The sequence below is a fragment of the Ixodes scapularis genome, unplaced genomic scaffold (assembly GCF_016920785.2).
Source record: "Ixodes scapularis isolate PalLabHiFi unplaced genomic scaffold, ASM1692078v2 PGA_scaffold13__105_contigs__length_92229423, whole genome shotgun sequence".
NCBI lineage: Eukaryota > Metazoa > Arthropoda > Arachnida > Ixodida > Ixodidae > Ixodes > Ixodes scapularis.
The window spans coordinates 58905409-59137359 of record NW_024609839.1 but is presented as its reverse complement, the minus strand read 5'-3'; the positions used below and the strand labels follow the sequence as shown (position 1 = coordinate 59137359).

Genomic DNA, 231951 nt, shown 5'->3' with positions numbered 1-231951 from the left:
AAGAGTATGTCTGAACGCGTGTTTGATGAAGCCTTTTAAAGACTTTAAATTTTTGTTTTGTCGCATAACGGTACGCCTTCTTTTGGTACCTTGACCTAGAAACTAAAATGTTATGAAAAAGCCCAAATAAGAGGCAATAATCACAACAGAAACGTTTATTGGGATGCCTGATTACATACGGCGATGAAAGCGGACTTCATTATCTACTTTCTCGATTTTTCTTTTGTAAAGTTTTCTTTTGGATCGTGTCCAAAAGAAAGGCCAGTGCAAAGGCTGTCAAGCCTGACGAAGAACTGGTCCCATACAGTCCAATATACAAAGCAGTGTTCCGCCAAACACCACGACAGAAAGAAAAGGTGCCAAGAAGAGTGCTTAGAAAGTAGACGGTACTACGAAGTACATAAGAAGGTATGACCATGCAATATACCCATGTAAAACACGGGAATCAACACTTAAAATTAAAAATAACACAGGTTGCGAAGAAAATAATAGTGACAGACATTTGTACACAACGTAAAGTAAGATTAGGTTTACTGGAACTGTATATCGCCGAGCACCAGCTATATCGCCGAGCGCCCTTCACTCTTTTTTTTAATTTTTTTTTTAATATTGGGAAAGATGGTTTATAGTTCATATCGGGATCATTGTTTAATAATGTAATTATTTTATGTTTCAAACTCTGCGTTGCGTAACTAGTCCTGATATTGGGTGTCCTTCTTTTAACATGACGCAACTGGTACGATGATGTTTCTGTTTCGCCGTGCGTAACATATAGCTTTTTTATATATAAACAAACTGGAATAATTTAAAGTAATATATTTTATTTACTTTTAGGATATTGTATTTAACAATATTGTATTTAACAAAGAGTGGTTGAGTCCGCTCTTCCACCCATGTTACCTCTATAATTTTCGGGTATGCCTAATACCTCTTTTTTTTTTTTTCAAAATTAATAGTTTATTGTAATCTGATATTGTTGTCGTGCCCCAAATAGAAATTCCACAGCACATTTGAAAGAAAAATAGAGTAGTACAACGTTTCTACGAGCCACTTAGGCACGAGGCTTGATACTTTGCAAATACAAGCCACAACTCGCGATAACTCGGATGTTAATTTATCTACGTGTGTACTCCACTTTAGCTCTTGACTGTGAACCACACGCCTAAATATGTTTTGCTCGGTTACCTGTTCTATTACTTCACCTTCAAATATAATATGAGGAGTCTTTGTATGAAGTTTGTCGGCGGTTTAAGAAATTACATACTTTGTTTTGCCAGTGCTTAATTGCTTAAAGCTTTACAAGAGAAGTGTTCCCAGTTTCTTCCTGACCTTCAATTGTTTCTCCACTAATAAAGATATCCGTTTCATCCGCATACATTATTAGGTCTGGGTAACCGGGTATGCTCGCGATATCATTAATATAAATGGGGAAACGTAATGGGTCCAGAAGAGAACCCCGTGGAACTCCGTAGCGCGTTTCTAGCTAATCTGATGAAAGTTCATCTATTTTTAAGTATTGTAGACAATTGGGGAAATTTCTTCTGAATAACGCGATTGCTACGCTGCGGATACCATAGAGTTCTAGTTTTCTGAACAATATATTAAGCTAAACAGTGGCGAGGTCTTTTCTCAGGTCTGCAAGTAGGCCGAGTGTCGCCAATTTGTTTTCGATATTTGTAACTATAGTTTCTTTTTAATGTTCAGTAGCTCTTGCTCTGTTGATTTTTCTTTTTGAACCCCGTATTGCGCAGATGATATTACTTGGTGCTTTCTGAAAAAGCTTTTCAGGCGGTGTTTTATTTCATCATGGCCTCAAATATTTTAGAAAATATTGTCAGGACGGATATCGGCCTATGATTTTCAAGATTTCTTTGGTAACCACCCTCATGGATTAGAGTAACTTTAGCCTACGATTCGATTGAGAAAATACCGCTTTCTAGCATGTTATTTGCTGTATGCGAAAGTATGGAGCTAATGATTCAGGCTGCCCTCTTAGTAGGGGGGGCTTTGAGCTCGTCTTTTTTTTTTTTTTTTTATCAGGAAGTGTTTGTACATAGCCTCCTATATACTGACAAAGCCTGGCAGATCGCCATGAGAAACGGCCGCCGAGATGGAAAACATGGAGTGGCAGACAACGGATGAGAGCAGAACCACGTGACTGGCGCCCCGCTACGGCGAGGCGCCGAAACACACTTCTCCCGAGTGAACAAGTGTGTCGCGGGTCCTCGCCGCTGCAAAAGTTGTGCGCTGACGTCCAGCTTTCCAGAGAAATGGCTTTTTGATTCTCTGTGCTACTAGACCCTTGCGTTCCAAAGCTGCGACCGGGCACTCCATGGGTCCGTCGTCGAACTGCCAGGCTTCGTGAGTATAGGGAAAGCTATGGTTTGTACTTCATACGCGGTTGTGGGAAACAGCATTATAGAATCGATAATTTTTGGCGTTGTCATTACATCGTATCATTACTACGTTTATACAATGCTGGTTCACTGCGTCTACAATTTCAACACCTGTCACATCAGTCCTGTTGATAAACAATTATTTCGATGCACTATTTATCTTTCTAGGATTTGCTATACAATTATAGGTTTCCCACGCCTTTCTCCGGTCATTGTGGACTGACCTAAATTTCTAAGTTTGTTTTGAAAACGTTGGCGTTTAGCTTTCTTTAAATCACAGTTTATTTTATTCCTTTTCTTAACTCACTAAGGAAATTGGGCTCGCGCGAACGCGGACAGCATGATACATGTTATTATTTTTCTTTATTTGGTTTACTAAGTACGCGGTGACCCAAGATTTTCTGAGATTCCTCCTTACACTTTACACTTACAGATAAAGGAACTAAACGCAGAATCCGCGCATTCTTGTGCATACACCTCTTCCCAGCTAGTTCCCTTAAGAAGGTGAGTAAAAGTATGAAGGGTTTCGTCGTTTACATTCTTGTAAAAGAAGCGTTCTTGTTTGATTTGCGTTTCTCTGGGATTAGATTGGGCATAGACAAAAAATGGGAAGATGGTCACCCACGTCTTCCGTCGAAGCGCCCGATATAGCGTTATCTGTGATTAAATTTGTGATGGAAATATCAATTGATGTCCCTAATTTCTTTTGCATGTCCATCGCATGGAGATTGTATTGATGTTTTCCAAGTATGAGAAATGGCAATGAACATGTGCCCAGAACTTCTAACAAGTTATAAAAAAGTCTCCAAGAATTCAGGAACACTCCCAGAGGGCGGCCATATAGACAGTTGCAATATTCACAGACTCCAGTTTGGCAACCAGGCATTCAACATTATTGTTTATTAATTTGTGTTCTTCGAGAACTTCGTAGGGTAAATTATTCTTAAAATACATGGCAATTCACCATTTCTTTTTACTGTTCGGGAGAAGTTTCCGCGTGTTTAATTTTCAAAACATTGCTCTGCTGACACTAGTTTCCCGGCACGTTCCAATTTGCTCTGGAAGTCGACTTCTCCCTGTAACAGATCTTAAAAAAAATGTTCTCGGCGAAGAACCCGCATGCCGATATGATCGTTAAAAGTTCGGGGTGTTGGACTTTTTCTTATAACTGAATGTTTAAGCAAGCCCTGATGTTGTGAAGAAGCACAAACTCCGGCAGTTGCGTCTATTTATTATTATTGAATAAAGGAAATGCAAATTATGATCACACTTCGTGTTTCTTGGATTTAGCAAATACAAACTGGTTCAGGCAGCGAGAAGATACGCCCCCAAAGAAGACTGCTTAAAAGCGAGGAAAACGCCTGCTTATCAGATAAATATTTGCACAATTACAGAGTAATAACACCAAACTATATTTCTACCAATTTAACCTTCTCGCTCTTCCAGGAGCCGGACACTTCCCAAACCCTATGCGTTGCAGACGTCCGCTATTGTTTGCAGAAGACAAAAATCGGGTAATTAACCCGTTGTTTAGACCTTGAATTGAAGTCAGTACACATTAAAACAAAGAGTATTCATTAATAATAAACCTGATCGGTTAAGTAATGAGTAAATATGGTCGTTTTTTAGTCGTTATCAGATTGCGATAAAACACGTTCCATATAGAACTCGATATTGGTTATGAAAACATAAAAAATGACGTACTCACGTAAAAAAAAAAAAGAAGCTGTTTCATGCTTATTTTATTTACGCCTATCCAAGCGGATTTAATATCGTATTGTCCCTTCGCGTAATGAATGTTTCAAATTACTATGGGGTGACCTGCATTGCGAGATCGATCCTTACACTGATAAGAGCGTCATATGCTCTGAGGGTAGGGCCTTCCTTGCATGGATATGAATATCGAAAATCGTTGCACGACCCCTTTAAGCAAATTTTATGTTTAAGAGATTAAAACAGCGCAAACAGACGACGGACTGGATGAAGGAGGACAAAGACGGAGCGCTGATTTGCCACTACATTTTATTGGACTCAACAGTGCAATATATACACGCACAGTTGAGAACAAAAAAAAAAAGAAGAAAATAAGCCTAGAAAACACAAAACAAAAAGCACACAGAACGAGAGTATTGCTCCTAAAAAGACATACAGAAGTCACGTGCTAAAACCTGTCGCATTTTTGCTACAAAAAGGATTAAATCTGCTAAAGACTGACGATCCTTTCCTTGTGAATAGCTCAGACAAAGTTATTTTGTTTCTCAAGGAAAACGAACAAACTGGTTATACGGCATGCTCGTTTGACATTAAGGATCTTTAGTACTCTTTGCCTCTCAATGAACTTCTCGTCTGCATTCGTGACTGTATTGACAGGTTTGGTGCTGTTGCTTATCAAAATACGGTTGGAATATCAGTCGATGGTTTTTTAAAGCTGCTTGACAAGTACCTGAGGTCGACCTTTGAAACTTGGGAGGGTAGCGTCTACTTTCAACGTCAAGGAGTGTGCATTGGATCTTGCATCGCACCTGTTCTTAGCGACTTGTTCTTAGCAAGCATCAATCGGATCATTCTAGAGCACCTTGAGGGTAGCAATGTTGCAAGGGTTTTTTCGCTATGTAGACGATTTTTTAATCCTGTTGGAAACTGACACCCAATCCCTTCGTTCATCGATGATTCCTATTTTAGGCATCTTTTCTAACTGTCTTTCGCCACTTCTTTTAACTCATGAAGTACCTGAAGCCGGATGTATCAGATTTTTGGATTTAACTTTAACAATGTGCCCGGACCATGTATGCTGGGCTTATGAACCTCGGGCCGGTAAGCCTCTTCTGCCCTTTGAGTCTGCGCATTCGAAAATTGTAAAACGGACAATCGCGAAGACCTGCTACACAGATGCTTTGCGAAGGTCTTGTTTCCACAAAGTTCAACCTGGCTTCGAAAAGCAAACTGAACGCCTCACTGTCGCTGGGTTCCCCTCACAAGTGTTGACAGCTGTCGCTGAGTCACTGCTCAAACAAACAAAAACTTGGCCTGTGACGAGCGATGTCCCTTCCAGCAGTGTAAAAGGAAGGGAAAGAAGAAAGTTCGCCGTCATTCCGTATATCCACGGCGTGGCCCATAACTTCAAATGTATTGCACGCAGATGTGACATGGACGTGTTGTTCCCCTCCCCTCCCCTCCCCTCCCCTCCCCTCCCCCCCCCCCCCCCCCCCCCCCCCCCCCCCCGAGAAGCTTTCAAGATTGTGTAGAGCCCTTAATCCCTCTGATAGGGAGGCGAGGGCCTGCACTGCGAAGCATCGCAATCGTTACGTCACCTGCGCTGAGGAAGTTGTGTTTTCCCTCCCTCTGTCTTGCGGCAGGCGTTATGTTGGCCAGGCAGTTCGCAACAAGTGTAAAATTGCTTTTATATTACTCTTTGGTTTATACTCACTATGCATACTGTCATTTAGTTTGGGGCCAAACAACAAAACATAACTTAACAGAACTATTACTAACCCAATCAATTCGAATTGTTTCAAATGTTTCTTTTTTGCATCCTCCTAAGGAACTCTTCTTCAAGCATCGTGTAATTCCTATTGAACAGCCGCACAGATTTTGGTTGTTGGTGACTTACAATGTAGCCTTAAAACACAACAATACTTTTTTTTTTCATTTCCGCATTGTCATGTTTAACTAAGTTAGATCCTAAATACGTTACCCGCCATGGCGAGACCTGGAATGTTTCAACACCCCGTACTAATTATGGTTTTACATTATTAAAGCATGTGTTGCCATCTTTATTAAATGAACTTGAAGCAAATGCTGTGTGTATATTTGGAAAGTCAAATCGAATGTTAGCGGACATAATACTACAATCCTATTTTCTATATGATACCGTGTAGTGTCACATATATGTGTTCTGCAATTGTTTCTATATGAGTGGCATATGTCTTTTAGTTATCTTTCTAAGTATGATGATTGGAGTGGTGTGCTAGTGTATATTTGATTTTTTGGGTCTAGTGTATTTTTATTTTACGCTGTTTTTTCCGCCAAGCTGTGTATGGGAACAGGGCCCCGTCAAGCTGCACTCTCAAGAAAAAAGGGTGCAGAAGGGTGGATCGTTACACCCTTCGTTCCATATAATACACCCCAAAACATCATTTCGACGTACTGAGCCCTATAGTCAAAGAGACGGCCCTAAATTTTACGAGCGGCTTGATAACGGTGCGATATAGCTTTTTAAATAGCTAAAGTACGTTTCAATGACCACAGAAAGAAAACACCGAGTTGTACTCAGTAAAACGTACCTTAGCTATTTTAATAAGTTGTACTACACGGCTATCTAGCCCCTTGTAAAATGTGGGGCCGTCTGTTCGACAATAGGGCGCTGTACGTCGAATTGAAGTCTTGGGGTGTATTATATGGGACAAAGGGTGTAACAATAACCCTTTTACACCCTTTTTTTCTTGAGAGTGTGCAGTAGCAGCTTTTTGGCCTCTTTTCCACCTTTTTTTTTCGTTTGTAATGAAAAAAGGAAATGATTATTATTATTAGTATTATTATTATTATTATTATTATTATTATTACTATTAAGTAGCACACATGGTCCTCCGGATATCCTCCGGATGTCCCGACGTTCCAGGGATGTCCTGTGGATGTGTCCAGGACACCTGTGCTGCTAGGGAGGTCGCTGTCTCAATGACAGGCTAAGGGAACATGCCGACAACGTCTCTTCCACGATTTTTGGTCACCTTGGCATACGTTGCCGTGGCTGCAGATGCGAGATGCCAACCTCAGTTTCAACTGTGTGAGGTTTTTAAACGACACCGGGACCAGCTGACACGCGAAATTCTGGAGGTTTTAGCAATAGAAAGATTAGGCGCCATGTGTGTCAGCAGTCCTGTTCCCTTATCAAAAAACGAGATTAACTTTCTGGCCTATTGATTAGCTTGGTTTTAGCGCCTGCCCTCTGTATGTCTTTTTAGAAGCGATACTTCGTTTTTTGTGCTTTTTGAACTGTGTTTTTTAGGCTGATTTTTTTTTCTCAACTGTTCGTGTAAATATTGCACTATTGCGTTTAATAAAACTTAGTTGCGAGTCAGCGCTTAGTCTGTGTCCTCCTTTATCCAGTCCGTCGTCTTTTTGCGCTGTCTTAATCTTTTCAGCGTGTCGTACCAACTCGTCACAGCTTCAACTTTAGCAATGTTATGTATAATATATGGTATTCATATACAGGCCATATTTGTTTACCTAAAGCGGTCAGAGAAATCGTAATTTAAAGAGGCCACTGCAGCAGCAACCTTTTCTACATTCTTTATACCATAAAAAAGCGGAGGGCGTTCCATGCGACAGCACCTCCTTTAATGATTACAAAGGGTCCATTACCCAACATTAGGGTGCTGAAAGGGTGTAGTCATATGGGTGTTGAATCTCTGGAACACCCTTTTCACACCCTTAAGAATGTAAATTGTATTAGTGTGCTGCATCAACTGGTGGCTGTCGTAATTTGCAGTCATACCTCAATGCAAGCCCCCCCCCCCCCCCTCCCAAATAAAAAAAAAAATATTTAAACGTTAATGAGAATGGACATTAATAAATATTTGAGGGGCGCTTTGACGTAGTTGAGATATTGCTTTGTTTCCCCTTTACAGCACAGAAGACACAGTTGACGTGATGCAGTGAATGCAAGGTTTGCACGCTTCGTATATCAGCCCTGTGTAGCCAACATCATCTATAGTCACGTGCTTTCCTCTGACACGCTGATTGGCTCACAGGGAATGTAGCCTCCTCCCTTTTCTAAATTACGGGGGTTATGATCTAACTACAAAAAAAAAAAAAAAAAAGTTTGATCTTGGGTGGTGACATTTACCACCCGAGATCACTAGAACATTTTAAAGTAATGAGACGCATGCGTCCCTTGTACCCCCCCCCCCCCCCAAAAAAAAAAAAAAAAAAAAAATATATATATATATATATATAGAGAGAGAGAGAGAGAGAGAGAGAGAAATCTAGTCTAGTACATCGTGAAATGAAGCCGAATACACAACCATCACGAGCCCCAAACTGAGATTAGGAGAAAATGAATGACAGAGCGACACAAACCAGTTCCCCCGAGTGCTCGCTATAAATAGGCGTCTTCCCGAGATACAAACCACCACAATGCCGGACGAGCGACCTCCAAACCAAACGCCACGCTTAAAAAAGAAAATAGCGAGCGGGGGTTTGCGAGCGGGCGTACTGCATACATAAAACAAGATGGCGTCACTACCAGACGATCTCTCTGAACAACAAACAGCTGGACAGGCTGAAACAAACGAAAACAGCAACAAGCAGAAGCCACCTCAAACGGCGGAAGTTGGGGGAGGGGGTAGCCGGGAGAGAAAAAGAGAGAAAAGAAGAGGAGAGAAGTTTTAGTTGATCCGGCGTCCGCCATGCCCTGCTGGCAGCAGGCGACCTTCGGCTGCGAAACTACGGCTTCGTTCGACGTAGTTCGGTCGGTTCGGTCCGCGGACCACCGCCCGCCCATTCCGTCTTTTGCGCAGGCGCAATGTGTCCACGCAGTCCGCGCTTCGGATTACGCTGATATCAACGTTCGATAACACGTGCGATGTTGTTGCTGTTGTTGTTGGTCTGTGATCCGACCGTATCGGCTTTGCAGAGAAGTTTTGTGTTCGGCGCTCGCGATTCCGGCGATTCCCCGGCCGCCCCCGGCTCTTGAACACCTGTGGCATGGATCCTGTTTTTATGGAGGAATGATGGCGGCGGCCGTGCGGGAATCGTGAGCTGGAAGAAGCAAACAAGAAGATACAAAAGAGAACACGGTGAGTATTTTTTTTTTCTTAGACCTGGACCCGACGCAACACGGGGGCGTCTATACCCGTCGAGAGTCCTCCTGTATCTTTAGTGTGGATGTTTTGCCTATATCTACAAAAAAAAAAAAAAGTATCTGTCGGCCGATATCTACTCTGATAACCCTCCAGGTTAGATAACGAGTGTTTGTGGGATGCTCACGTCAAGCGAGGTGACGAGGTTGTAAAATGCCATTTAAAGATACTTTATTCAAAAGAGTAGCATTCCTTCAAAAGATGTATTGCTACCGGTGAAACGTCGACGCATGCACGTTTCTAAATACACTTTTCGTCAATTTGTTTTTCATAATTTTTGCGCGAAATTTGCTTCATTTACATTTCATATAAGTCTTTGTGCTTCATTTGTTTTGTTCGTTCTTTATTTTTTTGCTGTGTATATATTTGGCAAGTGATTGTCTTACGTGCTTTTCACAATTTTATTTTGTGTTGTGTTTGCTTTGTTTGTTTTTTTTGTTTTTTTTACCTGGAGAATTCATTTAGAATTTATTTTCCATGCTTCAGCGGCTGTGTCTGTAGATATTTTATTAATGAAGTTCCACGCACGAAATTCTCCATTAGAATAATGTTTAGCCCTCAAAATAAAGTCATGCAGTTAGTTGCTCTGCTTCTTTATTTTTTAGCGTCCGCCGTGCTTTGTGTTTAAAACGGTTCACTAGACCGGCTCTATAGGTGTACTTGTGCACGCCTCCGCAAACGCGCCGCGGTAGAGGTTTACGTATACGATGAGCCCGTCTGCGTAGGTGTTGCAAAAGCGTATTCACGCATTTGAGCAGAGTCTGGCGTCACTTGATGCCCGAGCTAGGCGCCAAGAAATGGGCGGATGCTGATATTGAAAGAGACGAGGCACTTCGTCGAAAGACAAACTGCTCTCTGAATCTTTTTGCTCTGGAAGAGGAAACGGTGGCATCGATAAGATAAAGCCAAGTTAGCCGGCCAACTATGCTCCGTTTCACACCAAGTCCGAGCGCGGCCGACGCTACGAGCTGGTGGGAACCCAAACACCGTTAAAATCCTAACAATATGGTGTTCGTCACGTTTCTCGTCGTGTTCTACCATCGTTCAACCAACCATGCGCGCTGCCATCTTTGTCTGCTGGGCTGTGGAACACCTTCTGAGCATGCGCTGTTTCTACGCTGCGCGGTATATCAGACGCTGCGCATGCGTCCACAGCTCAGTGACTCGGCATTTTTTGCCCGTGGGATAAACGATGCGAAGGCCCATACACCAACACAGTGTTAACAAACAAGGTTGCTTTGCCCACACCAGGTGTGGGCACTGCGCCCGCGCAGAAACGAAATTTGGGAGGAGTGAAGCTTTTGCGCATGCGCAGTTCCGACAGCAGCGCCACCGTTTCACACTAAGTTTGAACTGAGTGCAGTCAAGAATCGCTTGGAGCGCGGAACACTTTCGAATGCGTCGTACAGTCCCAAACAATGTGAAAGACCCATCTGACGAGGCAGGTATTAGAGGCGGCTGTGTTGGATTCGCTTTGGTAAGGGCCCACATGGCTTCGCGTAAGGAAATACATGAACATGTATGATATTATTTTTCTAAATATAAAAGAGACTGTGTTAAAAATTCTGCTGAGAACCGCCGTACCAACTGCCTCGGCCAATAGGAGACAGAGTCGATATCTTAAGGATGTCTAACTTCTCGCTGTCTCAAGTCTATTAGAAGACGATCCGATGCTGGCACCACGTCATCGGGAAAATGAAAAAAAAAAAAGAAAAGAAAAAATGGCGTGGCCTCAAATAACGGCGAAGCAGAGTTAGGAAATCGAGTTTCTACTGGATGACGCCCTTAATTAAATTTCACTTAATCTAGGGCAAATTATGAATAAATAGACGCAATTAGCGCTATAAAATGGGCCTGAGATGTCAACTTGAGATTCGTTGCAGGTGTTTAAACCTCGTGACTTCAATAGCCAACGTTGTTCTGTCATGCCCAAATATACTCTGCAGTTCGTTACTTTCTTTTCAAATATTTATTGGACCTTCTACCCACCTCCCTTTCTCCTACAGAGGAGGCAACATAGTTGGCAGCAATTCGACTGCTTAAACTAATTGGCGAAAATAAATTCGGATTGCCTCATTCTAATTTGCATTTAACTACTTTTGACTGGCAGTGAGACAGACGCATGGCAGATTGTACGTTTTACTTACGTTTTAGCACAATTGACTGTAAAAATAGTGTGCTTACACATACAGCTTTTTGTAGAACTAATTGTCCCGGTGGAGCTCAGTTCTGTGGACTCGCTAGGAAGAAAAAAAAATCGCCATGCGTCTGTCTCACTGCCCTTGTGTCAGATTTCAGGGCCCTAGGAAGTGCCGAGACTACTCATAAACATCACCCCTGTAAACAGAGCTCAGCTATTGTCAACGCCACAGCTAACGCGGGGGTTCCCGGATTGTTCCCCCACATAAGGCACCAAAAACATCTTTCGTTGTCAGGATCGCGAGAAAAAAGCACAACATGATTTGAACTGTGATGGATATCTTACGCATTCTAACCACATTTTACGTTGGCCCTTTTCAGCACAATACAGTGGGGGTTGCTAGCCACCCATCCCAGTTTTAGGGCATACACTCGGCGTCACCTATTTCGTGCTACTGCGTTGTCAGGGCTAATATAACTTCCACGGCGCCGCAGCCTCGCGCACTGCTTCGAAAGCAGGTGGCTTCGTCTGGGCCACCGTTGGTCTAGGCTTCTCATTCGCACGCGCTCGCACCAGTCTATGACAGCGCTGGAGCACTGCCGAACGTATAGACCTTTCCATCGCTTATTACCCGGGCGAAAAATGCTGAGTCACTGAGCTGTGAACGCATGCGCAGCGTCTGATCTACCGCGCAGCAGAGCAAGAGCGCATGCTCAGAAGGCGTTCCACAGCCCAACAGACAAAGATGGCAGCGCCCAGAAGGTGATTTTTGCGAAGGTCTATACGTTAGCCTCGGAAATTAAGCACAATAGAGTTGTCGCCGAGTATAGTACTATACTTCGTTTCACCTTATGTCCGAGCGCGGATGATGTTATGAGCCGAAGGGCCACTCAAACAGCACAAAAAGCGCAACGTCATGGCGTGCTCTCTGGGCTTGATAGGACTAGCCGACGGAGGAGCACGCGCAGAGAGACGGCGAATACCGGCAAGTCCTATCAACTGCAGAAAGCACGCCATGACGTTGTGCCTCTTTCGCTGTTTCATTGGCCCTTCGGCTGATAACATCGGCCGCGCTCGGACCTAAGCTGCAACGAAGTATAGGGAGTATTCATTGGACGCCATATTTGTGGGTGCTGTTTAGAGCGCATGCTCAAAACGAGGTCACATCAATAGGCTGCTAAGACCTAGCAATGCAAAACGTGACGTTTTGCATTGCTTAATGTCACAACTGAGAGTGCGTTTTTTGGGCTAAACATATGTTTAGGCATCGTCATTCGCTGAGCTGCCTCCGTAAGTTGCAGTGGTTGGCTTTCCGAGTGTTGTGCGTGAAAGTAGACGCACAGACTTTTTTATAGTGTACTTTACGTACCCGTGGAGACTGAAGTCCCTTGATACTTCTTTTTAACAGTAACGACAACCAATACAAATGACAAAGCACATTCCGCTGGAACAAAATGGCGACGCGTTCAGTTCAGTCCTCCGCTGTGCGCAGCCGTTCGCTTCCTAAAACCAGCACCGTCACGCAGTCGGGGCTTCGAAGGTTGCTACTTCTAGGAAGCTCTTATCTAGGAACTTCAGTGGAAACACTTGATGACCAGATATTACTCAATCATTCCTTATCGGTTATCTCGCACTGGTGTGAAAGGTGGGACATAAGATTACATCTTCCACTTTATTGTTTCTCTCGAGGGGAGAGGGCGAGGTAGAGATAGAAAAAAAAAAAAGCAGACTGTTGTCGCTTGCCAGAAAGTGTCCTTGGTTTCCGTATAAGGTAAACGTCTGCAACGTTGTGACTCTTAAGTATGTTGGCGTTGTAACTTCGACTGAACTTAGTTCAAATGCTCGTGAACAAATGTCCGTAACTCTGCATATCGCAATGGAAGCTTCCCGAATCGAACCCTGTATAAGACAAGTTCCGACGCTAGAACTATTGTTTACAAAACTCTAGTCCGCCCAGCGCTAGAGTATGCCTACGTAATTTGGGATCCCCATTGACGAATTCGAGTAAACGAACTAGAGCGCATTCAAAAGCTCGCAATCAGATTTATTCTTATTAGACACGCTAGGCTCGAGTCTGTTACGGCTTTGTTGAAAGAAGTCAAGCTTTCGCCTTTAGCAACAAAGCGACTAAGATGTTTTTAGTTTTTTTTTTTTTTCAAGTATATCAACGTTGGCACAGAAGGTTACATAAGACCACCTGGAAGGCGATCTCAGCGTTTAAATAATGAATTTTCGGTCAACCCGAACTCACCAAACAGCAATACGTTCACAAATACTCTTTTCTCGTGGGAACTACCGAAGATTTGAATATGTTGCCTCAGATTGTGTTTTCTGGCGTTTCTTTTGCATAGGGACATTGTTGAATTTTTTTTTTTTGATGCATAATTGCGTTTGTTATTAAGTTGTTTCGCTTTATTATTGAATGTTGCATTTACTACATTCATGCAATCATGTTTATTTTCTTTATGTGTAACGTGTTGTGTTTTGTATACACAAATACATTGCTGTAACACCCTCCTGCAATAACCCGTAGGGGTTTGCTGTCTTTGAAGTAAGTAAATAAAATAAATAAATAAATCCGAAAGAGACGCCTTGCCCTTTTCATCAGTGCGTATATAGTGACTGAAGTGTGCTTAAAAACAATAAAACTACTTACGGACATTCAGTTCAGAAGACGGTGTCCTCATATGCGATTGAAAGAGTTGGTGAAATAAAGGCAACGAGCGTAAGGCGATGTACAGTGAATCCTAACCCGCCAATTAAAAAATATACAAAAAAATAAATCAGGGCGGATATATTCTGCCACATTATCGTAATTGAAATGGGGTAGGTCTCAAAGAAAGCAATTACAAAGAAATTGCATTACTTTCTAACGGAATGTGTAATGGCAATAAATTTCGTTTTGGGCACCTGTAATTTTACTTGTAATTATCGACGTTTGATCGTGTACACTGTGCAGCGTGCCCCCCCCCCCCCCCCCCCCTTTTCCCCCAAGAAAAATAAAGAAAAAAATAGCGGTGCGGTTTGATTCAGATGCCAAAGTTTCAGAACTAGTTACCTTGTTCAAAAGCTATCAGTGATTTTCTTTTTTTGATATCAATAAAAAAATTGAGTTTTCTTTTTCTTTTTTAATCCCTTGAGCATTACTTGTTGAATATAAATTTTAGGAAATAATGACCAAATTCTCCACATTACGAAATCGGACACGTAACCCTGTAATGAGTTAGTGAGCTTTTAATGAAAACTACACCCGGCAAATATTGTTCCCATCCTCCGCCACGCGGCGTCAGTTTGTTTTCCACATCTGCGCATGCGTGTAACAGTCTATTTTCAGTCGAACTTCCATCGCTTGACTTTCATTAAACGTCGCGCTCAAAGTTCGCAAAAAAAAAAAATCGAATCTGGTTGAATTTGGGTTTCAGCATGCAGGTTCGCGGCATCCCCCCAGAAAACACGCTTTATTATTATTATTTCTTTTATGAGCAAGAGAATATGGCGAGAACTCCGGAAGTCAACGAACCATTGTTGTCCAGTTCAGTGCTCGGTCTGCTTTTTTTTCCCGGTAACTTCCGCCTACGCGAAACCTGTACACAGTGACCTCGACAGAGCGGAGTCCTCTACGCTCGGGTTGCTTTACACGCCCCTGCAAACTTAAAAATATAAATAAATAAATAAACGCGATACTGCACAAGGAACGTACACTTAAAAAGAAACAAATTCTAGGTGCAAGCTAGCAGACACGGATTCTGAAAGCGTAGAGACTGACGGATGAAAACAATAATATAACAAAAGGATTTTGCAGCAGCTGGAAAGTACCGTAGTTTTTCGGACCACATGCTGTACGCAGTCGGTGCGTGGACCGCACGTATTCTCATGCGTTAATGACTCATGCCTGCTTTATTAGGGGGGCTTAGTAGATCGTTCCGACACCTCCGATAACAATACTCGATAACGGAGAAATAAAGCATAACAGGGCGGAGAATAAAAAAAAACAAATACGATGTTTGAAATTGTGATTTAAGTCGTGATTCAAATCAGGCCGGTTTTTTGTGATAGTTCGAGTCAAAGCTTTTCCGCAAAAAAATACTCCCGAAATATATTTTTATTTATAGCTTTGTCTATGTTTAGTTGCTTTTTATGTGAATTTGCTTTGTGCTTATTTCAAAGAATAATCGAGCAAGAAAGATTTATATCAGGCTGAGCACGGTGCACAAAGATGTAGTCTTCCGCGCAAATCAGAACTTTGGGCTTCCTTTCTACTCTCCGTTCGCTAGTTACGTAACGGCATAAAGCATGTAAATAAGGATGTGAAAGAAAGAAATGAAAACCAGAAGAAAAGTGATGTCCTATTGTAAAAAGATCGGAACACGAAGGAGAAGGGAAATAAATTTCTTCACTAACTAAAACATATCAAGCTATTTTTGCTCTACTATAACGCGGTCTACTAAAAAAAGAAAAAAGTTGTGAATTGATATGTACTTTAAACTTAACAGTAATTCTTTTTTCCCGCGTTCTTTTCACTAATCGGACAGATTGATCAAGCAGTCTGCTCATTTGAAAACTATATCTAGTCATTAGGAATCACTATACCCTATAGCTACAGTGGCTTGAATCAAATAAATACGATTTAAATAAAATAAATCTAAATTTATTTGGTTAAAAAATCTTTTTTTTTTCAGCCTGGTTTTAATCAGATTTGCGGTCGTTGCTTCAAAAATGTAATGGATTACATTTACAAATTACCGAACCTCAAATGTAATGGATTACCGTTAGAAATTACTTTCGCTGAAAAGTAACGGATTATTAGTTTACTCGTTACGTTACAAATTAATTTCACATTACCTTTTCCGTACGCTTATCCAAAAACAATACAAACAATATTGAAATGTTTCAAAAATGTTCTGCAACGCTACTTTTCATTTCTCATACGACCTCATTATGGCATTCCTTGTAAAAATAAAATATTGTATCTAAGAGAATGAGTGAAGGTGCACCCCGTTCACCTAGCTGTAAGCGGACAAGGCACCGAAAGATGCAACTGCACCCACCATCCCGCTAGCTCACGGCCTTCGGAAATGATCACTGGAATTGTGCAGACAAAGCTAGCGGTGCGCATGCTCAGTAGCAGCGTCTACCTCCGCTACAAGATTCGGAGCTAAAGAAACGATATACGAAAGCTCCCTTTTGGCTTTGGTCTTTCGCCTGTTATTCTCAAGAAAAGAAAAACTTGGATCTAACGTTACTATGTATTTCCAATGCAGAATGCAGGAGTCCCAGCTAATTTTAATGTGTTTCCGTAGGTTAGAGTTTGTTGTTCTTGCTGATGACAATGTGTGGGTTTTTGGCAAGCAAAGTATGTACTGAAACTCTGCGTTTCCGTTCTCCTTAATGTTCTGAATTTTGAACATCTCATTAAGAAATGGCCATGGAGACGACGGACACTCCATCACCAAAACCTTGACCAGTCAGAGAAATTGTGGTGGTTACGGGCTCTCAATCGTTCATCGGTTCTCACTTTCATGTCAATATTCGTGGAGGCCACGGGAAGGGAGGGCATAGGGAGAGGGAGAAGTGGCGGCCATCGGTCGGGCTATGGGCCGTTCGTCGAAAGACAATTCGTAACAGGGAAATTCGTAGCAGGGCAATTGGTCGTATAGGGCAATTCGTCATAGGGCTTTTCGTCGCTAGGGCATCTAGTCGAAAACTGGGTACCTTTTTTTAGTTTATCCTTTTTTTAGGAAAGTTTAGAAATAACTTTTTAATGCTTACAGCTTTCCGGAATTCGGGAAAAAAAAAGGGGGGGGGGGGGGGGCATGGAACGCGTAGTTCAGAATCCTCCCAAGAAATGTTCGAACACCGCCTTGTTGTCCGCGTGTAAAATACAAAAGCAAATAAACACGAAGAGCTTTCTCCTGCCCGGGAGAAGAGGAAAAACACGATGGAAGGCAATCGAGAACCTACTAGGCGTTGTCTTACTTGATCTTTGTTTTTAGTATATTTGTACATGCCTTGCCCGTTTTTCTTGTGATTCTAGTAACCGGTCATACGAAAAATCCTGTTTTCTTTCTGGCTGTTCTCTCCTTCTTGATGTTTTCTATTTTGCTGAACTTGCTCTCTTTACGCTGCTGAATGTTCTGCTCGTATTGCTCCAGTTACTGTATTATGCCCATATTTTCAAAAAGTAACGAGTAATTAAAGTAATCAGTTACCTATATTTTGTAATGAAATTACATTACAAATTACTTCCGAAAAAATGTAACGTGGCAATTACAAAATTACTTGAAAAAGTAACGGATTACAAGTAATCCGGTATTTATAATGGATTACTTCAAAAGTCTGATTCTAATAGATTGTACAGATATCTCCAATACTGGTACATGATAACCATACCTTGTAAGCGCAAAGGCGTCGGTGGAGTATTAGGTATCGTTACCGGAGTTCTCGGAACGGTCTATTGAAACTCTTAGTTAAACATATAAAAAGCGCAAGGGAGACAGGGACATGAAGTAAACAGGACAAGCGCTAACTGTAGAAGAAATATGATCTAGTAAGGTACGTTGCTGGGCTACGATGTTCATCTCAATTAAACATATAAAATAGCACAAACAAAGACAGGGACACGAACCAGTGGACTACGTGGCATCAACGGGGAGCCCTGAGGAGGTTTTTGAGATGGCTTAAATATGGCGATAACTCGCTCTGCGGGCTCTAAGCATCCTAGAAATCCATAAATCGTAAAGATGTGCAGTCGATTTCCTTATTAAAACTGCAATCAAAGATCAAAATTATCTTCGGCGATGGGAGGAGCATTGTGCGGGCAACCAGGATGGCATGGGATTTATGAAATCTATGAAAACGCGAGATTTCGTTGAGATTGCAAACGCTGTTATTGCAAAATATTTATGCTTTTCTAGATGATCCAAGCAAGTGTAGTCAATTTTATTTTTTATTTTCGGAGAGGGAGCAAAATACTGCAACAATCGTCTCAAAAACAGCGAACTATTTTTTTTTTTCTCGCGGGAGTAATGGATTTGGTCGTCAGCGTTCGAGCGCGCGCTCGCTGCATGGGCTGAATCGTAGTCCATGGGCAGCGAGCCGCGTGCATTCGAGATATCACTCCGAAATTCAACGGGTCGTATACGCTTGAGGATCCTTCGCTTGCTATTGGCTGAGAGTGGTTCTGGTTTCGGAACATGCTCCTCCCGTCGTCGGAGGTTGGAAGACGACGAAGCTTGCTCTAAGTCGATTCATATTTCTGGCAGTTTTTGCTGTTTTGCAACTTACCCCGCGGCAAAAGAACACTCTCACTGTCTCCTGCAATATCACCAACACCTCGACTGGAGGAAGTATCCTCAATAAACCGTAGGGTTTCCACCCGATGGTCCTCTGGACGGCACCGATCCGGTAGGCCTGATGGAATCCGATGATGCCACCTCGAAACCAATACTCGCCCCTGCTCGATTCGACATGACTTCTGTAACGCACACCATGCAAAACTTGCAGCCCAACATTTTGACGACTACTATGAAGTACTTACCAGCTGAGGAATACGACACTGACACAGAGATTGAGACCTTCTCTGAAAAAGAAAAAACCGACGACCAAAACGATGTCGAAGATATGGAAGAACTGTATGCTTCTACCAATGAAGAGTCGCAAGATCCCGACAACCAGTACAAGACGGTTGAGTCACGCAAACGACGCAGGGAGAGTACGGACTCAGAATCAAGTTCTCGCAAACCAGCAGTCAACTGCCAGGCTCTTGGGCTCACCGTCATATTTACACCAGACGACCAAAACACCAACATCAAAAGCTTCAACCCTATCAAGCTTTCGGACTGCTTGAAAGCCAACTGTCCTGATGGAATTTACAGCATTCGACCTAACTCAAGGCTGAATGTGATTGCTGTAGACACTTGCAATTTAGATACAACAAGCACTTTACTGCGTATCAAGTCTCTTTGTGGGGTTCCGGTGAGTGCATACGAGCCCCGCTCTAAGAATATGGCAATGGGTGTCATCTATGGAGTACCGGTAGATATCAACGACGGCCAACTAACTGAGGCACTACTCTCAAAGACATCAATCGTTCGCATCCGAAGACTGGAAAAGTCACAATCTGTTGCGTTAACATTTGCATGCCCAACTCTACCCGATGCGGTATGTGTATGCTATGTGCGCCACAAAGTATATTTATACGTGGAAAAACCAACACAATGCCGTACTTGCGGTCGCCTCGGACACGTAGCTGTATCATGTGCATCTCCGTCTATTCGTACAAAATGTGAAACAACGCACGACTCGACATCCTGTCCAGATGGACCACCCAAATGTGTCAATTGCGGACGTGACCATCCCTCTACTTCTATAGAAGCTGTCCAAGATGGCAAGAAGAAAGGGATGTCGTTCGTTACCGCGTTCTTCACGGAAGCGACTATCTAAAAGCGAAGGCGGCAGTAAAAGCTGATGCCTCTGAACACAATACCGATAACACGTCTGGTCCCGGACACGGTCAAAAGTCAGCAGCAAGCATGCCAGTGACTAACAAGCCACATAAACAACCAATTCAAGAGCCGCCCCCAGCATCGCAGCCTTCCCAAAGAAAGGAGAACAAAAAACCACACGATAAACCTGGAAGAAGTACACAACTTAATACAGACGATTTCGAGTCCTTTCCGCATCTCCCAAACACAGTACCTACGACACAAGAAGACCTCGCTCACAATCAACCTTCTACATGGAAGGCTGTAAGTAACATTGCCACCAACCTTGTCAAGAGTGCCTGCACTCCTCAACCGAATGCTACAGCTGAACCACCACCACCTGCGCTGGGCATCGGAAGCATCTTTGTGCTGCGATCAAGGCCTTACGTGGACTGCTTCAACACGTGTCTTCACCCATTGCCATCTACATTGTCCAACTCATTGACACATTTACTCCGCTCCTGAAACAATGGTTGAGCTAACTCAACTGTTACTACTTAATTACCATTTATTATAATTATGACAGCACTCATTATGGATGACAGATACGACAATGCGACTATATTCCAGTGAACGCGAGAGGCCTAAGGGGGCGTCTATCCGATCTCAGGCAATTTTCACAGAAGCATCAATTTGCTGTCATGGCCATGTGTGAGTCAAGGCTTCCAAACAATTTTCATTTTTCTGGGTATGAATATCTTTCTTCAACCCGAACTACAAGACCAAGTAGAGTCATCCTTCTCCTGCGCACAGACCTCAGTTACGTGCATCACGCTATTCCACCACATCAAGATAATGAGTACATTGTGGCTACAGTTACTGACGGAAAGGGCAACTTCACCATCATTGCTGGGTACATCCCACCGAAAGCTAAATTTGACGAAGGTTACCTCACTGACATTCTCAGCAAGTACCCGTTGCCATTTGTCTTAACAGGTGATTTTAACGCCGATAATTCTGTATGGGGCAGCACGCACACCAACCCTCGAGGTAGGAGATTGGCCGATATTACTGCCTGTCACCATCTCTGCCTAATGAATGACGGTAGCCCTATGTATATACAGAGTCTTAAAAGTAGCAGCTGCCTAGACCTCACATTCGTTTCGCCATCGCTAGCATCTCAAGCAACATGGTTTGCAGACATTGAATCAAGAGGTAGTGATCACATGCCCACCTATACGAAGCTTGGGAATTTTAAAAATATGAATACTCATCATGAGATTAGCCATATCAAGAAAAAATGACCGAGGAATGAAACCAAGAGATGGACCTACCATCATTCACAGAGGCCATCACTCGTTCGTTAAACCAATCAAGAGAGCAAACAACCTTACCGATTAACCAAACTACATTCGATGCCGAATATGAGCGACTTCGGGCTATTCGCCGGCGTGCTGAGAGGCGAGTTAGAAAGCATAAAAGGCCCGAGGATTTACGTGAGTTCCGAGGAGTAACTAAAAAAATCAAATGTCATTTGAACAAACTTGCAAGACGTCGTTGGCGGAAAATGTGCTCAGAACTTGATCCAAGGAAACGTACTACGAGAATATGGCAAATATCAAGAGGTCTTCGAGCAACACCGCAACAACGCTATCCGTTTCGGGCAGTAGCTCTATCGATGCAGTGTTCAGATATAGAGGCCGCGAATCAGTTCTGTATACGAATTACACAGGCGCAGTCTACACACACAAGCACACCGAAAACGCCACGGCCGGCACCACCGTCAACTCTGTCATGCATGGACGTTGATTTCTCTCTGAACGAACTCGAATCTGCTCTTGCATCATGTAGGCAGTCAAGCTCACCTGGACCAGATGGTGTTACCTACTCGGCAATTGCACGACTCGGACCAAGTACCATCAAATGCCTTCTTCGACTCTTCAACCAATCCTGGAACGAAGGCGAGGTACCTACATCATGGAAAGTCTCTCAAGTTATACCGTTACTAAAGCCAGGCAAATCACCCTTTACCATCACTTCATATCGACCCATTGCGCTTTCAAGTTGCACAGGCAAACTCATGGAACGTATGATCTCGGCGCGATTGGAATGGCATTTCGAACATCATGGTCTATATTCAAATGAATCGCCAGGCTTTCGACGCGGCCGGTCCTCAATAGACGGGGTAATTGATTTAATTGCATCGGTTGAACACGAAAAATCTCAACGACGAATGATCACAGCCGTATTCTTGGACATCAAGAGTGCCTTTGACTCTGTGACGCATGATGCTATACTTGACGCACTAGAAGAACTAGAAATAGGAGGGATCTCCAGTTACTTAACTAACAGTGCAATTTTTGCTGCTACGGCACAAGAAAAAACTACCCTTTATAATGTCACAATGGGTGTCCCACAGGGTGGCGTACTAAGTCCGACATTATTCATGATGTGCCTTAATGCGCTCAGTGTGGAACTTCCAGAAACAGTTCGATCATCGGTATATGCAGATGATATCTGCATATGGGGCCTCCGGAGTTACCAGAGTACAGGTTAGAGCTCGTCTTCAAAAAGCATTAGGCACGACTGATAGATATCTTCTTGGATTGCGGATTGACTATCTCTCCATCGAAATCAGCCGCCATGGCTTTTACTAGACGTTGCATGGATAAATAACTCCTCAAGGTATCCGGCCAAGCCATTCCGTATGTAAAACACCACATATTTTTAGGCATATCGATCGATCGAGGACTGACATGGACGCCTCACATTATGCACCTTAGAAAAAAATTGACCAGCTTTATACACCTCATACGTTTTATATGTGGCACAACTTGGGGTGCGAAAGTAACATCAGTACTGCGTCTTTACAAAGCTCTATTTGAGGGTCTATTGAGGTACAGCCTGCCAGTCCTTCATGGGATGTGCGCCACGAATTTGAAGCAACTACAAAGTGTACAGGGCTCTGCTCTTCGTTCTTGCTTAGGTGTTCCGTACTTAACGTCCACTTTAGGTGTTATAGCAGAAGCTGGGTGCCTATCCATTGAAGCACTTCGTGCAAAAGAAACACTACGTGCACACTTACGCCACCTAACAATGCATGAATCCCCCCACCTTGCCCGGGTACAATCATCCAGGAAAGATTCAAGCTATGCTAAATTCTTGATACAGCAGGAGCCAAATATACCAAAGCAGTTTGAAACACCAAAGTTGGCGGATGTTCCACCATGGACACTAACATGCCCTACAATATCACTCAATATAGATGGCATACAGAAAAAAAAGCGTCAACGGCACAAACTGTATTGAGGCAACTGACCCTCTCATTAATCAATATCAACCATCGGTTCCGAACTCACATTTACACTGACGGGTCAACAACTCACCAAAACGCAGCTGCCGGAGTAGTTATACCCATGGAACAATTCGTGCTTAAATTCAGACTAGACCACCGCACCTCATCAACTGTCTCGGAGCTGGTGGCCATTAGGGAAAGCTTAAAATATATAATACGCACCGAACCACGAGCATGGTCCGTTTTCACTGACTCAAAAGCTGCACTCCAGAGCATGCAGCAGTATCTACGACGTGGAGCAAATGAACAGCTGACATTCACCGTAGTCAGCCTCTGCCAACAGGCCCAACAGGCTGGCCACCACATTCACTTCCAATGGATCCCGAGCCATTGTGGCGTCCCTGGTAATGAGGCCGCTGACCAAGCAGCAAAGAGCGGGCACGACAACTTATCTAGCATTTCTGTTCCATATTCAAGAAATGACGCTGGTGCAACGGTTTTCTGGGTCGGAAAAAAGGTAGGTGCGGCCCTCTCGGCAAGCCCTTCTCACCACTATCCACGACTTTATAATCTAGATCCTGAACTGAAGTTCAGACCGCCCAGAAAGCTTACAAGAAAGACTGAATCAGTACTTCACCGAATCAGGCTGGGCGTTGCATTTACATATAAATATCTCCGCTGTATTGGGAAAAGACCTTCTGCAAACTGCTTGATATGTGAAGAAGTGGAATCACTGGACCACCTGTTATGCACTTGCTCAATTTATGACGTGGAAAGAGAGGTGCTTACTGAAGAACTTTCCCAGCTGAACTCCCGACCGTTCTCTCTCCAGATGATCATAGGAGCGTGGGAGAGCCCAGAAAAGCTGGCTGTTGCGACCAAATACCTACTACGTTTCTTACGTGATACCCAACTTATTTGCCGTCTTTAAGGAGCAGATATGGAGATCCAGGTTATTTTGACGTGTTTTTATTAATTTCCTCTTCTTGCCCTTTGGCGTCCCCTATTCCCCTTCCCCAGCACAGAGAAACCGGTTGGTAGCTGAAGACGTTACAAATGGGGCAGGCGGCAATCATGAATAAGCTTGGTACTATCGACGCATGGGCATCAGAGGGGGTGCAAAAAAAGCACTTGCCCCCCCGCTTCGTTCCCTTCTCCAGCTCTCTCGGGTATGGGGGATCAAATGACGTCGCTCAGCCATAGCTTTTCTAGCGGAGAAACCGAAAGTAATCCTAAAAATAAAATCCACGCACTTTTGTTTCCTTTGAATCCTTCAGCAATACACACAAAAAAAGAATAAGATCCCCCCTTGGACAGTTGCGATCAGCCTCGCCCAGCCCAAAAAAAAACAAAAAAAAAACATAGGGAACACCGCAGTCTTGTGTTGTGATGAATCACAGGCAGTCGGGTGAAAGTCAGTAAAATGCCCCCAAAACAGAGCGTCTTCTACACAGAGCGGGATTCTTCCAAAAAGCTCAACAGAACAAATCGGCGTAGGTAAACGAGTTGGAGGTAGTCCGCGCTCCCCCTTCGTGCACCTGGTAAAACCGACTGCGTAAGGAGTGGAGCGAGCGGGCCCGGGGCGGAAGAGGGGGGGGGGGAGCCGGGGGCAAGGGTAGCTTCGGCTTTTTGGGGGGGGTTTCAACCCCCCAAACCACCCCCCTGTCTACGCCGCTGCTCACGCCAGTGCTCTGTTTTGTATATGTGCATTTGAGTTTTTCTTCGTTGCCCGTAGCATGTTGCGGTCATGGGAAAGGAGAAGAGAGGGTCAAAATCGGGGGCCAGGCGTCCTCTTTTTTGACAATGCAGTACTGAGAAACTCTGTTCGCACCATGTCAACAACGATACTTCCCCGGGCCATAACTCACACGGGAAAGGCGTGTCAGACCGTCCTTGTTCACACCATCGTGTTCACACACGTGACGCCATCGAATATCTCTGACAGAGGGGCACACTTTGCTGTTGCTGGCTCTCTCTTCCTGGCTCAGTTGCTTGAATGGGCCACCAATCCACACCCAATCCCACTTTTTTATATGACCGTGGGCTGATGTCAGGAGTGAAAATGCACATCAGAAGCTTTTTTAAACGGAAAGCTGACAATGATAATGACAATCCATCTTGCGCAACGAAGAGCCACGTGACCTCAGAGCCGTGTCATGACCTACAGTCTATCGATGTACCTGCTGTCTCCGTCCCTCCTGAGCATCCTCCGGCTTTAAAGAGCTAGGTGGACATTGGTTTTGCTCTCACAGGTATGTCAAACTCGTCTTTAACTCTGGGAGTATTCATGCAAAGCTGAGCTTGATCAGATATATAGCAAGTTGCAACCAATATAAAGATGAGAACCAGCGGGCTAAAATTTTACTCCAGTTCTGAAATGAGACAGAGCGAGCATGGCAAGCTCAAAGAACCCGCGTCGAGGAAATACGGAAAGTTACAATGGCAACTAACCTTACGGCGGTAGCCCCGCCGTGCTAGCTTTCCAACACAGCTAACGCAGCTTTCAGGTGTCTTCAACGGACCTTAACCCGGGAAATGCTTCGAATTGATATCACGAGCGAAGACAATTTTGAGCAGAAAATTAGAGTTGTAAATTTGAGCATAAGCCAACTTGGGGTAACTTTTAAAAACTTGTATAAACGTCAAATATTGTTAAATATGGAAATAAAAGGGTATCGTTCATTGCTGCGACAATTTAGGATGTGTGCGCGTGACTTACGTGCACTGTCTTGCTATTTTATTGTGTACGGTACATATATGATGCCAGTACTTGTCTATAAAATCTTTGTGCGTTTTGATCTCTGAGATAATTATAAACTAAGTGGACTGTTTTGTTGTTTTGCTGCGTCATAGACAAAATTCCTTTTTTTTTTCACTGTGCCTGTACATATCTTTAAAAATGTTTTGTTTTCTTACTTTGAAATTACTGATGCGTTGTACTTTTTAAAATTAATTGCTTAATCAAAAATATGCGTACCTTGCAAGCTGTATTTAGCTTTTTCGTATTTTAGTGTGCCCCCCCCCCCCCCCCTTCCCCTTGAGCGCACACGCCCAAAAAGGGCTGTCAATTTGCCCCCCCCCCCCCCCTCCCTCAAGACAAAATACTGCCGATGCCCATGTATCCAGGGGCGGATCCAGAACTCCGTTTTGGGAGAGGAAGGGGGGGGGGGGGCGGAAAATTTGTAAGGATACTATTCTCCCATTCTTTCTTGTGCACCGGGGGGCCCACCCATGGCAAATCGCCCTCCGAGAAGGAGAAAGGGGGGGGGGGGGGGTCGACTTTGTTTAAGCTTGAGGGGGCCGCCCCCGTCGCCACCCCCCCCCCCCCCCTTGGATCCGCCCCTGCATGTATCGACGCCATGTTCGTGAAGCACGAGGCTATGTTGGCAGAGGGGAACTATAAGCTCGGCGTTACCAAAGGGCAGATCCAACCGGTTAATAAAGCACTATCGGAACAAACGAGTTTAATAAGATACCTTACGCAACAAGTTAAAGGTTTGCAAAACCAGATCGTGTTGACCTCGAGAACAGAAGTCGTAGGCAGAATCTGGTCTTCTCTGGGGTAAATGCCGACAACCGCTCAGACCAGTCGGAAGATTTGATTAAAAATATTTGCAGAGCTAAGAAAGCACCATGTTGGTCGCTACAACAAGAGATTTAAAAGACAAATTATTGTCAACTTTCATCGTGTGAGGAAAAACAGGATCTGCTGTTAAATGCTAAAAAGTTCAAAGGGTCACCCTTCAGCGTGGATCGGCACTACTCACCTGAAACCCGAAATATCTGGAAAAAACTGTGGGAATACACTAAAGTTAAGAAAGCAGACAGCAATAACCGGGTGCGACTAAAAACCGACAAGCTCATTGTTAACGAAAAAAAAATTCACGTGATAAGGAAATGGAAGCTGTTGTTCCGCAAGTAAAGCACTGACGCCACCATGAGCAAAGGAAACGCGACTGTCGTGATTTAGTAGCTGTTGTTGCAAACTGCAGAAGTACAATAAACGAAGTTGACGAATTTACTGGTCTCATTGAATATGTCAAGGCTGATATATAGTACTTGGAACAGAATCATGGCTAAACCCGTATATTCCCGATAGTGAAGTCTTTCCAAAAGAGTTAATTGCTTATCGAAAAGGCCGGTCAGTCCTTGGTGGACCTTCATTCTTTCTTATAATCTTCGCTACTAAATACTGGTCATGACGCAGTGGAGTCCATTTGGTGCAAAGTCTCCTTAAATGATAACTGTTCTTATGCTGTCGGAGCCTTTTATCGACTACCAAATTCGGACTTGAGAACGTTACAATCAATCTACGATACTGTTTCCGAGGCCTCTGGCCGGACAATCTTTCTCGCCGCTGATTTTAACTTGCCAGACTTGAGCTGGCAGAATAACGCATGTATAGCTAAAGTTAGCAGCCGTTTGAACATTGAAATCAGAAATATTGTAGATACTTTCGTACACTACAGCAGTTGAACAAGCCTACTCGTATTAATACCGTCTTGGACCTCTTGTTCTGTAGTTCTGACAACCTTGTTACCTCCGCGAATATTATTCCAGGCATTAGTGATCACCAGGCTGTTGTTGCAAGCATAAAAACTTAATTTAAACTATTGAAGTAATGTAAATCAAGAAGATTATTTTACGTGAGAATGTGATTATTTTAGCATCGCCAATGAGCTCATTAAGCAGTTGCCTGTGTTTGAGTGTCTTTCTAAGGATTCATTAGTTATGGTGCGTGTTTAAAAAAGAATTGCCTAATCTCACGAATGTGTATGCTCCAAGTATAAACTCTGATAAGCTTAAAAACAGAAAAAGTCATGGGTGACCTGCCGTATCCTAAATATAATTAAAAAAACGAAGACGAGAGTTTGTGCAATACAAGCAAACAAGGAGAAAAAATTAGTTAAAGTGATTATCCGATGTAACACGTGAAAACCAACTGGAAATAAAAAGAGCAAAACTTCAAAAGGCTTAATGAAAGAACGAAAACCAACTCCAAATCTTTTTGGCAATATATGAAGGGAACCGGATCAGATTATCTAGGAATACATGAGATTGCACATGATAATCAGGTTTTCTTCAGGTAATACTGTGAAAGCAACGTGTTTAAATAATTACTTTCACTTTGTTTGTTTTTTTGTTTTTCCTTTTTCTTTGGGGCCCCTCCATGTACATGAACGTACGTAAGTACTTGCCGCTGATGAAGCCAGTTGTGAACTTAGTGTACGTGGAATTAAACTACTGTTAAGGGGTATCGGTGAAACAGAGGCAAATCGTCCAGATGGTATTTCACCTCGCGTACTGAAGAAACGTGCACGACCAATTTCGCTTTATCTTTGCTTATTTACGCCAAGTCGTTTTCAGCGGGACAACTGCCAGATAACTGGAAGGTCACCCACGTTGTACCTAATCACAAAGGAGGCTAAAAAAAAGACGTAGCAAATTATAGGCCGAATTCACTAATATCAGTTTCGTGCAAAATCATGGAACATATTTTATGTAAACGGAGATAATTAGACGTATAACAGAAAACGATGTTTTGATAAAAGAACAACACGGGTTTCGGAAAAGATTATCTTGCACAACGTTACTTGTCGAATTTTATCACGACTTGGTATCGGAAGCTGTTGAGCGGGAACAAACGAATTGTATCTTTTTTTTTTTCTTTTTCCGTAAGACGTTTGACACGGTCTTCCACCCATTACCTTTAAGTAAACTCGAAATGTTTCACATATATTCGACTGTGTTCAATTGGATTGAAAATTATCTTTTCTAGCGTAGGCAGTGTGTAAGTTTGAACGGCTGAAGTTCGGATTATGTCGACGTCACGTCGGGGGTTCCGCGGGGATCTGTCCTGGGACCACCTTTGTTTTTAATATTAATAATATCTCAGTTGATACATTTTCCTCTATAAGTTTGTTCGCTAATGATTGTGTTGTGTATAGAAAAATTAAGAGTAAGAGTGATGTCGCTGGGTTACAAAATGACTTAAACCGTATTCATACCTGGTGTTCTGAGCAAAAACGAGTTTGAATCCCCAAAAATGTGTGCAGCTATGTTTTACAAAGAAAACGGAAAAAAAATAACTTGAAAATCATTATTATATAAATACGAATCAAGTAAGCAACCTACCTAGGTACAAGTATCCAGATGGTATTCTATCCACTGATTGTTCATGGAATGCTAACGTAGATGATGCGATTGCTAAAGCCGGTAGGGCGCTGAACTTTATTCAGAGAAATCTAAAGTGCTCAGAATATGCTATAAAATTCTGCCTATCTAGCATGGGTCAAGCTGATTTTAGAATGTGCTAGTGCTGTATAAAACCCTGCACAAAAAATATTGGTTAATAAACTGTAAAAAATACAGAATACAGCAGCTCGGTTTGTCTTGGGGTGTTGCGGGTGGAAAGACAATGTTACTCGAATGAAAAATGAATTAAATTGGGAATCACTGCCCCTCGAGGAACAAAAGTGGAAGTAAAGTTATTCTTTTCATTATTTTATTACAAAACAGGCACCAAAAGCGCAGCTTTTCTGAACGAACCGTATTATGTTTCTCATCGGAATAATCATGTCTTTAAAGTCAGAGAATGCCACGCCAAAACAAACATTTATGCAAATTCGTTTTTTTTTTTGTTTTCTTTCGTTTTCCGTTAAAATCATTGTACAGCGGAACACGCCGTCTGAGGAGCAAGTGTGTTCTGCCAACGAAGACTTGTTTCTTTGCAAAACTGTAACCCCCATGCTGTAACGCCTTCGGGCAATGCGGGGTAATCTTTGAATAAATTATAAACAATAAAGTAAACAGAACCAGCGCTAACTGTAGAAGAAGTATAATCTAGTGAAGTACATTGCTGTGCTAGTTGGTTTATCTTATTTAAACGTAAAAAATGGCGCAAAAAAAACAAAACAAACAATACAAGCACTAACTGCAGAAGAAATATAATAGTAGTTAAACAGAATAGCGCAAACTACACCAGTTTAACTGAGATGAACCAACAAACCCAGCAACGTATTTTACCACTAAGACAACGCATCCACAAAGGTGCTGGCAGAGTATCGAGTGTCGCCACTGGAGTTGTCGAAACGATCTACTAAAAAACCTCATGAGCGCACAAAGAAGCTTGTATCACACCGAAATAATCCTTTACATAACTCGTAATTTGCAAAATCCGTCGAATCCCGTCATGCAAAGTTTCCATTGTTCAACGTGTGTAGTTGCAACCACTCCGTAAAATACGGTAGCGGTTGCAACTCAACGCGGATCGGTTTATTTGCCCTATTACGTTTAGTCAAAGGTTGCGGTCGGTCGTGACGTATCTGTTTTTCTTTACAGAGTCTCCCACAGGCAGACTACTACATAACGCGTTACAAGTAACACCTTACTTGTACGTTTTGTTCGGTCACACAGTAACGACTTGGTGAAGCTTGAAGAGAAGGACTGAGTAACATATTTTCGTTACTTTTTGATAAAGTAACTACCCAAGCAGCACAGATTTTGGCCATGCATTGGCCAATGGCTGGGAACGGTCTTTAGGCCACTGGCCAAAGGATAGCCATTCATCGGCCAATGCTTGGCCGATGGCTGATGGCCAGTGGCCACAGACCAATGGCCTGAGAAAGGCCGATCATCAGCCAAGGGCTGGCCACTGTCTGGCCACTGGCCAAAGAACCATTGCCAGCCATTGGCCAATGATTGGCCAAATCTGTGCTGCTTGGGCAGGAAACGTGTCGAGTCATTTCTGGAGGGGAGGTTGTACAGTACAACACAAGTATTGAACTTATATTTTCACTCCCAGCATGCTCGAGCCATGCTTGCTTTATATGCGTACATCCCCCAATGGGTCCGGTGCTGGGGTAACGCCGACAAGGTGTGACCAGAGGAATATTGTCGACTCCATCGCCGGCGGGAAGAGGTGGGAGGTGATGTTTTCTAGTTTGTTTACCCGATCCCCCTAAAGGTCATCTTGTGATAGTTGGGGGAGAAAAGTGGCTTAGAAGGGCGGGAGGAATTAGATGTTCGTCTTTTTAGACCTAAGCTAGGTGGCGCAAGCTATCGCCCGTTACAGAGGATATAGCCATTAACATCCATCAATACATCCACTTTTTGTATGGCCAGTATGGCAGGATTGTCATACGAGGAAGAAACACGCCTTGGTGTCTGCGGACTGTCTTTTGTGTGGCGTATAGGCATTCTTACCGCGGCTTAAAGCATTATACAAAAGACAGTCTGGCAACACGAGTCACCGCATGCAATATCCGTAGTTCGATTGTCGTGTGCCAAGTTTCCGTTGCCATAATGCATTCGAAGCACGGATCTCGCTGTCACTCGCGCTTGAATGTGTATGCAAACTGTCTTTTGGATGGATGTATAACAGTATAAGCAGTGTGACCCCGCCTTATGGTACGTTTACACTTGCGGATCCGCCAGCGGATCCGCCCAGCTTTTGCCGCTGGGGCGAAACGCTGGGCGGAAAACGCGGCGGCGAGCCGTTTAGGTCCGGGATCTATTTCTGCCGCCGAACGAGGCGTTTCGCTGATCGGATATGACATTCTTGCGCGGCGCGACGCTGCCTACGTCACGAGTACGCGTTCTTCCGGGAGCAGCAACGCCCGGGAGAGAGAGAGCCGAGGCGGGAACTCTCGCGCCTTCTCGTCATATTTGACGAGACGTTACGGGAACCGCTGCCGCAGCCGGCGCTGCCGCCACTGCTCGAAGGAAATAGATGCAAACACAACCAGCTCGTCGTCGCCACCGCCGGGAGCGGATCCGCTCCCGCGGCAGCGGATTTCTTTTCAGGTGTAAACGTACCATTAAGCCTAACTACAACTAAAGCAATACATACTCCTCCTTCATCGCAGGTCTTCCTGAGACAAGCATGGCGCTGTCCTTCCGGAGGCGTGGTCGGGGCAGAGAACAGAAAACCAGCTGGCCCGCCGTCTTGGCGACGTCATGGCTGCTGTTCTTCGTCTTCGGCTTGTTCCGCTCGTACGGCGTCTTGTACCTGTTCCTCACCAGGAGCCTCCAGTTCAACCGATGGAACGCTTCTCTGGCGTTCGCGGCTGTGGCGTCGGCAAATGCTTTCTCCAGTCAGTGTTTTGTTCATTTTCTCAACTGCCCCAGCACATAGAGTGGAAGGTGCTTATATGGCAAAGGTTCGCATGTGCCAAATACCTCGGCATGTGCCAGATACCTTGTACCAAATACCCTGGTACAATTACAGTGGTCGTATAGTGAAGATACGCATACATCGAAGGTACGCCTATGCGCCGTCAAACTGAGGGAGAGGAGGAGACGAGAGGGGACGTCAGAAGGCAGAGCTCTGATTGGAATGATTAGTGGGTAGACCTTAGCTGCCTTTGTCTCCACTCCACTCGTCGGGCACGGAACGCCGGCGTCAGGCGTTTGGCTTTCGTATTCAAACGCCTTCGTCGAGTGCAGTGGAGACAAAGGCTGCCTGTGCATCCACTACACTCTTCCAACGTGTGAGGACGCGCAACGCGGGCGTCCGGAATTTGGATTTCTCATTGGAACGCGTTCGACGAATCCAGATGAGAGAAAAGGCCCGTTCACACACTTTCATTTGACTCCGACCGACTGAGACAAGACCGAGTTTTAAACCTCTTGCGACGGCTTACGGCCTTGCATCGCGGCAGCAATGGCGGTCGTAAGCGGCTTAAAAAAAAACGCATTGTTAGACTCGGTCGGAATTGGGGTGGCGATGCGGGCTAGTAGGTTCATGCTTAGTGGACTCGACACAGCGCACAAGAAAAGAAAACAAACTATAAGGGTGTACACAGGAGAAGCGCTTACTCTCAGCTGAAGTTTTTATTGAAACAAACACCGAAGCAAACAACAGGCATTCCACACCATCATGGCCAATTCAGCACGTGTCGAGATAACATATATCTCTTTGCTATGTAAGAGGACCGATGTTTGGCTTACACATCGCCCAGTCCCTTCTTTTATTATCCTGTAGGCTTGTAACATTTCTATAGTCATCTGATCTTCCCCCTTCCAGCTATCGTGACGTGGTGGAAGTCGGGCTATACAATCTGCATAATGAAGCGACAAGTGCCCGACCGCTGTCGACCGCAGAGACCAAACATGCCCACGCAATCTTTCATTTATACATCGGGCCGTTTGGCCAACTTATACCTTGCTGCACGTTAGCGGAATCCTATACACGACGCCCATCGTACATTCCACATATTTTTTCCTATGTTTGACTGTGCAAATGCGCTTGGATCCTGTTTTGTTGCCAACTTTAGGGCACGATTGCGCAAGTTTGCTAGGTGCAGAAAACACCATAGGCACGTCGTATCTCTGCGCCACGTTTTTCGGGATTGTGGGATATTTGATGAAGGTAGGGAATGACTATCGGTCTCTTGCTTGGCCTACCTTTTCTACTCTGTGGCCCTCCCCTCCCTTCCTTAAGCAGCGACTCTGCAGCAGGTACCAACAACAATAACAGAATCCGGCCGCAACTCGTCGCTCCACCTGCCGGCCGAAACTGGCATGAATTACATGTTGGCACGATTTCTCCAAAGCCGTATGTAGTAGGTAAGATGAAGCACTGGTTCTTTTTACGAGTTAAGAATGCAAGCAGTCCAAGGGGAGGAGACCCTTCTTCGATCGTGGGTTATACGACAAACAGACATGACTGCCTATAAATTTTAACCGGAGGTCTAGAAATTGTAAAAAGCGACCACCTCGAAGTTCTTGAGTGAATCTAAGCCCCTCGGAGCACCGTGTGAAAACATCCAAAATTGCCATGACAGTTCTTTCTACCAAAACACACTCAGACCCTTTCATACCAACCAGGTGGTGGTCTACGTGTCGAAACACTTTGGATATCTGTTCATCATCTAGTTGGTTGCAGATGGCCAAGTCGCAATAGGCTAGGAAAATGTCACATATCACGGGAGCCAGACAGGACCCAACACAATTGCCTTCTTTTTGATCGTAAAGGCCGCTGTCATACGTGATAAGATTGGATTCGAGGTAAAACTTCAACCGCTCCAAAACCCCACCAACAGAAAAGCCGCAAGCATTCTGGAAGGCTATTGTGCGATTCCTTTCTATGCACTCACGCACCGAAACAAACATGACGCCGTGGGGAATTATGTAAAACAGGTCCTCTACATCGATGGAAAAACCTAAAGAGCCCGTGTACGATTCCTTGCTGAAAGAATCCACAATACACGCCGAACTGCGAACCAAAAAGGGTCGAAAAGTTTCAAATCACTAAGGTGCTTCTGCAGGTACTGGCTGACCAGACTCTGCCACGAGCCCCTCTCCGTATAATGGAACGCAGCGAAGCGCCCACATCAAGGGGTCTTAACAGCAAAGAAGACCTCCAAATGCCCAGTCTTCCTTTTACGTATGTTTTGTTCCGATTTGGTGAGCTCCAATCTCTTGCACCTGTTCATTGCAACAGCCTTGACCTTCTTGGGATCAAGAGAAGTTAGCCTGGAATTCTTATTTTGGCGGCATGAGAATTATTCTTTATTAAGTTGTCGGGGAGCAGGACCACCCCGCCCTCTTTGTCTGACATGCAGCAAACTCAAACCGCTTAAAAAAAAAAAAAAAAAAACGACAGAGGATGTTTCAGTCAGCCCCCGTGGGGGCCGGAACCCTATTTTCAGCGCACCTCAAAAGGCAGTCAGCCCCACCTGAGGTACAGTGGTCTTTGTCCTCTGAGGCAACCTTATCCGAAATACGCCGCACAGCAGCCAAAAGATCATGTGGCTTCTTGGGAGGCTCAATGCTAAACTTCGGACCTTTTTTTAAGGATTTTAGCCAGATGTTCTGGAACTTGATCGTCACCTAGAACCGTCAGGTCTCCCTGACAGCAAGCCGATGCACGTTGTTTCTTCGGAATTCCCGCCCTCACACGCTGCCACAAAAGTTCCGTCACCTGGTTCACCAGTTGCAGCTGGTCACTATGGTATCTGTGTGCACTGGGGTCGGGGTTGCCACGGCAACACAACACTTTAAGGTAGTCGTGTAGGAACTGCGCTTGTCTCCAGCTCTCAGACCTTATGATCTTGCAGATGCGCTTGGAGTGCCCCTGGGAGGGTGGACAAATTCACATGGTTTCTTAATAGCGAGTTCGTTTCACACGCACTGGCACCGTTCGAGTTCTCTCCCAGAATGCATCGCACTCGCAGAGTGTTGCACGGAAAACTGGACTCAAACGAACTCGCCAAATGCACCGAGTGCAGAAGACTGACGCTGCCGCCATCTATGTTGTAGAAAAGGTACCGACTTCAAACCGAAACTAGCGCCTTTCTGTTCGGAGTGATGCGTGGGAATGCGAGAATGCAGTCGCTACCAACGTTTATCTACAAACGTTGGTCGCTGCAACCTGTAGTTTATAGTTGCGATGACTTCAAGCAGCTAGGCTGCCGTAGAGATAATTACAGACGGCGTAAATTTCCGCAACCAGCTGTCTACAAAGCAGCTGGTTGCGATCTTTCAATTCTTATAACCGTTTACACTGAAGAAAACTGATGATGCTGTCCGAGCAGAAGCTTGATCCGTTTGAACATGGTATTATTCGTGAACCACTGAGAGGGTACGGCTTAAAACTATCCTGTTGTAATATCCAGCAAAACTGGGACTTTCGATTTGGATCGTCAGGATTAGATATTAGCCTTGGCGAGGGCGTCGAGAATGAGAGCTTTCTCGAACAAAATACGACGGGGTAAGTTTTAAACATGATGATGTTGCCCAATCCTCGGATAAAGTCTCCATCTTTAGCTTTCTCTGATGCTCATTGGGCAGTCAGAGGTTTCTGCTGGGGGAGTTTTGTCGAAAAATGTTAAATTTTTCACCCGCACACGGATGCTGATAGACATCTCGGGGGCCGCTGTTGCGTTTGTTCTGGGCATTTCTTTACACACTGGTATATTTCAGCGTTTGTGCGGCAACAGAGCGATTTAAAACCTGCAAATAAATCACGGGTTGTCAATTGCTTCCTTCAGGAAATAGCAGACGCTCACAATTCAAGCTTGCGTTTGATTTCATGGCCCGCGGGACGCGATATCTATGAGAAAATCTACTTTTTTTCCCGTTCGGTTCCGCGACACATCGTAGCAGACGAACCCTCGTCGTCTGCTCCCGCTCCTCGCCGGCCCCACCGGAGCGAGGCATGACGGGATTGCATTTTGGCGCACTCCCGATTTTCTCGGTGCAGCGAGTGCATGCACGCGTGGGGTGTCAGCGCTGAAACGAACTCGGAGAGTGCAACCACTCGTGGAGTGCCGGCCGAAACGAACCCGTTCCACGCTGCGAGTGGGCACGCGTGGGCACGAGTGCCGTGAAACGAACTCGCTATAAGTTATCCCTAAGACGACTTGAAGGCAAAAGCCCCAGCGCCGATGTAAACGTGATAGCGAACCTCCAAAGACAGCGCGCTCTCTGACGACGCACTTTTGGCGCCGTTTCATCGGCTCACTCGGACCGTGGCGTCGGCTGTGGTCACGGTGATAGCGAACCTCCGAACACAGCGCGCTCTCTGCCGACGAACGTTTCGCGCCGTTTCATTTGCTCCCTGGGGTCATGACGTCGGCTCTGGTCCCGGTGATTGCGAACCTGCGAAGACCAGAGACGGCTCTGGCGAAGACAACACGCGCGCGCTCTCTGACGACGCGCTTTTGGCGCCGTTTCATTGATACCTTTCGTTTTGGTACCTTTCGTGTCGCTGACGTGTTTTCGCTCGAGGACTTCGAAGGTCAACTGTACGATGAGACGTAGAAGGCCTTCGCCTTAATAAAAACCTCAGTTGGGAGTAAGCACTTGTCCTGTGTATACCCTTCTACTATGTCTTTGTTTCTTGTGCGCAGTGTCGAATCCACTACTAGGTCGGAGTCGGTTGCAACAGTGTGAACCATCTTTTAGGTTTACCCCCTAATCATTCCAACCAGAGCTCGAGGTTCTGACGTCCCCGCACGCTCTTGTCTCCTCCTCTCACTCAGTTTCTCGGCGCATAGCTTACCTCCGCGTATAGCGAAGATACCCGCGTGCCGATGGGCGCTGCCACGAGAAATACACTAAGAAGGCTTCCTATATACGCCACCGCTTTGAGGCGCTAACTTGATCTAAGTGCAGCGCTTCTGTGCCTGCGACATGTGCACAACGCCACCGCTTCTTTATTATACTGAGGTTTTACGCCAAGAAACACGGTCACAAAAATTGAGAGGCTACACAGGACAAGACGCCTTGACCTGTGTGGCCTCACTTTTTATGCCTGTGTTTTTCGGCATATAACCTTAGTATGAATTAGAACAAACTAGCCCTAGTTGCAGTCTTAATTCTAGTATTGTGGCGAGTTGAGCTAGTTGGCACGTAGACCTGTTCCTGTGCCTTGTTTTCATATAGTAGTGGTCTTAATTCCCTTTATTATATCGGAGGCCGGCGTTCGTGCCTATTGTGGCATCTCTTACATCGACATAACTAAAAGAAGGTATCTTAAGTTCGGCTGTCCAGGCTTCTGAACCGCTATTCATACGGTGCGGCCCTCTCATTAGCAAAATTCGATTACAACTATAGTCTAGACATAAGCTATGGTCACTGACAGGATCAAAACGACAGGGTATCTTTCGAATACGTACCCGACCTCCGGCACGCGTTCGCTGCTTTCCGTCATGCTTTGGCTGCGAAAACACCTTTGAAGCCAATGGGATGCCGAAGTGTTATGGAAGGTTGGAAGCACGCGCTGGAAGGGGAGAACTGAAATTTACTTCCCTGCCGTCCTCGTCCCGTCAGTGACTGCAGTAGACCGTGACGAAATGCGTACGGGACATTTGGGTGTTTGTGCAATCATGATTTCTCCACAATGTTTCGCGCGGGTGGCTAGGAAGAGTACTGACTCACAACCGGTGCTCAGATCAAGCGATCGGCTCGACAGCGCAGACAATTTAACTTCTTTTTTTGTGTGTAAAAACATGTATTTCTTTTTTCTTATGAAAAGAGGTTAAGATATGGAGGCTTGAAGGAGTTAGCGAGTCATTCAAGGAAACAAAACAGTGCAAAATGATCAACACAATAGGGGAGACACTGTTAAGCGGTAGTCGGACTACTCGTACATCGTAGGAGAGACACGGGGTTTTTCCGCAGACATGATGACAGAAATATCCGCGGGCACACCTCAAGCATCTTCGAAGCAAGTTTGATTCTTACATATGCACGCTTCAAATATGTTTCCATATAGTGTTTGTATGACCAATGTGGAACCGACAAACAAGGAACAAACACGCTTCAGACACTGTCTGCAGGCTGTCTTTTGTATAATGTATTAGCGTTGTGAACGCGGGTCAAGACAAGCGAGGATGTCTCGTCTGTCGTCGTCTTCCTTTTGCGCTGTTGCTTCCTGTTGGGAAGGAGACCCAACCCCACGGCTCTAGCGGCTAAATTGAAGACCAAACTCATGGAGACAAGAGTAACGAGAATTATTTGTTTCTTACGCGGCGCTCAACTGACGCAGTTGAACTCTGCTTTAGCGTTCGGTTGTGGCTCGGGTTCAATCCGTGGAGCACCGACTGAGGCGACACTCGTGCGCAATCTTATTCCCACTCTCGATTGAGGGAGGTGCCCTAAAGAATTCAGTCCAAGGTCCCTGTGTTGGGTTAACACCGTGGGCCCTGTGGACAACAAGAACGAAGTGCACTGTATTGTTCGGAATCTTCGCCGGTAGTGGGAAGCACGTCTTGATGGCTTACAAAATGAACTGACGGTGCAGATGAGGATTTTTGCATTAGGGCATCTGAGTTGCGTTATAACTCGTGGGATCAGCAGTGCTCGAAGTTGTCTGAAGCATGTCACATATCAGTACCACCCCAACTTGAAGGACTAGAGAGAAGACGTGGGCAGTCCTGTATGCGCCACGGTCAAAGGAACAATACCGAAATAACAAGCATCAGTTTTCTGGCGAGCAACGAAATTTCCGACCGCTTGTTTGAAAACTTGCGATCTTATGACAAGTTGATGATTGTCATTCGTAAGAACGATGTTGCTAGCAAGGTGTACTTGACACGGAGATGAGGGGCTTACATTTTTTGAAGTTAGGTGGCGCAAGCTACCGCCCTATACAGAGGGTACGGCCAAAACCGTCCATCCACCCGTTCATCCTGAGAGCGGCATTTGTTGTTTGTTCGCGAAATTATAGTGCCTGGAACGCGTCTCCGACAGGCGTCTTTACCGCGTCCTAGCTTTGTGGTCCCTCGATTTCCACCTGATGACATCATAGAAGTGTCAGGCTGCCGCGATCCTGGCGGTGTCCCAACAGCTGTGGTGGATGTGGCAGACGCCTGTTCTGATGCAGGTCGTTCTCCAGCTCGACAGTCCATGGAAGCGTCCGCAGCCACGAGTTTCATGGGACGCTGCGACGAAAGTGACGCTCGAGCTTCTATCCAGAAATTTTACGCCCAACCGCCAGGATCGCGACATCCGACAACATGACACCCCGGCTCTTTGTGACGTCACTTGCTCTCACTTAGGGGCCACGGAATCGGACGAGGTCCTGAACAGGAGAGAGTTTTGGGAAACCGTTTTTGGTCGTGATACGGTACGGTGCGCACTGCGCATGCGCGAGTCTTCTGCGGAAGCGCATGCGCAGTTCGTACCGGAGGGCCAATCGTACCAAATCGGGTGTGCAAAAACGGGTCCCTGAATCTCCCTATTGACTATTTACCAAAAACCTAATTGTCCTTTATTACGTTTCCTCATTCTTCATTTTTGTGCAGGTGCGCTGTCCGGCCTTCTGAGTAAACGGGTGTCCGTGGTTACATCCAACCTGTGCTGCTGTGTGTTGTGCGGAGTTGCTCTCTGCATTGTCTGCGCCTTGCCGACGACTATTGGACTCGTCCTCGCCGGTCTGATGTATGGTATGCATTTTCATTCGGATGTTCAATACCGTATAGATGCACTTTTTCGATCACAAGGCTACTATATTGCTATTCGTTCACTTGTTGTGTCCTCTGACCGCCTTCGGCAAGTTTCTTCCACTACCAATATCTCATTGACATCTTTGTTAACCAAGAGAGTGCGAAACTTAGGGGCTCATTTTATTTTCTATTTTGGCAGTGGTGTTCCAACGAATGTGTAAGTTTATTTTCACAATAAAAAAGTGTACCAAAAAGTGGAAAATTAAAAAAAAAAAAATTCTTTTGCTGTTTTTTGGTTACACCGAAGGGATTTTCTCTGTTATTTTGTGTAGCTGAATACCTGAATTGTCACACGATGTGCGTTCAAAATAAGCGCAGTACCTCCATACTTGAATTTTTCACTGCATGTGTGAAGCGGGTCATTTGTAGCAGCCTGATCACGTGATAGCCAACCTTTCGCGCCTCTTTGCTACCTTACAGTGCTGCCAATTATTTAAAAATCTACTACAGAATAATGAACGTGTTTATTTGCGGCGGTAGCTTCGGTAGCAAATACGTTGTTCGACATTAAATTCAGGAAAAAGGGCGAAAATGCGCCGATGGCATGATGGGGTAACATGCGTGCGCTATACCTAGAGTTACGTGTTTTTGGATAAATCCGAAAAACCCCGAAAAACACCCGCCGGTAGAATCTTCGTCGATTCGGATTTATTCAATAAACTGCAAATTCCAATGTACCAATGCAAAAAAAAAAAATCAACGGTATTTTACAATTGAGTTTTGTCAGTGCACATGGTCAGTGCTACTGAGAAAATGCCACCCCAGCTTTCTTTCAAATATCGAACCATTGACAGAAGCGATCTTCCCGCTTATCTCGTCAAGGTTCATTCAGGACAACAGGTCATTGCACTTTCGGGTCACGATAGAAGTCACTGTTCCGGTTTCCTGCATGGGCCATAGTATTTGTTCTGCTTAGAGCAAGGAAGGGTTGTGTTTGAAACAGTCAATGCTATGAACTCTATAGATTTCATAATAGGGGGAAGAGGGTGTAGGTGGGCAGTTGAAGCTTCCATATTACAACTTTACCACTCCACCCCGCGCAGCCCTGGGGTATGTTGATGCATAGGATGGGATGAATACAAGCTTCTCAGCAACTGCCTCCAGGAGTTTATTGATTTTAAGCTATCGACGTTTATAGAATCAACACTTGTTTGCAACTCTTGTCGGGGGAAATTAGTATTTTGCCAGTGGCAATGGCGCCAACGCTGAAACCAGCTGAACAAAACTCACTTGATAGAAGCGCGTTATTTTGAATCTAGTAACGTTTACACCCGGATATTATTTATTTTTATTTTTGAAAAATAGAAAACACTAAGATTAGGTTTCGAATTTCGGGGAATTGGGAATCGAACAAAAATAAACTCCGAATTTCCGGGAAAAAAATGAACTCCGAAAAACACTGTCTGAATTCGACGAAAAAATAAACTCCTAAAACAGGGAATCCTAGCTATACCCTTCCAAAAACAACAGCGGCGTACTTTGGCCCATATTGGTCATGCCTCCCTGTTAAAAACAAGATATGTTAATACGTGGAACGCACGATCCTCTTTCTTTTTCCGTAAGGAAATTGGCCTCCGTGACAGTGTCATTCCTCTGGTTCTCGCAGGTCTGGGACAGGGACTCATAGAATGTCGGAGTCAAACATTCGTCAAGACCGCCTTCAGAAAGCACAGGGTCCTCGCCGTCGGCCTGTCTACGACAGGCATCACCTTGGCGGGCGTAGTCTTTCCGTGGCTGCTTCAACACCTCTTACGGGAGTACGGCCTGAGGGGCTCTTCGCTGCTGCTGGGAGCCATCACACTCAACGGCTGCATCGGTACCCTACTCCAGAAGATCACAAAGCCTCGGTTCCGTGCCCCGGTGATCCCCAGCGGTATCCTCAAGAACGGACACGTCGTCGAGATGCGGGCTGTCAAAAAGCGCCAAAACGCCGCAGAACCGGAGCGTCGCGGAAACAACGTGGACTTCGATGACCCCAACCATCGGCCACAGAGAGGCTCGATGCCCGAGTGTCTGCAACACCTGGGCGAAAGACCCGACGGTGACTCCGGCTGCGGAGTTCAAGACTACGCTTACCACAAGCTGAGATCGGTGAGCAACAGCAATGTCTGCGATTATGAAGCAGCGGGTCTTCCGAATGACGGGACTCTGGGACTCGGCAGAATGGCCTTGTCCCAGGACACCGTCTACGAGGATTGCCAGTCCGATTTCGATCCCTGCGAACTGGAAGGACTCCCGACCTTTAAGCGTCGGAGACTTCTAACGGAAGGCTCAGAGTCCTACGTGTCCTGCTATTCCGTCCTGGAACCATCGCCGTACGACCTCGTGGAAACCAAGGAGACCGGGGAAGTGACTATCCACAGAAGGTCCGTGTCGTCGGAGAGCATAGTCATCGTGCCCGTCCCAAGCAAAACCGAAGGAACCCTCCGCAGCCGAGCCACCAACTTCTTCAAACCTTGCCTCTCGTTGCTGAAACACGGCATGTTCTACATCTGTACTCTGAGCTTCTTCCTCTTGTACAGCATCAACGTCATTTACGGCAGCACCGCTTTGGACTTCGCGGTTGATAAGGGAGTGCATCCGGATGGGGTTGTGGTGTTTCTCACATACTTCTCGCTAGCGGACCTCGCTGCGCGGTTGGGGACATCTTTTCTGACAAACTTTGAAGTGGGGTCAAAGAAGCTGATGATGATGTGGGTCCAGTGCGCTAGCGGAGTGCTTTTCCTGGCCTCGCCGTACCTGATCGGCTACGGCGCGATGCTTGCCACCGCGATCGTGCTGGGGCTGAACTTGGGATGCATCGCAGTGCTCCACATCGTCTTGTTCGAAGACTACATCGGGCTGCACCATGTCGCCTTGGCGTTTCGGCTGTACCATATTGTAGTCGGCGTGATGTCTCTTGTTATGGTTCCGGTGATAGGTGAGTGAGTGTCGGTGAGTCGTGCCTTCGAAAGAGTGCCTAGGGATGGACATTGTTGTTAGGATTAAAGCATGACCGAGTCTGCGAATCATAGTAGGATGCATCAACGCAAAAGCTCGAGGGCACGACAGTGAGACACACAAAAGGAACAAACAAAGGGCACTGACCTACAGCTCTGCTACTTATCTGGCTATTTCTCACGAAAAAGTAGAAGGCGAATATACCAGCGTCTGTCTCTTGTGTGTCTGCCTGTTGTGTCCTCGTTGTTTTGCGCTGTTGCTTCTTAAGCGCTTTCTCAAATTAGTCGGTTTCGTCAGCTTCACTAAAACATGTAAAACAAGCGTGACAAGACGTCCCATGGGTCGTAGTACGATCGGTCGGGCGTTTCGTCGTGACTGTGTCTCGCCCACCAATACGCAGTTCGTTATCAACCGTACCTCAATACACACGTCGAAAACGTCGACTTTGACAGACAAGTGCGATCTCCTTCTGAGAATGCGCTGTCTAGAGCTCACTCAACTACGGTGTCAAGCAGTGACGGTACAAAACTACAGTAAAGCTTCGATGAAATGTTTCAGTCAGAAACCCCGGGCATTTATGCTACGAAACAAAGGTTGCTCGACCCAAATGGTGGCACAAACATGACATTCACGTCAGTGCGACTGTTGCGAGAGCGTTATAGAGCGCGACGTGGTTAACACAAAAAAGAGACAGCTATGTTTTTTTGTTTTTTTTTCTTTTAGAGTAGGAAGTTTGACACCCAAACTACTTAGTCACTGGTAGAATGAGAACGAACGACAGGGCACGAGCTCGTTGCCTTCCGTCATGGTTTTGCTGTGCGTGCAGGCTCGGAGCTCTCACAATATGCCGAAGCGTTATCGTAGGTATAGAGAGCTCGCCCTGGGGTGGGACAACGGAAGAAACTCCCCGCAATTCTCATCCTGGCAGTGACTACAGTGAGGTAGAAAGTGCCCATGTATGGATGTGTGAATTGTGATTAGAATCGAACAGCGCTGCATCCATTCGTAGCCTCCACGGTTAAAAAAAGAAAGACGCAATATCCGTTTTTTGTTTCTTCAACATTGCGAAAGCTACGGTTTACGGCGCGCTAATTTATTCAAACCACTATTTCCACATGTCCCCCGCCGTGTCTGGAGCCCCTCATTATCAGTCGGCGAATGAGATTACGGTATTAGCCGATAAGATCTCCAAAGAGCAAATCACGAAGCAAGGAGCGCTAATTAACATAATAAGCACTGCCGAGCGTTTATTAAGCTGGTCGAAGTGAAGATGGCAGAAGTCTATTCTCGACAATACTCTGTCCGAGTAAAAGGCGAAAACGTTTCGATGTCACGTTCGCGCTAACTGTGTCGTACGCTGTACACTCAGCAACACTAATACAAACAAGCAAACGCCGTTGTTGTTTTTTCTTTTTTTTTTTCTTATGATAGAAAAGCTATCATTAAAACCACTCATAAGGTAGAAAGTTATAATTTGGGCCACTAACTTGAGTGGTGATATTTGGTGGCCGCTGATACCCTTTCGAAGTAAAACGTGAAATAAGAACCAAAGTCGTGTTCGCCAAACTTATGCAGAACACGCAAAGTGTTTGCTTTTTCGTGGCAGAGCTATCGTGGAGTAGGCTGAACAACAGCTCTTTGGCGTAGCACTTCGGTGTGGCTTGTTGACTGCTATGTCACGAAACCGTGGCTCGGCTAACGCCGGGATAGCGCTCCCATGAGAAAAGGCACATTTTGCGGGTACGGGCTAAGTCTGGTGATCACTACAGTGTTTTCTACAAATCTAAACTCCCCTTGCAGGTTACTGCCGCGATACGATTGGCTCGTACGATCCGCTCTTCCAAGTGTTGGGACTCCTGTGCCTTCTGAACGTCTTCTTCTGGATCTTCGCCGAGCCTTTCTTCAAGAAGCAGCGTGCGAGCGCGCGCCGCAGTCGTGACGGCAACCCGATGTGAGCCGCTTTTGCATCACCTGAAAACGCACAAGGAACCGGAGGCGGTGGCAGGGACGCTCTCGATCGGTAAGCGACGTTCCTCCGCCTTCTCTTGCGCTCAAAACAGGGTGACCATGGCCAGAAAAGAAGCTTCACGCTTCAGACTAACGACACTTCAGCCACTTTAGTAATCAAGCGTCGGATGGACGGTTGTATCACATTGGCTCCCTTTGCATCGGGCGGTAGGGAGCGCCACCTAGCCTAGAAAAATGTGTGCCCCTCCCGTTTATATTTTTCTCTAAATTCCGTCTCTCGTTAAAACGTTTACCCTATTAGTTCTGTGTATCGTCTCACATCTGTAGACCTTTTCGACCAATCTTCTAACCTCCTTTTTGTGATCGTAATCTTTTTCTTTTTTTCATTCTTATATCCTTGACTGCAAAACACAGCTCTCGCAATATATCAGTGGCTATATTAAGGGAGTGCAGTGCGATGCCCCGCGCATGCAGTTGGTGCCTAAAGTCGTTGCTGCCAGTAAGCTAAAGCGTTATCTAAAATCGTAAAAAAAAAAAAAAGGTTTTTTTGTACTTCAGAAGTGTTAAAACGGTCTGCGACAGAGAAAAGTAATATCGCCTGACTTCCCTGACAGCGTATCCAAAGCTCAGACTGTCACATTTTACAAATCGTATCGATCGCCATTTGGGCCTTCTCCGCGCTAAACAATATAATCGGGTAATGGACTGCAAGCACTCGTACCCCATTTGGTAGTCCTATACACCATTTCAATATCTACAAGTCCTCAGCCCAGCGTGCGATCTCCACGGCCCAGCACGCGCCTATTCGTCGATTCGGAAAGCGAGAAAATCACGCAATACGCGTGAATACTGGAAAAAGAACCGGCCAGCAGCGCTCTTCTGGAAAGGTCTATAGATGACCAAGGCCAAGGAGCCGGTGTCATCCGTGGACCCAGGGAATTTGGAGAGTGACTTGTGCAGGGTATGTAAGGACAGTCGGGCAACGCTGCAGCATATTGTGTGGGACTGTGAACAACGGGGGCATGAGGCATCGGGGACCCAGGACTGGCCGGAGGACTTCAAGGATGGTGTGATGTGTGTGGACTTGGAGGGACAAAGGGGTTTCGTCCAGCGAACCCGGCGCTTGCTTCACCGGCAGACTGTGCGTAGGTGTGTTGGTGAAGGGGTGACGGAGGGGTAGGGGTTTTCGCAGGACCAATAAAGAGGTTTTCCACCACCACCAATCCGGCCGAAGTGTCCATTCGGTTGACGGCTTAATTTGGCTACAATCTCCAATTCGACTGGAACGCTCCAATTTGGCTGAATTCCCAATTTGGCTAGAATCTCTAAATCGGCTAGAACGTTTCGGTTCTTTTGATTGGGAAGGCCGAGCCATAAGAACTGCAATCTCGATGGTGTGGAATGCACGCTGCAAAAGAACTGTGCAAGCTCACCATCAGCATGGCATCAGCACGCGCTCAGCAGTCGTGCACACATAATCACTAGTGAATACTCCCTAGAGTCACTGACAGCTTCAGAAACGCAGCGCGGGGCCTATTATGTTAATTAACGCTCCTTGCTTCGTGATTGGTCCTTTGGCGTTCTTCTCGCCTAATGCCGCACTCTCATTGACTGTGGAGGAATAATGAGAGACTCGAGACTCGCTACGTCCGGCATTATTTCTTAAGCTGACAGTTACTTTAAGCAATATGCAGCTAGTAAACTGCAAACACACCACCGTTTCGTGGCCTCTTTGGACTGTCCAGACCGGTTATAACGAAATTAACGGGAATTGGAAATCACATCGCCATATCCGCTATTTAGTTATAACCGACTTCGGTTATAACGAAGTGCAAAAGGAATAAGAAATCGTGATCGCTTCGCTGTAACCGCTATTTCGTTATAACCGACTTCGTTATAACCGGTCTCGACTACGTCCAGCGCCTGCTTACGTATCAGCTGTCAGAAACGAGTAAAAACAAACGAAAGTATTAAGCGGGAATTGAACGCACAAACACTAACATTTCCGTTCGTATGCCATACTACAGCCGGTATGCCAGCGTTAGAACGTTTCATGGTTACGTCCTCTGATCACGCATTCCTGTATGCTATTTTTTCCAAGCTAACAAAACCTACAAAAGGTCATTCGGAAGTCACGAATCGTTAGCTTCGAGACGCGTCCCACGGGAACAGTTTTCTTTCTTCGGATTTCCCTCGTACCTTGGCACCAGATTCTTCCCAAATATATGCTATGATTAACATTGCAGATCACTTGGCGGCCGTATAAAAGCGAAATAGATTTCGTCTTACGAGCTCATGCCGCTCTAGAAGCCCCTGCTAAGCTACGAGCTTCCTGCTGCAGCCTTCTCTGCATTGAAACGAGTAACAGTAATGAAGCTACGTGGTCCTCTGAACCCTAATAATGGTGCGCCAACTCCTTTGCAGAATTCGTGAAGAGCAGCGTATCACCTAAGTAATTCTAGGCGGTGTCGGTACAACGTCGTCAAGCTTGATGGCATCTCACTTGCGTGAGAGCATGTGCAAATGAACGCGCTCTGCACTAAGTATAAAATGGAGTAGAAAACAAACCGTGCCAGGTTTACAAATGAGAACGTTCCTTTTTTATCTGGTATAACGGCAGACGAATACAAACAATACCCGATATCCTAAGAAGGCTTGAGAGCTACTCCACATTGGAGACCATAGAAACTAAAGAATGAGAAGCAGAAAAAAAACTAAACATAGAAGCGGACGGACCGCTGAACTCTGGCTCCGACGGTTTGCGCTCCGTCTCAAGCATACACGAGTTGAACTGAAACTCGGAGCCTTCACCGATTTCCTGATTTGTACTGCAAGCAACGTCAGCTGTGTCATGCGCTCCGAACGGCTCAGGAGTAATCAGAGGCACAATTTTGTCACAGTTCTCGGGCGGAAACACCGGATCTACCACAGAAGCACAGACCACGTTGGTGCCTTGGCTGCTTGGAGTGTCCGATGTCGACATGCAGCAGTCACCGTTGTGTGGAGAAGCCCTCGAATAGGACAGGTTCTGGCAGAAATCTCTGGTACAAAACACGCAGCCGTCATTTCCACCGTCGCATAAGTTGGCTTCGTTAGCCCCAGTGTGACCTTCCTGCGAGCGACCTGAAGCGCTCCAACTGTCATCGTTATAGCCATACAACAGCGAAGGATTTGAGTTCCAGCTGTAGTTTCCCGAAGGGACCACTGAACCCAAAAAGTCACCACAAATTAAATCAGCTTGTGACGACGACTCTGCGCCGTGAAGAGTTGGGAGGACACTTCGTTCAAAGTTGGATCCCAGGGATGAGGAGCTAGGAAACTTGGAGGTTCGGGTGGTTTTCTTTCTGCTCATAGCGGGCGTGCGGTCACGCACGTAGTCCTGGCTATTGTTTAGGCGTTTCTGAATGTACCTTCTCAAATTGAGGCGACCTTTCGGTTTCGATGCTGGTCGTTTCAGGGCGGCTGTGACGCTTTTCGAAGCACGGTCCACGAATGCCAGAAGGTCCTCCACAGAAGCGGTCCAGTTCCTCAAGGATCCTGCATCGGAATCCATCATTCCACTGCTTTCAACTGCGGCTTACGGGATGGACAACGCGCAGTCCGAACAGTCGAAACTTTAAACAGCTTTGGTGGCGCAGCGATTTCAGAATTCAAGCAAGCACAAATGAAGCGTACCTCATGCTTTCACCCATGGATGTCTTGAAGTCACCAAGGTAGACCACGAAAGAACCACCGGGCACTTTCTGTCTTCGGTAGAACTTGATGAAGATAGCTCAGCGACCGGAGAACCGGAAGGTGACAGCAAGTCTTTTAGAGCTGCAGGTTACCTCCACTGCCGCGTTTCCCTCGCAGACTTGCAATCCAGGACAGCCGCACCACAAATAACCACCAGATACTTGCTGTCTTCGGTAGCACCTACTAAATACCTCAGCGACCGGAGAACCGGAAGGGACAGCGAGTGTTCTAGAGCTGCAGAACACCTCCACTGCCGCCTTTCCGTCACAGACTCACAGTCCAGGAAAGCCGTATCTGGTGACAATGAGCAGAGTGACCTCCTCTGCCGCAGAACTCACGCCCTCTCCAACGTTTTTGCCGCACACCTTCTACGAACCGTCTGACTCCGAGTCCCAAGACTGCGGAACACGTCATCTACGATAGCGGTGTGTGCGCGCGCGTGGGCGCTAGTGAAACAAGCGCGTCCGGGAACTGCGGCCTATCCCCGATCAGTGAACTTTTACCGTACATAAGAATCAAGTGTCAACAGGCGAAATGGGCGATGAGTGTGCCTCGCGTCCTCTTGCGGTGCCCGTGTGTTTTTGTGTCCGCCGTTCATCTGCCGGAGCGTTCTGAGTTGTCGTGTATCCGAATAGGTCAGACGTAGATGCTCCTCCTCGCTGATAACAGGCTGAATGGCGAGCCATGAAAGAAAGAAAGGCGGCATCTTCAAAGAGAGAAATACACTCCCGGTTGTCTTTGAAGTTGCCGACACTTCCAATGGTGCTCGTGTTGAAGTCGCTAACGCCAACTTGAGACAATGCATCGAAAACGTATTTCGTTACTATTCAATCCGGCAGAAGATTTGACGTTATCTGAGCACAGGCGGCTTATAAGGAGGCAATACACTTTCCGGTTTTTATCGAAAACACAGATAAACGACAGTGTGTCGTTTAGCTGTATAAATACAGTTGGTGTCAAAAATACGAAATCGGTGAGAAACAAAAAAGCAAACATCGATTTCCGGAAATGCTTGCTCCAGCTACTGTTTTTGCCATGACAACCCCGCCCCCTCTTGGACTTCAAGCCTTAATTATTCAGGGAATTTCTTCACCGACATCACCGTGTTTAGTGTCAGTCCGAAACAGACAACCAAAATACGCCGATATCTAAAAAAAAAAACTAAAAAAAACGTAAAAACATTTTTTTTTAATAAGTAAACACCGAAAATTTTACGCCCGACATATGTATAATGATTCGCTATGCCAAATACGTTCATTTCCTTTTCTTTTTTTTAATACATGGCAATTTTTATTTATTTTTTTTTTTTTTTTTGCTGCAAGAATATTTGTTTTTGACAGGGAAGAAGATGAATTATTTTCTTAAATCTGATGGTGAGAAAAGCGGATTTGTAAGCCACTGTCGAGACTGTTAAAATGATCTGTTCAATAAACTTTCGGAATTTTCTTCGAGGATTTTAATCATTTTCTTTTGATTCTCGGAAATCCGGGGGTAATTCCAGCGGTTCGCATGGTGCTCCGTTCATGCAAGAAAATGTATCCCTATGTACATTTCCTTAAAACTGTCTGCATGAACCGAACAAGACGCTTTCTGAAAATATTTACGCGGAAAGGTAATAAATGCAATAATTTGCTTTGTTCGTGAAAGTCACAAAAGATCAAAAGGGGAAAGAAACGATCTCGCGCGCAGCTCGTCTGGTCTTATACAAACATAGCTGGAACAGGATCAACTCGACAGGCTATCTCGTCGTTTCCCCCAAAATTATACTTGCATATTCCATTATCATCGCTTTGCCCGGCGGCCGGAAAAATTGCTGTCTGTATTTGCTTTTTCTTTTTTTATGACGTTAAGAATGAAAGCACGTCTGACAATTTATATGTAAACTATATTCCATCTAAATTCACTCTCTCTTCAAAAAGGCATCAGAGGTCAGTGGACTTCAAAGGCTTCCTACACTTCTCGGCCGACTGGCGCGCGCTGACATCAGGAACGCTTTGAACGTTCGAAGCGCTCCGAGAACCAACATGTTTCCTGGCGCGCTACTGCCATAATAACCTCACTGTAGACAAGCTACTATCGCAAAGTTTAGGACTCTTTTTCGGGAGCGCTGAGTGCTTCCCAAAGTTAAACCGAATTTCATTGAGCGGCTTTGCATGCTCCGCTTGCTCTTGTGTACACAGGGGTCGGCAAACAGTGTTAAAGTGGTTCAGCCGGTGCACCGTTTCCCCGAAGCTTGACCCGGTTCCGCGTGTCCCCCCGTAAACAAGCCGCCTTTCCTGATTTCGAAATTTTCTGCGTTACAGTTTATCTCCCCAAACGAGGACTGTGCGCAGTAGCACTATAGAACGACGAACAACGAACAAACTGCAATGATTGACGCTAAACCAGTCTGTGTACAGAATCAAGAAGTGTTTACTGGGTAAGGCATGGGTGCTCTTATATCGCGTATGCCTTGAGCGCCTGCTGTGACATTGGCGGCTCAGACGCACACTCGGTTACAGGATATAATCTTGTTAGCTGCTGATCACCAAACAAACATTACTCGCAAACATTTCGAATACACTTCGTTAGCAACGTTGTTTACGTTTATTGAGCCGTACCCACGAAGAAGAGAAACCGAAACAGGAATTAAATCTGGTAGCTTAAAGGGTGAGTGGTGTCTAGGGCAGGACTGCCTTTGGTGTTTCAGTTAGTTTAGGTGGTGCCTATAGGTCAGGATTTTGTGTGGAAGCAGATTACACCACACCGTTGTCTCTCTGTGACGCTGCGCGCGCTTCCCCATCAGCACCACCCGAACACAAAGCCCATGCGTTGCACAAAGCCCACTCGGCTTTATATTTCGTGCTTAAGCGGCTCCAGAGGTTGGTCAATTAATCCCATGAAGCTACAGCATTACGACAGAAACAGCGACTCCTCAACGGTCCCAGTCGCCTCTGAAAAAGACGCCGAGTAATTGTGCTGCGTGTATGTTTAGGCAAATGGGAAGTTAGTCAGCCCCAATCTGCGTGCGATGACTTCCGGTGTAATTGAGAAAATTAGCCAGTGCAGCATACCAGTGCTAGCCTGGGGTCTTTGAAGTGCATCACGCCACACGAGGCCCACAAGCCAGAGGCGTGGTCTTTCAAATAAACGTTTCAATCAATCAATCGGTATACACGAAGGCACGCCGGTATACGACGCTCATTCAGGTCGAAGAGGGGCAACACCATCTGAATTTCTGTTCTGTAGGCGGTGTTCATACAGACGGGGATTCAACGAAGTTGGTTTCGAAACGTTGCTTACACTCCTCAGATTTAGGAAGATTGGTTTGGCACTAAAGCCGCAGACACACCGTTCACACATTATGAAGAAAAAAAAAAGAAAAAGTCTCGGTGCTCTTCGCAGACATGATCACAGGATCATCTGCGGACGTTCGCCTCACGCATGTTCGAAGCTTCCTTCATAACATATAAACGCGACAAAGCATTTTTGGCGCAGCCATGATAGACTCTATCGGATCCTATATCTTGGGCTGAGGTCGGATCTAAAGTGAAACGGAGTATAGTAGTGAATGAGTGAATGAATGAATGAATGAATGAATGAAGAGACGGATGGATGAACAATCCAGACATGACCCAGTTTGCTTTTTGTTCTGTCTTTTTTAATCGGCCGTGATTCTCGTCACTCGTGCGGCCTTGTGCCTGCGACGAGTCATTTTTGCCCCGCGTAAGCAAATAGCCATAAACTAAGAACTGCGCTCTCCGCGCTCGTCCATAGTGCACCGATAAGGGATCCGTGAGTCAGGAGGAAGCGTACACACATCGTGGGTTGATTCAGTTTCCCACCAACCCGACTCCCAACGAACCGCGTTAACGAATTCCTGGCGTGTCACCGCAGATAACGTGGAACTCGCCGCTGGCGCTCGTTTTTGCATGCTTCGACACGGCTTCGGCCCCGAAGTAATCGAGGCGCATACTAGAGACTCGAAATGATATGTGGATTTGAGACTGTTAGCTTCAACCCCATAATTATGTCAATGGTCTCTGAAAAAAAAAAAAAAGTGTGGGGGGGGGGGGGAAGAAAAACTGCTACAAGATGATATGTGTTTTGTGGCGGCGACTCCGGCTAAAAACAGAAAGCTTTAGCGGCATCTTCGCTCGCCATGACCTTCTCGGGCGAATCAGGTATTCACGGCGCCTAGCGGTCTAATGACCATGGTGTAGAAAACCCGAGACTGCGGTAAAAGCAGGGAAACTTGCGGCGTGTGCCGCAGTCAACGAGCTTGAGTAAACTTAGAGCGGTAAACCAGCGGCCAAAAATGGCACCCCCCCAGTTGCCGCCATCTTGCTTGTTTGCCACATTAGTGATCACGTGACGTTAAGATGGCTGCGCCCAGAGGTGGGTCAGATAAGATTGGTCAGATCACGAGTCAGCAGATGGGCACTCTGGGGCTGCATTCCAATCTTACTCGAATGGATCAGAGTTAATCAGGCGAATCAAGTCACGTGACGAGACAGATACAGAAATGCTGGACGCGGGTAGGTTTTCGAACGCAACGGGTACGAGACCTTTACCCAAGAGTGAGATAGAGTAAATTTTAGAACACGTCCGCCCGGATGGGGACCGAACCCAGCGATACCAGCGAGCAGATGCGAGCTGGCCGAGCGCGGCTGGCCTGGCGACGTCGGTGCGCGAGCATTGAACCGAGATGATCGAGCTGTGGGGGAATGGTAAATTTCCATGTGTGCCATGTTTGGCTAGGCAGACGATGAACAAATACGATCGGGCATGCACATATCGCACAAGATCTGAGCAGGTATGGGCACCGACGCGTAGATCCGATCCGAGAAGGTATGCGTGTGAGCTCTCGCGCATTCCTTCTCGGCTTCCTCTTGCAGATGCTCTATAGGCCCTGCGTACCTTTCCTTAAGAGCCATGAACATTCCGCTGGTCGAGTGCAGCGAGAATGCCAAACTTTCATGCGAGATATCCACGCGATGTTTGACACATACGATCGATTCTCTTGGAGCGGTGTCCATACCTGGTCAGATCTTGTGCGATGCGTTCATTCCCGGGCCCATTTATTCATCGTCTGCCTAATCAAAACATGGAGCACATGGATATTTACCATCCTTCCGCAGCACGATCATCGCAGTGAAATCCGACTCGCACCGCCGTCGCCGCACTAGCTCGCCCGGTCGCTCGGTCGGCTCGGTCCCCATCCAGGCGGCCGTGTTCCAAAATTTACTCTATCTCACTCTCGGGTAAAGGTCTTGCACCCGTTGCGCTCGAAAACCTACCCGCGTCCAGCATTGCTGTACCTGTCTTATCACGTGACTTGATCCGCCGGAATAACTCTGATCCATTTGAGTAAGATTGGAACACAACCCCAGATGTCCCGCCGTCTGCTGCGTCTGCTGACCGTGATCTGGCCACTCTGATCCGGCCCACCTCTGGGCGCAGCCATCTTAACGTCACATGATCCATTGCATGATCACTAATGTGGCAAACAGACAAGATGGCGGCAACCGGGGGGTGCCATTTTCGCTGCAGGCCGTGGGTTCCGGTGTACCGCCCTAACGTAATACTGAAGCTCATTGGCAGCAGTAGCTGTTTAAAAGCAAACACGAGAGCTCGAGGTCGCTGCTTTGAAGCGATCTTCCGCAGAACAAGCGCTCGTGCTACAAATACGTGCCTGAAAGCCAGGAGCGCGGGCTATATATATATATATATATATATATATATATATATATATATATATATATATATATATATATATATATAGCCCGCGCTTGTAGCTTTGACTGCAGTCTCAGCTTATCGGTGAACGGAGTATAGAATGACCAACAGACACGACAGACACGGACGAAACTCAAACATGTGCAGAATGCGCGCAAAGGTATCCATGACAGGCTTGCAGCCTCTTGGTGCTCGCGAAGTGAGCACGAGCATAGCCTCCTATAAGGAGTATTCACTGGCGGCCATATCCGTGTGCTCTGCTGCTGAGCGCGTGCTGACGGCGAGCTTCCGCAGTCCTTTTGGAGCGTGCATTTAGCACCATCAAGGTTGCCGGTCTTAGCAGGCTATTAATGTGAGCTCGTTCTGAGCATGCGCTCTAAACATCGCCCTCAAATATGGCGTCCAGCAAATACCTCCTATATACTGACAAAGCCTGGCTATACCTCCTCTATGCTGACAAAGCCTGGCAGATCGCCACGAGAAGCGGCCGCCGAAATTGAAAAGGTAGAACGGCAGGCAATGGATGAGAGGAGAGCCACGTCACGGGCGCCCCGCTGCGGCGAGACGCCGAAACACACTTCTCCCGAGCGAACAAGTGTGTTTCGGTTCCTCGCCGCTGCAAAAGCTCTGCGCTGACGTCCAGGGTTGCGCGTTCATGCATGGCATGTGGATACAGCTCCTCACGTGACTGAATTCGGCGAATAGCAGCGCCGCGCGTTCGAGGCGCGCGGCGCGCTCAAAAGCCGGGGAACGTACGCCGGGGCGCGTGCGACGTCTACTTTGCTGCACGACACTTGATACGGCTCCTCACGTGATCGGATCTCGGCGAATAGCGGCGAAGGTGGCACGCGGCACGTGGAATCAAACGCGCAACTCTGGCTCCCGTAGGGAGCCTATACAGGAACTCTAGGTTCCCCGAGAAATGGCTCTTTCGTGCTCTGTGCTACCAGATCCTCGCGCTCCAAATCTGAGACCGGGCACTCTATAGACCCGTTGCTCTGGGGCAGGGGGCGCGAGCGCATCCGCAAGACGCGACCATGTTATGATGGCTGAACTGTCCAGGTGGCTCTGTAACGTTCTATTTTGCGCGTGCCACGTTCGAATGAAAGCGTCTGAAGGTGCGCAATAAAAAAAAAACCTCTAAAAAAGAAAAATTAAAAAAAGAATTATGCAGCTCGCGGCCGCAGCGTCTGATTAAACATTCCTTTCATCTTTGCCTTCTTTCATAGCTTCCGCGAGCACGTATGTTTCACTTTTCATGATAGCGAAGCCGAAGCTACTAGCAAAAGCACGTCCTCCTGAAAGATGCTCGCACTGCACGAGCGCGCGTGCTTGACAGGGACGCTAAAAGCTCGCAGCTCGCTCTTGTAGCCTCTGCTACGCTGGCACAGAATGGAACGGAGTAGAAAAAAACTCTAGTGGGGAAGCGTACTGACGCATGTTCGAAACCCGAGCCAAATATTCTATTTTGCTCGCCTGGAGCGCTGCTCAAAACTTGAGAGCTACGGGCCTATGGCTCCGTCGTCGAACTGCCAGGCTTTGCGAGTGTAGAGGAGGCTGTGGCACGAGTGATTGCAAGCCTGCCAAAGATGCGTATACGCGCGTGCATGCTCCACGTATATGCGGCTTGTCGGCGTCGGTTGCTTCTCTTTATCACTCTAGTGGAATTCGGGCATAATGCTTTTGAAGCGCATCTGGCCTACGAAAATTGCTCGTTAGGAGTATCTTCTATGACGTTAGAGAGTATAGCTTTTCCGCGGCCGCTTGATCACTGCCGCTTCGCCATGACCTGCCGCTTCGCCAGGAGATGCATAGACACGGCCCTCCAGCCGAGTTTCCTGTGTTCGTTACTGGAAGCGCGGCCAAGCGGACACGAGCAGTGCTTTTCCGTTGCCTCGCACCGCTGTCGCTCGATCGCCCGCCAGCTACCGTGACTACGCTCCTATTCATCTCGAGCGTAGCTGTAAAAAGTAGTCCGGCTCCTCGCGTAGCGTTACTAATTTTCCCCAATCAAGTTTTTAATTCAGATATATTAATTCAGATATATGTAGGTGCGTCTTAAAGCTTTTATGTTATTTTATGAAGACGTACACGTTTCAAACGCAAAAAGACACACACCAAAAACATGGTTTATTCATTTGACAACCAAATGATGTAAGAGAACTACTTCGCGTGGCGCATGAATGATGCGCAAAAAATTATTTTTTACTTGATGCGACAACCAGTATTCGCGGCGAGAATAAAGCCCCTCGATATGTTTTCGTTTGTCTTTGCAAGTAGCGCCAAGTGCGCGAGCGCACGTGGCCCAGGTCTCGAGCGGCCCTTGGAAGCAAATGGCGGCGCAGCACTGAAACGAGCGGCCCTTGGAAGCGAATGGCGGCGGAGCACCCGCTCGTGGCACGTGTCTTGCGCATTTCCACAACAATGGTTGGCGGTACTTGTGAAAACACCTTTATCAAGGGGCTTTAGGCGAGAAGTTTGGCTATTGCCGCCTGGTGGAATTTTTTCGCAACCCAGAGTGAGGATACTACTTCCTCTGCTGGTGCAAGCATGTGCAATGCCAAGATTCTATGCACTATGAAAATTAAAACACAACCGCGTGGGTAGCAGGTGCCCTAGTAGCGCCGAGATATTTCGGTGGCGCCCTCTAATGGCTTCCATCCGTGACGTCACGACTGAGATTTGCCTCACCGTGACGTCACTGCAGTTGTTACCCTGGCTACTTACCACCAGGTGCGACGACGAGTTCGACGGTGTGTTTAAAAAGCACAGTGGAAGCTAGGAGCCATCGCAACCGGTACTAACACCGTCAAAGTTGACAATCTGACAATGCTCATATTCCCATGGTCTGGCCAGTCGTGGAAAGTTGACCGCAGCGACACTTTTGGTCGCGCACATCGCTAATACCCATAGTGCGGGAAACCGAAGCGCCCCTAGCGAGCTTCTCACCGCGGATACAGTCAGTCTAACCAAGTCCGCCGGTCCGCGCCACCACGGCTCAATACCACTCATGGCGGCCGCTCTGAGAACTTTCATTTCTCCCGGCTAAAAGGGCCACTCGGCAGGACGTTCCCAGCGGAGCGGGTACCGGAATCGAGCGCCCGGGTATTAGGGAGTTTTAGTAGATCGTTTTCGTGCAGCCGCTCTGCAGAGCGGAGCGCGGAATCGCCACTGCGCCTGCGCGCCGATGGCCTTGGCTGTAGAGTTCCGGGTAGCGGAGGGGCTTAGCGGAGCGGGAAACACGGTCTACTAAAACTCGCTATTTACCGTGGCACCGACACCGTTACCGTAGCTCACACCAACTACGCATGCGCTCGTTGAGACCCTCGTGCACAGCCGGTACCGGGGAGCTGCTACAACGGCGACGGTATTCTGAAGCGTTCCATTGGGGACTGTTAACAAACCGTTACCGCGTTCCGTGTACCGCACTACCGGAGCCTTTGAAGCTGCAGGTTTTAGGCGCGCGCACGGGTGATACCGTGACCGCGGGGCGCGCGCATAAAAGCTTCAAAGGCTCCGGTGGTGCTGTACGCGAAACACGGTAACGGTTGGCACAAGACCCTACTGGAGTGTTTTAGGAAACCGTTTTTGCACATCCGACACGGTACGAACTGCGGATGTGCGAGTCTTCTGTGTTAGCGCATGCGCAGTTCGTACCGGAGGGTCTATCGTATACCGTATAGGAGGTCCGAAAACGGTTCCCTAAACGCTCTAAATTCATGAAGAATACACCGTAAAATTATCACTGCCTGCACGAGCTTGGCAACTCCGGGTAAAAAAAAAACTTTCAGCCTTTCCACTCTGGTGAAGACGGAAGACCAGCGAAGCTGTACTATGGTGGGAATGAAGTAACGGCCGGCCGCAAGTAGGCAAGCCAGAGTGGAAAGGCTGGAAAGGTTGCCGCCGTCGCTCATAGATGGCGGTAGCTGTCCAGAGTTCTGTGTCATCAGGTGACTTGAGGACGGACACGAGCCTGCGGAAGCTAGCCCTTAAAGGGACACTGACAGAGGATTTATGCTCGCCAAGGTTTTTATTTGTACATTACATATGAGAGCCCAACTACTCAGAAAACAATCGCGGCTCGGAATTCGTTTTCTTTTTGTCCAAAAACACCCAATCAAAAATTGGCCGATTTGAGTCGCGCTCACTCTCTCCTTCGTGCCCATGTGCCGTTTTTTCATGGTTTAGACATAACCACCAAATATAATGAAAGTCGTAGGTCATCGAAGGCACGCACACACTATTAAAAATAGAAAAGAAATGTGATACCTATTTTTTGTGGCTTCTAGAAAGGTGCAAATGCGTTGTTTAGGGGAAAAAAAAGAATTATCACATCCACGTGACTTCCGCCACCTCTCTTTATATTTCTTCTTCCTCCCCAGTCCAGTTTAAGTTTCGGTTTCCAGCTGTTGCGTTTTTTTTTTTTTTTACTTTATTAAAAATATACGAGACGCTGTAACAAAATATTGATTGGTTAGTCTTCCGACATCATAATAAATCGCCTGGCAAAAAAAAAAAAAAAGATTTTGGGAGGTGCCAGTGTCCCTTTAACAACTCCGCTGTAAAAAAAAAAAAAAAAAAAAGCGGCTTAACGTTTTTGGTTTAGCCTCTGTGCAGTAAGACCCATTGCTAATGCTAAATAACCCAAGCATCAAGGAGAATGCAGGGATCGGTGTTCCACGTGCCGCACGTGCTGGCCTCAGCAGTAGTAACTTTTCTAAAGCAAAAGCCTAAAACAAATTGCATCTTGCACACGCGTTTGTCAACGCTTTATTTGGGAATTATTTACTTCGAACCTTTTATACGGGGAAGGCGTGCGCGTGTGGCGCGTGGAACACCATTCCCTGCATTCTCCTTGATGCTTGGGTAATTTAGCAATACGTCTATTTAGTGGTTTTCGTCCGTTTTTTTTTTCTTTCTTTCTTTCTCCTAATAGCGTACGTGTTTCATTTCCTGCACGCGGGCATTTCGGTTGCTATATTTTATGGTCGCTATTGATACTCAGTGCGCAGGAGGCGCTTTCTGATTGAAGTGTTCTTCTCTTCCGCGTGCCTGGCCTGCTTTCGAAGCGATGGGTCGTCAAGAAAGAGTCGCCGAGTTTTCGTGCAAATAAAGAACGGGGAAGAAAAAGAAGCCAGCGACCTCGATGCGAGAACGCCGCATCGTTCGCACACCCGGAAGTAGACTTTATTCTCAAAAGAGTTTTCACAAAAGCTTTTTTTTTCTTTGTTTGCCGGTTTGTGAATGTCGAGCGACGACGCATGAATATGTCAACGCCGGGGATAGATCGCATATCTTTTGGTGCTCACAGAATACATACGCCCTTTGTAGATAATAATAATATAATAATCGTAAAAGCAGTCTCTTCGCGTTACAGGTATACAATGTCAACTGGACGCGGAAATTAAACTAGGGGAATTAAACGCAAAACGTCGGGCTACTTGAATAGATTTTCAGAACGTCGGTCTTCTGTGAGATGAGATTTCCAACGACAGTCTCAACCGGAAAACGAAGCTATTCACAGCGCGCGTCCCTGCGGTTTCGAGAGTGTGCGTCAGTGTTGCCCGACTGCGCTAGGCTGTGGGTTTTCTCATCAGTCGAATGTGGCACGTCTGCGTATAGGCGCTATTCCGGGTAAACACTGGTGGCGGCTAAATTTCTGCGTTTGTTTCTTTTGTGTTTTATTGCGAATAGAATTTCTCAAGAAAGCACTGTACCATTTTTGGGAAGAAAAACCAACCAATGAAAGCCATTCTTGGAGTGTCCATACGCGACAGAACACAAATAAGCTTCTAGAATGTTTGCCTCATTTTATGCAAATTTGTCACGACGCCCTACACTCAGCCGCGTCAATCTACAAAGGTATTAACGGTCGAAAATATTTGACCGCACACGATAGCCGAAAGGCGTGGGTACTCTCTGCTTACAATATGAGAAGAGGTCTCATCAATCGACTAACATACTGTAAGTGCGTACCTCGCGGTGGCTCACTATCCGAACTTATTTGAGAAGTTACACGTACAGCACGTCCAGTCTACAATGTCGACCACAGCTACTTCACGGGAATGGGACGAAATCCCTACTTGTTCTAGGGCACGTTTTGAGACTGTATTTTGCATAGCACTGAAGCCAAGGAACGGGCGTGTCTGTTCCGTTCCCTACCCCGCAACGATCAGCTATTTTTTTGCGAAGACCGCGATGCTTTTCATGAGGTTATCCCAGAGGAGATAATCCTCGAAGATCGTCGAACGGCCCGAGTCACGAGCCAGTCGACGTTCTGTTTTGTTTTTTTCGTTGGTTTCGCACGAATGCCGAGCAGGCTACAAGCCCTGGTAATTCCCTGGTTTTCACAATGAAAGATACCACAAAACGGGATAAGCACTCTGGATAGGCAAATAAAGTTGAAATCTTTCAAGAGAGGCCAGCGAAATCCGAATACAACACTGGTAAACAGTCGCGCTGGTTGGGTTTCCACAAGTAGCGATGGATTAAAAACTTGTTGCCCTCTGCATTATTTTACGTGGGTTATGAATCCCAGCACTAGTATATGATGGTTCAATAGATGCGGCGGTTCGAGCAAAAAAAGAATTCGAATAGCATCGACGGCGATTTTGATATACAACTGATGCTATTATGATGTACTATTGATAATTTTGAGTTACCTGGTATGCGGCTAAAAAAAGTGTTTGAATCATCTATTGGTGCATGTAACGAATTTTTACGATCAAATCTATGGATACCTAGCTAAAATATGTGGCCGGGCCAACTATAGATAACTTACAGATTACGTTACAGCAATGTTCTTTTTGTTTTTCAGACTGAAAATTTCTAGACACTTTAACATTTCTTACAATCACTGGTTTCTTTCTAGATAGAAAACAGCTGCGCGCCTACAGGTAAAGACATAATAGACATGGAGTACGAGATGTAAGCACTTAAAGTTGTTTTGTGGTGTGATCATCACCGAGGCAGAATAGTAAACAAATTTGTGGAACAAACCCGGCTTCACTTCTCCAAGAGACGTTTTCAGGGACTCTCGTAACTCGCGGTTGAAGCTTTAAGGGGGTGGTGTAACGAGTTTCATGTTTCCGGTAAACACCGCTATATATATTAAATCTTGATGGTCATCATCTGCACAACACACGTTGCTTTCTCTCCACACAACGGCCGTCGCGAAAACGAATTCCAAAAAGACAAGCAGCGTTGACCCCTTCCACCCAAAGACAGAACCAGCGGTCACGTGATCTGGGGCCGATTATACGCCGCCAAAGTTCCTCAAGCCAAATGCTCCGGTGTTGGAAAAGCACGGGGAAAGCGCCGAGTTCCGGGCAATGCCGATTGTATATACGAACCACTACCCGAGTGCTCTTCGAGGCGTTGATTGTCACGAGTCCCGAATCGAGTGCTCACACAGAGCTTGAGTCCAATCTATGCGCCTAGCTCTGATAGAAGGATAGTGGGTAGACCGCAAAGCAAGCTCCCTTGAGGTCTACCCACTATCCTTCAATCAGAACCAGTAAGAGCTTGGCGTTCGGACGTCACCAGAACCCCCGCAAAAGAAGCAGACGAAGTTGCGCCCCGTAGAACTTGCATTCGACTATCGTCAGCATGGGATAATCAAGCCTGAGTTAGCACTGCAATCCCCGTGACTACGTCCTCAAGTTTTGCGAAGGAGAGACTGAAAGGGGAAGTCCGCTTTTGTTTTTGAAATAAGAAGCGTCTTTGTCAGTGGCGTTGCGTGCGAGTGCCAATAAGTTTAGGAAGAGTGATAGATCGACCCCTCGAGTGCCGGACAGTTCGCTTTCACAATAAAGTTTTTTTTTTTTTTTTTCTCTGTTGCGTCTATTCAACTTGATCACTGCACGATAGAAAGTTATAGATTTTGCTCCGTACATGTCGGCATATCGGAGCTCCCGATTAACTCAACTGTTGCATTCTGTCCCCAGGATCAAGACCAAGACCGTGACCTGTACAGAAATCAACCGCAGGCAGCAGCACGTCGCCATCGGCGGGCGGCGGAGGCAGCAGTTGTGAAGTGGCAGCTGGAACTGTTATCTCGTGACCGAAAAAAAAAAAAGTCATCCAGGCTACATTGGCAAAACACATTCCAACAGTGCCCGCTTACGGCAAATCCACAAAGGGTGGAAGAGGGCTCGAACATTTTTGTGTCACAGGGTTCTCGTGTATACCGTAAAATCTCGAATGAACGCCCACCCCCAGAAAAAAAAGGTAACAAAAAAAATATATATATATATATATTATATATATCTTTTTACCTGCTATCGTGGCAAGGGGAGTGGTAACACAAAATGTGATGCAGCGCCGCCGTTTCTGGCGCCCCAGCAACTCCGGTACCAGAACTTTGAGAACGAGACATATCGGAACAGAGATGGAAGAGTCGCGTCGCTCTGCGGCTTCCTCGTGAACGACCCTATTCAGAAAGCGCCGCGAAGTGGGCGAAAAAAGCAAAAACTTTTAGCCTTTCCACTTAGGTGAAGGAAGAGTTCAGCGAAGCTGTACTACGGTGGGCCCGCAAGTCGGCAAGCCGGAGTGTAAAGGCTCGAAAGGTTGCGCCATCTATGAGCGACGGCGGCAAGCGGACAACCGGCAAACACAACACTCTGAGCAGCTATACCGCCATCTATGAGCGACGGCGGCAACCAGAGTTTTGTGTCGACATTTCTTTGCGGGGGACACGATGCGGGGGACACGATCCTGGGGAAACTAGCCCTTAACAGCTCTGCTGTAGTAAGAGAGCGTATGGTCGACACAAAAAGTGAAAGCTCGGAGTTCGCTTAGCGCGTGCTGCGACTAGAGCGCGTCGCTGGCGGCGCTGTGTTTGATCACGTGACATGATACGCGGAATAAACTCGGAACTACTCGAGCAAGACGTTCGGCTGGCGCTACTTGAGCGTTCGGTTGGCACTCGCGGTTTCCGTTTCAGAAGTGTGTAACCGAAAACGGTTAGGAGTTAGATGTATAGCTAATTCAGCGTTAAAATATGAGGTGGTTGATCGTTCGGGATTTTAGGGTATTTTTAACCTTACCCAGGAATAGGAATGATCTGACTTTTGGTCACTACCATCTCAACTCGCCGACTCAAGTACCACAGCCGGGGGACACAGTATGCAAAGGAGACAGGTGCGCCAAACACTTCAATGAATGCACTATCCCCGTCTGTGGCTATATGGAATCTTCGCTTTCCCGTGACACTACTCAACTTTCCAATGGTCCGCGACTATCTCTTTCCATGGTCCATCCATGATCCCAGCAGCCACCGTGTCCGAGCGGGTCTTTCATATTGGTGGAGACTGTACCTCGCAGAAACACGTTCCAATGTTGCAACTGGAAGCGGACGGATTGACAGACTTCGATGGCCGGAAGACGTAAGACTGTGAACGAAGACGCCCCGAAGCCGAAGCCACAGCAATGCCCTTTCCCGTTCTTACCCGCTCGTAAATATCTCGCAACATTTTTTTTTTACATTGCGTATCGTCGGTTTGAAGTGCGGTGTTTTCGCTTTCTGGCGATGAGTCAGCAAATCTCTTCTGACGCGCCATCAGGCCGCACCTTAGCGCCGTGAGCAGTCAATCAAACTTTGAGCACCCATTGCCATTTCACGATCGCTACTCGGCTGGCGGGTCACGGACTTCCAGCAGACAGGCTTTCGCTTCGATGGCGCGGCAGGGAAGTATCCAGTGACAACGTGCATAAACGACGGTATTCAGACACACGCACGTCTTCTGTGGGGCGATGACGTCAGACGTTCATCCCTCTCATTGTGCCTTTTTACCTAGTGGGCTGTGCAGCGCGTTCTGAACTCGCGCAATAGCTCTTTTTCACGAAATATGGAGACGCTGTTGCGTCCACAGCCGTGACTGGGCATTTCTTTCGCGTGGGTGATAAGAGCTGGAAAAATCTATAAAAGCAAGAGCTGCTTTATTTTTTTTTTTTTTTTAAATCTTGTTTTGTACTTTAGAGGCTTTGTTACCGCGCGTAGACAAGCACTGACAGGCGCTTGTAAACAATCGCGGCTCAAGCATGATGTATCCAAACACAAGTTTTAGGCAGAGGCAAAGGGTTTTCAGGTTTATTTGACGCCGTGCATTTCCTCCCCTTCAGCGTCTACATGTACCAACGGTCCGTGCCACGGGGTTCGACTTCGAGAAGTACAAAAGCGCACGTACACACATCTCGTCGGCAGTCACAATTCGCACTGGGGTCTCGTGTGTGTGTAAATAAACGCGGCAGACAGAATGTCTACCCGAGTCCACCTCATTCTTCGCGAGTGTTCTTCCAGACAAGACATGGCTGCCGGTGTCCACGAGACGTCGCGAAAAAAGTGAAGCCCAAACAAGAACCCAAAGTGTGAGCATACACATGCACGGACACGGTCAAAACAAAATAGAACGCACGCCCCTTTCCTCGTTTCGCTCGCTGGCGTCCACATTCCGTTTCGCCTGGCCACCGGCCGCAGCCGCCTTTACGGGCCATCCCAGTGCTGTCAACGTACCACGTGACTATACGCCTTGCGCACGTCTGTAGGTCACGTGACACATGGCATTTAATCGGCTACGATGGCTCGTAGCGTCCACCACAGTTCATCGTAAGGCGAAACGGAGTATAGACGTACACCTGCAACCACGCCCTCCCACGGGTACATTCCACACTTATGGGCACAATTGACGTCGAGGCATGCACCAGACAGGTAGTCGTGCATTCTAGTTTATTCCGTCCACCACTGACGTTATTTTTTTTAGTTGACTTGAGAGGGCGCAGCTGCGACATGGTAATCTTTATATTAGTAAGGAGAAGGTTCAAATACCTAGCTACGGTCACCGACATCTTCGGAACGGAAAGCGAGCTGGAAAGAGGAAAGCCTCTGTTCTGTCTCCAGAACGAATCTCCCTCCCTGCTTGTATTAGCGTCGCGACCGCCGGTGCAGGTTCAAAAGTCGCGCGGACCGTTCAAACATCCTAGCAAACAGTAAGTTCAGAACTGGAGCCGAGACTAACCAATAATTCCTTATCGTTCTAAAGAAGTCGGTGACCATTCTAGAGTTGAAAAGCAAATCTGAACATCAGGACCCCCATCCTCTCCCGATGGAGTGAAAGAAACCAACGACTTCAAGAACAGCTGGTGGCCTAGTGCTGACTGTTACGGGCCGGTGCCCACAGCCTCGGCCCAGCCTTGAGGAGTAAACGGTAAACTAAGTTTTATGAGGATCCAATCCGATGTCACCTCAAAAGCAACGTCAGCACGACGAGTAAAGTACGACAGTCTGCAAGGCGCCCAGAGCACACACACAAAAAAAAGCGAGGATCAATCCACCGAAGCCCGAGATTGCCCTTCTCCACTGGCCGGCCGAGGACCCGTGCCCACGTCACCGAAGTACGACCCCAGGTCCACGGGCAGTCTTGAGGATGCGCCGTCTCAAGACGGGCCCGGCCTTCGTTGCGCCGGTGGCTGATAGTACTGCTGCTGGGGCCGACCATTGCCAAACCCCGGTTGTTGCTTATGATGCTGGGCAGGCCGTCCCCTGTACCCATGGTCGTAATTCTCGGCGGATCGTTGATGATGCTGCTGCTGCTGATGGTGGTGGTGGTACGCCTGCTGATGCTGGTGCTGGGGCGGTGGCTGGTGCGTCGCGCCCGACGACTGACCCAGCATCATGGCTTCGAGGTAGCGATAGTCTTCGGAATCCTTGTTGCTGCTGAACTGGCCTTGTGTCTGCGGATGGCCTCCTTGATGGCGGTGGTGGTCTGTCCGCGACGAGCTCATCTGGCCCTTATCCTGTCCAGGAAAAAAAAGGACATTACTGTCGGGGCGGGTGCCTCGTAAACACGTACCTCTCCCCTTGATAATATGTTCATCACAATTGCTCCCCGACACTTCGCGAGTTTTAAGCTCTATATAATAGTCTGTTTCAACGTAAGAAAAGCTCCTCCCAGAAAGCCCTCCACTCTTTTCATTTTAGCGGAGCAAAAGCAGGAGAAAAGGAAACAATCAAGGCAAGCTTTGTTGAAGGGGCTGACCTGCTATCCTCAACCTGCAACAAACTATAGCTTCACTACACTGTAGCCTCACTACAGGTACCGACAGGATGAGAACAACAAGGCGTCTCTTGCAGATGCCCTGCCTCCACACGCGATGGTTGCCTTCCGCCGTGCTTTGGTCGCGTGTGCACGCTCGAGGCTGTCGAGATGCCGAAGCGTTAAAAAAGGCAGTAAGCTCGCGCTGGAGGCGGGACAACTTTTGCCGTTCTCATACAATCGAAACAACCAGGCACGAAAACCAAGCTCGAGAGAACCGGAGAAAAACAGAAGCAAGACAAAGACGGGGGGAAATTATGATATCATTTAAAGGGACGCCGAACCAAACATTTCAGTGTTTATAATAAGTGGCGCATGATCTTTCCACGATCCAGCAGGCGCCGGTGTGCGCGAGCACACGCAACGAAATTGACGTTATATCCCATCAACGGATGAATGGGCGTGAATGGGGGATATGATGACGTCAATTGCTGGAATCAAAATTTATAACTGAGGTAAGTACCACTACTATTGTGGTTTTGATGACAGTCCTTCGATACAAAGAGAAAAACAAAGAAAGCCTGCGATGGTTTGCTCGCGCTAACAGCGTCGCGGAGTGCACGTACTTCGTTTGTATCAGGGGTTGAGGTATTGCCACGTCTTTCATAAAGCTAAGGCCGGTGAAAAAAAAAAAGTAAAAGTATATGGCCGCGAGTCATTAAAGAAGTTATGAAACGATTTTTCTGCTTTCACTAAATACCTACTTGGAATCACTCCCTAACAAAATAACTGAATAAACTTGCCTTAGTTTTTGTTACTAGGAATGACAGTCGCCAAAAAAATTCCGAGAAATATGAGCATCGTTCATCCACTCAACTGGGAGCCAGAACAAGCGGTCACGTGGCGTGGCACGCGCTGGGGTTGGCAAAGTAGAAAACACGTTCCGAGCTCCAGGCATTTTTAGAGTTTGGTTATGATTTTTCTACTTTCGCTAAATGCTACTTGGAATCACTCCCTAACAAAATAACTGAATAAACTTGCCTCAGTTTTTCTTAATGGGGATGCCAGTCGCCAAAATAAATTCGAGAAATATGAGCATGGTTCATCCTCTCAACTCGGAGCCAGAAATAAGCGGTCACGTGGCCTGGCACGCAATGGGGTTGTCAAAGTAGAAAACACAAGCCGGGCTCCAGGCATTGTTAGAGTTTGGTTATTCTCATCACCGCAGTGGTTGGACAAGAGTCACTACCCGAGAGTGCGCCGAGACATTGATAGTCACAAGCCGAAGTCGAGTGCTCACGCAATCCTCGCGCACAATCCATGAGCCGCGCTCGACTGTCGTCAGGCCGGTGGCTTTGATCCCACAATTACGGCATGAAGCTTTGCGAACGAAGACTGAAAGAAATAGTCCCCTTTTATCCTCGCAATTTCACCGCGACAAAAAAGCTTCTGAATCAGAGGCGGTCCCCGTGCGAGTATACTTGGGCCAGACTAAGACCAGTACGCCTCTGTAAAGTCATGAACATTCCGACTCGATATCGTTTCATGACCCCTTTAAGCATCGTAGCTACTGACAAGGTGCCCATCTTCTCCTTTCCTTGTGGTTCAATAAACGATTTGACGAACTGACTGCACGACTTACCCATTGGCCGGGTGCCACCGTCTGCACGTCCGAACAAAGCACCTCCTCGTGGTTCCCGTAGTCGACGAACTTCACCACGCAGGTGTTGCCGTTGGAGGACACCTCGTGCACCACCGCCCTGTAGAACTGGAGACATAAACATTGTGTGAAATATTACGCTGCAATACCGAAACTAAACATTACGCGCCCAGTGGCAGGAAGCAGACCCTACTGGAACCAACGGGAACGGATTGGATCCACCCGTACCCGTGCGGATCCAGTGCCATGCGTCTCACTGGAACCGACTGGTTACACCCAGACCCGCATGGTACCAGAACGGATCCGCGCGGATCCGACAGAACGCAACGTAAGCTTAGAATGGCAACATTTGGTATACTCAGTACAAAACGGGCGCGATACGCGACAGAAACCCGAGGGAGAGGAGAAGATGAGAACGTGCGACGGCATGAGAGCGCCGATCTCTTGATTGGAAGGAATAGTGGGTAGACGGAAAGGCTAGCTCGAACGCGCGCTCGGATGCCGAACGCAGGTATCCGGCGTTTGAACGCGAGACGCTGCGCGAGGAGCAGACGATTGGTCACTCTGATTGGAGGGTGGAGAGAAAGGTAGCCATGCAGCGTCCGCGTCTACCCCCCATCCTTCCAATCAGAGTTCGGAGCTCCGAAGTCGCCGCACTCTCTTCATCTCCTCTCCTTCAGTTTCCAGCCGTATTGGAGATCGGTATAACTCGAAAGAGAGATTTTCCTGAGCTTCGGATACTCAGGATGCTCAGGAGATGTCGTTTTGTTCTGTCGAAGGCTATTTTCATTTTCTTTTCTTGTTTAAGATTTACGGAGGACGGATAACTGTTTCCTTCGATTTCAGGTATAGTGTGTCACAGAATTCGACTATTTTTTTCTCTTTTTTCTGGAGTTTTCGCGAGGGAGCGCATCCTGTCGTCGGTCGTCCCTTGCCCCGCGGGTTGAGCGGGAGAGCTATAGGGCCATCGGCTGGTGCTGTTTCGCGGCCCATGCTAATTGGGAACCGCGGGTTGGGTCCTCTCGAGGAGGGTGCGGCGATATTTTTTGTCCCCGACTCGGGAGGTTTTTTTTTGTTGTTGTAGTCTTGTTGAGGAAAAAGAGGGGAAAGGGAGGACCTCGGCTTGGTTCCGAGCCGAGTCAAAACACTGTATGCCGAAACTGGACCGGTGGGCGGACGCGACGCGAAAGTTGGGAGCGACAGCGGGTGCGGGGGAAGGCGGAACGCGGGAAGACCTCGGCGCGGCTCTGCGGGCCCCCAAGTGTGTGTGCTCGTGGATGAGTGTGGTGCCGAGGAACATTCCACGGAGCATTCAAGCACGCACAGACTTTCCCGTTCCGACCAGCGTCGCACGGGGCCCGCGTCACCCACACCACCCTCCGGACCCAGGTACGCTTCACTCACACTTGTAGAATTGTATGCCATATAGAGCTATTATTGTGCTATACTTTTTTTTTTGTTTGTTTGTTCGTGCCTAGTGTCCAGTGTGAACAACGCCGTTAAACCATTGCTGCGCCGGTTATTTCTTTTATATGTGAGTAGCGCCTGCGCGCTAAGGAAAGCATTGTTTTCTTTTTCCTTGAACTTCATTGTGTGTAAATGCGCCGCGCGCGAAAGGAAAGGGTAAGAGTTGGTTTGCGTTTATTTCTTTTTTTTTTTTTGTTGCGTTTGGTGTAGGCGTTCCAGTTTGAACGTGATTCGAGCAAATCGTTCATTATTTAAACGCAACGTCTCCGTCTCGTTCCTCGCCCTTCACAGTGAGTCCGTCCACCAGGACGTGGACATATCGTCCGGACAGCGGTCCTAACAAAATAATAAATTTTGTTTGCATGGGGATCTTTTAATTTTCCGAATCCGTGACGTAGAGCTTCAGATAACTGGCGACAATGATTTTAAGTACCAAGATCTAGGCTAGGTGGCGCGAGCTACCGCCCGTCATGAAGGGTGCAGTCGCTTAGCATCCATCCATCCACGCGAATGACTGAAGTGTCTTTAGCTTGAAGCATAGCTCATTTCGTGGCTCTAACGCCATGCACTTATATACAAGGGTATACAACTATAGGAAATTTATCTGCAGTCAGAAAATGTCACTTTATTATTTTTTTATTTTTTTGTTAGAAGAGCTAAGGTAAGGTAGAAGACACGGTACTACGTCTTTATAGCAGAACGAATCGCACCGCTCCTCCCCCACCCCTAATCCAAGCCCGTGAGCATCCTCTTCTACCACCACGTGACATCATCGCATTCGGATGGCGCCAACGGAGCAAGTGGGCCGAGCATCCTTCGACGCATTCACCGAACACGAGGCCCAGCGGGACGCTCATCCAGCACTCGTGTTCAGGCAGTGTCCGCGCTCGATCTGACTGCGATGACGTCGAAGCGTCAACGCACGGGCTTTGACTATTCTATACTCGTATTCATCTCAAAAAGCCGTAATTAAAAAAAAAAAAGATAAAAGGCCCGCCTCTTCTTTTAGTGCGTTACTAATTTTCTTTCTTATGAGTTAGATTAAGACATATGTAAGCGCATCTTAGATTAAGTTTAATTTATTTTGTCTAGACGTCCACGTTTCAAACATCGAAAGCGCTTCCTTCGACAACCAAAGCTTGTAAAAACTATAAGTAAAATGCCTTTTTTTTTCCCTTCGTGTGGCAACGAGTATACATGCTGTTGGTGTAACCCGTAAGAAGCATACCAGAAACGTAAAGGACCGAAATAACAAAAAAATATAGTTCTAGACTCGGTTTTTTTTTTCTTTTTCTTTTACGAAAAAAACAAAACAAAACAAAGAAAAAAAAAAAAAAAAAAAACGCGAGAACGAAGCAATCTTCCTTGCTCCTCCCCTCCAGGGATTAATATCGGTATCCCAGCTCATGTTGTGGCTGCTGGAAGTCGGCAAGAACTTGCTTCCCTTATCTAGATGTTTCGATCAGTGGTACAACTGAACTGTATTGGAACAGTCGTATGGATGTGTGTGTGTGTGTGTTTTGTCAGTGTTTCCACGTGTTGTGTAATTTCCGCTCCTATTCTGGTCCCCTATCTTGGTCATACGCATAGACCGATAGTATTTCATATTAAGAAATAAAATAGTCAAAGCAGACAAAGCAGGATGGTATTAATGTTGTTTGCAAGCCCCTTTAAGAAATCCGCATTATTTTATTTATTTATTTTTTACACGAGTTAGGTTGAAACGGGCAAGCAATCTCTACTTGGGGCCCCGGTCAGATATGTATGAAATTTTCCCCAAGAGTCTTCTTAAACACCCTCATTGGTGATAATGGAAGGAACTATAGACTAATGAAGGCAAGGATTAAATCCAACGGCATTAGAAATTCGTTCGTCACTGTGTTGGAGCTTAAATTAATCCGAGAATGGACAGTTGGGCTAGTCGGTAAGCGTTCACGGTGAAAAAGGCCACAGAGAAGAGAAATGCATACAGGACAAGGCGCTCTAACTTAAAGTCATCTTGCCGCGTAAGAAAGCAAGCCGCACTTTTGTCGATTTCGAAGCACTGATGCACAGAAACGCGAAAAACGCACAAACACACACATAACAAAAGACCGCGCGCAAGAGAGGGAGAAAAAAGAAAGAAAGAGATCGAAGGGTATACATTATGCTGGTATCGCGCAACATCTGGGCGAAGCTTGAGATCCATTGAGAGCCGAAGAATCGTTTATTTTTTTCGCAAGACTTCTCCGATTCTTTGTGGTTTGTGAACAACTCACGAAAGTTACATCGTTCAAAACAACGCACTCTTTAAACAGGAAAGCGCACGCCCCGTAAGAAAAAAAAAAGTGTTCATAATACAACAACGACAAAACGTTCCATTGTCTTCCAGCGGCGACTCGCTAAGCCTAATGAGGAGGAACTTCACGGAGCCGTGGCGCGTTCCCGGTTCGACGTTCCGAATCTCCGCAGCGAAGCGTCACGATCTTCCTTGAGCCCGATTCGTCTTCGCTTAAGCAACAGCAACAAAACACTACCCAACGTGCACGAGCGAGGATATACTCAAAACTCGCGACCTTGAACGATACCTTGTTTCCGCTACCTACCTGTTTACGTGTAGCCACGGTCAATAAAGAGCGCATATATTTTTTTTTTTTTTTATTTCCTAGAAGTATGCTATGTTGAAATCATCAATGGGGATAAGTCATCACCTTCTATACAAATGAGGCCTTAGTGGTGGTGAGTTTGCTTCGTCGCCATTCGGAAGCCAGTGGGAGGCACTGCCGTATACGGAAGGGCGTTCCAAAGCACCACGTTTCTATAGAACGCGTTTCGACATTTAGGCTTTCCATGATCGGAGCCATCTACTTAAAGGGATGAGGGGAAAATGTGCAAGAGATAGTCGAAACAAAAAAATAATTGGAACAAATGTGATCTGACGACTCGACACGTATAGTTCAATCTGGATACTTTTTTCACTCGATCACTTTATTTCATCTACGGATTATGCGGCACAATATTTCACCAAAATACGCAAACGTAACTTAACGTAAACAACATGGTCCAATCTTAGAAACGTAGCGGGAACGCGTTTCTTTCGAACCACAAGAACTCGTAAACAGGAACTCGTTCCAAGATCGAGAGGGAACAAGAAACGAGCTTTCGTTCCTGTTTTAGAGGAACGTGTATACAACACTAGGTGGAGCAAGCTACCGCCCGTTACGAAGGGAATAGCCAGTAACATCCATTCATTCATCCATCCATCCAACACATCAGACTCCGAGTGCTGCGTCATCGGCGTTCGATTACGACTCGTGCTTGGTCAATGGGAACTCGAACCTCTGCCGAAAAGTTGGGTTGTGTATATGTTTATACAGCCTAAAACTTGGTCTGCCTCGACGGGCGACGAGCCTCCCAACTATAGATGAGCAATTCAGCCAGTGCAGTACAACCGCTAGCCTGGGGTCTTTAACGTGCATCACGCAGTAGAGGTGCACGACCGCACGCCGGTGCGATGCCCATCCAGATCGAAACGGGAGGGGGTGGGGATTGAACCCAGGATCTTGAATTCGAACCTCTGCCGAAAAGCCAACCACGGTTTAATAATACACAGGGTGTTCCTTCTTTCTATTTTTTTTAAAAATTAATATATTTCTTTAAAAAGAGCCGTAAAAGCTACATTTATTCGGTTTGTGCAGGCGAGTTATACGGCCAGGGGGAAGTAGTATAGGGGGCTAATTGTAACGATCAGTCGGCTAATTAAGCAAAGCTTGTTAATTAACTTTTAATTAGTAAAAATAGACATATGGTTCCAATTAGAAACTTGCCGAGCATCATCGAAAACCGCTTAATCAACTATTTTTAGAAAGGTATAAGGCACGGGCAGCGTTTTACTGCCTTCTGTAAAAACGTTCCATTTGGACGCGTTTCTAGGTTTCGGTTTCTTATCGGAGCGCATCTCTGCGCCCGCGGTCCTGCTGCCCAGTGGCCGAGACGCGCAACACGCGAGAGAGGGAGGCGAGGGGGTGGCTTTGCGCCACGACCACCGGGGAGAAGGACCACGGGCGCAGAGATGCGCTCCGATAAGAAACCGAAACCTAGAAACGCGTCCAAATCAAGCGTTTTTTCAGAACGCCGTAAACTGCCTACCCGTGCCTTATATCTTTCTATAAAAATAGTTGATTTAGCGGTTTTCAATGACGCTCAGCAAGTTTCTGATCGTTACGATTAGCCCCCTATATCATGCCCCCCCCCCCCCCCCCCCCCCCCCCCGGGCCGTATAACTCACCTCCACAAACCGCATAAGTGTAGCTTTCACGGCTATTTTTAAACAAAACTGCTAAGCCTAAAAAAAAAAACTATTTTACACGGCGACGCCGACTCACCGCTCGTGCCTGTACGCTCCGCGTTGGCCTCCTTTCGGTGAAGCCCAAAGATCGAGCACTTGGGCATTGTCATCAAGGAAGTGATGGTAAAAGCCGTCGACAAAGCTCGTACCACTTCACGTGTCGCCATCACTCACATTTGGTTTCGCAGCAGACGATGCAAACTATCGTATCCATTCCAGCACGTAACGTGTGTGTGTAAGCGTGAAGATACATGTTCTCGAACGCGAGAAATAAAACAAATCTCGTGAAAAACAGGAACCGCGTATAGGTTATCTACCGCGTCTTGTGCTGTACGCGGAAACTTCGTTCGATAGTTTGGCATCTCGCACGTCGATGTACCGATTCAATGACGCTGCCTTCGATAAACGAAATGGAATAATTGAATGCTTTAGTTCTTGAACAAGTGCTAAAAAAGATAAGGCCGAAAAAAAAAAAAAGGCAAAAAGATTGTAACAGGGAGAATATGTTGGTTTTCTATTTTTCATGCCAATGTCACCCATTACGTCACATGGTTCTGAGAGCAACACATCACCTTCTAGAGCTTTCTCTTCGGCAAACTAACACTAGAAACCTACACTCACTGACGCTTCGTCTCCTCCCGAACGTGTTTGAAGACGGTTCACAGGGATTATCAATGTCAAGATATTTTGCGGGCAAGGGCAACCTACTAGTACCACATGCCGGCATCAGAGTTTCTAAAGTATAAGCTGTCCTAGCTGTAGTAACTACAACTATGACAGATTATACTTAAGAAACTGGAATCATGTTATTTTTTTAATGGACGCCATTTACATGATTCGCTGTCTTCACTGAAGCTTGTCAACGCAGCTGTTGATTCAGCGCTGCTTTTAAGCTTTCGTGCTTCCTCCCGGTCCAGTCGCTCTCGATGCCCTTATTTATTCGTTCGGTTTTGTTGTACAATACGTCACCCATTCCAAGAGTGCAATTCGAATCTGAGTTGGACGTATCTGTGAAAAAATATTTCCCGTGAAATTACCACTTTTCGACAAGCCATCGGGCACCAGTATGCGCACGATTGTACCGTTGCTTGTCTTTCTTTCTAGGCTTTTCTCTGTAATCCTTCGAGAGTGTACAACGTTTATTGGCCTTAGCGATGTTTACGGACACGTCACAACTAAGGATTATTATTTTGGTTTCAATGTATTTCTTGACTAGGAGACAAAATCACCACATTCACTCGCAAGAGGATATCTGCTCACACACTCTCCCCACCAAACAAAGTATCATCGAACGACCGCCTAAACACGCACGTAGCCATCACGACCCCCACGACTTCATAACGTAACGATGCCGACTGTCGGCCACTGGAGCGAACAGCTCTTTCCTTCGGCAAGACTCTCACCCCAACTCAGCCGACGAAAGGCGCAACGAACTATACCCTCGTTTCACCTTCCGATGGACCACGGATGAAACTACGAGCCAATCCGAGCCAATCCGAGCCGATCCCACCATCACGCGAGTGCCACCAGACCTTTGAGGGAGGCGCGCAGCACGTGGTCACGTGATCCGTTCCCAGCACCCGACTGGCTGGGACGGGCTCGTAGACTCCGCTGCGATCCACGGTAAGGTAAACCAAAGCGGCGCGCAGCAAGCGTCGTCCGCGTGTGACCGGCCGAATTCCAACCGTGCCTTCAGAAACAACAGCAGAGCGGACCTGCTCCAGAGCGGCGCGGTCTGAAACAATGGACTCTTCAAGAGACAAGAGAGAGACACCGATAACAACACCGTAGGCACAAAAAGCGACGGGCGCCGAACCGACAACAGGTTGCCCAAGGACACCCGCCGTGCGAGACGTGCCAACGCACCGCGATAGAACTCGAGGAAGAGGAGAGGAGACAGGGCAAGAGCCCGTGCACAGCAACGCCCAAAAGGAGGGATGTCGGAGGCTGATACCAGGGCGGACATGACGCTGCATCTTGTTTCTTTCTAATTTTGCATTATTTTTACCGTTTTATTCGGGCGTGTTTTTGTGTTGTTTTTTTCGCTGCCTTCGTGTAACTTCTCCTCTTGTTCTGGTCGACTCGCTTTCCGAAAGAGTCTTCGAGACATCTTCAGGCCTCGATCTCAGTGGGCCATACAGTTCATTTCTACGGCTCAGAGATTCCAAGGAGGAAAAGATGCGCCGTTTTCCCATGCATTCCGACTGACGTAAAAAGAAAGGTGGACGACGGGCCCGTATTTGTATACCTCCCATTGTTAGAGACCAGGCTTTGTTTATCCTGCTATGCCTGGCTGGACCATAGGGAAGAGCACGTGGAAATGTTATTAAAGGGAAATCTGAGCGTCTTATTTTTAGGTACCAAACTAAACATATTTTTGAAATACCGCAGGCTTTACTCTTCCCGGCAGGCTATTTATTATCTATACCAGGGGTCTCAAACTCATTCGAGTGTGGGGGTCGGTTAGTCCACCCCTGAAAGTCCCAGGGCCAACCTAAAACGGGAGGGGGGGGGGGGGGGGGTCCTTTCTTGAGAAGGGACTTCGTGCTCTCTGCTTTTTGGAAACTCGCAGTTTGGCAGATATCTTTATCTTTCATTGGTGTATGGTACTACCTTGGGCCCTTGGGTTATATAATATCACGATTTAAAATTGTACCACCCCACTAACGTGCTGCCATTTTTTTAAAAGACCAAGAGAGGAAGCACGCTATCCTTCCTGTATTTCAATTTCCTCGAGAACTATTCCAATTCAACATGTTCCGAAAAAAATTTTAAAAATCGTAAGTCAGTTTTTGCATTAGTAATGGTTTGGTAGCGGCAGTTTGAGAAAAAGAAAGGGCTTCTATGTTAATAGTGATAATTTTTGAAGGCGAGAATCTCGACCTCGTAGGTTTTATCTATGACAGTTTCTCCGGCTGAGCTCGAGTTCGTGCAGCCCAGATCCGTCCTTGAGCGAAGAAAACCTGGGAAGCAAAACTTAAAACGAAACACGAGGCAAATGAAAACAAAATAGTACTATAAATTGCCTGATACGTTATAAAAACAGAGCTACACGTCGAACGGAAATGAATCGGCGCATGCCATTTCTAGCACTCGAGACATGGGAACGGGTGCTCGAAGCCCGTTGCTTGCGGGCCGTATCCCAGCGAGTCGCGGGCCGCGTGTTTGAGACCCCCGATCTATACCATCAAAGTAGCTACTGCGAAAACGAGAAATCAAGATGATGTCAAAACAAACATTAAAACTGTCCCGCGTATCGTATAATAAAGATATCGTATAACTTGTAAGTCGAGCATGCAGTCTAAAAAAACAATAACAACAAAAAACCGGCATACCTTGCTCATGTTTTTTTTTTTCTTTGTTTCGTTTTGCTCGCGTGAGCTTAACCAGACATTTATTCCGCGTCGTCAAACTTCTCGTAACGCGTCGGGTACAAGCTGCATAATGCCCCATATTACATCTGACGTCACGTTTCTAGTGTTGCAAGTAAATCCCCTCTCAGATCCAATTTACAACTTCAAACCTGCTGAACCAAGTTTGAGGCAAATAACCGACCATCAAAATTTCGCCATCACACCGCCATCACACCGCCATCACACCGCCATCACACCACCATCACACCGCCATCACACCGCCATCGAACAAAAGACACTGTGTTGGCAGCAGACATAACAGAGAGTTTTAAGGAACCGTTCTTTGCACATCCGATATACGGTTACGATGGGCCCTCCCGTACGCACTGCGCACGCGCGAGTCTTCTGTGGTGGCGCATGCGCAGTTCGTACCGGAGGGCCCACCGTACCGTACCGGATGTGCAAAACCGGTTCCCGAAAACTCTCAGATGAAAGAATTATCTGAGCACACGCCTCGGGCATGTTAAAAGCAAGTCTGCTTTGTCTGCAAACAGTTGTTGTAAGACGTATATTAGCCGTGTCACCGCGGCGTTAAGATGAAATGGGTAAGGAGAGATGTAAATAATAAATAAATAATAATAATTGAAAGGGGTACGGAAACAAAATATTTAGCTTTTATTTCTTTTGTTTAGCCAGAAGCAACGTTGCGTCACTGCACCTCAGAAACAGCGGTTTTCCACTCGTAAACGCACGGAAACTAATTTTAAAACGAATAACACGACTTCTCAATACCATCTGATGGTCGGGAGATCGATGTATGGTTAATAACGTCGAATGCCTCCCGCCCCAGCGCCACTCACGGAAGCATACAGCGCAAATGCATAGCCAACTCGGGGGCTTAACGGAACCGCGAAGCTCGGCGAAGAAATCCGCATTGCTTTCGCAACCTGCATCCCACACCATCAAGATCGCCGTTCTGAGCAGACGATAGGTATCGAGCTTGATCCGAGGATGCAAGGACCTCTGCCAGGCCAACTATAGACCTTTTCATTTGAGTAGTTGGCTGACCGTCGGGTAGAGGGCGCTGGTGCACTCGCCGCCATAAGGTTGCTTCAATTTGTCTGGTTTCGGTTTGTACGCGCACGCCATTGCGTTGCTGTTTCATGCAGTTTTCGATTTTTGTGATGCAAAGTTTTTTTTTTTTTTTTTTTTTTGTGGCACGCAACGAATGGCACGATGGTACTGATCACTTGAACAACCACGAGGTGGTTTCGAGTCTAAATTGCGAGCACTTTCCTGAACACCAGATGCGTCCGATTACGTCCAATCGTCAATTTCGGCCAGGTTCGGTGATGTAACAACTGCACTAACGCAAAGAGAGGATTACCATCGGCCACGGCTGTAACCGCAAAAAATATTTCCTCGAAAAAAAAAAAAAAAAAATCAGGAGAAGCTTTGGCCACGTGCTTTTTGCCTGCCGCCGGGCTTTGGCTGCGCGTGCGCCGAGTGATATGAAAGGGCTCGAGCTCAAGTCAGAGATTCGACTGCTCGTCTTATATTGTAACAGACTATAATGCATGAGTTCTTAGTGAAGAAGTAGGTCCACAACATGATTAACAATGTGCTGAATCAGGAAAAGCACATGAAGTGACGACAAGTTTACTGTTTGGGTTTCGTAGACCAACTTTTTGTGAACTTCGCAGTCTGAAGAAGTCGCCTATAATGACGCAGATAATATAAAAAATAGTTGTTTCCTCGGCCTGTCTTTTTGAAATAAATTAAGTTCTCGAGAAATATTTTAATAGACCAACCTAGGAGCAAATTTATTTAGCTAAAGTACCAATTAAAAAGATTTCACAGTAGTGGCCTTGTGAAATAGACTATTTGTTATATGAAAATATGGTTCCGACGTTCTTAAAGTATGAGATAAGAGACAGACGTCACTTATCTGCAGATGGATTCTTCTCGGCGTCACAAATTCTGCACCCTAGGCACTCTCAAGCTGTCTGTGATAGTTTCGTACGCGGAAAGTCAAAACCTTTGTGCTGAAATGAATTGACTGTATTGAACTGGTTATATTAAGAAATCATTAACAGCTAAAAGACTAGAAATGGGACTAATGAAAAACGGCATACAGTTTCTTGGAATCAATAAATAAACCGATCGAGCGAATGTTTATATAGCAAAAACATTTAGTAACGTCAGGCAGAGTGTGATATTGTAAATAAACAAATTGCCTGATGTTGACGCAAATCCGATAAAAAAAATTCAAATGAAACGTTTGTTGCCTATCTTCTCCACCGAGTTCACCTATGTATTCAAAAGCCGGTATTTCCGATTTGTTATAAATACAAAACATGATGCTTTCAGGAAACACACGCGGTTATTTACAGTGAGCATTTTGTCATTTTCCTTGAGATCCCCCCCCCCCTAAATATGCAATCATATATATATTTACATGGTGCTTCCTGTTGCGAATGTTCCGCCTCTATTAGTAAGCAAACTTGAGTTCTCATATGACATAAGTTATTGACCTTTGAACCCTCCTGCTGTCTTAGAGTCATATATGTGCTCAATGTGCGTGAGCGTTAACGCTGATTCATGTGCCCATATAGCCTCATCACACGTAGCCGGCAGATTGACGGTAAAAATAGTCAAAATGTGGTACAAAATTAACTGCAGAAATTGTAAACATAATGATGTAATGCAATTACATGATAAATTTGTTAGTCTCGGACGACATTTCCAGGAGTGAGGTAAGAAACACGGTGAAGCGCAATGAAAAACACGAATTCAACGCATCCGCCAAGACGCGCAGTAGGAGCGGAGGGGAGAGTGGAGCGACGAGTTGAAGCAACCTAATGGCGGCCGCATCACGTGATTCCAAGATGGCAGCGCCCATGCGGCGGAGGGTGAAAAGGTCTATACCACTGCCCCCCCCCCCCCCCCTCCCTCCCCCCGGATGCGCTGCGAATAACGCGTTTAAATATGGCACCCAGTCAATAACCTTAATACGTAGCTTGCAGCTGCCGCCATTGTCGGGTACCGACGGTTATTTCTACTTGCTGGATCCCTCGAGCTCTTACTTTTTGAACTGTGAAACTAAACCGGATAACCGAACGCTCACGGTACATAGAATACCGACATGGCCGCGAATGCAGTTGCGGGCAAGCTATATAGGCCAAAGGGTGTACAGTCCTCGGAGCTTACTACCAGGCAAGATTGCCAAGCATTGACGCCACCAGGTGGCAGTGCTCGCAACTACAGTAGCCTTGGCCGTGTAGGAGCTATTGACGTCATGAGCGCGATACGCACTACCGTAGCTGCTCTATACAGCAACACAGTGTTTACAAACAAGCCCGTGTTTGCCCGGGTGTATGCATTGCGCGTGCGCAGAAACCAGATTCACGTGAGGCAAGGCTGCGCATGCGCAGTGCCAACGACTGCCCCACCGCAGTCGCGTGACGTCTGAGGCTTGAGTTTGGTCCGTACTGAGAAAGCCTGGCAGATCGGATGAGAAGCGGCCGCCGAAATTGCAAAGGTAGGGCAGCAGACAACGGATGAGAGGAGAGCCACGTGACGGGCGCCCCTCTGCGGCGAAACGCCCAAACACACTTCTCCCGAGCGGTGGAATGTCCGCTCGTGCTCCTCGCGTTCCTTGCGCTACCGTTTCTTTTCTCGTCGGGCTTGAAAACGATGTTTCGGGTCCTCGCCGCTGCAAAAGCTGTGCGCTGACGTCCAGATTCGTTGAGAAATGCTCTCTGCTACCAGACCCTCGCGCTAAAAATCTGCGACCGGGCGTTCTATGGCACCGTCGTCGAACTGCCAGGCACTGTGAGCATAGAGGAGGCTATTGCACTGCGCTTCTCGCTGGCCGAACTTGAAGAGAGAGGGTATAGAGAGCTCGCGACCACGTCATTTTCGAAAGGTCATTGTGATTGGTTTGGGGGACTTTAAAGGGGTACCCTTTAAAGTCCCCCAAACCAATCACAATGACCTTTCGATTGGTGGACTTCTACAGAGACACTCTAAGAAACAAAAATCTACACATAGTCACACTCAGGAAACCCCGATACAAAAATAGTACAGAACAGAAAAATGCAGATTACTCAGTAGAGAGTGAACACTTCAACAGGCAGGAACGCAGGGGCCGACGCGCACATATCAACATCCGGAGTGGCAACACTGTTCTAAAAAGCGACTGGATCTAAGAAAGCGTTGAGATGTTGCACGGTTGAACCAAGATATAAACATAAAGAACACGTTCCTCTCGAAACCGAAGAAAATAAAGTCTGTGCGAGCGGCGCCTCGCGCATGCAGTAAGAAGGCCGACTTGCTCGACAGGGCTGCACGCTTCGCCATCCGAGACTCGCCCAATTATGCGACAAAGGCGGCGCTGAGAAAGTCGCGCGTGCCTTTGGAGTCTCGCGGCGATGCTGCATGCAGCATGCACAGGGGTCGTCGACGCCTCAGCCCCCCAACCCTCGCTTTCGGTCTCAACCCTCGCAACCACCGCGCGACATCAAAGGCTGGCGCGCACGTGACTGAAATTTTAGGCTGCCCGAATATCGGAGCAGGTGTTAAAGGCAAACTGAGTTTATAGCCTTTAGTAACACTGATTAAAAAAAAAAAAAAAAAACACGCTGTCAAAAAAAAAAAAAAAAAATATATATATATATATTCTGGCTTTTTCAAATGAATTGTGGTGACAGCCGACGAGGCGTGCACTGCGTACTCTGCTACTCACAAGATCCAATCACACTGCGCGCTCACCATGACGTCACACCGCCAAGCGACGACATGAAGTCACGTGACATCATCGGTGATGTGTCTGAGTCATTTTGGAGCAGCTTTCGGAGCAGCTACGAGAGTCCATTTTGGAGCAGCAATAGGAACTTTTGGAGCACAATTGTGTGTATACACACTTCATGTTCGATCGTATACCGCTCCAAATATTACGGGATAAGATTTATGCGTTGGCGTGTCCATCGAACGACATTGTCTGCTTTGTCTTTCCCCTTCTCTGCAATATTTTGTTAGCATCAACTGCTCGGCAGGTTCGATTCCCTCAAACAAAGAGTTAGCTGGGTCGTGTAGAATTACCAGGCACCCCAAACATATGCCGATTGATGAAGGACAGTATGAACTGCTATGAATGGTCATTTTAGCTACTTCACCCCTTCCCCCCTCTCTCCTCCCCCCTCCCCCTCTCCCTCCCCCGGGAGAAAGTGAAGAGGAGAGCCCCCAAGCCAGGCGGCTCTCCCACGCTTCATTTTGTATTATGGGAGTAAATAAAATGAACTGAAAATCGAAATTGGACACGTTGGAGTCCACGGCAATCAGGCCGAGCGTTCCAAATGTCGGCCGCTGTATCGGTCATTGGGGTAAGGAGCGACCAGCGGCCCCCAAAAGATGGAACCTATGTAAAACCTGAAGGTAATAACTGAACAAAAAAGTTAGCACAGAAAAAGAAAAAAAAAAAAGCTTATAAAGCAGTTTATATAAATCTTCCAGCAACACACAAGTATCATGCTAAATCTTGAATTTTACCAAAAATAATGGGAATATGGCAGTCTATCGTATACACTAGCCGTAATACTAGTCACATTTCTTTTTTTTTTTTTACTGCAAGGTAGAGTTGTTACATCAGCACCTTCGAAGTTATTTTCTTTATTATTATTACGATTATTATTTTATATATATACAAAACTTTCCGCCCCACTCTGGGAGGCGTTTTCCCCTTAGCGCGTGGCTGCGCTGCGGAAAAGCAACACACGCAGGAACGCGATGCCAACTCCGCGATTCTCGCCTTCCGCGCAAAGAAGCGCACTCTGCGAAGCTACCTGACCCACCAGAACGGACCACGAACGTGAGGAAAATATTGCGAGACTTCCGTGCGGTGTCAGGTGTTTGATACAGGGATCATATATCGAAAGTTCCGAATATTCGAACGAGCCTATATCCTAACGTTGCGGCCGTGTAGCGGGACCTGGGGCTAATATAGTTTCAGCAATTATAAAGGGAAATTACGTTTTGGCGCAACGTTAGCGCCAATTCATCCCATTTTGCGAAATATAGCAGTATGTAGCAAAACTTAAAGGGGCGATGGAACGATTTTTGTGTTTTGCGCAAATACCGCTTAAAACGAATCCCTGGCGTTAATGATCTGTGAAATACCCGTACGTTTTCACCACACGCCAATCGAAGTCACAGAAAAAAATAAAGAAAAACCGAACAGAGTTCACCCCCTCAACTCGCAGCCAGAGCAAGCGGCCCCATGATCTGGAGCCGATTATATGCCGCCAACGTTGATCATAGCCATGCGCTGGGGTTGGCAAGGCATAGGACACGCGCTGCGTTCCAGACATTGTTATGGTTCCGCTGTTGTCGTCATTGCAGCGATTGGACACAGGACACTATACCCAAATGCTTCTCCAGCTATCAATTATCACGAGCCCAAATCGAGTGTCCACGCCATGCTCGGGTCCAATCTATAAGCCGCATTCAGATATCGTCACTGGGCGGTACTGCTACCGCCGAGCTACGTCATCAGGTTTTGCGAAGGAGAGATTGAATGAAAACGCTCGGTTTTGTCCTCGAAATTACAGCGCAACGAAGGAGTTTCTTGGTCAGTGCCGTTGCGTGCGAGTATCCTTGAGTCCCATTAGTGTCAGTAAGCTCGTGTAAAGTGAAAAAACATTCCAATTGACTATCGTTGCACAGCCCCTTTAAGCACATTAGCGCACTTTCACGCAGCAATTACATGACCGCATCATGGCCTTTAGCGGACGAGTTATTCCGCTAGATTTAGCGGAAACACGTTCCGGGATCCGCTGCGATACCCCGCCAATAACTTGTGCCTCCCCATCCCCGTCAAAAAAAAAAAAAAGAAACGCAGGGCGCGGCGAATCTCCCAAGCATCTCACTATCGCTCCTCGGCCAATCAGATTCCGCTACTAGCCGATACGATCTCCGAAGTACCAATCACAAGGCGAGAAACGTGAACATATTATTATAGGCCACGCCGCACATCGCTACTACTACTACCACTACTAATATTATTAATAATTGCACAAGAAAAAAACCCTTTAAAAACTCCAATGAAGTTACATTGGCGATCGCCATTTTTTGGGGGCAGGAATCACGTGATTGGAACCGAGCTGAGCCGAGCTCACGCCGAACGCTGACGGAGCCCTCGTGTCCAATACACGCGCAGAGCGCGCGCCCAAAGCAATGGCGCACTCGGAAAATTGGCGCAGCAACCGCTAGATGGCGCCAAGTGAGGTGAGGATGAATTTCACTGAAAACGTAACTTCTGGTTTTCTTTTTTTTCTGTCGTTTCGGGCGTTTGTTTTGTTTTTACGCGAATAATCGTGGAATCATACTAATGACACGGGATGGCAATTGTGTCTAATAGTTGCTTTTAAAGTGCGTCCGATTGCGTTTGTGCAGCAAACGGAATGTCAGCCATACGAAACGTAAGCTGCACAAAAGGGACCCAACTCCGACCGGACGCCTGTATGGCGCTAAATGCCCAGTACACAAACCAAAACAGGCAAGAAGAATGATACAAGCCCAAGTAGAAGACACACGGCGCTCTCTTCAACTTCCCCTGTCCCCCTGTGTCGCCTTTCGTTTTTTTTTTTTTTTTGGCGCCTTTTTTTTTTTTTTATTTTAATCGCGGACCGACTCGCCAAACTACACACTGAATGCCGTCGCACACGGGTAAGTAGTGTTGCAGCGGCTGCGAAATGTACCGACATAAAGGTCCTCGGCGCGTTAAAAAGTGAGGCAATTAAGAACATAATGCTTTGATTCGTCCTTTTATTTTTTTTTCTCGTATGCTATACGACGTACGGTCGCCCGCAATATGAAATACCCATTCGCTGAGGCAGTTTCTGCAGCGGTATATAGGCACACTTTAGCAAAAGGCGCCTTATTTTTAGAGAAAGAAAAAAGAAAAAAAAGAAAAAAGAAAACTCACTCATTTCTTTATCTTAAGCAATACGTAAGCCTGGTCAAAGCGAATCCAGCAAATCCTCCTGAGAAACTGTCTCGTCAGGGTCTTTTAATTCACCTCAACTCAATGTTTATTCGATGAGGTGAAGAGTTTGGTCCCTTATCCCGGGACCGGCTACTTCGAATCAAGTAATGCACAGTACGAATTCTATATGATTTCCAACAATAAAATCGGTACGCCATGAATAATACCCTCAGTTAACGTACACATAAAAAGAAAAACTTTCACACGATGACGCGAGCGATTACGCAATAAATACATATGTGCAATGGACTACTGTAACATAGTAATCAACTTACATAAATAATACATAAAGAAAAGCACGTGGCGGTGTTGCCTGGTCGCGGGTTGACCTTATAATTAAACATAATATCCATAATATCCGGCGACTATCTTGTGACATTAAAAAAAAATCGCTTAGTGAAGGTGAAGCACCCTTCTGGCTTTCTTAGGTCCGGCCAAGGACTTTAAACTTTGGCCAAAGGAAAACAGCGATTGACAATACAGTACGCTTAGTCCTACCCGTAATCGAGTTCGCCACAGGTCGTATTTTGGACAGTCCATTATGATCTATAGGCGATGATTCGATGTCTCGTAGGAGATAAATTAATGTCTCACTAGGTCCACTCAAGTAAGTACGGTCTCGACACCGAAGATCCGGATCAATTAGAAGGCTCTCTTCGGAGATGCTCTTGAGCCACGTGCCGTAGGACATTCTGTTTCGCAGACGACCAACGTATCGCTTGGCATCGCTTTTTTTTTGTGTGAAAAGGTGCGAGGTGGACGTTGTTAGTCGTATGCGTGTCCGTGTCCGCTTGGGTGTTTCCTGAAACACCGCTATCTCCAGGAACCCCTTTGAAGGCGTACCGGATTTTCAAATTCTATTGCTTCCCCAAGTTCTTCACAGATTCGGTACGCAAGAGACATGTTTTTGCTGCGAGTGTTCAGGGTCCTGATGGATTGAGTCGGCACACATTACCCAAAAATTCGGTCCTTTTTTTTTTTTTTTTTTTTTTTTTTTCAAGTGCACATTGCAGTCGGTAAAGCGTGTAATTCTTCGGTAGTCGAAGAAATGCGATGGGACAACGGAAAGGATGACCAATGGCTGAAACATGGGTATCACAAATGCTGATGTCCATCCTCAATCCTCGGTGGATCCGTCGGTATACATGCGATTGTTGTCGTCGTAAATCCCCTTGCAACCTGTGTATTGACCGACGACTTTGTTTTCCATGCCCGGAATGTTCATGTTGATGTCTATCTAGTAATGGCAGCGTCCATGGCGGCTTACGAATGTTTTGAACCCAGCCTGTTTGCCCCGGGATTAACAGGGACGCGAAATGTAATGTTTAAAGAAAGTCTGTCTCAAAAAAAAAAAAAAAAAAAAAAAAACCTCAATAAAAAAATTAAAAAAGCCGCGCAGAAAGCTAAAAATAAAAAATAAAAACGGCATTTTTTTTAATCTTTAGGATAGTCAAAGGTGGTTCTTTGGCTCTTGCGAGTACAAGCGCACGACATGTTTTTCGCGGAAGACTAAAGCATACCCTCAGTGTGCACATTTAAAGCGTACCGTACAAGCCGCCCTCCAAAAAACAAAAAAAAACAAAAAAAACAAAAAAAAACTTTAACATTTGGCGTTTGACACAAATCGGCGTCACACCGCTCATAGTCATACATCCCACTGTAATCGCTGCACAGACGATGACAGAATCAGCTGCGGACAGGCCTCGGGCATCTTCGAAGCACACATGTTTGCTTCCTATTATATGATGCCTGGAGCGCGTCTTTTGACTGGTGGGTTTAGCGTCCCGAAGTGGCCACAAAATGACGTCACACAAGCCGGAGTGTCATGCTGTTGCATGTCGCGATCCTGGCGGTCGGTCTTAGAAATGCTAACGAGAAGGCTGCAAGTAGGACAACCGAACGCGAGTGTCGCTGTCGACACGGCGTCCCTATACCTCTGGCGGCTGAAGCTTCAGTGGACTGTCGAGCTGGAGAGCGACCTGCGTCAGGGCAGGCGTCTGCCACATACACCACAGCTGTTGGGACACCGCCAGGATCGCGACATGCGACAGCACGACACTTCTATGACGTCATCAGGAGGAAATAGAGGGACCACTTTTTTGAACGCGGTGGACACACCAGTCGGAGACGCGTCCGGGAACGATACTCCCTACCCATGCTTCCAACACGTATGCAGACAGTTTTTTTATGACCAATGTGACGGGACACGCAGTCAAGGAAGAAAACACGCCTCAGACAGTGGATGCATGAATGTTAATGGCTGCACCCTTTGTAACGGGCGGTAGCTTGCGCCACCTAGCCGAAGTGCCCGCAGACTGTCGCAGACAGTGGCTTGAGGGGTCATTTCATGTTCATATTCTAAGTGAGAGCTAAAATGAATAAAAATAAAATTTGTCTCTCTACCTGCACCACCAAACATATATAACAGGTTTAAACCAATTAAAAATAAATAAAGAGGCTCTAATATGACCAAACAGGAAATTTTGATGTAAAAGCCAACCAACAAATAAAAGAGGGAGGCAGCGAAACTACTAAATCGGGTACAGGATTATGTTTGAGGGGTCAAACAACAAGCATTGGAACAAAGCGTTTCTCGCATTACGCAAGTTTGCTGTCAAAATATAGTGTCCTTAGTAAACTCGCACGCAACACCACTGACCAGGAAGCTTGTTTGTTGCGGTGCACCCTTAAAACCAAAAACAGACTTTTCTTTTTGGTAAAATCCATGACGTGTAATAACCGCGATCTCTTCGTTGTCACAGTCACGGGTATTTCCCCACGATGACTAGATATTGCATTCACATGCGGCTGTGTGGCATTCACATGCGGCTCGGCGAGCATTCGGGTAGTGGCTCGTGTGAAATCACTGCCGTGACGGGAACCGATCCCTAACAACGTGCAGTTCATGAGCCGATAACATATATGAGCCCCTAACGATCACATCTGGAGGGGGGCGGGGGCCTTGTTTTCTATGTGGTACCGATTTCGCTGCTCGTTCGTCTTCAATATTATTTTTATTTCATCCGCGAGTGCAATTGCGTAAAGCAAAAATAACGCGTGTTTGGTAGCTTAGGAAAGTCGAGGATTGATTCAATTCAGCGTTTAGTGAAAGTACAAAAATCATTCCTTAGCACAGGGCGCACTCCGAAGTAGCGTTAATGACTTCCAAGTATAGCCATTTCCGAGCGCTTCCAAGACGACGCGGAAAACCCGAAATAATTAGCCAAAGGCGGGTTCGCGAAGTCGAACACAAAAGCTCATCGGGAAACAAATTCGCTGAAAACGCCGACAATCAGCCTTACAAAACTACCGCGACATCGGGGTATATAGCGGCAACACACCTCACCCGTCATCCGAGACTTATAGCCGCGCGGAATTACCCAAACCCCCTTTCAAGATAAAAGAGAGAGAGAGGGAAAGAAAACGCACAAGGAAGGATTTGACATTTAATGGACAAACCACAAGCCCGCAAACGACACTCTATAAAGCCTCGCCAATGTCTGATCGGCCCGAAGATATAGAGACGCCCACGTGTTTTCCACTCCCCAAGCCACAAACTTCCTCGCACCAGTTCCAGAAGCGAGAGGGTTATCGGTAAGAGGGCAACGACGCCGACGTCGCATCGGGAAATCGACCCCATACTCCGTTTCACCTGCATACGACGGACTGCAGAAACGCCGTACGCGGAGAGCAAGTTCACCTGCTTCTTGAGCACGGGTTACGGTGACGTCATAAAGACGCCGAGCTCCGATTGGCTCCGATCGAAAAGACAGCGACTAGACAGCGAAGCAAAGCTGCCTCGAGGTCTGCCCACTAGTCTTTCAACCGGAGCCAATCAAAACTCGGCGCCGTTCGTGACGTCACCACAATCCCCGCAAAAAAGAAGCAGACGAGCTTGCGCTCCGCAGTATACACTGTTTTACACACACAAAAAGTCCGACAGCCAATCAAGCAGTCCCAAAAGTGCATCGTCACGGTCCACGGCCAAACCAATCACACACGGAAGAAAAAAAGCACAATGGCGACGCGTTTACCGTGAGTGATTGCTTTAGCCGGCGACAGGAAATGCGCAAAGGAGCGCCGCTTGACCGCGCAGCCATCTTGAATGTCGTCACTTCCGGTACGCGGTAAAACATCGTTTTGATCCTCCCACGCCGCTGGAAGGTGCTCATGAGATATGCGTGATTGTGTCACACATCTTGGTTTTGCCTCGCCTATATTTTCTCGCCTATTCCGGGTTGAAATATTTTATAATGTTTTTTTCGTCCCGCATACCAGAGAACCAACGTGACTAGGAACGACAGGAAACAGAAAACGTCTACACTGCGGTCGAACCTAAAAGTAAAGCGGAGTATAGAGGCCCAGACATAATAACGCAGTCCCGAGAAAGCAGGATACGCAAAGAACGAAACACACACGAAAAAACAGTACAGCATACATATATATATATAAATATATGTATAGGCCCGGCTTCTCTCGGCCGGGGGGGCGCGAACGCGACAGTAAGGCGCAACCATGTAATGCTCGTCCAGAGCCTAAAGCGGGATGGTGTTTAGCGTTCGATCATGAGTAAGCCACTGTCGTTTACAAGCGATCTGTCAGGATCTGTTTATGCGCGGTAACAAAGCGTCTAAAAAAAAAAAAAAAAGTTTAAATAAAAGAAAGTGGAAAACAGCTTAAGCTTTTATAGACCTTTCCAGCGCTTATAGAATAGAGCTTTCCATCGCTTACCACCCGGGCGAAAAATACCGCGTCACCGAGCTGCGGACGTACGCGTAGCGTCTGATACACAGCACAACAGACCCCCAGCGCATGCTCAAACGGCGTTCCACTGCCTTGCAAACGAACATGGCAGCACCCAGAAGGTGACTATATGGAAGTTCTATGGTACCGTCGTTTCAGCTTAATGGCGTGTTTACACTCGCGGATTCGCGGGCGGATATCCCCGCAGACGGAAAGTTAGGGTCGGGTGGCGAAACCGCGACTTCGACGCTGGCGGAAAACCTAGATCATTCCTGGATCCAAATTTTTCGCCGGCGACGAGTCGCGATTTTCTGTTCATGACTGTTTCAGCGATGATGTAGAACACGTCCAAAAACGTGACGAACCCCACGATGTCATGCGCTTTTGACGGTGTCTGATTGCTCCCCTGAGGTGAAACGAAGTCCTCCTATCAGAGACATAAGAATGATTTTCTTCAAGCTCTTTGTTCTCGTCATCTTCTTTCACAAATATATATTCACCCATAAACTTGTGCCACCTTACTGTCTGCAAACAACGTGAAGAAAACAAAAAAACGCTTAATGGCGCACAGTTGAAACACGACCGAGAAATATACAAGTTTGCTCACCAGAGGCGTTGCCCAAACTTAAGAACTACAGACCTATGAGAGAGCAGTCACGTAGCGTCCGTTGCGGTCCATCGCAAGTTGAAACGGGGAAATCGGAGAAACCCTAAGACGCGGACCCGATCGGGGGAACCGATAATGCGTACGCGTTCGTGTAAAAGAAAAAGAAAAAAATCTAGATCTCGGCCGTGACTCCCGTAATCGGGCAAGCGACGAGAAAACGTAAGAACATTTTAAGGGAGGTAAACGGATCGGCAGACTTACGCGAGCGTAAACGACAACTTAAACGAGCGAGGATCCGCGTCTTCGAAACGCGCTGTGTTATCCGGACATTTGGCTACAAGCGTACGCGTATAACGAACTATTCGGACACAACGACATTTCGCTATACAGCGAAGCATCTCGCTGTAGAACCCCGGACGGGTGGGTCAGGGAACCAGGGCAGTACGTGCGTCTTTTACCAACGCATCGAGCCGTCCTGTCGTGGGACCCGGAGGAATACGAGGAGGCGACTCCGTTCTTTCGGAAACCGTATACCAGGTCAGGGGCCTTTTCGGTGCGGACACAGTTCCCAGCTGTGCAAACCTCCTTTTTGGCAGGGAAAATTCTGAGTGTTTCCCCGAAGTCGTATACCTACGTGTCTCCGCGCGTGTAACGTTCGTGAACGGTAACGAGTCTCCGATGTCACATCCACGGCGACGAAAGGACCGGCCACGAACTAAAGATCCGTACAATCACCGATCCCCTTGAAAGGCGTATGTTATTTATTTTATTTTTTCTTACGGAGGAATACGTGATCGGCGAAGTTTCCTAGCGGATTCCTGCGTGCAGTGACGTCACGTGAGAGCATGAGGTCTCGCCAGACGCTGCGGTGTCGAGTGACATGACGACGCCACGCGACGCTGTGGAGCTGACGTCATGGCGTCGGGTCCAGTGGCGCAAACTTTTCCGCTAAATGTAGCGGGTAAAGTTTGTCGGGTTCGAGGTCACGGGATGTCAACTTCGCAGCCGCCAAATTTAGCGGGGAAATTGCGCGCGACGTCAGGTCACCGTCGCTTCGTCGTGGTGGTCACATGAAACCATGACGTCGAGTGACTTTACGCCACATGAACTCAGTTCACATTACATTCATTTTAGCGGTGTAACGCACAGACGGACGGACCGTCTGACAAAAAATGGTATCAGCATACCATTCTTCAAAGCATCCCATGCCATGCTTTAAAACAAAAATCCTGAACACAAATAGCGGTCGTTTGTGCCCGTCTTTTGATCACCGGGAAAACTACCGCAGCGAATCAGCTGCAACAAAACTTTCCCTGAACGTCACCGATCACACTGATAACACCTGACATAATTTTTTTTTTTCACACTTTGTATTACAAAATACTAAGCGTACGGCGAGGATGTTAAGCAACCTCAATTGGCCAAGACACAGAAACGTCGCCGGGAGGCCGGGACAAACCAGCTCCTCGTTTATGGCAAGGCCGCGCAGCGTTCGACATTCTACGTCATCTACGGAAGGCCAACCGACCATCACGGATCAGACGTGAGTGCTGCGTCAACATTGGACTGGTGGTCTCCAATCTGTGTCTCCAACCTGTGTAGCGTAACGCGGCCTCTGGTACGTGACGTCACAAATCTAGCACTCAGGCCTTGTCCTGTGAGCGGTGTCGGACAAATCCCGTCGTCGCTACGACTTTTAAACAAAGACAGGAATCCCCGGGCCTTCAACCTTCGGTGGTGGAAAAAAAAAAAAAAAGGCGACGGAGAGCAGGAAAAACACACACAGAAAAGAAACATGAATAACAAAAGTCGATGCCCCTAGCTAGCTCACTCGAGGAGGAACAAGTTTCAAAACGAGTCGATCGTTTTGAATCGGGGAGACTCCGAAAGCGAAAAACGTAAGTTCTCGACTTTTTTCGTACTATACCGCAATTTTAATAACGCAGATATGTTCCTTGTGGTGGGTGTGTTTTTTTTTTACTTAGTCTTACGCTTCTTTCTTTTTTTTCTTTTTTTTTTTTTTTGGTGGGGGGGGGGGGGGGGGGGGTTCTTACACAGGACAGTAACTGCGTCAGTTCGATGTTATACGAGGAAATAACCGCGAACCTCCCAACTTTTAAGCATAGAAAAAAGCTGAGCTGGTACTTGAGTACTTTGAAGCGCAAAAAAAAAAAAAAAAAAACACTGACGAGGAAGAGTACAAAACTGGCGCTAACTTTCAACTGATTGAATCGAGGCAGTAAAACGAGCACACATGCGTAAACACTCTTGCCTATCTTGGCAACCGCCCGTGATAAAAGCTATCAAATGAACACAAACAACACGTGAACGATGCGTCAAACATTCGTATCGCCTCAACAACGTGTCCACACAAAAACCATCTGGAAAGGAAAACTTCCTCCTCACTTAGTAAGATCGAAGGCGTGCAGACGCAGTTCACCCGATGATTTTTTCTATGAAACACGCTTCAACTATTGCACTGTCAATCCCGTTGCTCTATTAACAAGTTTCGTTAATTTTAAACGAGGATAACACCCGCACCGTATGCAGTGTACTTCCTACAAGGTGTGTGTGTCGTTCTCGTTGCCCTGCCCCCCCCCCCCCCCCCCCCCCCCCCCCCCCCGATTTGTTAGGAACGGCTAGGTCATGTTCACGCGCCTTTTCATTAAAATATCGCCCAGTCTGTCCAATGTTCACGCGCCCGCATGTGAGCGGAACCTCGTAAGCAACATTAAAAGCACAGGCTGTTTACCGAGTGACGTGCTTCCTCGAGCATTGAACATGCTTCTGTCTAACCATTATAGGACAAACTAGGGTGCCTTCATGTGCGCTTTGCTTAGGGTGGTGGCATCTCGCCATTTTGTCCCACACTTTTATTTTTATTTTTTGTTCAGAAGCGCGTGAAAGAGCGTGACCCTGCACGCGTTTGTGGCGTTGACTGTATTATGGCGACATTTTGTTTTCGCTGATTTCTTTGTATTTTCCCCGTGAGCGCGTGCTGTCGGCATCGGGTACTACAAAGGGTGGCATCACCCTAAACAGAAGGACATTGAGGCACCCTAGGACAAACTTTTGCCAGCTTGCATCGAGCGGAGAAAAAAACATTGACATCGTACTTAACAGCGATTTTATTAAGGTCGTACGACACCTTGTGTAACTAAAGTGTTACCTAAACTTTCTTTTTTTTTTTTTGCTGTTTTGGCACGCACGAGAAAAAAAACTCCGCGGCCCACTAATTAACATGACGTAAAAAAACCTCTGACTGGGGTAATAACAGAATAACCAAAACTAGAAAAAGAGAAAAAAGAAAACTAGAAAAAAAAAAGGAAAGCCTTTCTCTATTGCAGTCTGAAGTTTACTAGTAAACTTGGGGTAAACTTTCACCGTATCGCTCGCACCTGTACAACAATCCAAAGCTCAAATATCGCCCGCACCTGTACAGCAAGTGAAAACTCAAATATTCAATCAGCTCGAAATACACTGAGCATTCTCTGTTCACCCGATTTAGCAGTTAAGATTGAGATGCTTTTATTTTTCTTTTTTTTTCGTCAACTCCAGTTGTTGATTGCTTAAACTGCGACTCGTGTCTACTTTCGTACATACTTCGCGAACTGAAAATAATGGAGACACATCGCGAGCAATACGTCAAAAAGGGAGTTCTTCAAACTGGGCAGAAGACCTGACCTTTCGTTAATTCGGAATAGACAGTCTACAGAACCCCATCACCGACAGATGGATGCATGCGACTGAAAAACCTTTCGAAGGGAAGATGGAACTCAGACACACTTTTTTTATATTTAATTTATAATACTGACGCTCTAGCTACATATAAAGTCTTGCCTTCTATTTTCAGAACGATTATTAGTTTTAATGTATTGCTTCTATAGTTTTGCCTTCGGTGCCAGAAACAACTGCACGAAAAAGGTTTTGTATGCACAAAGTTAGACAGCGCTAATTTTTTATAAGGAGCACGGCGCAATAGCTCATTTTGCTCCCCCCTATGACGCGTAATGCCAGTATCTAGCCAAATGCTGCGTACAGTTTTCCAAAACCACAAGAAAAAAAAAAATACTTCATAAAGCCGTTTCTTTTTAGAAGCCCTTAAAAGTTAGTTAAAATTAGGAAAAAAAACACAATCGAGATGTTTCAATTCCAAATATATACCTGCACTCTACGTACCCTTAAGGTACACATACACACACACAAAAGAAATATCATTACGAAGGGAAGATTCTAAGTACCGAAAACAGAGCGCACAAACTAAAAAGACAGCCCAAAGTTGAAAAACGAGAAAAAAAAAAGCATTTGAAAGTTCAAAATATCTATACTCTTCAAAAATCGGTTGCAATTACATAAAATCAAGACAGAACAAAGTCATAAGGTGTGCAGGTATCATCCAGATTCACTAAAAGTCGTCCTTCACTGCATGTTGCGATTTTTTTTTTCTTCTGACCCCTCTTGTGCATGTTGCGATTTTTTTTTTCCTGACCCGTCTTGTGCCACGCCCCATCAAACACCGTTACATTAGCTGCGCCTCCCCACATCGGCATTTCTTTCTTCACGAAATTCGGGCTGGCAGTTTTCGCGGCAGCGGCATAAACTATCTCGCTAGTGAAGGTCTTGCGGCGCAATGGTGTTAGCAGGCTGAGAACCGCGTTGAAGCGCGGAAGTTCATGGCATTCAAGTTGACGGACGGCAAAACCCGTGCGAGCCCCGGGCACTGCCGTATAACTTTGCTTTGCGCTCACGTCTCCGTCTGACGCTACAGGTTTCGACGCAACCGTCAAAAGAAAGAACCCACTCGAGGCACGAGGAAAATCCCTCGCGTTTCCCAGCTGCACAATTGTGACAAGCGGTGCAGATTCGCATCGCTCAGAATCATGGGCGTCCCCACCGGGAGAGCAAGGGGGGCGCTTGCACCCCCCCTCCCCCCCCCCCCCCCCCACGCCCAGTTCTCAGAGTGGAGGGGGGCAAACACTGGCTGGCGGCGCCAGAGTGCCAAGGGCACCACCCCCGGCCCTGTGTGTGTGTGTGGGGGGGGGGGGGGGGGGGGGGCGGGGGCGGGGTCTGGTTTGCTTTTTTACTCCAAAACAAGTTGGTAGGCCACTGCTCAGAATGTATCAGCGCGCGGATGTCGCCCATCACTGAACCCGCAGAGCCGTAGCCACATGTTCTGAAAACGTTATAGAAGAACCCGACCTTCTTTTACGAGTTGCGTTGACCCACGGGAACGGTGTGCCGATTGCGTCAGAAAGACCGCCGTTGCCGTGGCTAGGCTTAGCACACCGCGGTTCACAATTTCTCCGCTGGCGTTCTCCGCTCGCGTTTGCGCCGCCATTCATGAAACTCGCGCTTGCGATCGGTATAGTTTCAAACGCGAACATCGCTTTTTTAGTGTTTGTCAATCCCAAATCCAACCTGAGAAACTAAGAAAGCGCCGCTGTCCCGAGTGACAGCCTCTGGAAGATAGCCGATATTCGCGAAAACTTTGGATGTTCTGAGCACCGCGAGTTACTTCCTTTTTTTTTTTTTTTTTTTAGTGGTGAAAAAATAACAAAAACAAAGAAGAAAAAAAGAAAAAGGATTTCCGAATGAAAGAGTTGGACGAGCGCGTTGACGTATAGACACTCTCGCCGAACGGACACGCAAACCTCGTGCACGATAGATGCTCAGAAAACGAACCGAAACAATGGCGCGGACTCGAAAGAATGACGCAGCAGCTAGATGGTGCACCCTTTCCAGAAAGGCTCCTTCGACATATCTTGCCAAGTCTGGAGCTCGTTGAGTTGTACCGCGTTAATTAACGATGGCCGCGCTTCAAAGATAAAACCCGGGAACATATCAACACGCGCAACTCGTGCTACATAGACTTTGCCAGCGCTTATCACCCGCTTATCGCACAGCGCTTATCACCCAGTCGCGATGGCTGGGCTTGCAGACCGCACTCACAACAAGTAACCAAATTACTTATAATCGATTACTTTCTGGAGTAATTTTGTAATCATTTGAATTAGTTTATTGAAAAGTAATCGCAACAATAATACGCCTACTTTTGGAAGTACTAAAATTACCCGGAACCGTTACTTTCGTTTGGTTTCCCTCCCCTTTCTGATGGCGCCCTTAATTCGTATACAAGTTTCCCCACCAAGGAATCCTCGCACCGGGACTCCGACAGAGAGATATGTGGATTACCAAAATTGGTGGATTAAAGAGATAAGTAGTTCATAATTCGATGGTTATAATCCAATAATGGACCAGTACGAGATAGTACCCGTTTTCAAACCAACAGAAAACGGTCGTTTTGAAAATCTTATAGTAATCCAGAGAAGTAACGGTTGCTTTTTCGAGCAACAGTCAAGTACTCTTTCGTCTCAACTAGTCACGTACTTTTTTCACAGAAGGGAAGAGGGGAAGGTCGCCGAACAACACGCGACGCTTCTTCGTCGGCGTCTCCTCGGCGTTTGGTGCAGAAGAACGCGAGTCGGGACGACTCCCGTTTTTTCATGAAACGAGGCGAACTGTAAATCGGCCGCCATATTATCGCCTTCCGCGAGGGGACAGAAATAGCTTAATGGTAATCAGCAGCGAGAGCTTAACTTGCTAGCGCTTGTCACAAAAAAAAAAAAAAAAAAAAAAAACAATGTACCTTGCGATTGGCAGGTTGCTAACAAGTGCCGGCAGGACGACGGCCGCGATCTCTGCTCAAAACCCTTCCTTTTATCATTTTTATTTATATCATTTTTTTCATATCGCCCGCCAGATAGATGGTCTTCATTTCTCTTTAAATCGTTCATCGCTCGTTTGATAGAGATATAGCAATTTCGTACAGTTCGCCGATAAACCGGCGAACGCGACAAGCGATGCGCGCATTTCGGCGGCTGAATCGAGCCAGCCAGCAGGCCGCAGATCGGCTTCCGGCTGTCAACTCGCGAGCTGATTGGCCGGCACCGCGCCGACGCTCCTGAATTCGCCGTGCCAAACAACGCCGGAGCGCCGGGATCTGTCTCGGTCGGATCGCCAAATAGCTGTGCGTACTTACCACCCCGAGACCTAGAGGCGTCGAGGAAGCGCTCGTCACGACGCACACTTGTATACTTCAGGATTACGTCCGCCAAAACGCGCGTAAATACGTCCAAAATACGCCCTATGTGGTTCGGCCTTGAGAAAGCGGAACGCTGGCATACGGCGTTCGGCTCTCGCATTCGGACGCGTTCGGCGGGTCCACTGGCATAGCCCCCTCTATATTTACAAAACCCGGCAGTTCGACGACGGAGCCATGAGAGTGCCCGGACGCAGATTTGGAGCGCGAGGATGTTGCAGCACAGATCATCAAAGAGCCATTTCTCGGAGAACATGGACGTCAGAGCACAGCTTTTGCAGCGGCGAGGACCCGAAACACACTCGTTCGCTCTGAAGAAGTGTGTTTCGGCATCTCGCCGCAGCGTGGCGCCAGTCACGTGGCTCTCCTCCATTTCGGCGGCCGGTTCTCGTGGCGATCTGCCAGACCTTGTCAGTATACAGGGGGCTATGGCAGTGAAAACAAAGGCGACGAGCTTTAGGCCTACCTACTCATCATTCGAACCAGAGATCACCGTTCTGACGTCCCGCCCGCTCTCGTTTTCCTTTTCCCTTAGTTTCTCGGCGCATAAGCTCAATTGCCCCTGCCCTGCCCGTTTCTATCTGGATGAGCATCGTACCGGCGTGCGGTCATGTATCACTACTGCGTAATGGGTACGTTAAAGGTCACCACGCTAGCAGTGGTACTCCACCAGCTAAATTTCTGATCTCGAGCGTAAACCAGTGCCGCCCTAACCTCGAAGGCAGAACAACGTTACGCTGTCTAAACACAAACGTAGTTTTTTTTTTTTGGTTGAGATGGTTTGGAACGTACGTGGCGGTCTTTTTTTTTCCCGCTGCTCTTCACCTTCGGCGTGTCACCTGTTTATATTCTGTGTCACAAACGACGGTCCCCGACGAAGGTAAACACACACAAAATCGTGTTTTCGCATTTCTCGCCGTACATGTTTCGCTTATTTTCCGCGAAGAACAGGGTTAAAACGGACGAGCAAACCGACAAGGGCACGCAACTCACGACACACGCTATACCTGTATACTCTCTACGCTCATGCTTACTGCAACAAACAAGGCGTCTAGTTCACACGTGATAAAAGATGTGAGTAAAAGGGGACGCACCACGGTGGGCGCCCCTTGCTCGCTCGATGACGAGAATAGCGCACGCTGCGCCAAGTTTTCTGTTTTCTTCACTTTCTACGAAGTAAAACAAAAAATCACACACACAAAAAAAAAGAGAAAAGAAATGGGTACAAGTCGTTACATCCTTTCTTTTGAAAGAGAATGTGATAACGGACTGGATTTCAGGCGAAAAGCGTTACGGTCGGGTGTAACAAAAAAAAAAGCCGTTAAGCGCAGGTCAGGGCAACAAAAAGCATATATGCGTAACCTATAGAAAGTAATGTATACTTAAGCACGCAAAGGCACAGTTAATTCAGTATACTAAATCAAACTACGAGCTCTACCAAAGCACCGCAGCGGGAATCGAACCCCGGACCACGCTATCCGCAACTGACGCCTTTGCTCTGCGGCAGGAGGAGGCGGCGATCGGGAATCGGGAGAGTTAATCAGCTGGACTAAAGCCCGTTTCACATGCAGCGACTGTGCGAAAATAATAATAATAATAATAATAATAATAATAATAATAATAATAATAATCAATCAATCTTTATTATACAGTGCCCAGGAACAACCCTGAGGTCTTGGTGCTGGTACACTGGTGGATAAAAAAAAACAAAAAACAAAAAAACACTATACACATCTCCGCAGAAAATAAGATACATTTTTAGCATAATACTAGGCACGGATACGACTGTCGACGCAATAATAATAATAATAATAATAATAATAATCATCGGTGCGACAGCCGTTGCAGCGAGTGCGATCGGAACGTTTGGTTTCACTTGTTACAACAACCGCGCGATTTCTGCCCAAAGTTAGTTGCAGCGGACACAGACGTGACGCGCTTGACTTTGTCTAAAATACAACAAAAACGCCTAAATAAACACAAATGTTCTACGAATACAACACGTAACTAGAAATTTCTAATGATTAAGCATTAAGTCAAAAGCTTTTCGGTGTCTAAATTTATTTTTGAATACGCAGCTATCGTGGGATGAAAGCTGGCTAATGAACGGCTGGTTGACGAGAAAGCTATCGCACCGACTCTGCGACAGTGCGACTGCGATTTTAATCGAAAATTTACTGGAAATCGCACTGATCGCGGACGAGAATCGCCGCATCTGAAACAGCCTTAACATATGACTCGAAAGATCGCCGGGTGCGACTGTCGACGCAAAGCAACGGACTTTCGAATGACGAAATGTAGCACTCCATGGTATACCTCGCCACGTAGCGGGTCCCAAATATATTTCCCCCATTTTCAGGATAGTCCGCAGACGGCGAATACAGTCCGCAGGGGCGAATTTGGGATCGAAAATAAACGTGTTTTTGCTTAGGTAGTGTGCACTTGGTGCCTAATCCGAACGTAAAAGTGACCATATACATGGCACACGTTGATAAATGCCTGCTGTATTAGCTCACAAAGAGGCTTGTGTCATACGTAAATGAAGGTTCATATACTCTGTTATTCACAGAATCCTTATCACACATCAAACTATCTAAACAAAATCCTTGTATTGTCCGAAATGGGAGCTTTGGCTTGTTGGTAGGGCATGATGATTCAAACTTACAGCGCACAAAGACAGGACAGAAAAGATAGACACACAATCGCTGAACTTACAACTGAAGTATAATCGTCAAGGCGCAACCTTATATTCCACGACAAACCAAGAAAATACACACACTCCCAATGACATTACAGATTCCAGCACCCTTATCGCGGTCGCTGTCGTCATGGAAAGAAGTTGTAACTCTTTACCAGATAACAAAACACATGGACCCCTTGCACAATGTTCCCTTAGATACGCCATCCTCTCCGCTTCGATGATCTCTCTGGTCAGGGCACTGCCGCTTCTTCGAAGGACTGAGCACTTTTCCAAATCCGGAGCAGACCCACCACAATCACGACAGTGAATACCCATGTGTCCCGGATATTTACTGTCGTGATTGTGGGGGTTTGGAGAATGCTCAGTCCTTGAAAGAAGCGGCAATACCCTGACGAGAGAAATCATCAAAGTGGAGACGATTGAGCACCTAAAATGAAAATTGTGCAAGTGCCCTGTCTGTTTTGTTACGTGCAGTAAAAAGTTAGAATTTCATGCACGACGCATTAAGGGTGGTGTGCATTGCGATAAGGGTGGTGGAATCTACTAACATGTCATCGGGTGTGCGTGTGCGTGTGTGTATATATGTGTGTGCGTGTGTGTGTGTGTGTGTGTGCATTGACTTGGATGAGCCCACTACCATGATCGAGAATTTATTTTTTTTTAAGCATGAGGTGCTTTCACAGCGAAGCTCTATATGACTCGCAGGTGGTATTTTTTTTTTTTTTCGTATCCGTAGACAAAAATTTTACACGCGCGCCTTATCACCGTTCAAGTAAGCCTTATCATTTATCATGTGGTCTTGAGACTTGTTTCAATAAAAAAAAACACAAGTGTCAAAACCACGTGATAGTTTATAAGGCGCGCGCGAACGATGATAAGCACCTAGGTCTCCCCGCATGCGTTTCGCGGTAAATATTACGGTTGCATAAGCTGCCGCGGCAAACGGCAGAGTACGAAGTGTGGAGCGACGTCATAGTCCCAGTAACAATGCGAAGATTGGGTTGTGTGTATGTTCGTATACGGCCTAGAACTTGGTCTGCCTCAACGGACGGCGAGTCTTCCAGCTGTAGATGAGAAATTCAGCCAGTGCAGTACAACCGCAAGCCTGGAGTCTAACGTGCACCCTGCAGTAGTGATACACGGCCGCACGCCGGTACGATGCCCACCCAGATCGAAACGGGCAGGGGTGGGGATTGAACCAAGGATGCTGGGTTCTGCAGCGTGAGCTTTCGCTGCACGTGCTCCGGAGTGGTGTGCGCTAGCCCACTCGGCCACCGGATGATTAGATTATCACTGCGTTCCGCAACCGCTAGCCTTGTACCCGCTCCACGAGTGCTAACTTTAGTGCACTATTACGCTTTTCACTCGCTCAAAGTCTTTCTGAAAATTACTGATATAGAGGTTTCCAATGATGCTAAGTAAGTTCCTAATTGGAACCATATGTCTATTTTAGGTAACTAAAAAGTTAACTAACGAATTTTAATTGATTAGCCAACTTATCGCAAAGGTTAGCCACCCACATAATGTCCCCCTGGGCGTATAACTCACCTGCACAAACTGCATAAGGGCATCTTTTACTGATATTTTGTAATAAATCTGTTCGAATATTAAACAAAAAGCAGCCGGTATATAGATATTTGGTTTAAACTTATGAAAAAAACTGATTTACGGGACTTTTCTTAAAAGCATAACGATTTTTTTTATTGATATGTACTACTTCTTTTTAAAATTATTTTGATTAAAAACAATTACTGCATTTTGTTTTGAAGTCGCCTACTGCCTAGCGGCCACTCCATATAGGAAGAAAGGCAATTTTCACGTCCGAAAGAAGGCTGATCAAAAAGAAAGCGCACCACATAAACTGTCGTATAGTCAAATGTCGATTGTCCAGTGACTCCACGTTCCATTGTAGCTTTCCTCAGATTCATAATTGTCACTTTTTGGACCGTGCGTATCTTTCTTCATCAAGTACAAACTGCATGCCATACTGGTCCGGAAATATCATCGACACGTACGATGGGGACAAAACGTCTTTGGAGGGCCTTCCTCCAACGAAATTGGCACTGCATACCGGCGAATGTGGGATGGCATTTCAGTTCGTCCCGTCGGCTCTAGTATACGTCGGCGTTACGGGTACAAAAACAAACGCAGAGCGGAAAGCGGCAGTGTAATATGTCAGCCGTGCCGACATAGTGGCAGACATGATCGGGAGACCCAATTTCCCGCGTCGTACGGCACGAGTCCATCGTTGTCGCTGTCCCATAGAAAACATCGGCGAGTTGAAAAACGACGAAACTTTGTTTGTCGTTTTCGGCGTGGTTTCGTTTCGCTGGATTTCTCACTGCCTACCTTCGGTAACGGATGAGAACGGCAAGGGGGTCTTGGATGGCGGCAGCCACCCCTGCCAAATCGAAGCAGAAAACACCGAGGCTACGCGCGTCCAGCCGTTCCAACTACGCAAAAGCTGTCGGAGCCACGGCCACTGAATTTTCGCGGAAAACGATGTTTCCTCCGGTAAAGTATCTGGTACGAGTATTTTCAGGGCAGAAGGGCTTTTGCCTTTTGGCAAGGGGATCTAGCTATAGGGGGCGCCGACGTCATATGGCACCGTAGCAGACGCCATTGCTCCGTATGCCATTCCTCTGCCCGTACCTTCTACAGCATACATCTTGCACCATCGAAATTGTTCTTCTCGACAAGGCTTGACGTAAAGATGGAATTGGATAGTGCCAAATGTATGCTGCAGAAGTTACGGGCACAGCAGCGGTGCCCGTAGCAGCAGTGGCGGCTGATGTGATGTCAACTTCGTCCAGCTTGTTTTCCGCAAAGCACGGAGCTTAACCCAACGGAAGGCCTCTACCTGTCCCTACGGGTTTAGTTTTTATTTTAGCCGCTATGGGCGCACGGTTGTATCCCTCCCCATTATAGCTCTCATCTCACCCACCAACCCACGGGTTTAGTTCTCATTTTAGTCGCTAGGGGCGTAACGTTTGGATCTCCTCTGCACTAGAGCGCCCGTCTCACCCCCGGGTTTAGTTCTCATCTTTGGCCGCTAGGGGCGCAACGTATGGATATCCTTACCATTACAGCTTCCATCTGACCCACGGGTTTAGTTCTCATTTTAGCCGCTAAAAGCGCAACATCTGGATCTCCTCCCCATTAGATGTTCCATCTCACCCCCGGGTTTAGTTCTCATCTTTGGCCGCTAGGGGCGCAACGTATGGATATCCTTACCATTAGAGCTTCCATCTGACCCACCGGTTTAGTTCTCATGTTAGCCGATAGGCGCGCAAAACCTGGATCTCCTCCCCATTAGATCTTCCATCTCGCCAAATATTAGGCGCACTCAACGCGTCGGGACACAACGTGACCAGAGATAGGCGTTTCGAGAATGTTCGTGGCAGATAGGGATAATCGCGCAGACGATAATTCAATGTGAAGGGCACGCTGTATACGCCACCCGACGCCGTTAATGAAGCACCCGACAACGACGACGACCGCTGTTTCCAGGAGAACTATGCCAGAACGAAACGCCACCCGTCACAAACTTAGTAAGTTGCATGTTTGGTTCGTTGCATAACAAACTCGACTTAGCGCAACACGACTCCAGAAGCCGCGGCAAAACTTTAAAGCGTAACTCCGGTATATATTTTTTTTTTCGACTTTAGAATTACGATTTTTTTTTTTTTTTTTTTTGTGAAGGAAGTGTCCCTGAGCTACGATGAGTCCATTTTCTTCTTTTTTTTCGATGCCTCGCGTAGTTTTGTAGACATCCTTTCACAAAGTTTTGCCAGCTCGAGCATGATGGCAACTCTTCCTTGTGATCAGCTGAGTGACCCTCGCGTGACGCCAAGTTCCTACCGCGGTAACGCAAACCGTATGACTGGCCGCAAAAGCAGTTCCGATCAGTCTGGTAAGATGCTACGGCTGTCTCTTCTGTATTGTTTCGCAGATATCAAACACATGTAGCAAATATTCATACACATTCATAAAGCTGTCGGCCAAAAAGCGAGTTCGCCGCGATGAACGCAGGCCCACCGTGCAGGCTCAGAATGAGCCCCACTTAGCTTCTGAGAAGAACTACAACCTCGATAGTGTGCGATGCACGTTGCAGAAGCGTTGTGAAAGCTAACCGCTCGCGCTGAAGAGGAACGGACAAATTTATGGCCTCCAGTGAGTGCCACCTCCGGTGCCACAACGCGCTTTAGCGAGCAGGGAGTCAATAATCTTCATGCGCGATCGCCAAGGAGGACTTACAAAAACGACGGCTGCTGAAACATGACGTAACGAGCAGAAATCGTTCGCCGGGACGGCTGAAAAACGTCTCAGAAAAACGCGGTGAAAGAAATGAAAGCACAAACAAATAACCTTCATGAGTACGAACATGACATCGGGGTAAAACGTTGCTCGACAAAACAGCCAACCCGCTGAATGACCGCTCAGAAGCTGGTGGTATCATTTTGAATACCCGTTTTAGAGAGAGCGCATTTTTCTATTAGCGTAATATTTTGGCAGTGCTAGTCCTTAGTATCCGTAAATCAATATCAGTCATTTAGTTCGGTTCCATTTTTGACCGGAGTTAATCTTCAATCCATGACGCCAGTCTCGCAATCGATTACAATGACAATTGCTTTTACTTAAAAAGTATCAAATTAGATTACTTCATTACTCGACACAAAAAGAAATTGTAAAACTACTTAAAAAATGTATGGCAAATTACAAGGCAATTGTGTTGCATACGTGAGACCTTCTAGCATCCCAAACGTTTAATTAACGATACTCGTTTCCATTCGCCAGACGGCCAGTCTAACGCATTGTCTGCGTTAGACTATCATCAGATAGTCTAACGCAGACAATGTAAACGCTGGATAGTTGTTCCTAGCATGAAGCGATACTCCCGCTAATCGGACTGAAAAACCTGGCGATCTTCCACAACCTCCTATGTTGTTGTTTTTTTTTTTTTTTTTTTTTTTTTTTTTCAAATACTGCTGATTCTATCCGAGGAATCGTGGCAGGCTGGAAACACATACAAAAGTAAACGATGTAAAAACACAAAACAGTTGTACAATCACTTTGAACACAGAGCAGGAACAAACGCGCTAGTAGTATCTTGGTTAGTGATTTCGCAAGAAAGCCCATTCCATTCTATAAATTTCCGAAGAAAGAAGAAAGAAAAGAGCTTAAAACTGGATTTTTGGCTGGTTGAGTGGGCGCCTCTGTCGGGTGGCGTACCCGGTAGAAAAAATTATGGATTCACCCACGTTAATGTTATACTGACCCTTAATTAGTTGAAATCAAAGTTTCTTTCTTGAACTACCCAACCCGTTGGTAAGCTGAGATACCGATATCCATTGAGAAGCATGACGCTCTTGCACTGTGTCCGCTCCATGCGGTTAATGCCTATTTGTGTGGATGGATCCCCAATGATGCAAGCATACTCCAAAGATTGGAAGAACGAAGATTTTGTAAGCTAAGAGTCGAGAATCTTAAGTGCCTAATTTCAATGCTCGTCTGAGAAAGAATAGCTTTCGCAAGGCACGGGATATCCTGATGTGTTGATCCCATCGAAGACCAGATGCTGATCCAAAGACCCAGTTAAATTCGGGGCTCTAGTTAAAATGTGTTGGTTTAGATGATCACAAAATGAAAGAGGCTTCTTTTTGTTAATCCTACAAAGACTGTTTTTATGGTTAAACACATCTGTCATGTATTGCGTCATCTCGCAACCTTGTCTAAATAGTCATTGAACTTAATCTGATCAATAACACAATTTACTTTATCGTATATAAACAATAGTCGGCGTAAAAACATATCTTGACAGAAATATCATCAGGAATATCGTTAATATACAATAAGAATAAAAGCGGTGCAAGTCCCGATCCCCGGGGGACGCCAGGATCTGCCTAAAGTGAGGATTAACATTGATTATTGAATTCTACACTCTAAGAAATTACTGCACGTCTACTTACCCGCAAAACACTCAAAAAGCCAATCTCTGCGATCTATGAAATCAGCTCAGCGAATGATGAGGCGGAACATCTGTTTAGGCCTAAAAATGAAGTCTGCGCTGTGGCATTAAGCAATGCAAAGCCGTCATGCTTGCGTAATGTCACAGTGCAGATTTAATTTTGAGGTCTAAACAGATGTGCCGCCTCATCATTCGCTGAGCTTATTTCGTAGATCGCAGAGAATGGCTGTTCGAGTGTTTTGCGGGTAAGAACACACGCAGGCATTTCTTAGAGTGTACATATTGGTGACGGTTTGTAAGCCTGAATCTAGTCAACTATCTGATCGTTCTCAAAGTAGCATCTCAGTTTACCTAGAAGCCTTACATGTGACATCTTATCTAAAGCTTTTGTGAAGTGGGTAAAAATGACATCAACCTAATTATTTTTGTCCAGAGCAAACGCGAGGTCATGAATTGTTTTGATTAGTTGAGTGGTAGTAAAAAATCCTCGACTAAAGCCATGCTGTCTCTTCGAAAGGACATCAAGATTTTCGACAAAAGAAAAATGTCTATAAAAAATGTAATCGAAAAGTTTGCAGATAGAACATGTCAATGAAATAGGCCTGTAATTTGTAAACTCCTGCTTATTTCTAGTTTTAAGTAAAGGTTTAATTCTGGCCATCCTCCGGTCCAATCGGCAAAGCCCTCTCAGTTAATCAAAACCCTCTTAGTTAAAGCCCCTCTCCAGCTCCTCTCCCTCAGTGCGCCCAGGTGGCCGAGCTTTCCTCGCCTACCCCTCTGGTCCCGTGACCTTCCCGTCAACCAATCAGTGTCGAACCTCGCGGCCACGCTTTTATCTGGGCTTCAGGAATTGCTAAACACCTAGCCAAAGAACATTTCACGTTAAAAGTAACCCCCCCTTCTCTGATTACTTCAGATTTTCAAAACGACAGAGGTTTCTGCCGGTTTGAAAACGGGTCTTTCGTACTTTCTCTTAATGGATTAGAATGACCTATCTATGAACTACTATCTTCTTAACCAACCAATTTTGGTAAACCATCCTCTTCTCAGGGATTTGGTTCGAAGATTTGTTGGTACGAAAATTGTCCGAACAAAGGGCTCCACTAGAAACGGGAAGGGAAAATAAAAATAATGGTTACAAGTAAATTTAGTACATCCAAAAGTAATCATATTACTGTCGTGATTACTTAATAATAAATGTAACCAGGTGATTACAATATTACTCCGAAAATTAATAGATTACAAGTAATTTGATTACTTGTAGCGAGAGCCGCATGCAAGTCGGTGACCATCAAACCGCTGTATACATGCAGACTATTTCCAACTCGAATGGCGTGCGTTTACTTAATCCCCTTTCCGCTGTTTGACGTTTCGGCTGCCAGGCCGAGTCACTATATCCGCAACATACTTGGATAGGCGGTAGTTCCCCGCTTGTCTCCTTCGCGTCTGCGAGTTGAGGGGGTGAACGCTGCTCGTTTTTCTTTAATTTTTTTTCTGCAACTTCGATTGCGTGCGGCAAAAAACGAACGGGTGTTTGACGGTTCTTTAACGTCAGGGATCCGCTCTAAGCGGTATTTGCGCGAAGTCAATAACTCGCTGCCTCTTCCCTTTAACGAGACATGTCTGTAATTGACCGAGCGCGGGATCCGCATCCGGACTTCCTGGTTACCGGTCAGGCATGCTCTCCACCGATTACTCTGACCGTTAAACGGGAGACGCGGTTTCGAGATCGTCTCAGTCAATTATAGTTATTCATTTTAAAGCAGGAAGGGCTTTTTTCACGCTAACCCCAATGCGAAAATTTCGTCTGTCCGTGAATTTCACACGCTAAATTTACCAGGGACATAAACGTCACGTAACCTAAAGAACGAGTGGGAAAATTGGTGTCACGTAACCTATACGTCACTTCAATTTCCCCGCTGAATTTAGCGGAAAACGTTGCGTCTTGTGACCTAAACACCAATTCAGTTTCTCCGCTAAGTTCAGTTTGCCCACTAAATTTAGCGGGCGATATCGACATTCCGTGGCCTACACAACAATTCAGTTTCCCCGCTAAAGTTAGCGGGGAATTATAATGTCACGCGACACACCCATTTCCCCTCCCTATGCCACTCCTCTCTTCCCCCCTTCTCCCTCATTGTGCCCTTCCTTCCCATCTCCTTTCCCATAGGCCCCTCCCTCCCTTTCCCAATCCGTGCCCCCTCCTACAGTACCCTCCCTGACTCGCTCCTGGTCACGTGAGAAATCAATTCAGTTTCCCAAAAATTGATAAAAATAGAAGGTTTTCCCTTTCGGAATTAGTGTTTAATGTATACCAAACAACTGAAACAATACCTCTCCTGATTACTGCATTTGATGCATCGTAGGCCTTTACGATAAAGGTAGCTGCCACTTTCTTTCTTTTTAGCGGCTTTCTAACGTTCATTTTTCTTCATCAGAAGAAATCATTCACTTGAAAAAGAAAAAAAAAAACACGTCGTTAGATGCTTACACAGAATGGTTTGTGACGACATTGTAACAGGCTGCAGATGAGAAATTTAGCCGGTGCAGTACCCCTGCTAGCCTGGGGTCTTTAACGTGAACCACGCAGTACCAGTTAAACGAACAGATGCCGGTACGATTCCCATCCAGATCGAGACAGGCAGGGGTGGGGTTTGAGCCCGAAAGGGTTCTGCAGCGCGAGCTTTCGCTCCACGTGCTCCAAGCCGCGATGCGTCAAGTAGTACCGAATCGTGAGCCGATTAGTAAGGTCGACACGGCAGTGGTCCGAATGACAGCGTGATGACTTCCAACCGCGGCGAGCGAGCGAGCTCATCCCTAAACACCGAAAGCAGCCGATGCTTCCCGACAGTCCGGGCTCCAAGTTGGACTTCATTTCGCCGCAGGCAAACAAAAGACAACAACGTCCCACCATCCACAAAAGACTCGTCCACAAAGTGACGTCATCGACGACGAAAATGTTTACGAACTTGGCGGCCCTTGATTCCTCGCCAGAAGCCAGGCCGCTAACTGTTTTCGTCGGCACCCTCGCAAGCCCCCTCGCGTCGGCACCCTCACGATTTTTTTTTAATTTTTGCTCGTCGTATACATGTTTCGGCACCAACGCCTCACGCACACGATGCGACCCGAAACTCGTGGGAGAGTTTATCTGGTTTCTCCGTGCACTACTCGGCCCACGGAGAAAGAAAGAAGGCCGCCTGGAGGATGATCGGCCGCCCTGAGGACTCCTTTCCCGGCTGCGGCATCCACCATCTCTAGCACCGGAGAGAGAGAGAAAGAAGCCAAAGGCTGCTAACTGGAACGGGTGACGCACGACGACGACCACCGACCGCCTCCTCCTCAACACAAACCACCCCCTCTCATACCCCACAAAAAGCAAAAAAACCCGCAAGAAATAAACCGGCCCAACCAGTTCAAACCCCATTCCAGCGGCGTGCACTTCCCAGGCCGTCCCGAGTGCGTGCGTGCGTAAGAGACACGACTCCTAAATCCCCGACGGAGCACGACCACCCCCATTGGAGTTGCCGCTGCTGCTGCTGCTGCGTTTCCCCCTACCCTTCTTTCTGTAAACCCCGTTTTCCAAATCCCTTCACGGTTGGCTTCAGTCTTCAGCCTCTCCTGGACGACGACACAGGCACGTAGTAGACCTGTCTGCTTGCCCGCGAAGTCTCCTCTCAGTTCGTGCGTGCGTTCATTGCTGCGTACCTCATCCGCGCGGAGACAGCGGAGATCCCAGGAAAGCGAGATGGCGAGGTGCCGTCAACGGGACAGGTCGTGTCTCTTCTCGCAGTGAGCCTGGCAATCACATCGTCAGAACCCGGATACGGAGAGCCCCCAGCAAGCGTCTCTCGCGCAGTGAAGTGCCGTACCTGCCGAGGATGTGTGCCAAGATGTTCGAAGCGACCGCGTCGACGAGTCGACCATAGTCCATCGTTCTATGGGGATATCACTAGGAGTCTCCTAATCGTACAGCACGGTAAGCGTTGAATAAAACTCTTTTCTCTGTCCATCCCTACAATACCGAGACTTGAAAATAACCCCCCTGGAACCGCGAGTCTTCCGAGTCTTCTCAGAAAAGACCCTAGGCTTTCGGAAGTTTTATTTACCTTCTTGAAGCTTCGGAGTCTTCTGAGAAGACCTCTAGGGTTTCAGAAGTTCCATTTCCAGTTCGTTTTACTACCCGCTTGGATCCTGTACACCTCCTGTAAACGTGTTCCCAGAAGTAAACGAGACGCGGTGTCAGTGTATGGGACATCCCGTTCTGGAGATGAGTCTTGAGAGTCCAAGAGCGCCGCTAGACCACGGGGTCGCGACGATAACGATGGGCTAATTTCTCCGCGTCGACGGCGTCGTATTTGTCGAACGTGTTCCCAGAAGTAAACGAGACGCGGTGTCAGTGTAAGGGACATCCCGTTCTGGAGATGAGTCTTGAGAGTCCAAGAGCACCGCTAGACCACGGGGTCACGACGATAACGATGGGCTAATTTCTCCGCCTCGACGGCGTCGTATTCGTCGACGCGACGGCTGTGGTCACGAAGTGTCACATTACGAAACGTTTCACACGAAACGACGAAACGTCACCGGACCGAGAAACGACTGGCGAATGCGTGGTGGTGAATCGTTGCTCAACAGACCAGCAAGGCCACTTGATGTGCGCGACGGCGCCTTTCCAGCCAAGCCACACACACACACCACGCCGTTTCCTCTCTTACCTTTTGTTGGGATCTGGCTTTGCTTTCGTTACTACGAAGCAAAAAAAAAAAAAGAAAGGAAGAAAAAAAGAAGCTTTCACTAGAATACGTTTCAACTACGCTTTCGAAAGAGCCTTTCACCGTTCACGCGACGTGGCCTCGACCACCCCAGCGACAACAACAATCTGTCAGAACGACCGCCGCATACACGCAACCCGCAGGTTGGTACGAGCGGCGGCACCACCTTCAAAACGCGTCGGCTACGCCGAGGTAATCCAACCTAATTTGTGAATCCTGCTTGTGAAAGCACTACGGTCACCGACAGCTTAAGAAACAAAGGGCGTGGCTTATCACGTTCGCTATTCTTACCGTGTGATTCACTCTTGGGCGTTCTTATCACATCATGCCGCTATCTAATCGGCTGCGGAGCACCAATTGGAGACGCTCTGGCCACGACACGCCTTGCATTTCTGAAGCTGCCAGAGAAAAGAGAGCTGACTGAACGGCCGAGTGACGCCGCCTACCACAGATTAGATTCTTAGATGTCGAAGTCGTTGCAAACTCCGCTTAGCTTGTTTGCCTACTAGTACCATGCGAATAACAGTGCCTTCACCACGAAGGCACATTTTGAGAGTTTAGCGCTATTTTGTGTCTGTCCCGTCCCTCGCCAAACGCCTTCGGCGGCCCACGATATAAACCCCGCATCTTTGACAGACCCCAGAAGTTTTAGGGCCTGTACGCCATCCGAACATTCACCGGAGCGGCCGTGGGTGCGTGTCTGTCTGTACGTGCTCGCACCGCCGCGCCCACGCCGAACAAAAGCCTTGACTGCATTCTTGACCGGCGCGCTACAGCGGGCGGGCGGCCGTCAAGAGTCCCATTTCCAGGTCGAGGTGCATATCGAGCCTTTTCGCGCGCGCGCTCTGACAGCCATCGGTACTACCGTTTTCCAGACAAGCGGAGCAGACAAAGAGCACAGTCACTGGAGCGTGCCTCCAAAATTCGCGTTCCAGAATCTAAAAAAAAAAAAAAATGGGGGCATTGGTCTTTTCGGATGGCAAACCAGGCGTAACAGATGACTTGACTCCAAGCTAAAACACACGTGCACTGTTCGGCCGGCTTTACACCAAACGTTACGACGACTACTTCTCTTCGGGGTACCCTTTATCGTCGCGTGCCCATAGCCGTTATGGCAGTTCTTTCTGGCAGGCGACTTCCCCACGCGGTTGTCCCAACACCACGGTCCTCGCCTGCAACATTTCTTGGCACTTCCGAGTAGAGGACGAGAGCTGGGCGCACAACGTTCATCCGCCCTCAAAATCGGAAAGGACCCGAACGCACGTACTTTTGCGAGCAATGCCAAGAAAAAGCTGTCCCCAATGACCCATTACGAGCCAGGGAACGCAGAGAAGCCCATGCGCCATCAATGAACCGTCAAACGCAGTGGTGCGTCAGCTCCACGAGGTTACCGACGACGTGTACGAATACGTGCCGCAAAGCGAGGTGGTGACCATTAGTCAAACGTGGAGCTCGTTACAAAATTCCTTGGCGCAGTGGCATCTCGAAGATGTCTCCGAACACTACCCACACTCGCCGCCCTTCGACACCCTCGTGACCTCACTCTCCCCCAAAGACACACGCACAGTCAAGCGGAAATTGTTCCGCCTCACAGTGTCCACCAAGGCCGGTAATTAGCGCGCTTGCGGGTGTGAGACAGGCCCGCAATGGATCTTGATAGGGAGGCTCTGTTCGCCAACAAGACACGAACGCACAAGTTTAATGAGTTGTTGGTGCCGTGTCTATAGCACAGGTTCGTTTTCCGTGATGCATGTATGTCAATCGATTGTTCCTACTGTTTTTGTTTATGAGAAGAAGAAAAACGTAAATCTCTTCATTCGGCTTGCAGGATCACGAATAGCAATATTATATTTCAGATTGTTGAGCCAAGTATAGTCCCAAACAGCGCTTTCAAAATAACATTGGAGCCCCTCCTTCAAGGCGCGTTCGGAGGAAGGAGAGAATCGTGAGGTATTATTACACAGAGACCTCAACAGTTCCGTGCCTTACGCAAGCCTTACCCGAGGAGACAAAAACGCTGGACGCGTTCTCTCACAAGCAGCACGCGCAATGCAGTCAAGACCGCTGGGTGTGGCGTCACACCCAGCGGTTGGTTTTTGCGGTTGTTCTTGCTTTAGTACAATAGGCCACTTTCAAAAATCCCTCCATGCAACACTGCGCGCGTTGCACGCTGGGAACCAGTTGGCCACGGAGCGGACTGGCCTTGTTTCGGTTTCGATCAGACAGCCGCTATCTGTACTCCAGCAGTCAAGCACGTGAACTTCCAAGCCTGCATAACTTTTCTTCACGCGCAAGCGAACGTGCTTACACGACAGGGGCACCAGCAGGGACGCTGCAATCTATCGTTCTACATTTGCCTACGTTTGCCCAAAATCAGGCACAAAAAAAAAAAAAACAGTGCCAAGTGTTTTTTTTTTTTTTTTTTGCATCTCTCGGCAACGCCTACAGTTATTATACTCATGTAGGAAGTCGCAGCAATAAAAACGCAAGCAGCGTGTTCCGTCACGACACGATGATCGTGACATAATTTGAAACTAAAACCAAAACTAAGTTGCCAACGGGTACTCAGAATTCATTTCGTGCCGCCGTGTCACCAGGAGCGCTTCGAATCCGCAAAAGATCTATTATCAGTCACTGAGGGGGTCAAAACGGCGTGTCTTTGGAACACCCAGCCTCCAGCACGCGCTTCGTGCCTTCCGTCGTGCTTCGGCTCCGCGTGCACGCTCAAGGACCACGAGACGCCGAAGCACGGTCGAAGGCAGGAACCTGGCGCTGGAGGCGGGACAACTGAAACTTCTCCCTGTCAGTCTGCTCCTGTTATGACAGCGACTATTGGTCCTTCATCAAAAATTTCAAAGCTTTCATTGGCTGCCAGGTTCGAACCGTTGTTGGAAGCGTCACTGTCCGGCAAGTCATCTCAATTTTCTTCGCCATTACATCATTTCCCCAGTCGGAAGCGAGGAAACGAACCACGGGCCAGACGGGCGTATCCGCCAAATGACAGTGCTAAAACAAAAAAGCTCTTGATCTCGAAGCTTTTCTCCTAATAATCCACGATACTAAATTGGAAGCTTGGGCAAGTTGGTGAATCATCATAAGCAACAACAGGTAAAAGACCTGGGAAACAGAGCAGAAACCTAGACTTTAGATGGAGATGAACATTATTATTATTATTATCATTATTATTATAAGCGCCTGAAGTCCACCAGCCAAAACGTTTGCAGACCGTTTCAAGTTTCATTCCTACAGTCGACACCAAACTTCCTCACGCATCCCTAGTTTGATTCCTCTTGAAGCGCGGCAGCATTCACTGCGAGTTCATGCTGGCTTTTACCACCTAGTCTGGCTTGACCGTTCCATTTTTATGCTGGAGAATCAAACAACCGTTGCAATAGCCAAAAAAAAAAAGTTTTTCCGTCCGTTGTAGTTCTCCGCCATGCGCTATTCTTCCGCACCGATAACACAAAACAGAATTGGCCGGAAGCTCCACGGACATTTGCACGCACCGTGCCACATCCTCCGGCATGCAACGGACCGCGCGACCGAAACTAATAGCCCGACCTGCCCACACCGAGCGTAAGGAAGGACTCTCCCCCGCGGGGCACGCCGGCCCTCTTCCTGTTCCTTTGTCTCGCGGCGCGTGACTCAGAGCGAGAACCATTCGGAACGTAAAATAAGACGCGCTTGGAAAGCCGTACTTTACTTTAGTGCCTCACCCCCCGTAACGTGTCTCGTCAAGAGACCCGACAGTCACGAGACATCCGAGTCAAGGGATCCAATATGGGCCGAGAAGCTCAACGAGCCAAAAGTTCTATGACTGGCTAAAAGTCAACTCCGCAACGGACTGGCTCTGTAACGTTTCTGGCCAAGCGATCCAGCGAATCGAGATATCCAAGAGCGACGTGACAGCCGAGTCAAAATATAAAATAAGGGTCAAGAGATTCAATACGGCTCAAAAAAGTCAAAATATCTATGAATGGTTAAAAGTCAACTAGGGGATTGGCTCCGGAACGTTTATGATCAAGAGATCTGCAACCTCGTTTTCGCGGGATCTCTGGCGTTGTCCAGAAGTCAATTCGATCGTTGATTGGCGCCTTCATCGACAATACGGTGTCCAAAAGATTGATAGAGCCACGCTTCGAGAGCTGGTCTGGTCACCGTGAGCGGAAAAAAGCTTTGTTGGGGGATGGCCCTAGCATGACCTAGCCATTGAACAATCTACGTACGCGAGCAACGAGATGGCGGCCATAGTGCTCTCTCCATAATCGTAGACAAGTCCACTTCCGCTAACCTTTGGAAGGGAGTTACGACTTGAGTCGTGCTTGTGATATGTTGCTCAGACCTGCTTCACAAAGTCCGAGCCCTACGACCTTCTCCCTGCGCTGCCCCGTCCCAACCTATCCGGTTCCTTCGGCTCACAAACGTCCTTGATCGCTGACGTTGTCGGATAACCCGCGGCCTTCCCGGCTAATCGACTTCGGACGTGATTCTGAGGAAAACCAGCCGATGTTCGAGGGGAATGTGCGGCCGCGCCGTGTCTTGCAGCGAGTTACAATTCGGGAGGCGCAGCTTTCGGGACTCAACACCTGCTGTCGTGCCCGCCAACTCCAAGTCCGCATAACGTAAGCTGTCCATTTCAAGTCCTGCATAGAAGAGTAATCTAACGTCTTTCCCCCAGCAAATCATTAAAAAAAAAAAAAAAAACGAAACAGAGGAAGTAACGATTTTGTTTAAAAGAAGGAAGGAGTCTTCTCGCAGAGGCTATTGTCCTCCCATAAGATACAGATCGAGGTCACCAAATTCGCAGCCACGAACTCATCGTCGCCCGCCTTCTCGATACCAGTCCATAGCAGACAGCTCCTATGAATGACGTCATCCACCAACAATAACGTCATGTGCAGGCCTTGTCTTCTACGTGGTGTCGGCTACAGACAGTTACACTGATATTTAGATTTCGCGGAATTGTGTCCCCATAACATTATTTGACGCTGTTACCATGACACTCGATTCCCACTGAATTTAGCGATGCAAGATTAAAGTTAGAGGAAACATATATACTGAAGTTTTCGTAAGCCGCTGTTTCCGCTACGCTGCCTGCAACGAAAACGCGGCCACTGCGAATAATAATATTAATAGTAATAAGTTTATTTCCACGTTCAATGGTGGAGCGAAAGGGTAAAAGCCTCAATGGAGGCTTGACTAGCCCTTAGCACCATACATTGGCTTAGCAGAGAAAAAATAAGATTGTCACACAGTACCGATATCAGAACACGTGCACAGTTATCTCAAACAAGAAATCAGAGAAACACGGGACGAATACACCTTATCTAACAGACAGCACTAGCATACACGAAGCGTACACAAAAGGTTGAAAATAAGTTGCCAAAGTCGCTAGTATAGAAAAAAAAACAAAAAAAAACGAACACAGGAGCTCGTAGGAGATAGTGTCTAAGCAAAGTTATTTTACTATTAGAAACTGTAACAGTTTAGGTATAGTATAATGTAGCATTTGAGGGGTTGATTTGGTATCAATACTGCAAGGTGTGAAAGGGATTTCTAGTGTTTTCTTATTTCTAGTTTGTAAACTCAGGCATAATCTGTATCCGTAGCGGTTATGCATTTTTAGCACTTTAAATTTCTCAAACAGACTATCTGTACAAAAATCATAAGGTACATTAGATACTATTCTTATCACTTTTTTTTTTCTGCAACAAAACTTTTTTTTTATTCCTAAACGTTGTTTTACCCTAGACGAAGTGAGGTTGCAGTAGTTGAGGTAAGAAAAAAATAAATCGTAAATTAATAGCTTCACACTGACTAGTGTTTTACCGCTACAAAATATAAGTCCTACAACCCTTGACAATTTTATTTAATTCAACCGTCCCACGACATTTGCTCGAAAAAAAATAACTCTGATGCTTTTTTAAATTACTAACGATTTCAATCGGGCTTGAGTCAAACACAATACTCTTGTTTAAAGTAACACACTTGTATTGTGGCCGAAAACTGTGAGCTTTAGTTTTATCAGTATTAATTTTTAAGCAATTGTCTCTATCCCATGTCCCTAGTTTGGTAAGAGTAGCATTTGCAATTGTGACAAGATCATCACTATTTTTAGACGAAAGAAACGAGTAGCTATTATCAGCATATGTAACGAATTTTGCAGTGCCTATGTTTACAATAACATTTATATAAATATTGAAAAGGTAGGAACCAAAAATACTACCCTGAGGAACACATGAGTGAATAGATTTGGCGTTAGAAAGATATTGGCAAATAGAAACACATTGGCTACGATTTCCCAAGTAGGATTTTAGAAGCTCTAAAGGTAACCCACCGATTCCATGAAATTCTAGTTTTCGAAGTAAAATGTTACGACTGACAACGAATACTCCTAAAACCAACCTTTTTTTTTCCTCGAAAATGTTTGAAGATGTATTCTTTTTTTTTTTTTTTTCCATTTTTTTCCTCCAAGAGAGCTAACTTAGTCGACCGGCATTTCCTAAAACCAAACTGTGCGGATGTCAGCAAATTATGTTTATCAGAAAACTGTATTGAACGAGTCAGTATGATTTTTTTTCCAAGCCTTTTGATAATAACGGGAGGATAGAGAGGGGTCGATAGTTCCTGAGAATATTTTTATCTCCCTTCTAATGCAAAACTATCACTTTCGCTTTCTGCATCATTTCAGGAAACACGCCTGTTGTTAAACAGAGATTAAAAATCTGACATAGACACGGTGTTATTAAGTCAAGAATGTACTTAATTGGTCGAATAACTGCTACTACTTCTCATTTGCATGAAACAAAAATAAATATATACCTCAGAATTTGTGACAGGTTCAAGAAAAATGGAATGGTTATTTCTATATTCCGAGTAATTTCAAAACGCGCCTGTTGTCGTACGTCACCGACCAGGTTCGCGAAGTAGTCACTGAAAGTGTTCGCTAAGGAGCAACCAGCCAGTGGCAACAGCCTCGTAATCAATGTTCTCTAAAGGCTGCCGATTTGAACCGCAATTGAAGACAGAGTTTAATTTTCTCCACGCAGGTACGTCCGTTCGTCTGGATTCTGCCCGAAAAAAAGAGTTAGTATGATAAACCGCCTTAGCGTTTGCAGTAATTTTGTTAATTGATTTCAATATATTTAATATGTAAGAGCTGAGACGCATCCCTTGTTAAAAAAAAAAAAGATTCGTGTATATATTATGTTTGTTAATTCTCTGCAGCAATTCAGGCGTTATCCATATGACAAGCTTACAGAACTTTCCGGACACTTCAAAAGTTGAAAGAGGGGAATGACGCTTGCAGAGAGTGGCAACTCCTTTTAAAAACAAATTATACGCTATATTTACACCTTCCAAGTTTAGGTATTGGATTCCAATTTATTTAAGAGACATCGCTTTCAAATATTTGAAGAACGCACCGCAAGCCTCGTCTGTCCAGATCCCGATCATCTAGAGCAGGGGTGGCCAAACTGCGGCTCGCGAGCCGCTTGCGGCTCTTTGCTGGTCCAAGTGCGGCTCGCGGATCCCTCATAAGTGGACCCCCCCCGTCCCCTTTCCGCGTTTCCCCAGGAAAAAACAAGAAGGGATGTCAGGCAGAATAAAGTAGGGCTCGCAGTTTGGCAGCCTTGTACCCCCATACGTACTGTCGTACAGCCTTGTGCACTCATATGTACAGTCCGAACAAAATTTTAATTTGCCCCGCCCGCCCCCCCCCCCCCCCCCCCCCCCCCGGCTCTTAGAAGTTTCGTGGTTTCGTTTGCGGCTCTTAGGCCGGGTCAGCCTGGCCACCCCTGATCTAGAGGGTCACGGAAAGCGGTGTGGCACTGGAATTCCCGTGGAGGAATTTCCCCGCTAAATTTAGCAATCCACAACCTACCACACGGCCACCCACCGAAACAACCAACTCGGGAGTATACCGCAGCGCATACAGTGCCGCATTTGTCGTCATTCGCATCGCTCGAAAATGCGCACGCAGGAACAGACGCGTTTTGGAGACCGCCACCGCGCAACAACCCCCCCCCCCCCCACCCCCCCCCCCCCTCCCCCCCCGCCACGGCTGTCACACCGGTTTGCCAGAAGCAAGCCTATTTCCCAAACGTATGTTTGAGCACACGCTCGCTCGCGTACACTTGTATGAACTATACATACACAGTTGGAGCGGCAGGAAGTAGTAGCCCTTGAGACAGGTATACATTACATATTTCTTTTTCTAGGTCAGCCCTTTGTTGCGCACGCGCACAACGGAGCGAAAGGTTATTAGAAAGAAAAAGAAAAAAAAAAAAACTAAAAATCTCCCTGGGAAAAAAACTCGGGCGGTGGTCACGTCACGATGGCGGAAGCCGCACATTCCGCGGAGTCGATGATCCCGAACAACCAGCGCGACCGAACCGACGCGTTGAAGCGGTGTGAACGAACCGCGTCGGACGGCTTTGTATGGGGTCACTGAATACCCGACGTGTCCCGTGCTGAAGGGCTGAGAGAGAGAGCAGGGTGCGGTCAACCTACGAATACGCCCAAAATCGTCACACCGCATCCATCCACCGATCATCCTGACCCACAAATCCTCTCTGAACAGCAACCCCACATAATAGAGGTTTCTTGTACGTTTGTTGGTGATGCCCACCCACAGCTACATTCCTTTCCGAAAGTACTTTCGTGGACACAGCTGGCTATATGACATTGGCAAGCGCCGTGGCGTCGTCTGCTTTCGCGCCTAGCAGACAACCAAGTGGCGGTCTGAACACAAACTGAAAGAACAATCACTCTCCGAGAGGAATCGCAAATTCTGCTTTGTCTCGGAGAGTACGTGGCGCTGGGAGTACGGAACGGCCACCATTCGCGTGTTATAGACACTTCTGTCCACACTAGTACATCCCGAAACACGGACACGCACACACAGACACGCACATCGAACATTATATACATAAAGAAACAGAACAAAGTAAAAGTCCACATATACTACGACAGCTCCGAAGTCGCGATCTTTAGGTTAGTTAATCTAACCCTTCTACACAAATGTTTTACGGTGTGCTAGTTGCACACTGAACAATAAAGTTAAATGAGACAAGGGTAAACACCGAGATCCGCAAAAACAAAAACAAAACAAAAAAACAAGCTGATACAAGGCGCGCCCCCAAGACACCAGTCTTGAACACGTTACTGTAAACGAAACTGATCGATTACAATTACCTTTGGTTAAAAAGTGTTCAATTATATTACTCGACTACGTGACAGAAAGCTCGAAAGAGGTAAGCGTTGCCTCTTTTATATATATATATATGACTTCAGATTTTCAGATCTCCAGATTTTTCAGCAGGTTCGAAAACGGGGCTTTCGTACCGTCCATTATTGAATCACAGAATCACAAAAACTATACTCGTCTTCTAAATACACCATTTTTAGTGTATTGAAACTCCTAGAAACAAAGGGCGAGATTAGGAAGGCGACGGGAAAAAAATGACAACGGTTGCGGGTAATTTTAGTACCTTCAAAAGTTCCTCGACGCTTATTCGTTACAACTCCAACTCCGCCGCATGCACCCCGCGCTCCGCAAAAACTAAAAAAAAAAAAAAAAAAAAAAAAAAGGAACGCGCCCGAAAACGAGCAAGTTTGCTTATCCATCATCCGTGACCCCAGACGACACGCCGGGTTCCTTTGGCACGCCAGGAACTCCCGGCATGTATACGCTCGAGCTGACACCTTGATACGTTTCGTCTTCGACTCTACTCGAAATAAATAAATAAATAAACTTCCAGCAGCAAGGCTTAAAACAACTTTTTTCCCTCCAGCAACACCGAAGGAAAAAAAAAAAAAAAATCCGGTAGCGGCGGATTACTCGAAGATGGTATTGTATGCTCGTTTAGACAGCAGTAGATGAGAAATTTAGCCAGTGCGTTATTTCTGGCTAAATTTAGAGATCAAATATAAATATATATGTATACAGATATACGCGCATATCGAAAGTGTTGCGGGACCACCCGAGAGATGGCGCCAGTGTGATCTCTCTCGTCGCTTTAAAACGACGGCTGACTCAAACAAACCCTACACGGGCGAAGCAGACGACCCTCCACAAGACAGGCATGAGATTTCTACCATGCAGTGCGTGCGAAGGACGAAAGCGCGTCTGGAACACTGGTGGAAGAAAATTTAGAACAGATAGCTTATAGTTTTTTTTTGGCTAGGGCACGAAGACTTTTCGAGCTCGCCCGGTATAAAGGGAAAAGCCGCATCATCATCATCATCATCATCGTCGTCGTATGCGGCAATGGGCGGCTGCAACGCAGTCGATCACACTCAAACGCGAATGTGTGAACCGGTTTCGAATGCTCGCATCTTGCGCCCGATTTTTCGGTGAAAACATCCTTCCGACCTTGTCGTGCACTAAGCTCGCTCGTAGGTCACAGTAAACGACCCTTCTGCGTGCTCTAAGGAAAAAAATAGACACACTGACATTCTTTCGGGGTGCACACGTCTGTGCCCAGAAGTTTTACCGAACATAAATTGTGTTGTAAGTACGCTTAGACAGCGGAAAATAACTACCCCCCCCCCCCCCCCCCCCCCCTTCCCAATGGGCGTCTGGTGTCTCGCCGGTACCGCGGGATACTGAGGCAGTGACTGCTGGCCTGGCGCCTTCTAACGTAAATCACGAAGTAGTGTGGTACACAACCGCACGCCGGTACGACGCTCATCCAGATCGAAAAGGGGGCAGGGGTGAGGAAGACAGAACCCGAGACCTAAGGGTTCTGCAGCGCGAGCTGGCGCTCCGCGCGTTCCGAACTGCGGTACGAAGCCACACTTAACTACCGATCCCTCTTTGAACGTGCGCCAAGCAGGAGACAAAATCAAAAACACCTCGCGAGCTCGGAAATTTCTTCGCTTGGTTCTCTTCGGTAGCGACGACGTACACGGGGAAACAGCGCGCGCCTCTCCTGCTCGGCAGCCGTCTCCGCAACATTCCTCACGTTCCCAGCACGCGTGACTTGACAAGCGAAGGTCACTGGGCTGCAGCTAGCTAACTGGCTACACGACGTCGTCCAGGACGACGACGGCGGCAGCCCACATTCGGCGGAATCCGGAGCTACCGCGTTCCCATGATCCGAGCCCATGCTCCAGAATTCGGCCTTCCGCGATTGTATACATTATTGAACCGCTCCGACGTGGCCGCCGCGCGGAGCGCCCGTTGACCTGGAACCACGGATAGACCAAGAACCGGGTGCTCCAGCTCGAAGGTTTGGACGCACACCTCCGAGTGGACGGACGGAGCGTTTGAACGCGCACACCGAGCCCCCCTCCACCAATCAGCCTTTCTCGCTCGTGCTGGTCTGATCGCAGGACGTCACAAAATGACGTGACGTCACGGTGTCTATAGTCACATCAATTTCCCCGCTAAATTCGGACAAAAAATATGCCGCTCGTTAAAAGAAAAATCTAATCGCGTGCTTCTTTGCATTCGACTAGATGTCTACGTCAGGCGATATTTTGTTTTAATTTTTGAGCGATGCTATATGCACTACGTAGTGCACTTTGGACGGAAATTGCTATATGCACTACGAGGAGAGCTCATGCCGCTCGGGCCACCCTTTTTCGAACTGCGGATACTGTCGCCGCGAAGCGGCGTGAACGCAGGCGGGGGGCTGTGTTAACGAGCTCCCCAATGATACATTGGGGAGCTCGTTAACACAGCCCCCCGCCTGCGTTCACGCCGCTTCGCGGCGACAGTATCCGGCTGCTAATTAGAAAAGTTAACCAGTACACGCAGCTTCGCGGCGTCCAGCCGGCAACCCAAGCCCCGCTGTCCCCGATCTGCGAAGTTTCGTCGACAACCTTCGGTGTTTTTTTTTTTTGTGTGTGTTCATCGTAAAAAAAGAAATATAAATATCGCCAAATGCCTCGACAAAACAACGTTCAAGAAGAAAAAAAAAAAAAAAAAAAGGCTCACCGCGATTTGAACCCGCGTCCACTTGCGTACGAAGCGGACACCCTAACCCCTACGCTATGCCACCGGTTTGAAAACTTGTTGTGATCATTCATTTTATACGAGACAAATGTAGTGCATATAGCAATTTCCGGCCGAGCTGCACTCCGGAGTGCATATAGCATCACTCTTAATTTTTACGCAATAGCGGAAGTGTGTAGCGGAAGTGAAACGGGTATAACGCGGTAGTTCCGCTAAATGTAACGGGGAAATTTCGTTACACGTGTTGCACTCGCCGTACGCATTGTACGCACGAAGGGTTCAGAAAAGCTTCCTGCTTTTCTGTCAATAAATCATTTCAATTTTTTTTTTTTTTTTTTTTTACGGGCATACGGGCGGCGGCAATGGGATCAATAGGGAGTTTTCGTAGATCGTTTTCGCCGTCCCGCAAGGCCCTCCGCAACCCGCTACGATAGCGGGAACTCCACAGTCAAGGCTATCGGCGAGCAGGCGCAGTAGCAACTTCGTTGCGGAACGCTTAGCGGAGGGGGCAACGCGGTCTACGAAAACTCCCTAATAAGGGCAATGATGAACGGTCGCCGTCAAGAGTTTTTAAACAGTTTTTTCGACATCTCCCGCTAACGCGCACCGAACGACGGGGCGCTCTGACAAATTATACCGCGAAATAGTCCAAAGGCGTTAATAAAAAATAATAAAAATGGGCGTTTTTTTGTAGGGAAATATACGGAAGGCAGTATATATATATATATATATATATATATATATATATATATATATATATATATATATATATATATATATATATATATATATATATATATAGAGACAGATATAGATATATCCTTCCGTACTGAGAAAATTATATGGACGCCTTGCACTAGCGCCAGGTTACAGCCGCCATTGCTGACCTTCTCTTGTCTACACCCAGCCGCCGAGTCACTTAGCGGGCGTTGACGATCCTCCCCACAAACGCCAGTGCTGGGGAGAAGGACAAGGTAGATTCGAAAATGGCAATAACAACCCGCCCTGCTGCGGTAATGATGAAGTGAAGTTCGCTTATTGGCGGCGAACACGCACAGCTGCCGCAAAGCGTTCATAAGCTTCCTCAGTAGACCCTATTTTTTTTTTTTTATCGACTCGCTATTTATTTAAAAAAAAAAAAAAAGTTAATTTACTGTGTAGTTCCCGTATACTACGAGAACCAACTTAATAGAAAGTTTCAGTATATCGTTCCGATACCTCCAGTAGACAGTTTTAGGGAACCGGTTTTGCACATCCCATACCGTACGGTGGGTCCTCCGGTACGCACTGCGCATGCGCTGCCGCAGAAGGCTCGCACATGCGCAGTTCGTACCGGAGGGCCCATTGTACCGTACCGGATGTGCAAACACGGCTCCCTAAAACTCCTTAATAGGGAGTTTTCGTAGATCGTTTTCGCCGTCCCGCAAGGCCCTCCGCAACTCGCTACGATAGCGGGAACTCCACAGTCAAGGCTATCGGCGCGCAGGCGCAGTAGCAACTTCTTCGTTGCGGAACGCTTAGCGGAGGGGGCAACGCGGTCTACGAAAACTCCCTAATGACGATACCCGATAACGATGCGACGCAGGCGCAAAAGGCGTCGGCGGAGCATCGGGTATCGTTATCGGTGTCATCGGAAGGTCTATGAAAACTCCCCCATAGACAATTCCTTCCGCAAACACCCTAGTCTACGCAGGAACAAGGGTTTCTCGGACGCTACGGAAGAGAGACAGACGATGACTACAAATAAATTACTTGTTGGCACCAAAAAAAAACAAAAAAAACGTTTAAGACAAACACGAGTGTTTAGGCGCGGTCTGTGCACCAACCACACCAGGCTCGCGAGGATGAATAACAACGCGCAAAATCCCACGAAAAGCATTTCCTAAAGCGATTTGTCACTCAGAAGTTGAACATATGGGTAATCACCGATTTTCACCGAAGGACGGCAATCGCACGGTGCTTTCTCTATATGAAATATATAGACAAAGCACTGTGTGGAATATTGTAAATCAAAGTAATAGGAAAACCACCTGAAGACGACGTTGACGAATGTACGAAGAAGAACTTTGATCAGCGATTCTGATACTTTAAGTAACGATTTCGATAACACCTTTGCTAAAGTCGTACAAGATTTGCGTGGGCCAGTAAACAACACCACATAGAATGCAAAATTGCCTGTCGAATTCACAAAACTCTGCATAACCGCCATAAATGACAGATGCGGATCATAAAGATATAATTAACAGTATGTCAATCGTAAAACCGGCGGGATACGATCAACTAAGACCAAGAGACATACAAATTAACTTTAACAACTTAAAACACGTTTTGCTGGCAATAATGAACGGAATTCAGGAGACAGAAATTCTACCCGATAAGCTTAAAGTTGCAATGGTCCGGCCTATTTATATATATATATATATATATATATATATATAAAAAAGAGGCAAAAAGGAGTTAAGCAACTACAGGCCCATCGGGCTCTGGGTCTGTCATCCCGCAGATAATGACAAAATTTGTTTTCTAAGTCATGACCTCGTTTTGTGACGAATATTCACTAATTAGCAGTACTCAGCGTGGTTTTCGGCAAACACTTAAGTATACGAACAAAAAGTTTGGGCGCAAACGAGCTGGTCAACGTTTAACATAATTTAAGACAAAACCCCGAGACTAAAGACGAAGGACAACACAACACACAAAGCAGTGTTTGTTTCAGCTTCGTTTGCGTGTGTGTTGTCCTGCGTCTTTTCCGCAGTATCGGGGTTTTGTCTTAAATTAATATAAGCAGCACTCTTTTACTTGAAGACATAACAAATTTCATAAATGAAAAAAAAAATTAATAATGTAGTGCTTGGATTATTTCTTGACTTGACAAAAGCGGTGTGCGTCGGAGATCTGTTTTAGGCATTATGCTTTTTTTAACATTTAGGTGAACAATCCAGCCTTATTGCCCCCTAAAATCGAACTTTTATCAATTTGCTGACGATACAGCATTAGTTGCGGCAAATGAAAATTATAATACAGCAGGTTAAATTACGCAGAATGACATCAACGAGGTAATGAACAGTTTTCTAAACGCCATATCTTTGTTAACCACCCAAAAACGCAGCTAATGTGCTTTCAACGCACCAAAAACAGATTAACCTTAAAAAATTAATCGCTTTGCATACAAGTCAATGAACTCAGTGCGGCTGCTCACCACCTTCATATGCAGCAGAGACAAAGTATCAGGGTATGTATTCCGACGAGTATTTGTCGTGGGATTTACATGAACAGTATCTAATTAAGCATTTACGAATATTATCATCCTAATAATACAGATTACGGAATTCCGCGGATATCAGTACTACGAATAGTTTTTCAAATGTTAGCAGAATCAAAACATAGACATGGAATTACTATTTATGCATCCTGTTCCAGCTTCAAAAAAAAATAATAAACATTCTAATAAAACTGATGGGGCGTAAGGAACCCAGCTTTTGAAAACCTGGTGTTTGAAGAACAGCTGGCAGAACTTAACTTATTGACAGGAAATAAACTGCGCAATTTTTTTTTCTTTTTTTAACGAGTTCTTGTTTTACATTTGAGTACAAAATAAACACAGCCAAAGGCAACTGAGAAAAACGGAGACATTTCAGATTCCGAAAATATCTATTAACTATAAAGCTAGGCTCCGCAAATTTTATGTGCCCGCACACTTCAACCAACTTCCTAAAAATCTACAAAAAAAAGAAGTGGGGTAACTGTGTACACAGGTACCTGAAGGTTAACTGGTCGTTCTCGCGACCTTCTGCTTAGTGCCAGATAAACGCGGAATTGAAATCTCAAGGCGTTTTTCACACTTCCTTAGTACAATATCGAATAATTACCTACAGATTATCATGTGGATAACTTGATTAAACGTGTTGGCTTATTGATTGCCATTGTACGTTATCCCTCGCATAGCTCGTGCTCGCTTTTGTCATTTGTGGGAATCCTGACTGCCCTTTTGTTGTTTGCGATTATTTTAGTGTATGGATCACTTCTACGATTTTCTTACCGTTTCCTTTGTGCTATACCTCGCACGTGCTGTATCAGTCTTAATAAACGTAGCTTTGTTTCTTTCTTTTTCTAATACGGGATAGACGTTTGAAGAAAACGTTTGTAGGATTCTGTGCTGTTTAAGTTTTAATAAACATAGCCAAATGTTTCTTTCTTTCTTTTTCTCATACGGAATAGAGGTTTGAAGAAAATGTTTGTAGGATTCTAAGTATTAAGCTCCGGCTTATAACTATTGTTCAAGATTGAATGGCGAGTACAGACTAAATCAGCGGTGTATTGTTATGTCTTTTGTTTCTTTACAAACATGCGTATTTGAATGGATTGCCCGTTCTCACGCACAGGCACGGAAGTGCTTTTGTGAGGCGGATTTTTGTACCTTGGTGCGGACTTGTGAAGGAACTATTATTATCAGCATTATTATTACTATATTTTCTCCGAGTGGCCCGTCGGTTAACATAAAGTTCCACCGTATGTCACTCACGAAACGATGGAGGCAATTAAGCGGCTTCAAAAGTGCATTGTCATGGTTTAACCGGCCACAGCAAACGCACAGACGACCAGCGCCGCGACGATGCACCGCATGGTCGGCTCCATCGTAAAACGGAAGCAAGCGACGAAGCTCGCCCCAAACAAAGCTCGAGGAGCCGGTTCTTTGCCCAACGTCCAGAAACCATCGTCCGGCGAGATAGTCGCCGCAGGGGGCGGGGGTGTCAGATTTTGCTACTATCGGTGAGCCCACGCTTCCCAAAAACGGCCGCTTAGGCAAACATCGCCCTTGCAGAAACATGTGTAACCCCACGACGAGGAAGTAAGTGGATACTTTTTTTTGGCGAAGCGCTCGCGTAATCTACATATTATCGACGGTCACAAGTTTTCTACCGGCCGATAATCGGTCACAGACACAAAGGGGGGCTGCTGAAAAAACGCGCCGGTGGCAAAATCAACGATAAGGCACACAGGTTTCACCACCTTCGACGCATTCGTTGCAAGGTGACCAGTCACCGACACGCAGCGCAGTAGGCACATCGTCCAATAGTCGGCTGAAACAGCGAGGCATTCAACGTAGTTCCGCGTTCGCTGGCACCAGCTATGCGGAGCGCAAGTTCGTCTGCTTCTTTAACAGGGGTTGCGGCGATGCCAGAACGCTGAGCTCTAATTGGTTGATTGAAAAATATAGTGGGTACAGACCTCGAGGCATCTAGCATTGAGGCCTACCCACTATCCTTCTAATCAAAGCCAATCAGAGCTCGGCATCCTTCTGACGTCACTGCAATTCCTGCGCAAAAAGCAGACGACCTGCTCTCCGCGTACCAAACATGCACGGCAAAACAACAATAAAAATCGAAGATTTCCGTTACATTTACTGTGGGTGATTGGCTTAATTGATGATAACGATCGAACAGAGATGACCAGCGCAGTGTGACACTGCTTTTTCAGTGCTGTTTGATTGGCTACATCGGATTGTGACGTTGGCTGCGGTTCAACTTAAATGGAAACGGAGTATACATAGACAACAAAGGAGCCCCTGGGTCCAAGAATACCACACGCGTCTTCGTTTCGCTCGTCTAGGCAACGGGGTAAACACGGCAAAGTTTCCCCTTTTTCGGAAGCTCGCCCAATGAACACTGTTGTTCACCTTCTGCGGTGTGTCATCTTCTGTGTAGCGCGAGGAGGGCAGAGACCCTAATCTTTTCGGCCGCAATCTCTTCCAGAGTAAGAAGATAGGGGCCTCCCCTAGCGTACTGCACCTTCCATTAGCTGACGGTTGCAATGTCTGCAAAACGGCCCCCCACAGTCCCGCCAACCGTCTGGTCAGCTTTTTTTCCCCCACCAAAGTCAAGGTCCCCGATAGGCCGGCCTCACGTCGCATATCCCGATTACACAGAGAGGGGCACAACCACGATTGCCGCCTCGCTTGTCAGACGAGGCAGCAATCATCTTACACAGAACACGCTGGCACCGAGCCCGCGAATCGTCGAGGGACGCCCTCAAGGGCGGTGCCCGAACGGGTGCCGTCGCAACTCAAATCATCAAGGTTCATCTTTCTTTCTTTTCTTTACTCCCCTTCGGTGGCTCATCTTTTTGCGATGGGGACCAGACGCGGTTTCCTGTTCGCAGACAATCAGTAGCTCCAGCGGTAGAGACATAACTTTCCCAACAGCGCTACCAACGACGACGTGCTGACAAAGCCGCGCACCTTCAGCGTACCTTGGACTCTAAAGAAAAGTGGGTCCCGGCGCTTGACGTTCGCGATTGTCGAAAATGCAGGCATCGTGTATCAGCTCCCTTTCGAATACTTCGCGCCAGCGTGCGAAACTACTCCTCGCTTCTGCTTCCATTGGCCAAGAGGGACTGACGTAGTTCACTCCGGCTGCCCTGATTGGACACACTGCCACTCATGGCGGGATGTAATGTGGTGTTTGTTTTGATCTACGGAATATGTTTGATTTGGGCACGTGAAAAAGCGTGCGGGATCATTATCATTGAGGCTGGGAGACGATGATAGTACGTGGATCGCACGCCGCCTGTTGCTCTACTAAATTGAATGAAGGTGCTTTGTCCGACATTGCGATTGCCTTCTTCTCCGCAGGTGGCCCCAACATGCACCATGGCCGGCGGGCGGCCGGGGTCTGGCAGGGCCGTTGGACTTTCTTCGTCACCCTGGCGCTTCTGGTCCCGGTGGGGACGTCGCTGCCCTGCGACCCTGTGCCGACCATTCCCGGCCACAGGTGCGAGTGCGACTCGCGGTTCGGCCACGACGACGTCGGCGGCTGGCACCTGTCTTGCTACGACGCCGTGGACAAGATGGGCCCGCAGCAGGCGTTTGTCATAGAGTACGCCATCAATGACATCGTCCGGGTGCAGTGCGACTCCGGGGCCCCGTACTTTCCTGGACTCTTCAAGAACTTAAGCATCGGTGAAGTGGAACGGTTCGCGTTTCACTACTGCCCGATGCCGAACGGTTCCTTCGCGGACGTCTTAGACGGTCTTAAGGTGACGTCGCTGCGACTCGTCGGCTGCCAAGTGGGGGACAAGCTAGACGGCGAGATCTTCCGAGGACTGGACACACTGAAGAGGCTCACAGTGAGCGGCAGCAAAGAGCTGCGGCAGATTCCGGAAGATACGTTCGTGAACCTGACGACCATCGTCAACTTGGAGCTCAACAGCAATGGACTTGAAGATCTTCCAGAAAAGCTGTTTTGGCCACTGAAGAATGCCACTAGCATCCAGCTGGGCAGCAACGCATTAAGCAGCCTTCATCCTAGTCAATTTCAAGGGCTTGACAAGCTTGTAAGCATTTATCTGTACAAAAACAACTTGACGGCACTGCCGGAAGGTGTCTTTGCCAATATGACGTCACTGAAGAATCTTGACCTTCTGGCAAACCGCTTGAGGAATATCACTGCTGACGACCTGTCAGGCTTGACCAATCTGGAGAACCTAAAGCTTGGTGGGAACCCTTTCCTTTCCCTGCCTGACGTCCTTTTCAAAAACAACCGTCAGTTGGGGGAGTTGAATCTCAGCATGCTCAACAAGCTTGGGTCTCCCCCAGAGCGGCTGCTGACAGGCCTCAACAGACTGGAGAATCTCACACTTGCCGACTGCAACTTCACCAGCATCCCGGAGAAGTTCTTTGCCTATGCAACCAATCTAAAGACAGTGCGACTGACGAACAACAGACTGACATCACTTCCTGCTAACATCTTCAGAGAGAACACCAAGCTGTTGACCCTGGATTTCAGCTACAATGACTTGACCGAATTCCCGCTCACGGTATTTGAAAAACAGTTTGTGCTTGAGACACTCATCTTCTACAAGAACAATTTTGTCAACCTCAAGGCAGGTGTCTTTGACAATCTCATCAGTTTAAAAGTAATCAGTTTTGAGCACAATTTCATTGAAAACATAGAGCAGGATACATTCCAGAGACTACAGAAGCTGGAAGACCTAAAACTTGCCAACAACAAGCTCACAGCCCTCCAAGGCTCTTCTCCGTTTGGCCTGAACAAACGGCTAAAGCGTGTTGACCTGTCAAGGAACAACCTTTTAGCATTCCCCGACATCAACTGGGACATTTACCTGGCTTTGGAGAAGCTCAACCTAGACCACAACAACATCAGCTACTTCAGGGTCCCGAACCTGATCTCTGATAACACGGAGGTGTCCCTTCGCTCCAACAAGATAAAAGCGGTGCAGGTGACCGAATTAGAAATACTCAAGAAGTTTGAAACCAAAGAAAAAGCCTACACCGACACAAGCTCCGAGCACTACTACCACCTTGAAAACAATCCGTTCGACTGCAACTGTCATATCTACGACTTCATCAGGTACCTGTCGGATAGCAACCAAAAGGAAATTGCCCTGTTTAAAAACGCAGCATCTTACAAGTGCCACGACCCGAGCAGTCTCAGTGGAAAGAGCCTCCTCACGGTAGAGCCAGGACAGCTCATCTGCTCCATCAAAGAGAACTGTCCAAAAGGCTGCTCCTGCTTCTTCCGGAGGAAAGACCTCACAACGCACCTGGACTGCAGGGGGACAAACCTCACCGACCTGCCATCCACCTCCCCTTCTAACACCAACATTCTTTACCTCCAGAGCAACTCAATCTCTTCCCTTGTCAACCTTAGTGCACCCAGGTGGGAAAATCTTACAGAGGTCTATCTCGACGAGAACCTCCTCAGTAATCTGGACCTCACGACAATGCCCCGAAGGCTGCAGATCTTGTCCCTCACCAACAACCGTTTGCGCTCCTTGACCCCACAACTCATGGGTATGCTCTCGAACAGCTCCAGCACGCTCAGCTTGTCGCTGAGTGGCAACCCATGGATCTGCGACTGCTCGACTTTCTCGTTCAAGACCTGGCTCCGTGGGCATGTCTACATGGTCAAGGACTACCCGGACATCGCCTGTGGGGACGGAGTGCGCTTCAATGACACTCACTTCCTCTACTTCATCAACGAGATCCCAGACTCTGCGTACTGCCCCGTGGACGACTCCGCGCAAAGGAAGCAGCTTGCTGCCGTGACTGCAATCTGTGTTGTGCTTGCCGTGCTCCTTGTGGTTGTGTCTGTGCTGTACTACCGGAACCGGCAGACTATCATTGCATACGTGTACATCCACTTCCACAATGTGTTCGTCTGCGTCTTCAGCGAGGAAGACCTAGACGAGGACAAGACATACGACGCATTTGTGTCTTACAGCAGTGCCGACCGCGACATCGCCATGGGTCTTCTTAACAGCCTCGAAAGCAACGAGGAAATGTTCAAGTTGTGCATCCACGAACGCGACTGGCTTCCGGGCTACAACATCAGCTGGAACATCGTCAACTCGGTGCAAAACAGTCGGAGGACAATCCTCGTGGTGTCCAAGGACTTCCTCGAGAGCGTCTGGTTCCAGGTCGAATTCCACACGGCTTATTACCAGATGCTCGAGGATCGAGTCGATCGGCTCATTGTGATCGTCCGCGGTGAGCTTCCGGCCAAAGAGACACTCGACAAGGAGCTCAAGTTTCTGCTAACGACCAAGACATACCTGGTCTGGGGAGAACGCTGGTTCTGGGAGAAGCTCAAGTATGCCATGCCGCACCGGCGCCAGAAGACACCAAGTAACAAACTGGCCATGAGAAACAGGCCAAACTCTGCCATGGTGAAGACTGTCGAGGAGCAGATTGCGAGCTTGGCCAACGGCCCCAAGGCGCAGAAAGAGCGTGAGAAACGCGACGAGCCGGTGGAGTCCGCCGTCAGGATCGAGAACAACAACCAGGAGCAGGAAGACATAACCATCGAGGTGGCACCACCACGAAAATCGAAGAGGGGCGTTGGAACCCTCGAACCCAAAGTGCAGCTAGCGGGCGAAACGTGAACTTTGATGTCCCTAAACTTCCGATTTGAAATCACCGACACTCTGCTAAACCCCCAAAGCGTCAGACGCCATCAGCATTGGAGTGACGAGAGGGTTAACCCACAGATGACTTCAGTAACTACAAACAAAACCGCCAATTTTCCCTCTTTTGTGTGCTCGAGACTGCAACATCCATCAAACAACATTTTTCATGTAAACTAAAGGAGCATGCGTCAGTGAAGGAAGCATGGACCTTCGTTTTTTACACGACATCAACTTCAGTGGTGAAAAAAAAAAACAGCAAGCTGAGCTGCGCTTAAACACTGCCCTTGTGTTTCAAAGCTCAGTATTAACGAGTGTCACAAAGATGTGCGTCGGTGCTTGTATCAGTAAGGTAATACAAGGAAACGCCAGACTGTGTGTAAAACAGTGTACATAAATACGTTCATCAACTCACAAACTCCAACCCAACATTGTGGGGTTCTGGAATTTACTTTGTTACACGGTGACCTTTTTTTTTTTCATCACGTGAAAGGTTTTTATGTTTCTAAATGATACTAAACCGTGACATGAAGTAAACCCATTACAAAACCAGCAGATCGTGTCATCTTTTAGACTCCGGTAAGAGTGGAAAATGCAACCTGCCGCGATTACGGTGGGGTTAGTGATGCCCATTTGTAGGCGGGTGCTGTCATGTCAGCTGAAGTCATTTTTAATGCATGACTAATGCCACATGCCATATGGTTGCTAGTCATTTAGATATAGCAACAAAAAGAATGTGTGGCGTAATAAACATGGCAGTTGATTACATTACGATGGATGCCATCAGTAAGAGTTTTACTCCTTAGGGCCAGTGGCATAGCCAGGAATGTTTTTCGGGGGGAGGGGGGGGGGCTCAAGCTTCATAAGCCAGCCTCCCCCCCCCCTTCCCTTCCCCCCCGGCTACGCCCCTGCTTAGGGCTAAACAACATACCCAGCACCACTGATTTAAAACTGGGTTCCCCCACGTTTCTCTTCCTCTTCTAGTGTCTAATGAAAAAAAGGAAAAGGCCACATTTGTTTAAGGACAAGAAAACCGTCCACAATAGGCTTTTCGAACAGCAGTCTCGGACAAAGCGATTCACAGCGCGCATTCCTGGTTTTGAGAGTGTATGTCAGTGTTGCCCCACCACGCTGGGCTGTGAGTTTTCTTGTCAGTGGGCTGTGGCAGCCTGCATAGGCACATTTCCAGACACTGGTGGTGGCTTAATTGCCACGTTTTATTGTCTCCTTTGTGCTTTCTGACGAGTGGAATTTCTCCAGGCCTTTGAGAAAGTGTTGAATTTTTCTTTTACGATGCCATACACTCGGCTGTATGAATCCACAAAGGTCTCAACCGTCGAAAATATTTGACCACACAAGATAGCCGAAAAACACGGGTATTCCCCACTCACAATATGAAATTCAAAGTCTCGTCAATCGAACAACATACAGTATGTACTCCACAGTGCCGCGTTATCTGAACAGGGTTTATTCGAAAGAGATCTCAAATATAACACAGCATACCCAATAGAGTGTCAACAACAGTCACTTCACGACGATCGGATGGAATCCGGCTTGTCTTTGGGCATGTTTTGAAGAGAGTTGCCTTTTTTGCACAGCACCAAAGGAACAAGCGTGTCTGTTTCGTCCCCTACCCTGAAGCTGATCAGCTATTTTTCGCGAAAACCGAAATGCAGCCGGAAAGGCTTTTCGGAGATCATCTCAACGGAAATAATTCTCAAAAGACGTCGAACGGCCTCCTGTCGCGAGCTGTTTTACGTTCGCTCATTCCGTTCGTTTACCGCGAGAGCCGAGCAGCCTACGAGCCCTGGTATTTTCTGGTTCTCACAGTAGAAGATAACATAAAAAAAGGGTAAGCATCTCGAATGGGCAAGTAAAGTAAAAATTAGAAAGGCGGGCGACCTCCGAATGCACAATGCAGGTCGGGAGTCGCGCCAGCCAGGCTTCTACAGTTCAGGGAGGTGGCAGAAATTTACGGCTGATAGGGGTTGCCCAAGTCGCAAAATGGCGGCCGGAGAGCTCTTTTAGGTAATGTCTATTTGTGAGTGCAGAGACCTATAGGGGAGGCCACCACCGGGCAAATATGGCATTCCAAAACAGGTTGTACCATGCCATGTGCCAGCCCAGCGCACAATGCTGGCGCATCAGCAAGCAAGCATTGGACTCAACATGGTTTGTCCCGATTTTTATCCTCCCCATTTCAAACTTGCGGCGATGCATTGGCATAAGCGAGCTTCCAGACTTGATTTTCTTCAACGAAGTGATGAAAGGACTGCCTACTGTTCTTCCTGCTGATGAACGTTGATAAATGCGGAATGTCTGGTTCATGCGAATACGTAGGTAGCGTTCAGAGTAATCTGGGCAAAAAGCTGATACTACATTTACAACAAAGGCACCGGGAATACTGTTCTATCAAGCAAACCACTGGCAACATGTAATCACGGAAGGCACAAGAGACGAGCAGAAATTGCGAAAGGACCTGTTCCGGCCAGTTCAACGTTTTTCCGCTAGGTGCCGTCCGTTTTGCTGGAGTCGCGAATAAGCGTAAATGCAAAGGGGAAGGGTAAGGGTGGAAAGGGGGGGGGGGGGGTGGAAATATAATATATTTTACTGGGGAATACATCTTGCTCCTTGAAAATTTAATAGCTTCGATGCCAACAGACTTTGTGTAATTGGAACGACTGGACGTGCGAAGCATCAAGATATTCCCTTTTGAGTCGGAGGGGGGGAGGCTGCTGTTTTGAGTCGAAGGGGAGGCACGTATCGCCCTGGAGACTTGTTGAGACGGCGGCCACAGTTGCTACTGTCTCTGCTGTCTTGGCGAATTCCAGTATCTCGGTGCGCCGACAACAGCCCTCCCCTTCGGCGGAGCGCAAAAGCGTGGATGACACGATACGCATTCTTTCTCCCGAATGCAGGGTGCCCCCCACTGCTAGGGGAGGATTTGGTGCTCTGGGTGCACTGTCTAAAACAAAGGAGTGCATTATAGGATGGAATTCTCCTAAGGTCGGTGAGAGGTTAAAAGTTTAGGGAAACTCCTCTAATCGGTTCCCAGATTTGCTGAGCGAACACTGGAGAGAAGGCGACCTCCTTTCTAGCGTTTACTCTGCTGAAGTGAAAAAAAGGTGGGAGGAGCTTCTCTCGAACTCTTGACCTGCCACCGACTATAGTGAAGTATTTGGATGTGCGCTTGACTTACAAGCTGTTTGTTTCCCTCGCTCCCACCCCCCTTCTTCGTAACAAAGCTGGGGAAGGGCTTGTCAGGTCACTTACACTGTTTACTTTATTCTCGAACCCCAAGTTTTTAGGAGTTCACCACAACCAAATTTCGCCCTGTTCAATTGTACTGCTGATTGGAAAGATTTTTTGGACTGCACATACTGCAAGTGGACATGTATTTTTGCATGAGGTGGTGTACCTTGCAATATACGTCCGAGGCTCACTTTGCCAAGACTAAATATTTTGCGTCGCATGTAGACAAAATAATGATTAGGAGTCATCCTTACAAAATGAAAATGAGGCCAAAAAGAAGAGGAGCGCAAACAAGGAGCGACGCAGTCAAAGCGTGACAGAGTCATTGAAAGGCTCCTCAAACGGCGTCGGAGTGATGCAGGATGAATGCACATATTTCTACCTAATTCTGCTGATAGCTCCAAGTGCCTTAAAGGAAAGGAAGCTCCGGCATCCATTTGAACGTTTTGAACTAGTGCCGTAAATGACTTCATTTCGCAGGCTTAATACTTCACGAATTTGGCAAGGTGTGGTATTTAAGAATATCTTGCAGGCTCGAAATTTCACGAATCAGGGTGGTATGCTGGGTATTTACTACCAAGGGGAAACATATTCGCGGAATCTACTTTTTTGCAAATCGTAGGCGATTCGCAAAATTTGCGAAAATCGGGTCCTTGCAAAAATTAAGTTGTTTCAGTAAACATATTTCCCGGAAGTGCGCAAGAAACAGCCTAAAGCAGCAAATAAATCTCCCCAAAAGCTATTTAAATAAATTTAATCGTAGGATTACGATAGAACCGAAACTAACCTGCAACTTTACTAGTCTGCCATTTGTTGCGATGACGGACGTTGTGTAAACAACAGCACATGGGCAGCTTGAGCCTGTTTCGCCCAGCATCGGAAGCAGTAGGAAGGTTGTCGCGTCGTCTGCTCTCGGATAGAGCGTCTGACATCACAAGCGCCCCTGCTCATTGCTGCCAGTAGAGTGGCAGCAAGAGCTTCGGAGGTGAACACATAGACTTTAAGAAATTCATTTTCTTAAAAGAAAATTAATATTTTGACTAACTATTTCATAGATATACTCACGAGTGGATATTTAGTACACGGTGAAATTTTTATAAAAAATCAATGACGGTCAATGTTTTGCTGGAGCTCGCCTTAGAAAAAACACTGAACCTAGGGAAAACATTTTTTAAGTACCTGGGTAGAAAGGCATGTCTCAAAATAAATATTTAAAAAAAAAAATTTTTTTTGGCCAATATTTTTGCCACAAATTTGTATTTTTTCGATTTGTGGGCAAAACTGAAACTTTACCCCTCTGGGATGATGATGGTTATAGCATTTGTACCCAACTAGTGCGTGCTCTAAGTCCGGAGAACTCGGAGCGCACACAAGTTGGGTACAAACGCTATCATCATCATTCCACAAGGGGAAAGTTTCGGTTTCGCCCGCGAACCGAAAAATTCGCATTATGGCACAAGTATTGTGCCAAATTTTTTTGTTTTACACAATTTTATTCCTATGTTTAGTGTTCTTTTTAAGGGCACCATGAAGCAATATGGGTTCAAACTTCACAGCAAAAGTTCAATATTTCTCCTCTGGAGAGCCTTATGCAGGTACCGAAAGGTGTCGGGCGCATCAAATGTGGGTCGAGCAATGCAGAACCAGTCGGCTTGTACTCCGTAACGATAGATTCGACGGCAAGTGTTCAGGCTCACAATCTGCAGTGACGGAAGTCGCAAAACTCCATAGTCCGTTGCAGGCTAAGAATAGCAGAACAAGCTGCTCCCCACAAAACCCTCCACTCTTTCCACTTGAGCAGAGCAAATGCTGGAGAGGGGGTGGCTGGAGAGGAGCCAACAACCAATCACGGCGAGCAAGAGAACTTTCTGGGAGGGTGGAGCGGCTCGTTGTGCTTTTCTTAAAGGGGTACGAGAACGAAATTCTATGGTCTATTTCTTTGCCTAAATATGAGCTATTGAATACAAAGACGCTGGAAACACCAGTCGCTAGTTGGAAAACAGAAGAGAATGTATTCTAAAACACGTTAAACGATTATGGGGCCCTGTCGTCATTGGCCCCGTAAGAGCAGCATTGTACTGCGGGAGTAGGGCACACTAGTGCATACGAATCGGGCCTGTGTACGAGCGAGAGAGATCGGTAGAGAATGCAGGATGCCACCGTTGTAGGCCACGCTGGACTGCGTCAACAAGCATCGTAGAGCCGTTCCCGCGTTGATGAAGTTGACAGCCTGGAGGCCATCCCCCCCGAAAAGATTATTTGCTTCGTGAACAGGTCACCTGTTTGCAATCATTCTGTATGTTTACAGCAAGACGCCATATGCTGCAGGAGAGTGGTCCACCAGTTTGCAAACGAGGAGGAACTATCAAAATTGTCCGTGTTGCTCGTCCATCGTATCCCACATTTGTGTGGCAGTCATATTTCTTAGTGAAGACTTTACTATGAAAGTAGTGCAAAGACGCTAAAGCAGTACGTGAACCAAACAACAGCATGGCTTGACTGAATAATCGCATCACTTGACTGCAACCTCGCTGCAAGCAAGTTGGAGCTGGCATAGATGACTCATGTCATCATTGCAGTAATCATGCTCGTGTCGATGTGGTATTCTAACACACAACTGCAAGTAGCCTGCAAAGCGAGCACCACGAAAGCGGTGGAGATGGTGCGGTCATGCGGAAATTCAGTCATGGGGTACCCTGACAAGGCAAGGTTGTAACATGTCAACGTTGCCAAGTGGCAAAGCTCACAACAACGGTAAGCTTGACCCCAAGAAATCTGATGATGTCATGGGGCGCATCCTGGCACAGCAGAAATCCTGAGACACATCCTGTTCTCCGATGGCTCACTTTGAAGCACTCGCCGAAATCTGGCATTAAGGACAAAAACTACAGCCGTCCACTCAAAATACAAGCGTGCAGTTATCATTTACAGGCACTATCGATCCTATTCAACTTATTTCTGAATGTTTCTTGTATATTTATAATTTTGATTTAGTATCCCTTTAAGCTCTAACAGACTATGACAATATATGGTGTTGAGCACATAGTACTATATGTCAGTGGATCTCAAATGGGGGTCCGCATCCGCATACCATGCTGAAGGCCCTCTTGGGACTCTTGAAGACCTCAACTGTCAATCAAGCCTTCTTCATTGATGCTGGCTGTCTATGTGCATGGAGAGAGTTTGCTTGATTATTCTTTTTAACAGAGTTTTAAAGATGGTCTGCATGCAATTAGTTTCCTTGATTTAAACTTTTGTTATTGTAATAGCCCACTAACCCCCCCCCCCCCTCCCCCCCTGGTGGAGAGGTCCCCTATCACTTCAACTGACCCAGAACGGATTCCCGAATCAGTAGTGGTTAAGACCACTGCTATAAGCATTGCCAATCCAGGCCCATGAGTATGATAAACATTGGCGGTACGAGCTAGAGAAAGAAAATTGGATGGCATGTTCTGGCCACGAGTTACGAGAGACGGAAACTAAATTAGGGATGCCGCAAACCACCCTAGGTTCTATTTCGAAAGGTTTTGATATTTTCGAACCGAACTGAGGTTCAAATTTGAAAGATTTCAACATTTTCGACCGTACCGCGGTTCAAATTCGAAAAGTTCGCAACTTTAAAACACCCTGGAAATTCGAATTCGAAAAGTTTGAAGCTTTCACGGTTTCTAAAAGTTTGGGTTCGATTATTTTGAATATTACTTTAATTGAGGTTCGAGAAATTCAAAGATGTCGAACTTTCCTAACTTGAAATTAAAGAGAATAAAAAGTTTTGAATTTCTTGAAATCTAAAGTCCGAAAAATTCAAATATTTTGAATTTCTTTCTACATAAAGTTTGAAAAGTTTGAAGGTTTCAATTATCTTTTAAAACTAAATTCGAAAAAAAAAAAAAAAACTTAGAAAGTTTTGATTTTTTTTTTTTAGTCTAAGTGCATGAAGTTTGAAGTCTGGTTTTCATGCTCCTCCACAGTTTCAGTTTCAAATAATGTTTTCACGCCTCACTGATTTTCTAGAAATCAGGTTTACAAAAGCCCGGGTGTGATATTTAGTTTGCGCGAAGTTGGTCAGGCAATTAAATGAGACAATGAGCATCCCGAATATGCTGGAATATATTTGCCAGTGCAGAGTGACGTGTGACCATAGATCAGTAATTGTGAGCGCCAGCCCGGGGGGGTCTTTAACGTGCACCACGCAGTAGTGATCACACGAACGCACTGTTTAACAACACTCATCCAGTTCGAAACAGCCAGGGGCAGGCAGGTGGTTGAGGCTCAGAAAAACCTTGAAGCTATCTGGAAAACTGCCTCCCTAACCCCTTGCACACTGGTAGTAATTCGATTGAACGCCGCCCATGTGACGCTGGCATATAGTAGGTTTAGTTTGTACGTGATGCAAAATCCTGAGACTGGGAATAAAATTTGAAAGAAAAAGTGTAAGAAGACAGAAAAAAGGGGGCAGGAGATCGTCTCAAACTCAACTCAGCTGAAAACACAGCTCAGCAGCATTGTAACTCACAAACTCGAGGCCACTAGTCAATCATGTTGGGGTTGCTCTTTTGTGACCTAACCCCCCCCCCCCCCCCTTTTTTTTTCTGGTTGGAGTATGGCTTAGCCGCCATGAGCTTAGCGGAGCAGGGGACAAGGAGGTAGAGAGGGAGGGAACGAGGGAGGAGGAAACCGACAACGGTGGAAAGAGTGGAAAACAGGAGAGGAGGAAGAGAGGGAAAAGTGGGAAGCGTAAACTGGTCGTTGGCCTTTAAAGGGAGATGCAGATCGAAAGCTGGCAATATTTTACAAAAAAAATGTGATATATATATATCACATTTTTTTTGTAAAATATTGCCAGCTTTCGATCTGCATAATGAAATAATGAAACACCATAAAACCATATGGTTTTATGGTGTTTCATTATTTCTCAATCTTTATATTTGATACATAAAAATAATTTGTGCCGGTCATGACTGCGAAATCGGTCGAATACGTACGCATTTGAAGACCTCCACGCAACGCCGAACAGCATGCATTTGACCCATGAATTGTTCTCTGTGGTGTTCTTTAAGTTGTGACATCGCCCGCCATCACATTTGAGTTGACAAGTAGGCCTAACTGTCTCCTCTCCGTTGACGACTTCTGTAGCTTCACTTTCTCACGGAAATTTATCCACAAAATATTATTGCCCGCACCGCGAAAGAGTATAGCTGCACATCATGGTAACATTCAAATGTGTTTTTCTGTTTATGTAATTTTGGGGCATCTGCACAGCTTGTGCACAATAATTTCTGTTCTTAATGACCTATCACAACCAAATTTGCCATACATATATTTTAGAATAATACAATGCAACTATCTAGGTTTAGTTAGAATGTATATTTTTGTTATGTTTAGAAAAATTTTAAGAACCATCCGTTAGCCCCTTGAAATGTGATATTTTGCTCTTTTTAATTATTTTAAAAGGAAATTTGTGTCACACATATTATTTTGGTTGTTAACTGCACTCAGTGGCTTAAAAGGAGCGAATTAGTTTATTTTACTAGGCTTTTCTAAGTGCCAAAAAAATCAGAAGAACATGTTTTTTTTTCTGCATGTACATTGCGTCGAGAATCTAAAAAACAAGTATATCAAATCTAACAGCAGATTTATAAAGAGAAGATTAAGCACCATAAACTGTAAAAATTTATTTTCTGTATATAGGAAATAATTTAAAAAAATATTCTCCTCTGGCGCATGTCCCCTTAAATTCATTTCATCAAATTAACCCTGACCTTCAAAAACAAAATCATTAAAACTGGTATCATAACCAAATTACTTATAAAAATAGGGTATGACGATGTGGGCCAGGCATACATCATATCGACCGGTCAAAGGCGAGCACAAAGCACTCGGCCACACTCAAATTTATATCGCCAGCCTTCAACAGTCTCTTAAAGATTCATTTCATGAGAAAGTGTAGCACTCGCGTAACCTTTTGTGCGTTAGCGAAGGACTTGTGTCTTTCGTAAGTTTGTGGAGGACCAGTCTTTCCTGTGTTTGTAACCTTTCGCGTATTCATGGAGGACCCGTCTTAATCAGACTCCTTGTTTGTCATTCTTCCGCTCTTAGCTTCCACATCAGTTTACGAAATAGAAGTTTGGCCACACCATAGAGAGCCGAGAGAACAAAGAATGCTGCTGGACTGACCTTTCCGTCCTCCCAGTATTTTGCCAGCACCTTCTGCCCGGAGGCCACGCGCCTCTGCTGCGCCGGCCGCGTCGACGCCTCTTGGAAGTTGCGCTCGCGGGGCGGAGGCGGCCTCGCGTTCTGCACGATCTCGGCGCCTGCCACCGTCGGCCTTCTGCGGTCGCCGCCGTCGCCCTGGGGCGGAGCCAGAGGCGGGTCCCGGGAAGTGGGCGGAGCCAGAGGGGGATCCCGGGCGGCGGGACGGCCGCCATACGCCTGGTGATTGGTCCACGACGGCGATGGAGAACTGTTCCAGTTGTGCGTGTCCTGTTGGCGTCCCTGGAGACAAAATGTGTCCAGTTATGGTATGGTGCCTCGACCATGTCCCCGACCGGTCTCTTTAGTGTTCAGTCGTGTCTAGTGTCTCGCTGACCGTGTTCCCACGCGCACTTCTTTTCCTAAAATACAGCCAACCGTTAAAGATGTCGCTGCTCGAGCGATGCTTCGAGGTTTTGCAATGTCCTGCCTATTGCTCCAGCCTCGTCTTGTGAGCTCCAAATTACGGCTCAGCATCCAATTAAGCACTATTTTATCAGCCACTCGTCGACACATGACTAAGCCAAACAAAAGGTATGTGCAATAGACTGTCTGTACCAATGCTGTCAACTGAAGAAAAAAAAAAAAAACGCTAAATACTGCTAATTTTGAGGAGCAGTCCAAGAGCAACCGTTTTAACACCATGTTTCGATGTTGGCCCCCGAAATAACTCGATGGTGTCACAAGCAACATTTTCACTTTGTTGAGATTGAACAAAAACAATGACCAAATTACTCTAACAACAGAAATTAGGCTATTTACGATTGACAAATGTAAACTAGAGGACATTTCAGGCCGGCAAGAAAAGCGCTGACTCTAAAACCTCTAAAAGTCCCGCCAACCGCAAAACGGCGATTCCTCCCGCTAGACAACTAAGAAAACCGCTAAATTGGCAACACTGGTCTACAGTCTCCTCTATTTTTTTTTTTTGCCCGATACCCCCAAACAGTCGCCCGAGTGATATACCACAGTGCCTGAGAGTTACGAAAAGGCTGAGGGGATCTCGAGATCGAAGAGTTCGAGAATCCCTGCACTAAGTCAGACACAAATGCAAATTTGTGAACCAGCTTTTAGTTGACTTGCAATCGCATAAATACGGCAGCTTCCAAACTAATCTCTATCAAGAAGACCACAACAAAACTGAGAAAAAAAAAATTACGCAAATTTGATCACGCTGACAAAGACCGGAGCACACAGAACGCATTGGGTGCAAGCTACCACCTTGCAGAAATTGACGTCACATGATCTGAGGTGGCGTGACAAGGTCGTGTCACGTCAACATCCCCGCTGAATTTAGTGGGAAATTTATGTTGGGTGACATCACTTCCCTCGCTAAATTTAGCGGGGAAACTGATGTCTCGTAACTTGAGGTCACACGACGTGGTCACATGATGCCAATTTAGCAGGAAAATCGATTTCACATAACGTAATCGCATGATGTCAATTTCACCACTAAATTTAGCGGGAAAGTTGATGTCACATGACATCACTTTCTTCCTAACTTAGTGGAGAAATCTATGTCGTGAGGCTCGGTCGCATGTCACGTAACCTGGTTACATGACGTGGTCACATGATGTCGTCACATGACGGCACTTCCCCCACAAAAGGTAGCGAAGAGGTCACATGACGCAGTCGCGCGATTTCGACGGTAGAAATCGACGCGATGGTTCTTTGCGACGGGGGAAATCGAAGCGACGGTTCTTTGTGACAGTGCTCTTGCAGATTCAGGCAAAAAAAAAAATATAAACAAAAAAATGACCGCATCTCCACGTGGTGAATGATGTTGATTGGCGCGAAGCTCTGGTGGTGCTGATGATACAGATTTTATTGTTCATTGGTAGTGCTGATGGTGCTGATTTTTTTTTTTATTGCTCATAGGTAGTGCTGAGTTCTATGCTTTATGGTCGGTGAAATGTAGAGCCAGTGGTTCTTCTAGCGGATCAGCTTGGATCCGCTAGAAGCCGTGGGAACGCATCTCCACCGCTTAAGTCAACAGTCCATGTCAGAAAGAGAATGTGTGGTATGGATTGTGGTCATATACGCATTTGAACATTTGACCGCAGCGTCCTCTCGTCTATTAACATTGAGCCAATGCATGCAAAGCTTAACGCAATTAATACACATTTGACCGCAGCGCCCTCTCCCTCCTGTATAGACGCTGAGCAGCTACATGCAACGTTTCATCCATGACATCCCCAGCTCTTGAGTTACTACCACATCTCAGAGCCCCCTACTCGCCCTGCAGACGTGGCCGAGTGGTTAAGGCGATGGACTAGAAATCCATTGGGGTCTCCCCACACAGGTTCGAATCCTGTCAGCTGCGCAAACATTTTTTCTTTTTTTAAAAAGACAGATGGGATGGCAATCGACGTGAGCATGAACGCCGGACGGACAAGGCTAGACCCTAAGGAGCTTCGCCCCTAAAACATGTCCTACGTCGAAATTGACTCACCCTCTGCCTCCCGAACGAAGCTGCCGCACTGCCACCGTGGAAGCCGGAAGACGGACCGTCCTGGTGGTTGTGGTAGGGAAGATCTCCATCGCCGCCCCGGCGGCCATCTTGGCTGCCACGGAACCGCTGGTGCTGCCCATAGCGGCCAGCGGTGTGCCCCCCGCCGTTGGGGTGCCCCCGGAAGCCCCGGGTATTCCGGTCGCTCACGTCATTCGCGAGCTGGCCACTCTCGGAGGATGCAAAATCACAGAGGTGGGCGTCTTCCACGTCGGGCACTGTGCACGCAGACGGGGCGGACTCTTGCGACACGCTCGACAGACTCCTATTTATTAGCGCAGCATGCGTTTTACGGCCGGCCGCTACAGTGTTTCCGAGCGCCGTTCGGGGGCGAAAACAATTGTATAAAGGAACCAACGAACCGAGTGCAATGAAGCTTTCCACAAAGGTGTCGTTAGGTGGTGCTTTTAACTCGAATTTCGTGAGTGTAGGTTTTGGAAAAAAAATTGTAAGCCTAGAAAAATCAATTTTTTCCCTACGCACGGGGAGAAAAACTGTAAAGACCATCTGGTTGACGTTCCTACTTACAGATGGCACAACATACAAGTATTCCCACATTCGATTGTGCAATGACGGTTCAGATAATATTTTTTATACTATATTTATGTAAAAAATCTAGGTTAAAGTCACATTCTTAGGAGGAGCATTCAGCTAAATGCGAACATCGTAGCTAATTGTCTTTCGGCGATATAAAAATTGGAAGTTCGAGCCGTGCAGATTGCCAATGTTTCGGAATGGTACTTTGCACAGCCATCAATTTCCCATCAAAGCATGCTTGTAGTAATAAACTTTCCTACTCATTTTATGAAATGTTTACGACATGTACACCAAAAATTAAGATTACAATAAAAGGTTTTCATGCAAAAATATTTACAAAACATGTCAAATAAACACTTTTTAGAGACAGATTCTCAAATTATTTACCAACGAACTACTTCACATAAAACAATGCAAAATATATCAAAATGATCATCTTTAAATTAATTTTACCACTGTACAAGAAATATATGCTTGGCAATTATTGTAGTTCTGTTATTAATACAGAAATGCAGCTCATTTCTCTAAATGTGGCAAACTTGTACGAGAATATTTATAAAACCACTTTTTATTTTCTTTAAACTCTCCCTAACCATTTACAGTGACTTGAACTAACTTGTGATGGCAAAACATTGAGTAACACTTTAAACACTTTTTTTAAACAGCTTAGATGGAAAAAGGATGTCATAAAACAATATTACAGCCAGCGAAGAAAAAAAATAATTTTAGAGCTATATTTACGATGCTATACGAATTTGTAGTTGGCGCCCGCCGGCGCCGCGGAAAAGTGGCCCTTATTTATCACGTGACTGGCCCTTATTTATCACGTGGTGCTTACGTTCTTTTGGAAGCTTCGTATGGCGTCTAAAAGTAACTTATTCATCTTTGTTTGAAGTATAACAAAAAAACTAAGATTAATAGGTAACTTTTAGAGCCCAAAGGAAACTCCTGAAAAAGCACAAGCAGACGCGATAGACCTGTGCGCCAGTCAGACGATGGCGGCGGCGCCCCGAAGCAGACGAACTTGTGCGGCGACGGCGGCGTGGAGAAACGCATTGAAGCGGCGTTCGCACAACGCTCAGCGTGCGTCGGCAGCGTAACTTTGCGGCGGCGGTGCGCGGGCCTACCACGTGACCAGCGGCGGCTCCCGCGGCACCAACTACAAATTCGTATAGCGCCGTAAATAAAGCCCTAAATTTTTTTTTTCTTCGTTGTAAAAATGTTTTATGACATCCTTTTTCCATCTAAGCTGTTTAAAAAAAAAATGTTTTTTTCCTTTGCATGTGTCCTTTAAAAGAAAAACAACAATAAACGTTCACTCAAATTACGCTAGCTCGTCTTCGTTATTCGCCTCGAGAATTGATCGACACGGCTCATGTGGTGAAAAGCAGAACTACGCTTTGTTTTACACTAACTTGGAGCAAAACAAATGCTATGCATGCCAGGCCGAAAACATGGGAGGCGCCAATGCAGCGCTCACGCACTGGAATGACCTGCTAAGAGCTCGTGCTCTGTACCCTTGCTCGTGCTGTTAGTGCGGATGTTTCTCTCCACCCGCATTGCGGACAGATGGAATCACCACGTCAGTCTCACTGGTCAGAACAGAACCCGGCTGTAATCCATGTCAAAGTGTGTAGTGAGAGCATCTGCATTCTGCAAACACCTCTTACGACAGACCAAAATCTTTATCGCTATCAAGGTCTGTTATAATTCGGCTGTTTTCCGGTTTTCACCGAAAAACACCAATACTAAACGTCCACCGGTGTCAAAAATAAAAAAATCAGTTAAAACTGAAAAACACTCTTGGTTGAATATCCTCGCCCCGATTAAAGCTGAATTCACGCTGTCTGAGGGTATATTACAGAGCCTTGTCTGTTTTCCACTTTTTATGACATTTCTTCCTTAGAAATATAGCTGCGACAAATTTGGCACAAAAATAAATAAAACAACTACTTTCGGCTACTTTGGCTTACGTTTTGACTACGTTGTCTTTTGCAACCGCCCAACGGCAACACTGGGTCTAAAAATAAAATTTGCAAGTCTGCCTCAAGAAATGTGTCCGTCCCGCACAATTTTTCCGTTGCAAGTGAACTTTTTTTATTGATAATCACCGTTTTAAGTTTCGTCACCTGTTGTTCTACCAAAATACACCGGTGTTGAAAAACCAAATAAACACAGAAAAAACATCTGCCGATTTTTCTTATAAGTAAACATTAAAAAATATGCACCCTAGTTGTAATGAGGCTTATACCGCATGAGCTAAACACTCCCTAGTATGTGCCTTATTGTTTACAAGGTCTACACGCTCCCGCACTGTTTCGTTACGTCTATGCCTGACCCGGGAAGGGTTCTTCGTCCGATCGTGGAGGGAGATAGGGGTTGGAATGTCTGAGAACTCCGTCCCTGTGCTAGTTTACGACCCGGAGTTCGTCTTTAGGGTGACTTGCCTTTGGGGAGGGAGATCTGGTTCTGCAGGTAGTCGAAGAGAGTGCTGGGTCCGGAAGGCCTGCCCGCTGACTTCTCGTCCTGGGAGTCGCGTTCCCTCGGTTCCCGTTTCTTCCTGCCCGTCTCTGGAAGAAACGGAAAAAACAGACGACAAAGAAATGCTTGTTCATCCCTCGCTTCGACGTCGGGCTTTCGTTCGCATGCGCGGCACCCGCATCAGAAGTGTACAGTCACAGGTGCAAGCCCGAGGAATGCCCCTGCCACACGGTAAAATTGATAAGCCTGCACGTGTGTGTTGTGATCGCGACACGTGCGCAAATGGGAGCGAGTTTCGATGTTCTTGCCGACTAGTCGAACGAGAGATACGACCCCTGTGGCAAATGTGCGCAGCTGTCTTATGAAGTGCAAAAGGACGGGACAAAAGTAGAAGGAGCACGCAGAACGGACGCTGACTGACGATTAAATGTTTATTGGAAATTCCACATTCTCACGGTGTCTCACTCGTGCACGCATTTGTCTAATCACATATCAGTGTGGGGTCGTACCACGGAGTAAAATCTACACCAGCTAAACCTGAACTATAGCTCGTGTAAACCAGTGGCGTCAGACATAGAGATGTAATCAGGTGGGAGAAATATTGCTGTATCGGTGCCGCAACAGTGCATTTTACGAGCAGGCAGCAGCAATTCATCAACGCCGATTAATCATTTATTTTATGCGCGTTTTCTCTCCCCCCTTATTGCATCTTTAAGCGTGACGCCACTGGTTTACACGAGCTAACGTTCGGGCTTCCCTAGTGCCGATCTAACATTATGGTATGACCCCACACAGACATGTTATTCGATGATCATGTGAGTGCGAGACACTGTGCACGTGTGAAATTTCCAATAAACATTTAGTTGTCAGTCAGCACCTGTCCTGCGTGCTCCCTCTACTTTTGTCCCGCCCTTTTGCGCCGCCTTTAATTGTGTCGTTCAACAACCACACTTAGCCCAGCAATCCAGCTTTTTATCTATAAAACGCAATATTGAAAATTTAGAAAAAAAAGACAACAAAATGCGACCTATGGGCAGGAAAGCGTGGTATGTGGTACTAAAACTGGTGTACCAAGGATTTCGAAACAAATTTAGAAACGAGCGAAGAGCGTACAAGATGAGCGCTATACGTACCGGGCCTGTTGGCCCTGTCTCTCCTGTTGGCGCCGAACCTGTCGGATATCTCGAGCGCCTGGAGCGCCGCTCCGATGTCGCAGTTGTGCATCTTGAGCGCGCTCACCGCCGCCTCTACCGAGTAGCCGATGCTCACCAGCTGAGCAATGTCCCCGTCCTGTGGCTGCTGCAAAGGCGTCCCGTCCAACGTTGTAGAGTAACCGCATTCAGTCATTGCAGACGCTTCACCGGGGACACTTGCAATCTCGCAGCGACACATAGTGCGATAAAACCTTTCCGAAACTGAGTTTATAGTTACTGGCGAGGTGGGAACGACAAGGAAGATCTTTGGTTGTCCCGCCCCTAGTGCAAGCTTGCTACCCACGATGCTTCAACCTTTTGTGCACCTTGAGTGCAGGTGCTGGGGGATGAGCATTCAGAAAACAATGCCCTGCCGTTCTCATTGTGTTAGTGGCTATGGTATTTTCAATTGCAATCATCATCCGAGTGCACGGCAGTTGTGTTATAGTTCTTTTTTTAGCCACCTTTTGGTGGTTAAAGAAAGAAGAAATTGAAGACACTGCCCCAGTGTCGGAGAGAAGGCCCACGTGTCTACGAAGTTAGAAGAAAGAATGTATGATGTGAGCTCTGCGTGTGTTGGTTTCAAACTCGAGTCAAATTCAACTTTTGGCACACGCTCGGCTCTGAAGCCGCTCGATGTACTAAAACGTTTTACCAAAGGCTTTACTCGGTTTAGCGCTACACACAAACTGGTTCTTCCTTTGTTACTATCAAAAATGAAACATACAGAAAAACCTGCAAGCCAAAGAATGCATTCTCGCCTGCCGCTGTTGCACAACAGTCATGGTGCCCGCCTAAGTACAACGCTTCCATTACCGCTAGCAGGCTCATCTGACATGGATAGATAATGCAACCGAAGGTCCGGGAGTGGTGTCGGTAGTGGTGACGACAACTGGGAGAAAGAAAAACTTTGAACAGTCCGTTTCCTAATAAATCCTGGCACGATTTCTTTTAGAGATCTGCAGTTTCTCAGCATTTAGCCAACAACCGAAAAATGAAGCAAAGACTAGGAGCAGGCTATTGTAATGCGGACAGCTGTTCACTGAGATGTCACGATAAGTACCTTTATGGTAGAAACATTTTTAAAAAATAACTATACCATTGCATGCTGTTGTTTTTTTTGGGAGGGGGGGTGGGGAGGAGGGGGCGGGGGGGGGGGGGGGGGAAACACAGATAGCAATATAGACAAGGTTCACACCTGTTTGCCGCCTCCGAAGACCTTGACCTTCCCCTCCTTGGAGCGGGAGATCTCAGCGATGGTCAGCTGCCGGTGCTTCTCGAACGACTCGTTGGGCTTGGTGTCCTTCTGGCACAGGTCCATGGACTTGAAGTTGCCTGCGGTCGGCGACACATGTCGTGACTATCCGAATCCTTTGTTTTCTCCTCCCACTAGAGCCATTCACTAAGCTATGCTTCAAAGTAACGACCCTTCAGCCATGGATGGATGCTAACAGCTGTACCCTTCATAACAACGGTAGCTTGCGCCACCTAGCCTAGAAATTAAAAACCAGAAGTATGACTCCTCCCTTTACCTTTCTAAGCCAATCTGCTTCCCCTTTGAAATTTCATGACTGTCGCCAGGCGGTGTGGGATACCGTATCACCAGGATGACCTTATGGGGGTATAGGGCAAAAAAACTAAAAACATTAACCCCGCCTCTTTCCCCCCGGCGAAGGAGTCGCCAAATGAGCAATTCTGAGCACCATCCTGGTGCTCAGAATCATTGTTGCCAGTTATACAAAGCTTTATCACAAATCGCAGGAAATGCCCACTTGTCCATCAAATATGTTAAAACGGTTGGCGACGGAGCAAAACGATACCTCCCGAGCTTCCTCACAGGGTATCTAAACTTCAGGAAGACTCATTTTCAGATCTTAACAATCGCCCACTGCGCTCGCTCTACGCTCGGTACCAACATGAATGCGCGAACAAGAAAATCGGAGTGCGATACTCTAAGCGTAACTATTTAGTCGATCTGATTCCCACGAAATGACGCTGGCAGCATCGCGACCGACGTGCAGCACACGAAAAATTTCCATTTCTACATCAAAAACTGGTCACTCCTGCTGCATGTAACAGCCATGAAACGAAACTCTGAAACCCATTTCGGTATATACTTGTACAGTCTTCCGACAATCGCCACAAAAAGTCAAATCAAAATGGGAGGACACGCTCGGAGGAATGAGGCATCGAAGACTCAAAAGTCGCTTCGGTCGTTTCACTGCTCGAGACTATGTATTTAAAGCGGGGACTGAGATTGGAACTAAAATGCCAAACCGAAAGATGTTAAGAAGCTAAATTTTTGTTAGAAACTATGACAGGAATGGAATCAATTCCACAACACGTTTCGTAGGGTTGCACGCCGTAAACGGATTACAGAGTTGCAGTCTGTGACTAAGTGGCACCAATAGTATACTTTAGTGGTAACTTAACCCCCGTCGAAGGAAGGTTAATGAATGCCACTAGTGGGCAAATTAATTCTGGTTGATGAGCAGCTTATAATTGAAATGCACAATTTCGTTTGGTGTGCTTTCTTTTGTACATGCGACAATTCAACTGAACGTTCATCATTTTAAATTTTTGTTTTATTTATTGCTTCCAATATGGATGCTGATATCGGTCTTTCAAATGTTGCCTTTCTCGCGATCTACGATCTGACGAACGACAAATTGAATAAGAGTATGTGCTATCTGCTGCTGGGTCTTGAGCACTTTTGCACATCCCTGTTTGCCTCTTACATGCACTGGAGCTGCAACTAGACTACACAGCTATCAATGAATTCCAAATTTATCTCGGCTAGGTACCATATTTTCAGGACTCCAGTCCTTAACCGGTGCATAGTCCACAGGGGCAAATTTGGGGTCAAAAATACAAGTTTTAGCTTAGATAGTCCGCATGCCGTGCATAGTTCTGACTTAGCAACTAATCCAAATGTCAAAATTATCAAACACAGCACAGCTTGACAAGTGCTTGCTGTATTAGTTCACAAAAAAAGCTTGTATCGTACATAAATCAACATTAACATACTCTGTTTTTCATAAAATTCTTCACATCTTATTTAATGAACAATCTAGAAAAAAAATCCTTGTATAGCTTGCATTTGTAGATGGTCCGCACAAGGTAGAACTTTGTAGTTTTAACATGCATATTCCGTAGACTATGGCCCAAAAGGTACAGTAAATGTTGCTTCATTGCGCAAAGTTATGCCATAAAGCTAAATGTCCAATAGAAAATTAACTATGAGCTTTCCTATAACTGAGGTGCATGGACGTCCGCAGTGTTCAGCAAATGACACATACACAGGTTGTTAACTTTCATGCCTACCATGCCAGACAACAAAAATTGACGTTCCTTCCGCACGAAAATTCGAAACTGAAACACAAGCTAGGGTCATGGTCGAGCTTCTTGGCGCGTAATGGACGACACGAGCGACGCTCGTGAACGGTAACTGAGGGACTAAAATGCCTCAGGCACTTGAAGCAAAACACTTGCCTTTCATGTTCTTGAGGCCTCCGGCGTCGATCTTGTGTCCGAACGGAACCCAGGGAGGGGCGGCCCCCTCTTCGCCAACAATCCGTTTGTGGTGGCTCAGGTTCTTTGGTTTCCCGGCATAAAAGGAGTGTACAGGGAAGCAAATTAACAGGCACGTTTCGCTCAATCACCGACGTCATTTGTAGTCACTGACGGCTTATGAATAGCACGTGTGGCGAGTCCCAATCACCAGGTTATCGCCCTGCGGCCAATGAAATTGCGCCATCAGCCGCCACACCCTGCGCTTGTCGGTGACTACAGTATAGTTCTCAATTCAATTCATTTACTCCCAGCATAAGGTGGAGAGAGTCCCTAGAATTGCATGAATCTATGTGATGCTGTTCCAATGGATTTAGGTGGCAATAGAAAAAAAAATGTCAATGGCAATTTGAGCGCGCATCAATACGATAGAGAAATTGAATAATTGGCGGTGCTATTTGTTGTTCACAGAATACTTGGGAAATGGGAAGCAGCAAGCAAAGGGCATGTTGAAGAGGGTAACGGTAAAGCTAAAAGAATTTTTAAAAAATGTCTAAGGGGGCAACAACTGGCACTCAAAGGTCCTTTAGATTTTCAACAAGAGCTTTATTGACATCCATCGCTCTATGTCGGACGTACCCAAGAACTGTCAACGATACACTAGCATCTCGTGGGTTACGTACAACACCATAGGAAGCCCAGGTACGAGTGCGTGGCTTGGGCCCTTCCTGCTTGACAAAGCACAGGACCGATGAATGTTTCCTCACTTTCTGTGCCCAACTCACAAGAGAGAATAGAATTTTCAATCAAATTTTCTATTTCATAATGCACATTTCAGTGATCCTGCCCGCCAAAAAGTTAAGTCTCGCGACAATGTGGCAAAAGTATCACCAACACTCAGAGTGCTGCTAGGCTTCCTTGAGTGCCCCTCGATGCAAAAATGACTATAAATTAACTGAACTTCAAAACTGCCAGATTTTGTTTTCTAAATTCTAGTCATCCCTGGGAAAATGATCAGAGATAGATCTGTTGCGAAAAGTGTGACGCCGTCTGTGGCGCCGAAAAAGATGCCAGGAATGGCATGTACGGAACAGGTTGTAGCAGACGACGTACGCGACAAATTAAATGCGGGCAAGCGGGCAAGGGCACGCGAGAAACTGTCTCTCCTCCTTTCTCCCTCGCTCCATTCAGTGTCATAAGGTAGAGGCCATGGGAGTAAGGACTTTGCGGATCTTTTGCAAAAGGTCTTTTCGGAGCGCAAGTTTGTCTGCTTCTTGCACACGGGTTGCGATGACGTCGGAACGCCACGCTCTTATTGGTTGATTGAAAACAAACAGCGAGTAGGCCTCGAGGCAACTAGCACTGAGGTCCACCCACTATTCTTCCAATCAAAGTCAACCAGAGCTCGGCGTCACTTTCATGTCACCGCAACCCCTGCGCAAGAAGCAGACGACTTGCTCCCCGCAAGCTTTAAATATTTGTTGGAGTAGGTTTGAACAGAGTATGGCAGCCGTTACGAGGACGTGCGCACCTCGGTGGCCCTTTCAGAGGCCTCACCTTGGCGAGCTCCCATTTCTCGATGAGGTGGGACACGTTGCCGCCGAGGAACTTGAAGTCCCGTTCGGCCAGTAGGAGAAAACCGTTCACAACTGGAATGGGCTCGTTCTTGAGCAGAATCTTGCTCCCGGGCGGAGTGGACAGGCTGAAACGCGCGGGAACAATAAACGAGTCACAACGTAAAGATGAAAACAAAAGTCGGTACATCTGTTTGTTTGTTTATATTGACCACCAACAGCAACATGCCTTTCCGATGGAACATCACAGCACAGACCAAAAAAGTGCAGCAAACATACTAGCACTACGGTATATACATGAAAATACTGAACAAAGTAAAACTCCACACATCCTACGACAGTTTCGACATCACTAATTTTTTTTTAAATTATTCAAAGGTATAAACCTGAAATCTCTAAAGGTTACTTGATATAAGCAACATGCTCCACGTGAACTGCAAAGAATCCTCTTTTTCAAACCTGCAACCTCTATGCGGGACACAAGCCTGCTAAGTGCTGCTTCAGACAATGACAAGGAGCTATGTAGCAAACTTTGTTAGCACACAAAAACAACTCACAGGCTTTTTATTTTATCTCTTCCATGCTCTCCCATTGCTACACAACCTAGGGTCATTCCTGGGTTCGACCCCTACCCCTGACCGTTCCAATTTGGATGAGCATCGTACCGGCGAGCAGTCCCGTATCAGCGCTGCCTGATGCACGCTAAAGACCCCAAGCTAGAAGTTGCACTGCACCGGCTAGCTTTCTCATCCACAGCAGAGACATGAGCGAGACTCCCATTGATGCCCACTAACATTCTGCTGTCTAAACTTCCACACAACAAATATTTTTTTACTTATGTCACAAAAGAAGAGTATACTCAAAAATGCACCTTTAAAAGGACCATGAAACAATGACCAGGTTTAGGTGTTGCACACTTAAAGGGGCGGTGCAATGATTTTAACACTGAACAAATCTGCAGCTTGTATTTTTTATATTGTTTACTTCGGCACAAGTAAGAGAAAAAGTACCACCATACCCCGAAATACCTTTATTTCGCTGCGTAATCGCAAAAGAAAAAACCCTTTTTTTCCCAACCTGCGGCCACATGGTGGCCCCAAATGGAACCTGTGGTGTGACGTCATTCGGAGTAGTTTTTGTAAGTGATAGTGTTAGGCAATTGTAAGCTTGATTTAAGGTTAAGTTTAAAAAATCTTGTTGTTTAGGCATGCAGAAACGCTTCAAAAGCCTAATATTGCCGCTAAAAGGGTATGAATTATTTGTGGCGCCATCTACCGCAAGTCAACAGAACCTGCCGTCGCCGTCATCCGTCGACGCCCGTGGCGCCTACGGCGGCTACACGAGCAACCCGGACGTTTTGTCTTTCCCTCGCTCGACGGAGTGCGTTGGTCGTGGTCCGTAGTATCGTGGTATCGTTATTGTTCCTGGTGTCTCGACCTCGACTTTGACTTCGACTGCCCGCCGCGCCGCCATGTTGGTCGGGAATCGACGGGAGAGCGGGAGAGCGGCGAGCCTGGCGAGCCGGCGAGCGCTGGGGAAACGGAAGCCAGAAGAACCCAACCGGAAACCAACGCCACTCCGAATGACGTCACAGGCGAAGCTGGTGCCGCTTCAATGTTGAGTTGAGGGGTGCCGGAGATACCAATTTCTTTTATTTTTTTTAATGAAAACTAGGGCAAGCAGAAAGTATAGTTTTCGGTCCTTCGTTTTATATGTGGCCGGGATCAATTCCCGCAATTAATTAGCCAAAGTCCGCAAGTTGTTGCACCGCCCCTTTAACGCAAGCATACTGATATACAAGTGTGACCCAATTTTACTCGCATGCAATGCCACTGAGCCGGAAGCTTCTTACTCACACTAATTTCAAGGATGAGAAGTACCTCTTTTGATTCTAACATTGACAGGGTTGCAAAGAACACCCCAGGCTGACGTAGTTGAATATGGCCAATGTGTGGCACCAGCACTGAGTGAGCACTAAGGCTCAGTCATAAGCTGCAGTAATGGGAGTAGCCAACCTCTAACAATACCCGGAGTACAGCAGGTGCCCCATACACTGCCAAGCAAAGCACGTGGCGAGGACAAACATTGGGTATATATGTCATTTGGCTGCTTATTCCAAGTTGAGAGGAGAACGCTGCTCATTTTTTCTAAATTTTTCTGTGACTCATAGTGCGTGAAAGAAAAATTAATGCGCGCATTTTAGACTTTGAACATCAAGGATTCGTTCTGAGGAGTATTTTGCGAAATAGAACCATTTCACGGCACTAAAGGGAAGCTGAAGAGGTTCTTTGAAAAAATCAGTTAGAGGTGTATTTTAGAGGACTTTTATCCCGTGAATCAGATTGTTACGTTCGTTTTTTTCGAAGATGTAACTAAATGCGAGAAAACACGAAAAACCTCCAACGAATCGTTACGTCATTTGAGATCTTTCAGCTGCCAAGCGCGTGTCGCTCGTGTGAGCAGCACATGCAATTACAAGCTTGCCGGGTATATTCCCCTGAACCCACGCCAGTCGTGATGTCTTCTTCTGACCTTTTTGAAAATACCAAACGTGTGCATGCATAGCTTTGACAGGTGCTGAAGATGAATTGAGAGCGGAGATTTTGAAAACTCCTTTTATGACATAACGCTCCGGGAAGGAGGGGCTTCAGCTGTACTTTAAAAATGATTTTCTGCAGCTTTTGTGCATCAAATTGAAAAAAAATCTCGATATTCATGATCCTGGAGGCCAAATCAAGACGATTTAAGTGATTTTCCTTAAATACACAACCGCTTCGGCTTCCCTTCAAAGAACCCAGTCTGAACCCACCTGATGTTGCTCCACTTCCCCCACTGGATGGCGCTGCAGTACGAGGTGCCGTCAGTGAGGTGGAGCCTCAGAAGGCACTGAGAGTGGTCCGCCTCCGGGTTGCTCTTCGGAGCGCTTACATTCCTCACCTTCTGGATTTGAACCACGACCGGCCCAGTCATCTGGAAACAATGAGGCGCCGACACAAGATGCAGTAGAGTCAAGTCGTAAGGACCACTTCAGACGGGCCAACTTTCCCAGCAATTTCGGTGCTGCTGGCGAGTTGTTCCCTAATTATCCTTGGATCCTGGCAACTCAGACATTTGATTCCCTAGATCCTGGCAACTGACATTTGATTTCCTAGATCCTGGCAACTCGAACATTTGATTCCCAGACCCTGGAAAATCGACGTTTGATTCTCTAGATTCTGGCAACTCTGACATTTGATTCCCGAGATCCTGGCAACTCGGACTGGCTGGCAACTAGGACATTCAATTCCCTACATCCTGGCAACTGATATTTGATATCCTAGATCCTGGCAACTCGGACATTTGATTCCCTAGATCCCGGCAAATCTATATTTGATTCTCTAGATCCTGGCAACTCCAACATTTGATTTCCTAGATCCCGGCAACACGGACTAGATCCTGACTTGAACTGGAAACTCTGAGATGTTTGAAGCGGCAGCAGCCACTCAGGGACGCAATATTTTCACTTGGTGCCCCCTGTGGCAGTGATGATAGAAACTAAAGGCTCGCAATGATGATGGCAACTCGCCAGCAATTTCGGTGTTGCTGGCGAGTCGTTCCCCAGTTTTCCCTGGATCCTGGCAACTCGGACAATTTGGATACGTTTAAGTGGCAGCAGCCACTCAGGAACACAATATTTACTTGCAACACCCCTGTGGCGGTTCCAGTTTGAAATGGATCATTTTTGGGAATAAACCATTTCAGAAAGGTGAGATGGTTACACTATTTAAAGATATAAAAGCATGTTTATAGCGAGTAGCTGTGCATCTAAATAGCATAAGAAAATTGAAGTTTAATTATGGTGATGGCAAATCGTAGCGATTCAGTTGCCACGTGTGAATGTGGGCGGACCGTGTTCCTGGTGCTCAGAGAAACCGCCCCCTCTAAAGCGGGCCTAAGCCTTCAAAGTCGCAAGACAGAAAAGAGTAAAAACTAGGCTTTTCTTCGCCCCGCGAAAGCCAACTGAATGTGTGGTCGTCGTGGCGACTTTAAAGCAGGATTGAAAAAAATTAAGTCGGATTGATTTGATTTAGATCAATTACTTTTATTCAAATCATTATAGCTAAGAAATGGTGACTCTTTAAAACTATACGTATTTTTTGACATGGCAGATTGATTGATCAATTCATCTTATCACTGATAACAATGTGAGAGAAAACATTCCTGTAAATGTACAGTGCAGTTCAATTAACAACTTTTTATCGTTGTAATCTCTGCCACACTTGAACAAAAACCGCATGATATCTTTTTTTTTAAGTTAATTAAAAACTTTATTCGACTTTCCTTTCGAGTTGGATTTAAATTTCGATTTAAATTACAATTTAGATTACAACTTAGATCACAATTTAAATTATGATTTAAATTACATCGATTTTTGTTCTCCACCCTGTTTTAAAGGGACACTGACAGGGCATTTATGGTGGTCAAGGTTTTTATCTGTACATGACCCAGAACAGAACTACCCAGAACACAAACTGCGGCTCGAAATTCCTTTTCTTTCCACCCGAAAACCATAGATCGAAAACTGGCCAGTTTGGGTCGCGCTCACTCTCTTCTTCGTGGTCACGTGCTGTTTTCTATGGTTTAGACACAACCACAAAATATAATCTAAGTCATGGGTGATCGAAGGCAAGCACTCAATACTAAAAATAGACAAAAAATAAGATACCCAGCTTTTGTGGCTTCTAAAAAATTGCAAATATGTTGACTGAAAAAAAAAAAAAGAAGGTGCACAGCTACGTGAGTTTTGGTAACTTTCTCCTTATCTATATCTCTTCTTCCTCCTTAGTCCAGTTTCAGTTTCGAGCATTTGCGTAATTTTAATTTATTAAAAATATATGCGACGCTGTAGCAAAATATTGATGGTGTAGCCTCTAAACACCACGCCTGGCAAAATACTTTCTTTTTTAATTTGGGGGGGCGGGGCGGGGGGGGGGGGGGTTAGTGTCCTTTTAAAGACCATGTTCACACGGTTAGATTTGACTGTGACCGAATGTGTTGTGCTCTCCTGTAACCATTTTTATGTGCAATAATAATAATAATATAAAAATAATTATTATTACTATTATTATTATTATTAAACACACTGGCGCCATCTATCAGCTCGCCCTGGAAACACTTCTAATCTGCACACAACTAGAGTGATGGTTTTGCAATATTTGCAAGAATTTCTACGCACCATTTATGAGAAATAGTCCCTATTTATTTTTTCATGCACCACAGAAGAGTGGTGTATAAAAAATCATAAAAATATGCATGTAGGTCAGTAGTGTTCAGTCTTCCCAACAGATAGCACCGGTGCGTCATTGTGTTAAGCGGTTACAAGAGATAACAACGCACTTGGTCACAGTCAAAGGTGTGAACCAGCCTTTCAAATGGCTACGACGACCACACGTTGAGTTTGCGTTGGCAGTGGGAACAAGCCCTAAATAATGCAGTAAGTCTTGTCAGCTCACCGTTTCCACCTTGTTCCTCGTCACGTCTTCCGAGAGACCACCCTCTCCGATATCAACCAGGTCGTACTGCAGCAGAAGTAAGTTTACGCAAAGAGAAGTATAACAATCGTTGGGAAACCGAACGAAATGCAAAAAAAAGGAAAAGGAAAAGCAACTCACGTTAACCGCTTTCCGTATGACATCTTCGGCCTTGGGGTTCTCCAAACCTTCGGTACACTCCTCGATGCCTTCAGCACTCAGAAACCTACAGAAAAAAAGGAACTGTGCACGCCAAAACAGACAATTTCCCCTTTCATTGCCCTGCTACTGCTTAGGTAGGTCAGGTGGGTTGAAAAACTAACTAGCCAAATTTGAAAACAGTGATATCCATACAACGAAATCAATAATTTGAAATTAGTTAAATCTGTCCATTGCGAATGCAGGAAGGAGTATTACGTGCCTGTCCTATTCCAAATAAAGATAGTCGGAAATCAGCACTTGTTCTTTCTTGCTTTTCCTATTTGCGCTGTTTTATTTGTATCTGAACAGTGTCACGATGCGGTGACACACTGCTGAGAACGAAAAATTTAATTTAATCGGCGCAGCGCTCTTATGAACCTGAGAACTTTAAACGTGCGTCCAAAACACTGCGATGCATCGGGATTCACTCAAATTATAAGCTTAAAATTTTCTCAGCGCTCTGCCGCCGTCACCGCAAAAAGCACATCGTGTCATTAGAGAGCTCGCTTTACGCGGTTCGTTTAGAGTTGTTTGCTAACCGAAGGTGTCACAGAGAAGCAGGGATCTCAGGAACACGAACTGAGCTTGATAAACGAGCGACGAAAGAACGAAAGAAACGCTACCATCCCCGACTCTTCAGATCTTCGACAAGGCCCATCGTGCCTGCCGCTCGGAGTGATGGACACAGCACACAGACGCAGCGCGAAGTTACGCCGCAATTCTGTTACGAAAACTCGCTGTTCCGCCAAACGTTTCAAAAGTCCAGCTTGAGGGCAAACCTATGTAACCGTGGCGTAAGTGTCAAATGAGCGCATTTCACTGTAAGGTATCGACACGATTTTCCATGCTGCGGGGCCGTTCAGTCGAAAACTCTGTACTCTGTCCGTACCTCACCCGCTCGCTACCCAATGGCGCTAACGTCGGCTCAGCTACCATCATCATCAAACAAGCCGGAGAGCCGAGCCCTAGCCCGAGCCTGGCCAAGCCAAGCCGGACCGCCGGACTTCCGATTCCGAAGAGCGTGGTTGGCCGCTGGCGTGGTGCGTGGTCGGCGGACGTCTGCGTGTGGTTCGTGGTTCAGTGGTGTTGTGTACGTGCAGAGTGAATTTCGTGGGTTCTCGAGCTGATCTGACGGGCACTGATCTTATTCCAGGTAGTCGCCTGAGTATAAACGCTTACGGCAATGTTGAAGCTCACTCAGCCCAAAACGGAGCGTGTCGACCCCATCGAAGAAAAGCAGCGGGCACGATCGGAGACCCTGAACACAATCTTCAAGTTCGCCCTGCTCGTGGCTTTAATACGAGCGAGTAAGTTTCATCTCTCTGCATAGTTGGAACGCGTTTAGACTTGGAACTAACGCATTTGTATTCTCTTTCAGCCCCGTACGTGATCGAGCAGTTCCGAGATTGAAGAAACATCAGACCCATTTCCATGACCTCGTATACGACCTCAATGAAGCTCTGCTCCATCACATAAATACTGGAAAGCATGAAATAAATGCGACGACGCCAGTTTCTGTTGTTATCGTAGTTCTGAGATTGCCGCGGAGGTTTCGCGAAGGTAGTGAAGTCGAGGTCGTTAGGCAAATATATAACAAATAGTGTGAAATTGATCTAATGTAGTCATGCTTTTAAGTTTCCCAGAATAAAAGGACTACCGGAAACCTTGACGCGAATACTACCGTAACTTGCAATACAAGAAAAGCAATTGTCATAGTCTCCTTCCAGATGGCGCAAGCTACAATCCGATTCTCAACATTTTGCGTAATTAGGTATTCTCCTTTCTCACTGCCCCAAGCGGGGAAAATGCGAGAATGTTTGGAGGACGTATGAATGGGACGTGTGGCTGCTGGCGCTAAAACTCGTTTGCATTCTTGGTTTTGAATTGACGCGATTGTCGTTTAAGCACACGACGGGCGGAAGTCGTCATTGCTTGTGCCCGACCTGTTACTATCATTATTTGCATGCACTTGAGAACTATCAAGCCTGATAAACCGAAGCTCTGGAAGCGTCGTTGACGTCGTTCTTCGCACCATATGACTGCGACAGTTTACGGTTCTGCGATAAGTGACTGCTCCCGACTCGCTGCGGTGAGTGGTATCTCCTCGGCGTTTAAAGTTGTCGTTTAAAAAACGATCAAAGAAACTGCATACCTGTCGAGAATTGAGCATTCCAGAACATTGCAAAAGCCTTTTCGCTTTTTTTTTTTTCTTTCTTTTTTAATGGTGGTTATTGGTTTTTCAACTTATTTAAAACGTGAAGTATTTGAATGATTGCGCTTGGGACTCAAACGCGCGCCTCGAGTTTGAGAGGATTAGCCAAGGAAGAAAACTTATCACTTATGTACTAGATTTTGTGTTGTGTAAATTTTGGGTCTTGGAGATTGAAAGGAACAACATAATAGTTTGATGCTGCAATTAATGCGAAGGTGCAAGCGAGCTGGGCAAGAATGAGGATAGTAATCCCTGGAGAAGGGGAACAAGGGGGGCATAGGACAAACACAGCAAGGTGACAGGTGGGTGACCGAAAAAATTTACCTGGTCCTGGTATCGAAGCGAACCTCTTCATTTCCAGTGGAGCACTCTACCAACTGAGCTAACCAGGGGGACTATGTTTGACAAATGTATTGTTTCGCCAAGTGACGGAAGTGACGATATCGCATCTGATTGGTTAGAGGCTCAAATGACGAAGGTTTCCTCTTTGGTCATTTGAGCCTCTAACCTATCAGACGCGATATCGTCACTTCCGTTTCTTTTCATGAAAAACAAAACATTTGTCGAACATAGCCCCCCAAGATTAGATGTCAGTACAGCAAACGGATTTTATGAGCTGCTACCAACAAGGGTGAATGGCCTGCATTTAAGGTTATGATAATGCAATTAATGGAAAGGTGCAAGCGAGCTGGACAAGAATAAAGATAATAATTCATGGAGAAGGGGGCAAAGGACAAACACAAATCTCCAAACACAGCTAGGTGACAGGTGCGCGACCGAAAAAATTTGCCTGGTCCTGGTATCGAACCAGGGACCTCTCCATTTCCAGTGGAGCACTTTACCAACTGAGCTAACCAGGAGTTAGATGTCAGTAGAGCAAACGATTCAACAATGTAATCATGGATGGTGCAGCAAAGAATGTTGCGTGTGGAACCAAGATGAAAGCATGTTATGCTTGGTGAGAAATGCACCTAGCACTGAAAAGGGTATGTTGCACCCAATATTGGTGGCACTGGCTCATAAATTTTTGGCGAGGAAATAAGTGAGGGTCAATAGTTTCACTGGTTTTTCAGTCTGTGCAAAGAGGTGTACGGAAAAGCCGATTCTGTGCGAGGAAAAGTTGAGATCAGGGATCCTACACATCCCTTGTCCGTTGGTGGTACCTCGCACTGTCAGGACTCATAGTAATCATTCCTTCAAGAATACATTAGATGCTTGTAATTGGGCATAGCATAAAGAATTGCATTCTGGCCATGTGTAAAATAAGTGGTGTCGGTGGTGGCGCGCACTTGGCAAAAAGGGAAGAGAGAGGGGGTAGCGTCAAAAGCAGGACAGTCCAATGAAGCTCGTACCAGGTGGTCAGCAGGCTCATTTTCAAGGTCATCAATGTGGCTGGGAATGCAAGCTAAACGTATTTCAGTAATGTGTGTTGGCACAAGCACACAGAAACGCGGGAGGAAAACACAATCGTTATTTCCGGTCAGCGAATAGCAGACCGATTGAGAGTCGATTAGAATAAGAACTTCCATTGTTGTTGTACTTTTTTCATTTCCAGAACCATGGCGAGAAATTTGGTTTCAAAGATCGGGGTGTAGTCAGGTAAGGTGCTTAGGGAAGGCGTATCCAAGGCTAGGGGTGTAGATGCCAACAGATAATTTCTCATTCGCTGCTGACCCGTCAGTTGCGATGATTGGGGAGTTTCTGGAACACTGTAGGTAATCCTGCAACATTCATACTATCAGAAGAAATAGGAAGGTGTCTGGACGAACTGTCCCGGTCGCTCTCGTTTTCTCTTTCTGTACCCGTGGATTTAACGCCCCATCTTAGGGCCTTCCAAGCTCAAGGCTCTACGAGGTAGTGGCAGTACGAGATCCTGTTGTAAAATAAAGGCTAATATTAAAATTTGACCCTTACCCAAACTACAGTGCCTGGGATGTGGCTTCAACCAACGTTTTTATACCATTTTGTTCCATCCATGCGTCGCAAGTGGTCCCGAAGCGATAATGATTGTTTGTGTCGCAGGAACCTCGCTGTTGGATGTCGCGCTTCTAATACGGTTGGCCGTAAAAAACTGTCAAAAAAGGCGAGCGGATGCAAGGGCTGCCATCGTCGCAGCGTCCCGCCTTATGGCCACTTTGATTTTCGACGGCCATCTGGCTGCAGAGTGAACTACAGCAGAACAGGCGTCTGCTGTATACACCTCCGCCATTGTGCCGCTGCCAGGATCGCAGTAGGCAGCAACATGACACCCCTGCGACGTCATCAAAAGGAAATCGAAGGGCCATTTTTGTTAGGGTGCCCAAACTTCTTGGAGTTGAGAACGGGACATCATGGGGAAGGGTAGGGGAGGAAAAGGAAAAGGGGGGAGGGGAAGAGCAAAGGGAGACCGAAAGAGAGAAAAGTTGTGGTTGTATTCGGTTTCCCGTGAAAGCGCAAGCTTTCGGGGGGTTTTCGTCAAGTAGTTGGGTACACACGCACCTTTCTTACCCGTCCTGCAAAACCTAATCATGCCAAATATAGTAACATAGAGAAGTGTCCCGCACACTCATCTGCGCGAACAAAATTTGCTGCAAGTGGAGTCGCAAAAAAAGCTGAAAATCATACTATATTGGAGATAACATTTTTGTATATGTTTATTCTAATACACTGTCAAGAGTAATAATTTTGTTTTTCTCTTCCGTTCGCCTGGTACTGATTATGCAAGCAAGTTCCCATGAAAACAAGACATTTGGCTATATTCAGAAAAAGTGGCGGGGCGGTAGAAGTGAACCTCTAAAATGGGACCCTCCTGGCCAAAACAGGATATCTGGTCACCCTAATCTTCGAGGACGTGCCAAACACGGCAGTTTGAGACACGCTCCAGACAGCATATCCAAGCTTAGCTCCTTGGTTTAGGAAGCCCTTTGGCCAGGTGAGAGAAGCTACAATGCCTCATGCTTGCTCCCCAGGGAAAAAAAAGGCTGGTCACTTTTATTTCCTCTTCGCTGGTCGGCCATCCTGCCTCGCAGTCTGCAATTCTTTTTAGTTCACGTTTTCACCACTTATATATTAATGCATTATTGCTTCATTGACTCGTCCTTTTTTTTTAGTGATTGAGAGCACACCATGACCACCAACCACGGGAACTGGCCCAGCTCATGTCTGGTTCAATTCAAGAACTGCACCATACTCCGGGACCACAAGCTCATACAGGAAGACCTGTGGATTCGGAACTGCCTAATCGTCAATCCCGAGCCCATCTTCTACGAAGAGCGAGTAACCGCCGACATCCAAGTTGACTGCAAGGGGGCAATAATTTCTCCTGGGTACATTGACCTCCAAATCAATGGTATGATTGTGGGCTTGTCTCAAGCCGTGTACGCTGTAGGATCGTTAAGTCTTTGATTCTCTTAAATTGCATCGAACTTCAGCTGTGTTGATCCAGGAGAAGAATGTCATTAAGGGGACCCGTTTAATGGCAAATTGTCCGGAACGAGGCAGCATGGGGTATCACGTTGGTAGCCCGAAGCAAGCAGTTCCCTTCAAAGCAAGGTGCTTGCAAACCGAAGGTGGCACGAGGCAATACATAAGCACAAAGAACACGGACAGGTGGATGGATGCTAATGGTTGTACCATTTATAACGGGCAGTGGCTTGTGCCACGAGACCTTGAATCCAAAAGTATGATTCACCCTCTCGCCCTTCTAAGTCAATTTTCTCCCCCTCTGCATTTTTCTATCATTATTGTGTTGTTCCACCAATGTTACCTGCAACGCTGGATGTGCCCCATGTATTGATGCTGATGTACCTTCATTATGTCTTCTGATTACTCGGAAGGTGTGATGTTGACCTGTGTCCGCACATTGAGATGATCAAACTTCGACTGTTCATAGCAAATGTAAGACAACAGACAGAATGTGCATACTTGAATTTGCTATTCACAGCTGAAGTGTTCAGGGTGGAAGCTTTACAGTTATGCAGTCTCATAATGTCCCTAAATCTTTCAGGGTGCTGGAACTGTTCACAGCGTTACGACTAGTGATAAGCTGCTCTAAAAATCACTGCTCTTATAAAGCTCTTATTGCTAAATCTTGCACATCTCATATGTAAAATTTAGTATTTTCAAATTTCAGTTTTTTTGTTTTTTTTTCGAATTTGAGGGCAGTTTTTCGGAATTCATTTTTTCCCCACATATTCGGTGTCAATTTTTGGTGTCAGACAAAAAGTCGGAGTTTGTTGGGACCTTTCTCAAAGAAAACAGGACACAAGGTTCCCAAGGAACACCTTTTGGGAACATGTGTGTGAAACCCAAATACTTGGAAATCGTCCCGGTGCAGATGAGACAAGGAAACTTTAGTACGTCCCAAACAAACCTTCCGCTCTAAAACAAACCGGAAAAATTGCCACCTGCACATACAGCTCTCAAACGTTTGCCAACCGCGCGCTGAGCAGGTCAGTCCTTATCGTGTGAAATTTCAAGGCGCAGTTCTATTCCGGGTAAAAACGAGACTTAAAAAACTTGCCCAAGTCGAGATTGGGTGCATCCACAGACGACCGAGCTAGCGACGCCATTTACTTGCGGCACCATCTACCAGCAGGCACAGCGAGCAGATGACAGAGTGTGTCGTCCGCTCGCTGTGCCCGTTGGGAGGTGGTACCACAAGTAAATAGCGTCGCTAACTCGGTCGTCTGCAAACGCGCCCAACCTTGACTTTGGCAAGATTTTCGCTCTTGTTTTTATTGGGAAGAGAATTATGCCTTGAGGTTTCACATAGTAAGAGTGACCTGCCCAGTGCGCATTTGGCAAAAGTTTGAACTTTCTACGTGCGGGCGCCGATTTTTTTCTGGCACGTTTTACAGCGGAAGGTCCGTTTGGGACAGCCTATCAGTAAGGGGCGTAGTTCCCGAAAATAGAATCAGTCTCTTGAACATTCCAGTGGGTGCCATGTTCCTGGCCAACACAGAATAAAGCTGTGGATAAAGATCTCTTACCGTGAAGCTTGCAGTTTTTACTCATCCAGAGTCGGCTCCATTTTGCTGATTTGTTTTTAATTTTTTCTGATTCCCATAAAACTACTTTTGGCATTACTTTTCGGAGTTCATCAGTATATATGCCGAAGACGTGGAACCCCACTCGTAATGCGTCGCAGCCGCAAAACTGCCGTTTGCTCATCGCCGGGTTTCTTGTTCTTCCCCTTTCGAACTGAGCGTGCCCCAACCAAATCTCTGCTGTTGTTTCTGGCCGTGAAGTGCCTTCTTCTTCTCTGCTTCCAACAGGTGGAATGGGAGTGGACTTCTCCCACAACGTCGACATCATAGGAGAAGCCGTCGCCAAAGTGGCCAAGGGCGTGCTCCCATTTGGCGTCACGTCCATCTGTCCGACTATCGTCACTTCGACGCCCGACGTCTACCACAAAGTTGGTATCGTGTTTGCCTTCCATCCCTGTAGATGGCACCGGTCGCGACCCAACTCGAGTCGAGTTAGCCATGTCCTGGATCGGCGCTTATCGGGAGCATTTCACGGGGCATTCTAATACTGCGCAATAAAATCATATTTCGTCCGACGTTTTCGAAAACTTGAGACCGAGGAATGGGAGAGGAGGTGACACGCACGCAAAGGCCTCAAATACAATTGCGACGTTTATTCCTGTTTTCTTGTTTTTAAGTACAACCGACTCTCCAACGCATGAAGTCTGTCGTTGTTAGGTGCGGTATGTTTGAAAGTTGCTGCGACGACAACCGGCTTCCTGTGTTGGAGGGTCGGTTGGTGGTCGTACTTAAAACAAAAAAAGTGGGAACAAACATTGCAGCTGCATTTGGGACCTCTGGTGTGTCATCCCCTTTTTTTGTTCTCGGACTGTAGTCCCTGCATATAGACGCTTTGCAGCAGCTGTGCATGGGCGCCGCCATAACTGACCTTCAGTTTCTGTTCCCCCTTATTACGTTTACTTCACTTCATTATTACCATAGCAGGCCAGGTTATTGACATCTTAAATTTTATTCTGTCTTGCTCCCCAGCATTGGCCTTTGTGGAGGCTCGTCCATGCCAATTTCAGTGGCTCGGTATCTCGGTAGAACAAGAGAAGGTCAGCAATGGCGGCTGTATTCTGGCGCGTGTGTAAAGCGTCTATAGTCTGCAGGGGCAAATTTTTGCCTGAAGAGTAGTTTCTCCTTAGTTAGTTAACACCTGGTGCATGGTCCATACCATTGCATAGTTTGCATGAGGTCTCAACACAGCGCGCCGATAAAGCAGGCAAAAGGGCAGCTTTGTTAGTGCACAAAGAAGCTTGTATCATATAGAAATCGTTGACACAACCTTGATCTTGAAAAACAAATCCTTGAGTAGATCAATTTTAGCACGGGAGCACATGCTTGTGCAGAAATCATATGCTAGAATAATAACGCCCTGCATTAAAAAAAGCTGAACAGATGAATAATAGGTATTTTGATTGTAATTGCACTTAAAAAGTGATAGCATAAAACAGTATACAATTAAGGCGACATAAAAGTTGAAGAATGAAAGTACAACTATTAATAGGGTTAGCATCATTACAGCTTTATGTTTGTGTTGCTCCTTCATATTTTGTGTTTGTGAGAGGTTTATGAACTAATGAACAATGATAGTCAAACATCTTCTGACTTTCGTCATCACAAGCTTCATACATCTAGCAAGTCGGGGAATGCTTCCAGCAGCAGCTCTAGCATTGTTGCCGAAGACGTTTTCTCACCGAGTAATGTTTCTGTTTTCAGTTTTACCTTGAAACATTTTATTTGATTTTGTTTTTTCTAATCCCCAGGCACTCTCCAAGGTTCAGAAATGTGATGGGAGTGCCAATGGTGCCGGAATCCTGGGTACTACATTTTGTTTTTAGCTCTAGTCGTTTGCATTGCCTTTGTTAAGATTGGTGCTTCCCCACTAAATTAACTTGATGTCCGTTTGCTCAAACAGTGGCTGTTCTTTGCAGGCTCATTACCTAAGTAAATGATGCCAAGCAGTTCTGTCAGCATTTGACAAAAGTGCTTCTTTTTTTTTATTAAGGCAGCCACAGTTCTTTTAGGTACACGATTGTGATGGGAACCATTTTGTTTTGGCCTTGTTTAATCAGATTTATTATTTAATATGCGCGAATGCCACTATGAAAGTGCGAAGCGGGACTCTACCCTCAGCATCTTCCACCGATTATTATAGGCCGCATTTGCAGATATGCTGTTACAAGGGCACTATCAGCAAAACAACAGACCTTGCATTACGATGTGCTCCACAGGATCGATATATGTATTCAGAACTGCGCGATTATCCGAAAAGTTAGAGAGTCAGAATTCTCGCATTTGTTCATTGACTTTGCCTCGAGGAACCATAGAGGCCACTGCACAAGGGGTGACAACATACAAGATCTACAGCAAATAAAGTGCAGAAATAGAAAACGATAGTGACCTTGGCTGTGCGCAGCGTGCTTGTCACCAACTGCGCCAACCAGATGACTCAACCCGCCAGCCGATTTAAGGGGTTTAGCCACGTGCATCTGTCTGTCTTGTAGGGCTGCACCTCGAGGGTCCGTTCATCAACAAGCACAAGAAAGGTGCCCACAAGGCCCAGCTGATCCAGAGCCTTGATGATGGGCTAGAGGCAGTGGCGAGGATGTACGGCCCTCTGGACAACGTGGCCATCGTCACTGTTGCTCCTGAGTTGGACGTCGAGGACATCGTCATCCCGTCCCTGGTCAAGAGGGGCATCACCGTTTCCATTGGTGAGCGCGCTTGGTTTGTGGACTCTCTGGACGGACATAAAAGGTCGGTACGAAAACCAGCTGTTTGGGGCCCCCTGTGTACATGTTTTACTTCTGTTTCGTTTGTAAGGCAATGACGTCGCCACAACCCCTGCAAAAGAAGCAGACGAACGTGTGCTGTGCGCAGCTTTACATTTATTTATTTGGTTACCGACTTTCATGGCCAAAAACGAGGTAAATTACGGAATTAAAAAGCGAATTCTAAGCAAATAGTGGTTTTGGTCTAATATTTTCGAATTTAAGGGGGGAACACCCCCTAGGAGGGTCAACTTTTGAACCCTTGGCTTAACATTAATGAAATTTACAGGCTAGGCTGGTGGTCATGCTAAAGGGTGCATAACAAACTTTCATGTCTGTCGGTTAAGCGGGAAGGAAATTAGGGCATCAGTTAATCTGTCGTCGGAAAACTATCACGATATTCAAGATTTTTATTCGCTAGATATGTAGCAGAATGCCTAGGAGGTGCGGCTATGGAAAGCTTTTTGTAAAAAGTTATTGATTTCTATCAATTTTCTCTTCTGCAAAATTGGTAAACGTTTTGGTCTTCTGTGTCTTTGACAAAATGCCAACATTTTTTATAAAAGACATCTGTAAAGTGATAAAAACATTCCATAGCCGCATTCCTTATTAAATTTCAGTCAGGAAAACTGAAGAACGAGCCTTCCTTGTATTGCCATTATCAAACGATAGGTTGACTAAAATGGAATTTATACCAAAAAGTGGAACGGAGAAAAATGTGTTCAAAGTGCTCCAAACCCTACCTTTTCTTTAGCTCCCGTGGACAGAAAATAATTTATGAAAAATTAACTATGTGGTGTAAACTAGTGAAAATTTCTGAAAATACTCTCTAGATGTTGGTGAATGTAAATATGTAATTTTTCAAAATCAACGTTTTTTGCAGAATTTTTTTTTTTCTGGGTAGTGTCCTTCCTTAATACCGAATAGCTTCCCTAAGCCTTTCATACTGTACCGTGCTTAAACGACAACTGAGCTGAACTCGTGAAGGTTGTTTGCACGCTTCCACTTGTGTATTTTTAAGTTAATTTGAATGTAAATATATTTATGGACTGTGGCCTCAGGGAGTCCAATGCCTACATTGGGATGGCAAATACCTATATGAGGGGATTTATAAGTATTCTTGCTACATGCAGATATCTCTTCTTCAGTCACGAATGGTTAATGCAGGTTGTCGGGACATCTCTGCCTAACGTAAATCATGCATAATAGCCAGCTTAATTTTGCAAATTTTACTGCAATGCAAATATCGCACGAATCCACGTCCTAGGACGTTTGGGAATGATGATAAAGTTGATTACATCCTCCAATAGAACTTGAATGTGGCATTCTTGGCCCCTTTGAGTGCGCTTGTTACCGAGCACCGGTGCACTGTGGAGAAGCAACAGCCGCGGAAGTGAGCTCCGCAAGTGTTGTTTCTCCGCAGTGCACCGGTGCTCGGTAAGAAGAGCGCTCAACCGGGCAAACTTGGTGCGATCAACACTTGGAAAAATATGAATATTGCAGTTCATCCTAAAGCGAATATAGAATACCGTATTATTCGAAACTACAATTCGAAAATTCAGATTATTCCCATATCCCTAAAAAAAATACTATGCAGTAGTTAGGGCTTTTTACGAGAAAATGTTGGTTCGAAAATTCTCGTTATCGGCCATTTCAGCGATGGTTCGGCGAAGGTGATTCCACATTGTTTAAGTGCTGGGAATGAAAGACTCATGGAAATATTTTTGTGTGACAGGGCTGGATGCCAGCTTTATGATGGTGATCAATGCATGCTGAAATATAAGAAGGTCTCATTAGTAACTTTTCTTGAAGAATCAAATTATAATGTATCTAATAATACAAGCACTGACAATTGTATTTATGTTTTTATAATGATTTTATTGCAGTTGCACTCTGTGAAACAAGATGTGCAGTTTTGAATACGGGAACCCTTTGCGAACCTTCTTTGGCTTGTGCTGGTGTTGGTAGCACCATTGCAGGGCAGAGGGGGAGTGTCACCAGTGAAGCACAGCTGTTGATTTGATGTTATAGTGTGTGCGACCAATCGTCCTAACATTCCCCTCTCTCTCTCTTCCCCCCCCCCCCCCCTTTCCTCCGCTGCTTAGGAACGGGTAGAGTAGGAACTGCGTATTAGTGCTGTCACATCTTCGTTGCATTTGGCAAAATGTCCAAGCCAGGCAAATATTTTTCTGGTGTCAATGTGGTTGACATCAGCCAACCGGAAGGCTTGATTGGCTCAGTTCTTCCTGTTAAGTACAGCGTGTCTCCCCAAAACGTTTACAATATTTTTGTCACCGCAAAAATAAACTATGCATCGCCATACTCTCATTCTCCGCCCAAATGAAGCACCAGTGTTCTGAACCAGATGCCAAAGTTTTAAAACAAACTGTTATCTTATTCAAAGTTATAAGTGATCTTCTCAAAATTTTAATGGGTAAATGGGGCCCACTTCTGCCCGTTTTCGGTAACTGGCACCCTAGAGTTCCATGTGTGTTTAAGAGCCCTGTGAGCCGCCATTTTCCCATTGAAAATTCTAGAAAATACTATGAATTTTGAATAAAAGAATGGTCAGTGCTGAAACTGAAACCATCTGGTCCGGACCTCTAGTGCCACATTTTGGCAGCGAATGAGCATTCTGCAGTGCGTAGTTTATTTTTGCGGTGAAAAAGACACTGTAAATCTTTTTTGGGGGACACCCTATAGATTCTTAGTATAGTACCCTTCTAACGTTCAGTAGCTTAAGCAGGACCTATAAGTATGAGCCAAGTCTTCGACGACCTTGTTTTCTGCGAGCTGTTGTGCGTTTCTTTGCATGTTTTACGATGATGTTGGATGGCCATCCTGTGTGCCCTTTGTGCTCATGCCGAGATGTGTTTGAGGGAGTTTACTCTAAAATGTGGTAGAGCAAGTGCAGGTGTGAAACTCGGCATGTAGCCAAATGGGGTTACATTAAAAAAAAAGTTGGGGAAAAAAAGTGCAATGTTCAGCCTCCAGACATGAACCAAGGTTGGGGTTTTGCAAGAACATGAGAGCACTGCCACAGGGCTTACAAGAAAGGGTTTTGTAAGCAATTATAAGAACGGCCAATTCTGGGCATGAAAATTAGCTAGCCCGCGGGTAACCAACCCGAAGCAACTTGGTAGCCAAGAACTACCGCATACCAAGGAACCACAACATCATTCCGCTTCTATCGCGAGCATCCCAGCTGCCAATATGGCAGCCACAAACTTATTAATCTTGCCAAGCTGTAGCGGGGTAACTGTCTTCATCTTACAGTGCCTTGAAATCGTGTTTCGCTTTTGCAGGGCACTCAGAAGCAAATCTAGTCCAAGGTGAAAAGGCGATCCAGCGGGGTGCATCCTTCATCACGCACCTGTTCAATGCAATGCTGCCCGTAAGCTTCGTCCCATTCTAGAACTTTCTCCTGCTCTGCCCAAAGCTCGTGCTAGGTGGACGCTGCCCGAAAAACAAAAACAAGCTGAAATTTGTTTACAGCACTCATTGGAGTCATTTCATTCCATCAGATCATTACAACTAGGTAGGTAGAGTCAGGCATCCATCATGAGAAGACCAGTGTTCTCGCCAAAACATAATAACGGTTTAGCCCTGTCTCGAGTTCTAGTTTTAATTGCATATCATCAGCTTGCTCACACTCTTAATCTTTTGAGGCCATTTCCGCTTTATTTGTCAAAGTAGCAGTATTCGTTTCTAACAGCCTGTTAAACTGTGATTGCGACATAAAAATATTTTTATGTCGCAATCGTACGTCTTCCATATTAGCAGGGAATGAGCAGATGTCAATCATCGTTGCAGTTTCACCACCGAGATCCTGGTTTGGTTGGGCTGCTCACCTCCAAGAAGCTCCCCGAGGAGAAGCACATTTTCTACGGGATCATAGCCGACGGCATCCACACGCACCCCGCAGCATTGCGCATTGCGTACAAGACAAATGCAAGAGGCGAGTGGACTACCTAAATGTCGTCTCCCCTAAAGTGTTCCATGTTTACAGATAAGGCGGCTAAAAATTGTTGCCAATAAAGCTTTTATCACTTCAGATTTGTCCTAAAAATTCAAAATCACGAGAAGAAAAAAAAGTTTGGAACATTTCACATTTATCTTAGTGGTGTGACAAATCGGCGAAAGGCCACTCGTCTCCTTCCCAACTTCCGGGTATTGACAAGGGGTGGGGGGGATTAGCTCCAGCACCCATGAATGGATGGATGGAGTGTATTGGCTATATTTTTTGTAGCATGTGGTAGCTTCTGCCACCTAGTCATTTAGGACATGTGGTCAATGTTGCCATTTTTTAGGTCACAACAGAGGCCAATCAGGCATCTGGTAGTGCTTGTCACTATTGTGGTTTCTAGTTTAGTTGATCAGGCATATGGCATGCATCTGGGCGGTCAGTCATCCAGGGCGGCATCCAAAGGGGAGCGCCGTCGCACGCCCCCATTTTAATTTTTTTTTTTTTACCTTTTTGATCTGTTTGAGCACAGCTCCCTACACGATGCTGTGGGCTCGATTGCCGTTTGTTTTTGGAATGCAGTTCTCGTCTGACAAAATGCTCGTTGGGCCACTATTCGCATGTTTACTGACGATGTGGTGTCGTACGTAGTAGATAAGGGAGTATAGGAAAGGGGGGGCGTAGGAGGGGCGCTACTAAAGTCTCTCAATGCTGTTGCGTTTGTCTCGCGAGTAGCGTCAAATGCGCCTGTGCACGAGGCCCATGTCTTCAGCAGCTCTTGGAAGCAAATGGTGGCACAGCACTGAAATGAACAGCCCTTGGAAGCAAATGGCAGCAGAACACCCACTCGTGGCACGCGTCTTGTGCGTTTCCACAACGATGGTTGGCGGTACTTGTAGATGTGAATCATATTAAGGGGACTTTAGATGCTACTGCCGGGGTTTGGCCAGGGCGCTTGGTGTAGGGCCAGCCCCGATGCCAACGTCCGGAACTTGGAAAATTGCGCAGGTCTGACGTTGGTGACGGACGCAATGTCGGCGATGGGACTCGAGGCCGGCGTGCACTTCATCGGCGAGAACAAGGTGGAGATAGTCGGAAAGCGGGCGGTCATTGCCGGTACCAGCACGCTTTGCGGAAGGTGAGAGGACGAGCCTCCTTCGAGGCCAGTTCGGAAAAGCACAAAGCGTCTCGTCTATACACGGTTCGTACAGACGCGGCCATGACACTTGTTGGTGCACGTTTAGTCCGGGTTTTAAGCGACCCTTCTCAGAAGCGCGCATCCTCTGGCAGCTACTACATCGATTTTCCGAGGCCCCCATAATTTGGGCGTGCACTCCGAGCATGCACTGGAAACGGGGGCTGCATCGGCGTTCGGCACATACTCGGGTCCAAATGAAGTTGACGCTCAGCGGGAACCCTGATCCAGTCGCACGTTTCACGCAAGAGGCGACACCCAAGACATGGCGGCCGTCACTGTTGCTCAATGAACTTTCAAAAAAGGTCTCTTGCGTGCGGCTTTCGACCAAAGTAACTATTTTATAGTACAAGGGTCGTGCTTTTTTGTTCCAGTGTCCGACCAACTCGGTGAAAAAAGAAAAAGTTGTGAAAAATATTTCAATAAACACAAAACATAAATAGTGTCTGGCTACTTCTCCACATATAATTGCCACACAGATTTAGGCGCTCGCATATTTTGGCTTGAGACGGGCTTTTCTGTGCCCTCTTCCGAAGAAGGTAGCTGCAGTCATTCCCTCGAGCATTTACCGAGACTGACAGTCGCATTGCATATTGCACAGATGTGCACATTACACACGTGCACATTACACGTGCACATTACAAACGTGTAAGTGCATAGGGGACACTGCAGGAGGCTCTGGGGAGGATGAGCAGATGTCCATGATGATGGGAGTCAGGGAAGAATGTCTGTGGCGTCTGACAGTCTTGTTGAATGCGCGATGAAACGACGGAGAAGCCCGGTGGCAACCTTCTTTAAAAAGGCGTCTAAAAGCTTGTGCCACTTCACGATAATTGCCTAAACCAGCGCAGCGATTACGCAGAAAATGGCGACAATATGTATACGAATTCGGTCTAGATCAAAACACCCTCGTGTTTTTTTTTACAGCCAGTTCATTGGAGGTCAAAAAAGAAAAAAAAGAAAGCCCTTTTAGTACTTAGCATTTTTGCATGCTTGCCCATCTTGCCTGCCTGGTCCACTTACGAGAGATGTACGGCCAGGTATCGCGAGACGATGCAATCTGTTAACTCGAAACTTTTGTTTCCGCAGCATCGCAACAATGGACTTCTGCGTCCGGTTCCTACAGAAATCCACAGGTGGGATCTCCACTCTTTTCTCCAACGCTTAAAAATTCTAAATTACAATTGCGCTGAAAGGGTGCTTCAGTTTGGCATTTTGTGACGACAGTTTTGTTAATGTACTTTAAGCGTCCCAGAAATTGTAATCAAACCTACATGCCCTCAGTACCAGGGGGAGAGGGGCATATTGCAGCAGCTGGATAGGGCACCTGTCAGTCATATCTGACTGCAATCCTGTATGGTAGATGAAAATCACTTCGCTCATCCAGCATGGGGGAGGCCACAGCTTGGGATGGGCCGACAGGTGCGCCGTCATCCAACCAATGAAATATGCTTCTCCTCTAAACCATGACTCGCAAACGTTTGATCTAATTTTTGATAGGTAAAGTAATATTCCGGGTTTCTGAGACAATCCTGGTGAAAACCTCTTTTGCACATCTCTGAAAATTGTTAAACGAGCACTGTGACACAGAGTTGGGAATTGCAGCAGTCGACATTCCCGGCCAACATATTAAATTTGCACGCTCTCCCATCTAATTTGGGAGCAGCTGCCCCGGCCTCAAATTAAAAAGTGGCAAATTATAAACTCGACGCAGCACGAGGCACACTCGGATTCGCGGAAAAGCTTCACAGCACCGCAAGACAAAAGTCAGGCCTTCAGTGTACGCATGGTGCAATGTCAAAAAGAAAAGAAAAAAAAAAAGTACTTTTCATTATGCATGCAGCAACTAGCCATGCGCTGCATTTAAGCTGTCAGTCACCAAACTTTTGAATGTAGTATGTAGTATCAGCTTTCCCGAAGGAACCTAGTGCAGTCTCACATATGTCATTCCACTCGAGCATATGGCACTTGGTGTGCCAGAGCGCACGGCTATTGACGAGGACTTTGTGCGATTAAGCGACCGCCATTTTAACAAAGCCTTACAAGTCGCCAAATCTTCGTGGTAGGGCTGAAGTCACCGACAGGATGGGAATGACGGGGAGCAGTTTCATCTGTCCCGCCTCCAGGACAAGCTTTCTACCTTCGATGACACTTCAGCGCTTAGTGAGCCTTGAACAGGCGCATGCAGAGAATGCATGCTCAGAGAATCCACCAGTTTCAATAACTCACTTCCACAAAGGATAAGCCTTTTGGGTGAAATCGAAGGTGGAAGAAAACGGACTGCCCCGAAATAGACGAGGAAAACCTTTCGCAGGCTGCAGTACCGTGGAGGCGCTGGAATCGGCGTCCCTGCATCCTGCGGAGGTCCTCGGCATCGCGGATCGGAAGGGAACGCTCAACTTCGGAGCGGAGGCGGACTTTGTGATGCTCGGCAGCGACCTTCACGTGACCTCCACGTGGATTGCGGGGAAGTGCGTCTGGGAGAGGTCGCCCAACGAATTCACGTACGAACGAAAAAAGTGACAAGAGTGTGGACTTGTGGACACTGCACAACACGGTGTGGCCTTGTTTGTGTAATATACCTGGGTTTTGCCATTTTTATAGCCATGAAGGCATTGTTATACAATATCCGCAATTAAAGGGTCCCTATTTACTTTGGTTGCAGCGATTCTTAGACTATCTCGAGGAACGTTTGCCTACCGTGATTTCTAGCCAAGTAACCTTCACCAGTGTCGGCACAGTGAAGCGCTGCAGAAGCCTATGGACTTTATAAATAATAATACATATATTAGTGAGCGTTTGGCGTATAGCTAAACAACAATGGGCCTAAAATAGTGCTCAAAGTGTAAGAGCACTTTACTTTGGAGGAGGGAGACGGTTGAAGAGATTTTGGGAATTCAAAGGGACCCCCGGGGGCGCTTTGGGGAACCCAAGCTGTACACCTTGGGTTCTCAATCTGGGTTTCTAGAAACTCTAGGGTGTCCCAGAGCACCCTCATAAGTTTCCTCCCCAAGCATCCAGATTCCCTGCTCGACCGTCCCTACACCCGAGTGGAGCATCTTCCCAGTTTGAGCCCATTTCAGCAGGTCTGAGCCATCCATTGTTGCATATAACTATTCTGCCACACACTCCTATAGCACAGTATAGCCTCGTTACAACAAATCTAGTTGCAGCAGATGTTCAGTTATTGTTTCATGCCGATTTGCGAAGTCCGGTTGGTCTTCCTATCTATGCCATTGAGGCGACTTCGCTTATTACAAATTCTATTACAGCTAGGGTGACCATAATCCTCGGGGTAAAAAACAGAACATAGGGTGGGAGAGACGAGGCAGAAAAAAAAGCTCTGCTTCACATAAATGGAAATGCACACATTTTTCCAAAGTGCTTCTTTGAGACCACAAGTGCTTTTCTTCCCCATTTTTTTTTTATAATGCGGAAGAAATGTTGCCGACCGAAGGACGTCAAATTCAGTGATATAGTAGAAGAGGCTCACATACAAACATTTATCTGAACAAAATGTATTAGCAGATGCAACTACAGTATGTTTCATAGTATGTTTATTTTCATATCATTCGCTCAGTACCGATTTCACAACTACTATGCACATTCCCACAAAAACGGGAGATGAGGCTTCGTCAGACCAAAAATATGAAACGGCAGAATTGAAGTTCTAAAATGGTACTGGAGTCAATCCCACCCTTGCCCGTTCCCATCTGGATGAGCATCGTACCGGCGTGCAGTCGTGTATCACTACTGCGTGACGCACGTTAAAGACCCCAGGCTAGCGGTTGTACTGCACTGGCTAAATTTCTCACCTACAGCTGGGAGACTGGTTGACCATTGAGGCAGGCCAAATTCTAGGCTGTCCCGTCCAAGACGGGACATCTGGTCACCCTAGTTAAAACATTCGTTTGGATATACTCAACTATATTAGGGAGTTTGCAAGCAGTTCACCATTTCATTACTGCTCGCTCTTCTATGACTTTACGCGACTTTGGTTCAGCAGCAGTGGCATCCATAATATGAACTGCTGTCCTTGCACTCGGCGCCTCACAAGCCTCGTATGACCCAAAGCACGCAGTGACGACGCTCGCAGGTACAGCTCGACAAAAAATCTCTACCTGTCGAAGTCTAGATTGCTCGGTAAACCAGTTCAATTCTAATATCCATTCACATTTCGTTAGTCTCGCTGGCTAGAACCGACTCCATTCACAATCTACACCGTAAAGTCTGTAGTAAAAAGTATCTGCGTTCTGCATACTCCTTTTACGACGAACCAAAATCCACATCACTATCAAAGTCTGTCATAACGAGTTTATAATGTATGTCCATTATTGTTTTCTGCACGCTTATGTATTGCTTTATTGCAAGAATGATGTCAAGACCCAGACGTGTATGCTCAACTGCCGGTCAAGAAAGAGAAGTTCCTTGATGAACAAAAGTTTGAAAACCCCTGCTGAACACACTGCTTGTGCCATCTGGAACTGTAAAAGGGGCACTAAACCACTTTCTACGATAGTCTATTTATGGTCATAACTCAATCTAAGGGCCCTAATCATCCTTAAAAGCCAAACATTGCATTCAAGCGTGGACAATTTCTCTATTAGAATCAGTATCAATGCGGAGTGCAAGTTCGTCTGCTTCTTTTTTAGGGGTTGTGGCGACGTCGGAACACCGAGCTCCGATTGAAGGATAGTGGGTAGACCTTAAAGGGGTCGTGAAACGCTTTTCCAACTTTTTCCTGTTTAGCTTTCTTCCTGAACTCATAAATTGAGCATTCCACCAAACAGTTCAAGAAGACGAAAAGAAGGGAGGCCCCTTTCGCTCGGAATCTGGTTTGTGTACCTGAGCAGAGCCATTGTCCCCCTAGATTAGCCCGTCGCTCAAAATTCAGACAAAAGTTGCTTTCCCCAACCCGTTCATTCCGAAGCTGACAGTGCTGCGAAAGCTATGTGCTCGTTGGGCCAGCCACACTTGCCACGTGAGCATGGCAAATGTGGCTGCAGAGAATGAGGTCAGGTGATGAAAGGGAGGTGGCTGATTGGTCCAGCAAGCGCGTAGCTTCCACCACGATGTCAGCTTAGGGGTGGAGGGATTAAGTGAGGTCCGATTTCGTGTGACGTCAGTTTGAACCCGAGGACGCGCTTTTGGGACCGCGGATGTATCACAGTGAAAAGGCAGAGAGCTTACGAAGGAGAGGAGGTACGAAATAGTCCGCTGTGTTTTCAAATTTTCGCACAAAGTCAGGCTTTTGACTTCCTACCTTTTTTCTTTTGGCCAACTGAACGATGTGCTATTAGTAAAATCCCAATCTAAAATGATTTATCCCAACCTAAAAATCGTTTCATGGGCCCTTTAAAGCAAGCTGCCTTGAGGTCTACCCACTATCCTTCAATCGGAGCTCGGCGTTCCGATGTCACCACAACCCATGCAAAAGAAGCAGACGAACTTGTGCTCCGCAAAGATAGATTGCCTCGGAACTATTGTAGACACCAGAGGGCGCCATCGCACGAGGAAAAGCAAAAGAATGTGATGCTTGGCTTTTTAGGATGATTAGAGCTCACAGATTGAGTCACAACCATAAATAGACTATTGCAGAAAGTGGTGTAGTGCCTCTAAGCAACCAAAGTTGCTCATGCAAGCCTGCTTTTCAAAAGGCCACTGGGAGTCTGTCAAGTGGGAACACTATGTGGAGAGCAAGACGTCTGCTTCTTGCGCTGCAGTTGCAGTGACGTCAGAAGGACGGCGAGCTCCGATTGAAAGGGTGGCGGGTTTAATGCTATATGCCTTCAGGTCTACCTACTATTTCTTTCGATCAGCCAATAAGAGCTCGGCGTTCCGACGTCTTCGCAGCCTCTGTACAGAAGCAGACAAACTCGTGCTTCGCATAAATGGCTAAAAGAGCACAAATGCCGACAGGAACTTGCAATGTTACTCAGCATTGAGAAAGCGAACAGATTTGCTCTCGTAAAGACAAACACTCCATGTAATGCCATATACTGAGGCTTCTCAAACTTTTCAATCTTGAAGAACCTTTATCTTCCTCGATTGGCGGCCGAAAAAACCCCTTTCGAGGTTGGAATTGATGCGATGCAGCAGCGTAGAAGCCTACTTACCTTGTAAGCAATGATGTACACGGTAGGGACTGTGTTTCATAGCTACGCATCACTGGGTGGCTGAGGTCTTCTAAAATTGTGCTTACACTTGGAAAAAAAAAACATTACCGTAAAATACTGGGCAAGCGCCCACTCAAACCTTGGAGATAAAAAAAAATGGGGGATGGGCACTTGTCGGGTCATCAATTTTACATATAAATGTACTGTGCGTGTTTTCTCAGATCTTACAAATTTGGGAATGGGTGCTTAATGTGGAATGGGCGGATGTGCGGTATTCTACGGTAACTTCAGGGCAGGAGCAGTTAAGGAAATCGGTGAGTTTGAGGAACCCACAAGGGGGTATTCTGGGGGCGCCTTGGTTCCTAGGAGTCTAGTTTGAGAAGAGCGAGCCACTCGTGTCATACAAGTTCAATGTTCTGCAAGTCTGCGCCCCCCAAGCGAAAACAGACTTGTTTTTCTAGTTTTTTTTTGTTCCAATTTAGCATGCCGTTTTGAGCAAGAAAATCTTTAACTGAGACATCGCTAAAATCTTGCAATGAATCGAGCAACAAAGGCACGTGGGACGGTCAAGTTCTAAACACCACAAAGCAGTGGCCACAAGCCAGAATGTTTTAATCAAACTACCAATACTGGGCAAGGTCCAGACCAGTCCACCAATGGGGACATCGGCAGACGAATCTTGGGGATCTTTGCCAGGGCACGAACGCACTTGCGAGTAGAGTGGGAAGAAACGTTTTCACTGGAGCGACTGTACTGGTATCTTGTCGACTTTCTTCTCAAGCTCCTCCATCTCCTTCAGTGCTGTCGCCACTGCGTGCCGCAACTTGTGAAATTCTGCTCTCTGCACCTAGAGGGTGGAATAGTAATTTAGATACTTAATCATGCCAGATACAATGTAGCTCACTAAATTAATCCCCCAAAGATGACTAACACGGCACCGATCCTTTTTCTGCCTGGTGCGTAGCTTTTGCAGGAAACTGTTCGCAGATGTTTGGTGGTATTCGGGCAGCAGTGCGGTGGTGGTATCGTGACGTCACAATAGTCTACCTTTTTTGAGTAATGAGTGCCGTGGGGTGGTTTGTCCACCAACTACACAAATGAAGGGCGGCCCAACAGGACTCCACTCATCAAAACACGTTGATATTGAGCCATTGTATCGGTTTTCGTCACTTTCTATGCCCCTAGCTACCGATACCCAGAAATAAAATCATTAAAAAAGAGGATATACGTGGAAAGATGGCGCTGACAATGTTGGTCGTGTGGGATGGTGCCCTCCGAAGATGGAGACAGCGAGAAGCAAGGCCTGGCAAGGAATGTGCACATGTGCAGAAGCTTACTGGAAAAAGGTCCATTGCACTTTTCATATTTTTAATGACTGTGTCATAGCCTTTCAGCTAAAAGGTTCAGCCGTCAAGTGGCTCCAGGTAGTACACGACGATTGCGTGCGCATTATAAATGCAGCCACAAAGTCGGTCAACTTAAGAGTCGTCGAGATATCTGCCGTTTTAATTAATTTGAATGTGCCCATTTCGGAAGCGAGTACTGAAAACGGGACAACCCTTGGTTGTCCCGGTTTCGGTACACGCTTCCTGTCGGCGACACAAGGCGAGAGCACTAGTTTTCTCTCGCTACATTGTGCGAGCGGAGCACACTAATGTAAACCTAATTGAGTACAAATGTACGCAAAGCAAAAGGTACACGTCGGCCCCATCGATTCTCGCATCGGGCAAAGTGCAGCGAGGAATTGCGCGTTGGTGTTTACGGCGAACGTATATATAGTGCAGCGAGGAATTGCGCGTTGGTGTTTACGGTGAACGTATATATACTCACTTCGAAAGAATGACTCTTGCCGTCGGACGTGTCTATTTCCATGAGTATGGATGGTTCAAGAGCTCTGCTCAGGACGCTGCAAAAGCGGTAAAGTGGTGATGATGCTGCTCAAGCTACAAAAGATTTTGACCAGACGAACAAAATCATGGATATCCTGAGAGATTCCCCACCTCCCAAAAGACAACCCACCCCTGTTTTCGGCATGGTACTCAATTTTTTTTCAAAGACACCAAAAGATAGCTTATTTTTAGCAAATTCAGCGCCTCGCTCAATGGCGACGGCAAAAATGGGGTTAGTTAGCCATGGCAGGAGATAAGCAACCATTATTGACTGGGGGGAATTCCATGCTTCATTGCCCCCCGTTGAGATGGCAAGTCTAGCGGCTCACGTGATCTAGAAATAGCGGTTTTTCAACTTCTGTTGATCACAAAACAAAAGTTAGTCCAGTCTTTATATTTGCTCCATTTGCTACCAATTTTAGGTGGGCTATCTCTCGTGACATTACGGGAGATATGTGTCCCCCAGAGGGAAGACATGGATAGTGGAGACAACTCCAAGAATCTTTCAATAGAGTTTTCTTGCTTCCAGAGGGTCTACCGTTTGATCCAAGAAAATGTATACAGTAGGCTCGCATTATTTCAAACTCGGAAATTTCGTACTTCTGGTTAAATCAAACAAATTTCAACATTTTTATTGTCCCGCTATGCTTTTCATGTATTCATAAGCCGCTTAATTCTAACAGCGTTTTCGTGTAATTAATACCTCTTGTTCTCGCGACCCCCGTTGAGTGTGCTTCTTTCTGAGCACCAGAGCACTGCAGAGAAGCAACACCCGCGAAACTTGCTTCCGCGGGTGTTGCTTCTCTGCGGTGCTCGCTGAGAAGCGCACTCAACGGGGCTCAAGCGGGCACGGATGAATTGTGAAATTTAGCACCAAGCGAAAATTTTCACAGCAACTTGCGCAGACGCTGCGATGTGGCGGCATGGCATAGGTACACGTCACAGCATCCGCACGAAATCATTATGAAAACTGCCGCGCGGATCCTGTTTTCATCGCGCATGTGTACCCCGCTTAATAGTCCACACTCGACAACTTCTTGGCCCGATGAACAAACTTAATTTTGTTTTGAGTTGTCATCTGCTGTCTAAACAGTCCATGATAACACTTTTGAGTGATAGACAACCTCTTATGATCGGTAGGCCTATCTAGAGGGAATCACCAAATATCTGCTTTGTATGTGTAGCCATTCCTATGGCTACACATACGAAGACACATACACATACTTTCATCATATTTAGATAAATTTTCAATAATTTGAACTTCTGATAATTTCGACAAAATTTGTGGCTTCCTGGAGTTTGAATTAATGAGTGTACTGTACTAGCAGTATAGGTGTCTGGCAGAACTCCTAATTTGTAAAACAGCCATGCCACCCATCTCGCCTGCTTCACGCCAGCGCTCTCTCATTAGGCTTTACCACTTTGCACTGATTTCTTGGGGAAGCGGCTGAGAAGCACCTCGGTGGGCTCAGAATTTTGCTGGGATGGCTGCTTGATACGTCCTTCGCATTTATTTCAAACATTTTGAAAGTAGGGTTCGTTACTCATTGGGACATGGGTGCATGCTCAAAATTTTGCGGTAACGGTATGTGAAAGTAATAGTATGAAAACAAGAAACGCGTCTCACTTGGTGGAAATGCTCACGTCGATCCTCCACCTCAGACTTTCCAGCGTGGGGTAGCTGGGAGCACCGTCGATGGTTTTCTGGTCAATGTTGGTTCTCCTAAAAGCGGGAGAGAAATGTCTCGTGCTTTTGACACGAGCACTTTGTGCACGTGTCCCAAACAGAATATGTGGCCTTGCAGATGGCAACAAAACGTCACCGGGACGTCGGAACATCTCATGTACTTCCACAGGACCACGTGTTCTGCTATGTAGTTGAACAAAAACATACCTGGGACCAAACACGATGCTCGCCAAATCTTCCACAAACTCGCCGGGAATTCTGCGAGCAGAACGGGTATTTCAGAGACACCTTACAGGTGCACAGCACGACACTGCTGCCACGAACAAGCGATCGCCGGTTTTTTCCACTTTTCTCTTAAAATCTAAAGGCTGCCATCACATAACTACTGGAGTGGTGGAAAGTGCTTACTTGAGGTGCTAACCCAAATAGTAAAATTTAGTGCCCTTTTGAAACGAGTCAGAAAAAACTGACGATGCCGCGTTTGCGCCAGCAGTAATGCAGTGTACCTCTGGTGGAACCCAATAAACATGTTTTGGGGCCTCTTTGCGTAGAAGCGGACCTGCAATTACTTCCTTTACTGTCGAGGCTTATTTATTCGGGATTAACCGAGCAGAAGTACTATCGTGGACACTGTTAGCTATAACACGGCAGCGGCGGCCGCCCCGTACCTTCAGCGCCCCATAGCAGGCGCCGTCCGAAACTCCGCGCATGCGCCGTGTGGCGTACTCGCTCTTCCCGCCTGCGAGCACACCCTCGCTTTGTCGTCTGCTAGGCACAGAGCAGACGACGCCACAGCGCTTGCCAATTTTCACCCCGTGGGCACCTCATACGCGGTGGTTCGCTGAACCATGTTCAGTGAACCACCGCGTATGAGGTGCCCACGGTTGATTCCCTGACTCCACTGGCTAAGGATAATCATTGTATACTAAATGTAACATCACGGTAGATTAAAATTTTTTATGAGACAAACTTGCAGTTATCATCCGTTTCACTTTAGGTCCAAGTGCTGCGGACGCTATGAGACGATATGACCCACCAAGCAGCGACAAAAGCACTTTTTGCACTTTATTGGGTCCCCCGGGGATGCACTCCGTGACGTTGCACCTTTGCCGCTATTTGATTGGCTCTGTCGTTTTGAAGCGTACGCTGCGGTCGGACTTAAGGTGAAATGGAGTATAACAGTCTATTTCTGTATCGCACCTGCTGCGCTCATACATATCAATAAAAATGCTGTTTCTGACAAAAAAAAAAAAAAAATCTTAAACAGGAGTTATGCTTTAATGACTCTGCAATCTGCCCCAATACAAATCGCCGGTTGAAAATGAGTTTGAGACCAGTTCGCTATAGCGAGGGTACCAGACGAGCAGCACTGTAGCATCGCCTGCTCTGCGCCTAGCAGACGGTAAAGCGAGGGTGTGCTCGCAAAAGGGAAGAGCGAGTCCACCGCACGGCGCATGCGCGGAGTTTCGGACAGCGCCTGCTATGGGGCGCTGGGGGTACGGGACGGCCGCCGCTGCCGTGTTATAGCTAACAGTGTCCACGATAGTACCTCACACGTGCACACACTAAGTATTCCATATTTACTGCTCGTTTATACCTGGGCAACACAAATATTAGGGTATGAGCTCCAGGGCCATAGCAGAAGCTTTCTTTCCAGAGAGTAGCCAGGAAAGTCCGAAATGCATACCCCAAACTTTTTTTTTCTAGATCACCTGTTTAGCAAACAATGGCATGGATGGTTTTCTCAGCACCGAAGACAACTTGGACGCGTCTGTCGTATTTCAGGCAGGCTCACATGAACTGCTTGCAAGTTAGCTACTCACCGTAGAACTTCCAAATCCTCCTTGAATGTCTGCAAGAAAGAAGAGAGGATCAAATGGGACGCACATAACGGCAGCGTGGACGACAGCCATCGAGACAGCCACAAGCGGTACGTACCTCCTGTTTCAGCACCGTGGTGGGGAGCCTTAATGCTGCCCGAAGCAACGTGTGGAGACCGCTGAACACGACGTCCAGACTGTCTGGATCCGGCGAAGAGCTCCTGAGGTCTGGGTAGGCGTCAACGGGTATCTGGCGTCCCTCGAAGTCTGCCACGGCAACTGTTCGTCAAAAATGCCAGCTTTTTAAGAAGAGAACACGAAACGAGGTTGTCTCATAAAATAAACGGACGAATGAATGTTCCCTAATGCTGCATAGGTCAAGAGGAACACTGGGTGTAATGCTTCTCAATAGGAGCCCTAAGCCCCTCCTCCTCCTCCTCCTCCTCCCTCATAGTAGAAAGAAGGGCGAGAGAGAACGGCAGGGGAAAGGAAAAGGACCGTTTTCAAGAAGAGGAGGGTCTGCCATGTGCACACCCTCCTTATGCAACGGCTAAAGCTCAAAAGGCGACTGGCTCCCAGCGTCGCAATAATTCTCCAGACTTCTGAGCGGCTCCATCTGTTCCCATTTTGCTTGAAAATAAGTGCTGCATTATGTTGCTCAGGTGCTGACAAAACCACCAGCGCAATCTTGCGTTGTGCTAGTCATGCACGCTAACTTTGTGAGTGTGATTCGCGCCCAGGTCAGGGAGTTTCCGTAGTTCATTTCAGCCGTCCTGCATCAATAACCGCAACAAGATTTGGAATTCTACAGACACATCATCCATCGTCCGGAAGGCGCAGCGAAGGAAAAGGAAAAAGGGTCGAAGGCCGAACTACCTACTAGGCCGAGGCGGCGTAATAAAACTTCCCGGGTGAAACGTCATGCTTAGAAGAAGAAAAAAACAATGCAAACGGTTGTCGTAGTATCACCTGTGCGAAACATTTCACCACGACTTTGCCAACTCGCTGGTTGGTGCAGCATGAATCATCCCTTCGTCCACAAAACACAGGCGATTGCCAGGCTAAAGCTACTTTCCTAGCCTGAAATGCCTTGCTTATTCTGTCAAGTTACAAAGGCGCGCCGCATGACCGCTTCTGCACTCTGTACGCCACTGCTTCTGCATGGGAACACACCATTAGTCCCTAAAACTACCACAGGAGGCGCTGATGGCGCGAGAGACAGTGCTATAGCAGCATGCACTGAACATATAGTCACTAAACAAGATGAAAACGGCAGAAGGAGTCTTCTTGTATCCCACCGCCAGCACGAGCTTCCTGCCTTCCCTAACGCCTCGGCGTCCCATGCACCTTGAGCATGCGCGCGCATCCAAACAGGGGAAGGCTTGAAGCATGTGTAGGAGGCTGGACGTTCAGAAGACGTGCCTCGTCATTCTCACCCAAGCTGTCAGTGACCACAGACTACTAACGTTGCCATGTGCAATGCAATCTTATCAAGAAGCGTGCGTCACGCGAAGTGAACCAAGAGTTGAGCAACACAGCGCTTATTTTCAAGTAAAATGGGAAAGGACAAGTAGCGGAGGAGGCGAGAGAGGCGTCACAATTACGGAAGCCAATCGTAGTCCTAGCTTTCGCCACTTGACGTCGTCTTTATGCGAGAAAGGTCTGTGGGAAGGAAAATGAAGGCACCACTGAGACAAAACATTTTGTTTCGGCATGGTTAACGTAGCAACCGGCTAGACTAAACTTTTCATGCTCGAAAATTAAGATTGCAGAAAACGCCATCTCCAATCCTAGGTATCGAAATATATACCAGCTCGCCTGCCTACTTGCTTTAACTTCAACGAGGTTACCGGTGTTATCCAAGGAATGACGCTAAGTTTGTTGTTGTTGCTTTTTATTATAATGGGGATGGCTCGACGGCCTGAAGCTGACCTTTAACCAAACCTGGAACAAAGCAAGGTTTCAATGCTACAAGAGCTACCGGTTTCTAAATGGCGGTCAGCCGATTAGACGAGGCTGGCATTCTGCGCCTCATTCGAATGTTCACGAAAACGCTTATTCACAGTGCGCTCATGTATCGCTAGCTGGGTGATGCATGTTAAAGGCCCCAGGCTATGCACAACCAAAGTTCGTCTGCTTCAATTTTGCAGGGGTTGTGGTGACGTCAGAGTGCCGAGCTCCAATTGGCTCGGATTGAAGAATAGCGGGCAGACCTCAAAGCAAAGCTGCCTTGAGGTCTACCCACTATCCTTCAATCAGAGCCAATCAGAGCTCGGCATTTTGAAGTCACCACAACTCCCGCAAAAGAAGCAGACGAACTCGCGCTCCGCTTAGCGGTCGTACTGCACTGGCTAAATTTATCATTCTGTCTTGTACGATTGTAAAACTTCTCGCCTCCACGCCTCATCATCTGTTCAATTTTTGTCCATTAGAGCGGATTTACAACTAAGGTGTCGCTCCGATGTTGGGTAATTCAGGGTAATTTGTGCACTTTCTCATCGAAACAACTGACTAAACAGAACACAACACGAAGCAGCTCTCTGCCCCGTCCAACATAAAGCTGGGAAAGCATCTACACGATTTCATCGCCGATACTTACTCTTGAGTAAGCTTCGAAACGTCTGCTTATCCAGCCCCGGCAGTAATTTTTTTAGAGATCTCACTTCTTTTGGGATTTTGGGACCTAGAAACAAGGTTTTCTCGGTCACGCCTCCAACTCCCGCCGCCATTTTTAAATTTCATCGGATTTTGCAGGGGGCAGCAGATAAATAAAATTGTTATATAATAACACAGAACCGAAATCCTAACAGGCACCGCATTTAAACGCAAAAACGTGTCGAAGACACTGGCACAACGTGATTAAACAACAAAAACATTCCAAAAAGCACAAAATGTCAGTTTCACCCAGACCGGATATTAAGGTTCGAGAGTTCAAGAACTAATTACTTCCGGTTTAAGTTACAACAGCTCGCTGGTGTTGAGAGTATGCCATCTTGAAAAGAAAAGGTACAAAATAAAAATACGATGTTCATGTTTTGTTTTGGCCAGTGAGCAGAGAAACAAACAGCGCGATGGCTCTGCGTTTTTGGAGCAGCCCAGTCCGGTTAGAGAGCTAGCGGTGTAGTTTCTAAAGTGTCCATTTTGAGCGGCAAGCGCCGCTTCTCACGCGAGCTCTCTCAAATGCTTCCGCTGGCGCTACGGCAGCGGCGGTGATCTCTGGCTAGGTCCCACTCAGATCGCGGGATATCATCTGGCCTGGCTGTCCGCTTTTGCGGCGGTTGCGCTAATTTTTTCGGCGAAAGATAGGCGATCTTCCTGAGCATCCAAAGTGCAGACCTAGCCTCCCCACGTTATCTCCTCAACAGCGCATGGCGTTCAAGCTGCAACTCCGCGCCTGCAATCCGATGTTATGAACCTTCAAGGTCTATTTGAAGACTTCAATCCTAGGTGAGCTTGGGTAAAGCTGTGCATCCCATTCCTCGGTTGATGGGAAGAGAAACTTTTTAAGCGGAAAAGAAATCGAGTGTCGCAGACAGCACTTGGAAGGCGTCGTTGTAGTCATTTGGGTCATTCTGTAGATTTCCGCGTTCGTGACATTCAAACCTGCTCGAATTTATCCGGGTTTTTTTCCCATTCTACCACGCGTTTGACCTCTTTAATCATATTAACCGTAATCCTACTTGGATATGACCCAAATGAATCGCACTGTCTCATTGGCTCGATTTGTCTTCCCCGTTAATTTGGCTATCGGAAGGTAATTAACTAGGCGAAAGTGAAACTCGTATAAAAATCGACTGAACTGAGCCTGGTTTTCTTTTCCCTGATCTGCTTCCGCTAGAACAACGTAATTGGATGAGGCTAGACATCTACCTGTATGCATTTGATTTATTTTGTTGTTACGACCGCATTGATATTGCGTGCTCATTCTGATTATTCCGTACTTATTTATCGATCGCAGTACGATATAGACCAACCTTATCTTAACTCAATTTGAAGCAGGTTCTTCCCTAATTGTCCATGGGTGAGTTTATATTTTACTGTCAGTTGATTCCCATTTGGGACCACTTAAGATTTCAACTGGCACCAGTTGCAGAGTTTCTCCTGGGGTAGATGATCTTGATTGGAGGTATTCATTCAGGTCTAGCAGAGCACCTTCTCAGAACTGACAGAGCTTAATTTGTGTCCATAGTACAGATGTCCAGACCATGCATGAACTGTTACATAAGGTGTTACTGTATTCCCACAATTATTTTTGGATTGTGATGAGGAACTGTTAAAACTATTGCCAAACTTTCATTAGTGATGCAATAACGCCTGCCATGTATCTTTTTCAGTCGTTTTCTAGTCTACTGTTGCTTGTTGGCATTTACCCTGCTCTTCTCGCTGAGGCTTGATGGCATCATCCTGTGGAACTTCTGGGTCGTGTTCTTGCCGCTGTGGATATGGAAGTTCATGGTCATCAATGGCGCCGTCGTCGGAAGTTACGTCTGGTGGACCCATCCGCAGTACAGGTACTTGAACGCATGACTGGGGACGTGCGCGGCAAAGGGCTGTTTGATTATTTGATGAAAGAATTTACAGGAAAAGTCAGCTTCGACTACCATACAGTTTTTGTAATAAAAGAAAACAAAAACAACGACGGTGTTCGTTTAAAGGGACCACAAAACGTCTTTCTCGGTCCCAATCTTCGTGACACATAAGTAGGGTTCTGTATTTTGAGAGTTTATCTGTTATGAAATTTGGAGGGTGTTTTTTGGAGTTCACTTATTGTTCCCCTGTGCTCCAAAAAAGTGCAAGTTAGTTTTGCTGTGTGCATGATTTTCTAAAATTCAATATAAAGTCAAATGTTATCCGGAGAGAAACCTGCCCTAAACTCATGAGAACTCGACTGTATCTAATGATATTTCTTTAGCTGGTTTGGGCATTCACGCTCTTGCTATTAATGATTCTAACTGTCCTACACCAACACTTGGAAAACAAGCTTTGCTTTAATAAACGTCAAAACTTTAAAATCACCGAAATCCTCGACGAAGTCTTTGGCAAGCATCCCATTCCACAACTCCACCCTGTGGCTGTACAGAATGGAATGGTGAGACAGAACCTCTGGTTGTCCCCTTCCCTCTTACGATCATAGCTTTCACAGTTATAAAACCACAACCCGCCTTCCTTTAACATGTCCAAACTGAAAACTAGAACAGTGGATTTTTCTCGTGACCCAAGATTACAATGACCTTTTTGTCCCAAACAAAACTTGACGAGATAAACGGTGAACCCCCTTTTGTCTTTATATTTGAAGGGAAACTGAAGAGGCCTCTCCTCAGGGCTACTGACCCTGTTGTCTGACCAAAGCTTTTTTTGTAGAATACCGTGCCTTCCTGTTTCTTTGCCATTGTGACATTGAAATTCAAAGTTTTTCTAACGGGTCCAAACTGACAGCAATTTTACTGGTGAGTGTTTCTTGGGGATTTGATCAGATTTATCCAAAAACGGGAAACCCTACATTTTAAGCCATGTGTTTGTTTTTAGCTCCCCACACTAACTGAAAACACCAAAACAATTGTGTACTTCCACCAATTCTGGTCAAAACAAGCAGCATTTCCACCGGTTCATGGTGTCGTGTTTGTGACAGACACATGCTCTGGGCGTCATTGCTCGTAGCATGTGTTGTACTCTGGACATTGTTAGAGTTTGGTTGTTTTTGTCATTGCACGAATTGGCCTTGAACACAAACCCAGATATTCGCCAACAGACTGACTACCACTGAGCATGATGCGGCTAGCATTGTCCAGAATTGGGCAGATCGCTATAAAATGTCAAAAAGGCTTTTTGAAGAAAAAAAAAACAAAAAAACTTGTTTTTATGTTTTAAATTTTACAGCAGAAGTGGTTTTTCTAGCTGTTTACCCTCTTGTGCTAGCTCTCTTATGTCCCATGGGGCAATATTCAATCAGTAAAATTCAAACCCTACATATTTTTGTGGTGCCTCTAATGCCAATGGCTTTTATGCCTATGTGATCAGCTCTTCCTCATCTATGTGTATGTTTTTAAAGCATCTGGACTATTTTATCTGAGAACCAAGGTATATGTGTAACATATGGAGATAAAGGTATGTTATACTGTTCTGTTTGTGTATACTTGTTGTTCAGTCGGTTCCAAGTGTTCATTGCGCACCTCTAACAGTACACCTGCCTAGTTACTCTAGCTTCAATGTCAATATTTTGTCCATTATTGTCAAATTTTGAACGACTAATGATAATCATAAAAGCACCTGCAGCTTAGTACACTATAGCCTTTGTCGCAGTTGTGCTACTAAACTCCCTAATAACAAAAAGATAAAATATCCACGGTGAACTCAAAGCTTTAGTATAGAGGTCGTTGCACCACTTGCTAGTGAGGGCAGACCCATGAAACCTTGATAGTTTCTGAACGTCGAAATTTGGGCTAGTTGGTATGTAGACAATAAAAACAAAAACAGCGCGACAATGAGGACAAGTAAAAGGCAACCGGCAGGACACAGCATTGACATGCAGCGCTGTGTCCTGTTGGTTACTTTTTACTTCATCCTCGTCTTCGTGCTGTTTTTGTTTTCATAGTTTCACACTGCACACCGTCCTCCCCAAAATAGACCAGGGGCGAAATTAAGGGAGGAGCAGGGGACGATTGCCCCCTTTCCCCCAAGCCTTCCAAGGCGAACATTTTTGTAGAAAAACGATATACACCAACTTTTCTCGGGAAAAAATGCTTTGCATTTGGTGAAATTACAATTATTAGGTCAACAAGATAGATCTAAAAAACGCTTTGCCCATGACGTCACATCTGTCCTTGATGTTGCACCTCTTTGCAGACTCCTCTCCCCAGTCAACACTGACAGCATGTGCATAAACCAGTGGAAAAGCTGCTTGCACTGACTACGAGTCACGGAGGTTAATGTCGCACAGTTTTTATACGGTTTTTGAGTTAGTGCGTGGCCGCAAGCCTTAAAGTCTGACTCGTAAATTCGTCCTTGAGAGGGACCTTAAATATTTATTTTCCATCGCTTCTCCCGTTGCAGGCACGAGAGCGACGGGCACGTGCACTACAAGGCCATGGTCATCAGCCTCTTCCTGCAGCTGCTGCTCCTCGTCTTCGAAGTGCTCGTCTGCGACAACCTGCAGAGCGACCGGCACCTCTGGACGCTGGTCTTCATCCCACTTATCTTCATCTCGGTCACATCCATCGCTGTCTGCATCTGGGCCGTCAAGCACGACCGCTCCTTTGAGGTGTGTGCATTGATGCAGTCTTCTTGGTCTTTTTTCGTGGCTCTTGATGTTTCGTGTGCAATCCATTTATAATATTTGCACCTTGATAGGCTTACTTTTCAACAAACTTCCCTTATAAAAAACTTCCTATAACAGAATTTTTTTATGCCAAACTTCCCGTATAGCAAACTTCCCCTATAACAACCTTTTATTATAACAAACTTCCCTTATAACGAAGTTCTCCTATAACAAAGTTTTATTATTAGAAACAGGTATGGAGAAAACAGAATTTGGAGCAAGGCTTACTTCGTATGAATGCTAGCTCTCTTTTCTACTAATATAAAAAAAACACAGTTTGCAAAATTCCGGAGTTTATATAAGCGGGAGGTGTTGCAGCATGAGTTGGATGTGTTCAGTAGAAACCTTGTTTTATTCTGAAAATCGCAACTGCGATAGAAATTTAAGAAAATCCTGACGATTTCATGAATCTGTCATGAACAGCATAAACGGTCAAAGCTTTTTACAACCGAGTCCTCACATATATGTGCTTTCTTTCAAAACGTGCCAAAGCTAGTTATTGCTGTTTACAAATGGAGAGCAGTAATAAAAACAAAAATTGCTGCCAATGTTTGAGCTTGCGAACGCAATCTTTACAGAGAGTTCAACGTCATGAACATCACACTAATCAGTTTTTTGAAGTCCCATCATTATGGGCACCTCATCATTTGCCACTCGTTTCCTGTAAACAGCAACCTTTGGTTTTCGGAGCGACCTGCGGGAGCGTAGGGACGTGGGAGTTTGTCCTGGTGTGCCACGAGTCAAGTGCCAGCAGAGTAGACTTCCTTCTGAAAGCGAGATTACGTCCTGGCAGTGGATTGTCGGTTTACTCGGGCCTGCTGAACACGAAACGGAAGAAGCTCTATACCGGGGAACTGTGAGGAGCCTCGGAAGTAGCAAAACGAGATTAAGCGAAAGTTGCTCATGATATATTTTCAGTGCCAACTGAATGTATCATTGGAACATCACAATGACATCGCAGTGATCTCATAAAAGGGAAGAATAACGTGGTTTCTCAGATGAGCTACTTTGTCGTGGTCCCTTCGACTGTGAATGTTTCCCTTAGCTGTCATTCAAAGCATAGACCTTATGTGAGGAAGCTGTGTCTTGTGCAATGTTGCATTTCAATTTCAGTCTGCTAATGGTAAAAGCTGTTGAAACAAAGATATTTCAAACAGCTGTACACCTTTCGAGCACTTGTCTCCCAGGCAAGAGATGGCGAGCGACGTCCGATATTCCGCGCAAGAGAGGTACTGCGCACGGCCGGGACGCGTTGCAAAGCCCAGTGATTAAAAGTGGCGGCACGCAGTCGGTGATGCTTGCAAAAGTTTACACGTCATTTGCTTCCCTATTATCCTTACGGCTTATTTTAAATCTTTGTTACCTGGCAACGGCCGGTCACTTGAGTTGGAAGCGACTCATTGACTTTGGACATTGTCCTCGTCATAATTGTGCTTGCACATTTTTTCATGCTTTTTTTACCTCACCTCTGCAGCTGGAACTCTTTTGTTCGGTGAACGTCTTGCAGTTCATCTTCCTGGCATTGCAGCTAGACAAGTTCATCGTGTGGAGTTGGGTGGTAAGCATGTGTTTACTGTTTATACGGAATTCTTTAGACCAGTTTTGTAAGTTTGTCGTCTGCTGTACCAAGCACTGCTAAAGATGGAGGATTGGGCAAGTTGACCATTCATAATACTTGTAATCTACAGCACACAAGGATGGTTCTTTTGTACTGTAGATTACAAGTATCAAGCACTGGTTCTGTTTTACCGTGTGATTGGATGCGCATACACTTCAGAAATTCTGACTGAAAGTAGGCAGAGAGTTCCTGTACCTTTCGTAATGAAGCATTGAGTGTCAGACTGCTTTTTGATCTCGAGGAACCTTTATCTCTCTTGATTGACGACTGAGGAACTCTTTCCGGTTTTAGCAGCAATACAGTAAAGTAGTAAAGCCTCGTTAATTAAATCCCCGCTAATTCGGATCCCGATCGGACTGCCGATCCAGTCCCGTCAAACGTGTATTAGTCAATGGCACCAAATGCTCATTAATCTGGAGACAGTTGGGTGCGCTACGGTTAATTTGAATGAGTTCAGCAGGTGGTGCAAGCTACCACTCGTTCCGAAGGAAATGATTGCTATCCATCCGAGGTGCACTTGTGGTATTGGGTTTTCCCATCGCTTCCGGTTTTCCATGTTTCACGCCAATTTTGCTGTGGAACGCCGCAAGTTTGGCGCACTGGTTCGCACGCTCGTGGCACGTCGCCGTCACATGCAGCAACTGCAGCGACCTCCATGGCGGCGCCGCCAGCGAAGTGGCAGAAGTACCAGGCCAAGGATTTAGCAACGAAAGTGGAAATACTGATGGCCTTGAAAGACGACGTCGAGAGGAGCACTTTGGCCACGTACGTGAACAGTGAGGCAAAGATACTACGGGCTTTCGGGAGCGAGAAGTTTAACGCGAAAAGAAAGCGGCCGCGGAAGGCGGTGCATCCGAAACTAGAACAGGCCTTGCTGCAGTGGGTCGTCGGCGCACAGGATGCACACCTGCCCTTGAATGGTCCTCTGATCTGTGCGTAAGCAGAGAAGTATGCTCTGAAGATGACCTTTTCGTTCAAAACATTGGAGGGCTGGTTGGCTCTCTTCAAAGACAGACACTGACTGGTCTTCAGAAACGTGTGTGGAGGGAAAGGTGCTGTCGACGGCGATGTGATCGATGACGGGGAGAATATTAAGCTTCCTGAGCACCTTGCTGCATATGAGCCAAACATCTTGAACGCAGACGAGACAGCATTGTTTTACACAGCCCTACCAGGCAAAACCATCACGCTGAAAGGAGACCCCTGCACAGGCGGCAAAAGAAGTAAAGAAAGGGTCACCATTCTTGCGGCGCAAACATGACTGGTCAGGTGCGCTTGCCGTTTGTGATTGGAAAGGCGAAGAAGCCGAGATGTTTCAGAAACCTCAAACGACTTCCGATGGACTATCGATTGAGTCGGAAGGCCCAGATGACGTCTGAAGTTTTTCGAGTTTGGCTGCACCAGCTAGACCGACGCTTTCGCACCAAGAAACGCAAGGTGTTGATGTTTGCCAATAATTGCAGCGCCGACTCTAACGTGTCGGGACCGGAGTGCATTCAGTTTGTGTGTTTCTCTCCGAACGTTGCTGCTGCCCTTCAACCCACTTATCAAGGAATTACTTAGTACATGAAAAGCAGATCCAGGAAGCACGTATTGGAGCAAATGTTGCTGGGGATTGATGCTGCAAAAGAATACAAAGTTTCGCTCCTCAGCGCGATCCACATTTCGTCGTACGTGTGGAACAACACGCTCGCCGAGATTATCGCAAGTTGTCTGAAGCACAGCTGCTTTGTCCAGTCCGAAGCTTGCCAGGCGGTGCAGACCCCAGACGACTACGGCCGTTTTGACGATGTTCCCCCCCCGCCGATGTGCAACTTACCTTGCGATTGATGACAGTGTTGTTGTGGCTGGTCAGCCGAGTGACCATGAGATCATCAGGGATGTCCTGCGTGACGACGGGCGTGCTTCGGACGAAGATGAAGACTGTCCGTGTGAGGAGCGGCCACCGCGTCGCACTGTGCGAGAGTCCAAGGAGGCTCTTGGTGTACTCTGAGAACTTTGCCACAACACCTCTGACAGTGCGAGTGCGGTGGAGCACCTGACTGCGCTAAGAAAAGTTGTCGTCTCCACCCAAATGCTGTCCAGAAAGCAGGGTTCCTAGGAATCTGCTTTGAGATTCTTATCCTCCTATTATCATTGTCAGCACATGGTTAGAGGGAAACCCTATGGTCTTGGATTTTTTCTCCTCATTGCTTGATCGTACCCAATAGAGATGCACAAGCTTGTTCATTTTATTTTTTTTTTTGCCGATTGAAAATTTTTGGTCAGTTTTTAATGCGAAAGCATTAACTGGGGGGGGGGGGGGGGGGGGGGGCCCTATGGAGCGAGCCGACGTCATCAGTTTGTAGCACGCCAAACGGCACCTTAAATCCTTTCTCCAAGTGAAGCCAGCTCCCAGCTATGAAACAACGCAAAAGCCTAGACAACAGCACCTAGTTTCCCCGATCCCAAAGGAGCGGGGTAAAGCTGATGGATTTCGGCTTCGGTCCCATTGGCTGGCGTGTGTCGACGAGGCTCCCATTGGCCGCTGTGCATAATTTTCAATGACCGCCACCCCATGGTGCTGCGTGTTCGCGAAGCAGTGGCTGAATGCCCAAGGTCAGCACGCGCACTCGACCGTCGACGCAAGGACAGAGCAGACGACAGAAGGGAGCGGAAGAGCGGCGTGCATATTTTCACATTCACAACTCGTAAAAAGTGCTTAGGTGTAGCTCGAGCCTTTAAAATCAGTTTTAGAGATAAATAGAACTCACCTGCCTTTGTTTTCAGGAACAGCAGGGAAACATCTACTAAAAAAAAATTATGTTTGATGCATGGCTAGATACCAAAAGTATGAACGATGCCATCTTAGAAGTACTTTTGAGGTTGAATGATTATTAGTGATTTTACAACATCTTAAAAAGGCACTGACACATCAAAATCATATTTTTTTTTATTATACGAAACGATTGAAAACGATGCCGGGACATTACCCTCAAAATTTGAAATTTGGGAATTCAGTATTTGTGAAGTAAAAAAACAATTTTCAAATGCCGAATTCGAAGTTCTTGCGTGATCGGCGCCAGTGCCTTGACGTCAAAAATTGCGGAGTCCTGAGAGTCCACTTTTTTTCACCACTCCCTGCTGTTGCCATGGCGACCCAAAGCGAGGAGGAAAGGAGCGAGCGCAGGCGTTGCGGCGGACCGGTTTTGAGCGGTGTCGCCTGTTTTCCGTTGGAGGATACAAATCCAGGAGACGGCACCACAACGAACTCGCGATTTTTGGCATTTCAAAAAGAAAGGATGTAGTGCGTTCGCAATTGCGTTAAAAAAACATGTTTTAGGATTGCCGTAATTAAATGTTATAGAGATGTCGCCTAGAAAGCTTCTAAATTTCATGATTCTTTACGTCACCGATCAAAAGAAGCGAGGAGGCGAGAGGCGGGAAAATCAAACGCCAAAAATAAAAAGGCGTGCGCGCGCGCAAGAAAATTGTTTTTTGCGATGCGGTTTTTTTTTTGCAGGTCTATGACTGCAACTTGCATCGTTTTAGACAATAAAAATAAATACGACCTTTGGGGTGTCAGTGCCCCTTTAAAGTTGATGTACTTTTGAGATAGAACTATTATTAGTGATTTTACAACACCCAATGGATAAGTTTAAACATTTTTCTAGTCTTATAGAGAAGAATCTATGCTTAACGTTGTATGTCTCACATATTTAGCTACACATTGCAAATAAAGTTTTACTTTTCTTTGCCCTAGATGCTGAGCTATCCTTCCTGCAAATCTGCAAGGAGCCCAAAATTTGTGCTTTGACAAAATGCCATTTTAGCATAAGCTGTAGTGCAAATTCAGCCTGCATAGGTATTATAAATTATTATGGCACTAATATTGATCCACAAGATAAGAGACCAAAGTAGCTGTAGGTCTAAGAATGCCCATTTCCCAAAAACACTATTTTTAACGTTTTTTTTGACACCAAAGATTCACGTCCCTTCTTAACCTCATTTGGTAAGAACTGAAGAATTTGCATCGTCTCTTCCAACAAGTGCATTGAAACTGGTAAAAATTTGTTTCTTTAGTTGTTTTTTTTTGTTAGTTACATAAAACATTTTTCATGCCAGAGCCACAAAGTTAGTTGCGAGTTAGGTGTGGTGACTTGATTGCTTCCCCGACGCCTTTGGTAATTCATGCTTTGTTTGACGGGGATTTTGAGAGATGGTGGTACTTGAGTCATTGCACTACTTTAAACCGAGGTTGGCCATTCGCCGAAGGAAAGTCGAGGTCTGTACCACACTGTTGGCGCAAGCGCAATGTAAACTCGTTTTCGCGTTTTACTTCGAGGCGGCTTTGGCGAGAACCAAATTTTACCGCCTAGATTGCTGCCCCAGATGAGCCCTTCTAGCAGTTTTGATGGCGACATTTGAATTCTAAGAGAGTAAAAAGACGAAGACAATTTCTCGTTTGCATTGATTGTGTCACGTTATGTACATCGGGCCACACTTATCGGCTAAAAGATGATTATCAAGTCATCCTCATGGCGATGGCGTCATTGTCATTGCCACTCTCCTTGTTGCTGCAGGTCAGGTACTCGAGCCGCTATCACCTGTTGAAGTTGCGGAGCAGAGATAAGGAGGTTCTGTTAGCACAAATTGTGCCACGGTTTGACCAGACACATAATTGATAAGTTGCCTACTTTTCTTCCTCCCACAGCTAAAGGGCTGCAGTCAAAATTCAGTACCTGCACGGGTAAATTTCCGAGAAGGCGGCCATAATTTTTCTTCATCCTAGATGTGTCTCACACTGTTCTTGTGGTTCAGTTTAATGATTTAGATGACGAGCCATTACACAGACTGGGAAGCTTCTTTCCCCCAACCAAGAAGCATTGAAATGTCCCACAAGCAGGAGTTAAGGTATGCACAAATAACACGCAAATTACGCCATACTTTTTACGTTCCTTCCAGCCAGTAGTAAATGACTCGTCCCTAGGACTGCAAGACCTCGCCCCACAAGACAGCAGAATACCAGACGAAACAATACATCGGACTTAAATTTCTTAGAAGGCCAGATCATTCGTACCCTGGACGGAACACCAAAGACCTGGCTGTGCTCCGCTCTTCGAACTCTAACGTTTGCAATCTTGCGGCGGTGCACACTACTGCAACAGAACTTTTTTCACGGAAAGACGACACTGAGGGGCGAAATCTCAAACTGCGATCGGCGTCCGGAAGGGGAGTTGCGCTACCTTTCCTGCCTCCTCCGCGACTTGTCCATCATGGTGGAAGGAGGAAAGGTAGTGCGACTTCCCTTCCAGATGGCAGTCATAGTTCGAGCTTTCACCGCCGCGGTGAGGAACCCGCGCATGCACAGAACTCCTCTTGAAAAAGGTCCACCGATGTTTTAGTGCTGCGAGCACCACTTGTTCTCCAGCGGCTATGATATGTTTCCGACGGTGTGCGTGCAGGTGGTGTTTGTGCCGCTGTGGATAGTGATGTGCCTGGCGGTGATCGGAGTCCTGTACGCCATCATCTTTGCGAGCATCTTGCTGCGGACGCCGGAAGTGAGCCACGAGCAGCGGCGCACCAGCCTCCACTCGGCGGTGTCGTACAGCATGATTGTGGGACCATTGCTCGTCTTTCTGGTGCGTGCGTGCAAAGTTCCCTCTCTGCTTGCTGCTTCGTATCTTTCTTTTGCCATAGTAAAATGTGGGAACACACTACCGTAATATCTGGATAGATGCCCCAGCCCCGAAAGAAAACCCTTCACTTATTTTTGGCCCGATTTGCTATTTCTTCAAATGCACCGAAAGGTAGCCTACATCTAGTAATTGTGGAGCCCTGGCTAATGGTGACCACAGCAGAAATGGTGCTACTTAGCCACGGCGGGAGATGAGCGAACGTTGCTGATTGGGAAAGGAGAGTCGTCTTTAGTTCATCGCCCCTCCCTGCGATTGCGAGTTTCGTAAAGCGCAAAATTAAAAAAACTAGCATTTTTCGACTTGGCGAAAGTTAGCACACTCCTTTTTTTCACCCGATTTACTTTCATTTTTAGGTGGGCTATCTCTGGATATTACACTAGAGATTTTTGAAAAGCATGTAGCTTACTGGAACTTGACAGCCAACCAACAATGCTGCAACCGTAATGAATTGGCGGCCGAGGATGCGAGCGAAAGCTCGTGCTGCAGGACCCAATGATGCTTGTTTCGATCCCCACCCCTGCCTGTTCCGATCAGGATAAGCATCCTACCAGAGCGCAGTTGCACGTCGGCACTGCGTGATGCAGCCATTGAAGGCCCCAGGCTAGCAGTGGCTGGGTTTTTCATCTACGGCGTAAACCAGCGTTGCCACACTTAACTTAGCACCGTCAAAACACTAACGCTAAGTTTCTCGTTTTTTTTGGCTGCCCTAGGTATTGCTATGATTGCAATTTGACAGAATCTAATATGGCTGTACTGTGCAATCCACTTATAACAATCTGCTGCTTTCAGTTTCGAGAGTCTAGATGCAACGATAATTGGTTGTAACGACTGAATTTGGTTAAACCTGATATGGCAACAGTGATGCATTGAGACAGACCGAAGCCACTTCACGACGGGATATTGATGTAACGGAAGTTTGCTTTGACCCGATTAGTAAGGAGGCTGTAACGAGACTGTGCCTCCAACCGCTGCCTCACTCCGTTTGCAGGTGCTGTTGTCCAACAAGCTAGACAGCGAAGAGAGCCTGGGCTACACGGAGACGTGCACCCCGCTCTACGTCACCTTTCTCGTCCTCATCTTCCTGTCCTTTGGCTCCAAGGGAGGCAACCACTGTACGTAGCCTCGGTGTCTCTTCTCGTATCCATTCCTCGTGCGTGCTCTTCGTTGGTCGTCCTTGGTTGCGCCTTCCAGCAAGCAATAACGAGATCACTCGTTTAGCTCGGTACATTAGAAATACTTTTTAGACAATATAGACCAGGGGTGGCCAAGCTGCGGCTCGCGAGCCGCATGCGGCTCTTCGCGTGTACAAGTGCGGCTCGCTGCTTCCTACCCTAGCCCCTCCCCCCTTTCCCTGGTCACACGAGCACTTCCCCAAAAAAATGAAAGCCGTTTACAACTCCCTGTAACGCCGAATTAGAGCGCAGCTCTTGAGGAGGAGGAGGGAAGGGTACTGGGGGGGGTGGGTCAAGTGACCTTGGGGGCGGAGGTCACGTGACCTTGTGGGAGTCACGTGACCTTGTGTGAGTCACGTGACCTTGGGGCGTCACGTGACGTCGGGGGGGGGGGTCACGTGACCTGGGGCCACGTGACGATGCCGATGACGTCATCAGTGACGTCACTGATGACGTCGCCAGTGATGATGACGATGACGATGCGGATGCCGGTGACGTCATCAGTGACGTCACTGATGACGTCATCAGTGGCTATGACGTCAACGGGGGGTCACGTGACCTGGGTAACCATCGTGACCCTCGTGAGGGTAACCCTAGTAACCCTCGTGAGGGCAACTCTCGTGACCCTCGTGAGGGTAACTCTCGTGACCCTCGTGAGCGTAACCCTCGTGAAGGTAACCCTTTTGAGGGTAACTAACCCTCGTAACCCTCGTGAGGGTTACGAGGGTAAGTAACCCTCGTGAGGGTAACCCTCGTGAAGGTAACCCTTTTGAGGGTAACTAACCCTCGTAACCCTCACGAGGGTTACGAGGGTCAGTAACCCTCGTGAGGGTAACCCTCGTGAGGGTAACCCTCGTGAAGGTAACCCTTTTGAGGGTAACTAACCCTCGTAACCCTCGTGAGGGTTACGAGGGTAAGTAACCCTCGTGGCCCTCGTGATCCTCGTGAGGGTAACCCTCATGAGATTAACCCTCGTAACCCTCACGAGGGTTACGAGAGTTGCGGTTACGCCGACGCCGACGCAGACGCCGCTCAAGCCGGGAACGGGCCCCTAAGAGCTGCGCTCTAAAAGAGAAATGAAACGCGCTTTAAATCGAAAGACAGGCTGCGGTTTGGCAGTGCTATCTGCTACCTTACGTACAGTTTGGGCTCGGATAGATTGAAAGTAATTCGAATATTGTTTATTGCTCTCGACAAAAGCTTGCCTCCCCCCCCCCTTGCCTCCCCCCCCCTTCCGCGGCTCTTGGAAGTTCCGTGGTTTTGTTTGCGGCTCTTCGGCTGGGTCAGCCTGGCCACCCCTGATATAGACCCTTTCAGGCAACATTTCATGGGCGCCGCCATCTTGACGTCGCATGACCCTGCCGCCATAGTCGACCTTCAGTTTCTCGCCATGTGTGCTGCGCCAACCGCCACCAAAACTTTGTTTTCGTGTAATTTTACGTTGCGCGTTGAAATTGTGAGTTTTCTTTAGGTCTTTTCGATATTTTGGGCTTTCATTTAATCATTTGATATCTGTATTCGAACATAGCTCTTGTATTTTCTTATTTATAGAACGGAATCGGACAGCGAATGGATCGACGATGCAAAATTGTGACGTAGGCTTTAGAAACCATGTAAGTTCATCACATTCTTTCGTTTTTGTTGCTAATAAAAAGCAGTCAACACCTTTGTGACATATGGAACTTTCAACTGACGCAGTAAGGCTATCGCAGTCGTGCTTCTCGCTGCATGTGCACGCTTTAGGCATTGTTTCCGTAAGCAAAAGCAGAACCGCATGTAAGCGCTTTAGCGAGCAACGGCAACAACCACGAGAGTCAGCGACAAAGATTTCTCACTGTCGCCCATCGCGTCGCTCGGTTTTTGGATTTCTAAAAAACATCGCTCACCGTCTTGGTCGCTTGCTTCTGTCGCTTTCATGCGGTTTGCCTCGTCGCACGATTGACCGAGCGACAGCGAAGCGGGTCGCCGTCGCTTGTCTCGTCGCTTGCAAAATCGCTTGCATGCGGTTTAAACTTAATTAATTTCGATGCACAGAGCACTGAACCATTGGCGCCTCGATATTAATTATAAACCGTATGCGAGCAACGAGGCGAGTGACGGCGACCCGCTTCGCTGTCGCTCGGTCAATCGCGCAACTTGGCAAACCGCATGGAAGTGACGGGAGCGAGCGACCAAGACGGTGAGCGACGTTTTCTAGAAATCCAAAAACCGAACGACGCGACGGGTGACAGTGAGAAATCTCCGTCGTTCGTCGCTGACTCTCGTGGTTGTCGCCATCGCTCGTGTCGTCGCTCGCTTGCAGTTTGGCTTTTACTTACGAAAATGATGTCTAAAGCGCGCGCATGCAGCGAGAAGCATGACTGCAATAGCCTTACTGCGTCAGTTGAACTTTCCATATGTCGGAATGGTGTTGACTGCCCTTTATTAGCGACAAAAACGAAAGAATGTGATAAACTTACGTGATCTCTGAAGCCTAGGCCATAATCTTGCATCGTCGATCCATTCGCTGTCCGATTCCATACCATAAATAAGAAAATACAAGAGCTATGCTCAAATATGGATATCAAATGATTAAATGAAAACCCGAAATATCGAAAAGACCTAAAGAAAACACGATTTCAACGTGGAACGTAAAAAAACACGAAAACAAGGCTCCAGTGGCGGCCGGCGCAGCACACATGGCGAGAAACTGAGGGTCGACTATGGCGGCCCGGAGAGCGCGCACAGGGCGCGCCGACTGGTGGCAGCTCCAGTAACTGACTCCGTGAAAGCGTCTATAGAAGTTTTTCTGAACGTGGTGCTCTGTGTTTATTGGGGCTGAAGATACCACCCAGCCTGTTCCCAAGTAGCAAGTTCAACAAAAGTTGGGACTCAATTATGACTACTATGCACACGCACATAGCAGTCGAACTTCAGTCGATCTTTGCATTAAAGTTTTGAAAAGGTTGAACGTGGTAAGGTATGTTGCTGGGCTAGTTGGTTCATCCATCGCAAAAAAAGAGGTGCACGATGTAAACAGGACAAGCGCGGAGATCAATATCGCTTGTTCTGTTCACTTTGTGTCACTGTCTTGTTTTGCGCTATTTTATATGTTGAACTTGAACCCGGCAGTACTCTATAACCTCGGCATTTTTGCAACATTCCTACTTGTAAGTGACCAAGCGAGAGAAAGAAAGAAAACCTTATGAGGGCAACAGCTCCGCTTCAAAGAGCACAAAGGAGCACACAGGGGATCCAATGTTGACCCGATGGGATTATCCGGTACAGCTCTGCTATGGGTCCTGAAATGCGTACCCGACTGATGTACTTACCACATCCAAAAAACTGGTCCCTCGATTTCCGCCTAGTGACGTCGTAGAACTTGAATCACTGTATGTGTTCCGGAGTATTGCATTCGATGGCGTCCACTGTATTGTTCAATTTTAGCTTTGATCGGCCATTTTGGCGCCAAAACATGTGTGGTAGAAGGGGAGGCTGCCAACCCCCGTCTTCTAAGCGTACGCGCCGCGAGTTACCACTGATGTTGGGACGCGCCTTCTGAAATCACCGGTGAGACACGGGTGAATAAGTTGTGCCGCAAAACCTTGTAGATTAAAATTTCATAAACATATCACGCTCCAGTCATTCGTACTGATCTCCAGTGAAAGTTCCTGCAAGAAGCGTTTTCCGTCCGTTTTTATGCAAAAAGTTGGTGAAGAGAAGTGAGCTAGAGCAAAAAAAGGCAATATCTGCATGCTGAACCTGCACAGCACGTTTGTTTGTCTGGAGTTTAATTGCTGCACAAAGCGCTCCAAGAACTTTTTAACCCTAACACGCCTTAAAGCACAAAAAAAAAAAAAAAAAAATTTTTGGGGGGGGGGGGGGGGTGTGCTTAGCTTGTATCTTGTTTGCTGGCCTGGGAAGCACGCGCCGCTGGACTGTTGTTTGTCGTATGCTTGACAGTTGCATTTTTCATACAATTTTGGGAATCTGTGTCAAACAGCCGTCGCCTCCACTCGTGCTACAAAGCATGTGCAACTGCAAGCCTGCCGAAGTTGCCATCACGTGCATGCGAACATGATTGCACGACAAAGGCACCACCCGGGACGCTTGCAATACATTGTTTTGCGTTTGCTTACTTTTGACTAAAATCTGGCACGTTGGGAACCAATAAAACGGTGGCACATGGGTCTTTTGGAATTGCTCGGCATCGCCTACAGCACTGTATACTTGTGGGATGTCTCAGCAGTAAAAACACAAGCAGCGAGTTTTGTTACAACATATCACATCAGAACACAACACAAAGTGCAATTCATTTGGACAGCACTTAAAACAAATACTTTTATTTTTCTAAGAATGTTTGCTCCAAATTTTACTTTTGCTGGTCCGAAACACTGTCTTGGCTGCTCCAAAACACTGTTTTGGTTGCTCCAAAGGCCAGATTTTCTGCTCCAAACATTGTTTTCACTGCTCCGAAAGGCGCTCAAAATGCCCTATGCCAATCACATTACTGCATAGGTTTTAATCCTCTCTGTGGCGGGGCTAGCAGGCGCCCCTGCATAAGGGTCCCCACCTTTCTGTCTAGCCTTGCACACTGCCTAGTAGATACTAGAAAATGTTCAAATACAAATTATTAGTGAACAAATAAATGAAGGAAAACCACTAAGGTCAAACCTCTTCACAGTGTACCTCTAGATTTAGAATAAATAGGGCATGGGAAAGAATCTTGCATTGCTACTAAGCACAGGCATTTATTTACCCCTGTCCACAACCTAAAGTTGCAATTGCAACCTAGCACAAACACCTTCCGCCCTACAGACCGACCACTTTGTTTTCCACCCCACGGAAAAGAGGCCAGTCAAAGCCCTCCCCCCCCCCCCCAATAGTTTGATCCCCTCGATTGATGTGGTCGACGCTGTCCCCCACGGTTAATTCCGTCTGCTTCTACGTAACCAGGGTGGTTCGGCATCCGCAAGGATTTCTGCCAGTTCCTCCTGGGAGCCTGTCCCCTGCTTCAAGAGTACGGCAACATCTCGTACAGCCTGCACAACAACGAGGTGGATGGGTCGCCGCCCCGGGAGACTACCGTGGCACCCGAGGTCAAGATCGCGCCCCGCCAGAGGCCCCGGCCCTCCATCTTGGCAGAGCCCCGGCCGGTCGTGGCGGCACTGGCCATCGACACGCCGGACTGAGGGGTCCACGGAAACATGCAGTTTTCGGATCTGAGCTTGCTAGGAGGCCGAAGGCTGGTTTACACATTGGCATAGCAGCATGACCGACCGCGTTGAAGGCGTACACTTAAAGTTGAACCTAAAAGGAAAGGTCTCACGCATCTCGGCAGCTTCGGAGCGGCGGCGAATGGACGCAGACTTCAGTGGCCTCGATGCGACCGTATTGCTGCCGACGATTTGATATCTTCGAAGGAGGAAAACATAGCTTCCAAAATCTGTATCTACCGTGCATCAAAAAAGGAATTAACGGTGCTTTTTTTTTATTGTAAAAAATAAACTATGCATCGCCGAACGCTCATTCTCCGCCCAAATGTAGGACTGGCGGACCAAACGAGATGTCAAAGTTTAAGAACAAAACCTTTTCCTTATTCAAAAGCTATATGTGATTTTATTGAAATTTCATTTTGGTAACTGGTACCTTAGAGCTCCATATATTCGAGAGCTCTGGTGGCCGCCATTTTCCCATTTAAAATTAAATAAAATTAACTTTTAACTTAAGGATGAGGTAACGGTTAGTGCTGAAACTTTGGCTCGTGCTGAAACTTTGCCTCGTTCGGGCCGCAAGTGGTACATTTGGGCAGAGAACGAGCGTTTGGCGATGCATGGTTCATTTTTGCGGTAAAAAGAAACCTCTAACCACTTAATGCCCTGTTGTCCATTTAGTGTTTTTCTAGCTTTATTTTGTAGAAAAACGCCGGCGGCTTGCGCCGTATGAAAACATATCAATTTGGCAAGCACTCGAACAACTTCAACCCGTCGCGACAACACGAACGTGTCTAACCAATGTTTTCTGCTTTCTTTCTCAACTTTACTGTTGCTCCCTTTCTCGTTCTTTCTCTCGGTGCTTACGATTTGTCGAGGTCCGCTCCCATCTTGACCCCCTTGTTGCAACCGGCACACTGGTGCCATCTAGCAGACAGCCCTAGAACATTTCCGTCCTGCGTATAAACTTAACCGAAGGTTCTCTGTGTTTGTGAAATGAAATCTGTACACTCTCTACGAAAAATGTCACTTGCATAACACTGTGATAATTATTTCGAGACCATAGACAAATAATGTGCAAGAACAGAAGAAGAAATACGAGAAAACGTATGCGGAGAGCAAGTCGTCTGCTTCTTGCGTAAGAGTTACGGTGACGTCAGAATGACGCCGAGCTCTGATTGGCTTTGATTGAAAGGGTAGTGGGCAGACCTCAATGCTAGATGTCTTAATTTCTACCCACTATATTTTTCGATCGGCCAAGGATAGCTCTGTGTTCTGGCATCACCACAACCCCTGTGCAAGGAGCGGACGAACTTGCGCTCCGCCTAGGCGAATTGGAAGTTTTCTAGGGCCACTTGACGGGTGGCACTAGTGTGTCCCTTCATCGTAAGCAATCGCCCGAGGATGCAACACAGTCGGTCAGACTCAAGCGCAGATCTGTGGACCAGCCTTTGCGTGTTGCAGGGGGACGGGGGGGCCGACCGACTCGTCACGTGAGCGGCACCGTCTGGTGGCGCAAACTGTAATTGGACCGTTGCTGCACTGACGGCGGCTAGGAAAGTGTAGCACTTCACGTTCGAGAGTCTACGGGAGGTGGAAATGCTTTCTTCGCTAGCTCTGGTTCGCTCTCGCTTAATTTGTTTTTGGTGCTGCAGACGGGCTGCGACGCAAGACAAAGAGTTTATGTTGGACGAATGGTTTTGACAGTGGGCTGATTCGAGTGTTGTATGCTATGTACGGGACAGCGTACACTGCTCTTGAGCTAAAGAAGTCTGCACTCGCAACTTGCGTTTGAGACTGCGTCTACATCTCTATTTTCTTTGTTTGAGTAATGCATCTAGGTTGCTAGATGACGACCCGACCCGTCGCGTTTGTCGGATGTAATTGGGGCATCTTGGAAAGTCCCTTTCTCCCAGCTCGGATATATTTTATCTTCGAACAGTTCATCGGTGCCTTTGCTTCTTGCCTGAAAGGCTGCAAGTTGGAGCCGGAAGCTCAGGAGCGCCACGTTAGAGAGGTGGAACTTTGCGGTAGACGTTATGCCTGCCAAAAGGTTTGTCTTCGATGGCAGCCTTTGATTTCTCCTCTTTGTTGTGCGCGTGAGAGAACCCTCAGTTTCAGCGAAAGAAGCACGAATCTTGATGACGGTTCACAAATTCACGCTTCATCTAACCCTAATCCCACGTTTGCTGACCAAGATTTACGAAGTGCTCCATCTCTCTCTTAAGGGTACGAATGCCACGGCAGTTTGCAGCACCTACACACTTATTCTGGGTCAGCGGTGCGAACTGGAGTTTTTAACAAACGGAACGGTTTGCGCCACAGTGCTCTCATCCATCGCCTTCTTCCAAAGCGAAAGGAGACATGCAAGTTCCCAGTAGCTCCACGGATCGATGCAGCTCCCTCTCAGGAAAACGCTCGACGAGAACAATGAATGTTGCCTGCATGTGGTCACACACAAAAAAAAAAAAAAAAAAAAAAGGAAAAGCGACGTTTGAATTTTGCTGACGGGACGGTAGTTTGGCACTCCGTAGTATACTTGGCACCTAAGCGATGCCTCAGTGCTTAGAGCAGGTGTGCCTTTTTGTGCCTTATGAGTTCAAAGAGCCAGTTTGTGCAGACTTCAGCGTGCGTCTCTTCTCGTCGCTGCCGGTTTTTTTTTCCGTCGTTTAACGGCAGCTGCATCCTCAAAAGTTCAGTCGTGGGCATCTGTTTCGCCCCTACCCAACGTGTCGTCATTCTTTGTTTTCGTTGGTGTTGTGCAGTTGTTGCGTTTGTTTAGGTGTGTACCCACGGCCGGGCGGCTTAATTGTGTCGGAGGGGGTGGAGGCGCGTTGTGTTTCTGCAATTGACTATGCATATCAGCTGCCCCTCTACCGACCCCTGCGACGTCTCCGTTTTGTTCGACGTGCAACTAGTCCTTGTACATAACCCAGAAACTTCTGTTTTTTTGTTTGTTTTTTTCTGTTCTTTTAGTTTTTGTTTTTATCTGTAATCTGTTTGGACACCTTTATTTATGATGCATTTGTGCGAGTGATTCTTGGGCGCGGTGTACGGTGAGTGTCCTTGATTTGTCACGCGATTAGGTGTCAGCCATTGGGTTGCCTTGGAAGGAGTTAAAGGGAGGCAATATGAGAGGTCTCCAGATTTCTGCAATGTTGTGTGATTCAAGAGAAATTGAACAAGAAATTTGCTTGTATTTAGTTTTCAACTCGACTCCGACTGGCAATAAAGGCATAGCTTGTGTGGTCTTTCTGAAGCACAAGCCCAACAAAAGAGTAAGCAAAGTGGTCAGACTTGCAAGTGTCAACAACCTAGGCCTGGACTAGTTCAAGAAACAAGCACAATCTGGGTCTTTAACCTGTGTATCACAAACTCTAGCCCCTCCGTCTCTGTGAGGTAACTGAACTCCAAGAAAAGGGACACATTCTATGACTGTCTACCACTGAACTTGCAGAAGGAATAAAAGATGTCAGTTAATGTTTACTCTGAAGTTTTCTCTTCCTCTTTGCTGTCGCATGCAATAGGCTTGCGGCTCGCACATGGCAAAAGCCCCAAGAAGTTACGCTTCAGGGTAAGAACACTTGAACCATCTTGGTGCTCGAAATCATAGAAGCCAGTTATCTGAAAACGCAAAAACCGCGTTTTCGTTCTCCAGAATGGAACTTTGTAAAAAGAAGTCAAAGGTGCCAGTGCGCGAGGTCTTGCGTCTTTTGCGGCCCTTGGGAGCAATGGACCTCTGGCGAATATGTGCTGCCACCTAGACACGCGACTGGGTTCGAGGCTAACTGGCAAGAAAACAATGCGTGCTCAAGGCCTCTCCCACCCGTTCCACACCCAAAACGTCGGCCGCATCCTGTTCACCCATTGAGGCGCTGTGACCTAGATACTGCTCCCCCAAACTCGCCTGTGTCCCCATCGTACGTAGTCTTCTGCCACGAGGTCGACACAACAAAACCATCTTCCCTCTCTGCTCGGTCAGAAGGAAGAGAAAGAGGGAACTGGAACCATTTACTCTTGAACCAATGTTTCTAAAAAAGGTCCATTGGCAGCGCAGCACTGAAATGGGCAGTTATTGAGAGCGAATGGCGGCAGAGCACTCGCTCCAGGGAAGGGGGGGGGGGGGGGTGTTGCCTCTTGTTCTGTTTGACGAACCCGTCTTGACCCAGCTAAAAATACCCATTGGTTCCAATTGGTACCAATTGCCAAAACCAGTTGGGTTTTGGGACTCCCAATTGGAGGAATACCAATTGGTTCCAGTTGAATGCGGTTTAGAGAAACTCGTTTTAGCGAATGCCTTTTTACCGACCCTGGTTTATTGCATCCCTTTATAGCGAAAATGGCGATGAGCCTCCTTTTAGCGAATCCGGCCGCAAAGCGGCATGTACGGGTAAATCAGGTGAGTTAACATTTTTGTAATAGGCCGTCTCAGACTGCCGCCGGCGAAGCGGCGGGAACGCAGTGGGGGGGCATGGCATGGCTTAATACGCGCACCAGTGACACTAACGAGAAGTAGGAAAACCTTTTTTTTAAAAGCAGCCCCTTTTCGATAAACGGCGTTTCTCTAAACTGAGGCTCTGCTTTCTCTTAACCGTGCTTCGATAAAACGTGCCCATTCTCTAAGACGTGCTTCGATGAAATGGCATTCGATCAACCGTAGTAAACCCTTTGAAGAATACCGATTGGTTCCAGTTGGAAGAATGCCAATTGGTTCCAGTTGGAAATATACCCATTCAGGCACGTAGCCAGGGGGGGGGGGGGGGGGGGGCGCATGGGACCCGGCATTCCCCCCCCCCCCCGAAATCTTCCACATTGCTGGAAAACCATTTGGTTTTCCAGCAAAATTGCGCGCAAGAAGCCAGGAACAAAGTTCTTCCGAGTTTTACGAGACGACAGGTTGTCCTTTGTTTCAACAATGTACTGGATGCATAGTTCTAATGAAAACCGGAGAGAAAGCTGAATGTTTAATCAAAATTCATGTCCAATCTTAAATATGCTTTACTTCTGTTAGTACTAAATTTAGTTTTAAAATATATTCCATTCCATGATAACCGGATTGTGGTGGACTTGCTTCCCAGCTTTACAAGGCAGACTGAATTACAACTTCGTTGCTACGTGGTGAATTAACATGACATGCAAAGGAAGCACAACTGGGTGTTCTTTTTTATTGAGACTGCAAGATTTTTAATGTTTCTATAAATGAGCAAGGTACTAAAACTAGCTGATGCCCATTGTCAGCACTGGTATAAAACTACCGAACCCCTAGAAAAAAGTTACACTTCTTTTTGTAGCATTGCACACGTTTTAACCAGTCTGTAAAACAGTATATGTGTGCAGTCAATAAATAACTACAACCTTCTGAAGCACTATTAGTTTGCTTATCACCTCCATGAGAAACCACAATATCCAAACCATTGTGGTCAAATACTTTATTTTGAACAAAGAAACAAAATAAAAAATAATGAACTTCGCAACACCTTGCAGGTCAAAGGCGTGGCTGAAGTATGCCAAAAGAGACGACTTTCTGCGAAAATCGTCCAGTGAGCTACATGCGAACTATTTCGTCTGCAGCAGTCACTTCACAACGCATGACTCCATGGACCCTGGGCGAACAAAGCTAATGAAAACTGCTGTGCCTTCAGTTCGCCCATCGACATATTTAGATACTGAGGTAAAGATTTGTTTAACTATTCATATACGAAAAGTATATTGCTTGTGTAAAACTTCATTTAAACACAATACTGCTTCTATGGCTTCACAACCTAACTTCTAATAGATGAAACTCTTCCAGACTCCATGCAAGCGACAGCCCCACCGTGCGGCGCAGACCCCATGGAGACTTCAGCCCTGTCATGCAGTGCAGCCTCCAGCTTCCGGCCCAAAGAACCCTCAATTGCTGCCCATGGTGAGGAAGGACTTGTGGTGGAAGCAACAGCCTGCATCTAATAGACAGACTCTTCCAGACTCGATGGAAGTGACAGCCCCGCCGTGCGGCGCAGACCCCATGGAGGCTACAGCCCCATCATGCAGTACAGCCTCCTGCTTCCGACCCGAAAAACCCTCAACCGCTGCCCATGGTAAGGAAGGACTTGTGGTGGAAACAACGGCCTGCATCTAACAGACAGACTTTTCCAGACTCCATGGAAGCGACAGCCCCACCGTGCGGCACAGACCCCATGGAGACTTCAGCCCTGTCATGCGGTGCAGCCTCCAGCTTCCGGCCCAAAGAACTCTGAACCGCTGCCCATGGTGAGGAAGGACTTGTGGTGGAAGCAACAGCCTGCGTCTAATTGACGTTCTTCCAGACTCCATGGAAGCGACAGCCCCACCGTGTGGCGCAGACCCCATGGAGACTTCAGCCCGGTCTAATAAGTTCCAGGCTTCCTTTCTTTTCAACACTTCTCTCTCTTCAGCCCTGTCATGCAGTGCAGCCTCCAGCTTCCGGCCCAAAGAACCCTGAACCGCTGCCCATGGTGAGGAAGGACTTGTGGTGGAAGCAACAGCCTGCGTCTAATTGACGTTCTTCCAGACTCCATGGAAGTGACAGCCCCGCCGTGCGGCGCAGACCCCATGGAGGCTACAGCCCCATCATGCAGTACAGCCTCCTGCTTCCAGCCCGAAAAACCCTCAACTGCTGCCCATGGTAAGGAAGGACTTGTGGTGGAAACAATGGCCTGCATCTAACAGACAGACTTTTCCAGACTCCATGGAAGCGACAGCCCCACCGTGCGGCACAGACCCCATGGAGACTTCAGCCCTGTCATGCGGTGCAGCCTCCAGCTTCCGGCCCAAAGAACTCTGAACCGCTGCCCATGGTGAGGAAGGACTTGTGGTGGAAGCAACAGCCTGCGTCTAATAGACAGATTTTTCCAGACTCCATGGAAGCGACAGCCCCACCGTGCGGCGCAGACCCTATGGAGGCTACAGCCCCATCTTGCAGTTCGTCCTTGGAGTTCCGATCGATGACACTGTCCACATGGTCCTCCTCTGAACCAGTTGGAGCTTGTAAGTGTCCCATTTCTTTTGTTCACCTGTGTGCCCATATGCTACTACTCGTGTAACTAAAATTCATGTGTGTCAAGGTGGATATTAGTTTGTCTTCTTCTCCGGTGATGGGCTTTTCATGCAAAACCTGTAATACACCTTATGTACTGTGGTGTCAAGGCATAGGGTGGAAATTTGTAAATTTAGCCAACATAGCTTCAAAAGCCCAGTTTCCCATGATTTCTATTTGTCTGTAGTTTAGGGGCATACTATCTGCTTGCAGATTATGTCACTGTAATGTAATGTTGACTGGGCTGGTTGTAAGCAGAACTGCTTACCTGCTTTGATTTCATTATTTTATTTATCCGTTTCAGGTACTTCTACGCCTCCTCTGCGCAGTTTTGCGTCGAGACCGAAGGACATCATAAGGCGTCTCCAGGCCAAGGTTTGAAAGTACCGGAAGACTATCGCAAGGCTGCTCAAGCAAGAGAAGAATATGCCTCGATCAGCTTCGGAAGCTCTCAACATCATTTGCCCTCACGTGAAAGACGAGGTATTTCATCTACTGTCAAGCCATGTTAAATTAAAATCCAAGGGCAAGGGAAAACGATACCCGTTATGGTTGAAATAGTTTTCTCTTCATCTCAACTTCCGTGGGCTGCGAGCATACCGTTTTTTGTCTCATTATCTCACTGTTCCTAGTCAGCGCATACTAAGAAGATGGCTGCCGGATGTCAAAATGACACCTGGAATTATACCAGGCATTATGTCATCCATCTTTACAAAAACACAATCATGGAGTAAGTGCGATCGCGTCTGTTCTCTCATCTTCGACAAGATAGTGTTAAAAAAAAACTTGTCATATGACCTCTCACAAGATGTTGTTCATGAATTTACGGATGATGGCTGCGAACGAACCTTAACGATTGCCGACAGAGCCCTGGTTATCCCTCTCTCCAGAGTTTCCTGGAGATGGGTTCAACCAGTCGCCTATACGATTGGGCTCACATCTATGCCATCTACCGTAATCCGGAACCTGTTGTTCTCACTCACTGAGCAGTTGCAAGACATTGGAATTACAGTTAAAACTGTAATTTGTGACCAAGGGTCTTCCAATGTTAAGCTTAGCAAATCAGCTTGGTGTCTCTGTGGCGCAGCCCTTGTTTTTCATAAAAAGTGAACGCGTTTGCTTCATTTACAATGTTCCCCATTTAGTGAAGACTACTCGGAACAACCGGCACGCCTACAGGCCTCATATCAAAAATGAGATTGTGGACTGGGCAGATATTGTGAAACTGTACCACTCCACACATAAGATGCGACTGCGGTTGGCGCCAAAGTTAACCGAAAGACATATCTACCAGAAACCTTTCAGTAATATTATGGTTAAGCGGGCGACCCAGGTATTGAGTGTGTCAGTGTGCGCCGCGCTTTTAGCTCTTGTCTGTGCGAAACAGCTGCCTGAAGCAGCCATGTCAACTGCTTATTTTTGTGATCGCATGGACAAGCTGTTTGATTGTTTGAATAGCTCCAGTCCAGAAAAAGTGGAGCAAAAGTTGCGCCATGCTATTCGAAAAGGGCAGCCGGATTTAGTTTAATTTCTCAGACAACAGCTTCAATGGATTGCGCCTTGGACGTTCGAAGGCAAACGTCGGCCACACACTATCATTGGGTGGCAAATTACGATCAATGCCGTCTTGCTGCTGTGGGAAGATGCTTGCCAGCATTACGACTGAGTTTCTCCTCACATGTCGACTTCAACAAGACCCACTTGAACATATATTTGGACACATAAGACAAAAACAGGGATGCAACTCGAATCCCAATGTGCCTCAGTTCATATCTGGGCTGAAACACATTGGGATTCAGAAGCTCCTCACACTGCCACCGAAGAGAAATGTCGAGGAGGATGAAACGGACCTCCTCCAGGAGTTGTCCCCATTTTCACTTAGTAGCAAGTTACTCGTGGATGTTGTGCAACATGTCCCACAAGACAACTTTCCATCTTTGAAAAACATCACTGAGTTGGCAGCCCATGAGGCTGACAACTCTGCTACTTATTATGTTGCTGGCTTCCTTGTTAAAATGTTTATTAAGGAGGCTGCAGATGGTTGTCATTGTCCTGACTTGCTTAGGGATGAGCACAGTAACCTTGTTGAGCCACATCAGTTTTTTTATGATGCTTAAAGCGTACCACGTCCCAGTCAAGCTCTTCGGCGACTTGACTGTGCCATCAAGCGCAGCTTTCACACTTGTTCAGCAGCTTGAGTTAATCTTTCTTTCTATTATCGAAAGTGTAGCGCACCTCCGAAGTGTTTTTGAGTCATTGTACATAACTCTCTCATGTGTTGGTGATTTTAGATTTGGCACTTCAAAGTGTCGTGCACAGTTTTTAAAAATGTTTTGCAGGATTCGATTGTGCTGGCATGTCCGTTTCGTAAATAGAAACTTGGATAAAGTTCGCTTTCATTCTCGTGTCTCTGGTGTACAGCTTGAAAAGTTCAGTGGGTAGAACTTTACTCTGGAGATGTTTCAGCCTTTATGTTGCATTTCATGAGATATACCTGCAAGAGTAAAAATAATTTGATTGGGATTTTATTGGGCCGTGCAGACTGCACACTAGCCATTTGTTGGGATTATTTGCTGCAAGTAGGTTGCACTCTACTGATCTATTGTAATGACTGCTTTTTTAGATAGTCATGTCTGTTTTTTCTTATTATGGTCATGTGGAATCTGTAAATTCCCATTTTGATCTTTGTTAATACTCTCTTAGGTCACTATTCTTGGATGCAACTTCCTTTTCTTTTGGACACTGTTTCTGCTTTACACATATGTGAAGCGAAGGAGATTGAGATCAGGGGTGTCTATACCAACCTGGCATTCTCAGGGTATTTTGGATCACCTGGAAAAGTCAGGCAATTATCAGGGAAAGTGTCGAAAGGTTGGCTAAATTGGGGAAAGTGACCAGCGAAAGTGGCACAGTGGTGCGGAACGAAGCCCGGCGATCAGGTGTCGCCACGGCTCTGCTGAATAACATTGCCCGAAATGTCATCCTTCGAAGGAAGGAACAGCCAGGAAATTTTATCGAAATAGCAAGGAAAACCTGGAAAAATCATATGAACTTTGGAAGAAGTCATTTGGTAGACATTCTATAAGATGTACTTAATTAGGCAGTGCAGATTGTATGCCAAGCTTTGGTGGAATCATTTGTGATGAGTGGGTCGCAGGTGGGAGGCACTCACTTGATCGAATGACATTTTAGCGAACGCCCACGTTTCACCGAATGACACTTTAGCGAATAGTCGGACGCCGCGAAGCGGCGTTTTCGGGTGGGCCAAATGGGTTCACATTTTTGTAATGAGCCGCCGAAGACTAGGGATGCCGCGAACTTTTTTCGAATCGAAGTTTCGATGATCGAATCAAGCGGTTCGAAAGGTTCGAAAGATTTCGATTTTTCGAATTGTCTATATCGTAAAATTCGACGGAGGTCGAATTTTCGAACTTGTTAAGCTAAGAAGTTCGACGCTTTTCGAACCGTCGAACTTATTACGCTAAATAATTCGATATTTTTCGAACTTTCGAACTTATTGCGCTGCAAGGTTCGATGCTTGTCGAACTTTCGAACTTGACTGACCAAAAAATTCGATAAATTTCGAACTTTCGAACTTATTTAGCAAGAAAATTCGAAAAGTTTCGAACTTTCGAATTCTGAAAAGTCAGAAGTTCGACGAAATTCGAACTTATAGGGTAAAAGTTCGACGTTCGTCGAACTTCGAAAGGCCGGCGGACGGTTTCATTTGATTTCAAGTAGTGGGGTACATTCGTAATTTTTTTTCTCGAACTTTTACACGCGGTGCTGCGTTCCTTACGAAAGACAATGTCATTTATTTCAATGTTCTGGCATGCTTAGGTTTAAAGAAATAAATCCCCGAAGGGGCGAGGACGGACGACGGGTTTTTGACGATTATCGTTTGTGCCAGATTTGAAGCACGCTGCAGCCGGAGCTATTTATGGTAGATATGTTATACTTTTTTAAGAATGATCTATGTATAGCGTAGGCAAGTGCCGTCTTAAGATGTGATTATTGTTATTCAACGTGAGTTTCGAAGAAATGTCCAAACATGTATCTGCACGCAATTATGACCTAAACTTGATATTTATTTTCGTCTAAGTTGTTTGAGGTATCGCATTTAAATTAACACCACAGACAGTACATATCATTGCCATCTGCAGAATACAAAATAATATATTTATTGTTTTTTCACGTTAAGGAATAAATTAACTCATGGCAGAAGATTTCTAGTAGTGTTCAAGTTCAGCACGTCATTAAAAGAAAACTTTTTTTTTTTTTTTTTCGCTTCACGTTTCTGGGACGTGTTTCTTTTAGCCTGTACACATTTTGGTAAAAGAAACTTGTTTCGAAGTTCTGAACCTCTGAATATGCAAGAATAGAACACTTCCGACGAATTCTTGATAGTTTTTTTTTTCTCCTGCTTTTTATTCCCGCATTTATTCTTTTTTTTTTTTCTTTTGTTACTATCGGCACAGGTGTTTAGGTCGAAAAGACAGCTTTGAACTTCCGAACCACTAAGCATGTGACGAGCAGTGCCTTCTGACAACGATTTTCTAACAATGACCATCTACGCAACCTTTTATGCAGTGAAGAGCGACAGTAGCTATACATATGCATAAATAATTTCAGATTAAAATAAGCTCGACCACGCCCTCTTTCCCCGTATTGTTTTCTTTAACAGTCCGAAATACCTGCAAGGGGAAGAAAAAGGCTGAAGCCCCCCCCCCCCCCCCCCCCCCTACCCTCTTTCCCCCCGTTTTTCCTCTTCCGACGCCACTTGTATGGTAGAACGCTCCTCGACCTCGAGTTGTGTCGGCTTTTGTGCTTTTTGCGAGGCGATTCCTCCGTCCCAGAAAATAAACCTCCAGTACAATTATAAACTTCACCGGATCGGATTACTACCAGCGTGCAAGGGGTGGCGAGCTAGTTTGCCAGGTCGCTTCAAGGTTTCTCTGAGCCTCAACCTCCTGCTCGCCCCTGGCCGTTTCGAACTGGATGAATCTCGTAAAACAGTGTGTTCGTGCAATCACTACTGCGTGATAAAGACCCCCCCCCCCCCCCCCCCGGGGGGCTGGCGGTCACAATTCTGCACTGGCAAATATTCTAGCACGTCCGGGACACTCGTCGTCTCATTTAATTGCCTTACCAACTTCGCAGAATCTAGATATCACACCCTAACTTTTCTAAACTTGGTTTTGTGAAAACAAGTGAGTCGTGAAAACGTTATTTGAAACTGAAACTGTAGAAAAACTTGAAAATCGGACTTCAAACTTTGAAAACTTGGATTAAAAAAAATTCAAAACCTTCAAAGTTTTTTTTTTTTTTTTTTTTTTGAATTTAGCGTTAAAAGAGAATTGAAACTTTCGAACTTTTCGAACTTTATGCCAAAAGAAATTCGAAATCTTCGAATTGTTCGAACTTCATGTCTATAAAAATTCGAAGCGTTCGAAGTTTTCGAATTTTTTTTACAAAGAATTTCGAAATCTTCGAATTTATCGAACCTGAAGTAAAAAAATATTCGAAATATTCGAATTCGAAATTTTAGAAACCGTGTAAGCTTCGAAATTTTCGAATTCGAAACTCCGCTGTGGACAAAAGTTGCGAATTTTTCGAAATCGAACCTCGGTCGGTACGAAAATATCGAAATTTTTCGATATCGAACCTCAGTTCGCTTCGCAAATATCGAAACCTTTCGAAATCGAACCTAGGGTGGTTCGCGACATCCCTACCGAAGACTGTCGCCGCGAAGCGGCGTAAGCGCAGCGCGGCGGATGGGTTAACGCGCGCCCCCGTTATTCGCTAAAACGTCGATTCGCTCAAATGTCGCTGTTCGCTAAAACGTCATTCGCTGATGTGATATGGACCCGTCGCAGGTACACCGGGCACCAGTCTGCTTTAGCAGTCTTTTTGTCAGCCATTTCATGTGCGCTTTTTATGGTAGTGGTCATGTTAAACCTTACATGTTAAACGTGACATGAACGTAAAACCTGCATTAGTCCGTTTGTTGGCTTTCAGTTCTTGTTATTTTGGTCATTATTGTTACTTAAATCAGCAGGAGCAAGGTATGTTTAATTGTGCAGTTCAGGCTGTGTTAGGGTAATTTAATGACTATGTCGCAGACTAAGAAGGTCTATACTAATGGCAATCTCATTTAGGCATTTACTTGTCTGTTGTTTTTTTTTTTTTCTTTCATTGTGGTCATCGTGCATCTCAGAATTCTGCTGAACTTTTTATTTGCATACAAAATGCATTGAATCAACGAGCTTTGATACTGCATGGCCATTTTTTTGTGTTGGTTGCTGATGCTGCATATGTTATATGTGTGTGTGCGCCTTCCATGGAACTTGCTTGAGAGTACAAAACAGGCTTTCAATCCAATTGCAGTTGTAATTTCAGTTGTTTGATAAGACTTTTATGCATGTCATAATATGCTTGTTGTTTTTTGTAGGATGTACTGTTTGTGAATCCTTGATACAGGGTGCTTGTGTTCTGTAGTTTTTGTATTATATACGAGGCACAAACTGCCCATCATATTTCTTTTTTTGTGAAAATAAACTCTGTCGATTACTCCCTGGTGGTGTTCTTCTGGACAGCACAAACATATGGGTTTCCTGGCCTTAAAGTCAGTCTTAACCGTATATAGTATTGTCCATTAATTGTGCGCATTAGGATTCACACATACGTGTGAAGTAATAATAGGGGAAATTCGGCATGCGGGAATAATAGGAAAATCATAAGTCGCGGCAAACCAGACGGCGCAGGCTACCGCCCAACGCACTACGCCAAACTAGATATCTATCCATCCGGTAAGTTTCCTTTTTTTTTTTTATTGTGATTTTATTTATTCAGTTTGGGATTACAACGGCCGCCGAGTGCGCTCCCTGCCAGCTAAGTGGGCCGCTGGGGCCTATGGAAGTGTCCGCTCTTTACCTTGTGTAGATTAATGGGCTGGAGCTTAGCCCATAATAATGCAATTTCAGCGAAAAATATTTTCCCACGGTGGTTTTTAGGAGAAGCCAGCTTCCAGAGCAGGCTCGAGCTTAGCCCTATTAATGCAAAGTTTTTTTCTTTATTGAACTCAACATTGCAGCACAGAATGCTATGTCATTACAAGGAGCTCACGCCCAGCGACTTGTGGGCGAACTAAAGTTCTCTCATGTTCTTAATTTCACTGAACAAGTGTGCCCACTCAGGCGTAGTTTCTGGTGTTCTGCAATACACCGTTTGAACCTCGTTTACAATATCGATAAAATGCTTCTGTACAGACTTAATTTTTGGGTCAGCATGCCGAAATTCCATTCTTGTTTTCCAGATACTAAACAGGCCGAGTATCATAAAAAGGTCATAGGGCACAGTGTCACTTTCTTCAACAGGTAAATACCTAATGGTCTCCGGGGACAACATAAAATCTTTTTTCAGGGTCCTTTGAAGAATGTCCCAAAAAAACACAGCATCCCAACAATAAATAAAAACGTGTTCGATGGTTTCTGGTGTCTTACACAGGAGACAATCCACCGACCAAGGAACAAAGATTTCCTCATCTCTTAGCCATGGCTTGACTGGCAATGTCTCGCTGTGCCTATAAATGCAAAGTTCAGCGAAAAAAATTTTCCCACGGTGGTTTTTAGGAGAAGCCAGCTTCCAGAGCAGGCTCGAGCTTAGCCCTATTAATGCAAAGTTCAGCGAAAAATATTTTCCCACGGTGGTTTTTAGGAGAAGCCAGCTTCCAGAGCAGGCTCGAGCTTAGCCCTATTAATGCAAAGTTCAGCGAAAAAAATTTTCCCACGGTGGTTTTTAGGAGAAGCCAGCTTCCAGAGCAGGCTCGAGCTTAGCCCTATTAATGCAAAGTTCAGCGAACAAGATTTTCCCACGGTGGTCTTTAGGAGAAGCCAGCTTCCAGAGCAGGCTCGAGCTTAGCCCTATTAATGCAAAGTTTTTTTTTTTTTTTTTTATTGAACTCAACATTGCAGCACAGAATGCTATGTCATTACAAGGAGCTCGCGCCCAGCGACTTGTGGGCGAACTAAAGTTCTCTCATGTTCTTAATTTTACTGAACAAGTGTGCCCACTTAGGCGTAGTTTCTAGTGTTCTGCAATACACCGTTTGAACCTCGTTTACAATATCGATAAAATGCTTCTGTACAGACTTAATTTTTGGGTCAGCATGCCGAAATTCCATTCTTGTTTTCCAGATACTAAACAGGCCGAGTATCATAAAAAGGTCGTAGGGCACAGTGTCACTTTCTTCAACAGGTAAATACCTAATGGTCTCCGGGGACAACATAAAATCTTTTTTCAGGGTCCTTTGAAGAATGTCCCAAAAAAACACAGCATCCCAACAATAAATAAAAACGTGTTCGATGGTTTCTGGTGTCTTACACAGGAGACAATCCACCGACCACGGAACAAAGATTCCTTTATCTCTTAGCCATGGCTTGACTGGCAATGTCTCGCTGTGCAATTTAAAGAAAAAGGACTTTACCCCTGGTGGATCACACATCCTTTTCACACGCTGGAGCACATCTTGACCCGGACATTGGCTGTACACCGATCGATACAGTGGCGCAGGGAAAAGGAGCTCAATCAGGTCACGACTGAGCTTCTTTTTAGTGACACTACCCAGGTAGTCCATCGAAAAACGTGCTCGCAAAAACAATACAGCGTCTTTCACTTCTTTTAAATAACCAGAAAAACAAGGGGGTTCAGTACATTCACTAGTCACCAACACTGCCGGCAAAGAGTTCGCCAGTCTCACCTGGATAATTGCACGTAGGAAGGGATGATTCTGGTCGTGTAGGAAAAAGAAGCGCGAAACAATCTTACGGACGAAAAGATGCGAGGCCAAGGCCTCCCGACTTGACGCTCCGGAAAAGGTTATCTCTTCTCATCCTTTCCCACCCGGACCTCCAGATGAGAGTGGCGAACACCCTATGAAACTTTTGGATACTCATTCGTGTGCATGCCAAAACTTGCATAATGTACCAGATCTTTGCGATTAAAAAAATATTACACACTGTGGCGCGCGCAAAAATTGACAAGTTCCAACTGACCCAAGTGTCCGCCTTCGTCTTTAAATCTTTTGCGAGCTCCGTCCAGTACGGCGTGCTAACTTTGTAATATTCCAAGGGCACCCCAAGATATGTACATGGCGTCGCTTCCCAATTAAAGCCTGCAAAGTAATGCGGTTTTAAAGCCCACCTCCCGTGCCACACCCCACAACATTTCCCCCAGTTCACTGCCGCTCCTGTGGCGTTACAATATTCTTTCGTGAGGACGACAGTTTCCATGACGCTTTCTTCGTCTTTACAAAAGATAGCCACATCGTCAGCGTATGCGGACACTTTAACTTCAACATTACTGAAAAGAAACCCCCGGATATTCTTGCTAGCTATCACGCTCACACAGAAAGGTTCAAGGTACAGAGCAAATAGTAAGGGTGAAAGGGGACATCCCTGTCTGACTGACGAAAGCACTGCAATTTTCTTAGAAACATTATTATTTAACACCAGCCTGGTGGTACAACCTTTATACGCCATATCTACGCCCTTTAGGACAACTTTGCCTACATTAACATGCACTAAAATACTCTTTAGAACATCATGTCTAACTCTATCAAACGCTTTCTCCAAGTCTAATTGTATCATTGCCACTTTATCCCTCCCAACAGTTTCAAAAATGCTTCTCGCTATATGAATATTACTTTGAATGGACCTTCCTTTAATGCCACATGTCTGGTGATCCCCGATGAGGTCCCGAATGACACACTGGAGCCTACGCGTAATAATCTTAGTGAAAATTTTGTAGTCTATGTTACATAATGTAATCGGCCTATATCCCGTCACGCTGAGCCTTTTCGACAAGTCCTCCGACTTCGGTATCAGTATGGTGTGGGCCTCTACAAAGGAACGCGGAAGACAGTAATTTTCGAATGACTCATTAAATACGGCCAACAGTACGGGACTAAGGGCATTTTTAAAGGTTTGGTAAAATTCCGCACAAAGCCCATCAGGCCCCGGGGTTTTCTGTCTCGCTAGCGAATCTATTGCTCGTTCAACCTCTCCTAGCGTGATTTCTCCCTCGAGCCACGTTGTAATCTCCTCATCCAACTTGGGCATGAGTGATAAAAAAATCTTTAAATTTACGAAATCCTACGGGTGTCGGTTTTTCCCCAAAAAGTTTCCCAAAGTACTCAACAAAAGCTTCTTCTATAACATCTTTATCGCTGCTAGTTTTCCCTTTATATTCTATTTCTCTTATTTCTCGAGTCAGGGCATACTTCTTTTCCTCAGCCAGAGCTCGCTTAGTCGGCTGTTCTCCCAACAGAAATTTCTCCGAGCGTGCCCGCACAACTGCCCCTTTATACTTTTCATTGCATATTTGATCTAACTCCATTTTGATGTGCCGAATGTCATCGCCGCAAGTTCCAGGGCGCTCACACTCTACTCGACACAATGCGTTAAGGTCTTGCTTCAACTGCCTTTCGCGAGCTCGAGCTTGGAAGGTGATGTTACTGGCCCTTTCTACCGCGGCCAACTTAACTCCCTCTTTGAATCCTTCCCAGGCCTCCCTGATATAAGTCTCTTTTTCGACCACACCCCGCAACAGCTCAGCAACAGTGGTTGCAAAAAGTTTATCATTCAAAAGTGTTCGGTTTAATTTCCAAAGCTGCCAGTTAAAACGAGACGCTCTGCTTTCTTTCCTGCCAATTTTTACGCTTACGAGGCAGTGGTCAGTAAAAAAAATGGGCTGGACACGGTAGCCGTGCACAGTGCGCAGTACGTCAACTGTAACATAAATACGGTCTAAACGAGCGTGTGACGTATTTTGAAAATGCGTATACCTTACGCCACTTCTTATGGCGCATAAGGCACCGACGTCCTCGAGCCCACACACGTTTACAATTTCTTTCAAAAGTCTCGAACTGCTGTCACCACTCGTGGCCGCTCCAGTACTATCCCGCTCGTCACAGACACAATTAAAATCACCCATGCACACGATCACTTTGTCACACTCCAGATAATTACGTAGAAATTGAAAAAAGACTTCTCTATCCTTTGCGTTATTGGGAGCGTAGATACATATCACTCGCCACTGGACATCTGACAGCGTGAAATCACAAGAAAGGAACCGCCCGCACTCATCGATAACAACTTGCAAGTTTTCATAGTTCACGGACTTTCTTAAAAAAAGAAAACAGCCCCCCGACCGACCCGCAGCATGACTAGCGGCAACTTCATATCTCCGGAGATAAGGCCTCAGCGCTCTCTCAATGTTCTCTTCTGTCTGCAATTTAGTTTCTTGCACCGCAAGAAAGTCCGGCTGCTCGTCCTCTACCAGACGCTGCAGTTGGTACTGCTTCCTCGACGAGGCCAACCCACGGACGTTTAAAGTGGCGAAACTAAGAGACATATTACTATCACGGAGCTAAAATAGAGAGAAGGCTAGGCTACGATACAAAAAGCCGCTTAAGTCAAACAGATAAACACATACAAAAAATACAACACTCTTACTTGTACTAGGCCGCCTAAGCAATATTATTCAGCCGCAGTACAGTTCCTTCACTATGGAGCCTTCGGCACGTGGCCCTCCGGTGGTCCTTACGGGGGGGCGTGGCGTCGGCCCCTCTTCGAAGTCACCGTCTGCCACCTCTGGAGCACCCTCTGCTGCAGGTTCTGCGGTTGACCGGGCTCCTGGGTTGGTGTCGGTTCCAGGGAACGCTTGGCAGAGCCGCTCACGGCGTCCATCTCGCCGTGCTTCTGGTCGTTCTCCCTTTCAACGGCAGCCAGGGTCGACTCCCGGCGGGTGTAGTCGTGCCCGCGCTCGTCCCCCTGGAGGGCCGAAACGCGTGCGACGTCGTCGCCCACCGGTTTCGGGGTGTCCGTGTTATCTGCGGGGAGCTCGGCCGTGGTGGACTTCTCGGGTAGTGGGACGACCACGGTGGTCTCGGCCCGCCCCTGAGGTTGGCTGCCCTCCGAGTTTCCGCCTGCCGCGTCCTCAGCTTCATCCTGGTCCATGAGTAGCTCCGAGGCGTCGTCCTCAGGGCCGCCGTTAGCCACGTCTCCGTAGGTTTTCTTGCAGTCGTCGCGTAGGTGTCCGAAACGCCTGCAGCTCTCGCAGCGCGGCACTCGGCACTCCCTACGAATGTGGCCGGTTCGACGGCACCTGAGGCAGAGCGGAGCTCTACCCGGGGCCAGCACCAAGGCCGTGCAGCCTGGAAGTCGTAGTTGGTGCGGCAGGTTTTCGAGCGTGACGCCTTCCCTTAGGGTCAGCCTCACGACTCGGGTGGTCGACTGCACACCTTCGAAGCCTCCGACACGTCAGGTCTCTCGGGCGACGTCTTCAACCTTGCCATACGGCTCCAGGGCCTTCTTCACGGTTTCGTCCGGAAGGTGAAAAGAAATCCAATGAAGCTTCCGCCTCACCTCGGCCTTCTCCGGGTCGACGACGATGCAGCGTCTCGCTTTAGCCTCGAAGGACGCGGCGTCCACCAGCTTCTTCTTGGCCGGCGGTGTTTTCAGAGTCACCATCCACACGTGGTTCATCTGAAATGAACCACATGCGGCGATTTCGCCTAGTACTCCCGCTTTCTCGAGTCCGGCTTTAAAATCTTCAATGCGATAAGGCCGCGCCGTAATGTCAGCGTGCAGAAAGACAGAATTCAGGGCGCGAACACCCTACGGCAGGGGAGGCAGTACGATCCTGTATCCTTGGGAGCCTAACTCAGCAGAAATTCCACGGCTATCAGCGGCCGTTACCGCTCCGACGGAGCTCATCGCGATACCTCTTGATAGCTCGGAAGCCAGGCGACGAATCCTAAATGCGAAGTTCAGCGAAAAATATTTTCCCACGGTGGTTTTTAGGAGAAGCCAGCTTCCAGAGCAGGCTCGAGCTTAGCCCTATTAATGCAAAGTTCAGCGAAAAATATTTTCCCACGGTGGTTTTTAGGAGAAGCCAGCTTCCAGAGCAGACTGAAGCTTAACCCTAAATGCGAAGTTCAGCGAAAAATATTTTCCCACGGTGGTTTTTAGGAGAAGCCAGCTTCCAGAGCAGGCTCGAGCTTAGCCCTATTAATGCAAAGTTCAGCGAAAAATATTTTCCCACGGTGGTTTTTAGGAGAAGCCAGCTTCCAGAGCAGACTGAAGCTTAACCCTATTAATGCAAAGTTCAGCGAAAAATATTTTCCCACGGTGGTTTTTAGGAGAAGCCAGCTTCCAGAGCAGGCTCGAGCTTAGCCCTATTAATGCAAAGTTCAGCGAAAAATATTTTCCCACGGTGGTTTTTAGGAGAAGCCAGCTTCCAGAGCAGGCTCGAGCTTAGCCCTATTAATGCAAAGTTCAGCGAAAAATATTTTCCCACGGTGGTTTTTAGGAGAAGCCAGCTTCCAGAGCAGACTGAAGCTTAACCCTATTAATGCAAAGTTCAGCGAAAAATATTTTCCCACGGTGGTTTTTAGGAGAAGCCAGCTTCCAGAGCAGGCTCGAGCTTAGCCCTATTAATGCAAAGTTCAGCGAAAAATATTTTCCCACGGTGGTTTTTAGGAGAAGCCAGCTTCCAGAGCAGACTGAAGCTTAACCCTAAATGCGAAGTTCAGCGAAAAATATTTTCCCACGGTGGTTTTTAGGAGAAGCCAGCTTCCAGAGCAGGCTCGAGCTTAGCCCTATTAATGCAAAGTTCAGCGAAAAATATTTTCCCACGGTGGTTTTTAGGAGAAGCCAGCTTCCAGAGCAGACTGAAGCTTAACCCTAAATGCAAAGTTCAGCGAAAAATATTTTCCCACGGTGGTTTTTAGGAGAAGCCAGCTTCCAGAGCAGGCTCGAGCTTAGCCCTATTAATGCAAAGTTCAGCGAAAAATATTTTCCCACGGTGGTTTTTAGGAGAAGCCAGCTTCCAGAGCAGACTGAAGCTTAACCCTAAATGCGAAGTTCAGCGAAAAATATTTTCCCACGGTGGTTTTTAGGAGAAGCCAGCTTCCAGAGCAGGCTCGAGCTTAGCCCTATTAATGCAAAGTTCAGCGAAAAATATTTTCCCACGGTGGTTTTTAGGAGAAGCCAGCTTCCAGAGCAGGCTCGAGCTTAGCCCTATTAATGCAAAGTTCAGCGAAAAATATTTTCCCACGGTTGTTTTTAGGAGAAGCCAGCTTCCAGAGCAGACTGAAGCTTAACCCTAAATGCAAAGTTCAGCGAAAAATATTTTCCCACGGTGGTTTTTAGGAGAAGCCAGCTTCCAGAGCAGGCTCGAGCTTAGCCCTATTAATGCAAAGTTCAGCGAAAAATATTTTCCCACGGTGGTTTTTAGGAGAAGCCAGCTTCCAGAGCAGACTGAAGCTTAACCCTAAATGCGAAGTTCAGCGAAAAATATTTTCCCACGGTGGTTTTTAGGAGAAGCCAGCTTCCAGAGCAGGCTCGAGCTTAGCCCTATTAATGCAAAGTTCAGCGAAAAATATTTTCCCACGGTGGTTTTTAGGAGAAGCCAGCTTCCAGAGCAGACTGAAGCTTAACCCTATTAATGCAAAGTTCAGCGAAAAATATTTTCCCACGGTGGTTTTTAGGAGAAGCCAGCTTCCAGAGCAGGCTCGAGCTTAACCCTAAATGCGAAGTTCAGCGAAAAATATTTTCCCACGGTGGTTTTTAGGAGAAGCCAGCTTCCAGAGCAGGCTCGAGCTTAGCCCTATTAATGCAAAGTTCAGCGAAAAATATTTTCCCACGGTGGTTTTTAGGAGAAGCCAGCTTCCAGAGCAGACTGAAGCTTAACCCTAAATGCAAAGTTCAGCGAAAAATATTTTCCCACGGTGGTTTTTAGGAGAAGCCAGCTTCCAGAGCAGGCTCGAGCTTAGCCCTATTAATGCAAAGTTCAGCGAAAAATATTTTCCCACGGTGGTTTTTAGGAGAAGCCAGCTTCCAGAGCAGACTGAAGCTTAACCCTAAATGCGAAGTTCAGCGAAAAATATTTTCCCACGGTGGTTTTTAGGAGAAGCCAGCTTCCAGAGCAGGCTCGAGCTTAGCCCTATTAATGCAAAGTTCAGCGAAAAATATTTTCCCACGGTGGTTTTTAGGAGAAGCCAGCTTCCAGAGCAGGCTCGAGCTTAGCCCTATTAATGCAAAGTTCAGCGAAAAATATTTTCCCACGGTGGTTTTTAGGAGAAGCCAGCTTCCAGAGCAGACTGAAGCTTAACCCTATTAATGCAAAGTTCAGCGAAAAATATTTTCCCACGGTGGTTTTTAGGAGAAGCCAGCTTCCAGAGCAGGCTCGAGCTTAGCCCTATTAATGCAAAGTTCAGCGAAAAATATTTTCCCACGGTGGTTTTTAGGAGAAGCCAGCTTCCAGAGCAGACTGAAGCTTAACCCTAAATGCGAAGTTCAGCGAAAAATATTTTCCCACGGTGGTTTTTAGGAGAAGCCAGCTTCCAGAGCAGACTGAAGCTTAACCCTAAATGCGAAGTTCAGCGAAAAATATTTTCCCACGGTGGTTTTTAGGAGAAGCCAGCTTCCAGAGCAGACTGAAGCTTAACCCTAAATGCGAAGTTCAGCGAAAAATATTTTCCCACGGTGGTTTTTAGGAGAAGCCAGCTTCCAGAGCAGACTGAAGCTTAACCCTAAATGCGAAGTTCAGCGAAAAATATTTTCCCACGGTGGTTTTTAGGAGAAGCCAGCTTCCAGAGCAGACTGAAGCTTAACCCTAAATGCGAAGTTCAGCGAAAAATATTTTCCCACGGTGGTTTTTAGGAGAAGCCAGCTTCCAGAGCAGACTGAAGCTTAACCCTAAATGCGAAGTTCAGCGAAAAATATTTTCCCACGGTGGTTTTTAGGAGAAGCCAGCTTCCAGAGCAGACTGAAGCTTAACCCTAAATGCGAAGTTCAGCGAAAAATATTTTCCCACGGTGGTTTTTAGGAGAAGCCAGCTTCCAGAGCAGACTGAAGCTTAACCCTAAATGCGAAGTTCAGCGAAAAATATTTTCCCACGGTGGTTTTTAGGAGAAGCCAGCTTCCAGAGCAGACTGAAGCTTAACCCTATTAATGCGAAGTTCAGCGAAAAATATTTTCCCACGGTGGTTTTTAGGAGAAGCCAGCTTCCAGAGCAGACTGAAGCTTAACCCTAAATGCGAAGTTCAGCGAAAAATATTTTCCCACGGTGGTTTTTAGGAGAAGCCAGCTTCCAGAGCAGACTGAAGCTTAACCCTATTAATGCAAAGTTCAGCGAAAAATATTTTCCCACGGTGGTTTTTAGGAGAAGCCAGCTTCCAGAGCAGACTGAAGCTTAACCCTAAATGCGAAGTTCAGCGAAAAATATTTTCCCACGGTGGTTTTTAGGAGAAGCCAGCTTCCAGAGCAGACTGAAGCTTAACCCTATTAATGCAAAGTTCAGCGAAAAATATTTTCCCACGGTGGTTTTTAGGAGAAGCCAGCTTCCAGAGCAGGCTCGAGCTTAGCCCTATTAATGCAAAGTTCAGCGAAAAATATTTTCCCACGGTGGTTTTTAGGAGAAGCCAGCTTCCAGAGCAGACTGAAGCTTAACCCTATTAATGCGAAGTTCAGCGAAAAATATTTTCCCACGGTGGTTTTTAGGAGAAGCCAGCTTCCAGAGCAGACTGAAGCTTAACCCTATTAATGCGAAGTTCAGCGAAAAATATTTTCCCACGGTGGTTTTTAGGAGAAGCCAGCTTCCAGAGCAGACTGAAGCTTAACCCTATTAATGCGAAGTTCAGCGAAAAATATTTTCCCACGGTGGTTTTTAGGAGAAGCCAGCTTCCAGAGCAGACTGAAGCTTAACCCTAAATGCGAAGTTCAGCGAAAAATATTTTCCCACGGTGGTTTTTAGGAGAAGCCAGCTTCCAGAGCAGACTGAAGCTTAACCCTATTAATGCAAAGTTCAGCGAAAAATATTTTCCCACGGTGGTTTTTAGGAGAAGCCAGCTTCCAGAGCAGGCTCGAGCTTAGCCCTATTAATGCAAAGTTCAGCGAAAAATATTTTCCCACGGTGGTTTTTAGGAGAAGCCAGCTTCCAGAGCAGACTGAAGCTTAACCCTATTAATGCGAAGTTCAGCGAAAAATATTTTCCCACGGTGGTTTTTAGGAGAAGCCAGCTTCCAGAGCAGGCTCGAGCTTAGCCCTATTAATGCAAAGTTCAGCGAAAAATATTTTCCCACGGTGG

General features: G+C 46.4%; 7 protein-coding genes, 1 non-coding gene and 1 pseudogene across 15 annotated transcripts; 6 read left to right on the top strand and 3 right to left on the bottom strand.

Moving 5' to 3' along the window:
* The first annotated feature begins 8751 nt into the window (after window positions 1–8751).
* On the top strand, window positions 8752–72055 carry LOC8028489. Of its 2 annotated transcripts, none has more exons than XM_029980874.4 (6): window positions 8752–9193; window positions 31982–32209; window positions 39869–40009; window positions 41676–42989; window positions 44810–45029; window positions 62377–64691. In XM_029980874.4, exons 2-5 carry the CDS (start codon window positions 31999–32001, stop codon window positions 44962–44964), a joined length of 1821 nt encoding a protein of 606 aa, XP_029836734.2. In that variant the 5' UTR covers window positions 8752–9193; window positions 31982–31998; the 3' UTR covers window positions 44965–45029; window positions 62377–64691. The 2 variants fall into 2 exon arrangements, with proteins under 2 accessions (XP_029836734.2, XP_040068585.1); XM_040212651.3 differs by lacking the exon at window positions 62377–64691 and adding an exon at window positions 71961–72055 and having other exon boundaries at window positions 8894–9193.
* LOC120841695 lies at window positions 63432–64013 on the top strand (annotated as a pseudogene).
* LOC8028494 (tudor domain-containing protein 3) lies at window positions 64492–161017 on the bottom strand. The gene is made up of 13 exons (XM_029980404.4): window positions 160729–161017; window positions 160046–160130; window positions 159887–159952; window positions 157204–157364; window positions 154378–154522; window positions 152803–152905; window positions 150509–150645; window positions 149251–149416; window positions 148084–148206; window positions 145043–145317; window positions 142516–142833; window positions 68105–68230; window positions 64492–66223 (listed from the first exon to the last, which is right to left on the bottom strand). Exons 1-13 carry the CDS (start codon window positions 160761–160763, stop codon window positions 65864–65866), a joined length of 2100 nt encoding a protein of 699 aa, XP_029836264.2. The 5' UTR covers window positions 160764–161017; the 3' UTR covers window positions 64492–65863.
* LOC8028493 (protein toll) lies at window positions 103825–133638 on the top strand. 4 transcript variants are annotated; one of them, XM_042289917.1, is made up of 3 exons: window positions 103911–104014; window positions 110222–110407; window positions 129794–133638. In XM_042289917.1, the coding sequence occupies exons 1-3, from the start codon at window positions 103936–103938 to the stop codon at window positions 133063–133065; spliced, it is 3537 nt and encodes a 1178-aa protein (XP_042145851.1). In that variant the 5' UTR covers window positions 103911–103935; the 3' UTR covers window positions 133066–133638. The 4 variants fall into 4 exon arrangements, with proteins under 4 accessions (XP_040068584.1, XP_042145851.1, XP_029836731.2 ...); XM_040212650.3 differs by lacking the exon at window positions 110222–110407 and having other exon boundaries at window positions 103825–104014; XM_029980871.4 differs by lacking the exons at window positions 103911–104014; window positions 110222–110407 and adding an exon at window positions 128651–129238.
* On the top strand, window positions 160911–161721 carry LOC121835447. Its single transcript, XM_042289648.1, has 4 exons — window positions 160911–160931; window positions 161075–161195; window positions 161259–161412; window positions 161484–161721. Exons 1-4 carry the CDS (start codon window positions 160911–160913, stop codon window positions 161704–161706), a joined length of 519 nt encoding a protein of 172 aa, XP_042145582.1. The 3' UTR covers window positions 161707–161721.
* Window positions 161722–161842: 121 nt separating this feature from the next.
* LOC115320727 (N-acetylglucosamine-6-phosphate deacetylase) lies at window positions 161843–177920 on the top strand. 4 transcript variants are annotated; one of them, XM_040212646.3, is made up of 11 exons: window positions 161843–162194; window positions 163873–163916; window positions 165407–165645; window positions 167573–167712; window positions 169093–169147; window positions 169834–170043; window positions 173406–173494; window positions 173914–174058; window positions 175073–175202; window positions 176349–176395; window positions 177574–177920. In XM_040212646.3, exons 3-11 carry the CDS (start codon window positions 165423–165425, stop codon window positions 177780–177782), a joined length of 1248 nt encoding a protein of 415 aa, XP_040068580.1. In that variant the 5' UTR covers window positions 161843–162194; window positions 163873–163916; window positions 165407–165422; the 3' UTR covers window positions 177783–177920. The 4 variants fall into 4 exon arrangements, with proteins under 4 accessions (XP_040068580.1, XP_042145850.1, XP_040068581.1 ...); XM_042289916.1 differs by lacking the exon at window positions 163873–163916; XM_040212647.3 differs by lacking the exons at window positions 163873–163916; window positions 169093–169147 and having other exon boundaries at window positions 165407–165622.
* On the bottom strand, window positions 163105–163177 carry Trnas-gga. The gene has a single exon. It is a non-coding gene; the product is annotated as a tRNA-Ser (tRNA).
* A 4045-nt stretch (window positions 177921–181965) lies between the features above and the next one.
* On the bottom strand, window positions 181966–189701 carry LOC115320726 (COMM domain-containing protein 5). The gene is made up of 7 exons (XM_029980864.4): window positions 189371–189701; window positions 186890–187050; window positions 186775–186803; window positions 185159–185209; window positions 184892–184987; window positions 183206–183281; window positions 181966–182222 (listed from the first exon to the last, which is right to left on the bottom strand). The coding sequence occupies exons 1-7, from the start codon at window positions 189498–189500 to the stop codon at window positions 182112–182114; spliced, it is 654 nt and encodes a 217-aa protein (XP_029836724.2). The 5' UTR covers window positions 189501–189701; the 3' UTR covers window positions 181966–182111.
* Window positions 189702–189731: 30 nt separating this feature from the next.
* LOC8028499 (transmembrane protein 185A) lies at window positions 189732–211232 on the top strand. Its single transcript, XM_029980863.3, has 7 exons — window positions 189732–190218; window positions 191106–191282; window positions 193822–194029; window positions 195561–195644; window positions 201149–201325; window positions 202371–202494; window positions 207490–211232. Exons 1-7 carry the CDS (start codon window positions 190181–190183, stop codon window positions 207723–207725), a joined length of 1044 nt encoding a protein of 347 aa, XP_029836723.2. The 5' UTR covers window positions 189732–190180; the 3' UTR covers window positions 207726–211232.
* The last annotated feature ends 20719 nt before the right edge of the window (window positions 211233–231951 follow it).

Coding starts and splice junctions, on each gene's coding strand:
- LOC8028499 (XM_029980863.3), top strand. CDS start 190,181: ATGAACCTTCAAGGTCTATTTGAAGACTTCAATCCTAG. Junction 190,219..191,105: donor TTTGAAGACTTCAATCCTAG/GTGAGCTTGGGT, acceptor TATCTTTTTCAG/TCGTTTTCTAGTCTACTGTT. Junction 202,495..207,489: donor CTCCAAGGGAGGCAACCACT/GTACGTAGCCTC, acceptor CTACGTAACCAG/GGTGGTTCGGCATCCGCAAG.
- LOC115320727 (XM_042289916.1), top strand. CDS start 165,423: ATGACCACCAACCACGGGAACTGGCCCAGCTCATGTCTGGTTCAATTC. Junction 169,148..169,833: donor CAATGGTGCCGGAATCCTGG/GTACTACATTTT, acceptor TCTGTCTTGTAG/GGCTGCACCTCGAGGGTCCG. Junction 176,396..177,573: donor GTTCCTACAGAAATCCACAG/GTGGGATCTCCA, acceptor AACCTTTCGCAG/GCTGCAGTACCGTGGAGGCG.
- LOC115320726 (XM_029980864.4), bottom strand. CDS start 189,500: ATGGCGGCGGGAGTTGGAGGCGTGACCGAGAAAACCTTGTTTCTAGGT. Junction 185,210..186,774: donor GAGGATTTGGAAGTTCTACG/GTGAGTAGCTAA, acceptor TTCTGCTCGCAG/AATTCCCGGCGAGTTTGTGG. Junction 182,223..183,205: donor GCAAGAGTCATTCTTTCGAA/GTGAGTATATAT, acceptor TCCACCCTCTAG/GTGCAGAGAGCAGAATTTCA.
- LOC8028494 (XM_029980404.4), bottom strand. CDS start 160,763: ATGGGCCTTGTCGAAGATCTGAAGAGTCGGGGATG. Junction 149,417..150,508: donor TCTTCGGAGGCGGCAAACAG/GTGTGAACCTTG, acceptor ACGCCTTTGCAG/CAGCCACAGGACGGGGACAT. Junction 142,834..145,042: donor CTTCGTTCGGGAGGCAGAGG/GTGAGTCAATTT, acceptor TTTTGTCTCCAG/GGACGCCAACAGGACACGCA.
- LOC8028489 (XM_040212651.3), top strand. CDS start 31,999: ATGGCGCTGTCCTTCCGGAGGCGTGGTCGGGGCAGAGAACAGAAAACC. Junction 40,010..41,675: donor CCTCGCCGGTCTGATGTATG/GTATGCATTTTC, acceptor TGGTTCTCGCAG/GTCTGGGACAGGGACTCATA. Junction 42,990..44,809: donor TGTTATGGTTCCGGTGATAG/GTGAGTGAGTGT, acceptor CTCCCCTTGCAG/GTTACTGCCGCGATACGATT.
- LOC121835447 (XM_042289648.1), top strand. CDS start 160,911: ATGAGCGCATTTCACTGTAAG. Junction 160,932..161,074: donor TGAGCGCATTTCACTGTAAG/GTATCGACACGA, acceptor GCCGAGCCCTAG/CCCGAGCCTGGCCAAGCCAA. Junction 161,413..161,483: donor CGTGGCTTTAATACGAGCGA/GTAAGTTTCATC, acceptor ATTCTCTTTCAG/CCCCGTACGTGATCGAGCAG.
- LOC8028493 (XM_042289917.1), top strand. CDS start 103,936: ATGAAGCACCCGACAACGACGACGACCGCTGTTTCCAGGAGAACTATG. Junction 104,015..110,221: donor CGCCACCCGTCACAAACTTA/GTAAGTTGCATG, acceptor CTCTTCTCGCAG/TGAGCCTGGCAATCACATCG. Junction 110,408..129,793: donor TCTCCTAATCGTACAGCACG/GTAAGCGTTGAA, acceptor TCTTCTCCGCAG/GTGGCCCCAACATGCACCAT.